The 268,554-nt window shown below is 37.9% G+C and overlaps 21 protein-coding genes across 30 annotated transcripts; 9 read left to right on the top strand and 12 right to left on the bottom strand.

Moving 5' to 3' along the window:
• Positions 1-23,788: 23,788 nt before the first annotated feature.
• LOC132149064 (small ribosomal subunit protein uS8-like) lies at positions 23,789-31,498 on the bottom strand. Its single transcript, XM_059557976.1, has 5 exons — positions 31,366-31,498; positions 30,607-30,744; positions 30,291-30,370; positions 25,653-25,738; positions 23,789-23,917 (listed from the first exon to the last, which is right to left on the bottom strand). Exons 1-5 carry the CDS (start codon positions 31,460-31,462, stop codon positions 23,824-23,826), a joined length of 495 nt encoding a protein of 164 aa, XP_059413959.1. The 5' UTR covers positions 31,463-31,498; the 3' UTR covers positions 23,789-23,823.
• A 2,256-nt stretch (positions 31,499-33,754) lies between these two features.
• c9h17orf75 (chromosome 9 C17orf75 homolog) lies at positions 33,755-40,559 on the top strand. The gene is made up of 10 exons (XM_059557973.1): positions 33,755-34,121; positions 34,540-34,614; positions 34,927-35,052; positions 37,841-37,969; positions 38,116-38,173; positions 38,297-38,416; positions 38,519-38,583; positions 38,675-38,814; positions 38,901-39,004; positions 39,506-40,559. The coding sequence occupies exons 1-10, from the start codon at positions 33,973-33,975 to the stop codon at positions 39,722-39,724; spliced, it is 1,185 nt and encodes a 394-aa protein (XP_059413956.1). The 5' UTR covers positions 33,755-33,972; the 3' UTR covers positions 39,725-40,559.
• Positions 40,560-42,827: 2,268 nt separating this feature from the next.
• Positions 42,828-46,837, bottom strand: LOC132148582 (uncharacterized). Of its 3 annotated transcripts, none has more exons than XR_009434940.1 (9): positions 46,686-46,837; positions 45,607-45,684; positions 45,341-45,373; positions 45,131-45,229; positions 44,825-44,925; positions 43,742-44,736; positions 43,528-43,590; positions 43,368-43,433; positions 42,828-43,168 (listed from the first exon to the last, which is right to left on the bottom strand). XR_009434940.1 is itself a non-coding variant. In XM_059557276.1 (9 exons), the coding sequence occupies exons 1-6, from the start codon at positions 46,800-46,802 to the stop codon at positions 44,563-44,565; spliced, it is 597 nt and encodes a 198-aa protein (XP_059413259.1). In that variant the 5' UTR covers positions 46,803-46,837; the 3' UTR covers positions 42,828-43,168; positions 43,368-43,433; positions 43,528-43,590; positions 43,742-44,562. The 3 variants fall into 3 exon arrangements, 1 of the variants encoding a protein (XP_059413259.1); XM_059557276.1 differs by having other exon boundaries at positions 43,742-44,731; XR_009434939.1 differs by having other exon boundaries at positions 44,825-45,229.
• Positions 46,838-47,933: 1,096 nt separating this feature from the next.
• LOC132149061 (mitochondrial Rho GTPase 1-A-like) lies at positions 47,934-60,908 on the bottom strand. Of its 2 annotated transcripts, none has more exons than XM_059557971.1 (19): positions 60,529-60,905; positions 59,233-59,291; positions 59,042-59,123; positions 57,382-57,425; positions 57,241-57,294; positions 56,929-56,981; positions 55,779-55,887; positions 54,874-54,975; positions 54,653-54,751; positions 54,370-54,478; positions 54,091-54,211; positions 53,832-53,916; positions 53,308-53,453; positions 53,101-53,201; positions 52,888-53,018; positions 52,728-52,811; positions 52,517-52,639; positions 51,555-51,757; positions 47,934-48,065 (listed from the first exon to the last, which is right to left on the bottom strand). In XM_059557971.1, the coding sequence occupies exons 1-19, from the start codon at positions 60,563-60,565 to the stop codon at positions 47,948-47,950; spliced, it is 1,860 nt and encodes a 619-aa protein (XP_059413954.1). In that variant the 5' UTR covers positions 60,566-60,905; the 3' UTR covers positions 47,934-47,947. The 2 variants fall into 2 exon arrangements, with proteins under 2 accessions (XP_059413954.1, XP_059413955.1); XM_059557972.1 differs by having other exon boundaries at positions 47,944-48,065; positions 57,382-57,422; positions 60,529-60,908.
• An 834-nt stretch (positions 60,909-61,742) lies between these two features.
• On the bottom strand, positions 61,743-69,054 carry LOC132149063 (arf-GAP with dual PH domain-containing protein 2-like). Its single transcript, XM_059557975.1, has 12 exons — positions 68,703-69,054; positions 68,011-68,141; positions 67,760-67,851; positions 67,208-67,290; positions 66,970-67,079; positions 66,559-66,708; positions 66,297-66,380; positions 65,527-65,589; positions 65,068-65,145; positions 64,702-64,930; positions 64,529-64,608; positions 61,743-63,069 (listed from the first exon to the last, which is right to left on the bottom strand). Exons 1-11 carry the CDS (start codon positions 68,788-68,790, stop codon positions 64,580-64,582), a joined length of 1,137 nt encoding a protein of 378 aa, XP_059413958.1. The 5' UTR covers positions 68,791-69,054; the 3' UTR covers positions 61,743-63,069; positions 64,529-64,579.
• Positions 69,055-69,540: 486 nt separating this feature from the next.
• On the bottom strand, positions 69,541-85,456 carry LOC132149060 (ATPase family AAA domain-containing protein 5-like). Of its 3 annotated transcripts, none has more exons than XM_059557968.1 (23): positions 85,108-85,456; positions 84,819-84,899; positions 83,114-84,711; positions 82,953-83,031; positions 82,597-82,752; positions 82,349-82,478; positions 82,152-82,215; positions 81,866-82,047; positions 81,636-81,784; positions 81,293-81,446; positions 80,793-81,140; positions 79,919-80,015; positions 79,711-79,793; positions 77,760-77,890; positions 77,484-77,655; positions 77,216-77,392; positions 76,714-76,950; positions 76,574-76,638; positions 76,297-76,477; positions 76,039-76,196; positions 73,661-74,520; positions 70,867-71,025; positions 69,541-69,843 (listed from the first exon to the last, which is right to left on the bottom strand). In XM_059557968.1, exons 2-23 carry the CDS (start codon positions 84,867-84,869, stop codon positions 69,765-69,767), a joined length of 5,310 nt encoding a protein of 1,769 aa, XP_059413951.1. In that variant the 5' UTR covers positions 84,870-84,899; positions 85,108-85,456; the 3' UTR covers positions 69,541-69,764. The 3 variants fall into 3 exon arrangements, with proteins under 3 accessions (XP_059413951.1, XP_059413952.1, XP_059413953.1); XM_059557969.1 differs by having other exon boundaries at positions 76,714-76,941; XM_059557970.1 differs by having other exon boundaries at positions 76,714-76,938.
• A 1,365-nt stretch (positions 85,457-86,821) lies between these two features.
• Positions 86,822-89,959, top strand: LOC132149059 (serine/threonine-protein phosphatase 4 catalytic subunit B-like). The gene is made up of 9 exons (XM_059557967.1): positions 86,822-86,978; positions 87,610-87,900; positions 88,102-88,153; positions 88,225-88,275; positions 88,427-88,528; positions 88,643-88,816; positions 88,970-89,096; positions 89,193-89,382; positions 89,498-89,959. The coding sequence occupies exons 2-9, from the start codon at positions 87,791-87,793 to the stop codon at positions 89,625-89,627; spliced, it is 936 nt and encodes a 311-aa protein (XP_059413950.1). The 5' UTR covers positions 86,822-86,978; positions 87,610-87,790; the 3' UTR covers positions 89,628-89,959.
• A 2,030-nt stretch (positions 89,960-91,989) lies between these two features.
• LOC132148581 (ADP-ribose pyrophosphatase, mitochondrial-like) lies at positions 91,990-94,447 on the bottom strand. Its single transcript, XM_059557275.1, has 8 exons — positions 94,254-94,447; positions 93,767-94,000; positions 93,524-93,613; positions 93,325-93,411; positions 93,054-93,165; positions 92,766-92,912; positions 92,301-92,385; positions 91,990-92,202 (listed from the first exon to the last, which is right to left on the bottom strand). Exons 1-8 carry the CDS (start codon positions 94,349-94,351, stop codon positions 92,057-92,059), a joined length of 999 nt encoding a protein of 332 aa, XP_059413258.1. The 5' UTR covers positions 94,352-94,447; the 3' UTR covers positions 91,990-92,056.
• Positions 94,448-95,431: 984 nt separating this feature from the next.
• Positions 95,432-106,030, top strand: LOC132149058 (mitogen-activated protein kinase 1-like). Its single transcript, XM_059557966.1, has 9 exons — positions 95,432-95,886; positions 98,705-98,887; positions 99,017-99,206; positions 99,547-99,663; positions 99,737-99,851; positions 102,026-102,157; positions 102,472-102,581; positions 102,705-102,833; positions 103,531-106,030. The coding sequence occupies exons 1-8, from the start codon at positions 95,675-95,677 to the stop codon at positions 102,822-102,824; spliced, it is 1,179 nt and encodes a 392-aa protein (XP_059413949.1). The 5' UTR covers positions 95,432-95,674; the 3' UTR covers positions 102,825-102,833; positions 103,531-106,030.
• Positions 106,031-107,432: 1,402 nt separating this feature from the next.
• On the top strand, positions 107,433-113,180 carry gdpd3a (glycerophosphodiester phosphodiesterase domain containing 3a). 2 transcript variants are annotated; one of them, XM_059557273.1, is made up of 11 exons: positions 107,433-107,796; positions 109,216-109,412; positions 109,842-109,884; positions 110,294-110,429; positions 110,892-110,937; positions 111,028-111,146; positions 111,310-111,399; positions 111,500-111,633; positions 111,716-111,775; positions 111,851-111,902; positions 112,747-113,180. In XM_059557273.1, the coding sequence occupies exons 2-11, from the start codon at positions 109,274-109,276 to the stop codon at positions 112,873-112,875; spliced, it is 948 nt and encodes a 315-aa protein (XP_059413256.1). In that variant the 5' UTR covers positions 107,433-107,796; positions 109,216-109,273; the 3' UTR covers positions 112,876-113,180. The 2 variants fall into 2 exon arrangements, with proteins under 2 accessions (XP_059413256.1, XP_059413257.1); XM_059557274.1 differs by having other exon boundaries at positions 107,433-107,805.
• Positions 113,181-113,639: 459 nt separating this feature from the next.
• On the top strand, positions 113,640-116,818 carry LOC132149057 (protein yippee-like 3). Its single transcript, XM_059557964.1, has 5 exons — positions 113,640-113,910; positions 115,185-115,303; positions 115,382-115,425; positions 115,515-115,623; positions 115,740-116,818. Exons 2-5 carry the CDS (start codon positions 115,187-115,189, stop codon positions 115,827-115,829), a joined length of 360 nt encoding a protein of 119 aa, XP_059413947.1. The 5' UTR covers positions 113,640-113,910; positions 115,185-115,186; the 3' UTR covers positions 115,830-116,818.
• A 375-nt stretch (positions 116,819-117,193) lies between these two features.
• On the top strand, positions 117,194-121,646 carry si:ch211-11k18.4 (uncharacterized). The gene is made up of 13 exons (XM_059557963.1): positions 117,194-117,335; positions 117,430-117,566; positions 118,012-118,123; positions 118,241-118,334; positions 118,454-118,508; positions 118,589-118,729; positions 118,874-119,034; positions 119,532-119,630; positions 119,732-119,877; positions 119,989-120,160; positions 120,247-120,359; positions 120,836-120,920; positions 121,010-121,646. The coding sequence occupies exons 2-13, from the start codon at positions 117,449-117,451 to the stop codon at positions 121,064-121,066; spliced, it is 1,353 nt and encodes a 450-aa protein (XP_059413946.1). The 5' UTR covers positions 117,194-117,335; positions 117,430-117,448; the 3' UTR covers positions 121,067-121,646.
• A 764-nt stretch (positions 121,647-122,410) lies between these two features.
• On the top strand, positions 122,411-136,547 carry rabep2 (rabaptin, RAB GTPase binding effector protein 2). Of its 2 annotated transcripts, none has more exons than XM_059557961.1 (13): positions 122,411-122,649; positions 127,130-127,294; positions 128,127-128,215; positions 131,848-132,204; positions 132,565-132,660; positions 133,017-133,115; positions 133,206-133,316; positions 133,419-133,497; positions 133,710-133,721; positions 133,858-133,913; positions 134,546-134,644; positions 134,730-134,846; positions 135,048-136,547. In XM_059557961.1, the coding sequence occupies exons 1-13, from the start codon at positions 122,604-122,606 to the stop codon at positions 135,147-135,149; spliced, it is 1,428 nt and encodes a 475-aa protein (XP_059413944.1). In that variant the 5' UTR covers positions 122,411-122,603; the 3' UTR covers positions 135,150-136,547. The 2 variants fall into 2 exon arrangements, with proteins under 2 accessions (XP_059413944.1, XP_059413945.1); XM_059557962.1 differs by having other exon boundaries at positions 122,413-122,649; positions 127,133-127,294.
• A 128-nt stretch (positions 136,548-136,675) lies between these two features.
• Positions 136,676-150,688, bottom strand: LOC132149054 (sarcoplasmic/endoplasmic reticulum calcium ATPase 1-like). 2 transcript variants are annotated; one of them, XM_059557959.1, is made up of 24 exons: positions 150,556-150,688; positions 150,236-150,358; positions 149,615-149,632; positions 149,312-149,394; positions 147,910-148,014; positions 147,194-147,332; positions 145,455-145,535; positions 145,265-145,350; positions 144,878-145,175; positions 144,570-144,736; positions 144,355-144,443; positions 144,166-144,268; positions 142,339-142,470; positions 141,937-142,062; positions 141,631-141,849; positions 141,442-141,553; positions 139,517-139,740; positions 139,180-139,400; positions 138,894-139,096; positions 138,681-138,766; positions 138,432-138,565; positions 138,223-138,340; positions 137,801-137,918; positions 136,676-136,881 (listed from the first exon to the last, which is right to left on the bottom strand). In XM_059557959.1, the coding sequence occupies exons 1-24, from the start codon at positions 150,683-150,685 to the stop codon at positions 136,844-136,846; spliced, it is 3,153 nt and encodes a 1,050-aa protein (XP_059413942.1). In that variant the 5' UTR covers positions 150,686-150,688; the 3' UTR covers positions 136,676-136,843. The 2 variants fall into 2 exon arrangements, with proteins under 2 accessions (XP_059413942.1, XP_059413943.1); XM_059557960.1 differs by having other exon boundaries at positions 150,236-150,675.
• Positions 150,689-171,482: 20,794 nt separating this feature from the next.
• LOC132149053 (heat shock 70 kDa protein-like) lies at positions 171,483-173,495 on the bottom strand. Its single transcript, XM_059557958.1, has one exon. It carries the CDS (start codon positions 173,493-173,495, stop codon positions 171,564-171,566), a length of 1,932 nt encoding a protein of 643 aa, XP_059413941.1. The 3' UTR covers positions 171,483-171,563.
• A 1,717-nt stretch (positions 173,496-175,212) lies between these two features.
• Positions 175,213-177,842, top strand: LOC132149052 (heat shock 70 kDa protein-like). The gene is made up of 2 exons (XM_059557956.1): positions 175,213-175,370; positions 175,806-177,842. Exon 2 carries the CDS (start codon positions 175,830-175,832, stop codon positions 177,759-177,761), a length of 1,932 nt encoding a protein of 643 aa, XP_059413939.1. The 5' UTR covers positions 175,213-175,370; positions 175,806-175,829; the 3' UTR covers positions 177,762-177,842.
• A 6,891-nt stretch (positions 177,843-184,733) lies between these two features.
• Positions 184,734-188,375, top strand: LOC132149051 (coenzyme Q-binding protein COQ10 homolog, mitochondrial). The gene is made up of 5 exons (XM_059557955.1): positions 184,734-184,979; positions 185,836-185,988; positions 186,095-186,287; positions 186,531-186,632; positions 187,803-188,375. The coding sequence occupies exons 1-5, from the start codon at positions 184,882-184,884 to the stop codon at positions 187,959-187,961; spliced, it is 705 nt and encodes a 234-aa protein (XP_059413938.1). The 5' UTR covers positions 184,734-184,881; the 3' UTR covers positions 187,962-188,375.
• Positions 188,376-193,606: 5,231 nt separating this feature from the next.
• On the bottom strand, positions 193,607-222,396 carry LOC132149050 (ATP-citrate synthase-like). The gene is made up of 28 exons (XM_059557954.1): positions 222,215-222,396; positions 208,727-208,905; positions 207,052-207,174; positions 206,212-206,274; positions 204,704-204,894; positions 202,647-202,726; positions 201,801-201,931; positions 200,941-201,059; positions 200,178-200,314; positions 199,955-200,016; positions 199,718-199,835; positions 199,494-199,648; positions 199,113-199,206; positions 198,338-198,479; positions 198,028-198,196; positions 197,801-197,905; positions 196,689-196,885; positions 196,496-196,577; positions 196,269-196,379; positions 196,056-196,183; positions 195,885-195,978; positions 195,645-195,799; positions 195,381-195,531; positions 195,152-195,295; positions 194,894-195,007; positions 194,450-194,532; positions 193,928-194,004; positions 193,607-193,789 (listed from the first exon to the last, which is right to left on the bottom strand). The coding sequence occupies exons 2-28, from the start codon at positions 208,883-208,885 to the stop codon at positions 193,695-193,697; spliced, it is 3,279 nt and encodes a 1,092-aa protein (XP_059413937.1). The 5' UTR covers positions 208,886-208,905; positions 222,215-222,396; the 3' UTR covers positions 193,607-193,694.
• A 2,159-nt stretch (positions 222,397-224,555) lies between these two features.
• Positions 224,556-230,331, bottom strand: LOC132149048 (2',3'-cyclic-nucleotide 3'-phosphodiesterase-like). The gene is made up of 4 exons (XM_059557953.1): positions 230,148-230,331; positions 227,706-228,422; positions 227,485-227,612; positions 224,556-226,373 (listed from the first exon to the last, which is right to left on the bottom strand). Exons 2-4 carry the CDS (start codon positions 228,400-228,402, stop codon positions 225,903-225,905), a joined length of 1,296 nt encoding a protein of 431 aa, XP_059413936.1. The 5' UTR covers positions 228,403-228,422; positions 230,148-230,331; the 3' UTR covers positions 224,556-225,902.
• Positions 230,332-235,406: 5,075 nt separating this feature from the next.
• LOC132148579 (outer dynein arm-docking complex subunit 4) lies at positions 235,407-246,765 on the bottom strand. 2 transcript variants are annotated; one of them, XM_059557271.1, is made up of 12 exons: positions 246,544-246,765; positions 246,293-246,424; positions 243,883-244,036; positions 243,718-243,779; positions 243,418-243,565; positions 243,090-243,314; positions 239,413-239,529; positions 239,245-239,323; positions 239,057-239,143; positions 238,758-238,954; positions 238,394-238,494; positions 235,407-235,699 (listed from the first exon to the last, which is right to left on the bottom strand). In XM_059557271.1, the coding sequence occupies exons 1-12, from the start codon at positions 246,658-246,660 to the stop codon at positions 235,664-235,666; spliced, it is 1,455 nt and encodes a 484-aa protein (XP_059413254.1). In that variant the 5' UTR covers positions 246,661-246,765; the 3' UTR covers positions 235,407-235,663. The 2 variants fall into 2 exon arrangements, with proteins under 2 accessions (XP_059413254.1, XP_059413253.1); XM_059557270.1 differs by having other exon boundaries at positions 239,413-239,541; positions 246,544-246,763.
• A 110-nt stretch (positions 246,766-246,875) lies between these two features.
• LOC132149046 (dnaJ homolog subfamily C member 7-like) lies at positions 246,876-268,283 on the bottom strand. Its single transcript, XM_059557950.1, has 14 exons — positions 268,111-268,283; positions 263,820-263,908; positions 263,388-263,512; positions 261,927-262,040; positions 261,738-261,812; positions 261,542-261,660; positions 255,914-256,067; positions 254,806-254,970; positions 254,562-254,653; positions 254,411-254,484; positions 254,180-254,326; positions 253,863-254,012; positions 251,349-251,420; positions 246,876-248,453 (listed from the first exon to the last, which is right to left on the bottom strand). Exons 1-14 carry the CDS (start codon positions 268,266-268,268, stop codon positions 248,416-248,418), a joined length of 1,572 nt encoding a protein of 523 aa, XP_059413933.1. The 5' UTR covers positions 268,269-268,283; the 3' UTR covers positions 246,876-248,415.
• Between the last annotated feature and the right edge of the window lie 271 nt (positions 268,284-268,554).

Genomic DNA, 268,554 nt, shown 5'->3' with positions numbered 1-268,554 from the left:
CAGTGGGCTTCAAAAAAAAACCTGGCCCCCACTGACTTTCATTGTATGGGCAAAAAAAAAAATAAAGATTGGATTACTTCATAAATGATAACAGAAGTTTCATATTTTTAAGATGTCCACAGTGGGTGAATCTAACCTCACAAATGCAGCAACTTACCTCTTTATTTCACATTACCTTCACAGAAATATCTAATCTAACATTTACATTAAAATCATATTTAATACCACATCCCTCAGACATCTCTTCTGTACTATAGCTATTTTGGTAGGAATGACAATGTAAAGTATTTTATATTGGACTGACATTGGAAAAGTGTTGTAAATAACCTTGTATTTAAAAAGAAGTGGGTCAGGTTTTAGTGTGTTGAGTGGCAATGTAGACTGTCAAAGCTTCTCATGTGAAGGGCTGTTCAAGTCTGAGTTTGTGGTTCAGGCTCTTAATGAACATTTTTGCCTTTCAGAGAATCATATGCCAGATTGCCATTCTCTGTGCTGGAATGTTTTGTTGAGCAACTGTTGCACAATTTCTTTAAACTCTTCATTCGGAGGTGACCTCTGTGCCTTAGCTGTTGTTCCCAACCTTTGTGTCTGTAAGCATCAAACACGTCGTCTCTGTATCTTTCATTTCTTCACGAAACCAAAAACCTGCTGTTGTAAATGCCTTCTGTATCAATGTTCTTTTGGTTTTGCTGTTCATTTCTTCAACCTGAATTTCGGAATAAAAAAAAACACCTTTGTCATCTCATTTCTCCTCATCAGACACAATTCTTCAATATCACACCAGTAACAAGGCAGGAGAACCACTTCTGCAAGGTTTCTACTTCTAAAGACTGTCGCCTTTGCAGTAGATAAAGCAGCTGACATGTGGAGCGCTGCTCTTTAACGCTGTTACAAGACACGAGGGTGGAGATGAGAATCTGCTGCTGACGGGAACCCTAAAGCTGTGTGTGGTCCCCTGAGACTGATTTCAGGACTCCCCGCATCCCTGTATCCAGGATCAAAGAGCCACTTATAGCCCATCGATCTTGTGCTGTTTCCACCGACTTACTGAATAGGAAAAGGCGGTGTAATTAGCAGCTACACGGCACACACCTGTCTCACCTGCAGCCTGGAAACACAGCTGTCCCCTTTTTAGTATGTCTGTCACCGCTTTGACAGTGTGTACTGATGTAATCCTGCAGGGCTAAATAGATAGCGATATGGGTAGTTAATTGTTGCCAACCTCACCCTGCATCTGCAGCCTGCCAGATATACATACACTTTCTTAACCAATCTGTGTGATTTTAAATCTAGACTGAGATAATCCAGTGATGTAGGACTACAGCACTCGCAAATGCAACACTAAAAGAAAGTAGACCATGCAGCATGTAAGGGATGATGTACAACCAGCTGAAATCATCCCAAAATAACCCCCGGCAGGGTTATCAGGACCTTGGCATGAGGAGGAAAGGGGTGAAGGGGTTCATTTTGCAATAATATTATTTAAGAAAATAATATAAAAAAAACAATACTAGTAGCATTATTATTTAATACACGTGTATAATAATATGAATAACACAGATATAATATGTAATAATATACACTACCATTCAAATGCTTGGGGTCAGTACAATTTTAGTTTTTTTAAAAGCAATCAAAAATATATAATTAGCAAGGACACATTTAAATTAACAAAAGTGACAATAAAGACATGTATGTTACAAAAGGTTTATATTTCATATAAATGCTATTCTTTTGAACTTTTTTTAAATCAAAGAATCCTGAAAACAAATCATAATAATAATCATGGTTCCCACAAAAATATTTAGCAGCACAACCTTCAACATTGATCACCAAATCAACTTATTAAAATTATTTCTAAACTTCTAACCCTAACTATGCTGAAAATTCAGCTCTAACATCACAGGAATAAATAGCTTTTTTAATACATATTAAACAGACTATCTTTTACTTCGCTGATTGTGCCTCTTACAGGTTCCTGGAGATATGAAAGGAAAATTGGTAGTGGTAAAATATACAGTCTAGCAGTCATTAGATTAAAAATTGCTCAATGCCATGACTTACCAGGAGAAAACTCCTTTTATACAGATATGTAGTAATACTTAATCCATCTCCCTGATAAAAACCTCTCCACATTTATTATATGTTCAAAAGTTCAAGGCTAAAGTGAGCTCACTGAATTGACTTTTCCCAGAAAGCATTCAAGCATCTGTACTACTTCCTAGAATCAGAGATGATGTTACTCTCTCTTGTACACAGTGGAAACAGAGGACACAGGCACTTAGCACAACAGATTGTGTCCCTCACAAGCCCCCTTTCTAAGCTCTTCTCTCTGGCTGCGCTGATGTGTGCTAAGCTGGACATGTCTCTAGACACCCTGTTGTAGCGTGTGCTGCCGTGGTCCCAGACCTCCATTAGGTCTTGGTCATCTGAGTGCAGCACCAAAGCAGCACACTAATGCACGGCCTCTCAGGAGTCTGCTCCAGCAGAGAGCCCATTGCTTTCAGCCTGCTGTGTTAAAACATCAAACAAGGAAGCAGACGCCACTTTACACTGCACACATCTCTGTGTACAAGGGCCACTTGCTAAATTTACTTGACCTAAAGCGCATTGTGCATCTGGAGCAGCTCTGTTTGTCAAGCCAGGAAGGGTCTTAATAGTAGCATCTCTGTTGTGCTGTGTTTTAAATTTGGGAAAAGATGTTTTAATTAAGACGACGTTATTACATAGACGTTCTGGAGCTTTGAAGTCCTGACATCTCTGATCACCTAGCAGTCTGTTGACTTTGAAGTGAAGTTCAGAGGCTCTACAAAAGCAAAATCCACAATCAAGGTGCAGGGCTGCTTCTAAATGAGAGACTGTAAAGGGGAACAGGCTTTAGTTTTAATCTCTTTTAGAACGAGTTTGAGCATGTTTGGTGTCTGTATCCAATGGAGGTCTAAAAGTTGTTGCAGTTCTGGAATCCTGGTTAGTGAAATAAAAGAAAAATGAAAACATTGCTGTCTAGGGCAATATGTTAAGCAAGGGTTTCTGCTTGCAGCCTAAAATGTGTCCCTGCATAATGTGAATCATGTGGGAGTCCTAACAAGGTGTACACGTGCCCAGAGAGAGGTCACACACCTGTTCCACCTGATATTGCTCATTTGTTTCTTGTGGCATGTCATCCACAAAGTGTAGTTGGACTCTGGCTAACAGTGGCTGCGCTTACATTAACATGCAATAACCGTGATCCAATCAAGCAGATGGGATCTTCAGTCAATCAGGACACAGCGTGTTTACACTTGGCAACATCAAGTGACTTCTCTATCTGGATAACCAACCGGATCTGTCGTTCACGTGCAATATTTAAATAAGTCTTTTGACAGTTTGGGAGAGGGGGCGGGGTTTTGCGTGATGTTGACCTTCGAATGCAGACACAATTACATTGAGATCCGATCACAATGGGTCCTCAACTCTGGACAAGGACAAACTGATCGGATAACATTCCAATCAGAAGCGCCATTTCAATGGGTATGTGGACAACATCCGGATACAGGTCACATGTTAAGGGGTTACTCCACCACAAAATGAAAATTTTGTCATTAAACACTTACCCCCATGTCGTTCCAATCACGTAAATGCTTTGTTCATCTTCGGAACACAATTAAAGATATTTTGGATGAAAACCGGGAGGCTTGTGACTGTCCCATTAACTGCCAAATAAATAACAGTGTCAAGATCCAGAAAAGGTATGAAAACCATCGTAAGAATAGTCCATCTGCCATCAGTGACTCAAGCGTAATGTTATGAAGCGACGAGAATACTGTTTGTACACGAACAATTCCTCTCTGTGTCTCTCCGATTCAATGTAGCACCATTTTGGCAAATCTGAGTTGTACACAGACGGGGTATGCTCTTCTGTATCAGCCGCGTTGCGCCGATGCACTGTTTTCTTTCAAACTAAAACATAAATACACATAAAAAAAACTTATCCTTGTGGCACGGTTGATACAGAAGAGCGTACGCCATCTGCGTACAGCTCAGATTTGCCTAAATGGGGGTAAGTGGTTAATGACAAAATGTACATTTTGGGATGGAGTATCCCTTTAACTAAAGAGGCCCATCTTCTGCATGAAGAAGTCGGAAAATCTCTGATATGTGACCAAATATAAGCCATTTAGGATAAATCCAAAAGAGAAAGTCACAAAACTTAGGCACTTCTATCCTTAATCATGTGACTAACCCACAGCACCGTCCCTACAATGTACACACACACTGAGAGAGCTGGAAACGAAATCGTCTCACTTCATTCAGGGGCCAACAGGAAGTCAGGAAAACCCATAATCCCCTTCACCGAGCCAACAATTAAGCAAAGCACAATGAGACACTTTCCACTTCAACCAAAAATCCAAGTGCAATGCGACCGCATCCACCCCGATGGAGATGGAGTACTCCATGTTCAGAGTCTCCTCCACGCTCCTTTTTCAGGGTTTGGATGAAAGTCACAGCTCTAGGATGCGATTCCACAATCCCTAACAATATCATCACAGAGCCAACAGACAGTGGATCGCAGCTTTGTGGAAGTGTGCGAATAGAGAGATAAAACAGAGAGAGGAGATAGAGGCCCCACAGAGCCTTAGAACAACAGTGTCTTCGTGACAAACAATACAAATAAGGTTGACCAGCCATGCACTGACTCAAATCCCCCAACAGAACGCCTGTCAGAGCCGAGCGTTCACTTGGCACACAAACAAAGCCCAAGATGAGGAGGGTGGGATGGCGGCAGAGGGCCCTGCTTATTTAAAAATTTAAAAACATGGCATCACACGGCAGCATCAATTAGAGTGATATCAGGGCACACACTGGCACGCTGGCATATTAAACAAGGTATTAAGCACAATGCCCCGCTCCGCTAGCACGGAGAAGCAACATTGAGAACAGCTCCATTTATCCCATGGCACCTAAAGACAAGAGTTAATGCAGCAAACTTTTCCCATATATTCTAAAAAAGCAGCTTGTTCGGCAAGACTCCCCATCCTGTCACACAGTGGCACTAGTTTGAAAATGACGTAGTGGTATTTTTAGGTCCCCGATTGTTGAAGCCAAACTGCTACTTTAAAAGTGAAAGTGCAGAAATGCTCATTACTGTAGGAAAACAGGAAAAGCTCTGCTGTTTCTCACCTCCCTATGGAGTCTCAAAGCTTGCAGCCATGTCTTGGTGTTGCATAATGGCTGGATAATGCATATTCCACATATACATTTCTGATTTAAATCCTTGTAAAATGAAAAGTGCTCCAGTTTATGGCATGAGATGTAAATGTGTCTTGTATCACCAGGGCCTGTGATGGAAGGGGGCCACTAATATCCTCTAACCCAGGAGGGGCTGCAAAACTAGGGCGTCTGTTAGAAAATGTAAAAGAAAAATATGATTTGATCAAATGTAATTCTGGGACTGTCAATGTGGCAGCACAGACAGTTTTTAAAAGTAATGAGGGAGAAAAAAAACTATATAAAGTTTTGTAAATAAATATTTTCCTGATAACATTTTAACAGTTTGTGTCATATTTGTGTGTCATATTTTTATGCAATGATCAATTAAATTGATCAAATGTGAAAGTAAAATTTTATAGAAATCCTTTTATATAAATGTTATCTATTCTTCAGAGTATCCTGAAAAAAATGTCACAGTTTCCAAAAAAAATAATAATAATTAAGCAGCTCAACTTTTTCAACTTTGATGTGGTGCTCAAAAACAATTCTTACTATTTTCAGCACATTAGAATTGTTTTTAAAGGATCAGGTGACACTGAAGACTGGAGTAATGATGTCGAAAAGTGCCAGCACAGGAATAAATATATTTAAATAGAAAACATTTATTTTAAATTGTGATGATAACAATATTTTTACTGTAATGTAGTACCATATATTTGAGCAAATAAATCATAAAACACTTGTTTTTTTTAACTTTTTTTTTGTAAGATTTAATATATTTGATATCAAATATAATTTAAAAATATAGCTGCATTTATATTTCAAGATTCATGTCCTACAATTTAATGTGTAACACATATCACACATTAAGTAGTTAACACTGCCCCCCAAAACCAGTGTCAGCACAACCATAGGCGTCGATTTCGGGGGGGAAGATTTCGTCATTAGTCATTTTGTACCCACCACTTTTTTTTTTTTTTTTTTTTTTGAAAACCTCGAGTTCTGCTGCTGCGCTGGCTACACGCTTTTCTGTTCATTAAAACTGCAACAACTGTAACATTGGGATACGTTCTAGGTTGGGGGAGGGGGAGTCATCGTGTCACTGTTATTATTTTCTCTATATGACTATCGCGCTTCTTTTTTTAAAGAATGTTTTTCAAATGAGTTGACAGTTTGGAATGGACAGTGAACGAGCGGGAACGAGGCTACCTAGTCTTTGCTGGGATTGGCCAGAATTTCTGGCGAATGTATCATAGACGAGCAAGTCATTTAGCCTTCATACAATATCACAAGGTTGCATCCTAGTGCCATGGACTATAACATATCAAAGTGATAACCTGTAGAACAAATGGATGTTGTTGTACACACAGCATGGGTCTGCAGACCATTGACACAAAGGTAAGACGCGATAACTTATGTTTATTAAGATTTGCTGGTATTATGGCTAGGTCTTGTGCATTTGCACACAAGGGATCGGCTGTTTTAATTCTTCTCTTGCAATTAATGTTACGTTAGACTTCCTTAGCCACCAACTTAATTAGCTAGTTACGGTTTGCGTTCATACAGCAAGTATTGGGGGAGATGATTGTTGAGTAGTCAGTATCTTGTTTAATTATTGCTTGAATCTATTGCTGAATTCTGAAATAGTTGTGATGATGATGAGGAATGGATCAAGTTTTAGTCAAAATGCCTGATGTAGATTGGATGGATGCATGTTGTTGTGAATTGAGAGCAGTCAGATCATGGTGTGATAGTCAATAGTGTTCATGTGCTACACATATTTTTGCTTTTTCAATCTTGATAAAATTTGTAGTGCTTAAGTTGTGTTGTGTGTAGATATGGTAAATTGTACTGGGAATTAAATCAAATTATTACATGGCTTGGTTGAATTCCACTGTAGAATGAAGTCTGTTATTTATTGATAATAACACCGTTGCCATGAAAAACAGAGCGCTGCTATGGACGCGGCAGGATTCTAATCGTAGAGACGGAACTATTTTCTTTAGCGGAAGCAATACAATCGTGTTTAAATCAATAAACTCTTTTTTAAATCAATATTTTGTGTCAAATTGATTTATTTGGTGGGTAGCCATGTAATAAGCGGGATAATGTAGAGCGAGGCTTTTGGGTTCGATTTTTTTCCCCGTTTTCAGTGGTTATATAACAAAGCAACATGAAAGAGAAATTTGGTAATCATTGTTTAGGTACATTAAACCAGTCATGGCCATGTCATATTGTCAACATGGTACTTATATGATGATATGAAGCAGATTAGTGGGTCATATATCATATGTCTAATGCTTTGTACGGCTTTCTTCTTCATAAAACGAGTCGGACATCATCACATTTTTGTATACATTTTTATTTATTTACATTAATAAGATACAGGACGTCTTTCAAAACATGACCTGCGCGAAAGAGAAAAAAAAATGCATCATTGTACCCAGCACTTCTGAAAATGCACTTCTGAATGCGTCTCTGTCCCCACCACATTTCAAACCAAACTGACGCCCATGAGCACAACAGTGCCCTTTTTTAGCAAACACCAGTCCAGATGTGAGCAGTAGCTGAGCCTCCAGCGGTCTGGACTGTGATGACACAAGCTTTGTACTGACCTGCTGCAGAGCTCATCTGTTACACACAGATCCATCAGCTGGGTCAGAATTAAGCATTCATGAGTTACAGCCCTTAATTCAGCTGCTCAAGGATTTACTGGACAACAGCTGATTTATTGATTCATGCTGATGCAAGTTTTCATCTGCTGCTTAAATCCACAGTTTATTATATTGCAAGCTGCAGCTGATTGACAGAAAATGTCCTTGAAGTTGGTCATGCTGTCACAATTATTTCAAACTCATAAAGCCACTATATGGTCTCTCACATTCAAAGCACTGAGTCAAGTCTCTTTTAAGTGGCAAGAGATAAATGAGGGGTGGGATTGGTCCCTTTCTCCTTACATTACATTGCTGGATTAATGAGCTTTTATCTATGTGCTTGTAATTAACCCTCCTTGTAGTGGTGTGCAGCCTCAGTACTATGTAACTAGTTCTGGCAAATGTTCCAATTCCTCTCAGTCAACCCTGTGTGCCCACAGTCATTATTCAGAGGGACTCACAGAATTATTCTGGTGTCCCTGGGGCTCGTACTGAACCTGGATCCACTCCATCATCAGCCTCTGAGACTGAGGGGACATCGTGAACACGTACAGACATCTGCCTGCTCCTAAACGACTCCAAACAGAACGGAGATGCAGCCAAGGACGTCCACAGCCACAATTACTGAGGCACTAAATCAATATTGATAGAAGTCTCATTGATAGTCTGTGAAGCCTGTATCCTGACCCCCTAAACAGGGAGCCTAGTGAATTTATTTTTTTACTGGAAAAGTGCCCAAAACCAAGAAAACGTGGTGTGGGTCCATGTGGGTATGACACGGTGATCTGATTAAATTAACGTGGTTAAATCATGCACTGAATATTTCCAAACCTGTTAAATAAAGTAAAATAGGCTTGGACATTGTACAAAGGTACAGGTTGATTCTTAGAACTGTAGATAGATTTGATAGATTTAAAATATAAAATAATACATGTAAATCTGGACCTCGAGATCCACTTTACTGCAGAGTTTAGTTCTAACCCTAATCAAACACACCTGAGCATGCTAATCAATGTCTTTGGGATCATTCGAAAATCGCAGACAGGTGACTTTGATCAGGGTTGGAGCTAAACTCTGCAGTGCATTGGACCTCCAGGGCAAGATTTGAGGAAGGGGGCTCTAGGGTATTTAAATCAACTCGTTTAAATTAAAAAAATGTAACATTTTTGAAAGACGTCTCTTATGCTCACCAAGGTTGAATTTATTTGATCTAAAATACAGTAAAGACACTAATATTGCAGAATATTAATACAATTTTAAAGAACTGTTTTATTTAAAAATATTTTAAAATGCAGTTTATTCCTGTGAAGGCAAAGCTGAATTTTCATCAGTCTTCAGTGTCGCATGATCCTTCAGAAATCCTTCTAATAGCTGATTTATTATTAATATGAATGCTGAAAATAGTTGTGCTGCTTAATATTTTGGTTAAAACAATTGGGGGGGGGGGGGGGTGTACGAATAGAAAGTTCCAAAGAACAGCATTTATTTGAAATAAAAATCAATAAATGTCACATTATACAAGACTTCACCGTAATTACATTAATGCATCCTTGCTGTATAAAAGGATAAATTAACCCAGTGTGCAACTGATGTTGAATAGTCATAAAATCAACGCCAAAAAAATGGTCCAATATGCACATCTAACTGATGTCAAAAGCTTGTCATGATGTTGATTTGATGTAAACAATGTCAAACCAATTTCAGCGTGGGATCAACTTCTTATTTTCACCCAATAACTACTGCAAGAAATTGGCATCCAAACTGAAATTAAAATGATGTTACAGCTTCTTGATCAGCTCTTGACTAATATTTGACGTCAAATTGATATCAAGGTGCTTATTCTTATACTTAATCTTTTCTGAAACTAAGTATAAAAATATATATCAGATTTATGCTTTTTAAATAGCTAATATGCTGGTAAAACTAATTATGCAGATACTCACCAAAGGTCTTTACATTACATATTTGACACATGAGGAATATTAACCACAAAAACAACATAAAGAGGTGTTAAAATACAGCCATTGCATATTAAATCAATTGTTACTGCAATTAAAACTGGTGCAGTGCACATAAAAAGCAGATAAAACATCCAAGATTTAGCTCCACTGCTGAGTCAAGCCCCTGATTAATCTTGACTGATGGTAGAAGAGGAGGGTGGATCTGTTGTGGCACCACACCGAAGGGCAGATGTGACAGTCTTTTAAATTAATCAAGTATTAATCATTAAAAGAAAGGACAAGGTGTCAATTCACAGGGCCCCAGGGAGCGATCCCAGGCCTTTTCTTTTAAATCCATGAGTTCACCTTTAGTCTATAAGCAGGAATATGCATATTGAACAGTCTGCAATCTTGGCAGCCCATCAGAAAATGTAATAGGCTCCTCAGAGAAAAGGCAGTCACCTTGACAGTTGCTATTATTCAAATGTAAACAATAATGAGAAAAAGATAGCTCGGGACACCTTCCCCCATTCTTAAACTCGTCCTTGATGGTTAATAATATTAGGGTTCAGGCAAATGAATGTACAGTGCTTTTCAAATGCAGTGCAATAGATCCTCAGTATAGCCAGTTTTCCAACCACACGACCAGCACACGGTTATGTGACTTTCCTCTTCTCCAAACCAGACATTAGGATCAAGCAGTGCAGGCTAACCACAGATCCCATTGACTCAGCAGTCTAACACACACACAAAAACACATTGACTCGCTTAATAAGAACAAGGGCAGTCTATCTTGCACAGCACACACAGTGAGTTTTGAAGGGAGCATGTTGGGACACGGCTGGTGTGGTTAGAGAGGGACGTCATCGGGCCCAGATCCAGCAGAAATAGCACCGTACTGCGGCTTCCTTCACCCTGGACCTCCATCATCACCCTGCAGATGGAGAAGCATTAAAGCCATGGTCAATACACAACACAGACTGCAGCAGCTGAGCCCATGCCTGGAATCTATCACGGCCTCCACATAGTCCCATAGTGACAGACAACAGGAGTCCTGAGACATTTAGGACCAGCTTCCATCTGTCTCTGCTTGTAGACATTGCCTTTCAGAGACAAAACTGATCCAGGAACAGCACTTCTCCAAGTGAATCATCCTGAATATGCTTAAAGGGATTTCATATTCATGTTCCACTGGCTCTTAGGTCTGTTTTACATCACACGCATAAGCTAAACAGTAGCGCAATGCAAGAGCAAACTACAACAGATTCAGTTCATACAGAATAACTATTTCTGTAGTATTACTTTTAATATTTTTTTAATAAAATGCTTATTTAAAAACAATTATTTGATTGAATAATTATACTTTTTAATACTTTTTGTTTTATTATTTGTTTTTTATTCATATTTTTTCTTGTAATAATTATTTTATTCAATGTTATTTTATTATTACATTTAATAATGAAATGACTATTTGTTTTAATAATTCATATTTTATTTTTCATGTTTTAATTTAATGTTTATTTAATTGTTTATTTGAATTATGTTATTTTTTGCATGTAATTGTTAATTTTAATAATTATTTTTAATATCCAATATTTTAATAATCATTACTTTTAATATCTTTCAATAATTATGTATTTTGGTTAGTAATTATGTGTTTAATGCTTATTCTTATAAAAAAATACTATTATTTTATTTTTATTTTAAAACAATTATTTGTTTGAATAATTATAATAATTTAATTTAACTTGTTTTAATGCTTGTTTTGATTTTTTCAATAATTATTTTAATATTTATTCCATCATTTAATTTAATAATTATTTATATTACTATTCAATTATTAATTTTTATAATTTATATTTGTTTTTAATGTAATACTCATTTAATACTTTATTTTAATAGTTATTAAGTAAGATTGCTTATAATATAATTATTCGTTTTGTCATTATTATTTTTATTTGTATATATTATATTTCATTAATTATGCATTTTATTTTATTTTTATTTTTTTGTTGTTGTTTAATGCTTATTAATTTTTTTTTTTTTTTACAGTTCATCTTGGGTAGAATAAAATCACCTTCTCTACACCACTAAAATCTAATCTTATATTTATCAAAAGTTGGGGGGGGGGGGGGTGTAAACTAAATTCTCTGAAAGGGTGTATTAATCTGACATGTTATCTAACTGTGACATATTATATTGGTATTATGTTAAAATAGTTATACAGGGAGAGATATGCTACAAAATGGTCCATTCGTCCCATTATTTCAGATTTGTGTCTAAGGAAAATGCTTGCTTAGCATAGCCCGGATCCACTGTAACACCTGCCCCACAGAGTGTACAGATTTGCACATGCATGCACAACACTGCTGCAGTCTGCTACAAGTCACCTGTAATGGCAGCATAATTACTTGCTGCTGTGCCAGGGCCTCATATGAGGCTCCCCTCGGTGTCGTTATGAGACAGGTGGCTGAGATAACAGACTCCTCTGTCACTCTGACTGACTCAATCTCAGACCTGCATTAAATGCAGGAACAGCAGTCGAAGGAAGCCACCGCATCAGCATAACACAACAGGAAAAGCTTCCCTGCTGAATGGGATCACACTGCTGGGGTCAAGGGAAGTCTACTTAAAAGACAGCATGCTGTTTCTTTCTATGATTAAGCCAAACCACTCAAATATTGACCAGGAGGGCAGCATAATGGATAACTTATTACTAACCCCGGTATGACCTGCACAAAAAGTGATTAGCAGTATGGCTGTCATAGCTCTTCACTTCAAATTATGAAATAACATATTTGGGTATTATTTCTTTTGATTAATGAGACATTAATGATAAAAAATGGTTTCAGATTCTTATTGCAAAATGACAGCTTGAAAACAGTTCAAGCCAGAGCCAGTGTTGAAAAAGGATCGATATATAAATATATACTATCACTACAAAGTTTCAGGTCTTTAAGATTTTTTTAATGTATACTTTTATTCATCCAGGAATATATATATATATATATATATATATATATATATATATTAAAAGACAAAAACACATTTAGAATGTTACAAAAGATTTCTATTTCAAGTCAATAATTTTTTTTTTTTTTACTTTCTATTCATCAAAGTATCCTGAAAATCATGAATGTATCATGGTTTTCGACTATAATATTAAGCAACTGTTTTCAGAATAGTATGAGATGTTTCTTGAGGAGTAAATGATTTCTGAAGGATCATGTGACACAGAAGACTGGAGTAGTGATGTTGAAAGTTTTACATTTTACATGTACATTAATACATTCAAACAAACAGTTATTTTAAACTGGAACGATTCACAATGTTAATGTTTTTATATATTTTTATAGTATCGACTCTAAACTTTGGAACAGTAGTGTATATATTTTCAGATATTAGTAAGGCTTATACACTAACAATTTTGCTTATCTGTATATCGAAAACCATTCATCATCAAAACATAAAATAAATCAAAGAATAAAATAAACTTCTATACTTCATCTATATACCTTGATTTCATTCTGTAAGCTTTTGAAATTTAGCATGGAAAAGTTCATTTAATTATCCAAAAATCCTAAAATAACGGAATGCATATACGACCCCCCCCCCCCTTCCCCAGGTGTTTGAATAGTGCGCCCCATTGTTTGCTTATGGATTGTTTCTTCATCAGGTTAAATGAAATTCAATATGGAAGTCAAATATGTGAGGATGCTCATCCAAGCATAAAAGGCACTTCTACATGTTTGTTGAGGGAGGTTTATATTTGCCTCAAGTATGTACACACACGTACACACACACACACACACACACACACACACGGTTTAAAATCATTGGCTCCAGCTGCAAACTCAGTTGGTAGAGTAGAAACAAACGGGCTGGAAGGGAGTGTGCTGGGCGCTGCACGTCTGCCTGTGCCCTCAGCAGCTGCTCTTATACCTCTTCATGTGAAACAGTTCCACAACAATAGTCTCGCTTTCCCAACTCAAGCTAATGATAAACACACTGGCATCTGGGAGGTTTGATAGCAATTCCCAGCAGTGTCATCTGCAGAGATGTGGAGATGCCATGGGCGGCACTGAAGGAGACAGCAGCACAGAGATAACAGAACCAGCTGCTGAAGCACAGATCCTTCTTTGGGCTCACCTCTCTCTCTCAGAAAGGCCCGATCTGCGCAGTCAACCAGGCTTATGGTGCTGCAGAAAGATGTTCACAGAACGAAACCCAGTGAATACAGCATGCCGTGAAGGCACTGGGACCTTGGAAAAGCAATGTATCTTTTTATTTCTTTTTAAAAAGCCACCCACATTTGCTCTACTGAGACATATTATTGTGCATATTTTTTTAGAATTAAGTCTTTCTAAACATCACTGTTACTTTTGCTGAACTAACCCTAATCCCAAAGTATCAAACTTCACCTCATAACCCATAAATCTGTGATACAGACTTGAACAAATCTCAGATTATGGGGTTTGTTGAGTAACATTTTTTGGTGACTCACACAGAAGTTCACAATACATTAGTATACACAAATACACAATACATTAAATTAAGCCACAACAAAATATAACCCAAATGATTAAACTTCACAGCAAGACTTATCTCCCAAATGTGCTACAGGTATGAACGATATTCAAATTATGGGATTTGTTGATTAAACATGTAAAGTGAAAGTCTGTAATAGAGTTAATGGATGCAGTATCTATATTGACAGTAAACTGATGGTGGCACTACTGTTGGTGAAATTACTTTTTCATACTTTCAAGTCGGGCATTATTTATTACAACATGTCGGGAATTCAAGTTCATAAACAAAGCAAAATAATTTGATTTCAAACAGTAAACCCAAATAACCTGACCTGTGTTCAACATTAAATTTACATTTCTATTACTGATCTATTTATGGTATCCCACCTTTAAGTTTCTGTTATATATTATATAATCAATATAGATCAGTGTTTCTGCCATATTTAGACCGGCACGTCCATTTCTACATCAAAACTAGACATACATTTTTCCCAGTTGTAAATAGTAGTTCGCTTGGTCATCCATGTGCTCAGAACTAAGCAGAGCAACTGTCCCAAGTGGTCAGGGGCATATTCATTGTGTAAGCATATTCATTTTAGTTAGTTTAAATTTTTTGTGGCTTGGTAAATTGGTACATTTCATTATTTTGTGAATCTATGTGGCACCGAAGAGGCATGCTGATAATATTTGTAATGATCTAATTACACTATTCACCTGGTATATAACAGAAAAATAAAAAAACAAACAACCATATCTAGAGTAAGAAGTGGGCTCTTTTGACTTGGGCTAGTAAGAAAACACCTAGCAGCCATTCAGATCATTCGACCATCTTTTGCATATCGACTGCTAAAAACGGTTCCGAACACGCTAGCTTTGTGATGGCAACTGTTGAAGGAGTAAAATCCAACATCCATCCATCCACTTTCCAAACTTCATGTCCTAGGTAGGGTCATGGGGAAGAACCGACACGTTCCTGAGACGAAAAAAAAAATACAATACTAGTAGCTTATAAATTGGTAAAGAATATCAATCATCCCTGACTGATTATTTAGGCTGATCTTTCTTTGTGACCTTAGCTGATCAATCTCTCTCCTGTTTGCCTGCTGCCAAGGAGATGTGTGAATGAATAGGGAAAAATTACACTCTCCGAGACCCTGCTAATGAAGTCATGTCCCTCGGCCCAGCCAGCCAGTCAGCTTTTTAATTAGTAACTAATCATGTCAATACGGTACTCACCAATGAGAAGCGAGCCGGGCCTACACACACAAACCTGCCTAAGTCCCTGCGTCCTTCTTTCCCAGCGATAATATTTACTGACTCCTCTCCTTTGGGAGTTTGGGTTTAGATTACGTTAATTACTTGGGCCTTAGACGGCATTAGTGAAACGTGATCTCCAGTGTATCGGCTGTTCAGAACTGTTAGATTGTAAATATAAAACCATAGCACGCTAAAAGAGTTTAGAGTCCCTCGACTGTCTGAATGCAGAAGTAGAGGAAATGAAGTCAGAGCAGCTGCCGCCTGAGAGAATAAACACAAATACACAAACAGCCCCCAGGAGATACATCTGACACTGTGTGAACACATTCTTCCCTTCAGTCGTTCAGCTTTCACCCATGCGAGCAGGAGTGGAAAATGATGTACAGTGAATATGACTATTTTTGGAGAGGACCTTCAAATGAGACAGATTTGAAATTGAAAAGAATAAATGACATGCCTTCTGACTGGTCAGTCACATTCTGCTGTCAAATATTTTTGTATAATTACCTCTAAACTTTACAATTAAGTTAATTAAGGTTTACAGATCCAAGAATACAATGTTTTAAGCGAGAACACAATGTATCTATGGATTACAATATACTATATATCTCAACTTTTCATTCATAGCACATATTTAAGCAAAGATTTTAAATAAACTCATACTGTACTCTGTGGTCTCCGGGCTCACGGTGTCCCAGACACCAATATTTTATTGATTCAGAAAAGATGAATCACTGTCTGGCCAACTGAGATATCAGTATAACGAGAAAGGTTATGATCGTGATTTTTTAGTATACTATAGAACACTGTGTTTTTGTTGTTTGCTTTTTAGGATTTTTGGGACACAGAAAGGTGATGATTGCCATTAGACTTAACAATCAGATGTTGTGATAGATTGAACTGTCTGTCTCACTGAACTGTCTGTTTCTTCTAACATAATAAAATATTTTGGGCATGAATAGCAAGATTCCTGTTCTTGCTGTGATACTCATTCCTCTTAAAGATTCTGGCTCGTAAATAATTTCATCAATGGTTTTCTTTGAGAAATAAGCCTGCTTATTATTATATTTATTTATTTATTTACTGGTTAAACAGTTTAGAAGTTCAAACGTATGCCCACTTTAAAGGGACTGGATCAAACTATAAAAATAAAAAAAATCACCAGACTACACTGTACATGATGCAGTATGTTTTAGATTCATTAAAAACTGGCTTATATTAATTTGTTCCTGAACTGGACTACATTGTTTGTGCTGTATGTCTTAAGGTGTAGTCACATTAGTAAAAATGTTTGGGCACTAATGGTTTGTTGTCTGTTGTCACTGATGTAGATCTGTATGATCACGTGTTGTGATCTGTGCTTCATGAATTGATACACAACTGATGCTTGAAACTGGATCTTTGGATTCACCTGAAAAGAACCAGATCACAGGAGTGATTTGTGCAGGAATCAGACTTCACTGGTGCTGTGTTTCGTGCAATCCCATTCCACTGAGAGCGGAAAAAAAATGCACCAAAATCCATATAATTTAGTTCTATTTTTTTATAGAGCTGTTTCTCCATCAATATAACAATAATAAGAGGGATCGTGTCAACCAGTCATTTTCCCAAAATAAGCTCCTATACAAGACCTCTTCTCGGTGTAATTCAGCGTTAATGACCAGCTTACTGTACGCTATTCCTATATGCATTTTCTCACAATTATTTCACAGTTCTCCTTTTCAGCCACATAATTGTTCAGAAAGTTTATAATTACATATTTGCACAGCTATTAGATCCAGTTCACCCTCAGCCACTAATTATGCCAAAACAGCGCATGATGCCGTTTCCTAGCGTTTAATACAGATAGCTTACCTGAGGTCACCTGATTGACATTTTATTAATCAACATTTATTTATTCACCCGAATCTAAGACCAGCAGATGATCAACACTTCCAAGCCTCATTTTGGCCCACTTCGATATTACAAAGCTAATTCCGTTATCTATGGAATAATCTTAATTGGGGTTTTAAGTCTTTCAGACACAGCTAGAGAGCAATGCTACATGAGCTGTTAATATTAGGAACGCCGCTACTGCCCCCAAGCTGCACGCTGTAGAACTGCATCCTTCGGACGTCATGACATCGTGAAAAGTGCCACACTCTTTTCATGAATAAAATCATGGATAGTGTGTTATCATGATCCAGTTATCCCCTGCAGGTAAATGTAGTAACAACACTCTTTTTCATTGACGGATAAACAAAAAAGAAAGAAAAAATGTTAGCTGTGACTGTGATTAAGCATTCCACAGTTTAATAACAATGTAAATCTAGGTTTTTTATATTTTCATTGTTTAACAAATGTAATATACATTTATAACACTGCTCTGTGAGTGTTTCAAGCACAAAGGCTCAGGGAGGCTTGACATCAGTTTGATATATTTCTCTCTTCTGACCACCATAATCAATTTATCAATATTTTTTACTCTTTTGGAAAGTCGTAGAAACACTATAATGATTTTTTATCTGCAATTGCAGTAAGTGGGAATGCAAAAATTTGATTAAGTTAAGTTTAACCAGCTATAATGACTTCTGCTTATGAGAACCCTTAAAATGTGAATAGGGTCCATCCATTTCATTGCTCTAGTACCACTGCCACGTTTTATTGTAGAGGGTTCTTAAAGGGACAGTTCACTCAACAATTATAATTTCACATTTTACATCATACAGATCTGGGATGACATGAGAGTGAGTAAATGATGACCGAATGTTCATTTCGCAGTGTACTGTACGATTCATTTAAAAGAACAATTCAGTAGCCATGTTAGTGGAGGGTGAATTTGATTTAGGGAGACTATGATCAGTGTCTAAAAGAGATAAAGGCAAATGTAATGCTGGGATCTGCTCATAAAACAGCATCCTCTTGTTCTCTGTTCCTTTGAAACCGGTTGCATTTAGATGTTTTTCACAACTATGGACCACAAATGCCTTCTTCAAGGTAAAAATCCATCAAAGTCTTTGAGTGTTCGATGGCGAGAGGCTGTTTACTCACACACCTCTCCCAGAAAAACAACTCCTTACAAGCGTTTTCTGAAGTCCACAGAGCCACTCTGTTCAGCAGCCCTTGCAGTCAGCCCACGTCCTGAACATCACCTTGGGTCCAGACGGGCCCTCTGCCTCTGTAAACAGCTCTCCTCACAGCTCAGCCCAGCTCGCACTCATTGATTCTCACCTCCAGTATCATACCAAATGTCACCTCACATGGCTTCATTCATAAATAATGATAATTAGCTCCTGGTTTGGTTTCAACCTCTCTTAGATGAACAGGAGGGCCGGCTGCCCTTCGACTGCTATTGCGCTAATTGACTCATCAGCTCTGTGCTTGGCCTGGCCAAACCGGCCATTTAAGCTAATGCCTACAATATGGTTCTCTGACAGGCAGGAGGGCCAGCCTTCTGTCCTCTGCTCGGTCTCCACAGGACGCCTGCTCTCTTATCACACTCTGAGAGAGGCTGGGACTGCTATTCTAAATGGGATAAAGAGAAAACAGTGATTGACTGATTTATGTCTGACCTTTACAGGATTAGTTCACCCGACAATGAAAGTTCATGATTTATAAACCTGTATGACTTTCTTTTCTTCTGGGGAACACTATGAAATTCTGAATTATGTTCTATTTACAGCTTCAAAAATGACATAAAATCACTGTAAAAGTATCGTAAAAGAGTCTTTTGGAATCATACAGTAGCTCTGTGTGATCAAAGACTATAATGTAAGTCATTTCTCACTGATAATATGAATAATGACTAAATATTTTAGATTACACTAACGCAAACAGACTGAATCGGTCAGTAGAACTTAAACCTGTCAGATTTGTGAATAAATCATTCGGCTGGTTTTGTAAACTGGACAAAATGATTAATTGAAGATTGAATGGGACATGAACATGTCCAGGAGAACAAGCACATGACAAAATCTTTTTTGTTTGAAACTCATATGGGAAAAATATAAAGTTGAATAAATAATGATGTAACTTTAATTTTGGTAGAATTAAGTACTTAAAAGTCGGCAAGAAATTAAAATCCACTCTTATCTATTTTTTAAATGCATGTTATTTATCTTATTGTGAATGATTCATCCATCCATCCGTTTACTTTTTGTTTTTAATTTGAGCTTGTACATTTTAATCCAAATATCTTTGTGAAATGACAGACTACTCCCCATGCAAGAACATTATAAATTGTGGAAAGGAAAAGCTGCGTTCACCATGATTCGGTCTGTTGTCTTCTTAAACCTCTTCTTCCATTGGGACTCAGCAGTGAATAGAGGAATCATGGTCAGCTTCTACAATGAAGGTGTCAGGCAAGGCAACAAAGCTCCAAATTAGTGTTTTGCCGACAGCCTAGTTTTTTTCATGCCAGTTTCTTGTTTCCTTCGTTCTGAGTTTTGATAACTTTTCTTGATCATTTCTGTACTGCTGCTGAAAAGCACCTATTAGGACGTCTGAGATGGAGTGAGTGCTACAGCGCAGCCATCTATTTACAGTGCCTGTTTGTGCTCAAGCCCCAGGCTGCCCAACACTTTCTGTTTCTCGCTCTCTGTTGCATCGCTTTAATTACTAGTTGTGTTGTCACTGTCAGCAGGTTCTGTCTGTCTGCTACAATCTCCTCCTTTGTCTGGGGTTTCCTTGAAAATCCACCACGAGTCCTCCTATAATTTCTGTTCTATAGGGATCAAAGCAACAAGATATACCGCAATGCACCTAAACAGCATAGCATGCACAAGATTACATGTTACTAATATACCGTCATTTTAAAGATAGATGAGAAATTATACTCCGCAAATGAGTCATTTTACCATACATCCAATAGTTATTTGTATATGACATTTGGCCAGTGGTTATAGGTTGAAAACAGAAGGCACATGATGAGGCACTACTAATATAATTATAATGAGTATAATAATTTAAAAAAATTATATGGTACTACTGAACCATGGCATATTATTGCATTTAAATGTCTAGTATAGTATATGTTAACTGTATGAAAATAGTTTAAAAAGTATATTTTTTATGCTTTTTATATCAAATTTTTTAATGCTTTATTTTAAGTGAATAGAATGATGAAAAACAATTATATTGTTCTATAACCTGTTGTTTATTGTATACATGTAATATGACTTTTTTTTTAATAACTATACAAATAAGTTTAATAATTAAATAAAGAACTTTAGATACTCTTTGGCACTTGATGTGAATAGACTATTCATAGGTGATTAGTTTAGCATTTTTTGTAAGTTAAAGAGCCTTAAGATGAATGTTTAAGCAAACTGACCCATATTTTGGGATTTATTTTCAGGCAAAATGAAGAGTACTATGGATATCTTTAAGAGATCTCATGAAGGAGAGGCAACTAACTTCCTTGAAACATATGAAGGCTTCATTCTCGGTTAATAGCATGAGCAAACTTTTAAATTCATGTAAACATTAGCTTACGACTCTCAAGCTACATTTCCTTTGGTTCAGAATTTAACTACACAAGCTATGGTTTTGTTAGCATCATGTAGCTAATGTATGCACAGAGGATATGAATCAGGGAAATGTCACTTTAATCAAAGAGCACAAGTTTGATTAATGATGCAATTATGAACGTTAAATGGTGACTGATGTAATTTGAGTGGACCGTTCACCTTTACATCAGCAGGGCATTGTGAAAAACCATGAAAGCATCACAGAGGAGCCCAGTCAAAGGGACAATCACATAAACTGCTGCTTAATACAGCATCTGTGAGATTCAAAGCAATACCCATCAGCCCACAGAAAAGGTCCTGTCACACAGACACAAACGGCCAAATGGGGCTGAACACCCAACATCTAGTCATCAAATAAGCCCTTAGCCAGCAGGAGCAATGGCCTGGACCTGATTACTGTCTTCAGCAGAGAACACACGTCTGATATTACAGCTTCCATACTTGAAAGAAAAGTTATTATACATGCCCAAGAGGAAGAAAGGGTGGCTGGATTTAATACAAACTGGGTTGTTGCATATTACAAAGTCAGCGGCTTTGAAACGGTATGATTTCAGCCATGCTGAAACTTTTTCTTTAAAATAACTTATCCTGGAGAAGAACAGACCTCACAGCAAAGGCAGTTGAGAGGTATAGAAAAAGACAGAAACAAGAGTGATGTCTGTCCTTTGACTCCTCTCCTCCAGTATGCTGGTTGTCAAAGCGGGAAGGAGTCCGGCTGCTAGACAGAACAGATGTTGAGTGATGGGAGCTCAGGTCAAGATGGAAACCCTTGTCCTGTTCAATTATTGAGACATGCTACAACAAATGTGTTCACTAATGTTAATCTAGACCGTGTCTCTCAATTAATTAATTGTAGGCCTGTATATTCAACAGTGCGAGGAGGCAAAAACAAGGGGAGAGATTGTGCTGAACGGGGTGCTCGGGGCAAAAATGCGACTAAAATCAATACAAATTCAAAATTCAAGATATAGTGTCAAAACACTATAAATGTCAAAAAAAATTCCCTGTATTAGCTTTTCATTTTACATTTATAACATGATGGTTAAGCAATATAACACAAGTGCTGTTTTTACTAATATAAACACGATTGCTAATAGTGATTACATAAACAAGAGGTTAAAAGGTTAAGAGGTTTTAAAGTCTGAGCCTTTGTCAAGCTTGTCTTGATAAAATTGGATGAGACGCAGCTAATATTGTCTCTTTCTGCTCATTTTGCCAATGAAAATAGTTCCAAAAGAAGCCATAGCAGAACTTTTGCACGTCTTTTGGAACAAATAATGACTAATAATAATGATCAAAACAGTTTAATTTTATTTTTAAAAGTAATCTAACATTGATTTTAATTTACGTTTATATTTAAAATGTTGATCTCACAACTTTATTCATGCAAATCTAACAACACCATAGAGTCTTATTCTAAACGGATTTTTCAGAATTTGACATTAAACATGACACATTTAATAATGTTATAAAAAAATGCACCTGGAAAGAGGTTAAGGTAGCAAATATCGGCCCTTAAAGGGATAGTTCTTGTTGTCTTAGCTGTTGCTTCAAAATGCTTTTGTTTAGAAGTCTATCATTTGATTACTTAATGGTATAGTTGACTGTATCAGTGCTAGAATATATATTTTTTTTTGATAGTGAGAGAATTGTTAAACCAAGGCTGTGTGCAAGTAATTACATTTTCAGTTCATTGCATCAGACATAAGAACAGCAACATTATTGTTCTTGGTTTCAAGGAAATGGTCATAATAAACGACAAACGCCAAATCCAAAGAAGGGTTTTCATCTAGACAAGACCCTCGTGTCAAGAAACAAAGCTGAGAGCGTCCCCTGCTGGTAAATGAGTAAATGTACAACTGAAGATCCAGCAAAAAACAATGGTGATCTTTTACGAAGTCCGCTTATTTTCTTCATTAATGTTTGATCTTCATTAATCATAAAGTCAATGATGAAATGAGCTTGATAAGCACTAACATTCTAGATTTCTCTCGAACACAATCGAAAAAGACCATAATTCCCTGAGCTCTGAAAAGCTATTGTCAAGATTAATATTTATAGATCATAACCTCACACATTCATATATTTAAAAACTCCAAACAGTCCAAACACTGAAGCAAGGGGCAATCGGTTCACATTTGGACTTTCTCCACTCTCAAACACACTGTTTTGACAGTCTCTCTCCAAACCACAGTCCAGTCAAGATGAGCCATGAATACTCCAATAAAGAATGTGTATTTCCAATGTGAAGCCCATTAACACACTCCTTTCATTCCTCTTGCAGTTGCCAGACATGAAATATTGCCACTTGAGTTAAAGCCGAGCAAGTGATTGAAGTCACTGCATCTCTTCTGTCACAACCTCAGTTTCACAGAAACATGCTTTTCCCAGCAAACAGACATAAAACACTCAAACCTAAAATTCTAGCAGGAATGTTTTAAAGCCTCTGAACTGTAAACTGAAGCTTTTCATCTAGATCTGCATCATTTCACTGTTTGCTGTGTAATTTGTGTTATGACCACATCAATAGAGAAATTAAATATTACACTTTCAGACAAACTCAAGATGTGTCAATCACATCAAAGCTGACAGAACAATAGTTCCCCATAAAGAAATGCATCATGTTTCCTACGGTTTACATCTGCTCCTTTAGCTAGTCTGAATGAGAACATAGCATGTTAAGCATTAAGAAAGCAAAGCACACATACAACTTGTCTTCGACTCGGTTTATTTGATTTTACATGTTTTAGAAAAAGAACCCAAGGATTTTGCCTCCTGTGTGTTTTCGTCTGGCCTCCTCGTGGTCCATGATGCCAGCTGAGGTTGTCAAAACAATGAATCTGCGGAGAATAAAGAGACAAAGCATGACAAGGCTGTCCAAAATGCTGCTGCCCTTTGAAAGCATCTCACCTTAGGAGCTTCTGTTCTACATGGTTGTTATTTTCAAGATATTTAAAAAAAAAAAAAAACAAAGCAATAAAAAGGGATCATTTGTCACAAATATAGCAGCAATTTATGCTTTATCAAATTAACAACCTCCATTAAAAACATGGATTTTGATGCAAATGAGACAAAAAAGATTTCCTATAATGAACATTTTGTACACCAATTGCTCACCATAAAAGGCAAAAACTTGTAATCTATAGACTAGGGTTGTGCTGATAGACGATAGTATCGTGTATCGACGATAGAGATAGACAAGCAGATTTCTCTGTTGATAAGATGATATTAGGCTCATTTTCCTAATGTATTAGATTATAATAATAATTATTGTTTTTATTAGGCGGCTATTATAATTCGGCTATCAAACTGCCCAGCTATTTCACTTCAGCACCGCATTTCACTCACTCTCACACACACCGCAAGCGCAGGAGGATTAGAGCCTGTAGTCGCTAAAGTTGTCCGCTTTGATTTGGATAAGATATTAAATCCATGAAACTGAAAGAGATAGAAAATGAGTTGGTGTCCCACACATTTAATGGCTGGTAACACAGCAACGCGCTCTTCTCATTCATGATGCATCAGTTCAATTCTCCAAATATATGAATTTACCTGTTTTGAATACTTTTATATTTACCATGTTTGATTATGTCCAATATTAGTGTTAAACTGTTGGACTTTAAATGAAAGCTACTTTTGATTTTCACTGTTGACTGATTTTGCAGAACATTTAGACTGACAACTTCCGTGCACAGATGCGGCAAATGTCACAGGACGCGCGATATGACAGTTGCATCCGACTTTATATGAACTAGCTGTTTTAAATACAGTATTTTTATATTTAACGTTAGTTTATCAGTATGTTTTAAAGTATACTTTTTCGATTATTTGTGATTCCATAGGCTCTCTCTCGCGCACATGCGTGGTTTAAAACACCATATAGTTATGCTATGACAAGAACAAAGAGTCTCTCTCTTGCTCAACCCATGCATGAGAATATCGTGCATCATCGATCTCACGGGCTGATGATATGACGATTTGAAAAATTATCATATCGCCCAACACTACTACAGACATGACGTTTACTACAATAAGGTGACACACAGAGGAAACACCATGTACGGATACCATTTAAACTGAACTGAGATGATGACATCACTGAATTCAATGATGAACTGCTTTTAACTGTCATTTAGCATTGACACACCGTTTTCCTAATTAATGTTGTTCAGTTGCTTTGACAATCAGTTTTTTGTTTAAAGCGCTATATAAATAAAGGTGACTTGACAAAGCACTGCACATGCTGTTGATCTCTTTAATTTGGGAACACTAAACATACTTAATATTTTTATTCATCTAGACTTTTGCGGTCATGTAAGTAACCTAAAGCTATAAAGATTTGGGTTTAGCATTTCTACAGAAACCACAGTAAGCTGTAGCTGTCAGATATCTATATTCAATCATTACGGAGCATGCAGCTGATGTTAAAAAAAATCTCTGAAAATTTAGTACACACGACAAATCTGAACCCATCAGTATCTACTGTGAATGCAGAATGTAAAAAAAATAAATATTTGTAAAATGTTGATAAAACAGTGTTTAAAAAATTTCTGGTAGACACTGGCAATTACTCACCCGAACTGTCTGGATGGAAGAAGGTTGTTCTGCCACTTCTCCAGATCCTTCAACTGCACATCGAACCGTGGGCTGATGACGCCACACTGCATCACAGATAAAATATTCAGAGATCCGTTGAGTGCTTGATGCACATAAAATGTCTGTATTTAAAGACAGAGTGCACCTGCATCCCACCATTTTCTAGCTATTATGGACAAATGTTTGCTAGCACTTCATGTTACTGCCCCTGTCAGATGAACTGCTTGTTGTAATTACTCATTTTTAAGTTGCTTTGGATAAAAGCACCTGCTAAATGAATAAATGTATTGTAAATGTAAAAAGATTCCTTTAAAACCAGCTGTGCCTTTCGCCTTTTAGTCTGTCAGCTGAGACTACAAATCACAAAAGATTCTTCAATGCATTGTGATTTTCTCTTTAATTCTGAGCTTATATTTTACTCATATGTACAATGGTGTGCGCTGGAGACAGCCGTATTCTGCTTGCTGCCCATTACATAAAAACACACACAACATCCATTAAGTGTATAATGTGTTATGGTTAAAGCGGGTAATCACAGGCTTCGTTGCATAGGATATACACAGAGAAATTAATTAGTTTGGTATTTCAGTATTTTCCAAATCCAGTATCATTTATGCCATTTGGAATGCGGTTATAATAATCGGAATACCGATTATTTTTCACTTCCTCTCTTATTTAAAATTTTGGCATCAAAATGGGTAGTATTTTGATGTTTTAAGTTGGCAAAGTTCAAAAACACCCGAACACCAAAATTATACTAGCAGTTTTATTTTAAATTAAATACATATTTATCCTTTATTGTAACAGACTTTGATTAATCTTCTAATTTGTTTTTGTATACATGAATTTTTTTTTTGCAAGTTTAGAAAGCACAGAGTTCTTCAGATTTAAAGTTTGTTAGTTTATTAAATACTCCCCAAAAAGGTAGTGGTACAAAAGTGTGCAATATTTTGTCTTTTGTTATTAGATCAGCATTAAAGTGCAGACAGCAGCGCTAGGATTAGACAACAGACATTATACAGGTACATCTCAAATTAGAATGTTGTGGAAAAGTTAATTTCAGTAATTCAACTGAAACTGTGAAAGTAGTTTACTAACTAAATTCAATGCACACAGACTGAAGTAGTTTAAGTTTTTGGTTCTTTTAATTGTGATGAATTTGGCTCACCTTTAACAAAAACCCACCAATTCACTATCTCAACAAATTAGAATATGACGACATGCCAATCAGCTAATCAACTCAAAACACCTGCAAAGGTTTCCTGAGCCTTCAAAATGGTTTCTCAGTTTGGTTCACTAGGCTACACAATCATGGGGAAGACTGCTGATCTGACAGTTGTCCAGAAGACAAACATTAGCCGCGTTTCCAGCGCAGTAACTTTACCCAGGAACTAGGGACTTTGGGCCAGTACTCTGTGTGTTGCCACTGCAGGAACCAGGAACTAAAAGTTCCGGGTAAAAAAAAATGCCCCTCAGAGAGTCCCTGCTGGCCAAGTAGTACTTTTTCAAAGTTCCGGATATTTCGGGGGCGGGACTTGGGCACTAAACATGCTGATTGTTTGGGTTTACGCAGCATTGTGATTTCGACCACCATTTATTCAGATCATTTTCAAAATATTACTCTTATTGTGTCATGAAATGTAATTTTAAATGATTTCGTGCGAGAATGTAATTGTTTAAAACTCAAATCTGTGGTTTATTTATAAAGACAGCACCTATTTAAAAATGTTTTTTGCCGATCTCGGAGACTGTGTGCTCCAAGCGATCAGCGGGAGCTCAGTAATCATGTATCCGCTGAGAAGCAGCCTCACCTCGGCTAGACATTCTGATGTGTGCCGCTGGCTCTGATGTCTCTTTAGTGGTTAAACATACAATATAATTAGTTTTTGGTAAATCTTAAAGGTAATCTTTGGTCTGTATTCAATTTATCTATATTTAAATTGAATTTATTTGTTAATAAATGCACTTTAAAGGTGTTTCATAAGTGCTTTTGTTTAGTTTTTGCATGGTGTGTTAAGTTATTATTCATTTTGCAATAAAGATGTGTGTAATACAAGCGAGTGTCTTATTGTTTTGTGTATTTTTATTAAGAATAAAATAAATTAACCCATGATTAATTCAAACAAATGCTACTGAATTGCCGCTAATTAAAGTGAAAGTAAATTGAGACGTGTGCACGTCTGCACGACCGCATCTTCGGCCTCCCGAAATCCCCGACACGCAACCCCGGTGACACCGGGATTACCGGTTTTTTTACACGTCGATTAACCGGTGAAAAAATTCGTCACCAAAACATCCCTACCCAGTGGTCCAAAGTCCTCTTTTCAGATGAGAGCGAGATTTGTATTTCATTTGGAAACCAAGGTCCTAGAGTCTGGAAGGGTGGAGAAACTCATAGCCCAAGTTACTTGAAGTCCAGTGTTACATTTCCACAGTCTGTGATGATTTGGGGTGCAATGTCATCTGCTGGTGTTGGTCCATTGTGTTTTTTGAAAACCAAAGTCACTGCACCCGTTTACCAAGAAATATTGGAGCACTTCATGCTTCCTTCTGCAGACCAGCTTTTTGAAGATGCTGATTTCATTTTCCAGCAGGATTTGGCACCTGCCCACACTGCCAAATGCACCAAAAGTTGGTTAAATGACATTGGTGTTGGTGTGCTTGACTGGCCAGCAAACCTGAACCCCGTATAGAATCTATGGGCCATTTTCAAGAGGAAAATGAGAAACGAGACCAAAAAATGGAGATGAGCTGAAGGCCACTGTCAAAGAAACCTGGGCTTCCAGACCACCTCAGCAGTGCCACAAACTGATCACCTCCATTCCACGCCGAATTGAGGCAGTAATTCATGCAAAAGGAGCCCCTACCAAGTATTGAGTACATGTACAGTAAATGAACATACTTTCCAGAAGGCCAACAATTCGCTAAAAAATTTTATTGGTCTTATGAAGTATTCTAATTTGTTGAGATAGTGAATTGGTGGGTTATTGATAAATGTGAGCCAAAATCATCACAGTTAAAAGAACCAAAGACTTAAACTACTTCACAGTCTGTGTGCATTGAATTTATTTAATATACGAGTTTAACAATTTTAGTTGAATTACTGAAATGAATTTTTCCTCAACATTCTACTTTATTTAGATGCACCTGTATAGCTCAGTGCCTTCGCGCAGTTAAACTGTTTGTTATATCTGCATTTTTCCTTACACAGCTGATATGCCAATGGTTGTAGATTGAGGGAAAAAAACTAATTGAGGAAAAAACTGACGATAAATATCAGTGGCCGATACATCGGTGCGTCTCTAGTAAAGACAGTCAGTTATGTTTTAAGTAGAGGACAAAACATCTAATTTGTTAAAACAGATCTGTGCATTAGTGTGAATGCAGCCTTATTTAGCCTGTGTTAGACTTGCCACTGTCAAAAATACAATTAGTAATTTAGTTTATATTTGTTTGTATGTTTTGAAGCTATATTTCGTCAGTTATAAATGACATGCAATTGTTTAGATTACCTTTTAATTTTTTTATTTGAAAAAAGAAAAACTTGGAATTATATTAAAAAGTACTAAAACAGTCAGGTGCCTTATTTTAAATCACAAATGTTATGAAGTAGAAAGGTTTGTTTGTGGATCGCTGAATTTCCACATTTTATTTGAACAAAAATGCACAAATAAATCCGATACATCTGATATAAGTCAGTAAAAAATTGTTGATGAAAAATAATTTTGGAATCAAATGACTTTTTAAAATCGTTCTAAAATAGGAACCAAATAGTGATCCACTATACTACAGATTCAGGTTTCTACGTATTCTGTAGCTTATTGTAAATAAAGACATCGGTGTGGAGTTTTTATGTTCTCTCTGTGTTTACTTTTTTAATATTATTACTGTGAAGTGAAATGAATGAATAGCCTCTCTTTGCGCTGACACAAAGACCTCATAGCAAAGTTATTCATAGTGGAGTTTGTGGTCACCAGGATCAATGGCACAGATAAACTTTATTTTTAGCATAATCCTGGCCTGTCCCTGTTCTCTTGGCTGTATAGCAGGCTCATAATTGTATGGCTGTGGTCTGTTATTAGAGTATGAATAAACATTTACAATTCTCTCAGCGTCCGAATGGTCATTGCAATCCAAAGTTTTCCTGTTGCTATAATTGACTGCACTCCCTCCCGTTACATCACTTATGGTTTTCAATTCAGATGCGGAGATAAAATGTTCTCTCAAAAACGACTCCAGAAGCCTCAAGTAGCGTATTTATAAGTATATTTTTTAAAAAATCTAGTTCCTACATAATTTTTCTATACATACCTACTCTCACTGGGTCTCTAACCTGCAACATGCACTTAAAAGATTCCCACCCCTATTAAATATACTAGTAATACAACATAAGTTTATAATGTACTTAATATTTTCATTCCACAGTAGCTATTTAATAAAAGCAATAAAGCACTCCAGGTTGTTCTTCAATGCAAATATACATAGTAGATTATGATCTATCCGGCTAAGAACACGCTTTAGCTGTCACTAATTGCACAACACTGTACAAGTCTCTTAGACTTTCTGGTGTAATTTTAGACATGTACTGTTAACATCCAAGTTGATTAAACCACTTACCTTGTTCAGCCTCCCTGTGAGATTGACTACAATTTTCCCGGCTCTGTGATCATCAATGATCTCAAATTCGCCAATGTAACCTGCAAAAGACCACACAACGAGATTGAAAATGTCGTCAGTCATTCATTCACTCTCAGCTGTCATTCTGGCTAACATCGCTCAGGTTCAACAGAAGTCAACTGTGTAGGTTTGCAACAACATTGGATTGAATATACATGTAAGACAGACCAATTCATGCTTTTCATAACACACAAGAGCAGAAAGCAGGGATTCTTGTGTCAAACTCACACTCTGAAATGCTCAGGAACTCACTCACCGTGCTTCATCATCACAGTAAGAAAGCGCACTATGACTTTAGAGCAGGGCCTGAGGAGAACCTGGCGTTTTCCACGTTTCTCTGCATTGTTGATGCTTTTCAGCGCATCGGCGAGAACGTTCATGCGCACCATGATGCCTGCGGAGGAGGAAAAACACGTGATTTCTCTCATATATATATATATATATATATATATATTATAGTTCACATATCCGTTACATAGCCCAAACTTATCACTGGCACAGGCCAAGCGATACTTTAAAGCCAGGTACATATCGAAAAACGGATGTATAAAAAAAAATTTAAATTACGTTTTCTTGGAAACTGAAACAAATGTTTAGAAGGCGAAACTGTAGTTATTCAATTGCTTCAAAACTGTGCGTTACGATTCACGTTCTGGCGGTGCATTTAAGTTAGCCAGTTAAGCTATCGGAGTTTGTTTTGACCTTAAACCTTCCTCTTTCATAATAACGTATATTTCTGATTAAAATGAGGCACCGGACTGCTCGAGTACTTTGGTTTGACTCAGGTTATTCCCGTCCGTCCCTCAGAGACACGGACAGACGCTGCTGAACGCTGGAGAGGTTTGGACATCAGGGTAATATATACGTTCATATGAGCATGAGTGACCAAATGAGTCCCAAACCTGGCGCTTAGGCTGCTCATACACATATATTTCGGTCTAAATGTGGATGATACACAACGATGTCCGTGATTTAAAACAGATTATACAAGCATTGTAGCGATCCTGGATCTTACCAGTTCTGCAATATGGCGGAAAGAGGAAGGAAGAGGGGCGCGCGGCGCGATTAGAGAAAAATGTAGTCTCGTGAGAACAGAAGGACGCTGCAGTCATCTGTATGACTGCCACCTTCTTGTTTGGAGCGTCTCGTGACAGCAGAAACATCTCTACATGTTCATTCACTCGAACTAGAGAATATTTACATAGCATTCATCAGTGCTTTCTTGTTGCCTTTCTCCCTTTCTAATCCTTGTATAATCCAGTAGTCAGTCTCTAACTGTACTGTTCATTGCAACGCATTGTTTCCAGTCTCACTACACCCGACCTGACCCCTAACTTTTCACTTCTGTTTATGAAATTATTATATTCATTAATATTCACCATTCATTTTTAGTAAATTTTGTATTTCCATACTCTTTGATCCTTAAATTTTTCTTTTAAGGCCGGATTTAACTTTTGGTAAAAAAAATTATTATTATTATTATTCCATTCTAATGAATTTTATTATATTCTACATATTTTACTATATTTTTATTCAATCTATGTATATACTACATATATATATATAGGGAAAACGTTAGGAGAAAATTAGCCTGAATGCAATATAAGTCGCCTTGGATAAAAGCATCTGCTAAATGCATAAATTTATTAATTTTATATATGTTTGTGACAAAATCTTCCTGAAAATATTTATTTTAATTTATTTATATAATTAATTTTTCTTTTCTATTTTTTTGTCCCGTCTATTAAAATTTTTGGTTATGGTCCCATTTTCTATCACTCTAAGGAGGATTGAATGCCTCTTTAAATTCCACACAGAGAGACAAAAAAGTTACAACACATGCATACCATCTGTCTATCTATCTATCATAAAAATCGACCAAACTTGATCAATGCACAATTGTTTATTATTTCAGATCATGCTTTTAATCTCAACAGATTATTCTGTGTAGTACAAAAAGAGAAACTACGCTTAAGGTAAAAAAAATCAATAAAATGAATGTCTTGATATCAGAGTAAGCAGTGTTAGGGTTAACAAGTCTATCATTGACAGATGGTTATATAGATGTGCAGTACAGTAGACACATCTGGTCAGAGTCTAGGGTGCATGTCCATTTAGCTGGTTCTTCAGCAGGAGATCCATGTAGGCTCCCTCTATCAGGTCCTCCTCTTTCACTCCCAGGTCCAGCATGAGCTGATTAGCGATGGACACTCCTTCTTCTCTGCTCTGCTGCTCTTTCATCACCACCTCCAGCTCCATGAAGTGCCCCAGGCCCTCCACACAATCAACATGCACCCTGGTTTGTCCCACCATGTACAGCCTCCTCTCTTTCTTCACCTGCCCCACTTGACCCAGTGCATCCGTCAGAACCGTGACAAGCCCCTGTGGGTCGTTGGTAGGGGTTATCGAGTAATTTGACAGCTTTGGTCCTTCTGTATCTGGCCTCTCATAGAAGATCAACTGTCCTGTCCCATCCTGGAAGTCCCTGAGTTTCAGGCGTCCTGCGGGAACTTTGAAAAACGTGTCCTGCTGACGGATGACAGTCCCGTCCGAACCGCTCAGCTCCTTTGCACGCTGCGTGAGATAAGGCAAGTCACGTAAAACTGCTTTTATTTCTACATTTGACGGCATGTTTAAAAGTTATGCCGATTACAGTAACGCACTATAATGTAATTTGGTATAGAGCTGCAGTGCAAATCTTGTGCTCGTGATGTTTGGCGCGCTTGACGCAAACCTCTACAGCGCATGCGTAGTAGTGAATCCACTTTGATTCATCCAAGTGACTCGGATCTTTTGAAACTGCTCACGAAAAAGAACCAATCACATCGTGTGACATCATTACGGCAAGTTGTGGCAACAGTCTTTGTGCTATTTTAAAACATACTGTCATCTTTTTTTAATGTACTTAAATGTTCGAAACCTAAATGTTATTGGAGTTATCTGTATTATATATTTTGTTCACATAACATTCATTTAAAAAAGATATTTTGGGGGTTATTTCATTCAATGATTCGTTACAAATACGTATGTCGACCAAAACGCCTTTTTGTACTTTATTACAATTTTCGTGTCTACATATTTATTAAAGACAAATCATTATTGAATTATTATTTATTATTAAAAGAGTGTTTAAATATCAAAAACGTTTGTCACACAAATGACAACAAAACATTTCCCCTCCAGCTGGCTGGGAATTACTGTATAAAGTGGCCTAATAATAATAAATTGGTTTCAAACTTCTTACATTATTAACATACATCAAATAAGTTGCTATGCCACTAAGCCAAGTCACTTTCATTGTACCTAAAACTCACCCTGGACTGGTGGTGTGATGAAAATACGAGTCAGTGCATTAGAGCGAACAAAAATGACTCGTTCACTTAAAAGATTCATTCAAAACATCGATTCGTTTCGTTCACAATTACAGCGCATGCGTACCAGTATCGCTGTAACTACGACTTTAGTTAAATGTCACGTAGCATTTAAATAGATTTTTAAACTAAATAGTTACACGGCTTCAGTGCGTTAACAACTTTGGGACTGACATTTATTAATTATCGGAATTGCACGTAATCCGTAGCAGATATCAGTGTCGCTCGTCTTCTTTTGGCTCTGTAGAGTCATGTTTACATCCCAGACCTCTTCCTTCCAGGAGTCCATAGACGTGGATGAAAGGGATGCAGACTTCGATAACGAAGAGATCGCAGGATACAGCCCAAAAATACAGCAGAGTAACAGCTACTATGCCATATACTACTACCAGAACACAAGGTGCAGTGGTTTCCACATGTAACTGCCATGCATTAGGTAACGTTATGCTAAGGAGGCTTTCCAAATGCTGGATCCTTTACAAAATTCTAGTTGTTTTAGGAATAATTTGCACTTTTATCCCGGATATTAAGGAGTATATGAGATGCAAGCTTGCATAGTTAGGTCTAGCTAGTCTTTTGTATTTTTCTAGGTAATATTAACAATTCATTTGAATTAATTTAATTTAATTTAATTTGAAGCATAGTTCATAATAGTGGTTTAGCCCAATGAAATCATATGACTGTATTTTGGATGAGTAACATAGTATATAGACATTGTAAAACACCATGCATGGCCATGTAGGCCAGTGAGAATCTTGGGAGATCTTAACATATTAATAATGGTTCTGAAATATTAAACCCATTATCAAACTACCCAGATCTGAGGCTTCTGGAGAGAGTGTGGCCTGGAGCCAGAGGAGGTCAGACTCAACCACAAGTCAGGAAGACTTTAGGTAAAAAGGGTCCAATCCGTCATTTTTCAGTCATTTCAGTCCCGTGGCTTTCAGTGTTCAGCTTCAATCAAAAAAACGCTCAGGATTCTGCGTCTTTTCACGGCTTTTCATCATGTTGGTTGCACACATCATTCATAGTCATTGAACTAATCTGTCTAACGTCAGACTGTGTAACATATTTCTGTTGGATTGTATCTCTGTTAGGTGCCGCTGGTGAACATCATTGCTTCATTGACTGCTTATCTGTCCAATTGTTCACTCTGTCCTTCCTTGTTGATATTCTAGTTTAACACATGTTTTCCACTCTTAAAGTTTGATGCTGTTGGACGCCAGCTTGCCCCCAGAGGCCGAGCCGGAGCTACGAAGCTACATCTCCCGCAGGCTGAGCAAGGGCGCTTTGCTCGGGGGCATGGGGAACATTGCCACGGTGGAGCTAAGGTACAACATATCAGTGTTGTTATTGTTTAAAGGGTTAGTTCGCCCAATTTGCAAAATTATGTCATTAATAACTTACCTAGAGCTGAAACAACGAATCGATTTAATCGATTAAAATCGATTATTAAAATAGTTGTCAACTAATTTAGTCATCGATTCGTTGCTAAATAACTTTTATTTGCCGTAAGCAGCTCATTTCGTGCATATTTCAAATCTGCGTGGACCAAAGTGTGGCAGTAATGAGCCACCGGAGGTTTTACTCAGCCAGTACAACAGGAGAAGTAGCGAATAGCCAATAGCTGGCCTCGTGTTATGACACGTGCTTCCCGAACAGCGTCTTTGCAGCATTCAGCATGATGTGGGAGTAATTTACTTTGAGCCATCAAAAAAGAAGAGTAACCTGTAAACTCTGCACTACTGAACTGTTTAAGGGGACGTTCACATATCGCGTCTTTTGCGCGCTCAAGTTCGTTATTTCCAACACCGCACCGCATCGAGTTAAAAACATTTCAACTTTTCAGAATGCGGCAAGCGCACCGCGGGTCATGTGACAAGAACTAACCAATCAGCTTCATCCTTTCCCGTAACAACGTTAAAAGCTCAGCCAAGATGAAGGAACAGCTGATCATAGCTGTATATGGATTCCCATTTTGAAATAAATTTAGTAGCAGAGCTACTGCAAGCGATTTTTTGAGCTGCAAATCCATTTATCCTTTGCTGAAATTTCCGCGTCTTCAAGGAGAGAGCACGTCACGGTTGCTTAGCAAAGGCAGACGCCTCAGGGGCGCTTCTGCCCGAGCGCTTTGGAAAGGAGGAGAAAGCGGTGCGCCTAGCGTTTTCCACGCGTTTTTAGGCGCGATTTGTGAACGGCCCCTAAGACTTTCATTTGTGCAGATTCTCCAGTACAATGTTGTTTGCAAATGTTTAGTCGTAAAAGCTGATAACATTGGTTTTTAACAGTTAACATTTAAAGCTTTACAAACATGTTCTGTGATAAGTTTGTCGTTTACCAGTTCATAATTCAGTCGTGCAGCCTAATTATGACTGAATGAGAGAGGTAAATGTTTAAAGATATTTGAAATGCACTTTTTTTCTAAGTATTCACTGCTCTTTTTCACACAGCAGGTTTTTTTATGTGTCCAATTTTTTTCTCTCTTAAAATTCTCTTAAAAATCTATGCTGAAGGATAAAGATCATTTATTAATAATTTACTTGGGGACAAAATGGAAAAAACTAAAATACAAGTACATAAACCGATTAATCGATTAATCGTAAAAATAATCAACAGATTAATCGATTACCAAAATAATCGTTAGTTGCAGCCCTAAACTTAGCCTCATGTTGTTCCAAACCCGTAAGACCTCTGTTTATTTTTGGAACACTTTAAGATATTTTTTTTAGATTTAGTCTCAGCTCGGTGTTCATCTTCAGTTCTCTCTTCACAGCAGTTCAGTCAGTGTACTGTTTGAGTAAATGCATTACTCCGGGATATTGGTTTGTTTGAACTCAGAGGGAGTGTCAGCCACATTAAAAAAGTTAACAGCTTAAGTCATTTGTGGATTAATGCGTATTGGAGACGCGAACCGTTTAAAACGATTCAGTTCGATTTGGTGAACTGGTTCTAAAAGATCCGGTTACATCGAATGATTCGTTCGCGAACCAGATATCACAAACTGCTTTGTTTTGAACTGTCTTACAACAGACACGGAAGAGAAGACAATTCTGAATAAAGTCGTAGTTTTTGCTATTTTTGGACCAAAATGTATTTTCGATGCTTCAAAAAATTCTTACTGATGTCACATGGACTACTTTGATGATGTTTTTCTTACCTTTCTGGACATGGACAGTATACCGTACACAGCTTCAATGGAGGGACTGAGAGCTCTCGGACTAAATCTAAAATATCTTAAACTCTGTTCCGAAGATAAATGGAGGTCTTACTGGTTTGGAACGACATGAGTCATTAATGACATAATTTTCATTTTTGGGTGAACTATCCCTTTTAGACCCCCTGTGGTGGAAATCGAGTGTGTAACATTATTTACATAAATTATTTACATAATAATAAATAAGCAAAGCGTTTCTACCTTAGGATGTTGATTTTTAGACTGTCGCTTCCTGAAATGATGAAGGTTTGTGTAACAGCAACACATGATTAGCTGTTTGATAACATATTCAAGCCAAAAGCTAATGATATCCGAAGTTGCAGAGAGCAATACATAAAATTCTGATACACTGACTTATAGCCGACCCTGGATAAAGCGCTCTTCATCTTCTTTTCCTGAATCAGTTTTTTCATTCAAACATATATAGCTGAATTATTCCAGTATCCTAGTGGGAGTGAGTGATTGAGTTTAGACTGGGAGTAATTTGCATATTTGTGGTTCCTTGTACACGAAATGAGGTAGTTTCACAAATTATTGACTTGAATAATAAAAAATGAAAAATCTAACATTTAAATGAAAAATATAAAATGATAGTTGGAAATGTTGCTTTTGGCAACTAACTGAAATAAGTCATTTTAATTTGACTACTAAATCTAAAAAATAAAAATACATTTGAGCTGAATAGAAATATAAAAAAAATTACAAGCACATGGCAAAATTACTAAAAATCAAAAACGTAAAATATCACAATGAAAGCTAATTCAAAATTTCAAAGTAAATAATAGTATATAAATAGTGCTAAAATTAACAATGCATCATATCGAGCAAGCTAAAGAGTATAATATAAATAACGTAGTATTAATATATTTGCATGACTTAAGTGATTGAGTGTTTGTGTTTTGAAGCGTCCCTGAGCAAGCGCTGGGCTGTTACTGCTGTCTGCTGGAGCAGGAGAAATCTCCAGAACAGCCTGAGGCCGACGGCAACGGCTGGGTGGTCTGTCTCCTCGGAGGATCAGAGAAGGGCCTAAATCTATATCCTTAAACCACAAACGACTGACAATTAAACTGTAGGAAAAATAGCATTGTGCACTAAAGAATGAAGTGATATCAAATCTTTGTATTCAAACATATTACTCTCTTAATAGGATATGTGAAACATTTTCTTTAACCCTGCAAACGTTTAGAATTGAACTAGACAAGTACGTCCAGGGTCTCCAGGGCTGTTTGACTCTAGAGGTGAGGACAGTTTTTGCCACTGACAGTGGAAATAATCATGTTAAAACCTGGCCAGTGTTTTGAAGTTCTGTCTGCTAGCACACAGCTTTTTATATGCATTTGCTGTAAATTTTTTGGCAACAGATGCAGAATTTGGAGACCGAAGTCAGGCCCTACCTGAACCGCTGGTATGAAGAGTCAGTTATGCACATTCACAGAGTGGTTCAGCTGCTGCAGACGAACGTCGGCTACCTTCTGCATGCTGTAAGAAACCACTGCTGTCTAGATCAGATACGTTTTATAAAATCATAATTGAAAGCAATAATATACTGTATTATATGAAATGGAACTACTTCTCTTCTGCAGGCTTTGAGTCACAAGCTTTTCGAGGTCACAGGGGCAGATGAGAAGACAAAAGCAGATATAGCAAGGTAAGTGCAACAACATTATATTAATAGCTGCTACATTTTTACAGTTTTAAAAACTGATAGCCACTACAACTTTGATTGATTGTCTTGTTAGATTTATCAAAGCAGCAAGCCTGCAGGGTCTGGTTCAGGAAGACAGCACTGCAGCCTCCCTCTGTAAGGCCATTTCAGAGGACTCTCACAGCAGCCTGATCATCGACTGCTCCACCAGCCCACCTACACTCACCAACAGAGGTCAGCAGCAGCACCATCACCTCCACTAAATGCACAGACTTTCAGAAATGTCTTATTTTGATAATGTTGTGTTGGTATCTCTGCAGTCAGTAACCGATTCTGCGATGACTGGATCCAGGCCTTCCTCAATGCTGCTGAGCGCTTTAACCCTTTCCTTCTCCGCCAAATCCTGGAGAACTTTAAACTTAAGGTTAATTTGCTTCTGATTAAGTATTACTAGGTTACTACTAATAATAGTAACCTATTATCCAGACAATACATTTAACAGTTGTATGGCATTCACTGATTTGTGATGCTTACTTATTTTACTTATATATATATATATATATATATATATATATATATATATAATATTATTATTATTAAAAAAAAATTGCCTTTAACATAACATTTCTGAAAAAGTTATGTTAACCTTGTTACTTGAACATTTAAAATTCTGTCATCATTTCATTTAACCCCATATTTTTCCAAACCTGTATGAATTTCTTTCTTTTGCTGAACACTAAGATAATATTTTTTTTAAGAATGTTGATAACCAAACAGGGTTCATTCCCATTGACTTCTATAGTTTTTTTAGTTTTTTTGCTCCATGCAATGGAAGTCAATGGGAACAGATTAAAAATGGTGACATTCGGAAATGCCAATTCATAATTTTGACTGTCTTTAACATGCACAATGATTCTCCATGCAGGCCATTCAGGACATGAACCACCTGAAGCGCTTCATCCGCCAGGCTGAAATGAGCCACTACGCTCTGTTCCACTGCTGTCTGTTCCTGCAGAGCTGTGGGAACGGGGACGTCCTGCTCCAGAATGCACGGGCCGAGCACAGCAGCCTTCCTGAGGCCTGTGGAGTCATAACTGTGCTGGAGGAGTTCCTCGGGGAACATGCACACGGATCACTGTACTGACACCACAGGGATTCATAAACTCACCTATCTGAGAGCACCTAGGGAGCAGATGCCCAGAACTCCAGTTTAACACCCATAATCATAGCAGTGGGTTTGACAAACTTGAATTAAAATACTAAGTATAGCAGGAGGTATATCTTTGTGTGTAGTAGAGGTTCAACAGCAAAGGTTGAAGATTATGCTGTGCTTAAATATTCTAAACTAAATAGATCCTATGAAATCGACCAATGAAAAATACCTGTGTGATCAAACTTTATTTGAATAATTTTTCTCAGTAATGTGTATATATTAACACAATACTGTTTATATGTGATTCAAGAATGTAGTCTCTATTGTGTAGCAGTCATTGTTTTGAAGATGTGATTTTTAAAACAGACAGTCCTTTACATTTATTGAAATTAATTAGGAAGCTAGTCACATAATCATGAAGCTCTGCACAACCCAATAGCCTGTTAACAGTCTACTATAATCTACTGTACCATGACCTGCATGGCATATTTTGTTTAAATTTTAAGTTCCTAATTTGATCATATTCTATTCTTTTAGTCTTGATTCCTATAATAATAATTTATTTGATTTATGTTCTTGTTTGCTATTTCAGAATGTTTCTTACCAAAGACAAAATATCTGATAATGATAAAACTGGGTGTAGCGGTTGAAAATCACAGAATTGTGAGAAAAATATCCCTTAAACGTATTGATCTAGTTGTAAATGGTGATAATGTGTATAAGTATCATGATTTATGGTTTGACATGACCGTACTGTAAATAATTTGTTCCAGGAACATTTTATTTGTGTGAATTTGTACGAATTAAAGAAATGTTCAACACTGTGCATTGATTCGCTGTTAATACACCTAACCTTGATTCTTGAATTTTAAATAACATTGTAATTTAGCGCAGGAAAAGTTGTAGTTTTTATTCTGTTTTAATGAATCCACTTTAATCCAGACATAATCTGCCTGTCAAATACACATGTAGGTCTCATTGTTGCTGGGGCAGGTGTTATTTTAACAGGATTTCAAACAGATTTAGCATTAGACTTGGATAGAGTTCACAATAATTTATTACCAGGTTCAGTGTATCACAGGAGGACAACATAATTGCAAACTGTAACATCTTCACCATAAACCTATTCTGTATATTTTGTAATACAATAGGCTGCATATGTCTACAATTAATTGAATTTTACTGAAAGTCACCAGCCAAATAATGAAATATATATATATATATATAGGCAAATATCACTAAAGGAAATATCACTAAATAACAATATATGTTGTACTTCTATTAAATTGGTTATGTGTACCTACAGAGTTTAAATATGTAAAGTAAAAAGTCTTGAAAAAATATGATTTAACATACCAAGGTTAAATAAAACAACATTATAATCCATTTGCTGTATACAAAACCACACAGAGGTTTTTAACATCATAATATTTCCTTTAAAACTCTTTTATGAGGCACTAATGGAACAACATTATTATACAAATTCAAAACAAATCCAGATGGATCTTATTCTATACACATTATTTATATAATGCAGCTCTCTTATAATGATACTTTATTTTCATTTATTTGGTATGTTTGAATATATTTGATAAACTCATTTTTTGGGAAACTTAATTTGCATTTTAAAGTATGGCAAGTATCACTCTGCAACCAATGTCAAAAGCTACCATTCCATGAAGAGAAAATCCTAGGTAGAAAGTCACATTCTTGTTTGAATTTGGCAAGGATGCAGAAAAAATTGGAATGACTCTGATGTTGCTTTGATCAGACACCCGAACAAACAGATTTTCCATTTTTAGTGTATCCAGTAACTCATTTAAGCTCTTTTGCAACGTCTGGGTTTCTCCACACTTCACCACCTTGCCACTTGAGGCGTCTCTCACTGAGAGTTCCTTTGCAGAGAGCAGGTAAAGGACTATTGTAACGTTACTACCTCCAAGTTGGAAAATTTTCATCTGTCTCATTAATGGTGAAGCCTCCTCCTCTTGAACGATGTGAAAAAATTCATTTAAGAGCACAGTAATATCAGTGATGTCCTCTGGTTGAATTCCAATGTTTTTCTCACATATGTCATCATGTTTGCTGTAGAACCACTTTTTGTATACTTGTCCCAGTGTGTATGTATGTGTGTTGTGGAAGATGAGACCAAATCTTGGCTTCCTCAAAAATTTTGTTTTCATAAAGCAGTCGTGCAAGCTGTTGAGCAACAAATGCATCCTCATTGAAATGGGTGTAAGCTATTTTCAAAAGGTCAATGGCTTTCTCCACATCTTCTGCCACCCTGGCATGCGCTATTAAAGGAGAAAGCCCGTTGCTTTTTTTGGTGCATTTGATAAAAGATCTCTGACAAACTTTTAAAACTCATTGCTTCCAAATCTGTGGTCAAACAGCACTTTGTCCTGAAGCAGACTCATTGCTATTGCACTTTGGCTCTGATAACTGGAGAGCTGCTTCAAGATCTTCTTAGCTATCAAATGATGAATTATTCTGACAGAGGAGATGCTTGTCTCACTAGATTCTAGCTTTATGAAAAAAATACCTAGCATGCTCACTTAAGGAATTTTCAAATATTTGGTGTCAAACTTAATCAATCCATGTGGATGTTGGTGGTTTGGCTGTTTTATCAAATTTATCCAGGTGTATTCATAAACCTAGGAATGCCTTACAGTGGGAAACAGACAGGTATGAATTCTCAATGTGGCACAGATTTGTTCGACAGTGTCTGAAGAGAAGAATGGTAAATTTCCTTCAGCATGTTTTCAACAAAGCCTGTGATGTATGATTGTTCAAACTCTTCACTCATGAACACAAAAGTGGGTATCAACTCTGGTTTCTGCTGGCGATAGTTTGTGCGTAACTCCGACTGTGCATAACGGCAAAGTTTTGCACATCCTTTCTGGATCAAGAGACCTTGTACAACCTTTGACACAGGTAGACACCTATCCTGATGACTATTGAGCTAATGGACTTGAATTGTGGCATCTACATGACTCATTGGCATACAAATACCACTGATTTGTTCAAGAACCTCTAGTGAGCAAGACACTTGTGCAAGGCTTGATCATTTCTTATTGAAAATTCTATCCAAAGGTTAATTGGTTTGATTAAAATTTATTTTGAATTGTGACAGGACAAAAGACATTTTATTGACACTTCACTGTTTAGCTTAGATGATCGAGGACAGTTTGAAATTCCACAACAATCAGTCATTGTTCTACATAAGTGATGACCGTTTGGATGGAAAACGGATGTATGACAAGCAAAATTAAGGATTACGGCAACAACAAACATTTATCATCATCCCAGTCTTGCTCAAATTGACCCATCACGGAGGAGCAGGTTTGACCCAGGCAGCAGATTCACTGTCCAAACAGGCTATCATGTCACTCAGAAGACCACCACTCTCAGGCCTCTCACTACTGCTGTGAGATTCTGCAAAAAAAAAAAAAAACACAACCACTGGTTTGGTAAATACATTTCATTTTCAGGTACATAATATAGCAAATATGTTAAGATGACCTAGTTATTACCCCTGACACATAGAAATACCATATTCTTTATGCCATGCTCACAGGAGTCAACACCAATATTGTAGGAATGACCAGTCATCCTGTAATTTTCAAGATCTTACCAATTGTGTGTTCAGTCAATTTCCTAATCACAGGGTTTGGGAAATCATAGATGCTATCAGTCACTTCTGTAAATGGAGAACAATTTCAGCACACTGGGCTAAATATATGAACTTTTACAGTGTAAATCTATAATGAGAGTCGGCAGAGAATTAGGCCCACCATGTTCTCCCACATTGGTTGACCATTGGGAATGGGGAGTGTCATAAAGGGCTTCCTCAGCAACTGCAATTAATCATTAGAAATTATCATCAGTCATTTTTGGAACAGATTAGAGCAACATACAATAATTTTACCAATGAATCAGTATTATACAGTGGGCAAGGCAAACCTAAATGAAGACATTTGAACTAAAAAATAAAGTCATTATACACACGTTTTCGAGACGGTAAAACATCGTAGTCACAGTCCGTCAGTAAAAACTCCTTGGTACTTTGCTCCATTTCGTTGCCTGTGTGAAAACTGTCTTGTGTCTCATCAGCAACTGAGGACAAAAATTGTAAGAATGATTCTTGTAGGAATATACATCGATATCCATAAATGTATTTCAAATGTTCTTTTGCCTGGGAAGTTTCCCAGACACACGACTGACCATGATGTTTATCTGCTAAAAGGAATAACTGGTTCCCCCCAAAATGAAAAATCTGTCCTATTTAAGTCCTTCCAAACCCATAAGACTTTCATTCATCTTCAAAACACAAATAATATTTTACTAAAACCTTAAGAGATTTCAGTACCTCCATTTAAAGTCCATTAGACCAAAACTTTTGAGAAACACAGAGATTGTTATTGAACACTTATCAATATGACTGAATTGATTCGACACCACTGGATGAGAACCAAACATGAACTGAACTAAACGGGATGATGGCACTATTGTTTTATTGTTTTCTGTAGAACTGCTTTACAGCTGAATCACTTCCTGCAACATCGACACTATACTGAACTGAATCAATATTGAACTAACAACATTGCTGCCTATTCTATTGATCTGAACTGACTTGAGATAAATAATGACACTATTGTCTTTTAGAGCTGCTTTTAGCAGAAGCTGAACTGTCTCCATGGCTGAGTTGGAAATGACTATTTCCTGTTAATCTCTGTAAAGCTGTTTTGACGCAATCTGTAGGCTATTGTATGAAAATGGCGACTTGACCTGACAGTTCTGTTAATGGTATTACAGAAAACAATCAAAAGTCAACGGGAGGAAGAACTGGAGAAAGTCGCATCCCAAATGTGGGATGTACCAGTGAAGGACTTGAATGACTCTTGATCCGTGCTGTTCACTGAAGTGCTGCTGGTCTCATTATTTGATTCTTCACTCCGGCTAGAAGGAATTTCAGGGTTGTTATCTGGCACCAGCTCCCTAATCTCAATAACACACAAAACACATTCAGAGCATTATAAATCTCATACAAAAACAACCACTGATGAGAAGTGTCATAAAGAGCAGTGGTACCCATCGGTGATAGATCCAGATCTGTCTGGGCCATTATTGAGCAGCATGGCTTTCCACAGCTGGTCCATCCACTCCTGCCTGACATCAGCTGTATCTGCAGCCTGACAGTACAAAGTTCACAGATGTTTATGGATATAAAGTGAGTATTCATAATTCTTTCAGTCACAACGAGCACCATCCATGTTCCTTTTTTAAAACTACTACGTCCTACGCCCTGCCTTAATCTCAACAAAGTAACATTGTTCACAAGTGGTTGTTGGTAGACCACATCCTCAAACACAGATTACAGACACTCTCTTGACCAACGTGAAAACTCGCCAGCATTTTCTTCTTCCCATTTTTCATTGTGATCTCAAATAGATAGCGATTGTTCTCCGATCTGCTGACCTCCCGCACAGACTGAACCTGTTTAGCCATGTGAAGAGAACATTTAATTAACATGAGAAGCACTAATTTGGCCTTCTAATGACCAGTTTAGCAGCATCCACACAATGAAACATTACAAACCGACTTTACCTCATATATGTAATACTGGCCCCTGAGGTCTAACTGTTGGAGTTCAAGAGAAACAGAAATTAATCATAGCAACAAGAGCTTTTGGCCGAATAACATTCAATTTTATTTTTAATCTAAAGCAAGGGTCCTCAACAGATGGGCCAACATTTTTTAAATCTTAAACATTGCAGAAAAATTACAGTAATATCTTCAAGCAAACTATGGCATCAGAAGTCCACAATGCACCATACACATTTAAATATTAAATCAAACACTTGAATACTTACAGCACTCCCGTGTTTTTTAGTGTAGAAAAAAAGAGTTGTATTGTAAAGCCTGAACCAGTAAGTCACCCACCGAAGCCTCTGAGGAAAATACATTAAACCACTGAGCAAAGAGATTTCCTCAGGTGTATGTATATATTATGTAGTAATCAGTGTTGGGGGTAACTTGAGTTACGTAATCAGATTACTTTTTTTTTCAACTAACTTGTAAAGTAACGCATTACTTTTTAATTTATAATAAAATATCTTTATAATAAGAGTTACTTTTTCAAAAAATGAATGCCAGTTATTTTGTTTTACCATTTATTGACTGACAAGTCTCCTGTCCCCATATTGGGAGAAATCGCAAGTACAGAGGCGTTGTGTGTGCTGTGTGAACATGATGTAGTTCTAGACTAAATGTGAATGTGCATTAATTCATCCCACTCGCACAAAACTGATTTAGTATTAATCAAAATGAATTAAAACAGAATATGACAAAAACCTGCAATAATTAAATAACACACATGTATCTAATCCCATTTTATTAACTAATGTCTTTGCTGCTGACCAGTTCGAACATACTAATAAGCAAAAAAGACTTTAGATAAACTAACAATTGTGCTTCATTGTTGTTTTTTTTATTGCTGTGTTGAACAAGTGTTGACAAGTGTTCTACTGTACAGACGTGAATTTATTCATTACAGAGGTTTATTAATTAATTTTTTTTGATGTGAAAGGGCTTTACATTTTCTGTAAATAAAACTTCACATATTAAAAACAATCGAGCCTCGCTCACATTTAAAAAGTAACGCAACATTAATATAACACACTACTTTCCATTAAAAAGTGATGTAATTATTTACTATTTTAGAGAGTAATGCAATATTAGAATGCAATACTTTTAAAAGTAACTTTCCCCAACACTGATAATAATTGTATAAATTCTGCAATAAAAATTAGAAGAAGTATTCGGCAACAACTACTTTTAAAATCAAGTATTTGAAGCTTTTCAGCAACAACTGTTTTTGACACGGTCTAAAACTGAACGATTCCTGAAAATAAGACATGAAACACTAGCAATATGTACATTATGTTCATACCATTTTGTCTTTCCGTTTCTTCAGAAAGCCCTGGCAGAGCGGAGCCGGCACTACTCCTCTAGTCGACATGCTCATGCTCTTTCTATGCTGAAAGTGTTCATACTTTACAATAAACATAAATCAACATCATAACTTCCCCCTGAAACGGTCACATCCTCCCTTCTGATCTTTGTATAATAAAGAGATGCTGTTCTTTTTCAAATGCCAAAATGTGGGGGAGGTTCTTTTTAATTTTCTTAGCAGTTCTCAAATTACTTCTATTTATAATCGAATGATTTCCTCTTATTGCAAAGACTACAAAAGATGGACACACAAAAAAACCCCTATGAAGAATAATTGGAGTACAAACACAAGACAGATTTATTCACACCATTATTTATTGTAAATGTCTGAAAACCAACAGGTGCAACAATCCCATGGTTTTGAACAAGGAAACTGCATTGAAAGTTACATATGCATGAGATCTGAAACATTAGAACAAACATGACGTTGTCTCTACATGATTGTTAGTTGGGAAGAATTCATAGTCTTCTTTATAATGTAGCAAGCAGGTCCTTATTAGTCTGGTTTGGAAAAACCTCACTCATAAAAAAATGTCTGTCTTGTGCATAATCTTTATAAAGGCCATGGGTAGAAAAGAAAAGAAAAACAAACATAACTTAGTAAAATAAAAACCAAATATTGCATAAAAGAATCCATAGTTATATGCATGTTTCAAGCAATGCCAAAAAAGACAGAGATAAGGCTAATAAATTAAGATAGCTGAGACGTCCCAAGAGTTAAATGACCTTTACTTGTGAGAAATGGCTTTGTTTCAGTGCTTCTCTAACAAGCACAAGTGTATCTCTGTGTGATACAGTTCAAATATGGTTTGTTCACTATCTAGAGACGATCTTAGAGAGTCCAATAAGATATATACATAGTGTTCAGTCACCTATCAGTAAACCCTCAAGCTCCGCTGTCTCTTTTCAATAGAGGTCACACCAATTAATACTGACCTGAGGAAAACATCAGTGTGCATGAACAAAAACCTCTTGTGGGAACAGCAGAGGACGCGATTACTGTAGATGTCCTGATCCACCACATGGCTGATGAGGCGAGTTCCTATAACACTTGGTTCGGGAAAGGCAGTTTTGAATATAAAAAATGTAACTATTACTAGGAATCTTCTCTCCTAAATGAAACAAGGATGGAATGAGGGGATCATGGGTTTAGTAGTTTCTCAGAGGGCCAGTGTCGCTGTAACATGCCGGATGCACTGATCACCGCTGCTTGAGGAGAGCTTTGTACATGGCGAAGCCAAGAACAGCAAACACTGTGGCACCGACACTCGCCCTCAGCCAAAACGTAGAGCTTTTCAGGTCAGCTTGGGTCATGTGTCTGTAAGAGAGCAAAAGTGAGAGGAGACGTTTGTTAATAAAACATGAGTACTCATAAGGTTTGTGAGATGACCAACAACAAATGTCTAAATGCAACTAGTGCTAGAAAAAAATATTTTCAATTAACATCCTTAAATCACCAATTATATACCATTATATACAAATACATCATTATTTGAAAGCACAAATTCTCTCTCAAATTCTCATTTTCATGATACAAAAATTACAATAGAGTAAAATTCATTAATGATGTAAATCAATAATGATACATTACAAATATGCAACGGTCAATAATGATGCATTGTTAAAACTAAAGTATGCTTCATTGCTTTCAAAACCACAAAAATAATGTAATATTGAATCATTTTTGTTTCACAGGCAAAATCTTTACACTGACAGACAATTATGAGCATATAATAGTGTTAATACTTAATACAAAATGTGTTTTGTTTTGCCTAATGGACATCCCTTGATATACACAGACAAAGAAGCTGCTGGAATGGGGAAAGAGGCAGCATGGGAAAGCATGAGAGAGCCAGCTAATGTTTTCAGAGTTCAGAGCAAAGTTGTGTGTGTGTTTAAAACCTATGAAAATATGTAGCTGAAAAAAAGCCCGTCATCAAAGCAATGAAGATGGCATTCTCAAAGCAACAAATAAGTTCATATTGAGCAATCGCCACAGATCAGATCAGGCAATGGCAGACACTTTAAGGATGTGGTGAGAAAAAATAAACGTAAAGAAGAAATTAATTTCATTTAACCACCTCAATGAAAACCAGTCAAGGAGAATCCTCCTTTGACCGTAAAGTCTCCATTTAAATTGGCACCTTGCACTCCAGTAAGCTGGGCCTTTACCGGTTACACAAAGACACAAACGTGTCGACAGACGACTCCATGTAGACAGAGTCCTCTGCAAAGCTGACTGCATGAACCTGGAGGCTGAGGCTGGACTCCTCATCAACCAGTAGAAACGTGCACACACCTTGTATAAACGGTCTCAACTTTATGCACACAGCATGGCAGTTCAACAACCACAAACCTGACAGGACCACCCCAGTGTACCCCACTGCTCACCACAAGCTGTAAACATACACACTCCAGCTTCTTAATGACAAATGGCAGCTTTGACAAACACAAAAAAAGAAAAAGTGAACTATTTGCTTTTTCTTTATATATGATTACTGGTTATTTGGTGGTTTTAAAGTACGAAATACTATCCATCAAAGCACCAAACAATAATGGGAAGAGAAGCTTTTGTTTTAGATGAAACACTATATTAGCAGCAACAGGTTGGACATGTTAGTCATTCAAATACAGGCACAATCCAAAACCAACCAGGACTTTAGAGGTCACATCACTGCATATGACCAGTCAGTCCTAAAAAAAAAAACGCTTTCTAAACGATTGCTGAGAAACACGAGATGGTTAGAGAGGAACAGACAGGGAGACTGCTAACAAGATGTAAAGAGATGCAAAGCAAAGACGAAAAAGGCGAACCAAACAAATGAAAAGGAACACCAATGAAGGGACTAGGGATGGGAACTGAAAACCGGTTCTTATTCAGAACCGGTTTTGTTCTTTGAATGAACCGGAACCGTGAGCAATTTCTAAGTTTCGGTTCCGAAAACGGTTCTGGTGCAACACGTGACCAAGCGCTGTGAGCAGCCTTGCGTCGGTGTTCTGAATATTCGGCTTTTCCCTTAAAGGATGTCACGAACCGAATAACAGACACGCCTCCCTGCCTCTTTAATTACTGAGCACATTGATTCCAATGACGCGAATCCACAAACTCGTTGCGCTGTCCCGTCTTTAATTGCTGAACACATTGTTTCCCACGAATGTATGTGCACTCGCGCCTTTGATAACTGCCCATCGTTTTGTCTGACTGTACATGTCACAGCAGCGCGCTGCACCTGCCGCCACTAAATGACATTATATTTGTCCCATATTGTCATTAATATACATACAGGCTTCAACATGGACCACTAAATAAATAGACTGCTATTGTTATGCAAGTATGAGGGTTAGATTATTTAGTGTACAGGTCATTTCAAGAGTGATAAACAAAGTGTTAGAAAATATTTTAAATGCACTTTAAATGTTTAAAAATGTGGAAACCACTCATTGCATCACACCATCTCCTGACTGCATTATTATTTGTAAAATAGGGACTTTATGGAGAGTGTGTATACATGTTTAAGTTTAACCATTTATATTTCATTAATTAAGGGAAATTAAGTGTCTCAGCCCTCAAGGGACTATTTGGCCAACAAGCTTATTCCTGCTTGAAAAGCAAAACGTTATTGATAGTATAAAAAACATCAACTTTGAATCACATGCTAATTGATGGACTAGCATTACTCAACATTACTTACTACCTTCCAGCAACGCTACATTCAGTGAAGGTAAAGAAGTAAAAAACATAGTTCATTTAAATTAAACCAGAAGCCGAACCAGAAAATTTCTAAAAATACCCCCATCCCATCTGTACAGTTTACAGATGAAGATCTGTACACTGTAATATATGTTGCATTTTGACATTGCCAACCTTTAAATTAAGTTGACAGTAAGTAATAAACAGTATTGAGCATTGAGTAGTTGAGTATTGTGCATTTCTCCTTACCACTATTTCTTAATAATTGTTTAATGATTTTAATGAAACCGGAATCAGAACCGGAACCGGAAAATTTCGAACGATTCCCAACCCTAGAAGGGACAGAACAAAAATGCACGCCAGAATAATTTATATATATTATATTATATTATATATATATATAAAAAGGTTTAACAAAATTACGTGCACCATGAGAATGAATGAGATGAAAAACCAAGGGGTGTAAGGAAGGCACATGCTTTAAAAAAATATATGATATGAAATAAAAGTCTGCACTAACATGATTGGTCACTTAGCCTTTTCTATGTGAATAAGAAAAAGGAAATCATTCAACTTACACCTATGCATTCTTCTGGCGTTACATTTTATAAGCAGTAAGAAAGATCAGAAGATCTAACAAATCTAAGAGATCAACTGCTCAGAAAGACTCGGGAAGATATGCAACCAAAAAGTAAGTGCTCATATGAACCAAGTGGCCACATTTGTGACTAAAGCAAGGATGAGTCAAATCAGTTACCATTTAAACTTAAGTTCTCATACACCGCCTTAGGAAAGAACTGCTACCAAGCTTACCACCAGCCTCTGCAGAACAAATGAAACCAGAAATGGTTATGCACTATATTAAAAGACCTCAGATTAAATGACACTCGAATGTCTCTGAAGCCGAACCAATGAAAGATCAGCTTTTCAAGATACTGCATTAAAAGCATACTGTAGCTAGCTGCTACTATGATACATAACAGCTTTAGAAGCACAAAAGGAGACAATAAGCTGACAAAGCCAAAGAGGGAGAGTCCGAGGTGCAAGTCATGACCTAACAGGAGTAGCAGAGAGTGGGGCAGCTGGCTCGGTTTAAAGAAGGAGCTGTGTACTCACGGATACATGGCCATAGTGGTGAGTTTGGTATAGATGTCTTTGCTGGGTGCTTCGTCTGTGTTGCAGGTGAACAGCTGTGGAGGGTGAAGCTTGTGTTTCCGACAGAAATCCAGCGGGGACAGACTGTAGTACTGACGGGCTTCATGCAGGTCGGACTTGGCAGCAATAATCACACAGGGAGTCTTGCTGTCCAAGAAGTGTTTCTGTAAAAAAAAAAAAAAAAAAAAAAAGAATGTTAAACCCATAACCCATATAAATGTAATAGCACATGTGGGGTTATGTTTTGTTTTTATTGAGCTTAAAAAGATCCCAAACAAATTCACATTTTTTTTTTCTGTTCATTAGTGACTGTTGAGCCATTGAGCTTTAACTGATTCACAATAAACTGACAAACAAGCAAACAAAGCTTTTGCGATAACATCTAAGAGAACCAAGGTTATTGCTGAACAATCAATGGATAGTTTTTGCTGAACTTTTTTTGGACAATAAAGGGGGGGGGGGGTTACTCAGCAACAATGCATTAAATTGATAAATGACAGTAAAGACATTTACAATGTTAAAAAAAGATTTCTATTTCAAATAAATGCTGTTCTTTTGAACGTTCTATTAAATTAAAGACAAAAAATATATTTATCAGATTTTCCACAAACATATCAGGCAGCACAACTGTTTTCAACATTCATAAGAGTGTTTTACATTTAATCTTTCTTGTGCAGCAAATCAGATTATTAGAATGATTTCTGAAGGATCATGTGACACTGAAGACTGGAGAAATGATGCTGAAAATTCAGTAAAAAAAATTTCAAGTGTCATTAAATAAAGAACAAATAACTGCATAACCAGGACAAGTAGCCGAGAGTATATTCTACATGCTAAACTAGAGCTCCAAGATAGTATCAAACTGACTAATATATATATATATATATATATATATATATATATATATATATATATATGCTGACCTTGTAGACTTTAGCGCAGTATTCAAAAGACCGTGGGTTACTGATGTCATACACCAAGCAAACAACATCACAAGCCAGATCAGCCTCAGAAAGGAACTCAAAGTCCGGCAGCACCTCGTGCAGCTGAGAAAGAGAGAGAAAACCAATCAGCACTGGCCAGACATGAAGAGGACTATACGTTAATGGACAAAGCAACAGAACTTCAGCTTACAAGCAGATATTTCTCTTGTCCATAAACATAAGTGGTGCTGATGGCATAGTAAGACTTGCGGTCTTCTCTTATCCTCTTCTGACGCTGCAATATGATAAAGGAGAGTCAAATTCAGTCAAATTCAAAACACTAGATGCTCCTGTGAGGCATTTGGACTCACCGCAAGGTTCCTGCCTAGGAAAGCCTGCAGAAAGCCACTTTTACCGCTGTCTCGCGCCCCTAGGACATTACAGCGGAAAACACCACGCTGGGTCTGTTTCTTCTGCAGGTCGATGCGCTTATTCCTTGTGACTGCACAGGAAAGGACACATTAATGAATTATAAATCAGCCTTATGAATGAACAACTTAAGCTATATACTAAAACACTCTTACCTGTGATAGCGACTGCCTGTGACTCCTGTTCTTGTATAATAGAGTAACCAAGATAACCCAGGTACTCTAAACATCGCTGTACATCTAGGTACGTTGTTAGCCTGAGATTGAAATAAATTATGTTCAAGTCATTCATTCAAACGAACACAACTATCAAAAAGTCCATCTATATCCATTTTCAAGGCCTGTAGGATGGCGTCCACTCACGTCCACTGGGAAAGGTAGCCTTGGTAAGTGATCCAGCCCTGCTCATTGGTGCAGACCGTGTTGTTGACATCAGGACCCCAGGGCATGTAGGGAAAGACCTTGAACAAATCCTTCAGCTCATCTGGAGACAGAGCACAGTCTCGATCCTAATACACAGACAATTCAGGGAGAAAAAAAAAGAAGAAGCATAGATTAATTCAATAAGGCATTCTTACAGGTAAATTCTTGTGTTAATTAACATTTTTTTTTAGCTTTTCATACATGGCTATCTTTCATTTTTGCACCATGCCCCGCTATTTTTTCTTAAGCCAACTTTTAAAAATGCCTGTAAATGGCCCCTGACAAGTCCTCCTACAAGAAGGTGTCATAAAACACACCCTTGCATTAAGAAAATAAACTAAAAGCCAGTTTGTTATAAATACAATGGGTTCAATCGTCTTCATGCATGCTCTGTCTGAGGTTAGATAACCATCCTTAAGAACTGCAGCTGTTTGGGAAACTCAATTGTACTTGGCTGAGCTCACTTTGTCATACTTGTCAAAGACGCTCTGGAGGAAGAGGTAGGCATTGTGGTTCAGCTCTGTAGTGCAGTCTGGATGTATTTTGAACCTAGAAAAACAAACAGGTTAGAATTTCTTCTGAACTAATTAAAAAAAACCACAATTTGAATGGGTGTTTCTCTTTGCCAAACAGATCTACAAAAAAATGATCCAACCAGAGATGAGCTATTGATGTCACATGATCCATGTAAAGTAGTATTACTGGCTCTGGAGTGGGACTCACAGTGGAAACAGGTATTCCTGGGTCAGCTCCAGGTCGTCATCATAACCAAACCTCCTGAGAACAGTCCATGTGGTCTCATGCCTTCCTCTCTGAATAAAAAGTGTATGAAGGAACAGGAAACCTAGAGAACAGAGAACATCAGACACAACAGAACCTGATAAATCAAGGAATATGAGGAATTCACATTTGTGTGTGTATATATATATATATATATATATATATATATATATATATACATACATACACACACACACACACTTGTCTTCCTACGCCGCTCACCCTTCAGTGTGAGGCCACTGTCTTTTACCCCATCCGACATATTTTTCCGCACAACATTCTTCACGTCCTCCAGGGCTTGAGGTGCCAGGGGTATGTTAAAACAAGTTCTCTGCAAGGCAAAATCAACAACCATCAACAAAGTCGCTTGAGAAAATATGACGCTCTCATTCAGGTGCAGTTTGTGCAGCTGTGTGTGTAAGCAACCTCTCCTGTCATTTGTTTAAGGAAGTATTAAACTACCACAGCGATTTGAGCACAAAGCGCTGAAGAAAACTGATCTCACCTGGAAGAAATTAAGCTCATTATCGTTTAGAATGCCATCGTTGTCCAGGTCTGATATTGTAAAAATGCGAGTAAGTGCTTTGATGCAAGAAGGCTTCATCTGGAGAACAAACAGAAACTCATTACTACAAAATACATCACTGATCAATTTTGATGTTCTTCTTTGTAATATAAAGTGGTCAGATTAACAGGCCCAGCAGTCCCACTGAAGTTATATTTGACCTCTTTCTCTTCTGGAGAGTACAGCGGTCCTGTCGGGTGTAGAACAGCCTTCTGGGCGTAGTAGAACAACTCAGAGATATTCTTCAGGTTTTTGGCTGAACACTGAGAAGGAATAAAGTCATTATATAAGAAAAGAACATCATGGTTTACTGTATGTCTTCCATATATATATATAAAAAAATCAGAGAAAATTATTATTTATTATTTCTATTTCTTTTCCTCTACTTATAAACACTTTTGATTTAAAAACGTTTAATAATTTTAATGAATTTAGAAATAAATTGTAAACACTAAATAATTGTTTTGGTAATTTGTTGTTTTGGTGTCAGACAGGGTTTTTTTTTAAAAGAGAAGGGATCACGTAAAATTTTATATAAAACGGAATTTATATAAAACTCGCATTTTAAGCCTGATATAGAAGAACATGCCTAAAATATCACAATAAAATATTTACATACTTTTCGTTTACATTGCAAAGCCATTCAGATTCATTTTGTTTGACATGTACTTTCTTTTTCCCCCACCAAAAAATAAAATAAAAAAGATGATCTGAAATCAAACAAATAGGGGCAGACCTGCACCTTCTAAGAGATACCTTACAAAAAAATAACCTTGATACATAGTCATTCAAATCAAGTAAAGTTTAATGTGCTCAGGAATAAATGACTGATTTAATTTGCATTCACTGGACTCTCAGTGTAAGAGCTCTGTCTTTCCTTTGAGACTGAAACCAATGCCTCTAGTAAAGCAGGAATGAGCGACGGTCACATGACCCAACAGGTGATGTCACTCTCCTCCATAACACTACTGCGCCTCTGCACACACTCAGTCTCGCTGAGGCATGTACAGCACGCCGTCACCTACATTTAGATCAGAAGCACACTGTGAGTGAGTGTGTCGCTCACCTCCACACAAGTCTCAATCTCAGAGTACTGGTTCATGATGGGCAGGATGGTCTCCATGCTGCTGTGCTCCACCAGGTCAGATTTATTCCCCACCAGGATCAATGGCACTCTGTGACGAGACAACAGGATTAAAAGATTTAATAGCTTCAGACACAATACTTGAATCATGTGTGTAATTTCCCTGTGCCATTGCGCAATCACAAAACAACAACAACAAACAAGAGAAATGACATCAGTGTTGCTCAGGAAATCAGCCTAAGAATGACTTCCTTATAGAAGCCTCTGGATATTAAATCAGATAATAGAAAGCATTTTACCAGTATTACATTATAAGTAATTGTTTCTATATAATTATCCAAATATAAATAATTTTATGTTTTTTATAGACTATATTTTTTAAAGTAGAAGGGCTGTCTTCATGGCAAGAACAAAGCAAATAAAAGTAAAGAAATAAATGAAAAACTGAAGTTTATGTATAGTATGCAGTGAGTACATGGAAACATTGTTAGTGATTATTGATATTTGCTGAACTGACCCTAACAAACCGTTATTCACATTTATTTAGGAGATGTTTAACCAATATTGCATAGTTATATTATCAGACCTCGACAATAAGAATAGCCCAAATGGCACGGGGCCAGTGTGAGAGACACTCATGACAAAACTGATGATTCTGTTGTATTTAATTGTGCTATTGCTGGTCATTTATTCTTTATACTATTATTATTATTTTAATATTCTTTCATGACTGACTGTTGGCTTGTCTTAAATAATGTTTGTCATATATATATATATATATATATATATATATATAAAGTTTTTTTTTTTTTTTTACGCCATGTCAGCAGATAAATTCATAATGAAAACAGAATACATAAAAGTCATACACTTAACAAAAGGCTATGTAAGACATTTAAGTTTAATCAAATAATGCTTGAAATTTATATTAGTTAGACTAGCATTTTTTGCTGCAGCATCAAAATTGAAATTTGAACCACTGGGCCAGTAGAAGAAATCCTCAGCACTGAGCCCTGTTTATGTAAATATAATTAAGCAAAAATACAGTGCATCTTATTTTTGTTGTACATGACATCTCAACACTACTTCAAGAGACCCGAGGTCTCCAAGAACCTGGCAGGACGCCACACACCTGCTGTCCTTATCTGTTCTTTCACTGATGAGGGGAATCCAATGACTCGTCACCTACAGAAAACCAATATGAGAAGAGATAAAAACAAAAGAAAACTCAGAAGTTATATAGCAAGGCATGTATTTTGATCGGTAGCCACAGAAAGGAGATTGCATTTTAGTTTTTTGGCAATATGAGGAGAGACAGCAAAAGCAAACTTAAAATTACATTACAAAAAAAACTATACAGAAAGGCATGTATTTTAATCGGTAGCTACAGAAGGGAGGTTGCATTTTTGTTTGTTTTTTTGGCATGCAATAAAACAAGACTTACCTTTTCAATTGATTTCTTGTTGTTTACTGAATATACAATGCATATAACATTGGCCTGTGTGGAGAGAGAAAACATTAGGGAGGTGAATAAAACCATAAAATAAAACGAAATTGTGTAAACCGAGACTAAATTCAGCCCCACCTTTGATATTTCTTGGTAAAGCTGCTCATCGGACTGTTCTGCTTCTTTGGGATCAACAATATGAAAGGAGAGATTAAAACACAGAGGAATAACCACTTTAGGAAAGGGTTGTGGCTAGGGCTGTGCGATTAATCGAAATTAATCTAAATTTGAGACGTTGCGATTTGCTAATCACAAAAGGCTGCGATGTGGACGCGATATTACTCTGTTCCAGAGCAGAAGCATGACTGCCAGCCTTGAGTGACAGTCTTACTAACCAATAGATTGAGAGCACCTCCGTTCTCCCCAATCAGGTCTGCTCTAGCCAACTGTGTAAATGCCACCATAAAAAAAACAAAAGCAAAAAAACAGAAAGCAGGAGAGAAGCAGAGTGGAATTATGGCATCTACAGTGTCAGATCAATAGTTAGGCAAATTAAAACTAAAGAAAACCGTTATGTAACTTTAGCTTTGAAAAGACAGACAAAGACTAAAAAAGATAATTTGCAAGAGCTGAGTCACAATGCATATCAAGAGCATCCCTTATTGCATGTTCGCTATTCCCAATTCAGAAGATCGCACACACAGCCTGTGTCTCTGAATGTCTCTCATACTCGCCCCTCTCTTCCCTAGGCGGCGCGAATCCCACGTCACGGATGAGCCGTTCACACTTGCCGCACACACGCAGCCCGTTTCATAACGCTCGGTTATATTCGCCTAACCCTAACCCTAAATTGACTAAAGAAATACAGTTCTTTATTTATATATAAAAAAATATATCTTTCCAGTGAAATTCAGTAATTCTGTAAAAGTAGTTATACCATTATAATCTTGTCTGCTTAGAAAAAATAAATAAAAAATTGGGGTTCAGTGCCTTGCTTAAGGGCTCCTCAGTCGTGGTATTGCCGGCCCAAGACTCGAACCCGCAACCCTAGGGGTTAGGAGTCAAACTCTCGAACCACTAGGCCACGACTTCCTCTATATTATATTATATTATATATATATATATATATATATATATATATATATACATATATATAAAAAAGAAAAACGTTATGTAACTTTATCTTTGAAAAGACAAGACAACGAACAAAAAAAGATCATTTGCATATACATACATACATATATATATATATACACATATATATATATATATATATATATACATACACACATGTACATACACATATACATATATATATACACACATATACATATATATATATACACACATATATATACACACACATATATATACATGTACATATATATACACACATGTACATATATATGTACATGTATATATATGTATATGTGTATATATATGCATGTATCTATATATATATATATATATATATATATATATATATATATATATATATATATATATATATATATATATAGAATCCCTCCCAAAACACAATTTAGTGGATTTCAGGATTATAATGGGAATTGTATTGGTTTTAATGTAAACTAAAATGGTGTCTATTTGATGGATTCTATTGGTGGAATGTACTATGGCAGATGGCAACCAATAGAACAACAGTTCCTATATTCCTATTGGAATAATGCCAAAAACAAAAAGGAATTTTCATATCGCACAGCCCTAGTTGTGGCAATGACACAAGAACAGCAATGCAGGCTATATGAGTCTCATCATACAGAGATACGTGTATCTGTACCTGAATAGTCCACTATATGAGTGGGCACTCTTTCAGGTGTGACATCAGCTGGAATAGTGATCTCTTCAGCTCTGAGGGGAACCTTTCATGAGAAACACAATACTAATGCAATGCATCTGCCATTTGGACAAGTATTAAATTGACTTGAATTGTTTCTTTTGAACTGGAGTCATTTCAGTGCATGACTGTACCTCATCAGGGAACTCCTCACTGACGAGTGACATGATCAGGGAGGTCTTCCCCACTTTGGCTGTGAAGAAGAATAATTCCACAATGACCACTGTGTTCTAGATCTATTAATAGCACCAAATGATTAACAGGTTTAAGTGCCTTTATAAAAGGGTGGTTCACACATTTTAAGTTGTTTCATTTCAATACCAACCATGCAGCTTTTATGACCTCATATTAAAAGACTACTTATAAAAAAATATATATCATGTCATACAATATAAAAATGGACTAGCAAACAGTAAAAAGTTGTTGTTTTTCTAACATGTACACAAAAATCTTTGTTGAACACACACAAAGCTTATGAACGGGTTCTGATCAGTGTTATTTTCATATCAATGAGAGAAGCTATTACAGCTTTTATAAAAAAAAAATTCCATTTTCATTTTAAAGTAATTCTGTTGTGCGTTTATTTTTCTTTTTTTAAATGTTTCTACAATTTTTATTAGTTTTAATTACTTTAGGACTTTAAATGAGAACGAGAAACACAGCCTTGTCAACTTCCTAAAAAAAATAGTTTTATTTTATTATTAATATTTTTTTTTAAGTTAACATTTATTTTATCTTGAGTTTCAGCTGATAACAATAATCCTGGTTCAGATATTTTCAAATATAAAAGTGATCAGTATGTTATACTCTGAATGTTCCCATCTAAATCTAAACACTTGCACGATGTTAAAATAACAATAATAATAATAATAAATAAATATATAAAAAATAAGGTTAAGAGCAATATTAAATGACCAGACTGAGCAGGTGTCTGAAGTTGATTGGCATTGGTGAGCAGTACGTTTACATGGACACGTACTATTCTGGCTGACCTTTCTAAACTTTGGCAGCTCTGTAAGTCTGGAGGAAACTCTTATAAATAACCCTGATAAACATGGGTGAAAGTAACTAAAACTAACTACAAATATATTAAAGGATGACGCTCCCGTGTGTAACATCAGCCTGCCGATCGGTCAAATATGTTCAAAAACTGCAGTTCTGTCGGTAGTTTGACAAAATACACGTGCATGTATATAAAGGATGTTTTTAATTACTGAAGTCAATTTGGACAACATTTAAAACTTACACCAGTGCATAATACCTTATTTCTAGCTTTAATATCTCATACGGCTGAATAAAAATGTTTGTTAAAATATGTGTTCAACAGTGAACAGCAGCGCACACTGACTAGAGATATGCAAATCAATTCAGTAACAGCAGCCTGTAAGTTAATTGACACTAAAATAATTGAACTGAATTGATTCACTTACGTTCTCCGACAAGTAATATCCTCACGTCCTTTCTCATTGTTGCAACTCTAATGTGATCAAAATAAAAACCGAGCCAGTACTTTGTGGTGGATCATTGATCCCGCGGTTATGTGTAAAAGCGCAGGCCTCTGTAGGGCAAACCAGACGGATCAACTTCTGTCTGAACAAAACCTCTGCTCACAGCGCTTTAACACACTGAAGTGATTCATGCCATCGAGACCAAGCGATTCCGCGGATATGAAGGATGGTTGCTTTCTTCAGATTCCCTTCATGACATTTCTGGATTCACATTTCAAGCTGACGCCAGAAACGACTGACCTACAATAACCGGTAACGACGGAACGCGGTTACGGACAATCTCGGCTCTCCTGGAGCTGGCATGTTCTGTTTACCGTTGTGATGTTATACCGCCTCCTGTAGGACTGGAGAGGAAACACGTGTTAACCCTGTAACACCGGGCTGCAAGAATAGTACCTAATTCAGAGATATAAGGATTACCCACAGTGGCGGGTAATGGGTCACTTGTGCTTTTAGGGGGCACACTTTAAAAAAATAAAAATAAAAATTATATATATATATATTATCTTAACCAAGTTTCAGTAGCCTATGATTCATTCAGTAATTTTGCACAATGTCATGTATCACTGCAATCTCTAGATGTAAGCTATAGCAATTTAAACTTGAATGTTTCATCATGTAACATGTTTCATCTATCTGACAAATAATTATGTATTGTAGTGTCAGGGGCGACACACAGCAGCCACGATAGCACTGTATAACCTGCGTGTAATTTCATATGACTTGGCACTTTAATATATATTACAGAATTATGCAATAAGAAATAAAACCATTTTATAACAGTGTTTTTTTTATTAAAGTATATTTTACAAAACATTCAGGCAAACTAATGAAAACAAGACAAATATTAAACTCATGAAGAAGTTTACGTTGTTAAAGCCTACAAATTAACTCCGCAATGTAATTACATACTTGACAGAAACAGAAATGTGTCACCAATAAATTTTTATTTTTTTTTTTAAATTCCCAAACGTGTTAAGTATATCATGAAATATCTTGATTCTAAAATATGTGTAAGTAAATGCATTTTGCACCTTAAAAGACAAATTAATTAATTAATCCGTCTTTTTACTAAGGACCAGATATGGATGTCATTCCATAAAATATTTTTTTGACTGATTTTGTATTTAATTACGATTAAAGTCTCAACTTCAAATAGATATTCTTTATAAAAGTTAAGAGTCAACCATGGCCTCCTAAAACAGCTTGTTCTAACACACCCTCACATATCTATGTCACAATGTGGGAAGATTTGCATTACACCGCCCAAATATTCATGCAAAGAAAGGCGGCGTAATTTTTATTCTCACTGTTGCCGCCACCACCATGTCCCCACTGGATGCAACAAATGCCTCATTTGCTTTGTCTTGTCGTGTTGGGACACAGGCATCACAGTATGTTAAGGGGCATAACATTTCTGTCACACGCTTGAGATGTTCAGCCAATCACAACACACTGGATATCTGGCCAATCAGAGCACACCTCACTTTTCAGAGCGATGAGCTTTGTAAAAATCAACGTGTTTCAGAAGGCGGTGCATAGAGAAGAAACAATAATGTACAGTATGTGGAAAATAATGTGTTTTTTAACCTTGAACTGCATAAACACATTGCATTACACCAAATACACAAAATAATGTTCTTTTTAGCAACATCATATGACCCCTTTAAGATGGTCTCCCAGCCTGCCAAACTTCATTATTGTCTAATAATATAATATAGCAATATGAACATAATGCTAAAGTTATCAGTCAGTGAAGAAAATTATGTGCACCATGCTAGCAACAAAAAGAACAACAGAAGATATGTGTATCGCAAACTATTGATGGAATATGTGATTTGAAAATAAATTTTAATATAAACTAATCTGAAGAATTGTGACCATCAAAAGTAGTCAGCTTTGTTCAGTCGTCCATTATGATTATTATTCAGAAAAAAAAAACTGGCCAAATGTCAGTTTATGAAACCCCGGTGTTCTATGATTAGCATTTTCATCACACATTTCATGAAATGTCATTTGCATGTCTCCATTTCTGTACAACCACAATCTTTTCTATTTGGTCTATTAGTTTCTATTTGGTCTTTGAGCTCCTGCATGTGGATTCACAGTTACAGGTAAATCTAATTCCGTTCTCACTAAGACGAGATTCTCGTCTTGCTCAGGGCCTGTTTCAGGATCTCTACTTGTATCAAGAGCCCAGATCTTATCCAACTTCAGACGTAGTCATATTCTTTGTGCTCCTTAGAGAGCTCAACCAGTCAGTCTATCCTCATCTGACCTCCTGCAGTCTCCTAAGATTGGTTTCACATCCCAAAATGCACCAAGTGAGAATTTTTTTAAACTGCTTGTTAGAAACAATGCCCCCAAAAAATCACATTCTTCCACAGTTGCCTTTGAGTGAATCAGGTCTGGGACTCAAATGTTTTAACCCTTGATTTACCTCAAATGTCAGGGTTCATTTGAGGTAAATGAATCGTTTGAAAAACTGGTTCTGGCTTATCTGAAGGACATCACTGGACCCTTACTAGACCCCCTGCAGTTTGCGTACCGAGCAAACAGGTCCGTGGATGATGCAATCAACATGGCATTGCACTTCATCCTGCAACATCTGGACAAAACAGGGACTTATGTGAGGATCCTGTTTGTGGACTTTAGTTCGGCTTTCAACACCATCATCCCAACAACCCTCCAGACCAAACTGACCCAGCTCTCTGTTCCTAGCTCTATCTGTCAGTGGATCACCAGCTTTCTGACAGATAGGCAACAGTTAGTGAGACTGGGGAAATTCATGTCAAACAGCTGCTCCACCAACACTGGTGCCCCTCAGGGATGTGTTCTCTCCCCTCTGCTCTTCTCCCTGTACACCAACGACTGCACCTCTAAAGACCCCTCTGTCAAGCTCCTGAAGTTTGCAGACGACACTACAGTCATCGGCCTCATCCAGGACGGTGACGAGTCTGCTTACAGACAGGAGGTTGAGCAGCTGGCTGTCTGGTGCAGTCTTAACAACCTGGAGCTGAACACGCTCAAAACAGTGGAGATGACTGTGGACTTTAGGAGAAACCCCCCTGCACTTTCCCCACTCACCATCATGAACAGCACTGTGACTGCAGTGGAGTCATTCAGATTCCTGGGAACCACCATCTCTCAGGACCTGAAGTGGGACAATCACATTGGCTCCATTGTGAAAAAAGCCCAACAAAGGTTGTACTTCCTTCGCCAGCTGAGGAAGTTTAACCTGCCACAGGAGCTGCTGAAACAGTTCTACTCAGCCGTCATTGAGTCAGTCCTGTGTACTTCAATTACTGTCTGGTTTGGTTCAGCTACAAAATCAGATATCAGAAGACTACAGAGAACTGTTCGGACTGCTGAAAGGATTATTGGTGCTCCCCTGCCCACCCTCCAAGAACTGTACACATCCAGAGTGAGGAAAAGGACTCAGAAAATCACTCTGGATCCCTCACATCCAAGTCACCCCATCTTTGAACTTTTGCCATCTGGCCGGCGCCTCAGAGCCGCAAATACAAGAACAGCAAGGCACAAGAATAGTTTCTTCCCCCAGGCAATCTACCTCATGAACAGTTAAATGTTTCCCACTTAAACTTATGCAAAAATGTGCAATATCCTTATATTTATTTGTTACCCCTCCATCCTAGAACATTCCTGCATCTCACTCAATCCTATTCCATTATCATTTATAGCACAATTGTTTATACACTTATTTATTTGCCAATTTGTAAATCTCCTGTAAATTGTTTTTTTTTTTTTTTTTTTTTTTTTTTTTTTTTTTTTTTTTTTTTTTTTTTTTTTTGTCTGTGTGTTGTTGTCTCTGTTTACTGGAAGCTTATGTCACTAAAACAAATTCCTTGTATGCGCAAGCATACTTGGCAATAAAGCTCTTTCTGATTCTGATTCTGATTGAAATAGATTTAGTGACAGAGTCTGAGCTTATTGTCCCATCCAGTCTAGGTCTTCACCTCCGTCTACGAATATTGGCTTCAGCTGAAAAGGAAACAAGAGTGTTATTTTGTAACACCTCATATATGTTTTGTAATATTTTATTCACACATCTGATTAATAGTGTTATAATCTTACTGGTGTAATCTTGCGGTATCATGGGTTTGGAGATGACAGTTTTCAGGGCCTCCACCCACTCTCTCCGATCACGCTCCTGCTCGCACATGAAGACGAACTGCCGATCTGGCGTCTCCACAATTACCCCACACTTCCATTTGTTGCCTCTCGTCCCTTTAGGGACACACTCTCTCACTGAATATCCTTGATTCTCTGGGCCAATGAAAACTACCCCAAGTTCAATGGCATCCTTTAGGACAAAAAGAAAAGAAAATTCACACTACACCCTCGACAATTTCATGTAGCAGAAATGCTTTAAAATTCATAAGACACTGATGTGTTTCAAGTCTTGCTGACACAGTAAGAAAGTAAAAAGGTCATTCATACCAGATGTGTTTTAAAATAGAGTAGTTTTCTGTCCAGGGAATCCAAAATAAACCATCTTTTCTTGAATGGCTCTCGCTGCTGTTCAACATACACAAACTTGTGTTTGTTTTTATATCAAATCACTTTTAAATTCATTTCAAAATTTAAACATCGGTCACATAAGTGGTAGTACAATTTCTTTTTTATAAATTATAGTTACAGTAGAATAGCATATGCAGAACTATAGATATATGTTGGAAATATATATATTTTTTTAAATGGTCACATTGGTGTGACTTGAAATGGTGTACAGGTGTAAAGAGGTGTGTAAGGGGTGTTCTATAAGAATAACCTGATTTATTCTTAAATGCTTGTGCGGTTTAAGAGCAAACACAAACACCTTGCTACACTGGAAAATCTAGATTTTAAAATATGCAAAGAATCAACACAGAGAGAAGCATCTGGGGAAAAAACTCTTACCAGTGGGCCAGTCTTCTCCATGTAACCCTCTTTTAAATAGTTTCTGGTTATCCACGGTATCAGCTTAAGACAAAATTGGTAAAAGAGTTGATAATCAAGATAATGAATGCATTGTTAATCAAAGAAAAAAGAGCTTTGGTTATTTTAGATTAAATTTCAATCATATTTCTAGCAGTAATCTTCTGTGTTTACATATTTATAATTATTCTTATTTTTATATCATCATAATTTTATACCATTTTATTTGTGACACACAATAAACCACAAAGTGAAACTCTTGTGTAATGCTAACACTATACAGAGCTGATCCATATGAACATGTAGCACAAACGTCATAGACCAAAATTAAGTTCATATCTACTGTGAGATATATTGAGAGTGAATTAAACTAGTGAATTACAAGACACATAGAGCGTTCTGTTAGCTGACCAACTAAAAAAAAAAACACATTTCTTTTATAGGGGTGCAGCAATTCACAAAAAAAACAAAACCACATTTCTGTGTCTGGTTAACATTGTGGTGTAGGGTGTTTGACGATCATTCATGTTGTGAAATGGAAGAAAAGACGGTTTTAGGAAGTAAAAATCACATGGAAAAGTGGAAACTTGCAGGCAGTATTTCCCTTTTATCTGGCAATGTTAACACAATTACATCAGGAGAAAACTACACATTTATAAGATATTCATAAGATATGTAAAGAAAATCGAAAGCACTGAGGTGGCACATTGTACTCCAGGGAGTCTAAAATCTAGTTTACAAAATGTACTTACATCTTCATCGCTAGCTGTAGGAAAGGCTGTTTTCAGGTAGGCATGGCGAATAGCTCTAATGGCATTAAACCAATTGACAATCTCCTAAAATGAAGAAAATACAGAGCAAATACTATTTAGTGGTCAAGCTGCCTTTGAAACGGGTTCAACCTGAGGAGGAAAAACAAAAAGGACAAAAAAAAAAAAAAAAGTTGAAATCTGCACTACAGTTGCACATTCCTTGGGAATAAAGCAGGAAAAAGACAATATTCCAGAGGTTTACCTGTCCATTTTTGTGGTAAACAAAAAGGTTTCTGGTGTGATTATCCACACAGTAGGTGATCTGAAGGCCATGAGCGTGTCCAATCTTCTCAGGCTGGAAGGTTGCATTCAGGTCTCTCACAGAAATAGTAGCCTTCGGTCCCTTAGATTTCTTAAAAGCACAGATATTGTTTAAAGAATAGCTCATTTGTGCACCTAATACATCATTAGATTCTATTATTTTTCAAAGTTAAAATATTTAAAAACACGACTAGAATCGTGTTGATTAATGCATACTATTAGCACTGATGGACTTAAATGTCATGTTGTTATTCGCAGTCTGAACTGCATTTTACAACAAATGCCTTCAGTAAAATATAATATTTATTTCTTGATGATGTGCAAACGTCATTGCTCAACAAAAAGTTCTCACATCCTCCTTGTAGTATTTGAGGGTAAAATCGTGCACTGAAAGAACAAACTTCCTCTCGAGAAACTGTCCGTTATCCTTTCCTTTCTTCCACAGCATGCCCTCATAGACACCTAGAGCAAGGCAAACTATTTTGTTGAAAGATTCATGTTTTCATCATTAATATTAGCAGAGATGAAACAGAATAAACCTTTAAAGTACAAAGGTTAAAAGAAAACCTCTGGGAACAGAAATGGATTACCTGCTGTGTAAGGTCTTTCTGAATTTTTCTCTGTAAACTCCGTTCTTTCGTATTTGGCTCGAATCCATTGTTCTCTGAGGACCCTATACAATGTACACAGAACGCATTTTGTTAAATTACATACATTATAGTCTGAACGTCCACTTAATGTTTTATAATAACAAAGCAGATTGTACTAGTTTAGCTGAATATGACCATATATTAAACAAATGCAAGTACAATGCAGTATATTTACAATCAAAAGTACAGTTGACAGAATCAAAAGGCTGGACTTCATTACCAGAAACCCCTTTTAGATGAATCAGTAGTTCCTCTTACTGTGACCATCAATAGTACAAGTTTTTTTTTTCTTCTGCCGTTAAGATGTTCGCTTGATCAGCTATATATATATATATTACATACATACACACACACATATATATACATATATTTAAACATCCCAAAACAGAGATCTGTTCCATGATGATAAATGATTAAGTATGAGATTCAGTTTTTAATTAATGTATACTTTAGCTTGTCTCTTCAGTCAGCAGAAGAGGTTGAACTACTTACTCGCAATCATCTGGTTGGGGCTGATAATAAAAGACTGGGACAAATTTCTCATAGAAGTTTTTGGCAGCACGGTTTCCATTGGACTTCATGAACTTCTCATCCAAAAATGCATTGAAAGGAAACGCAACAGTGTTAGGGTTCACATTCGTGACTTACTGTAACCACTAGATTCTGAAAATTAAAACAGTGACCATACACAAACTAACATGCAATAACAAATATCTTATCCTTTGAGTTTTAAGTTTACAAACCTGCACAAGCTCATCATCCCAGAAGTCTAAGCGTATAGACTTGATACGACTAACTGAAGGAAGATTGCGATGAGTTCCAGAACAGTTTAGACACACAAATATCCCCAGTGTGTAGGAAGCCCAATCTGGATCTTCACATAACAAGAGTCAAACAAACACACAAACATTTAAATAACCCAGTTCCCCCAATCAGGGAAAAACAAGACATATCATTGTCAAGTCATTTTAGGTAAAATCATGAAAATAAGGTTTTTTACAAACACATCTTTTTTTTTTTTTTATCATCAGCTAGAAAATGAATATTTTGATATTAATCTCCATACAATGTTAGAAAAGTTAAATGTTACAAATCTCTAGCTACAATTATAGCTCTGTAAAATTATAGAAGTCAGAAATGCATGGAAAAATGGAAATGCATGGTTTAAAATGCGTGCAAGCTCTGCTAAACCTTCTTTGACAAACATTACAAAATACATTTCAGCTATTTTCATAACAAATGGCAGTTTTACCGAGACCATAGTAACAGTGATCGAACCATGACAATGAGGAGCGGTTTACTCATGGCTACTAGGAATACCTACAGAACTGTAACTTTAAACTGTGATAAACAGGGTGTCAGGATGTTAATTCATTGAATTGGAAAGCTGTGAGTTCAGCAGTTTAAAGTGGCTGTAACGTTACTCGGTTCTTACCTGCAGCTCCACAGTCAGCACAGCAGCAATTCTGTGACAGCTTCGCCAACTCTAGAAGTATCTTTTTGTTCTTTTCCCTATTTGCCATAGGCGAAACGCTTTTAAAAACATATAGGCAGTAGTTTTAGCTCTGTTGTATCATTTTACGCGTGGTTAGTCGAGTCGGGCGCGGTTTCAGTTTCCGCTGACGCTCATTCAGTGACCGACCGCGTAGCGCTGCGCTCGCGACAGATTCGAAACTCAATGCGCTCGTGCGCGGTAAAAAGCTGCGGCTGGACAACAAGCGAAGTCTTCCGCAAGCATTGAATTAAAAAAAAACCTTCGTGTTCACTTCCTGGAGAAAACAAACCTAAAATGTAAATGATCACTTTAGCATCAGTTACTCCATAAGTAGGAGCAACACCAACTCATTGTGGACAGTTAATACGATTAAAACATCAAATGTGATATTACACTTGTACCCAACAAACCATGAGATTATCAAGACTGACTAGGTGCAAACAGCCACATATTTTTGCAAGTTAATTAACTCCTCCATTCACATACCGAAACTGCATACATAACAAAATGTTGCATTTACTGGTTTAACAGGTATGCAGTGATTTAAGTGGACTAAAACCAGACCATTTAGGAGACGTGGAAATGAGAAGTGCGCTTCATGACATGAGGTTTTCACGTACAAACAAGGTCTGTTTAATGTACCTTCCCACATCATGCAAAGGTGATTCATTTGAAGGATTTAGGGCACAATTTAAACACAAACTGCAAAGATTCAAATGGCACCATCATGTTCACAGAGTTCTTGCAATTTACATACACATTCTGAGGAAAACATGTATGCTGGCAAACAACAAATTCAAATTTATTACTTCATAAAACATTTCGGAAGATGCATGACAAAGTACAAAACAAGTGATCTTCATAAAAACAGCTAACGTAAAACATCAATACAAACATGTGCTGTCCCACACAACATAAAACCACACTCCATCTGAGTATATATTACTGTACAAATGCATATCACCAGCAGTCCTTACGAGACTGCTTAAAAATGTGTGTAATTTAAGGGAACTCTGAAGCCAGCAACTCCACTGTGCTTTTAGGAAGACTGAAGTGTATACAGTCCAAATAGTGCAAGAACCTGTACAAGGGAAAAAACAAAAAACACAACACTATGATTATTTTAAGTCAAACATAGAGCTTTAAATTAGTTTTGGCACTACAAGGCAAGTGAATGTGTGCATTTCAAACAAACTAGATGGTGGGTGACAAAATGCAAAAGACTCTAACATGAATAAGAATAAATCATCGTTTAATTTTTGACCACATCATATTTAAGCTTTGCAAAGCCACATCCTGTCCCTCCACTGCATTTTGCTTTTAATAGACCCATGAATTGTGACTAAGTTGCATTTGCAAAGTAATGCAAAAACAAAAGTGCTGCATGGGGTATAAAGTCTCGGTGCTCTTTGGTTGTGGGATAGTAAATCTCTGAAGACAAGAACTCCAAGGCACTCGAATATCTCAGTGAAAAAATTAAAAAGCCTTTATTACATTCTTGGCTTGCTTTTTTTTTAAAATGGTGAGAGGTACACCTACGCGTTGCGGCTACATGCCTTCATCAGGGTGTGAGTAAGTTGCATTTGCATTTTCACTTGACAACAGCACAGTGGAGAAACATGCATCAGGTACTGAACACATTTATGACATGCAATATTTATGAAATTACTAACAGTTGTTTTTGTTGTGACTTGTTTGTCTAATGTAACTATAGTGTGTGCAGTCTTAACTAGTGAATTGTGCCAACAGTGGAAAGGGAATTTCCCTGATCACTGTTCAAACTCTGTGTGGCATCTGAATAACTGGAAGTGATCTCATTTTGGGTGCATAACAAAATATATAGTTCACCAACAAGGGTGTGCTTTAGAAGTTATTAGGAGAACATTACAGAAAAATTAATTTGTTTTTACCGATAATACATCTATGAACATTTCAGGCTCATAAGGTGGTTAAGAGTGTAAACCAGACTATCTCTAAGTCAAATGATTCAATTAATTTTGCTTGCCACACCTCTTAACTGATCAAGCCCTAAAGGCCATTTCAGATGCAGGAACAGCTTGATCATATTAATACATTAATATAGGATGGTCCTCTGGACTCTCACCTGCGTTTGATCTTTCCCTGCTCCTTCAGTCTCTCTGACCTGCAGATGGTGCGTATAGAGGGCAGGTAGTCCAAAGCAGCTGCTGCCTGGTTTCCAAGCATCACAGCTGATCTGGAGGAGAGCACCGACCTCATCACCTCAATTCTCCTCTCCATCACCCTGTACGAAACAAAATGAGCACAAGATTACGTTTTATTTTACACTACGTTGTGTATAAACCACCACCACACAGGACGAAGAGACAGTATAATCTAAAACAATGAGACTATGGATGGGTAATGGATATAATTGAACATTTGTTTTATATTTGCAAGGATTTTGCTAGTGACATAAAAAAGCACTTTTTAGTTTAGTTAGCACTTTTAAATATTACACTAATTCTGTGTTCCTTGCCTTGAACTTGCAGGTTTAAGAGCACAGGTTTAAAATGTTTTAATAGGTCTGATTTGACCCTTTGTAAATGTCTGATTCAAAGATCATTTGCACCATGCAATATATGTACACTAGGGCTGTGCGATTAATCGAAATCGAAATAAAATCGCGATTTGAGGGTGCGCGATTTCTAAATCACTTTATAGCACGATTTTCCGCAGCCCCGACCTCCCGCAGTATGTTATCTGAACCAATCAGGATGCAGCGCACCTAAGTGGAGCACGAGAACAGAGCAGACTGGGCATATGCCTAACTCCAGGTTCACACACTCTGTCTGTGATGCGTAGCCTTTTTTTTTTCGAGCCCATGTTAACGGATCAGAACGTTCACACTGCACACGGTAAAAGATGAGAACAGAAAAGGTTATAAATAGAAAGGTGCGAAAAGATTTAATATCTTGCGCATGAGCACAGAGAGAGTTGTGAGTGCACAGGACACAGGTTGAGTGAGAGGAGACACGTAAGGCCGCGTGTATCTGAGCCTTATACGGTCTATGATCTGAGCACGCGCATCTGGTTTTGTTAACAGAGCAAAGGAAATCTGCGTGCGTCTGCGTCTATCTGCATTATTTTAATGTGCTTTCGCATTACAATAATGCGCTCTCGTTGCTGCTTCTGAACCGCGTACACATAACTTACTGTATACGCACTGCAGACGGAGTACGTGTGAACCTTGGGCAATAAATATATTGTGCAAAACAAAATGCACAACAAAAAAAAAAAAACCTTCCCTGAACACGGGTTTTATTTTATTTTTTTATTATAATTTTTTGCCATATGTCTAGATTTTGTTTGACATCTTTACTTAGTGATTATTTTGACTTTAGTCTGTTCTAGAGACGTTACAACTTTTTGATAAAGCTCTCATTGGTTTTCCTTTGGAAATATGTTTCACATTTATACTGAATGCATTTATGACTGTAAAGCATGCCTGTGTGTGTGTCAAAATCGTGATTAAAATCGAAAATCGCAAAATTTATCAAAAAATCGTGATAGGTTTTTTTTGTCCATATCGCACAGCCCTAATGTACACATACATACAGTGTGTGTATAATAATGCAAGTTGATAATGTTGCCATATTTTGCCTATTCAAAACCACACCAATCTTAATAACTACAATTATTTTTGTATTTAATCATTTATAAGTGATATATAATTGTTAATGAGCATTTCGCTGTCTAGTGGTCATGATTTAACTTTGCAATTACATTAGTTTTGAATATTTCTCATGGACATTTAATCATTTTTTACTTTTCAGTGTGAAATAAATCTCTTTTTTGGCACAATTTACCCACATAAGAAAACCTCCTTCAAGGTTACTCCATCCCAAAATTATAATTTTGTCATTAATCACAAATGTCCCCATGTCGCTCCAAACCTGTAAAAGCTTTGTTCGGCTTGGATGAAAACAGGGAGGCTTGAGACTGTCCAATAGACTGCCAAGTAACACACTGTCAAGGTCCAGGAAAGTATGAAAGATGTGGTCAGAATAGTCCATCTGCCATCAGTGGTTCAACGGTAACGTTATGAAGCTACGAGAATACTGTTTGTAAGTGAAAAAAAATTAAAAATAATGACTTTCAACAACAATTCCTTTGTCAACGGTCTCCTCTGGCCCTGTTCCAAATGGCACTCTAAAGCGGTCTTCCTCTGAGTTCTTACTTTCATGACGTAATCGAGGGCCCATAACGGCCTCATAGCGGGGCGCTCACGAGCACCGTTTTGAATGCTAAATTGACGAATGGGACACCCTACGGTCTCGTGGACTTAACAGACACTCGCACATGGTGGCCATTATAAGTCCACAAGACTTAGAGTGCACATGAAGTGTTCCATTTGGGACAGGGCCTACGTGTCTCCCCACATCACTCAAACTGCCTATGCTATTCTGTGTCCTCCGCACCACAAGGATGCGCTGTTTCTGTGTGTATTCATGCTTTGATTTGAAAGAAAAGAGCACACCCTTGTGGCACAGCTGACACAGAAGCGCATATGGTGATATTATGGAGAGACACAGAGGAGACTGTTGACAAAAGAATCGTTGAATAAAGTCATTACTTGTGTTTTCTTCACTTACAAAAAGTAATCTCGTCACTTTATAACGTTATGGTTGAACCACTGATGGCAGATGGACTATTCTGATGATGCTTTTTATACTTTTCTGGACCTTGACACTGTAACTTACTTGGCAGTTTATGGGACAGTCACAAGCCTCCCAGTTTTCATGTTTTTCACTAATACTAGTGGCCTAAGATTTTTACACAGTACTGTATATATATATATATATGCATTAATATGAAAAGGTTGGATTATATGGGGTATAAACAAAAAAACATTTCAATTTCAAAAAAAGAATTCTCACCTTGGGTCACAAGGTGTAGTTTGAGTGAGGCTGAAGCCATCTTTGTGTGGAGCCACAGGGAGGGTGAGCTCCTCCTCTGCCTCTCCTCTGATCTCCTCCTCCAGGTGCTGTGCCCTGTCCCAGGCTTCGGAGACAACAGCCTTGCACTTCTTAAAACTCAAATGCCCAAATGCAGCATAGATTTCATTGACATTCACACTGTTTACTTGGCTGACACACTCTAACCGAATGTCATCGGTCATCCCACTCTTTACCTCTGCACCAGTCCAGACAAAGTCCTGTGGTCTGCAGGAACCCTCCGTCTGCAGCCGCTGGTGGTGCAGTGAGGAGTCCATGAAGGACATGTGGTCCATGTATTCTGCTAAACTGCTTAGGCACTGCATCACTGGCTTGCTCTTCTTCCTTTCAGCTTCAGATAACATAATAGGCCTTGGTTTCATCAGCACAGCTTCGGACACATTCACAGACACATTAGCTGGATCCGAATTAGTGCTTTGAGCAGGGTCTCGGCTGGTTTTTGGCAGTGAGAGGAAGTCATCCTCTGACTCTGAATCAGACTGGAAAATGTCTTTATTGCTCATGCCCAACTTTTTCCGCCCCCTCATTCTTGAGGACAGTTTAAGGGGACTACCATCATCAGAGGGCTCTTCCAAATCTTCCAACCTCACTGTCTGAGGTAATGGCTCAGGATGAGACTGTGGGTTTGGTGTTGGTTGTGATATGAGTGTGGACTGTGGTAAAAGACGAGTTGGCAGAGGAAGAAGACTCTCCATATTCGAGTAGAGAAGATTCACTCCCCTTCTATGGACCTCTGAGAGAAGATCCCAGCACTTAATGCTGTCTGGTACTGAAGACTCATGCTGTAAGATATGAATAGATCGATCAGGAACAAATTCCTGTACAAATATTGTTTTTGTTTTGTTTTTTTCAGTTGCCTAGATGAGAATTGCCCTCACAAACCCTATGAGTCCTACAACCCTTAAAATAATTGCTTTTGAATAGAACATAGTGTCTCCAAGATAATGACTTTGAGAAAAGATCACCATGTTGGATGTTGCTAGAATAATCTGTACCTATCAGAACCTGTGGAAATGACATCAACAGATCATCCATATGACTATATGTGCTAGTGTTTCTGTTAGGCCTGGGCGATAAAACTGTATTGGTATTTATAGACGGCACACCATCATTGATAACGATAGAATAAATGTTCGATGTAGCACATGATAGTTTTCACGTTTTTTTCATTTAAAGGCACGTTATGAGTGACAAGCAGACAGCCAACAGAACACACAAACACATGCTGAAATGAGCAGTGCCTGACTGTGAATAATAAAAAAAAAACAATATCAGTTGATTTTAAAATTAAAATTTGTATTCAAATGCAAAAACTGCATTTTGTTTATATAAGAAAGGAGCTAATTGTTTCAATTTTATTTTGTGTTTGATTGTTAAAACTAAAATAAGTTGCTGTTTGCCTTATGCATACAGTGATTCAATTTCAATCTTTTTCTACTGTTCTTTGTTTAAGAAAGGTTATATATAAAAAAAAAATAATAATAAATAATTATCTACCGAATGATATGAAACATTATATTGGGATACATTTTTTTTAAGCTATATCACCCAGCCCTAGTGTCTGTATTGTAAGTTAGTTTGAGGCTGGCTACTTTTACTCCTTTTCTCTGAATCCAATAAAACCTATCAACTGAACTTCAGATTTGAATCCTGGGCTTCATTGAGCATAGTAGTCTCTCTAGGGGCTTTAACTGTAATTCCCATACAATATATTCCTAAATCTCAAATGGTTAAATTAATTTCTTTCACCACACAGTTCCCACACCTCTTGACTGATTAATTCCTAATGCCCCGTTTCAATGCAGGAACAGCTTGTTCATAAATTTTTTTATGTTTTGGAAATAAGTCTTTTATATTCACCAAGGCTGCATTTATTTGATCAAAAACACAGTAAAAATATTAATATTATGGAACACTATTACAACATAAAATTATATTTTAATATATTTAAAAATTTAATTTACTTCTGTTATGGCCATTACTTCAGTCTTCAGTGTCGCATCCTTCAAAAATCATTCTTATATGCTGATTTGGTGCTCGAGAAACATTTTATAATACTATTAGTTTTGAAAACCATTTAATATTTTTGTGGAAACTGATTTTTTTTTCTTTTCAGAATTCTTTAAAAAGCAAAGTTCAAAAATGCATTTATTTAAAATTGAAATCCTTTGTAACATTACAAACATTTTTACGGTCGTGTTTGATTTTATGAATCCCAGCTGAATAGAAGTATTAATTTCTTTCTTTTTTTATATATAAATACCATTAGTGCTTTTATATTATAGGTGAGAATCACTCACCTTTAGCAGCAAATCTGCAATATTTTCTGTCTGCATATTTGGGATCCCCAGCAAACACTCTGTGCATGCAGTGTGGCAGGGTGGTACTTCATGCTCATTTACATTCTCAGCTTTGACAGACTGATGCTGAATGTCACTCTTGATGTCCCCTTTGAGCTCTACAGTGTGAAACAAGTAGTTTTTGATTAGTATATTCCCATATTATGATATTCAACCAGGAGCTCTCAGTGAACTTTTTCCAGTCAATTATATCTTTACCTGAGGAAAACAAAGGCCGATGCACCTGGAGTCCACCTCCACTGCAGGCCCAGAACTGCAGGTGCATGAGGCTTTGACGAACATCACACCTGTTCCAGTCCAGCAGACAGGACAGGTCCTTGGTGTCTGTTCTCATGTTTTCTGCCAGACACAGCAGCTGGAGATAACTGGACACATCCCCCTGGAAAAGTCCAACGTGTTGACGGTCACAAACCAGACACAACACAAGAGAAACTATTTTTTTTGGCAAAAGAGAAAATAATCTAAGTGTGCTTACTGCTGGAGGAGATTTGAAATTGATTTCCTCAAAGCACCCATCAAATGTAGCAACAAAGTTTGAATCTGAGCAAAAAAAGTCTCATGATGACTCATTCAGATATCACACACACTATAACTTTCTGTTCACTGCCAACTCACCACTGGTTGTTAGAATAACTGGTCTCTTAGTTGTAGACATGAAGTTTTTAATTGCAGCCAAAAATCCAGAGTCATCATCAAATATGACGTCCACCTCCTCGAATAAGATGAGTGATGTGGCAGTCCTCTTGTCCTGGTCTTCAGCTGAGATCTTGGTGCCCGCTGACGTTCCACTGGGGCACTCTTTTCTGTCAGCCTCTTTTGCTTCAGCTGACTTTTTCCGACCTGCTTTTAAGATGAAAAGAAAACGATAGATGCCATATAAAGGTCTCAAACATGAAACTTGAAAAATTTCCTACATAAAATAAATAAATAAATAAATACATGTTCATCAATACTGTTAAATTATATTCATCATAGAATACAGTGGGGAAAAAAGAAAAATCTTTAAGCAGAATCATTTTTCAACATTGATAATAATAGGAAATGTTACTTGAGTACTAAATTAACATTAAATGCCATAGAAAGGTCTCAAACGTGAAGCATGAAAACAATTTTGTACCAGGTTGCGTTTTCTTGTCTTGACTGTTTGCATCTTTGCCAGTGGACCTTCTACCTGCTCTGAAGAAACTGGCTAGAGATGTCGGAGCCAAGCCTCCTTTTCTGGGTGGAGCAATTCGAGCGGACAGAGGAGGTTTTCTGGGCGACGATACAACCCTTCTGGGGGAGTTCAACTTCCCTGTGATTGGAAGAGATACTGAGAACTAAACAAAATTCATGCACAGTATAAATTGTTCTGTAATCATCAAGGACGAAAAAAAAATTCATACTGGGAGAGGTGCTGGCTTTGATGGTGGTGCTGTTGCTGCTATAACTGCTGAAATATGATGGTTTTTGAGCGTTGACACCCTGGATGTCCACCTGGTGGGACTGAGTGGCTTCCTTCAGCTGGGATAAGATCTGACGACCACTCCTTTGGGACGAGGAGTTCACCTCAAACACCTTGAGAAAAAACACCAACAGTGTTGGTAGAAATACTTTCCTTTTTAAAACAACACTAGTAGACAATCCCAAAATAGTTTAGTGAATTGAAAAAAGAACCCCACCTTGAATCCAAGTTCTTGTGCACAGGCATAGACTGCAGCAGTCTTGCCCACTCCAGTGGGTCCAGTAATAAGAAGAGTGTTACCCAAATGATCTTCTGTGTCATCCAGGCCTTCTCCTATGAGCCAGGAATCTGAATAGAAATAAAGTTGAGACAAGGATTTTTGAATATGGCAAGCAAAACAGCTAGTAATAGGGCTGGGCGGTATGATGGTTTATGTATCGTTAATGTGGAATAAAGGGTATATCGTTAGAGATTTTGCTATACTGTGTATTCAGTGCAAATATATCTGCGTAACATAGTGCTACTTAAAAGTTATATACACCTTGGAGGGACAAGGAAACATGCATGAATGAGAAAAAGAGTGGGACAAACTTCAGAGTTAAGTGCAATAAGCACAGAAAAAGAAGTGAACGCAGTGCTCACGCTGACTGACACACACATTGAGAAAGTGCCTCTCTCAGACGGCATGAGATCAAAAATTTGGGAATTCCATATTGTTTAATAAAAGTTATTAAGCGCAATAAGCAGTGAAAAAGACCTCAATCCACTGCTCGCGCTCACTGACACACAGCCGAAGCGCATGCACTGAAAGCCTCTCTCACACAGCATGTGATCCTAAAAACAGTTTTTTTTGGTGCTTGAATGGTCAAAATGCCTGTTGTGTGGAGTGTTTGCATAAACGCAGTCGGTTAAGTGTTCAATAAATGTAAATAGTTGTGTGTTGTGTATCAGTATATTGGATCTGTGCAGTTGGTCTTAAAGGGCCAGTAGCCTTATTAACCTGCTGCTGTCTGTCAGTGAGTGAGTGACGTGACATACAGCCAAGTATGGTGACCCATACTCAGAATTCATGCTCTGCATTTAACCCATCCAAAGTGCACACACACAGCAATGAACACACACCCGGAGCAGTGGACAGCTATTTATGCTGCGGCGCCCAGGGGGCAGTTGGGGTTCGGTGCCTTGCTCAATGGCACATCAGTTGTGGTATTGCCGGCCCGAGACTCGAACCCACGGGTTAGGAGTCAAACTCTCTAACTACTAGGCCACGACTTTCCCCCTCATTAAAGGGATAGTTCACCCAAAAATGAAAATTAGATTTTTATTTACTTACACCCAGGGCATCCAAGATGTAGGTGACTTTGTTTCTACAGTAGAACACAAACCAAGATTTTTAGCTCAGACTGTTGAAGTCTGTTAGTCATATAATGTACGTGGATGGGAATTATTGCTAAAACATACAATAAAAACTAAAAAAAAAAACATACAAACAAAACCAAATTAAACCCTTTGGCTTGTAACGATACATTGATATGTAAAGACACAAAACAATCGGTCTGTGCAAGAAACTGAACAGTATTTATAGTTTTTTTGTTTTTGTTTTTACCTCTGATGTCCTGTATTTATAGTTTTTTTTACCTCTGATGCCCTGCAATGCCTGAACTGTCTGAGCCCTTCCTCAAAACACAGCCTGCTCATGAGGCATCTTCATCTTGCTTTACTGCGGATCGGAGACTTATGAGTGCATTAGCGCCACCTATCTCTCAAACTGACCATTGACACTCCATCTACAATCTCAATTAGTTGTGTTAATGGTCCACTTACATTAGAAGACTGATAGACTGCAACGGTTTGACTTAAAAATCATAATTTTAGTTCTACTGAAGAAACAAAGTCACCTACATCTTGGATGCCCTGGGGGTAAGCAGATACATTTTCATTTTTGGGTGAACGATCCCTTTAAAGTTAATCACTCACTGGACTTGACTGAATCACCTTTGGATCTTTAAAAAGAATCAGTTCATGTTTGAATGATATAGTGAAAACTATGTAGTATGTAGTAATAAAACTATGTTTTATTTACACACTTCATTCAATTTCTTACATATTCGACAATTTCTTATCACCCACCCCTAGCTAGTGTTGTGCTATTTAGTGTATTTATATACCATTACTGTCCTCCTCTTGCTTCTTTTCCTGCTGTTTCCTCTTCTCTTCCTGGTCAGCTCTCAATTTCCACTCTTTCAGCCAGCTAACAGTAATGAACAAAATTAAATGTAAAGAAATTAAAAAAAGAAAAGAATATTCCTTAACTGACATGTTGATTAGTGATTGGGATCATTCACCATCTTTGTTTAAACTAGACAGCATAATAACCTGTGTAGCCTCCGGACAGACTCCATATTCCCAATTACTTCACTGGAGTGCTGCGGCTGATATTTCTCTGTCCAAAGCACATCCTCTTTCACTCGATCTAGAAACGAAAACGAACAATCACATTACAACAAACAAACATGTAGTGCAAACAAGTTTAAGAAACATTATTTCATAGCACTTTAGGTTCAACTCATGAGGTATAATGGACTACCAACCATGTTATAAATACTCTACCATTCAAAGGTTTGGGATCAGCAAGATTTTTTTTTCAATAAATCAATTGTTTTATTCAGCAAGGATGCATTAATTTGATCAACAGTGACAGTAAAGACTTTCATAATGTTACAAAATCTATTTCAGATATCGTTCTGGAATTGTATTCTGGAATTGGAATGTTCTATTCATCAAATAATCCTAAAAAACAGATCAAGGTCTCCACAGAAATATTAAACAGCACATTAGTTTTCAATATTGGTAATAATATGCAACATTTCTAGAGCTGCAAATCATCATATTAGAGTGATTTCTGAAGGATCAGGTGACTAAAGACTGGAGTAATAATGCTGAAAATAAAGCTTGGCCAGAGGAATACATTACATTTCAGAAAATATTCCATCAGAAAAAAAAAAGTTAAATTGTAATATCTATGTAATATTAGATTTTTCTGTATTTTCAATCAAATAAATGCACCCTCGATGAGAATCATAAGAAAAAAAAAAAACTTTTGTACTCTTGTTCACTGTAAAATCATGTTTGTTGTACAACTAATGCTAATCAATTAATGTAAAGTAAAAAAAAAAATTCAAACAGGCTTGAGAGGAAGAAAACTCTTCAGAGTGTCAAACTATGGTCTTAAAAGGTATTTAATTTTCACCTCCTGTGCTTGAACTCTCTGGGACAGGGGGATCCATTATAATGAGAGCATCACTCTGGTTTCCCACAGGTGAGATCAACACTGCCGGCTTGGCCTCTTCTTGCTTTAGTCTCAGTGATCGACCTCTTTGACTTCTGCCAGACGGCACAGTGTCAGAGACATTCTGTGCTGCCTGAACTCCTGAAGGTGGACTTTCTTCAATCACTATGACATCTCCTTCTGTGTGATTGGACTTTGTTTTTTTACCCACTTTGCCTGTTGCCCTTCCTTCATCAACACGCTTCCTTTTCCTTCCGACACAATCAGATGCTTTAGCAGGGCAGGACACCTTAGACTCATCTTCAGGTTCTACAGATAGTCATATAAACCAAAGAAATATACAAACAATCTGTCAATCATTCTGGAATAGATGTTTCATATTATGAATGCATTTATGCCTGAGAATAATATCTCACTGCAAGCAAAACAAAAAAATGAATTTAATTGTATTTTTCTGTCACCTGAAGCAGATGCCTGGATGATGTAGTCCTCACGTTTCTTAACAAACCGCGTAAAAAAGCGTTGATGAGGGAAGGAGGGATTGGAGATTCTCATCTCCTCCAAAAGATGCTGCCTGATTGGCTCAGAAAACTCAGATCTTCGACAACAGGACATCTAAATGACAAAATAAAAAAGTTTCTTACTAAATAAAAACATTAATTAATAATAATAAAAAAATTTCCATTCAGAAAAAATAATATTTTACTGACCCCAAACTTTTGAATCGTAATGTATTGGTAAATGGTAAAAAAAAAAAAAAGCAAAACACATAAATCTAAACATTTTCACTTAAAGATTACCAACCTGGTGGCAAAAGGCTCTTTTAGCGGGAAATGTAGTATAATCTAAAGAACTCTCCAAAGACATCAGTGGTACAGATGGTAAATTATCTGACTCCTTCAAACACCTCAGGAAGGGATTCGTAGGCCACTGGAGGCTCCAAACACAACAATCTGACATAAACAGAAATGAGCATATTAGTTTCAAATACACACAAATAGAGAACACAATCTAGAGAACACCTGTAAGCTCACCTGCAGCCCTCTGCTGGACATGAAGCACTGCCTGGAAGGAAGCACAGGCCTGACTGTAAGCCTCTCGAGTGGCTGCTGTCTTTGCGATCTGCTTTTTGAAAGACTCCGGAAGGCCGCTCTTCAGAAACTCTCTCCTTGATCTGAACTGTTCATCATCTTGTGAATTCTCTGATGCCTCTTGACTAACAAGGTTGAGTTTGTGGGGAAAGGTATTTATCAGATGTGGAAGTGAAAGAAATAAGCATTTCTCCAATTCAATAACTGTCTGTAATTATTAGCACAATACCTGCTGTCATCAAAAATGGAGATGACAATCGACGGTCTCTGAGCTTTTTTTTCCACTTTAGAAGCTGAAAAAGTGAATTTTTTAATGACTTGAATGCAATTTCCATGTTGGCACAAAAATTTAATTAATTCACTCTTAAAAATAATATTAAAGAAGGTGTTGACTCAATTTTTCCCATTTGTGTCAGTGTAACATACCTGCAGGAGTCTTGGATGTTTTATTTTTACCCAATACTTCATTCAAACTCCGAAACTTTTTCTGGCTTTTGTCACTTTCCTGTGACGTGACTGGAGTGCTTTTGCTGTCCTCCAAAAACACTACAGAATCCTTAACAAATTACATATAAATTGTATAAATGAAAGAATAACCTGCGCAGTTTTAGCAGCAGTTCCTGTAAGTATAAAACATTTATACCAGTTCACTTCTAACACATTCACTATCTTACCTCATCTTCACAGTAATTTATGACAGACTCTTTGCTTCTTGTAGACCGTCGTACAGCATCTTTCTCCTTATTAGTGTCTTTTTTACTTTGCTGAAGAGCTTTGGCTTTCTGCACCAGCTTCCTAGCTTGTTTTCTTTTTTTAACTGCATTTAATTCCTAACAAATAAGAATTTTTGTGAGAAATCTTCCATTTCAAAACAACTGCTAATGACAATAATTTCTTTTATTAATAAAATATAATTTAATTTAGATCTGTTATAAAATAATTACATAAAAACACTTACATACACAACACTTACACAATGTTAGTATTTTGAAAAAAAAAAAGTATTATAACATACATAAATGTTAGTTACCTGTGTTGAGAGAGGACTTGATATTTCAAAATCACCCGATTTTGTTGCAGAGGACAGGAATACTTTGGTGATTCTTATCCTATTGAATACAATTGATGATTTATTGTCTCATGTACTTTACAAGAAACAATTAAAGTAGGAAATGAAAAAGTGAAGCTCACCTGATAGGGCTGCCTTTCATGTCTGGTGGGCAGAGCATTTCAGCTCTATAAATGCCCTTTTTGGGCCTTTGAGCTTTTGGGGTAGAGGCCAGAGAGGGTGTATTCTGGGTCTCATCATCTTTTACTGTGTCCTCTTGCCTCTCTTTCTTCTGTGGTGTGGTATTTAGCACAGCGGCTGACTGTCTACGTGAAAGCTCTCTGGTCGACCTCCTCAGCTCTCTGACAGCCTTTTCACTGTTGTCATTATCAGCTGGGCTACTCTCATTGCCGACCTCTTTGGGAGTTTCTTCAGGTTTTGGAGTTTCAGCTGGTGCATCTTTAGCTTTCTTAGCTTGCCCCTTCTTCCCAGATTTACGAACTCGCTTCTTTTTGCCACCAGGACAGCTCGTCTGTTCTTCATGCTGTTCCGAGCTGGTCACTTCAGTTTTGTTCTCGAGAGATTTTTCATCTTCTTTGTCTGCTGCCTCCGGGACTTTCTCGTGAACATGGATCTGCTTGCTCTGACCCTTGTTGGTTTTGCTTTTGAAACCATCAAGACTAGGCTGCTTAAAGGCATTCATAAACTGCTTTCTCTCTGCCTCAGTGCTTTTAGGACTGGGGCTGGACTCCACCACATCGAGTTCCAGATCTTCCTCAAGAAGAACAACGTTAGACTTCCTTTTGAGGTCAGGCAATACGTCCGGTTTAACCTCCGGGGTAGGATCAGACAAACTCTTGTCCTCTTTTAAGTGACTTTTTTTATTTCTACTAAAAATAGATGCGACTTTTAACTCCTTGGCAACTTTGACAGACTCGTGTTGATCAGGGGAAACGGGATGCACCTCAGCTTGAATGGTGAGAGTTCGTGGAGACGCCTGTAGAGGACCGACTGCAGAATCACTCTGATCATTGCAGAGGTTGCCTTCACTTGATGTGTCAGCGCTGTCAGTCTTGGGAATCGCATTGCTCTCTTCATGCACTTCACTTTGATTCTGCAGGAAATCTTTAAATGAGATTGTGATGGTGCTGCTTTTCTTATCTGCACTTACAGACTCTTGGGCATCAGCAACACATTCCTTAGTTTCTTCACAGCCAACATTTGCCTCTCGGTTTCTCCTCACAGCAGATTTTCTGTTTGCACAGTCTTTCCTCCTGTTTTGTTTTAACGAGGATTTGTGTTCAGAACTTTCTGCAGAATTCGTAATCGTCACGACATCTGGATCAGCCTCATTGGCATCGGATTCTTTATCAGAGTTTTGAGCTGGAAGGACAGCAGTATTGCTTTCCTTTACAGCCAATTCACTGGGACTTTCTATCAAGACAACGTCATCTATGACCACCTGTGCATCCTCCTCTTTGGACTTCTTGCTGTCTTTGGCCTTCCTGGTTCGCTTCTGCCACTGTCCTCTTATAGGTTTACCAGCGATTTCACGACTAACTTGCTCTGAAGGTTGCAAGGAGCTTTTTATTTCTTGTGCAGGCGAGGTCCTCTTAAAGTAGTCCCTAATGTTGTTAGACCGTGGTGGAGAGAACGGTTTCTCCACCGGCTTGGGCATAAAGTAGTTAGTAATAGTTTTGACAGATGGTGCATTACCATCCTTCCTCAATTTCTTACACGGCTGGAGAAACAAAACAATAATGTCAACTGCTGAAAACCATACAATGTTCTCTAAATAGAAAATCAATAATTTGTCAAATCAGCATACCAGCTTTATGTCAAACATACCTGACCCTCAAAATCCTCAATGACAGATGCCATAGCCACGGCTCCAGCCATCGTTTCACCCCCAAAACTAATAATAAAGATCTGTAGAGAGTTAACAGACAAAACCAAGGACTTTAAACGAGTTTACACGCAGGCACACACAACAAAGCCGCATTCTGAAATTTGAAAATCTGCATAGAACAGTTACAGTTGAAGTCTGAATGAATGACGTCTCCATAATCGCACATATTAAATGTTTACCTGTCAATTATGTGTTTGTAAAAGATGCATAAACATTTCAGACACTCACCGGTTGTTTTCCTTCCTCGATGGATACGTAGATACATACTCTAAATATGCAGTGTACACTGCATAAAATATGAGAACTGCGAGTTTACGTAAACAGTAAGCCTACTTACACATTTCCCCAAACAACGATACAGACTCCAAAAACGGCGAAAAAAATAAATAAACATAACATAACATGTGGAAATAATCGATCCCCAATCCCACCTTACGTGGGAATGTAAATAGAAGTGCGTTTGAATCTAATGTTGGCAGCGAATATAATGCAGTTTTTAGTGTAATGAATTGTTTTCGACAAATGGCGCCAAATATCAAGGAGGTCTTTCGCCGCGCCGGTTCGGCCAATTACACCCCGTGTCGTCATCAGGTCGTCATACACTCCGAAACAGGAAAAAGCGCTTTCCAAACTAGTGATGGGAATTCCGGATCTTTTTAGGGATCCGGATCATTTGGCTCAGCTCAGCAAAAAGAACCGGTTCTTTCGGTTCAAACACATTTGTCAATGTTTTGACATATGTCTGTCTGGAATGTGTGCACAATTATAATTAAATGATTTGAAGTAATTAAACTAAACCATTAAAAAAAAACATTCAACACTATAAAATGCCACGTAATAATCAGTTTTGTTAAATTACACTTGTATGTAATTCAGATTTACACAAATTCAAATTGTTTAGTCAAAGGCTCCATAAACCTTTACGAATTACCATAATTTTACATTATTTTTAGTATTAAAACCAAAAATCGGATTTAGGTAAAAACATCAAACCCTGTTACAGAACATTATTACCCAGATGTTTACTATCTGGGAAACATCTGCTGTGCAAAAACATCTGATAAACGTCTTAGAAAAAAAGAAAAGAAAAAAAGCAGATTTACATACATTCTAAAAAATAAAACATCTTAAAGACATCTGATAGATGTGCAGACATTCTAAAAAACTACATCTTGCATATGTAAAATGCAGACATTAAATAGATGTTTCAGGATATGTGCTGTCAGGGTAGTACGCTATCCAAAACACATTTACAACTATTATAAACAAATCATACTCAAAATAAATTAAATAAATGTATGCATTGAGCAGACGTTTTTATCCAAAGGGACTTACAGTGCATTCAGGCTAACAGTTTTTACCTAACATTTAACTAAAATGTAACATGGTGTGCAATATAACAGATAAAAACTAAATTACAGCGTGCAAAACAGAAGCTTTCAACACAGTTGTATTGTTATATATATTAACCCTGTCACACGTGTGTTGACTCTGTTGGTGTGTTTGTGCAAAGCAACACAAGTCAGCACATGAAGTACTATTATTTTGTCTCCTATTAAGAAAGTTAAACAAACAAACAAACAGACAGACAGACAACGCTGACAGCCGTCTTAAAACGGCTCTCGGTCTGGAGCAGAATCACATCATTCATTCAAAGGAGTCGACTCTCAGAGCCGACTCACTATTTCAGACGACATTCAGTTTCAAAATAGTGGAAGAGTCCACGAGAACAAACAGATCTTTCTTAGTTTCTTGGTTACATTAGCGTGGTTACATTGTCTTTTTAAATGAAATTAACAAAGGGATAGATTACGACTAATAGCCTCATATATCCCACATTCAATGTTTAAACACTTAAAAAAAAATACGTCATGACAGGCAGTATAACTATCTTAGCATCTCCTGTCAAATCAAGATTTTTCCACTACCCCTCTTAAGAGCAATTAATAATCTGCTGTCGTGAAGGAGGCCTTTATTTTGAAAGCTGTAACGTTACAGTTGTTGATGTGACGCTCACACTTGCATATACGCCGCTTTCCCAACTTACCATCTATGAAAGATACAACGGATGCCTAAACGAGTTTAATCCAAAGCCCAAGGTATGTAATGTGTATTTATAAATACATTTCAGCGTGTAAAATGTAATGCTTATGTTAGACCTAAAAGCAGAAAACTCAAGCGTGGTACAGCATGACTAGCATTCACGCTAACCGCTTTTCCCCAATGTATTTGTATTATTATTATTATTTTAGATTTTTGTAAACCAGGCTTTGAACATGTATTAAACATTTATTTTTTTGCAATACAATTGTAATATACTCTATTGAAAACTCAATTGCAAGGGGGTCGTCAAAACTGGTTGGATAAGCTACGTCCAGGAAAGTGAATAAAATAAAACAGTTTAATTTGTTGTATTATTTTTAGTAATGATATTTAAAATGACACCGAGATTATAATTTAAAATTAATGCGACATCTTACCACCTAATAAAAAATAACGGTTATTTTATATTATATATATGATATTATTTAATATTAATATTTACATTTGAAACAACATTAATAGCAATTATTATTGTAAAAGAGATTATTATTATTATTATTATTATTAAACTCACTGATACACTAAAAGACTCACTGGCAGATTTCTCTCGAGTGAGTCTTAAGCATGTATCTGATTGAGGTTTTTGTTTCTGATGATTCTTTGATTGTGTGTGTCTCTGTTTTACAGTTATTTTCTCATCTTGGCATCTTTCGGGATCATCTGGGTGTGTGTAATTATGTGCACAACCTCATAGCCTCTTCATTTCTCGGGAGGCTGAGCGTGTTTGTGGTCTCTGTGAGACTAACAGAGGACTGGAGAGCCCGTGAGAGTCAGGGTTTTCATCAGCCTCACACTAAGGAGTTTTTCTATGCATGTCATGATGGGCGACGTCACTGACTTGGACAGACAGATTGAGCAACTCAGACGCTGTGAACTTATCAAGGAGAATGAAGTCAAGGCGCTGTGTGCCAAAGCGAGGTAATGCTTCGGTGTTCGAGAGACCAGAGATCTCATTACGCATTTGTTTTACTTATTAGTTTTACTCCGCTATGCACGACCCATGTGCCTCTAAATGACAGGTGCTGATTGTTCTCAGGTTTTATATCATTATACAGTTTCTTGTTGTGAAGTAATGTTCAAAAGCTACTTTACTAATGCTGTAAGTGTTTTGCTTTATAGGGAGATTCTGGTGGAAGAGAGTAATGTTCAGAGGGTAGATTCTCCTGTCACAGTGAGTATTTCTGAATAAATGACCTTTTATAACCTTTTATAGGATTATGAAACCAGCTCTTTTTTTTTCAGGTCTGTGGCGATATACACGGGCAGTTTTATGATTTGAAGGAGCTATTTAGGGTAAGCTATTGAGAATGCAATATGGCATTTGTTAAATTTACAATACTTTTACTTTCAAACTTGTATGGACTGGTAGATCAAGTTTCTTTAAAAAAACAACAATGCATTGTGCTGTGCTGTTTGACTCTATAATTGTCGTCTGGGTTTTTAGGTGGGGGGTGAAGTCCCAGAGACAAACTACCTCTTCATGGGAGACTTTGTGGACAGAGGGTTCTACAGTGTGGAGTCTTTTCTGCTGCTGCTAGCATTAAAGGTGTAGTATCTGTCCTGGAGTTAATCTTGTTTGGTTACTAATGTGTGTGTGTTAAATCTGTTCTACAGTCCGTAGTCTGCCCTTATTCATAGTCCTTTATATTTATGTCTTCAGGTGCGATACCCCGACCGAATAACGCTGATCAGAGGGAATCACGAGTCGAGGCAGATCACGCAAGTGTATGGCTTTTATGACGAGTGTCTAAGAAAATATGGCTCTGTTACAGTCTGGAGGTACTGCACAGAGATCTTTGACTATTTGTCCCTCTCTGCTGTTGTTGATGACAAGGTAGGTCCTCTTATAATTCTGCATCTTTCCACTTTCTGTTAATATATCTATATATCTTTGACCAAGAAGTTCAAAGGAACAACAGCTCTGTTGTATGAATGTACATTTAATGCACCCTTGCTGAATAAAAGTATCACGGTTTTTGCTCCTCAGATATTTTGTGTGCATGGTGGCCTTTCTCCATCTATTCAAACTTTGGATCAGATCAGGACTATTGACCGAAAACAGGAAGTTCCTCACGATGGACCCATGTGTGACCTGCTGTGGTCCGACCCAGAAGGTGCGAGAGACTAATGTGACATACGACATTAAAGAAAGGCCTTCAATATTATGTTGTTAATGCCTAAGATTGGTTGCTCTCTTTTCTTGTCTCTAGACACCATGGGGTGGGGTGTGAGTCCCAGAGGAGCTGGATATCTGTTTGGAAGTGATGTGGTGGCACAGTTTAATGCTGCCAATGATATCAGCATGATCTGCAGAGCTCATCAGCTGGTGATGGAGGGCTACAAGTGGCATTTCAATGAGACCGTGTTAACGGTGTGGTCCGCTCCAAACTACTGTTACAGGTGTGTTTCTTCTCGTCTTACAGTGGTCCAGTACCTCTTGTGTGTAACAGTGACTATTAAGATGTAAATAAACTGGTTTGAATGACTTAGTTTATTCTTTTGAATTATTTCTCAGGTGTGGTAATGTGGCAGCCATTTTGGAACTTGATGAGCATCTCCAGAAGGAGTTTATCATATTTGAAGCTGCACCTCAGGACACCAGAGGCATCCCCTCTAAGAGACCTGTGGCTGACTACTTCCTTTGAGAAAAAATTGGAAGCATCAGAAACAACATCTGTATAAACTGATTTGTTGTTTTGTTTTGTTTTGCGCTGGCCAACTTTTATCTGCACAACATTCAGTACTTCTGTGAATGGACCAGTTATTGCATTTGTCGCCTATTTCTCATTAGCGTTCACATTCCTTCCTCATTACAAATGTTGTTCTTTCATCTTGTAAAATGCATTTTGAACCTGTTTTGGCTGTTCCCAGTTATGTGGTAGATTTGTATTTTCAAACTGGTGATATTTTTTTCTGAAAAAAAAAGAATAAAATGAGTGGGTTTATATATTTGAATATATAAATCTACAAAAAACTAGCATATCCACAAACTTTCGGCTAGTTTTTAATATGCAACTGCTTGTATTTATATATCCATTGTTCCTTATCAGTAATCATTTAGCATTGATAAAGATATTTGTAATCAAACTGATGAAAATTTTGCAAGATCTTGAATCATAGGCTGTAAAGATGTAAGTGATCAATGATGGTAATATCATACACAAAAGAGAACACTTTCAGATCCTCAGTTAAAGGTATTGAAAACTTGCTATACTAAAGTTACTATATTTTTTTGTTTCGTTCAGTGGTGACTGATTTAAAAATGGAATCTAGTTGATGTACACAAAAAAATTGGAAGCTGATTTGGTTCTGACCTGTTATTTTACCAAAAATATTAGACCAGGTGAGCTATTTGCTATTAAGTATTATTTTTTTCTGTAACTGGTAACCAAAGTTTTTCATCTTATCACTAATGTTACAGAGTGGCCAACTAAATCATGGATCAAAGATGTGTGAGGAGAAATTACACAATGTTTTATAATGTACTAGATTTGTTTAAAAATGCACTTAAACAATGTTTTTGTCCATCACAACATACATTTCTGCTCTAAATATCATTCAGCAGGTAATATATTCATTGCAGCCATAAAAAGAATTCATCGTCCTACATCGCAGTTTTACTGTTTTTTTTGTAAAGGGTGTTTAATCTTCTTTGCATGTTCACTTTGTGAACACTGGTCGGTACTTCTGCAGCGATGTAGGACGATTTTGAGGTTGGAGGAGAAAATGAGACTGGAGTTTTTGACATACCCTAACTTTCATGAATCAGAAAAAAAACACAGAGTTCACGCAGAGCTAGACAAGATCAGCGTTTGAAGCTAAAAAAAAGTATATAAATTGTAATTTGTTTATTCGTTTTAGAAAATAACTGATCATTTTGCTTGTTAAGAGCCTTCTTCCTCGGCTGTGATGGTTTAGAGCCCTTTTGAACTGCATTTTGTTAGTTCAAACTCGGGGTATCATAGAAGTCCATTATATGGAGAGAAATCCTGAAAGGTTTTCCTCAAAAAACATAATTATGAATGAAGAAAGAATGACATGAACATCTTGGATGACAAGGGGGTGAGAACATTATCTGTACATTTTTCTTTACTCTTAATTAGATCAACTGTCTTAATTAGATCTCTTAAATGGGAGCTTACAACTAACAATCATTTAACTGATCCCATCATGTGTACAACAGTTCACCAGATGTCAAGAAATCATGATCATAGACATGATTTTGTCACCACAGTATCATTCAAATGAAAGTCCTGATGAAAATTTCTATGACTGATATTTCTTCCTCATCAACAATGCTGTTCCCTAATGTGAGAGCACATACTTGGCCATTTTTGCAAGATTAAAACCAACGTCAAGAATTCTTTGCCCCGTGTCACTCTTGAGCTTTAATGTTGACATGATCAAATCTGTTGCAAACACCAATGCAAGGTCTTTTTCGATTCATGTCTCACTGTAACCTCCATTTAGGGCGATTGACTTGTATTGAACCTGGAGATTTCCTTGAACAAGTATAAAAGAAACATGCTTTTAGAGAATTTGTAGTGTCCATGATGTTCAGACTGAGCAGACTAAACACATTGACACTTTCTGATATTTCTGGCTCTAGTTGCTTTTTGAGTGTCAAAATAAAAGGACTAGAATCACTTTGGTATCAAATACTTTCTGCCAAATCATCTTCCTCAAAATTTTGAAATGTAGCACAACAGACTAAAAAGTAAAACAACACACAGAATATAAGTGTATAGGATGCTCTTTATTATTATTATTATTACAGAAAGAGTCGTACATGAGTTCTTAAGTAGTAGTGTTCAGTTCAGTGTAATAGGAACTTCTAACAATAAAACAATAAACAATCTGTATGCCTTAATTTCTAGGAACCATGCTTTACTGGATATTTAGAAAGCATACAGATAATTGAGGTTAATCTTTGGTTTATTGGAATGCAATTTTGGCAGTGTTGTGGCAAACACACTTCATATTAATATGTGCCGTATTTTCTAATTCAGATTAGACTCATAAAAAGATTTCCTTCATTTATGTTTCAGCAGAGAGCACTTTTTACTATTGTCTGTTACCAGTGGGCATTTCTTTCCTTAGAAACTGTCTCTAGGAAATGCAAGTGATTCGCATAAAGATCAAGGGAGGAGTCAACATCAATCCAGCTCACTTGACCTGCGTCGTCGCCTGCTTGCAGTGGAAGCTCACTCACACTATTGCCTAGATGGAAAGAATTGATTTAAATACATGGGATAGAACAATCTACTCATGCCTATCATGCCAAATATTATCGCGTTTCATCAATACACTGTTTTTACCTGATTCATCATGGAAATTGACTGCAACTGTCTCCATCCAAGCATTATCTGTATTTCTTGGATCATCTACATAACCTTTATACACCTAAAGGAAGAAAAGAGACTGTGTTATATAATGCTGCAATGCTTAAGGTGCGGTTACACCTACAGTTGTTTGGTGAAATCCAGTTAGTGCAACAGGAATCTGCGTGATCTCTTTTGCGTGAGGGTGAAAACGTTTCACTTTGTGTTAAATTTGGTCAAACAAGTTCACCATGTTGACCAACAGAATATGTTGACATTTATATGAATTATTATATGCGTTATAAAATATATTCCAATAGATACCAATTCTTTTAAATTATAAGAATAATCTCACAATACTTGATAAAAAAATGCAGCCTTGGTGAGATTTGAGACTTCTTTCAGAAGCATTTAAATATCGTAATTATTCCCAACTTTTGAAGTGTAAGTGCATGGTCTCACCTGAAGACCTGCTGAGTCGAAAAGCTCAGTGATTCGCTTTTGGATCTTTTCCCTGTCACTTGGAGATGCTTGCAGAGAGTTCAATGCCTCTTCTGAGAATTCGCGCTGCAATGTCTGAGAAATGCGCTCTCCAGGGTCCACCATTCCCTGAACACACAACAAAAATTTCATAACCATCTTGCATATTAGCAGAATGAATTTTAAACTTGCTCACCCCACACATAATACACAGCTCGCTCAAAATAACCACTTTGGAAATGTAAAACAAGCACTGAGGTTCATACTCACCCCTGGGATGGCCCATTCACCACAGTCCAACCTCTTAATGGACACAAACTGCAGCACAGGTAGTTGAGAGTTAGTGTGGAGGACAAGCTGTCCTGTAGAGTCCCTTTTCCACCTGTATGAGACCACAGGAAACTGAAATGTGTATTCAAGAGGGTTTCAAGCATGTGAACCCTGCCTCATTATACACAAAATACCTTGCATGCATGAACTTGTTGAACCGGTCAAATGGGAAAGAGTCAGTTTCCATTAATTACGACACACATTTTAGTACCTGGTAACTATTGGATCAGCGGCGTGGTTTGGACCCCACCTTCCCAGTAATCCTCGGCCCTCCAGCCCAGTTCTTCCATGTGGATTTCTGAGGATGATTTACAGCGAGTGAAGACAGAGATAAGCAGCAATGCAAGCATTGTAAATATCGCAATTATTGAAATATTTTGGATGATCTGGTGTTTTAATGTTCGACTCACAGTGGTTTGCCATTCTGGATATGATACGGGCCCTCGTGACTTCTCCTGTCCACAGATCCATCCAAAGAATTGAATTGCGGGGAAAATGCACTAAAGAAAGCATAAATAGATTTTTATACATATGTTTCCCAACATTATCAGGTCAATCATTATCACTGTGTAGTGTTTGTGTAGGATTGTAGTTCAAATTTACACACATAAAATACACACATTATATGATTTGTTTGTTTATTTAATACTCACCCAATCTCTGGGTCAGCCCAAACAGGCTTTTTCAGCACAGTGGGTGCGGTGTAGTTAACAGGGCTGTACTGGAGCCAGTCTGTGTCCCAGTCTACTTTGTCATCTGAAACAAGGAAGCGGTGTGTGTCTGAGCCGGGATATACCGGACAACGAGCCTTAACGGGTGCGGCAGGAGACATGTAGACAGATGCTGATGAACAGACACTGGAAATACGACTTAAGGCGTTCCTCCTGCTGAAAATTGGTTGAAAGAAACTACTATTGATTGAAGCCTGAGGTTTCTATTGCACAAGTCACTGATGTACCATCACGGAGCGTTTCTTTCATTTTAAGACTCACAAGTCAACAATTATTATTAAAACAAACATTATTAAGAGAAAGAGAAGCTGTCGATTCAACCTTGTGTCACAACTACAGATTCAGAATTTTAATAAATGTAAATTATTACATTCAATTATTACATACATTATTACATTCATTTACATACCAAAATCCACTTGTGCCAGCAACGTACGGAAGCCCAAAAAGACTAAGCGCTAGATGCACCGATGCAACCCAGTTAATGTTAGGGGAAATTGTTTTCATTCCAAAACTACCGTATGTATGAAAGCCGGAGCTGCAGTAACCAGGAAGTGAGAGAGCAGCCCAGCCTTGTCGGTGACGCAATCCTCACGTTTAGGAGCACTGGCTGTACTGCGTACCTCATCTCTGCTCGTTAGAACATATATCATGCCCAGCTTTCAACTTTTTTTGAAAATATAATTTGTTTGTTTTATTTCACACTTACGATATGTCATTCCGTGAGGGATATTATTTGATAAATGTGTTACTTTTGTTGGCAAAGTCTAGCTTATATCGATGCAAGTATGGTGAATTAAAAACTATTATTTTTGAACAACTCCTAAAATCGAAGTTAAACAATACCTAAATATATTTATAATTTGATAAACAAGAAAGTTGTTTAGTGTATTTAAGCATTTTCATGTTTTAATTTAATTTGTACATTTTTTATCATTTATTTTTCTTTCTTTTTTATAATTTCAGTGTAATTGTATGTCCTTCTTTCCTTGTCTTCAGCCCCTGGCTTATGTAAAATGTTGAATTGTGAATGTTGGCTGCACTGCTGTATATGTGAAACTCTCTAGTAGTAAATGTTTGCTAAACATTTCTTAAAAGGAAAATCGTACACAATATAATGGACACAATTAAGACCTTTTGAAACTGTGTACATGTGTTTGTTTAAATGCATCAAATAATAAATAATATACAAATGTGTATAAAGGATGCTTAAATGGTTATATTTACCTCTATCAAAATGGGAAATTAGTATAAAATATCACAATCCACCACCTTTAAGTAATAATAATAATTATTATTATGTATACCTTATATGTATGTGTATATTTAATGTTAAAAAAATATTATTATTATGAATTTATTATTATGTCCCCCGTTTTTGTTCCAGTGGTAAATGTTCAGATGGTGGAAAATATGACGAGTTCGTTTGTTTATCTCACACTTTAACATACTCTCCTTTCCCTTTATGTTTTCCAACCACAAACTAAATCACGCCGGAGGGCCTGCTAGCCAAACCCGTGGGTGGCGTCATTCTGCACACCCACTCGAGCACAAATGCGGCTGCTTGCTCTAGCTTTTCACGCGCAGCGCGCGCCCCCGAATGTTGTACAGGGGAAGTGCGCGTTCGCGCTCACGATTCTTTTAGATGCACGCTCGTTCCGCACTCGCATCCACAGGGGGCCTTGACCGACTCCTCTTCTACTGTCAAGAAAGCGCACCGTGTAAAGGCAGCCTTTGTATTCGATATACCCGTCTTTGATCAGAAGGCAAACAGGAAGCCCTCTTCCTCCCGAAGACTGCGCGAAGGCGACTGATTTTTGGACAGAAGCGATGGCGGAATCGGGCAGTAGCGCGGCTGCGGCGGGAGCCGCGGTCTCGAGTAGCAGCGCCGCCGGTGCTGGAGGTGTCGTCGCGCCCGGGGGAGCCAATGGAGCGACGGGACCCAAGCCTGGCCTGGAGTCGGTTAAGGGACAATATTTTGATGTTGGCCCCCGATACACCGATCTCCAGTACATCGGGGAGGGGGCCTATGGGATGGTCTGGTAAGCGGAAACGCTTTTTTGTGTGTTGGATCGGGGCGAGAATTAATGTTCTGGTAACGTTAAAGTTAATGACCAGCTCTTCGTAGTAAATAAAAATATTGTTGATTCTCTGAAAGTCTATGACATATCACATTCACTCTTTGGAGAGAGGAAAGAAGATATACAATGGGTTTCAAAAGCAACTGAATAATTTTCTCCGTTCAACAGATTTCCTTCCATTATCCTTCCCAGAAACTTAGCGCTAACAATAGATTACTAGTAATGCATTGGAATAAATCCCATTTCTACAACGCTGGCTGTGTTTGAAAGCATGGCGCTCTGCCGACATGAAGAGGTATATTTTTTTTTGGCATCAGATTCTTGCTCGGAGCGTTCAGAAGTGCAGTACAGACCGCCAGCGTTCAAACAGCCAGTGTCTCTCTGCAAGCGAATACATGTGCTGGAGAACATGAGTTTGGATGTTGAATGCCACTTGTCATTCTTGATTTTAGGGCTGTGCTTGTTTTGTTGTTTGTTTGTTTGTCTGTGTGGTGTGTAACTGCATGTCTGTGCTGTTGGCTCCTCAGCTGACAATCTGACATCTCGGTCTGAGCTTGTGAAACAGGCGTGGCTACGATGCGGCCGAATGTGCATGAAGGGGGTTAGCCAACATTTCGCTTTTTTCTGGAAATAAGATCCCACAGTTTTTGAGATGTCAGCTGTTGGTAAGATGTGGTTAAATGATGGCAAAATAGTTAAGTTGCATAATTCAGAGCTGTGCGCGTTGGTCTGTCTTCCATCCTCAAAATTACTGTCAAGTTTTGCTAGAGGATGTAAACAAACCCCCTGTAATAAAACACAATGGCCTTCTATGGATATCTTTGGGTTGGGCAGACTGCTGCATAGTAAGAAATTATATAAAGAAACAGATACTAGACTTTTTCCACAAATATAGTGCACTTTACCAAACAATTTAAATACATTAGATCCATGTAAAATTGCCTTTTCCATCTGAGATTTATGGGAATTCATATTTAACAATTAAAATAAAAAACAACTTAAATTATTATAATTTTTTTGGTGTTTTGAATTTGTTAATGTGTTAATTTTGGTAAACATTTTTACATTTACATTTAGTCATTTAGCAGACTCTTTTATCCAAAGCGACTTACAAATGAGGACAATGGAAGCAATCAAAATCAACAAGAGAGCAAAGATGTGCAAGTGCTATAACAAGTCTCAGTTTACTTAGCAAGGTCTTTGTTGCTGTTGTTTTAATTTATATAATAAATGAAAAGAAAACGTAAAATAGAAAAAAAATATAGCAAGCTGTTTTCTTTAATAATAACATTTTCAAATGTATACAAATACCCCACCTCCCCAGTTAGTGCCATGTAAAAAAAAAATTTAAAAAATTGTAAGATTGCATATTAAAGACATAATACTTTAAGGGGGAGAAAAAAATCAAAATTACAAGATTAAAGTTGTAGCAATACAAAAATCAAGTCAAAATGTTTTGAGAATAATGTAATTTCGAAAATAAAGTCAAAGTTTTGAGAATAAAGTAAAAAATTACGAGAATTAATTCATAGCAATTATGAGATTAAATTTATACTTTACTAGTCGATATTTGAAGTGGATCAGAAAAGTTAATCAAAGTTGTCCTAAGACAAGAACGGGTATTACGATACTTTGATGAAATGTTTTGATCCACTTCAAATGTTGAGTACTATATTTTGAGATTGTCTATATTAAAGTCTATGGATGAACAAATAAATATTGGCACGATGAATGCGCATCTCATCAGTAAAGCCGGTTCTGTAATCAGCTGTAAATCTCTACACATGCGCGCTTTCACATGGAGCAGCGTTTACTACACCAAACTGTTGTTCACTGACAAGCTGCGCAAAACCACGATCATTTTTACGCACGAGAAACATTGTGCCGATTTTTATCTTGCATCCATATTGAGGTCTATAAAAACTGTCTCATCGTAATCAAAAAGATTATTGATTTACATGCCGCTTAAACAGAGGTGAATACAGCAATCTGTCACGCCACATTAAAGAGTGTGAAAAACATTAAGACCTCGTTTGTATTTCACTATTAAACTGAATTTATGAAACAGAATTTGAAAGCTGGGACTTTTTTATATTAAAAGTACCAAAACCACAGAGCTTTTTTCCATTATTGGGTGACTGGTGCACTACAAATAATGAATGCATTCTAAGACGTGAAATATTGTTTCCAACCATACTGTCCCTGAGAGTATATGACACATGGTATGATTTCTGCTTATAATCCCACATATATTCAAATCAGTTGAAAATCTCCAGGTGCTTAATGTTTCAACTTTATTCTTGTCATTTTAAATTAATTCTCAAAATATTTTGACTTTATTCTCGTGTTTGACTGACAGACATTTGACTAATCTCGTAATCAATTTCTTTTTTTACGTGGCACTAAAACGCTTTTGTACCCTTTTAAAAAAACATGGTTGTCTTTATTTAAAAAAAAAAAATCTAAATATTGTTAATATATGCAAAATAATTTTTTAACATTAAAAGTTCATTTATAGGTTATAGCTAAAACACACACAGCACAGCAGGGATTTCAACAATTGATAAACATCTCAATTAATATAATACTTATAATAGCCTAAGGTTGACATTCAGAATTTTTCTAAAGTTTAAGCATCTCTGTTCACTCGTTTTAACATTGTTCCCAAAACGACATGAGTTTAAAATGTGCACAAGCTTGTATGAGTGGATTATTATTATTAAATTTTTTTTAATACTCCCTCCTCTCATCTCACCATCTCTTTCCCTGCCGCTTGCAGTTCAGCTATTGATCATGTGAATAAGGTCAAAGTGGCCATTAAGAAGATCAGTCCATTTGAACACCAGACCTACTGCCAGCGCACCCTGAGGGAGATCAAAATCCTCCTGCGGTTCCGTCATGAGAACATCATTGGCATCAATGACATCCTCAGAGCGCGTCGCATCGATTGTATGAGGGATGTGTATCCTTAATCATGCACTTCAACAGGCTCACAATGCAGTAGGCTGAGCTGTTGCACATACCGTTGTATTTTGAAGATCGTGTGTTTATCATCACAGTTTTATGCTTTAGTTCTTTAACTGCATTTCAGCTATATTGTACAGGACCTGATGGAGACCGACCTTTACAAATTGCTGAAGACACAGAATCTCAGCAATGACCATATCTGCTACTTTCTGTACCAGATCCTGCGAGGGCTGAAATACATTCACTCTGCCAATGTGCTGCACAGAGACTTGAAGCCCTCGAACCTTCTCATCAACACCACCTGTGACCTCAAGGTCAGAAAAGCCACACAGATTTTCCTGAAGAAATCTTAGTGTTAAGTGCATTGACAGTAACACTACAATAACACAGCAGCTTCAAACAGATAAGCTGACTCTAAAGAGTAGATATAAAACAAAACCTAATGTGAAATGGAAATCATTTTGTAAGCAATCTATTTCAGTGCAGATATTTTGAGGAACGCAGGATTAAATTTAGTAGTGTAATTCTTGTGCTTTCTTTAATCTTAAAGCAATGATCCTAGTGAAGCTAAATATAGAAATGAGGGACTTTAAAAACTTACCTGTTGGAAGGTTTTGTGGAGATTGGAGAATAATTATCCTTCCTCACCCATAGATCTGTGACTTTGGGCTGGCACGGATAGCCGACCCAGAACATGACCACACCGGTTTCCTCACAGAGTATGTGGCTACTCGCTGGTACCGTGCTCCTGAGATCATGCTCAACTCCAAGGTATGTCTATGTCATTAGGATTTAACCTATTAACTGGATGCATGTTTTGACATTCTCTGTCTTAATCTTTCAGGGTTACACCAAGTCCATTGATATTTGGTCTGTGGGTTGCATCCTGGCTGAGATGGTGTCCAACAAACCCATCTTCCCTGGGAAGCATTATCTGGACCAGCTCAACCACATATTGGGTAAGAACAAGGGCTGAAACGATAAGTCGACATTATCGACAATGTTGACAATAAAAAAATCGTCGAGTAGTCGTTTGATTTAATTTGACCTAATTTAGAGCCTGCAATAATGCTGTTTGACCAGTGTGGTGCTGTAGCGCAATACTGTAATTCAGCCGTCCTCGATGCAATTCAAGAGAAGAAGAGAAACAGCGCTAAGCACCCGCACCCGAGCCAAACTGAATGGCATTTGGATATGAAAATGTATAATGCGCGCTTTCCTGTCAATAACGAAATCAACAACAACAAAAATATCTCAGCAGTGTGAAAGCAGCAGTTAAAAATGCATCTTATTACACCGATGTGGATGTTTGCACGAGCTCAGTAAAGCATTCACCTCACGCCTATAGTATTTTATGCAATACCTTAAATCAAGCAGCTTTACGGTATTAAACATTATTATTAAATATTTGATTAAAGTGATAGTTTGGTTTGCAGAGATCAAAGCTTAATCTAGCTCAGGACTGTTTTTATTCTCATATTCAGGCAGTAATATTGTGCAATATTTTTACGATTTAAAATAACTGTTTTCTATTTGAATATATTTTAAAATGTAATTTATTCTTGTGATCAAATTATTGTGAGCTGAATTTTCTCCAGTCTTCAAGGTCACATGATCCTTCAGAAATGATTCTAATAGACTGATTTGCTGCTCAAAAAACATTTATTATTATTATCAATATTTAAAACAGTTGAGTACATTTTTTTTCAAGATTCTTTGATGAATATAAAGATCCAGAGATCAGAATTTATCTGAAATAAAAAGCTTTTGTAACATTATACGCAATACCATTCAAAAGCTTGGAGTTAATATCATTATTTATTTATTTTATTATTTACTTCTATTTACCAAGGATGCTTTAAATTGACAAAGACATTTGTAATGTTACAAAATATTTCTATTTGAGATAAATGCTGATCTTCCGAACTTGCTATTCATCAAAGAAACCTGAAAAAATTATATTCAGCTGTTTTCAACAATAATAATAATAATAATAAAATGTTTTTTGGAGCAGCAAATCAGTATATTAGAATGATTTCTGAAGGATCATGTGACTGGAGTAATGATGCTAAAAATTCAGCCTTGAAATCACAGGAATAAATTACATTTTAAAATATATTCAAATATAATTATTATTTTAAATAGTAAAAAATCTTTCAAATGTACTGTTTTTGCTATACTTTGGATCAAATACATGCAGGCTAGATGAGCAGAAGAAACTTCTTTAAAAACAATGTTACTGTTCAATGTTACTGAGTGGTTGTGTTTATTGTGAATAAAATTATTTACCCAAAAATAAAACATCTAATCACTTACTTTTATTTTGTTTCTTATCAATATGATATACTTACGAAAGGAGATGTTAGGCAGAATCAGGTGTCATTCAGTTAATTTTCATACAGTAATTAAATGGTAAATAAGAAGGTTTCTCTGTCATCTCATGTTGTGTGTCAAATTTATTTATTTGTATAAATGAATTGTATAATAATTGTAATTACATAATATTATTTCCCAAAGCTGAAGTGATTAGACTCTTATTTATTTGTTATGTATAACAGTATTTTAACTAATTGCAAGAGCTGAATAATCAATCAAATTCTATTGATTAATCAGTGAAATAATCGACAATTAATCGTTCGATTTATCGATTATCAGTATAATCGTTTGTTGCAGCCCTAGTAAAAACCAATGCTTAAACCAGTGTCATATGATGCGATTTCAAGTTTTCATTTCTCTTTGGAGTGTTACAAGCTGTTCATGCAGAGATGAGATCCCTAAAGTTGCAAAGACTAAAATCTCGAACCCAAAGAGATAGTCTTTATCAAAGTTAAGACTTGTCCACGCCCTCCTTAAACGGCTCATTTAAACACGCCCCCACATCGCTATGTCACTGTGTGGGAAGATTTACATAACACAGCCCAAATGTTCATGCAAAGTTAGTTGCATTTTATTATATTCTATAGCATTTTTTTCCTTGCTGTCCATGACCTATCAGGGCTTCTTTCCCAAAAGCCCAAATAGATCGTAGAAACAATGGTTTTCAGTTGAGGACCACTGTGTTGTTGTTATTTGACCCATTTGGTAATGCAAGCACAGTGTTCATTTTGTGATCATTTTCCTGCCCCTCAATCAGGTGTTTTGGGCTCCCCCTCTCAAGATGATCTGAACTGCATCATCAACATGAAGGCCAGGAACTACCTCCAGTCTTTACCCCAGAAACCTAAAGTCCCATGGAGCACTCTGTTAAACAAGGCAGACAACAAAGGTAAGCACGCACATTAGGATGTTTAGTGAAATTATATGCATGTAAGAGGAGTCTGGCAGTAAGCTGTTTCAAGTACTGAACAAATGTGCGCGTCAACAAATGGTCTTTTGACGGTCTGGCTGCATTGTGAAAGTATGTTAAATAAAACATTGCCAGGGAAGAGATCCTTGTATGCTTTTTCTCTGTGACTATTATGACTGTAGTTGTGCAAAGTTTGTAGGTTGTATGTTGGTACTAGTGATTAAGTTCCTTTCTAATTCTCAATTTAACATAGAAGTGGAACTTCTTTATGTATGTTTACCATTGCATTTCAGCTCTGGATTTATTGGACCGCATGTTGACCTTTAACCCCATCAAACGTATAACCGTGGAGGAAGCACTGGCCCACCCCTACCTGGAGCAGTACTATGACCCCTCTGATGAGGTATCTTTCTTTCCCCTCTCCATCTCCATCATTTCTGTCTCACGCCCCTTAAGTCTGTCATCTGTACAATCCCATATCAGTTAGTTAAGCCTTACAGTAATTTGGCATTGTTTGCAAATTCAGCCGGTGGCTGAGGAGCCTTTCACTTTCAACATGGAGCTGGACGACCTTCCTAAAGAGAAGCTGAAAGAGCTGATCTATGAGGAGACGGCACGCTTCCAGGCCACATACCAGGGCTCCTGAGGGGGACAGGTACAAAAGCACATGTCAAATGTCCAAATCTACAAGTGTGAGATTTAACTGATGTTAATATATGCTTCCTAGGGGTTTAGTGATATTTAAACCGAATCACAGCAGTTAAAGAGATATTTCACCCAAAAATGAATTGATGTTCAGTTTATCTTGTATGAATTTCTTCCTTTCACAAAATAAGATATTTATAAAAAAAATATTTAAGTTGTCCTTAAATATGTAAATGTTTTGTCAAGTTTTAAAATTTTATTTATGCATGTGCATATTCATATTTAAGTCTTCTTACTATATCTATCAATCTATCTATATATCATTTTATCTATACCTTGTATAATACATTTTAATGTACAAGTACAGATGAGATTTGAAAGCTACTGCTGTCTGTTCTTGGTTGAACTATTTCTTCAACTTATTTGACATATTATGAAATCTTTTGTTTTTCATTATTTTTCATCTAACACAAAAATGAATATTTATCTTTATAGTAGTCAGCTTTCTTTGTCTGTTCATTATATTAACATGTAAATAATTCTTTTAGAGAATATATAGTTTCAGTATGATTTTTTTTTTATGAAAGCAATTCTTTATATTATTCCTAAATTGAGTAAAGCCTTACACTGGTTTTGAAGAATTTCCATGTTTAAACCTTTCATTGGTCACTGATGGTCATTGATGCTTTTATTTTATTTTGTTGCAGCCATCACAGAGAACAACTGAGCAGCGTGGAGTCTCCAATAAAGATAACTCCAGACAACCTGCAAAAACATATACATGCATATATACATATACATAAAAAAAACAAGATAAAAAGTGGGAAAATGTACATTTAAAAACTTCAGCTTTATTTTATCTGTCCATCTCTCTTTCCTGCTGGGAAGCTGTGCGCTAGTTTGGGCTTATATCATCTTATCATAACTTCATTAATTGGGACCGCCAGACTCACTATTCTCATCGCATACCACACACAGCTCCTGCTCTCTGAAACAATTGAATCTTTCACCCTTTCTATCAATACCCTGCTTCTCTCTCTGTTTTTATCCGTCTCTTTCTCTTTATGTCTCTCTCGAGGGTGTCTTTCGACTGGTCTTTTTTCCCCATTCCACAGAGATGGAGAGAGAGAAGGAGGATCTCTATGATAGGCTCTGACTGGTGCGTGTGTGTGTGTATATAAGTGGTTTTGAGTTTCTTTGGCGTATTGTAAGTTGCCGATCTGTTTGTACACTGTAATTTGAACGTTACGATCAGTCACAAAATGTGTTTTGTAATGTTTTGGGATTTATATTTGAATAGCTTTTGAAATATAAAGTCATTGCTTGTGTTTCTTTTTTTTTTAATCATTCAAAGACAAATTATGTTTCATTTAATGAGGTTGGACTTTTATTTTGTTTTCTATTCTGGGGAAAAATAGGTCTTGCTTTGATTCTTGAGAAATATCTTGAGTAAAAGAGAAACGGCGACAGGCAGGATGAATGGAGGAAAGCGTGAGATGGAATAGTATCATCTGCTGTAAAATATCATGTTCTACTGTTGAGAACTGAGACTCTTGCCAATGTTCTTGGGGAAATTAAGCCATCAGTATCATCTTTTTGTTTAATGCTGGCTTCTTTTCCCTGTTTCTCCTCCTCTCGCTCGTCTGTTCATTTGATGGAGGATCTGTGGTGTGCAGACCTCCGTTGTGCGTTCTTTTGCATTTTTTTTTTTTTCAGGGGGGTTGATACTGATTTCTTTGTGAATAACAATAGTTGTCATTGGTTACCATGTCCATGGCTACTGTTGCCATGATTCCTTTCTGATAAGTCACACATAGTTCCCCACGTTCTGGCTTTGTTACTTGCAGATGTTGGTCCCTTTCTCTTTTTCTTTCGCGTCATTCTTTTTCTTCACTTGTCTGTGAGTGATTGAGGAATCATAGCCAAGCTTAACACTTTCAGAGCCATAGCACATTTTGTCTCATTCCCTCCCTGTGATGTCAGAACTTTTCAAAGGGCTTTTCCACAGGGCTTGCTGACCTCACGCCTCTCCTGCCTGTGATTGGCTGTGTTTTTCTTATTTCGAAAATGGACTTCTTCTGCATGCATTACATCTTAGACGTAACAACCTGCCTTTATTGTATGTCGCCATCTTTCAACGGTGTTTCTAAAGAAACCATTGTTGCTTTTGGCCAATCATGGATGAGGAAAGCATGTTCAGGTGGGAAGAGTTAAAATGGCACAGTGTGTAGCTGTTTTGCATAAATACAGGGTGTGATTTGCATGAATTAATAAATCCCCTGTGTACAAATCCATTGAGATGAGTCTCAACTGCAGAGGAATTTCACTCCGCACGTCAATCACGTGACATTTCTCAACCGGTGCACCTGCACTTTGCGTCTCATGACCAAATATATATATTTTTTCTTTCAGTTTGATCTATTCCTGTGACACAAGTTCCCTTGTTTTCATTATAAGCTTAAGTCTTTTTTTCTTAATCCCCCACGTGTTAGTGTGAGGTGTAGCAGGCAGTGACGGTTGGTTGGTCACTCACATCCCATGTCTGTGTCTGTACATCTGTTCTTTCCAACCAGAAGCTGCTCTTCTCTGCTTCCTCATGAGGAGGGGAGATCATCCCGCTCTGTGATCTGAGGGAAACCACTCATTACCAAGGAAAAGATTATCTATATTACTGTATTGTCAATGGCAATGACATGCTTATTGTGAATGGGACCATGGCGACTGTCAACAGTCTTACAAACACACACACATATATTTAAGGATGTATTTCTCACGTATAAATCTGCCCGCATACAGTATATGATTTCTGAAGCCTGCAAAGGAGGCAGTTAACATAATGTTTTTTTAATGGCTGTTATTATGATTATTGCTGGTGTTATATTGGTGAGGTCTTTTTTTATTTTAAAAACTGAAAAGGGATTTAAAAACTTTTGTCCTTTGTTTTTAAAGTATGTTTTGCATTTCTTTCATTTTGTTCGCTTTGGGTGTGAAACATAATTGGCTGTTCACTGTTTCTGAATTCTATTTTTTTCCCTAAATCTTATAAGGAATTATTTTAAAAGATGATTAAACAGTATGGGTAGATTGTCAAGAAAAATGAGCTATGGATGGTTATAGTTTATGTATATGCTTATGGGTATAATAAATTAAACAATTAACAAAAACAGAATTATATACGTATATTAAATAAAATTCCTGATACTGTAAGTCTTTGACTTGTGTGTGTGTGGGCTTTTTATCTTTTTTATTTTTATTTTTTAAATAAAGAAATGTTTTATTCTATTTGACTTATTTTTACAAAGAAAAAGAAAAATAAGAAATAAACTTATTTCTCAGCAAACAAGTTAAATACACGTACACCAATTCTTTATTTTAAATAATCATATAATCATACCATGTACCATCAACAATCATAAGCCCTATATATTGACATTGAGACTAATTGACATATTGCAAGTTTTTCATTTTCAAATTATCTTTTTTTTTTTTATTATTATCTTTGAATAAAATGCATTACAAGTATTTTAGATTTTGTTTTGTTTAAAACCTAATTGTGCACATGATGCATTTAAATAAATGTGCTTGTGCGCTTTTTTTAATTGCTACTCAAAGACAAATCATTATCTTGTCTCTTAATTAAAAGTAAAGCATTATTAATTATTTAATGGCTAATGAATGGACAAATATTTTCCTCCTAATTCCACTCCTTGCTTTCTGGGAACTCCATTACCTTTTCTCTCCTCTTAAATCAGCCAAGTTGCCTGTCCAGTTGGACGACTCGTTTGCGTCGCCAACATGTTTCAGCATGGGTTGAGAATTCTGCTGTGAGGCATTCTGCTCTAGAAGACAGATCGAGCTCTTTAGGTTGTGGGTGTGGGTGCAGACTTGTTTAAACACAAAACTGAAGTGACTGAAATGTGATCTAACACACTGATTCACTGCGATTCATGTTAGATGAAACTGAGGTCTATCAATGCTTTTGATGAAAACAGTTGGCCAAGACTGCATGAATTAGGTAGGGATTATTAGCCTCGCTTCCCATCTCTCTCTGCTACCCTTTGTTTATTCATTAATGGTCTCTCGGCAATTCTATACAAAACCAGAACAATAGAAAACAAAAATGTTCTGCTGACAGGCAGAACTATCAGTGTGTACATTTGTTGTGTGTGCATTACTGTGGGTTTGCATTTATTCCACTGTAAGCCTTTGTTAAGCACTGAAATGTGTGAAAACATGAATACTGGCCAAACATCAACTCGTGTCCTCTGCTACTACCAACTGTTGCAATGATGCAATCAACAAAAGCCCCTTATGCTGTCTGCCTGATCCTGTTTGTCCTGCCTGAACCTAATTTGCACTAGTGAGAATATGAATTGTATATTCACTATTAGTCATTTAAGTAATGAAGTACAAGTAAAGTGAAGCAGAATGATACGTGCTGGAAGGCCTCAGAAAACTCACAGACAGTGCAAACCTGTGTTTGTAACCTTTATTCAAAAAGTCGAGCATTCCACTGCATTCCAAAACATTCATACCCCATTACAGTCAAAAAACAAAAACCAAAAGGAGGGGGGAATTTGGAGTTACAAAGAGTGCAACTACCAGTGAGTGACTGATAACTGAGAATGCACACCTAGAGAGAAAGGTTTCATTATGTAGGTTTTCTCTTGTGTGGCTACATTGATATTAGACGGAATCGAGCAAAAGGCAGAAGCTTTACATTGCTGTCTTGTTATGCTTTGCTCATTAGGCAACATTTCCTAGTAAGTAAAGTGCCAAAGTGAGGGGGGATAGGGAGTGGCTGAGAGAACCTGTAGTAATCTGAAGCAGTGAGAGACGAGGCAGAGGAAAATCATATTGACATCCGCACTGAAGACAGGTGCTTGGCGAAGTTGCTTTTACTTGGATCTAAATCTGGATCAGAAACGCAGGATATCTCAAAAAAGAAGTTAAAGAAATAAATAGAGATACTGGTAAGTTATGTTTTTGGTGTTTGTTATTATGAGATGGGGATTTCTCATGTATACCCAAAAATAAAATAAAGGAACATACTCCAGTATTTTAATCTTAATTTATATTTTATTTGTATTTTATTTGTGTGTGTTTATGGATAGAATATATATATTTTTTACAATTAATTTAATGTAATTATTGTACAATATTGAAATTTGAATGTTAACAGAAATATAACATAATATTAAAAATCAAAATGCATATTTTTGATATTACACTTTTCCTTTGATATCCCTCAAACAAGCCTGCACTGGCCCTTTACGGGGCCCCAGTGGACTGTCAGCGCAGGACCTCTCAGAATTTGCTCACAGGCAAAACGTTGGCCACATAGTGCTGGCCCTGCATGGGCAGACCTCGTTATTAATCTACAACAGGGGTACCCAAATCTGGTCCTGATCAAACACAACTGAACCAACTAATTAGGATCTGAAGGAGCACTTAATAATTACAGACAGGTTTGTTTAATCAGAGTTGGTACTGAAATCTGAAGATAGATCTCCAGGAACAGGATGCACCCCTGATCTATAACAATACATCACTTTAAATACTTTTCAGCTACTATTACTTAAGTCTTTGGGAAGAGCAGTTATAAAACATCTGTAATGGATGCAGTTACCACATAATAACTAATGTCTATATTGTCAAAAATGGACAGTAGTCAAAGGGATTTCAAATCAATGGATTTGTTAAATACAAAATAGAAAACATTCAATTAAGGTTAAAACAGCAACATATAGCCAAACTTTTAAATACACAAAAGTAAAAAGTAAAAAAAAAAAAAAAAAACAAGCAAGCAAAGCAATGTAAGATTGTAGAATTTTGTCATGTGAAAGTTGATGCGTGTGAAAGTCTCATCTGTAGTACATCAATATCCAAACACTGTCCTAGCTGAAGTTGGCTGATAGCAAATGAATAACCCAGCCTTTTGTAATGAAAACAAGCCACAGCTCTCAAACACCAGACTCTTCCTAACCAGGAACAATCAAAAAATAGTCGAGAGGAAAAGAATGTTAATAAATCCATATTCAAACTGGACGATGATGTGGTAAACTCAACAATAAAGAGTCCTTCTAAAATGCATACAAATACACTGTCTTAAACTCTTGGCATAAATCCAAATGTATGTACCATCTCTGCAAAAAACATCAGCAATGTGCACATTTAAATAGAAACCTGTTTAGGTTTGGTGTGTGCTGGCCCTAGCCCACTGTGCTCGCAAAAAGCCAGCATGGGCCCCGCAAGGACATGTTTGCAGGGATGTATTTATTATACGTTTCACAATTCATTTAATGTTAGTATTGTATAATGTTACAATTTCTGTGTTAAATTAAAAGAATTTAAGTATTACACAATATTTAAATCCAATCTTTTCTTCAAAGACCGGGTTTCTATTTTTGCCTTCACCTGCTGCTCTCAAAGCCCTTTATATTGGGAATCATGGCAAGTTACCTGTACTACCTGCTCCCAGCTGTGGGGGGCTACGCTCTCACTTCACTGTACTTCCTGAAGAACCCTCAGATTCTGCACAAGAAGAAGCAGACAGCCTTCTACTGCACCCACATCTCTCACAGGGGAGGTACAGTACCTGATCGGAGTCAATAACCAGCTTATGCCAGCTCAAGTCACATTAAACCTAATCAATAGTAATGATGCTGAAGAATAATACTAAATCCTAATTAAATCATCACAGCAAACGTCTTTTTGATTTAAAGAGGACCTATCACAATGCATTTGAAGTTACATAATCCTTCTGATTTACAGTTAGATTATTTTAAATGCATATTGCTGTAATCTGTTAATAAATATTGGGAAATCTTGTGACTATTCCATAAAACTGTCAGCGAACAGCATTAGATAATTGAGTGTTGTGATAGCATGTGTGAATGTTTTCCTCATGGGGTTTGTATGTAAAATTAGTTAATATGTGCCTGAGTGAATGATTAACTCTGAGGATTTTTTATGTTTGTGCGTCAATGAGTCCTGACCTCCTGCTTTCTGTCCTCAGGCAGTGGTGAAAGGATTGAGAACACTATGGGGGCCTTTACACAGTGAGTCTCTGATCACTTCTGTTGATGTCTTTCAGACACTATCAGCTCCTTTTAAGTTCCTACCTTATATTTATGTGACTGCTCCGTCCATCTAATCAACATTTTATTTACACATTCATTTTATGGGAACAAGTATCCCAAAGATTAACATACTGATAATGTTAATAGAATTTGAATATTTGTTATAAAACAAAAAGTGAATACTTAGGTCACTCTTTTTTAATTAATGGAAGTGAATGAGGACTGTGGCAAAATTGGTTTAAATCACTCATTCATTAAATTTCAAGTCATTTACAGTAATACATGAAAATCCACATGACATTTATTCACTGGAAACATTAACCCTAATTGTTCTTGCAGCATTCATGAAAGTAGCAATGTCCAAAATGTCTTTTTTTTTTCTTTTCAGTGCTGCTGAAGTGGGCACAGAGATGCTGGAGTTGGACTGTCACTTAACTAAAGATCGTCATGTGGTTGTGTCACATGATGAGAACCTCCTGCGGCAGACTGGGCATGATGTCAACATTTCCTCCTTAAACCTGGAGGTCAGGGGTCAAAGTTAATTTTTTCTCCTGATACACTGTGCAGTTCTACCTGCTCTATTACCAACAATTCGCACTTTCCATGTGTACCTACACAAAACTTTGGGGTCAGATTTATTTATTTTTGAAATAATACTTTTATTCGGCATGAATGCATTACAGAGTGTGAAAACAATGAATCATGGTTTCACATAAATAAAAAAAAGCTCATATCAGAGTGATTTCTGGAGGATCATGATTCATGTGACACTGATGACTGCGGTAATGACTGTTAAAAATTCAGCTCTGACATACATATTTAAAATAGTAATAACATCGAACAATACTATTGTTTCAGTGCACTCTGGTCAAATGAATGCAGCCTTGGTGAACAAAAGAGACTTCTTTCAAAAACATTTAAAAGTCTTTTGAATGCCAATCTTTATAAACCACAGGTTTTGGCTAATGATTATAATTTTTTTTTAGGAGTTGCCACCTTATAAAGAAACACTCGAGGTGACCTTTAAGGCAGGTGTGTGATTTTACCAGTAAAATTGCAAACACATATTAACATATTTATTAATGCATAATCATTATACATGTTTTACTTCCCTTTGAACAGGCCACTTCAGCACTGGGTCAGATAGAAGCTTTGCATTATTAGAGGATGTTTTCTGCAAATTTCCACACATAGCTGTAAACATTGAAGTCAAAGAGAATAACAGCGTGCTGATTGAGAAGGCAAGAGAGTAATCATCATCCCCAATATATAATTTAAAACATCAAAATGACCCATAATATTTCTCCTAATTGTTTAACCATATTTACCTACATCAGTTTACTAAGCCTCCCTCTTTTGTTCTTATCTACAATAATGTTATATTTTATGAACTACCTTTTTCAGATTTCTGAACTTGTGAAGAAATACAACAGAGAAGCCATCTCAGTTTGGGCCTCTGTTGACTCCACCATCATGGAAAATTGTCGCAAAACAGTGCGTGTGCATTTATGTCCCACTCTACCTGTTTTATTTGAGTAATAAATCGCCCACATACTTCCCTCTTTCTTACATCTTTGTTTTTTGTCAATGGCAGAACTCCTCCATGCCCTACATGTTCACTGTAAAGCGGGCTTTAAAGATGCTCCTGCTCTACTACACCGGTCTCCTGCCATTTGTTCCCCTCGGAGAGAGTTTCTTGCAGTTCTACTTACCACAAATCATAAACAGGTCTGTATACACCAAATATTTCCATACCATGTTGTGTGCATGTTTCTCACACGGATGCATTTTCACGATCTCTTTTCTACAGAGAATACATTCCTGAAACGTGGATTCTGAGAAGCAGACTGGTCATCTTCTTAATAGAGAGGTAACTTATTTTAGTAGTAGTATTAGACTATCCTTTTAATTAAGGTTTTATGGTTTTCTGTGTTTTATTTTTCAGACTAACACTGAGAAAAGGGATGTTCAAGCACCTCAGGGATAGGGGTATTCAGGTGTGTGGCCATGCTATATCATGTTTTTGTGTTAATAAAGAAGACGTTCACCCCAAAATTACATTTGCTGACAATTTACTCACCCTCAGGTCATCCAAATTGTGGATTAGTTTGTTTTTCCATCAAAACAAATTTGGAGTAATTTAGCAGTACATCACTTTCTCACCAATGAAACCTCTGCAGTGAATAAGTGCTGTCAAAATGTTCAAACAGCTGATTAAAAATAGCAATAATCCACAAGCAATCCACACAAATCCAGTTTATCAATTAACATGTTGTGAAACAAAAATCTGTGAAACAAATCCATCATTTAGGCATTTTTAACTTCAAGCTGTTGCTTCAAATTTGAGTCTTCCACATCCATAATCTAGTCATAATATTGCTTTCTCCAGTGAAAAAAAAAAAATCAACTAAATAAGTTCTAAATCAGGAAATAAATAAGCAGACCGTTTACATGTGAAAACAGTTCTAAAAAAAATATATATATGTCCATGGATTTTGATGTGAGAGGGCAACAGGCGATGGATATTTTCACTGGAGAAGGCGTTATTATGAATTATGGACTTGTACTTTGGCCAGAGACTAAGTAAAACACTTTATTGACGGATTTGTTTCTTACAAACACGCAACTTTTCAATTCATAAATGGTTAAATGGTGGACTGGAATTGTGTAGATTATTGTGATGTTTTTATTGTGTCTGTTTTTGGCTGAACTTCCTTTACGAAACAGCATAGCGTATTGAGTGACTTGAATTTTTGGTGAGAAACTATAGTCTCGGGTTGGGTGTACCTACCTTCAAAATGATGAAAAAGAAATGTTCTTCCTCTCTCTTCCTCTCTTTAGATTCATCTCTTTGTGTGTAATGAGGAACAGGATTTTAAGACTGCATTTGCTGCGGGAGCAACAGGAGTCATGACTGATTACCCCACCTTGTTATCCAACTATATTAGAAGGCACAAACAAGACACGTGATAAAACACAAATACACAATGTACTTCACTCGTCTAGTCAAACCAAAGACTATAGAATACCCTTACTATACATACATACTAACTTATATACTATGCCTTAAAGGGACTTACTTTAGTCAAACATGCACAGACTCTACAAATGCTGTTTGCCTTTAAACATACAGCAAAGTTTTTTATCAATGCCATTATTAGCTTATCAGGACAGGCATATTGTTTACATGAAACTTGGTTTATGGCATTCTTCATGGGGCATTTCATGAGTATCAACACAAATAAAATAATAAATGAAATTCATGTATTCTACAAGTGGACTGCTTTCTTTGCTTCCTACATTATACTCACACCATGTTCAGTGCATTTTTATTGTGGTTTTCAGTCAGTCAGTGTCAGTTTAGCGCCTCACTACCTATGTTTGCAAACAAACACTATCCAGCTTCTTTAAGAGGCCATGCAAAGTCCATCAGCCGTATTTAACAGGGGAGATCAGTAGACATCAAAGCCTGAATTTCCCTCTACTTTGGAAAATCTTTTTTAGATACAAAAACACATACTACGGCGGCTTTCATTATATACTTAATTATTTTTAAATCGTCTGCCTGATTTCATTTTCATATAGACAACCAGAAGACGCGTCAAGCGCACGGGAAGAGAGCCTCTGATTGGCTGACCTATATTCCAGACGTCTCTGTCTGTATTATGATTGGTCAGCTACTGTTTGTTGTCCGCCACATTACGTATAAAATACTTCCTCAGAAGATACAGTAAACAAATCCACGGACTATATTCGGTCGCGGCATATTGCGTGAATTTAGGAATTCAAGAGGCTTTGGGTTGACATCACACGGTTTTGCGCATTAAAGCAGGTTGACGGGAGGGACACAAAGGAGGGAGCCGCAGGAAAAGCGCAGCAGTTGGTTTGGTTGAGTGCGTTCGATTAGTGAATGCTCGGGCTTCATGCCGTTGTATTGAGCAGGCTTCTCTTCTGGCGACAATACTGCGAGCAGCGTTTTGTCTCGAATAAATCGTTCATATTAAGGTGAGTCCAGTTTCATTATTAGCATGTCAAATGGAGCGAGGATGCTATAGAAGCAGTTCTAATAATAAACCGATGTAACGTTACTTATGGTTTAGAGCCCGTGCACTATGGTGAAATTGTTACTTTTATATGTCGAAACATTTATTTAGGCGACTGGCATATACGCGCAACTAGCCGCGTTTGTTAGTTCTGTTATTCTAGCAGTGAAGAAGGAAATGAAAAATTCCGCGAATCGGTTCTTTCGAACAGTTCATTTCAAAAACGATTCGGCTGTTATTTTAAACTGTGACGTTAGGTTATAACCCTGGTCCCTGACATGCTGACATTTCGTTTGTAATTTATTCATTCGTTCATTCATTAATTCATTCATTTGGCCTACATATAAAGAAAAAAATAAAAATTATATATATATAAATAAAAGTAAATTATAAATTAGTAATTCAAAAACCTAAGTATAATTTAATTTTACATTTTAAATAATACTAAAAGTAATTTGCATGTCTTGGCAGAAAAAGTTTGGCTGAGAGTTCTTTGTAGATAAAATGTAACATACAGTAAACTACTTTCCAGTCAATTTTACTTACTATTCTGCTAATTACGTTCTCGGGTCTTTACGAATCGGTTTTACATTGGTTCAAATGAATCGATGTAAGCACCCGACTCATATTAACGATTCGTATACGATTTTCCTACCTTTTATTGTGGGCCGTGCTGAAACGTTGTAGTTCATATGAACAGAAACTAAAATCGTGAGCGTGTCTGCGGAAATCAAGTAACTTTTCAAATATTTTAAAACCCAGGATTATATCTAAAACTGTATTTATTACAGGATGCCATAGTTATTCATTACCTCTCACCACTATTTACTCTCGTGCCTGGCATGCCATATATGGGGCAACTACAGTGTGGGCAGTCAAGCAAAGTAGGTCATGAGGAATGTGTCCCTTTTTTCTGAAATATATATTTGAAACAGGATGCAAGATTTGCAGCAATATTAAAATGCTTTCCAAAGGCACAGGTTAAAAAATTGCAGTAAATGTCACGTCAAGCATGCATCAAATCTTAAAGCATTTAGTCTGCTTTGAAAATCACAGTATTGTTGGCTGATGATGTCAATGCCATAATTTCTAATTAGCTAGGAGCTAATTGGCTGTCAAAGCTGCTTTGTAGCCTTTCCTTTAAGTTTTCATGGTCCTATATAGATATGAGAAAGGACAGCACAATTTGTTATCCTTGCAGATATGATCTGACACTGTTTTTGTGTGTCTTCAAAGACATGGTGAAACAGACCAAGGCCAAAACGTTCCAGGCCTATCTGGACTCCTGTCACCGCCGCTACAGCTGCGTCCACTGCCGTGCACACCTGGCCAACCATGATGACCTAATTTCTAAGGTGAGAGTTAAATATTTGTGAATTGTGATGCTGTTTGCAAACTTTGCATTAAAGACTGACTTGTTTGTCTATTTTCAGTCGTTTCAAGGCAGTCAGGGCCGTGCCTACCTGTTCAACTCTGTGTGAGTATCACTTCTGGAAAAAATCTCAGAGCTTGAATTACATTGTGATGGAAGAAATAGTTGGTTTAACTGTCGTTTTGTAATGTCAGAGTCAATGTGGGTTGTGGTCCAGCAGAAGAAAGGCTGCTGCTGACTGGTCTTCATGCTGTGGCTGATATTTACTGTGAGAGTTGCCACACCACGCTGGGCTGGAAATATGTAAGCATGCTTTGTTTTATTAAAAAATGTAGCAGGACACACTTTTTTTCACCCAAAAAACCTGCAGTCTGATAACAATTTCTTCATTTTTTTCCTTTTTTTCCTTTCCTCTACAGGAGCAGGCATTTGAGTTAAGTCAAAAGTATAAGGAGGGGAAATTTATTATTGAATTATCTCACATGATTAAGGATAATGGCTGGAACTGAAGCCTTCAGCCTTTGCTTTAACTTTCTGTCACTGCTTGCAGCTTCTCCAAGATCATCATGAGATATGCTTTCTTTTATATATATCCATCTATGATCTACATTTACCATTGTGAGCACCTTTTTTCACACTTGTTTCCCAATGCACCAGTTTTTCAGGGGGTGGGGTGAGTCTCGTGTGATTGGTTTGTGTTTTTATATGTATTTGGAGGTGTGCTTGTGTGTAAGGCAAGCTTGAAAGAAATTTCAAACTGCTAAAATTATCAACCACTTAAATCCAGTTTCAAAGAATTCTTGATTTTTGTTGATTTTGACCGAAGCCCTCATATTCTCCAAATTAAGTGCAATTCATGAGGTTTGGACAAAGTATGATCAATATGCCAAGATCCAATGCCTTTTTATTCAATTTATTTTTACTTTTAAAGAACGAGGTATTTGTGAATAAGGTAGTGCATGTGAAGTTACTTTACTCTCTGTGTGTGTGTGTGTGTGTGTGTGTGTGCGTGCGTGTGTGTGTGCGCGTGTGTGTGAGGCTTAGAGTGGATCATGTGCAATATGTGTGTATGTGAGAGAGTTTGTTTAAAGGATGATTCATGCCTCCAAATTCAGTCATTTTGGTTGAATTCATCTTTTACTTTACCAAGTCACTGAGGTATCCCAACATATGAACATCTGCTCATAAGTGTGAGCTAACAGCAGGCTTGTTGCTGTAGAGATGTCCACAGTTGACTGACATTCTTAAGAAACTTTAATTGCAACTTATAAGGTGTAATTAATTTTTTTTAATGTTTTTGTTGTTTCTTGCATTATGTCTATGAGAAATATTCTAACATTGAGAAGCATGTAAAGACACATCGATCTGATCATGTTAGAGCAGACATGCCATTTAAATGTGTTTGATTGTGTGGGAAAATACTTCTTTGAATGCTAAATCATTAAAGTGTATTGCATTAACCTGAATTCTTTACATTAAAGTATGGGGTAAATGAAAACTACTGTTATGTTTTTTTTTTTGTGTGTATATATATATATATGGTTAGGAATTTTTGTACTAAAGTTGTGTATTCTAATTTTCTTTAACGTTAATGATACCTAGTACACTGTACAATACTGGACAAGAATATCTAAAGATGTACATTTCATGTATTTCATTCTCTCTCTATCTATCTATCTATCTATCTATCTATCTATCTATCTATCTATAACATTTTTATTTTTAGATGAAATCGTTAAAGAGCGCGAAAAAACTCTCAAATAAATGAACGGTGCATTTCACGAGTGCAAAGGGCGTAACTCCGACATTATTAATCATTAATGGTTATATAATGACGACGTTGTTTATAAATAAACTCGGCGGAAACAAGAAGCAGCTTTTATGCCATGATCATCAGAACCACCTCGATTGAAACGCGATAATAAAGACTACAACTCCCACAACTCTTTGCGCACATCGGTGACGTGGCCAGCGTTACCCAAGTAGACCGGGGCAATTTGAACTTCATTTCGGATGTATCTAATTTTCTGTTTCATTTCATTCGTTTCAAACTATTTTACCAGTGGATTTTACTTTGTTTGTTATAAAACGTAAACTGCTTTATTACAGCCCGTAATTTCACATCACGATGTCCGGGAAAATCAAAAGCAGGAGTGCAGCTAATGCCGACTCGGTCTCGGGTAGCGTGTCCTGCGGCGAGCGCATCTTACGGGACTGCCACCAGATGTACATCGACACAGAGAGCGGTAAGAAACCGTTCCCTTTTAAAAAAGGCTAAGTCACATTTTCATTGATTTACTTGGTGTAGTATGGCATCAGATCAGTCTCTAGGTGTGGATAGGAGGTGCTAACAGTAGCCGTTGAGCTAAAACGCCGGTTGGTATGTGAAGTATGCGCTTCAGAGGGCGAAAGGCATTTCACCTGTTTGCTTCCAAAACTTTGCGAGCATTACTTTAGTTTAATTCGTTACAGTGTACACCAAGCAACAAAAAATAAAAGTTAAGTAAAATAAGTTATTTTAGTGCATCAAGTTTAAATTGTATAACGATTTCTTCAGCCGTGATTGTCCCTCAGTGGGTGACCTTAAAGGATAGTACACACAAAAATTATGTTCCGTCACTGAACCTGAAACTACTCACCCCCTGACACTTTCTTTCCATTCTTTTTTTTTTTTGTCTAACTGTCCCGTAGGACTAATAACAATCGCTCAGACTGTTGGGGTGACCTTGCTGCCTCCCCGAAAGAAGATCACTGTGATGTTGATGGGGAACCACTCAGCTGGAAAGAGCAGCTTTATCAATTGGTAGGCTCTTGTACAGACATGAAAACGGGCATTTCAAGCGAGCACAGATTGCTTAGACTGAGAATGTGAGAACAATTAGAGCTCAAGCATTAACCCATGCGTTTATTTCTTTTGCAGGTATGTGGAGGAGCATATACAAAGAACAGGGGTGGCTATAGAGACACAGGGCTTCAGCTTTGTTACAAGTGGACGAAAGAGGGAATCGCTCACGGTAATTATGACCCCATACATGTCAAATTCAAGTTTTGTCACATGGTTTGCATATGAAATTTGCATTATTGGTTTAATCGTCTTCCACTTATTTTATGACAACTGTTGACTTGGTTTTAGGGAAATGCAACGCTCCATCTCTATCCCCATTTCAAACCACTGCAGGACTTTAAAGGTTTGTTGATGAATTGCACTAAAAAAGAGCTACAAGCTTATTGAAGCGGTGTCTAAAGTCTAACTTTCTGTTGTTTGCAGGGCTGTCCGAATACCTCGGCACTGAGATTTGTACTTCACGACAGAAACGGTTCAGTTTGGTGACCTTTGTTGACACTCCTGGTCTGGTGGATGGGGATATGAAGTACCCCTTTGACGTGGACCAAGCTATTCTGTGGCTCGGTGTGTGTTTCTCGTGAAGTTATTTGCATGTTCCGGAGTTGGCATTGTTGTAATGTTGATTTTTATTTTAAATGTACTATTATAAATGTCTGTTTGTGATCCTAATAAGTGTCTCTGTATTCTGATTCTGCCCGTCTACATCAGGTGAGCTGTGTGATCTGATCCTGGTCTTCTTTGACCCAATGGGACAGGCTTTATGCAAGCGCACACTCAACATTGTAGAGAAACTGAATAAGAAGCAAGGGGACCGTCTCCGTTTTTATCTCAGTAAAGCTGATGAGGCTGGTGGAGAGTCTGATCGACAAGTAAGATCCACTTATACACACTTGTGTCCACAGTTATACATCTTATTTTGATGTTTGATCAATAATACAGTAAAAACTTTGAAAAATTAAAAAAAAAATTACATATTATAACTTTTCTATTTAAAAATGTTAGAATATTAAACATCAATCTCTTTAAAAATTAATGTATTCCTGTGAATTTGAGCTGTATTTGCCTATTCGTACTCTTGTGGAATATATATATATATATAATTTTAATTTTTTTTTAAGAAATATTTTGTAATATTTGTAACATGCTATACTCCCAGTTTTGATCAATTTCTATCATTGCCTAAGTATTAATTAAAGCAATAAAGTATTAAACTGACTCAAAGCATTTTAACAGTAGTGTGGGTGTGTGTGGGTGGATGGATGGATGTTTCAAGGGACTGTAAAGGACAAGATCTTAAAAGGAAAATTGTCTTTGTTTGACTGCTTAATAACAACATGTCAAATTGCTTTGTTTTTGGTGATTTCAGAGAGTTATGATGCAGATTGTGCAGGAACTTTGCAAGCGTCCAGGACTCAACAAGTGTGGCTTCGACATGCCCACCATCTATGTTCCCAACCCTAATAAGGTGCAACCACAATTTTTCAGTTCCTCATTGTAAATGTGACAACAGCTCACTTCGTAAGTAAAGAATACTGAAGTATCTTTCCTCACTGTCTCCACTGTCAGCCCAGTCGATGTGTCAATCAGATTGAAGAGGTGTGTCGAACTATAGAGAAGACCATTAACCAGACTGTGCAGAACACACTGAACTCACTGGAGAAGGACTGTAACCTCATCACCGAGGCCATCACTGAGACACTTGATAATGACAGGTAAGTACATCCTTATATTCTATTCCAACATGCTGTAAAGGCAAACACCAGTGTTTATTAGATTGTAATGTCTAATATTACAGTTGCCACTGTGTGTTAAACTCTCTATAGGCAGTGCAATATAGAGAACCGTCGATCACGTTTCAAGGGCTGTTTGTTGGGCATGCTGGGTTTCACTCTGCCCTTGCTGCTCCTCGTCACCCTGGTGCTTGGCAGCCTCTCCAAAGATGTGCTGGTGCTCATGCTCGGTGATAGTGGCATAGAGACACTCACACTATATGTGGTATGTATGTATATGCATTTTTGTGTGTGTGTGTGTGTGTGGGATTCACTGTAGATACTGATGCACGTGTTGGTCTGTGTGTTCAGGTTCCTGCTGTGAAGGCGTTTGAATCCTTGTCAGGGGAGGTGCAGCTGTATAGTTGTGCTGGACTGGTGCTGTTGTCCTTCGTCTTTATCCTCCTTGCTCGCTTTTCTTTCAGGTGAAAAAACGGATTATAAACTTCACGTGTTTATTGGTTGTTTCTTTATTAGGCAGAAATTAACATTTTAATTTACTCCGCATCATTTTAAAGCTTGCCTTTTTTCTGGTGAGCACTAAAAGAGATTTACTATGCTTACACTCATGGTCCAAAAATGACAAAAACACTGTTTATTATTTTAGCATTATGCAGGGGGGTATTTAGCTATATTTATTTGATGGATTTACTTATTTCCTGCAGCAGAGGGGAAGAAAAAAAATCTAATTTCCTCCTAAATATTTAATTAATTACCTACAGCAGAAAGGAAGGTTAGTGAATATTTTTTGCACAAGTTTAATGAACCTTTTTTTTTTTTTTTTTTTATAGGGGAAGATTAGTGATGAATTTATGTCCCTTTATGCCAAATACTTTTATTGTGCGGGAAAGACCTCATCTCTTGTTTTTTTTTGTTTTTTTCTCCATATTTCCACTTTTAGAACCAAACCAACACTCTCTGGGAAACAAAAGAGACAGCTTCAACAAAAACTGGAGTATGTCCAGGAGGTAGTGAAGACCAAAAAGGTATAGTGTGCATTTGTGTTGCTGATGCATCTAAAGACCGCTACAGTGATGATGGACTCCGCTAATGACTCCCTTGTATGTTTGTGCAGAAAAACCTCTATGAGGAGTACCTGCGTCAGAGTGTGGGTGATCAGGACATGAACTGAGAGGGAATATAGACTTCAAATATCTGGATAGGATGAATACAGCACCCAGAAGTACCACTAAACTGCATCTCATCATTCCTGTAATGTAATGGACACAGAGAAACTATTTAATTGGCACTTAGTTACAGCTTACAGAAGCCGTATTGAGTATTTCAGCACTAAACAATGATGGAGCTGTGGACCAATACTGTGTTTGTTTTATTATTATTTTATTTTTAGTCTCAGTGCAGTATAACAATTGTACTGTAAATGTCAGTTGAAGGGCCACATGATGAGATTTGATTAATGCTCTGAAATATCCTATTGTTGGGCAATTTTAAATCATCCACCTTTTCTCTGCGGTGTACCCGAAATGCTCTGTATTGTATGGTAAATTACCAGAATCACTGAGGAAGAAGTAGCCCTTCATTTGACATTAGATTCTAATGACTTCTGGTGTCTATTTACATAATAGTCAGTTTTAATAGAAATATTGAAGCTGGCTTTTGTATACCACTGTTACATTTTTATGTCAAGTTATTGCTGTTATGATAATAAACGAATGTGTGTATAGCTTCATTGCTATTCAGAAACTGGCAAAGCAAGGACTCAAAAGATTGCTTACTAGGCTGAAGTTAACATCCAAATCCTCTTTAGATCTGTGTTACGTTGCATGTGTGTTCTGAATGTAAAAATCATAGTTCAGAGTCTTTGTTGTTCTGTAAGTTGTATCAATTTAGACTTTAAATCTGATTAATTGTTTATCTTTGTTGAAAACAAAACCATGTGTCCATTATTGTCCTAGGCCCAGATTTGAGTAAAATTCTCCAGTTAGACCTTTACTTCTAATTATGAGTACATTATAAGAGACCACTTAATGATGATATGCCACTCTGATTCTTTTGCTCTGAATCAAACCGATTACTACAAATCCTTGTTCATTTATCAGAACTGACCACAAAGGTTACTAAAAATTGCATGCAAATTCACTTGTCAAAAACAGTGGGAACCATTTTTCCTGCATCAGACAATTTTTTTTATTTTTTTATATTGACATCAATAGCATTGTCAAACATAATTTCTACAGAGATCGTAAAATATTCTATATGAAAAATACACTAGAAAATGAAAGCGATTTGAACACTATTACAGTGTTTTTAAAGTAAAGGGAAATGGATGTCATGGCAATTATATATCCTGCATTTTAAAACCTACCGTCCGTAATCGACAACCTGCGGTGTCTAAACAAGTGTTTTATTTTTCGTTTTATTTTATTTGACATTCAAATGCACAATTAACCAAACGTTTAGGAAAACATTCAACACTCTTTATTCAGCTCACTAGGTTTGGAAACGATCAGCGCGCGTGTGCGACTCTAGGGAGGATGGTGAGGTAATATCCGCAAGAATGAACCGGGGAAAGTTGTTTCCTGAACTCTTGGTGCAGTTTTGTTGAAGGCCGGACCTGCTGCACTTCACACAGGAAAAGGAAGACGGATGTGGGCGAAGAGAATAATAACGAAACGAAAGGAAAATATCGAGACAAATGCCGTGAAACCATGGAAGTGTCGGACACGACAGCATCGCGCATTGAGGAGCACAATGGTATGAACAACCATTAACGTTACATCTAGTCTAAGAGTAGAGGTTTGTGTCGATATAAACACATTTGGGGCAATTATTCAGAGATTGTTGCGATTAAATGAGTAAGTAATGACCATTTCAGCTTGGCGTGCAAATATATCTGATCGTGTAAACGTTAGCTGCCGAAGCTCTTAAATTAGACCACGTTGCCTTAAACAAAATGTAGGCATGCTTTGATGACAGTCGTGTTTTAGCGCCCTAAAGTTTTAAGTTCGATATTGGCTTTCCCGCCACTGTTCTCTAGAGTCGACATTCTTACAAAGATAACCCCGCGTTACCTCTGTTAGTTTTAACAATATGCAACCATTGTATGTCGAAAAAATAAACAATTAAAAACTCATACGTCTGTTTTAGCTGCAGTTCATACCCGAGAAAGCTTTGACGCAGTGTCACGGTACACAAAGCTGAAGGGATCGTCTGAAAATTCCTTCAACTGGTTTAAACGACAAAATTATTGTAATAACAATAACTTTTAACATTTAATAGTACACATTGTAAAACTTGTAGTACTCAAGAGTGACTTAATAGAGGTTAGAATACCTCATTTTATGCAAGTACAGAAATAAAATATATTTCTTGGAATTTTACAGTACATACAGTAAATAAAAAATACAATAAAAAAAATGAAAAAATTCTGAAATTAACCAAAAGCTCTTTTTCCTCTTTTTTTTTCTTTTCTTCTTCATATTCCAAATATTGTAGTAGGTTTCTGCTGTCCAGACTGACTTACTACAGCTGAAATCTTGCCAGTGCCTCCCTTACTGTATGTACAGTGCACAAATATTTTTTTGTGAAAATAATTACACTAATTCCTGTACTGGAATTACAGTAATTCCACTCCTTCACCTCAGTGGTTGAATGACGTGCCACTTCCTCATACAGTGCCTGTCAGCCCACCGTGGGACCCTCTGATCCAGGCAGATCCTCTTCTCATTTAAACTGACCATTCTTTTGCTCTTTTGGGCCCTAGTTCTCCATCTAACTGGCCCTCCTTGGGCACCTCTGTGACTTCACTGGTACCGTTCATGCAGAATCTGGGGGCCTGGTTAGCACTCCCCTGTTCTGAATCCGGCCCTGCACAAGCTCCCGTTTCAAGATGTTGATGCAGAAAAGCATTCTTTAATGCATTTGCCATCAGGACTGGTTTGCAGCAGTCGACCTGAAGGACCTGATCGACCTGTTCCTCTGGTTTGCTTTTAAGGGTCGGGCATACCAGTACAAGGTCCTGCCCTTTGACTAGTCCCTGTCACCCGGTGTCTTCACGAAAGTCCCACCGCTGTCTTTCGAGATCAGGTGGTGAAGCTGCAAGCTCCCCCGGAGGAGACAGACCCTGGCCTCTCACTGCTGTGTCCTGTTCTTGCCCTGCGCATTTATATGGACCATATGCAGTGTTTCAGAACATCTGAGCAGCTCTTTGTCTGAAACCTGTGCTTGTGTGAATGCCCTGCTGGTCAGCCCCTGTACATGGCCTTGTGCTCTGACAAAAAAAAGGTAATGATTAAAATCGGCTGAGATGTGATACAATAGTGATACAATTGGGACTGGAACTGACTGTCTCTAGAAAAGGTCAAATGTTTTATTTTCATTTTTTTATTCATCTTGCCTCTGTATAATGTATATTGAAGTGATGCAGTGTCTAAAGTGTTAACCAAGAAAACGCTGTATTGCTGCTGTTTCATAAGTGCCACCTACTGTCAGAGAGTGAACCTGAGTCTCATTCAGAGCTTCTGCTGTCTTGTTTTGTGCAGATGTGTTTTATGTAGTATAGTTTTCATAAAACTAAATTCAAAATATTATGTTTTTGCTTCAAATTTTGAAATTAAACAAACCATGTTTTCCTTTAATTTTAAATGGAATGAGCACAGACAAAGATTGTTTATATGAAGAGATTTATTTTATTGGTGTTATTTCTTTATTTGATTTTGGGTTTGTTTTAACATTTCAGTTTAGTTTTGCTATTTGACATATTTCAATGTCACAAATAATTGTGCAGCATTTTGTCCAAGCAATAATTAAAGGACACCTTTTCATTTATAATTTGTCTTAAATCTCATTAAAAAAAAAGTGACACAAATTTCATTGTGGAATCAGTATAGTGATTTGTATTGCACCGTGAGTTGAGTGAATCGTTACATCCCTACTTCTTCACTGAAGATTATTGGGCCTTTCAAGCGTGACCCCATATGTCAGTATCGATGTAACGTCTCTGTTCCCTCATTCAGGGAACAAGGGTTACAGCAGTAAATGAGACGATCCATAAATGGCCAGCACACACTTCACAAAGTCCAGAAACATTCCTCGAGGACCATTGGTTGGCAGGTGTGTCCTCATCTGCTCATTAAGCCTGGCGTGGTAAAATACACTTAACGAGTGGTCAGTGGTTCACACTGGTTATTTGGAACCTACTAAAGCCTTTGGAATAGGCAAAAATTTGTTCAATAAATTATTTTAAAAAAATTGTATGCTGTACATGTACAGTTAAGGAGGTAGATTTCAGTTGTACTGTGGCAAAATTTCAGTTGTAGTAATTCAGTCTGGCTACTAGGATCCTACTACTTTTTTTGTGAATTACTGTAATTATTTTCATATGCTTATGTTTTTAGTAGGTACAGTAGTACAGTCAGTAGAGTAAGAGAGGTATTCACAAATTATGTCTGTGTGCTGAGTAGGCATGTACTATTGCCAAAATTCATCTTGTTAATGAAGTAGAGCTCTGTTATGTGTGTCACTTATCCGTCACACACCTACAGGTGCTGGTCATATAATTAGAATATCATCAAAAAGTTGTTTTATTTCACTAATTCCATTCAAAAAGTGAAACTTGTATATTATATTCATTTATTACACACAGGCTGATATATTTCAAATGTTTATTTATTTTAATTTTGATGATTATAACTGACAACTAACGAAAATCCCAAATTCAGTATCTCAGAAAATTTGAATATTGTGAAAATGTTCAATATTGAAGACAGCTGGTGCCACACTCTAATCAGCTAATTAACTCAAAACACCTGCAAAGGCCTTTAAATGGTCTCTCAGTCCAGTTCTGTAGGCTACACATTACAATCATGGAGAAGACTGCTGACTTGACCTTGCACAAGGAGGGCAAGACACAAAAGGTCATTACAAAAGAGGCTGGCTGTTTACAGAGCTCTGTGTCCAAGCACATTAATAGAGAGGAGAAGGGAAGGAAAAGATGTGGTAGAAAAAAAGTGTACAAGCAATAGGGATAACTGCACCCTGGAGAGGATTGTGAAACAAAACCCATTCAAAAATGTGAGGGAGATTCACAAAGAGTGGACTGCAGCTGGAGTAAGTGCCACTACGCACTCAAGAACCACTACGCACAGACGTATGCAAGACATGGGTTTCAGCTGTCGCATTCCTTGTGTCAAGCCACTCTTGAACAACGGACAGCGTCAGAATCGTCTCGCTTCAAAATATACTGGACTGCTGCTGAGTGGTCCACAGTTATGTTCTCTGATGAAAGTAAATTTTGCATTTCCTTTGGAAATCAGGGTCCCAGAGCTTGGAGGTAGAGAGGAGAGGCACACAATCTACGTTGCTTTAGGTCCAGTGTAAAGTTTCCACAGTCAGTGATGGTTTGCGGTGCCATGACATCTACTGGTGTTGGTCCACTGTGTTTTCTGAGGTCCAAGGTCAATGCAGCCGTATATCAGGAAAGTTTGGAGCACTTGATGCTTCGTGCTGCTGACCAACTTTATGGAGATGCAGATTTCATTTTCCAACAGGATTTGGCACCTGCACACAGTGCCAAAGCTACCAGTACCTGGTTTAAGGACCATGGTATCCCTGTTCTTAATTGGCCAGCAAACTCGCCTGACCTTAACCCCATAGAAAATCAATGGGGCATTGTGAAGAGGAAGATGCGATATGCCAGACCCAACAATGCAGAAGAGCTGAAGGTCACTATCAGAACAACCTGGGCTCTCATAACACCTGAGCAGTGCCACAGATTGATCGACTCCATGCCAAGCCTCATTGCTGCAGTAATTCAGGCAAAAGGAGCCCAACTAAGTATTGAGTGCTGTACATGCTCATAGTTTTAATGTTCATACTTTTCAGTTGGCCAAGATTTCTTAAAATCCTTTCTTAGTATTGGTCTTAAGTAATATTGTAATTTTCTGAGATACTGAATTTAAGATTTTCCTTAGTTATAATCATCAAAATGAAAATAATTAAACATTTGAAATATATCAGTCTGAGTGTAATGAATTAATATAATATACAAGTTTCACTTTTTGAATGGAATTGGTGAATTAAATCTATTTTTTGATGATATTCTAATTATATGACCAGCACCTGTATTTTTGTATTATGCATCGGTGTTAAACGATTCTTTAAAAATAAGTCAGTAGAGTAGAAAGGGAACAAGGTTATTCAGAAGTTTCTGAAGTCCTTTTGTGTTTTCCTTCTGTAGAAGCTGAAGAAGACCTGCAGGCGCAGCTAATCGAGTGTCGAGCTCAGCTGGAGCACTGGCAGGGTGTGGCGAAGATCTGTGAGCTTGGCAAACAGGAGGAGCTGCAGGAACTGCAAAATCAATGCGACCAGGAGATTCAGTCCTTGCAGGAGGCTCTGAGAGGTGAGGAGTGAGAGGGAGGGATCGAAGCAGTGTGGGAGGTAAAGCACAAGTCTGTTTGGCCATTGTTGATTAATCATGGAACGTCTATGGAGAAAAGCCACAGTGTGTCTTTAGAGGAGTAGCTCATCCAAAAATGTATGTCTCGAGAGCTTGAGAACCTGATTTTCTCAATCTTTATACAAGTAAACACCTCTGTAGTTCACTAATACAAGGTGGGGGTGAAATGTGTTACCAATTTAAAGTAAGGAGACGTCTAGCTAAAAAAGTTGTAAGGCCAGAGCTCTTTGTAGTGACATCGGAAAGACCTTGTTATCTTTAATCAAAATGAGATACAACTCACTTCATCCCTGCTGACATTTTTAAGTCTGCACTAATGCCAATCACATTCCTGTATGCAACATTCACTTTTCACAATCCAATTAACAACCAAATTCCCGTTGCCTAAACAGTAGAGCATAGGGCTAGCAATGCCATGGTCATGAGTTCGATTCCCAGGGAATGAATGAACTGTTAAAATGTGTGCCTTGTGTGCAGTGTAAGTCGCTTTGGATAAAAACATCTGCCAATTTTATCAATTGCATATACACTTTTTTTTTTCCTTTTCCTTTTTTACACTTTTATTTTTCTTGTTCAATAAGCTGTTGCATTTAGAAGTATGTTAGAATCCAGAAGTTCTGTTAATTGCAATTTCATCTCATTTGCCAATTTGAATGTCATGAAATGGAATTTAACCCAAAGAAAAGGAAGCGACAAGGAATGTTTCATTTTCATTTTTTTGATACTTTGTTACTGATCCCACATTTTTCACATCCTGTTTTTTCCCTCATCTTAGAAACGGTTGCTCAGTATGACGCTAGAATATCTGTTCTGCAGTCAGAACGAGCACAGTGGAGGAGAGCTGCTTTGCCCAAGGAGACTAAGGTTTGTGTGTTTCTGTGTCCTGCCTTCTCTGTGTAGGCCAAGAAGTATGTACTGATGTATATTTTTTATATATTTGTTTCCATTTTTGAAAGATCTTTTGTTTTCTGTCTTATAATGCACCTAAGTCAAAATACCTTACTTCCGGCGTGCCGCTATGATGGCGTCGCTGATGAGCGCTCTGTGCAAACTTTGCTGTTTTTCGTGTTTTTTTTGTGTTATTCGTGTTACTTAGTATACTTACTTTTGCTCAGACAGTACAGACTCTAATACAGTACGATCGACAAACACTACTGGACATCTGATCAAATTTAAACTTCGGTTCGGAAACAACGGCGCCCCTGAACTCCAGCTTCAGCGTCTACGTGCTCCCTCTGTTGCCGGCTTGCGTCCTAAGACACCGTCGGAAAAGGAGGAAAGGCAAGCGTGCTGGAATTCTATGCAGATCGTGGAAAAGAAGTTGTAATCCTCCTCTCCCTACCATCTTGTTAGCCAACATACAGTCTCTGGATAACAAACTTGACGAACTTAATGCGAGAATCACATACCAACGGGATATTCGTAACTGCTGCGTTCTGGCTTTCTGTGAAACGTGGTTACACTCAGAAGTACCCGATACGGCCATTACACCGCCTGGATTCTCCGTTTTTCGTCATAACAGATCGCTAAACTCCGGTAAGAGCTGAAGTGGAGGTGTGTGCTTTATGATTAACACTCGCTGGGGCACTGATGTTACAGTTTTATCTACACACTGCTCCCCTGAGATTGAACTGCTCTCCGTTAAAGTGCGCCCCTTCTACCTCCCGTGGGAGTTTAATTCAATAATTCTCACAGTTGTTTACATCCCGCCTCATGTGGACAAAACTAAAGCATTGGACGAACTGTACAGCACCATAAACGGATTAGAAATTGCTCATCCTGACTCTGCTTTTATCATTGTTGGGGATTTTAACAGGGTGAATATGAGGAAAGTTCTTCCCAAATTCTACCAACACATTAATTTCCCCACTCGAGGTGATCAGACATTAGATCACTGCTATTCAACACTAAAGGACAGTTACAAACCCCTCCCCCGACCAGCATTTGGCAAAGATGACCACATTAGCATACTGCTGTTACCAGCCTACAGACAATGCCTCAAACAGGAAAAACCGGTTTCTAAAACAATCTACAAATGGAGTGAAGAGGCCATCTCCACACTGCAGGACTGCTTTGATTCCACGGACTGGCAGATGTTTCGAGATGCAGCAGGAGACAACATACAGGAACACACAGACTCTGTGATAGGTTACATTAACAAATGCACAGAGGATGTTGTTCCATCCATTAACGTTAAATCATTTCCAAACCAGAAACCATGGGTCAACGGTGAGGTGCGGGCCAAATTAAGAGCACGGACTGCTGCCTTCAACTCTGGTGATCTATCTGCTTATAAGAAGTCCAGGTATGACTTTCATAGATCAATAAAATCAGCAAAAAGAGACTTTAGGGAAAGAGTGGAGTCAGAATATCATGGCTCTGTCCCCCAACGCATGTGGAGCAGTCTACGCTACATCACAGACTACAAAGGAAGGAAAAGCAGTGGTGTGTCTTTGTCTGCCTCTTTACCAGATGAGCTCAATACATTCTATGCTCGTTTTGAGACAGACAATACATTTCCTGCTGTGAAAATACCTGCTGACACTGACACCTGCCCCTTGGTTCTAACCACACACGAAGTGAGTAAGGCCTTCAAGAGAGTCAACGGCCGCAAAGCTCCAGGTCCAGATGGCATACACGGACGTGTCGTGAGGGCTTGTGCTGTCCAGTTAGCAGATTCACCAACATCTTCAACCTCTCCTTGAGACTTACAGTGATCCCCACATGCTTCAAGCAAACCACCATCATCCCTGTTCCCAAGAAAACAACTGTCTCCTGCCTGAACGACTACCGCCCTGTAGCACTGACATTAGTCATCATGAAATGGTTCGAACGGCTAGTCAAATCCCACATCTGCTCCTCTCTGCCTGACACCTTGGACCCATTACAATTTGCTTACCGTTCTAACAGATCCACTGATGACGCCATTGCAATGGCCATACACTCTGCACTAGAACACTTGAAGGGGAAGAGACACCTATGTGCGGATGCTGTTTGTTGATTACAGCTCTGCATTTAACACCATCATCCCTACCAAACTTATAGCCAAACGGAAAAATCTGGGTCTTAACAGTCACTTATGTAACTGGGTCCTGGACTTCCTGACCGGAAGACCCCAGGTGGTCAGAATTGGCAATCACACATCCTCCTCACTTATACTCAGCACTGGTTCTCCACAGGGATGTGTACTCAGTCCTCTCTTGTACTCCCTGTTCACTTATGACTGCTCTGCTAAGCATAGCTCCAACATCATCATCAAATTTGCTGACGATACTACTATCCTAGGACTCATCACTAATGGCGATGAGACATCCTACAGAGATGAGGTTAATGCACTCACAACATGGTGTGCTGATAACAATCTCTCACTAAACGTCAGCAAGACTAAGGAGATGATTGTGGACTACAGGAAGTCACAGAGAGAGGGTCACGTTTCCCTTCATATCAACGGAGAGATAGTAGAGACAGTTAAGAGCTACAAGTTCCTTGGCATTCACATCTCTGAGGATCTTTCCTGGAGCCTACACTCAGAGACCATAGTGAGAACAGCCCGTCAGCGTCTCTACTTCCTGCGGAAACTGAAGAGGTTTGGCATCTCCTCTAACATCATGTCAAACTTCTACCGCTGCACTATAGAGAGCATTCTGACCAGCTGCATCACTGTATGGTACGGCAACTGCTCTTCTTTGGACCACAAAGCTCTTCAGCGAGTGGTGAGAACAGCAGAGCTCATCATTGGACATAAACTCCCAGCCTTACAGGACATCTATCAGACTCGCTGCATGAGAAAGGCTCGCAGCATCATCAAGGACCGCACTTACCCTGCTCATCACCTGTTTGCCACACTGCCATCTGGCAGACGTTTCCGATCCATCACAACCAGACTTAAGAACAGCTTCTATCTTCAAGCCATCAGACTACTTAACAATCAGCAATCCTCCATCTAAAAACCGCAATACATGCTGCTCTTATGTGTACTTTCATTGTACTTGCACTGCCACTTTTTTTTAATATTCCTTCATGTTACTCTGTGACACTCTACAATGACTTTTGGACATTGCTCTACTCAGGAATACATCTGAATGTGTGCTGCTCTTAAGTTTATTTATTGCATCTGCACTGCCACTTTAATTTTCCTCCATGTAGCTCTACGTCACTCTACAAAGACATTTTAGACACCGTTCTACCCCAGTAATCATAATATTACCTCAGGACTTCTTATGTACACTATAACTCTAAACACTGATTACCTTTATTGTACCTGTTACTTCCACTTATGGGCATATAATGCTCTGTCCATGTCTTTCTGTCACTCAAGAACCTCAGTGCTCTCCATGTACGTCTATGTCTTATGTCTTGTTATTGTCACTGTATGTCTGAGCCTCGTCACAAGCATTTCAATGCCCAGTTTTCCCCAGTGTTAACTATGCAAATGACAAATAAATGCCTCTTGACTCTTAAGTCACTACATTTTACAGATTTCTTTGTGCATGCAGGTGATCTCTAAAAAAGGCAAGGTGGAGAGTACCTGTCCTCCACAGGGTGGTTCCCCTCCCCTGCGAGCTGCTGATCATGAGGGCTCAGGGTCAGACTCTGATCCACTGGAGCTGTCAGGAGAGAATTCAGACCCAGAGACAACAGGCCTTATGATGGACTACTTTCCCCAGCACTGTGACTCTGCCTCCCTGTCTTCTTTCTCTCTGGACACACCCTCTTTGCCCCGACATCCGCCCCCTCAAGAGGACACCGCCTCCCTGGTGTCCACAGGAACACTGGTGCCTGAAGCGATCTACCTGCCACCGCCGGGGCACAGACTGGTCACACATGCAGACTGGGACAAATTGCAAGCACAAGTTAGTATGCTTCTAGTTTTTATAGCAGGATTCCCACGATCATGGAAAATTGTATCAGGAATTTTTTTAAATGTGATCGTCAGGTGTGAAAGGTCATGAAAATTAACAAAATCTCAAGTAATGGAAAGTTTTTCTAGTTACAATTGACACTACGGTTGACCCTAACGGCTAGAAATTACTCTTCATGAGTGCAGTCCTTATCTAGTTATAGCAAACGATTTGAAACGTCATGGAAACGTATTCATCAAAAGGTGTGGGACATTTCTAGCCTGTTGTTTGTTAATCAGTGCATTAGAGATCACCCATGTCAGTGCGTGATGTCTTTCAGCTAACTTGTTGAATCACATATGGCATTTTTAGCTTGTAGAGCTTCAAGAGGAGGTGACCGAGCTTCAAGAGCAGAAAGCTGAGCTGGAGAAAGAACTGGATGTGCAAAGCACAGAGACACAAAAACAGGTACAGAAACTCTGTTCCTGTCTTTTGCTACACAGACCAAATAAAACACATTAAAAAAACAGTCACATTGCTTAATATTTTTTTGAAAACAATCATACAGTGATGCATTCTTTAATAACTAGAAAGTTCAAAAGATCAGCATTTATTTTAAATAGAAACTGACAATTTTATTGTCACTTTTAATCAATTTAATTATAATGTAATAACGTTTGGGTGGAAATATAATATAATATAATTTTTTTTCAATGGGGTTTAATTGCTTTGAGCATAAACCCTGATATAGCAAATTTACAGTTGATTACTGTCAAAGCAAAGATATCAAATATATTGATATATTTATGTTTTGTCTATTGCAGTTATCAGTGCTTCAGTCTCAGGTGCAAACATCTGAGACCCTTCTTCAAGACCTACAGAAATCTTTTAGCCAGTCACAAAATGCCGTTCAGAGCAGATTGGTGAGTAGCAGCGGGTAAATGGTCCAACCAAAGGGCAGCAGGAATCCATAATCCAAAATCTTGATGAGATCACAAACTGTTTTCACGCAGGCAGAGCTGTCTTACTCTCAGAAGAGAGTTTGTAATGAGCTCTCCAAGCTGAAAGGTGAAGACACTGATGTGGATGAAAATAGCCTTCCACCCCACAGTCCAACACTAGAGGTGTGTGTGAGTGTTTACAAGCAGGTTTGATAAAAGGAGGCCAGAGCTGAATGTTGTGTGTGTGTCTTAAGTCATTAAGTCAGTGTGTGTATCTATACTTAGGCAGCTCACTGTGAGGAGAGGCTTCGTATTGAAATAGTCAACCTACAGGAACAGCTGGAGACACGCACTGAGGAGAGCGGTCTGTCTATATCATTAGAGTACATTACATTTATGCCTTTGACATGCACGTTTTCACAAAGAGACTTTGCTTTCCCTCACTGTTCGTAAAACTTTTAAATAATGTTTCACAATCAATAATTTCAGTCATGTCTGCCGATTGTTTTCTCCTCAATGACATGTTCTGCTTTTTGTCTTTTCTCCTCATCTTTCTTGTCCCATCTACTTCTCCAGAAGTTTTAGAAGGTAAGTCATATATACTTTAACTTTTTTGTCAATAGTTTAGACCCTATTTGTGTGAGGGTAGGTGTTGATATTTTAGTGTATTGCCATGAAACTGTGTGTCCAGTGTCAGTTTGTGATTGAATTCCCTCTCCCTCAGTGAAGCTTGCCAGCCTGACAGTAGAGACAGACCGCGTACAGATCCAAAAGGAAAAGGTAAAAGGCAGCTTTTGATTCTCAGGTGTTATTTCTTATGAGACTAGGTCGCATTCAAAAATGTTCAATACATCCCTTTGCTTGTTTCTTTTCATATGAGTTCACTGTGTATTGCTGAAACACTCAGTCAAATCAGTCTATTAAGACATTTTTTGAATGTCATGTGCCCATCTGCTTGTTTGTACTTCAGTGGCACTGTAACCTTTAGGATTTCTCTTTAAGCTTAGGTCCTTTACTTTTAGTATTAACTTGGCCTGCCGATTTCATCGTGACAAAAGAACTGGAAGGAAAAACATCTGTATATTATTGTTGTTAAATATTTATACTTTCTAAATATGGTGTGTGTGTGTGTATAATCTGTGTATTTATGTGTCTGTGCTTGACTCATTTAATCCGACTACCAATAGTTAAGACATTTTTTACACCATATTACAAAGTGGAGAAATCTTTTCTCCCTTTAAAATTGGATGCTTTCACGAGGTTAAACTTGCACATAATGAGGTCATGTGACAGCAATGTAGCGTAGTGTTGTTTGAAAAGTTTGTTGTATAGTGCCTAACTGTTTTGACATATTGTTCAGAGTGTACAATGCAGTTAATAAGAAGGTGTCATTGTTTCGTCTGCGTGTGCAGTTGGAGGCTGAGCTGCAGGAGTGTCGTGTGGAGGTGCAGGGTCTGCGAGTGGCCCTTTCTCACCTTCAGAAGGAGAACAAATCTCACATCCAGGAGAAGGTAGGCCTGCATTTTGGGGTGAATAGGTGACTATCATTGCATTTGATTATACACTAGTTCACATCTCTCTATGTCTGTCTTTCAGGCAGCATTACAGCAGCAGTGTTTAGAGTGTCGCAGTCAGGTGATCCGTCTGCGCTCTCAACTAGACACTAGTCAAGCCGTGCAGAAGGATTTTGTGCAGCTGTCGCAGTCCCTGCAGGTACTTCGCTGATTTAGGATCGGCATTGAGTTTATACTCCTCTTCATCTATCCTGCATAAATTCTGCTGTCTCTGTTGACTGAGTTCATCAATTGTTGATGGCACACATAAGGCTGTGTCCTCACTGCATGATTTCTACTCTGTCTGTGGCAAAAAAGTTAAGCATAAGTATTTTGAAATAGTGTTTTCATTTCTTCTCAGGTGAAATTGGAACAGATTCGCCAAGCAGAATCTTTGAACCAAGTGAAGCACATTCTAGGGGAGGAGATCGAAGACACTGATTTACCTGCTGATGCCACATGAAACTGTATAAGAATAGGTGACATTTTGGCCAAACAAAGGGAAGAGACTCTGGTGGGCAAGGAGGTGGTCCTCAGAAAGGGCCAAGCTGAGGTGGGCTGCCTACATTAAAAAAAAAAAAAAGCCTACAGTGACATGAACGAATCGGCCACTCCTGCACTCATGGGTTCACACTTCTTCTAATGAACTCAAACAATATGGGGAAAACATGATACCTTTTTAATCTGGACAAACTGGAATTGCTAACTTGAATTTTGTGAAAAGCTAATACACTGACTACTAGCTGTACTAGACTTAGTGCTACTGCAGTGTAAGTTTTATCTCCCCGACCTAATCCTTTTTTCCTAATAGACACCGATGGATATATATATATATTACTTATTTTCAGCATCTGTCACCAGCAAAATAAAAACCAAAAAACATACTGGGGGCAGTTGTAACTTTATAATATATTTTTTTCCCTATATAACCCAGACTACTACAGATCTACCTTCTATCGCTATAAGAAAAAATTATATGTGCCAAAGTAACAATATCATTAATAAACATAAAATGAGAAGGACTGTCATAATATTTAATATTATTCCATATAATGTATTTTTTGCCTTTATATGGTACTAATTATTTTAGCTGTCTTAATGTTTTAAAGTGAAAAATTAAATGGTAAATGCATTATAATTGTTTGAACTGAGATGCAACCTTTTTACGACACTATATTAATAAGTTAAGTGTAATTAGTTGTTGACTAGATGCTAGTCTTACAATATATTAGTGTTTTAAAAATTAAATCTTCAAATTCATATCATTTTTATTCAGAAGTAGTTACAATTGCCCCCAGCTTCCCAGCCATGATGAAATCGTTTATGATCTCCACCAGCGATAGTGTTAGCATATTCCTTTAAGAGATAACATAAATATTACTTGAAATTAATTGCATTAAAGCCTTAGACAACCTAAGAAAATATTACACCTTTAAATTTTTTTGTACCTGTTTTTTTTTTTTTTTTTGGAACTTTATTTCAAAGTGAAACATTCATATTTACTGTTCTCAGACAGATAGAGAAGTTATATTGAAAAGATGCCATCACTTTAACCTGAATAAAGTTTGTGTGTATTAGTTGCCCCCTGCTATAATACTACCTACCCTAGTATAATTATTTGTGCATTCAATTTATGGCCAAAGTCACTTTAATGGAAAGAGCCAACATTTCATTATGAAGTATCTGGTGCCTGAGCCAATGAACAGAGGAGTGATGAGATGATAAAACACTAAATCTAACTTTGAATGGAGCTAATAAATGTTCATTCATATAAATGTAACACATGTTAGTAACAAATCTGAGTGCATTACATGTGTATAAAAGAAATAAAGATTCAACTAAAAGACAGTAACAGACGATACTTGCTTTTTATACATCTCTTTATTTTAAGAATAGCATTTTCATTAGAACATACTGTTCACAACAATATATATATATATATATATATATATATATATATATATATATATATATATATATATATATTAAATTATATATAGTCTTAATACATATACATAACACAGTTTACTTAAATATTTTTTTTCCTTTCTATAAGGTTTTACATTTCATGGTTGACTTTCACTGGTTCACAGTGGCTTTCTTTTCCACTCCTGACGAACTTAATTTTTCTGCTGTTTTGCTCGTTTCTTCATTTTTTCAGTCCCACTTTTTGGACACTAGATTGTCATCTTTCTCTGTTCGAGAAAATAAATTATGTGGTACAAGATTGCTTAAAGATGGTCCACAAAAAAGTTTAAATAATGTAGGTACACATTGCTTTTAATCACATAACCCTAAATGTATAGTCTTAAAAGTAATCTTTAAATATGGAAATGTTCTTTAACCTAATTGTTTTTTAATGAACAGAATCTACTGTCTCAATTAATCATACAAAAGCACATGTGTGAGTATGAATGTAGCATTAAGACTGCAATTTCTCTGCTGATGATGGTATTAAGATTCTACAGTGGCATCTGCTGCTATATGGAGCATTACTGTACTCTCTGAGGAGCAATCAGCAATTGTTGATGTCAATCAACAAGCCAAAGAATGTAGTTCGTCCATACACAAACAGACACAGGGATGCAGGCAGGCATGGACAGAGAGGATTGTGGGATACCTTGCTTTGTTACAGGAATATGGAGGGGAACAGGATTAGGCTGGAATAAAATAAAGAAGGGTTGACCAGGGGATTGAGTGAGGAGGAAAAGGGTAAAGAAGAGGAGTATTTACACCACCAGAAGAAATGGAGCACGGAGAGGAGGGTTCAAAAAAAAGAGGACAAGAGATAAGTAAAGGAGAATACAATTTTAAAAGGGAAATGAATAAGTCATGATAGGAATTTTTATTTGCTTGTTAAACAGTTAGTCAGGTCTTCATAACATACAGTACAGTAAGTTGTTTAAGTCATTTTAACCAGTATTTAGTTATGTATTTGTATGTTACTTTAAATCTGCTTAGTATGTTTAGAATTTATTTTAAATATCAATATCCAGGATTTTATTTTATTTTTTCATAATCGATTAATCATTTCCAAAAAAAAAAAAAAATATATATATATATATTTTATCGAAATTTGTCAAGATTTACCATTTGCTTTAAATGGTTACTTACGCTCCAAGTAGTTGCGGGCAACAAACTTGAGCAGCTCGTCAATAAGGATGACGGGGAAGGAAAGCTTCAGTACAACGATCCACTGGGTCACGCTGAGATGGGTTAGCTTGAAGATCAACTATTAGAGGGCAAGACAGAGATTAGCAAATAACAGCAGATAATAAAAACCAGCTGGATTGAAACAATGATGTGATTAATTAAAGAATAAGAATATTGCCGCTTTATTTTATAATGGATTTGCAATTGAACGTGACTTGGACATGAGAGAAATGTCTCTTGGCTGGACTTGAATATGGTTTCATAAGGCACCTGGGCACACGTCTTACATCGCCCCCTTGTGGCGGCCCCTTTAGCCTGCATAGTGATATTGCTAAACACATGAACCAAATTCAGCATGCTGGATGGACACAGACAGTACTTACAGGCAGAGGGTCCACATAGATGATCATGAAGTGCAGAGACATGGAGAGACTCATGGCTGCCACCAGCCACAAATTGCTCCATGGAGGCATACGCACCAGAGACTGATTCTCGGATAAGCTGCGAAACCATGCATCATTGTATGTTACAATCAGCATAAAAACATTTATGATCAGCTGCTTTATGATGTTTGGATTTGTTAAGTACTGACCTGTTCAAAGCGTTGCACATCTCAATGGTGACCAGGACAGACAGAGACATTGTCATGGGAGGAGCAGCCTCGAACACCTCACATTCAATGCCAGCAAACTCCTCGTTCTCCGCAGTGCACTGCATGAAGTGGGACTGGGGACAGGGAATAGGTATAGCATTATTATTTTATTGTGAAATGTACACATTTTTACTGTCTTTTATAGTTATCAATTGTTTAATTCTCTGCTAGACAATGCTAGATTCTCACCAGCTGGTAAAAGGAGACCATGGGGCCATCTTCGCAGTAAAGGAACCACCAGCCAGCAGCAGCGACAGTTGCAGCACCAACATAACCTGAGAGAGAGATTGAACAGAACCGTTAATGAAGTCTTGAGATAATCAGGGAAGGCTCAATATCATTGAATACATGGTGAACCTAGAATGGATCAGGGATGAAGCAGAAAAATGAAATGAAGCACACCTCCAATGGCCATGTATCTGAAGAAGAGCCAGCCAGAGATGAGGGGCTCTTTGGGGGACCGGGGAGCCTTGCTCATGATGTCCAAATCCGGGGGGTTGAATCCCAGAGCGGTGGCAGGAAGACCATCAGTCACCAGGTTCACCCACAGAAGCTGAACTGGGATCAGAGCCTCAGGAAGACCAAGAGCAGCAGTCAGGAAGATACTGAAGAAGATGGAGAAAATAAATCAGGTTTAGAGTCAACCTATTCCAGAGGGTAAACGTATAAGAGAGAGATTGTCACTCACCACACAACCTCTCCGACGTTGGAGGAGATGAGGTAGCGGATGAACTGCTTCATGTTGTTGTAAATGGCTCTGCCCTCCTCAACGGCAGACACAATGCTGGAGAAGTTGTCGTCGGCCAGGACCATCTCCGAGGCTGACTTGGCAACAGCAGTGCCAGAGCCCATGGCAATGCCAATCTCTGCCTTCTTCAGGGCAGGAGCATCATTCACACCATCACCAGTCTGGAGAGTGTGTAGAGGAGGTATGGAATTGAAAAAAAAAATGCAAGCATGTTAAATATATTTCTGATCAAGTGACCAAGATACTATTTATGCTTTTGTGACATTCGCTCCCTTACCATGGCAGTGATCTCATCAAAACCCTGAAGGAACTCAACAATCTTGCTCTTGTGGGAGGGCTCAACACGAGCGTAACAGCAGGCCTTACGCACTGCCTCTCTCTGCTGGGCCAGTGGCAGGTCATCAAACTCACGGCCAGTGTAAGCACGGCCTGTCACATCCTCATCATCACCGAAGATGCCAATACGGCGGCAGATAGCCACAGCGGTACCTTTGTTATCACCTGGGAAGGAGATATTATTTTCAGGTTTATTGCAATATATTATTGCAATATATTAAAGCCCATATTTATAATACATTATAAGAGTATTCTTAAAGGGTTACTCCACCCAAAAAAAGAAAATTTTGTCATTAATCACTTACCCCCATGTCGTTCCAAACCGTATAAAAGGTTAGTTCGTCTTTTGAACACAGTTTAAGAAATTTTGGATGAAAACTGGGAGGCTTGTGACTGTCCCATAGACTGCCAAGTAAATAACCGTGTCAAGGTACAGAAAAATATGAAAGACAAGCCAAAAGTATTCTTGTTGCTTCAAAATGTTACAGTTGAACCACTGATGGAGTATTCTGACAATGTCTTTCATACTTTTCTGGAACTTGACACTGTTATTTACTTGGCAGTCTATGGGACAGTCACAGGCCTCCCAGTTTTCATCCAAAATATCTCAAATTGTGTTCCAAAGACAGGCTAAGTTAAGTGATTAATGACAAAATTTTCATTTTAGGGGTGGAGTATCCCTTTAAGGCATTGTAATGAATGTATAATGTATTATAAAAAGCCTTATAATATGTTGTATCATCTCATTAGTAATCATAACAACAGTTTTAGTTAATTATAATATTTACTTATTTGTGGTTATAGCTTTTAAGAGTATGATTATAACAAAATGCATCCACTTAACTTGTGGAATATATTTCCCATAGTTATAATGTATTATAAGTCTCATATCTTGCCACTGTTAACTTGTTACTTCAGCAGACAAAGTTCACTTATAAATAATAACGACGATGACAACAACAATGATATTTTTTTCTTAAACAGCCATAATGAATGTGTAATATGGCACATTTGATTTGAACTATTATTGTAATATCAGTAAAATAGTAAGATACAGTACAGATTTTAAATAATGTCAAGGTATATGACTTATAATTTATCATTAATTAAGTGAACTTAACATGGTGTTTATTCCATGTTATAATCATACTCAAAAAAACTTGCTTATTTGTGGTTATAATTTTTATATGTATTATAATTGCTATGATTATTTATGAGATGAAACAACATATTATAATATATATATATATATATATATATATATATATATATATATATATATATGTCAATAATGCACTACAATATTGCGTTACTAGCTAAAAAGGTAATGACGTTACTTAGTACTTAGTTACTTTTTATGGATAGTAATGCATTACTTTTTAAATGTGAGCATGGCTTGATTGTTTTTAATATATGAAGTTTTATTTACAGCAAATGTAAAGCCCTTTCACACCAAAAAGTGTAATGAATAAACCTCAGGCTGAAGGAAAAGTAAATTCACGTCTGTACAGTAGAACACAGGAGAAGAAGGTTCAACACTTTTCAGCAATAAAAAAAAAAAAAAAAAAAAGAACAATTGTAGCGTTTACTCACTTTACTTGTAACGCGTTACCCCCAACACTGCTTAAGATTACCCTTATGATGTGTTATAAAAATGGGCTTCATTGAAAGTGTTACCATTTTATTTTTTCTGAAATAGATCCAAAAAAAGCAAAAGCTCAATCAATTGTCACAGAGCAACCAAGCAGATTGTCAGCCTGCCCGGAATGCCGCATACACAGGCCAGCAAAGTGATGCAAACAGTGACGTGTTTTGGTGCTGTTTCAACAAATATCGGCACTGATTTAAGGATTGAACATGATTCACCTGTGATCATGATTACACGGATACCAGCAGCCCTGCACAGCTCAATGGATCCAATAACTTCTTTACGAGGAGGATCCAGCATACCAACACAACCTACGAAGGTGAGATCAGTCTGTGAGGAAAGCAAAATTCAGTTATCATGTTAGTTGAAATACAAATGATGTCCCTGTTTCTCTTTCACACAAATACCTCATATTGAGCAAACTTGGTGGCGTCCTCCAAGTTCATTTCCTCCTTTCTCAGAGGGTTGTCACAGGTTGCCAGTGCCAGGCAGCGCAGGGTATCACGGCCAGTTCCCCATTCCTTGATCACAGCCATTATCTTATCCTTAACTGGACCAGTCAGGGGCACACGGGAGGTTCCAACACGCACATAGGCACATCTGTCAATAACACCCTCAGGTGCACCCTGTGACAATAACAATTTTGTGATTAAGATTCGCCTCTGTTTACGGCAATCAATTTTAATAGGTTACTTTTTTAGGATTGGTCTTACCTTGACAAACATCTTGTTTCCAACAGAGGCCTTGGAGGCCTTTGCAGGGGAGCAATAGACAGACATGGACTTCCTGTCACGGGAGAACTCAAGAGTAAATTCCTTCTTCATAAGTTGCTTGATCACCTAGGTAACCAAGAGAAGAAAACTACATTGATATTACGTTTGAATTGGAATTAAATTAAAATTCAATCTTGGAACATGAATTTGACAGTTAACTATAACAACATATCCGACCATGAACTAAGCATGTAGAAACACCACTATCATAGATATCCTTTTGATATTTGAATCATAAATTAGGGCTAAGTTTTTAAACTTAGAATTGCCATAAATTCCAAAGGACACAATACAGATGACCAACATGAGCTTAGAGAGCTCTGAAGAGGTTGAAGTACTTACAGAACAGCATGTGTTGGCTCTCTCCACCTTGGACAGACCACGGACATCAGTGCCGAACACGTTCATCTTTTCAACCAGGCAGCACAAGGCAGTCTCTGTAGCTTCACCCACTTTCTCATAGATTCCTTTAGACTTTAAAACAAGAGAGTGAGAGTTAAAGGGTTAGTTCACCCAAAAATGAAAATGATGTCATTAATGACTCACCCTCATGTCGTTCGAAACCCGTAAGATCTCCGTTCATCTTCGGAACACAGTTTAAGATATTTTAGATTTAGTCCGAGAGCTTTCTGTCCCTCCATTGAAACTGTGTGTACGGTATACTGTCCATTAGTGTTGTCAAAAGACCCGGTACTTCGGTACCAAGTCGGTACTAAAAAAAATTAAAATGTGACTGTACCAGGTTACTTTAAGTACCGGTGGTACAGAGTACCCGCTGAACCCGCTTCTTGACGCATACAGCACTTTGATTTCAGCGAAGCAGAAAACGCGGACGGAATCTCAAAATCCAGTCATGAAAATGAAACTTACATTTTAATATGGACTGTATGGAATTTGTCAAAGTTAGCATAAATTAATCAAATCAAACCTCCATATGGACCAGTATCTGTAAATGTTAAGCTGCAAAAGTTGGTTGAAAAGTTGGAGACGCTGCATGTTCTGCGCGTCTGTGTGAATGAATGAATGGCAAAGACATGCAGGTTTGTTTACTACATAGACTGAAGCGTGTGATGCTTGCAGTAATTTCAGCATCTGCCGTCTCAGTGAGGACATAAATACATAAACAACATCACCAGAACAGTTCTGAGTCACTTCACAAGCATTTTACCATTTCGAGTAAAACCAGTGTCAAAAAAAAAAGGAGCCCGTCAAAATAAAAGTTCATTTTTACATAAAGGCATTGTGCTAGAAATATTACTAGTATTTAGTAGAATGTATGTGATACTGCTACCACTGTTGAAACAATTTATGAAACTTTATTAAAGAAATAAATCACTCAATATTTCTTCCATGTTTTAATTTTAATAGCAAATCCCCTTTATTTACCAAAAAATAAAATGTTTACATTTCATTAATTAGAAGACAGATAAAATTTGGGTGAAACTTATTTACTGTTTTTCATAATTATATTATACATAATTCATAATTATATAAACTTTAAACACAATTGTAAATAAGTATAAAGAATGGCATTGGTTTTATTTTTAGTGATAAATTTTTATTTTTTTAATTAGCATATTAGTACTGAAATTGGTACCGAGAACCGTGGATTTTCACTGGTATCGGTACCGAATACTGAAATTTTGGTACCGTGACAACACTACTGTCCATATCCAGAAAGGTAATAAAAACATCATCAAAGTAGTCCATGTGACATCAGAGGGTCAGTTAGAATTTGTTGAAGCATCGAAAATACCTTTTGGTCCAAAAATAACAAAAATTAAAACTTTATTCACCATTGTCTTCTTTTCCGGGACTGTTGTGAGCGCGTTCACGGCACTGTTGACGTACGACGTTGCTGATGTGTTTTCTGGTGCACCCAATAACAAAGATCACACATCAGCAGCGTCATGAACTACTTTGATGTTTTTATTACCTTTCTGGACATAGACAGTATACCGTACATACATTTTCAATGGAGGGACAGATAGCTGTGGGACTAAATCTAAAATATCTTAAACTGTGTTCTGAAGATGAACAGAGGTCTTACGGGTTTGGAACGACATGAGGGTGAAACATTAATGACATAATTTACATTTTTGGGTGAATTATCCCTTTAAGCTCAGTTGTGGCTTCACAAATGGAAGAATTAATATATTGTTTGTTTACCTCATTGTAGTCCAGAGATGAGTCATTGCACAAGGCACAGATGGTTGCCAGCTCCACAAGGCCGTCATGCTGGCCACACTTGACAGGAAGTCCACCCTTAGTACTGTACGTTAAAGTAAAGAGAATGGTGAGCCTTTCTGTGTGTATCTGTTTGCATGCGAGTCACTTAATAAATATGAAATGACTTACACTTCTCCCTCTGGTGTGTACTTGGATCCAGAAATGTCATACTGGTCAAGAGTCACAGAATCACCGTCCACCTTCTCAATGATGAACATCTAAATACCGAGAGAACAAAGCTTAAACAGTGTGCAAAACATAAGGGTTTTGTGGTTGTAGTGAGAGGATTAGTATATTGGTGCTTGCTTGAGATTGCTTGAAGCAAGACAATGTCTCTTACAAACCTTTGTAACACACATCTGGTTGGTGGTGAGGGTGCCGGTCTTGTCTGAACAAATGACAGATGTGCAGCCCAGAGTCTCTACAGAGGGAAGAGAACGGACAATGGCGTTCTTCTTAGCCATACGGCGGGTTCCCAAAGCCAAGCATGTAGTGATGACAGCAGGCAGACCTATTTGGAAAGAAACCGATGTGTTGGATTACTCCATTTACAAAGTCTGCATTGAAAAGTTGAATCCTGAATCTTGTATGAATTTTACTCCTGATTTACACTGCTGTTCCCTGATTTGTATCATGACTCCTATATTCTCACCTTCGGGGATGGCAGCTACAGCGAGAGCAACAGCGATCTTGAAGTAGTAGACTGCACCGCGGATCCAGGAGCCACCGTGAACAGGGTCGTTGAAGTGGCCAATGTTGATAAGCCAGACAGCCACACAGATGAGGGAGATGACTTTGGAGAGCTGCTCACTGAACTCATCCAACTTCTGCTGCAAGGGGGTCTTCTCCTGCTCAGTGGCAGCCATCTGGTCACGGATTTTACCGATCTCAGTGGAGACGCCGGTGGCAACCACAACTCCGATAGCCTTGCCGGCAGCGATGTTAGTGCCCTGGGAAAATGAGTGGGAGAGAACGTATAGGTGCTAGTGCTGGAGAAAGAAGAGAGGTACAGCAAAAAGCTGAAGAAAGGGAAACTCACAGAGAAAAGCATGTTCTTCTTGTCCTGGTTGACAGCCCTGAGGTCAGGGACAGACTCTGTGTGTTTAATCACACTGACGGACTCACCTGAGGATAAAGTGAGAACAAAGGTGAGAGAAGGATAAAAATATATGCAATGTTTTGTGAATATTGGGAGGTAACTGGACAGATATTGTAAATCGGAGACTAACCAGTGAGGATAGACTGGTCAACACGCAGAGTTGTAGAGCGGATGGCGGTGATTCTGATATCAGCAGGGACTTTGTCACCAACTATACAGGAAAAAGTTGAGAATTAAGAACACACATGTGAAGAACAATTCATACTCAAATCACATAGTACTCATAGTAAGAAGGATACAGAAATACAGTGATGCTTGGGGTTAGGGCAGTGGTTTGGATTAGCCTAAGTAATTAGCCTTAATTACCTTAACTAACCTTAATTAGCCTAAGAACCCTGACCTCTGCCTTTATTTAAGACAAGAAAAAGGCAGCCCAGATTGTCCTTCTAATTTGAGGCCTTTTATTCAGTATTTATTTAGTGATGCACCGATTATGAGGTTTTGTGACCCCCACCTCCTTTTCCTTTTTTACAAGCAAATTGACAATTTTTTTTAAACAAATTTATTTATTGTTTATTTGTTATTTAACAAGCAAACTGGCCTTAAACAAAAATATCTGTAGCCATTGGAAATTAGAGGCAACGACTGCATTTTAATCACAATCCAAACAAAGATGCTACACGCGTTCCATGAGAAGTTTTTGATTTGAATGAATAATTTCAAGATTTAAAGTGAAAACAGAAAAGTCTGACTTTATCTTTGTAAAATTATGTTTCATAAAACATATCTGCATGAATCAAAAACAGCACTTGGGCTGAATGACATGCAGATTCACTCTCTGACAGCAGGTGGCGCTTATGGAACAGCAGCGATACAGCATTTCCTTGGTTCTAGATGTAAACAAACCAGCGCTGCTCTGATAAACACTATACGGACGTAAGAGAAGAAAATACTGTTGAAACTAAATACCTATTGTAATTTTTTTTCTTTTATTACAAAATTGTATTTAAAGCTTCTCTGTTGTATATTATTATTATTATTATTATTATTATTATTATTATTATTATTATTATTATTTCTTCAAGTCCAGGGCTGTCCAGTCCTGCTCCTGGTGGTCCACCTTCTTATCGAGTTTAGCCTCATCCCTACTTAAACCAACATGAACCAGCCAACCAGGGTCTTGAACTATAAAAAAACATCCAAGAAGTTATGTTGAAGCTTCTCTGGAGGAAAAGGGCTCACCAGATTGGCCCCCTGATCTAGTCTAGTCTAAAGATAATGCCGCTGTTAATAATGTTTGCTGATCTATTGGTGAAAGATTAGAGACTCAAAAGGGGGACCTGTTCAAGGGGCAAATGCATAAAAGAGAAGAATGAAAAGGACCAGCTGACCTTCAACACGGTGTAAACAAGTGGCCTAGAGAGAAAAAATGAGTGATGAGGAAGGAACAGGTGGAAGAGGGAAAGAGAAGGGGCAAGGGATTGAAAGAACGCAAGTAGAGGAACAGGTGCTGGGATGTATTTATATACCAGCCTTTTCTTTGCTGCCCATGCTCTCGCCAGTTTTTTTGGCCTTTTCTGATCCCATTACTCTATATTCTTCCTTCCACTGTCACACAATGCCCCCCCCCCCACCCGGAACTGCCTTAAAAGGACGCTCGCACTTTCTCAAGGGCATTAGTCTTTTATAGTCCTGTCCCCTCTGCACATGTGCCTCGTACCTTGACACCACTGTGGTTACACAGTGTAACTGTTTTGTTGAGGGTGTTGCTTACTCTGCATTTCCGTTTTCAGACCATTGCACTCTTCTTGCGTGTTAGAGCATTATGAGATTGTTTTGTGTTAATGATGCTCTGCTCCACTGGTATACCTGACACTTCCACAATGTCTCCAGGAACAATTTCTCTGGCTTTGATCATCTGTACGCTCTTTCTGTCAGCTCGATAGACTTTGCCCATCTCTGGCTCATACTCCTTCAGAGCCTCGATGGCGCTCTCCGCATTGCGCTCCTGTGAAAACAAAGTTCTTGATCAGTTCCTGCTCCCCTTTATATTTTACACCTTGACGACTCTCTTCTTCCAAGGGTGTGCATACTTTCCAAATGACTGTTGTGCCAGGAGCCAAGATAACTACAATTGGTGTCTGCAAAAAAAATATGCTGGAGCTTTTCTTAGTGATACCTTCAATTTAGTCATTTTCAAAAAAAAAAATTGAACCAACTGGGCAAGGGTATTTTACCAGTAGTGGATTTATGAGGTCTGCTTCTCTCAATATACAAACAGTGTAACTGTAAGTGTGGTTCATCACATTACCAGAACATTTTTGTCTTCATTTTTAACAATATATCTACTGTCTTACAATTTAAAACCTTATAAACATGTTTTATCTGAAAGTGTTTTCTTTAATTTCTTTTTATTTAAAAATGTATTTAAAATTGTACATTTCTCTTTTTATTTTAACAATAAGTGGCTCTAAGTTTAACATTTTGTCATATAATTTATTTATTTATTAATTTATTTTGGAGGTTGCCTCTAGTATCCAGATTCTTTTTGGGGCCACTGTTTTAAAATGGATGTGCAGCATCACCTGCCATACTCCAACGACAGCATTAGCAATAAGGATGAGAAGGATGACAAATGGCTCGACGAAGGCAGTGACTGTTTCCTCACCTTCCTCAAACCAAGCCAGTACCTGATGAACGGAGAGAGCAAGAGAGATTGTGAGAGACACATTCAAGATCCATATGGGAGGTATAAAAAAAACAAATTGAATAAATCTATCTTATTAGAGTCTGATTAAAGAGACAGTAGATGTATGTAAAATTGTGCACCAGTTTGGGTGGTTTATGAGAACACAAATTTGTATAATGACATTGGTATGACATAGGTATTACAATGTAAAGGTGGTTTATGGTTTATGAGGACACTTCCTGTGTCCCTGTAATTTAAAAGGCTTAAAAATATACTAAAAGGTGCTTTTTGAAAATCTAAAAATAGGTTTAGGTGTAGGGTTGGTTTAGGGCGATAGAAAATACAGTTTTCACAGTATAAAAATATTATGCCTATGTAGAGTCCCTGTAAACCACCTATACCAATGTGTGTGCGTGTACACTCTGAAAGTTTTGCACAAGTAAGTGCCCCCCCCCCCCCCCCCCCCCACACACCTCATCTGTACATGAAGTTATTGTCGAGTGTGGTGTACAGTTGATCCAGTAATTCTCACGTGTGCACACACATCGCTTGTTTTATGGCATGATGACACCTGCTGTCTGTCTTTCTCTCCTTCACCTTTCCAGTCACTCCACCAATTTGTCTTTCATTCCTTCCATCATTGACCTTTGTGGGTGGATTCAGTTTCTTGTACTGGCTTAAGACCACCTTAAAATAACACTCTTTTCTCTTTCTCTCTCTGTCTTAATCACTCACTCTTGCTCTCTTTTCTTTTTCTCTGTCTATTCTTTCTCTGTCCTTGCTTCTCCTCAAAGCTTCTATCTTGGCCTTCTAAGGCCATAATGGCAGCTGTGATAAGGCTCGACGAAGGCCTGAACAAAACAGCAGAACTAATGCTGTCTGCTTCATTTATTCCAAAACAGATTTGGAAGAAAGAAAAAACTGCAGTTTTATGTGCCGTCACTCATTCATTATCAGAGCGGCAAGTACTCAGATTTCAAAAGTGAGGGCATGTATATATCTGGGACTAAGTAAAGATGCCTAGCACCTCATGCTAGCAGTGTTGTTTCACGTAACTATAAGAGTCCCATAATACCCGGCACATATAAACAGCTGGATTACTGTCTACCCATTATATACTCTAGGCTGAAGGGTTACCATTTGGCTTGATTGACAGGAACGGATGGGAATGTGTCCCTGTCCTTCACATTCACATTATTAATCATTGTCTGCACCTCTAAATGAAACCCAGTCTGTTCATTAAAATGTTACAGCTCAGTGTCTGTAAATTGAATGTTATGTGGTTTCTATTTACTTACAAAAGAGATGCAGGCAGCCAACAGCAGGATCCTGACCAAAAGATCTTCAAACTGCTCAACCACCAGCTCCCAGATGCTCTTACCTGAGAGAGAAGGGTTTTTTTTATATAGTTCAATCAGAAAGTCAATATGACCAAATGGCAAGCACACCAAGCATGGTCTTTGTTTGATTGAAAGGAGAAGTGCATAAATCAAATTGCATGTTTTAAAGCAACTGATCTGCATAAAAAACAGACATGATGTAAATTCTGCATCTAGGTCTTTGTCTTATAAATCTATGATAACAGTAAACTGAGAACTTACCTTCTTCAGCGGGCAGCTCTGTGATTGGTCAGTTTGGTCCAGTATACAGTTTAATGGCAGAGGTGGGTAGAAACAGAACCATTAGAATTAGCCATTAATATCTTTCCCCATCAACAACCACCATAACATAGCATATTAAATGACAGTACAAATCTCCATTCTGAAATTAAGTCTGACCATTTGTCCTTCTGTTTGACCTTCTACTGAAGTCCATGTAGGCTTAAAATGGCCCCTGTTTCAGCTGTGTTTCTTCTTTTTTCCCTCATCTTAATCTTGCAAATGTATGTTATTATACTGCATGGATAAGTGCATCTGTTCAAGTTCTTGAAAATACTTCTGGAGATGTATGGTGTATTTTCAAAATTTGAATGCATTTGAATTGGATTTTTAATAAAAAGTCTTGAGACACTAGAACTCAAACTTTTTTCCTCCATTGTGTCTGTCTATTCTCAACTAATCACAACTAAGCATGTTCTTATTACAAAGTTGGGAATTCTTGCTACCTCCCTTCAAAATGGCCTGTTCTGTTAATTCGCCCCCAAATTTTTTTATTTTTTATTGTAATCAAACATACATAAAATTTTTTGAGATGCCTCCATCATTTGACCATGCTTTCCTCACCGTTGAATCCGTACTTGGCTTGGCTTTTCTTGACCTGATCTGGAGCGAGGCCTGTGGTCTCGCTCACGTCAAAGTAGGCCAGGCATTCTGCTGTATCCTTGGTGTGTGCGTTCTCCATCCTGTCTGCTTCAAAGGGGAGACTTCAAAAAAAAAAAAAAAAAAAAAAACACGAGATGTAGATGACTTGGATTCCTACTCCGATGCAGACAATCCAGTTTTGTAAGTTTTTTTTCACAGGTCACTGAGAAACGAATGAATACCCTAGTTATTTAAATTAAAAAGCAAACAAACAATAAATCTGAGCAAAAGAGAGTACGCACCAACACTTTTTAAAAGTGTGGGATAGGGACGAAACGGATGGCCCCTTGATTCTCTCTCCCCTCTCTCTTTCTCTCTCCTTATCCTCCCTCTGGAGTGCAGGGCTGACAGAAAGTGCAAACTTTCACCCATCTCTGTAGAGTTTTATAAAGACACCAGACAAACCATCTCCCAGGTCACACCCAGAAGAGGCCCCCTATTGGCTGAGATCAAACAAATATGGTGAGAAAGGGGCATGGCCTTGGGAAGAGAGATGGAGCGGTGTGATTGGAGCAATTGGGTGACAACTGCAGTAGGGGTGAGCAGCCTTAAAATAAGGGTTGAAATTGTGGTCTGTTGAGTGATTGCTCAAATGGTTTATGGATGTTGATATACAGTAAGGGATGACCATCGGCTTGGCTGTTTGTGGGGATTAAAAATTTACAGGGCCTTGTTATTATGTGGTAAAGGATTAAAATGTCTGTCTATTCAGTAAGAACTGTAATGTGAAGGTATGTTTGAAAATCAGTGTTGGGGGTAATGCATTACAAGTACAGTAGCATGAGGCTTTTACAGTTGGCAAAAAATAAAACCTTTGGTTATAAGCATGCTCAGCCTAGGTGACAAAAAGTAACGCAAAAGTAATTTAATGCATTACTTTCCATAAAAAGTTATTAAGTAATGCAATTAGTTACTTTTTATGGAGTTACACAATATGGTAATGCATTACTTTTAAAAGTAACTTTCCCCAACACTGTTGAAAATATATGAAGATTGTCTGATCTCCATCGTCAGAGAGGATTAGCACCCAGAGTGAGGCTAAAACAATTCTTCAGACATGGCAATGTGTTGTAAAAGAGGCTGAGGAGGGATTAACTGTAGAAAGAGTGTGTAAAGAGGAAAAGAAAGAGGTGAACAAAGGAGGACTGTTAAGGTAGAAACTAAGACATCATTAGATTCTGAGTGTCTTTTTAAGTTTGTAGGTCTTAGATTGTTTAAAAGAATAGACGGTGATAGATGACTGGTTAAATAATTTTCGTCAAACCATATAAAGGACAAGAAGAAAGCACTGTATGATTTTAGCCCATTTAATGGCCATTATTTCTTTTTCATACATTTTTCAAGCTTACTTAATATTGAATGCAACTCGATGCTTACAGTTAATTACTGTAATGGATATAGGTAAAGTAAAACAATGGATGAAGTAGGGTTTTGCATGTAATATTTATTCTTTTTTACTCTGTATTGTGTAGTCAAGATATTTATGTGTTTAAAATGATATTGTATGAGTGGGTTAAAACAACAATCATTTTTGTCGACATTGAATGTCACAAATGGTCAGTTCGTCAGTTAAATCAAGTTGCAGACTCTTTCCCCCATTATCATTCTTACATCACTTGAAACCAAATCCGTATCATTAGACTAACAACATGACAATTAATTTTAATAATTCTTAGTGTGTAATTTATTTATTCTATTTTATTGGGTACATTTAATAAATGATGCAACAAACAAAAATTTAGCTGGATTTTTCGTATTTTTGTTTATGGTTATAAAATAAGATTATGCTTTAGTATTTGTTTGAATGTGTGGGCGGCGCTGAAACGCCCCTTTCAACTCTTCTGTATTCTGCGAGCTCAGTTCATCTTCAACAGCAGAGTAGCGGCAGACAGCAGAGCTTATTAATCCTGCCAATTCTTTGCTAGTGGTGCTTGCAAGATAAAATAATAATAATAATAATAATAATAATAATAATAATAATAATAAATATTATATTTTCAGGCTGCTGCATGTTATTGACAAAGCAGACTTGACAACTTTATTCATAAAACGCCATTTGAATTTTTCTTTAGCCTGTGATCTACAACGACATGGAATAAAATATATTAAAAAATGTTTGCCTACTTAATTTATTCTAGGCCATTCAGAAAAAAAAATAATGGGAAAAATCCAACCCACATTTATAATAAAATTTATAATAAAATAAGTTAAGTTTTCCCCATATCCTACTTAGAATTATGAACTGAATTCACAAATTCTGTAGATGACCCTATGAATATAGTGATGGTGTGACATCATTACAGATAATGAGTTCAGACGGGAAACACTGCACCTCTCTTGGTTTCATATGAATTACAAAGGCCTAAACATAAAATTATTATTATTACTTTTCTATTTAAATGGCTTATTTTAAAAGTAAAATGTCCAGCTAGACATGGTTCGTCTGATGCATAAACATGGTTAATTTCTGACGTTTCAGAAAGAAGTTCATGTAGACTGAGATGGCAGAAAGCACATTGTGTTGAGTTTTGTAAGGTTTTCATGTTATTTAGGGTGTCTTATGACCAAAACTGACGGAGCTGAAGCTCTTTCCTCTGTTATCAGGATGGAGAGTGTGGAGAAGTGCAGCAGACTACACTCTACAAGATAAAGCTTCAGTTGCTGTATGTAATAGTGAATGAAAACATGTTAGGCTACCTGTGAGGTTTTTCTTAAATAGGCATAGAATAAAATTAGTAGGCTAAAAGTCATCATATTTCATGTCGTTGTAGATCATATAGGCCTACAGTAAAATTCAAATGTCATAGAATAAAGTAATCGGCAGGATTAATAAGCTCTGCTGTCTGCCGCTTCTCTCCTGTTGAAGATGAACTGAGCTCTCGTTGCTGCTTGTCGGTGCAGAACAGAAGGATGAAAGGGGCGTTTCAGTGCCGCCCACACATTCAAACAAATATTAAAGCATAATCTCATTTTTGACCCTTAAACAAAAATACGAAAAATCCAGCAAAATTTTCGTTTTCCGTTTTTCAAACAAAACGAAAAAATGAAAATCAAACTGTTTCTCATTTATCTTTATTTCTTTTAAAATGGAAAATCAAATGACCAAAAGATACACTGACCCTTTTGGCACTTGATCATGCAGCCCTACATGCATTACAAAGGCACACCAGCGCATTATTAGACTATTATATGGGTGAGTAATTGTCTCAAAACATCCTTCGGCCCCCCCTTTTATTCACACCTCAGATTCATGCCTACATGAAGTGCTTACAGTTTGTGCTTCTCTTCAGCTGCTCTTCACTCTGCCCTTTGAACTTTGGATCATATTGTAGTTTCCAAGAGTAGGAACATTTAATTCCCCCATCAGATAATGTTTTCATCCATCAACACTTCACTTGCACAAGATCAAACTATTTTTTTTTAACATGCCACAATTCGTATTGTTATGGTTAACTAAAACAATAAAAAAGTGTACATTGAAATAAAATGTGAATAATAGATGAAAAACAGAATAAAAACTATTATATGAAAAAAAATCTAAAATCTAAAAATAAAAGCAAGTAAAAAATATTTAATTACTTTAATAGTATATAAATAATACCAAAATAACACCGCTTACAATAAAAATTATTGAAAAAGATTTTCTCTATATATCAATTTAATATCACTTTTACTCTATTTCTAAATTCTTTTCTTCTGGTCTACAAACAATGTTCAGTAAATTCCCTGAAATCCATTCTCTGCATCTCCTCACTTAAATATATGTGTGAAGACTTGTTCTCCTACCCTGACTATTGTTACAGTGAAACTAGACCCTGTTGTCTGTGTGTGTGGGTGTGGGGTGGGGGGGCTGGTGGTCCTTTTTGTTCTTGTGTAATTGTAGATTGAACAGCAGTTGTGTGTGTCTTGTATAAATAGATCTGAGTGACATGGATCAGCAGCAGCAGCTCAATCCAATTGTTTGATTTTTATGTTTATGTCAAGGATGGAGGAAGGGAGGTGACCCTCACAGTTCTCGTGTGGCAGAAGAAATGGAGAGTGTGAGGGGTACAGCAGATATTTAGTCATTCAGGTTCTTAGTAAGTGTTAAGGTTACAGTTCACACACAGACCTCAGTTGTCCTGTGCTTAGGTTAATTTGTCTTTATCTTCTTTTTTTCTTTTCTCAGTATGTGAAATTTTTCACCACTGACTCTCTGTGACTTTTTAAGTCTGGCCCCTTGCCCCCTTTCTGACCTGGGCCCCATCAGGTGTGCTTATGTGTCATGATTCTGACAACCCTGTCATGGCACAGAATGTGTCCCGGTGCTGCTGGCATGTCTCTGCTCATGTTGCAGAGCGGGTCGCATTGCTGCAAAAGCATGGTAGATGAGTTCTTACCATTCACAGTGAATCTCTTATATTCAAAATTAACCCGAAAATTAACCAAGAAGGAATCTAACCCCCAGAATAGAAATACTTTTGTTTGTTATTTTGGCATTGTTCCCCCTTCTGAAGTTTTTTTGCTTATCTCTTAATTGTACTTTTTTTTTTGTTTGAGAATGTTGAAATTATGTCTACTCTCAGAGCTGTTAATAAAACCTGTTAAAGGAACCGAAGGTGCTTCAGCACCTATTGTATCCGTATGCATGATTTTTTTCTTCCGCCGCAAGTCTATGGCAGCCCATTGAACCGCTTGCAGGAAAGTTGTGAAAATTTTGCAGACTGATAGAGGACAGTGAGAAAAGTTACCATAGCAAATTTGGTTCTGGTTCTGAAATCAAATTTTTGGTTACCATAGCAAACTCTCTAGTGCCACCACTTCTATAAACTTTCAAAAATGTTATGCTAATAACTTTTGAATCGTAAGCCTAAAAAAATGAAAATTCTTTTCCCTCTGATTCCTTGGCTCATGCTGAGTCGAAAGGACATCAAAATTCTAAAAGGTTTTGTTTTTTCACTATTTTCAATTGTTCGTAAAAACTACTTTTTTAACTTGTCCTAGGCCGTTGAACCGATTGTCATGAAAATTTAACCAAATCATATTCAGATCACGCAGGCAAAAAGTTGATTATTAATACTGTTTTCGAAAAGCACGTGAAAATTTTTTATGAAAAGCATGCAAGTGGACGTGAGGTTATATCTCTGCAACGGTTTGGCCTATTGAGACCAAACTTGATGTGTGTTATAACCAGCATCACCTGAGACTACCTGCAGTGTTTTGGTGCTGTGCCCCCTAGTGGTCAGGAGATGTGAAAAATGCATATTTTTGCTCATAACTTCTGAATGCTTTGGCCAAAAATCACAAAACTGGTCTCTTTAGATTCAGTGCATCATACCCAGTTTTCCCATGTCAGCCTATTTACAGAAATCTTCAGCTCCATTCCCTCATGGTACTCAAAATGTTTGGGGGCAGCGCCACCTTGTGGTCAAAGTTATAATGAAATTTAGAAATATGCTAATAACTTTTGCTTACATTAACCTATTGTAATCAGATTTCTGATACATTCCTTGGATCATGATGAGAACACAGATACCGATTTTATCATTATTGGCTGAACTTCCTGTTCACCATTTTGATTTATGTTGACAACCTACTTTTTCAAACTCCTCCTAGATCGTTGGTTCAGTTTTCACCAAATTCTCTCAGATCATCTTCAAACCAAGCTGGCAAAAAGTTATGGATTTTGTGTCGATACACAAAACGATTTTCATTTAGTGCATAAATGAATTTGCTTGAAAGATGCCAAACTGCATCTGAGGGCTGTATCTCTGCAAAGGTTTGACATATTGTCACGGTTGGGAAACCGTGATCTCTGGGTTTTGCACTTTGTGGTGAAGTCTGTGTGTTTCTCGTCTGCACTGATTAGTTTGTGGGCGTCTCCGTTAATTGTCATCAGCAGCAGCTGTCACTCATCACTCTCTCCCTATATAATGGCTTGTCTCACGTCTTGTGTTTGTGAGAGCGTTGTTTCATGTTGGTAATTGTTCTTTGCTTCTGTGTTGTTCTGCGTTTGGATGTCCGTGTCTTCCCCCGGAACCACATCCACTCATCGCACCTTCACAAGCATCACCACTTACCTTCGGCTCGATTCCCTGCAGTTCCTGTGCCATCCTCTCCTGCTGCCCACTCTCCACCACCATCTGGATTACTCACCGCCTTCCCCATCCTGGATTGTCGTCTTCCCAGCATTGTTTGTATTCTTGTTTGTTTTGTTTTGTTTTCATTAAATATTGTTCATACTCGCACTTGTTTCCAGCTTCTCTCGTCACAGAACGCTCTCACCAAAATGGAAGCAGCGAGCACCACCTCTTTATCTGATTTTATCCCCCACAGCATCAACCGTATGGATCAGCAGCAGGAGAGCATCGCTAACACCGGATGCGCTATCCAAGCGCTGGTGGCACAGGTGTCCGAGCTCACTCAGTAGATCCACTAGCTCACCTCTCCCACTGCGCCCATCGCACTGCCTGCGCCGCCCGTCCCCTGGGAGACCCCCAAGGGGATCACTTCCGGCCAGAGCCGCGACTTCCGGCGCCAGAAAACTATTCCGGTGAGCCAACCTTCTGCAGAACTTTCCTTAATAAATGTTCCATGCACTTTGCCTTACAGCCCCGCACCTTCGCCACCGAGGAGTCAAAGGTTGCGTTCACCCTGACTCTACTATCTGGCAAAGCCGCCCTATGGGGGACGGCGGTGTGGGAGAACCACATGTTGCGCCTCGTTCCACACTCTCTTGGAGGAGATGAGAAGGGTCTTCGATTGAGCCGCGGCCGGCAGGGAAGCCGCCCATCAGCTCTCAGACCTACATCAAGGGAAATCTTCTGTCATGGATTACTCCATCCAGTTCCGCACCCTGGCGGCCGCATGCCAGTGGTACGAGGCGGCGCAGTGGGATCGTTTCCTGCATGGGCTGGCCAACCGTGTTCAGAAGGAGATCTTCCTCCTCGAGCTGCCCCCCACACTCAACGGTCTCATCGACCTAGTCCTGCGAGTTGATGCCCCGATTAATCGGCTGGGTACACAGACCAGTCCTACACGCCATCCCATCTCTCCGGAAAGGGGCCGCTCGAGTCGAGAGAACGTGGTCGGTCCCATCGGCGACCATGAACCCATGCAGGTGGGTAGAGCTCGGCTGTCCCGGAGGGAGAGAGAGTGGCGGAGGTCCCAAGGACTATGTTTGTACTGCGGAGGCTCAGGACATACCATCTATTCCTGCCCGGTAAAAGAGCCAGCCCGGTAGTAAAAATGAGGCTACTACCGGGTGGGATCTCCGCTGGGAAGTCCTCAACAACATCATCGACTCTCCTTCCGGTGAAACTGCGGTGGGAGAATCACACACACGACTGTCACGCCCTTCTGGACTCCGGAGCTGAAGGTAATTTCATCGACTCACTCCTTGCACGCCACCTGAACATTCCTGTCCTGCCTGTGTCTCTTCCCATCCATGTCACCGCACTCAATGGCCAAGAACTGCCTCACGTCACTCACTGCACGGAACCCATCACTCTGCTCACTTCAGGCAATCATTGCGAAACCATATCCTTTTTTCTCATGGACTCCCCCGTAGCTCCCATTGTCTTAGGTCACCCCTGGTTAATGAAACATAATCCACGAGTGGATTGGGGTTCCAACACAGTCGCATTGTGGAATGAAAGTTGTCATGAGTCTTGTCTGGTTTCTGCTTGTCCTGTTGTCCCTGTCTCTGTCTTTCAGAAGGAGAACATGGTATTATCAAACATGCCCGCAGAGTATCTGGACCTGAAGGAGGTGTTCAGTAAGTCCCGTGCTGCTTCTCTTCCTCTGCATCGTCCCTACGACTGTGCCATAGACTTAGTACCAAGTAAGTCTCCGCCTAAAGGCAAATTATACTCTCTTTCTATTCCAGAGAGGGAGGCCATGGAGAAATACATTTCTGATTCCTTGGCATCTGGGTTCATGCGCCCTTCCTCTTCTCCAGCGGGGGCGGGATTTTTTTTTTGTGGGTAAGAAGGATGGTTCTCTGCGACCTAGTATTGACTACCGAGAGCTTAACAACATTACGGTAAAGAACACCTATCCATTACCACATATGTCTTCAGCTTTTGAGAGGTTACAGGGAGCATCCGTATTCAAAAAATTGGATTTACGTAATGCTTATCATTTGTTCCGCATCAGGAAGGGGGATGAATGGAAAACCGCCTTTAATACCCCTAGAGGGCACTTTGAATACTTGGTGATGCCGTTCGGGCTCTCCAACTCGCCAGGGGTTTTCCAAGCACTCGTTAATTACGTGTTGAGAGATATGGTAGATCAGTTTATATATGTTTACCTGGATGACATACTGATTTTTTCTTCATCTCTCCAGGAACACGTTCAACATGTCAGACGAGTGCTCCAGAGATTACTTGAGAATGGTCTTTTTGTCAAGGCGGAGAAATGCGTATTCCATGCACAGTCTGTTCCCTTCCTAGGGTATATCGTCTCGTCCGAGGGAATACGTATGGACCCTGACAAGGTTAAGGCTGTGATAGATTGGCCATCTCCAGATTCCCGTGAGGCCCTAGAGTGGTTTCTGGGGTTCGCCAATTTCTATCTGCATTTTATTCACAATTTCAGCCAACTAGCCTCACCTCTGACGGCCTTGACCTCTCCCAGTACTCCCTTCAGGTGTCGGACGCAGCTGGGACTGCATTCACTAACCTCAAAAGCCGCTTCGTTTCGGCTCCCATCCTTGTGGCCCCTGACCCCACATGGCAGTTCGTGGTGGAGGTCAATGCATCAGAGGTGGGGGTAGGAGCAGTGTTGTTCCAACGTGCTGCCTCGGACGATAAGGTACATCCTTGTGCGTTTTTTTCCCCATCTTTTATCTCCTGCTGAACGCAATTATGACATTGGTAATAAAGAATTGTTGGCCGTCAAATTAGCTTTAGAGGAGTGGCATCACTGGCTGGAAGGCTCAGGGGTACCTTTCATTGTTTGGACCGATCATAAGAATTTAGAATACATTAGAACTGCCAAAAGACTCAATTCCAGGCAGGCTCGGCGGGTACTTTTTTTCGGTCGCTTTGATTTTACTTTATCGTACCGCCCGGGTTACAAAAATGTCAAACCCGATTCTTTATCACGTCTTTTTGATCCCTCCGCCCGCCCGGTGACTCCCGAGTGTATTTTACCTGAGAAAGTAGTGGTCTCAGCACTCGTATGGGAGGTCGAGTCGAAGGTCAAGACGACCTTAGAAGGGCTAACGCCTCCGCCTGGTTGTCCACCGAACCATTTATTTGTGCCAGAGGAGTTAAGGTCCGAAGTCATTCAGTGGGGTCACTGCTCTAACGTTGCTTGTCATCCAGGGATAAGTCGAACTAATGGGTTGGTTAAACAACGATTCTGGTGGCCACTTATGGCTTGTGACGTCCGCGATTTTGTTTTGGCTTGCTCAGTTTGCGCCAGTGGTAAGTCATCTAACCGACCTCCTGATGGGCTCCTTCAACCGCTGTCTGTCCCTTCGAGACCCTGGTCCCACATCGCACTAGATTTTGTTACCGCCCTCCCGCCCTCTAATGGCATGACGGTCGTTTTGACTGTTTGGCGGCACATTTCATTCCCTTGCCCAAATTACCGACAGCCAAGGAGACAGCGGTCACTGTCCTAGATCACGTCTTTCGGCTTCATGGCCTCCCGGTAGATGTGGTTTCTAACAGGGGATCTCAATTTATATCCAAATTTTGGAAAGAGTTTTGTAAATTGCTAGGAGCATCAGTTAGCTTGTCTTCGGGTTATCATCCCCAAAGTAACGGGCAGTCTGAGCGAGCCAACCAAGATTTAGAGAGGACGTTGCGATGTTTGGTCTCCAAGAATCCTTCTTCCTGGAGCCAACAACTCTCTATGGTGGAGTACGCTCACAATTCGTTACCAGTGTCAGCTACGGGCATTTCTCCGTTCCAGTGCAGCTTAGGTTACCAGCCACCAGTTTTTCCCAGTCTGGAATCTGAAGTCGCGGTCCCCTCCGCCCATGCGTTTTACCAATAACATTCCTCTGCGATCCGTATCTAACAAGTTAGCTCCCAAATTTATTGGGCCTGCTAGGGACATATTGGATCACTCCCTTATTGATGATTACAATCAGCAGGTAGGCCCTTCTGGGAACTCCAGGAGGCGTTCTTAGAGGGGGGGTACTGTCACGGTTGGTAAACCGTGATCTCTGGGTTTTGCACTTTGTGGTGAAGTCTGTGTGTTTCGCGTCTGCACTGATTAGCTTGTGGGCGTCTCCGTTAATTGTCATCAGCAGCAGCTGTCACTCATCACTCCCTATATAATGGCTTGTCTCACGTCTTGTGTTTGTGAGAATGCTGTTACATGTTGGTTACTGTTCTTTGCTTCTGTGTTGTTCTGCGTTTGGATGTCCGTGTCTTCCCCCGGAACCTCATCCACTCATCGCACCTTCACAAGCATCACCACTTACCTTCGGCTCGATTCCCCTCAGTTCCTGTGCCATCCTCTCCTGCTGCCCACTCTCCACCACCATCTGGATTACTCACCGCCTTCACCATCCTGGATTGTCGTCTTCCCAGCGTTGGTGTATTCTTGTTTGTTTTGGTTTGTTTTCATTAAATATTGTTCATACTTGCACTTGTTTCCAGCTTCTCCTTCACCCAGTCGTCACACATATTTACACCAAACTTTGTATGTGCCATTGTCACCTCACACTGACCATGGCACATCAATTTGGCCAAGAGTACTAAACCAATCATTAACCTTTTATTATGAAATTTCCAAAAATGCTAATAACTTTTGATTGCATTAGGCTATTGTAATGAAACTGCTATGAAAATATCCATTTGGTCATGCTGACAACATAGATATCAATTTTGCAATAGTCAGCCAAACTTTGTCTGCCAATTTCATTTATGTTGAAAACCTACTTTTTTTAACTTCTCATCAATCGTTGGTTAGATTTACAAATTTTAGGCATCGTGCCAAACTGCGTCTGAAGCTGTATCTCTGCGAATATATGACATATTGATACCAAACTTTGTATATGCCATTATCACCTCACCCTGACCATGCCACATTCATTTGCTAACAGCGCCACCTATTGGTCAAGAGTAATAAACCATTAATTAACTGTTAATTACTATATTTACAAAAATGCTAATAGCTTTTGATTACATTAGCCTATTGTAATGAAACGAGTATGAAAATACCCCTTGGGTCATGCTGACAACATAGATACCAATTTTACCATAGTCAGCTGAATTTCCTGTCTGTCATTTTGATTTATATTGAAAACATACTTTTTTAAACCTCATCAACTGTTGGTTAGATTTTGACCAAAATCGAGTCAGATGATCTTCAGACTTTGCTCACAAACAGTTATGGATTTTGTGTTGATAAATTAAACCGTTTTTGTAACGTGCTACTACAAATTTTAGACATATTGTCAAACTGCATCTGATGCTATACATCTCTGCAAAGATTTGACATATTGACACCAAACTTTGTATGTGCCATTGTCACCTCACAATGACCATACCACATTAATTAAGAAGTTTGCTTCTGTAGTGCTGGCCATGTAATTGCTGCTTGCAGCTTTATTTGTTGTAGTAGTAGTAGTTGTTGTTGTTGTTCTGTGGCAGGGGTTCGGGCAAATGCTCTTCTTAAGCCCTTTATATTTTAACATTACCTTTAAACCCCTTGACACTTAGGACGTAGCATATTTTGGGGGCTCATTCGGGATCTTTAAGTAGTAACTTAAGTGCTTTTTGAAAAGTACTAACAGAAAAACTGAATATGTGCATAGTCAATGCTTTTATATACACTGTTGAAAAGTAAGGAGCTTTGATGGTTCTCTTTTTGGTGAGGGCAGAGTAGTGTGTAGTAATGGAATTTGACTTAATAGAGTTTACACTTACACCTTCCACAGATGTTTTTAATCGATGCAAAAAAAAGAAAAGAGATTTGTTATTGATTGCTGATTTCTTTAATGTTATGGTGCCTGGAGGTGCTACTAAGCAGGTGATTAAGGATGTACTGTATATCGAGTTACTAACTAGAGGTATTTTGCCTGATGATTCACAGCCTGATGTGTCAAGGGAGGATGTAGCAGCAAGAGAGGCATCTGCGTCTGGTCCGTCTCTTCTTACTGAATACCGACTAGGTCCGATGATTGAGATCAATTTAAAAGAGCTTGACTTTGAATTGAAAAAACAAGAACATGACATTTAAGTAGTACAACTCTGTACTGTTGAGGTCGAGGCAGATCGGGATATTAAGTTTAAAACACTTGAGAACGAAGCTGAGACATTGCAGAGGAAGTCTGTTCAGCCTGTTCCCCTCCCTTGGATGAGATCTCTCTCTTCAACAGCATTTGGTGTTGCCCAGTCACAATCTAGCACTGTTAACTACGATACAGTTGGTGATACAAAGCAGAATTAAGAGCGTATGAGTTGGTACCTGAAGCCTACCTTTCTGCTTCCGGAACTTAATGAAGACAGCCAAACAAACATACCGTATTTTCCGGACTATAAGTCGCACTTTTTTTCTTGCACTCTCTCTTGGTCCTGTGACTTATAGTCAGGTGCGACTTATCAAAATTAATTTGACATGAACCGAAAGAAATGAACCAAGAGAAAACATTACAGTCTACAGCCGCGAGAGGGCGCTCTATGCTGCTCATTGCTCCTGTAGTCTATCACTGAGCAGCATAGAGCGCCCTCTCACGGCTGTAGACGGTAATGTTTTCTCTAGGTTCTTGGTTCTAAATAAATGCGACTTATAGTCCAGTGCGACTTATATATGTTCTTTTCCTCGTCGTGATGTATTTTTGGACTGATGCGACTAATACTCAGGTGCGGCTTATAGTCCAAAAAATATGGTATGTAGAGTTTACACAGGAGAAGAGAACACTTTTTGAAAAGTGGTGCCTCACTAATAAGGTTACAAGTTTTGAACAGTTGCAGGAACTTATCCTATTTGGAGAGTTTCAAAATTGTGCTCCTGAAAATCTAGTTGTTCATTTAAATGAGCAAAAGGTAGGCAGTACTCTCTGAGGCAGCTGTGATAGCAGATGAATTTGTGGTTACCCATAAGGCAGTGTTCCCAGTTTCACGGCAGTCCAAACATCAGTTTTTGAATATTGAGCAATCAGAGAAGGAGGCTTCCAGTGTTCAAAGGGAAATGGCAGACAAGGGTTTGTAAGGCTGAAGTAAGACGCTACAGTAGCAAACGTGTAAGTTTCTATTTTTTGGATTCTGGGCACCTTATTTCTGATTGTACAGCATGGAAAAGAATGCTGCTGGGAAATCTAAAAGTGTGGCGTTTGCTAAAGCTATGTCAAGTCTTGAAAGCTGTCCCATGCCGGTTAAGAGTACTTGGTATGAACCCTTTCTTGTTACTGGTCCTGTTTTCCTTTCTACCCATCCTCTGGGTATGTCTCTCCATTCTAAGGGACACAGGTGCAACCCAGTCATTCATTCTAGCTGATGCATTGCCATTCTCACCAGAAACGTACTCCTATATGGATGTGTTGGTCCGGGGTAAAGAATTGTGATGTGTAAGGGTGCCACTGCATATGGTTTATCTAAAATCTGATTTGGTTACAGGTACAGTTCCTCTTGTTGTGCGAACTGAGCTGCCTGTGGATTGTGTAAGCCTTATCTTGGAGAATAACTTGTTAGGTGGTAAGGTAGTTACATCTCCAGTTGTTGTAGATTAGCCAGGTATGGCTCCTGATATCACTGCCCGTTACCCTTCTGTTCTTCCTTCTTGTGCTATAACTTGTGAGCAGGCTCAGAAGTGGGAAAAGACTGTGAATCTGATTGACTCATCCCTGAGTCCAGCTACAGATTCTCTGGCATGTACTCTATTTATTAAATCTCCAGCCACTTCCTTTGATCCTGAAATCTGAAATTTGACCAAGACCACCAAAGATTTGACCCATCTCTAGCAACCTGTGTTGAGGCAGCTGTTCCGTTGGATGGCTCGTGCAGTGCTAGAATAGCTTTCATCTGGGAAAATGCCATTTTAATCCATTGTTGGAGGCCACGTTATGTTGATGATGCTTTAGCTATCATCATACCCTCTGATTATCAACCTCAGGTTGTGCAGCTAGCCCATGAGCATCCCCTCTCTTTGAGTTAAAAACACCTACAAACGCATTTCACAACATTTCTTCTGACCTGGCTTGAAATCTAGTGTTTTCAGATTCTGCAAATGCTGTCATGTCTGCCAACTGGCAGGTAAGCCAAATCAGACCATTCCATCTGCCCCACTCCATCCGATTCCAGTGGTGGGGGAGCCCTTTGAGCATTTCATTTTGGATTGTGTTGGTCCGCTTTCAAAATCCAAATCCAAGCCCTCTCTTCCTTTGGGGCCCTGGTAATCAGTACTGGTTTTACCCCCAGTCCGACGCCCCTGCGTTTTAGCCCTGCAGAGCTGGTGTTCACGCACACTGTTTGTGGGCCCTTGAAACTGCTGATTGAGCAGTTGTTGTCCAAACAGCCTTTGTCTAGCAACATTTTGGACTATGCAAGTGCTTTTCGGGAATGCCTCCATAAAGCTTGTGAGGTGGCAAAAGTTCATTTGGTGACTGCCCAGTCCAAGATGAAGTTACATTACGACAAAACCAGTGTAAAACGTATCTTCCAACCTGGTCATTTAGTTCTGCTTCCTGTTCCAGGCTCAGCCCCAGAGGCTAAGTTCACTGGCCCTTATGCTGTTGATAAGAGACTCTCTGACACTGATTATGTGATCTTGACTCCAGATCGTAGGAGAATGAGTTGAGTGTGTCATCTGAACACGTTAAGTATTATGTTAGAAAAGAAACCTCAGAAGCTTGTGTTGCCAATGTTTTACCTGCAGGTGCTGCTACTGTGTTGTCTGCAGCATATTCTCCTGTGGAAGAAAACCTGGTTGTACATGAAGACCAAATGTTCTGTACACTGTACACTGCTACTATACTTAATTTCCCCACTCTTACTAACAAAAGATAACTGAGATGATTTTTGGTTATAGCTGGTTACTACAGGGGGTTTTGTAAAAACTTTGCTTCTGTGGTTGCTCTGTTGACAGATCTACTTAATACCTCTAGAAAATTTGTGTGGAGTCCAGCATGTAACTTTGCATTCAATGCTCCTAAAGACTTGTGCCATGCCCCCGTTCTTTCTGCTCCAAATTTTGGGTTGTCCTTCAAACTCCAGGTCGATGCTAGTTCCTCTGGAACAGCAAGAAGACTTAGCCTAAGACTTTTGTTGCTTTTCTTTCTTTCTCTCCCTCTCTACCTGTCTACTGCTTCTCTGGCTCCAACTTTTTCCACTCTGGCAGGTAGCTGATTGCCCTTTCCAGCTGCACCTACTTGCCATCTGAGAAGAACGTTCAGAAGACGAGAATTTCTCTACGCAGCACATCCTTTGTCCAGCCCTGCCCAGCTCAGTTTGTTGAAGCCTTTTGGAGTTCTGTATAGTTGTTATCTTCATTAATCTGAAGAACTGGTGACTAACTCTCTGTTGCTGCCAGAAGCCCTAGGTAACCTTTCTTGCTCTGTGTCGAGTAAGATACTGCAAGATACCCAGCCCACAGCTTTGCTGTTTAAGCCTTATTTTGTATTTCTATGTTACCTATTGCTTAAGGCTGATTTATACTTCTGCATTGAATCTACGCCATACCCTACACATAGATGCACATCCTATACCATAGCCTGACGTGCACCTCTCCAAAAATCTAAAAGCACATCAAATCTGTGCGAACCGCAAGCACTGTGTTTGCTAGAACCCCTCCCTCTGTATGTACTTGAGTTTTGTGTGTTGATGTGTACTTTTAATATATTTTATTGTTACATCTTCTTATATAAATTAAAACAAAGCAAAGAACAAGTGTCTTTTCATTTATTATACTACACAGCATTATGCATCAGAAGATGTCCGTGACAATCTGCCATGATACAACATCCTTGCGGAGACTGAAAGAATGCCATCTTCTCCTGTTCTGTTCTAGTGGTTTGCATGTGTACTGCACATCGACGCGGACTATGGACGCAGAAGTATAAATGAAAACTGACACATAGCCTACGGCGTAAAGGCTACGGCCTTTAGTATAGTAGAAGTATAAATCAGCCTTTAAGCCGTTACTCTGTTGATTGATTGTAACCTTTTGGAAGCTGTAGGGAGGTGGCTGTCTTTTCCTTTGTCCTATACATGTTTTTCTACTGGTTTGAGGATTAGATAGGAAGTGAGTGTATAATTTTGTTGTTGATTTTCTTTTATTCTTTGATTTTCTTTTTTGACAGGTTTACAAAGAATCTAACCCCCAGAATAGGAATACTTTTGTTTGTTATTTTGGCATTGTTCCCCCTTCTGAAGTTGAATTTGAATTTCTCCTTGAATTTTACATTGTTTTGTTTGAGAATTATGCCTGCTCGCAGAGCTGTTAATAAATACTGTTAAAGGGATCTTGACAGGCATAAATTAAATTGTAAATGTTTTTTAAAAAAAAATGTTTTATATTGTAATACAATTTCACAATATTTCAGTTATATGGCATAACATTTTATGCCCACTAAAGTAAGAGTTGCTAGCCGTGAAAGATAACTATGTACAAAAGCACAAAGCACTTCAATTTTATAAACCGGAAGTTTGGAAGAAATTGATTCAGTGATGATGATCTTCTTCTGGTGAAGTGATTGTTGCGGTGGCAGGATGTCTGATGTTGTACTGGAGAGAAATAAGACACATGCAACTGACCGGTTAGTGCCGGAAGATTTAAGAAATAACATTCCCTCATTTTCTGAGTATATTTATCCTTTTGTAACTCTGTCATTGTGTATGTGTCTTTCTTTTTAGGTATGAACTTGGCCTGGGGAACATACAGAGACACTGCTGATGACAGGAAGACAGATCAAGGGAAAGAGAAGAGAGACTCAGGAAAGCCAAGAATCTGGGATGAACTGAAGGTTAAATATATCATTAAATATATATTAATCAGAAGTGACATTTGAGGAATTAGAGAACGTAATGAAGGGGAAAATAAGGGGGAACAACATCTTGGGAATATTTGACAGTGGTAGAGCTGTCAATTCTAGTTAACTGGTACTAATATATACATTATTGTCAAACACATAAGTGATTACTCACTGGTCTTTCCTGCTTAACATTTTTATTAATAAATAAACATGAATGTATTCGCAAATGCAGAAGCAAGTGTGATTTTACACATCTTCACACGTGTACAGTATGTTGTGAACATGTGTGTGCCTCAAACAAGTGTGTGGCAGGTGTTGGACAGGAATGGTGTTAAATTCTCAGCACTGTCCCTATTCTTGGTTATTTGAATTTGTGGCTCCAGTGAATGGTGCCATAATCCAGGCCTTAATGATGAACGCCTCTATATGCGCACATATATGACACGTGGATATGTTCAAGATCATCTAGACAAACCCATTAATGCCTTTTTTAATGTTTTTAAAAAATGTTTTGTACAATCACGTTATTAAGGGATATTGCATGCTTTGAAAAAAGTTTGGCACAAAAGCATAACATTTTTTGTCAAGTCACTTAAATTTACCAAATGTGGCAACATCTAAATTAAAATGGGAAAAATATAATTTCATTATTTCTACATTAGGTTGCACAACTTAAATATTTTATATTTCGACAGTGTTATACTGTAAATTATATTCCCATTTTATCTTGGCAGCAAACGCAATAAAACATTTTGCCTCATTATTTAAGTCGGGTGAAAATAGCAACAAATTATTAGAATATTAGTATATTATTACAAAGGGGGATGAAAGGTTTTTATTTCACAATTTGAACTTTGTTTCTTGCAATTCTGAGAAAATGTCAAAATTGTGAGATATAAACAGAATTATGAGATGTAAACTTATAATTCAGAGAAAAAATGTATAACTTGCAATTCTGAATTTACGTCTCACCATTCAGATTTTTTTCCCACAACAAAATTAAATGTAATAAAGTTAAATGTAACTTTTTTTTTTATCTCATGATTCTTACTTTTTTCCCCCCCTTGTGTTTATATCTCACCATTATGAGTTTATCAAAATATCAAAATTGTGGGTTACAATTGCCTTTTTAGTATAATTATTATTAATTTTTTTATTCTGAAAAAAACAAAACAAAACAAAAACAGGCTTCCATACATTTTAAACCATTGATGATTTAAGGTGTTTTGACACGTCTCACTCTGTGAAATAATAGATGCACTGACCCTCATAAAGGCAAGGACAAACATTATTTATGTGGGTGGTTGGGAGCAGTCAGATGAAAGAGAATGTTTATGAGCGAGTACGTTGGATGTCACAGCTGTGAAAAAAAAAACAGTTATCAGCTTTTACAGTGAAGGAACATTTCTAGGGGAACAGCTTCTTATCACTATTAATAATAGCTGGTTGTCCTTGAGTATTCTTAAAAGAACAGAGGGCAGAGGACATCCTAAAGAAAGCCCAACACCCTCATTAATAACCTCTCTCCCTCTCTCTCTCTCTCTCTCTCTCTCTCTCTCTCTCTCCCTCTCTCTCTCTCTCTCTCTCTCACACTTTCTCTGTCTCTTAAGATTATATTTAGTTCAGCGGTGTTGACCTCTTGTTCTGCTGCAGACTCTGGCCTTTCAAGGCCCAACCACAAGTATGTTTGCTTAGCAACCCTTGATGTTTTCACCTAAGTGAACAGAGTTCACCAGTTCGCTACAGTAGCAGCTAATCATAATAATAATATAAGCATCAAAATCAGCAGCAGCAGACTGAGCATGTGCACCTCTGGTGATGCTCCTGTTGCTAGGTGTGCTATTATATAGACATTAATAATTTTATGTTTTGAATTATTATTTGAATTATTAATTTAATTTATTGAATTATTTTAATTATAAATTTGAATTATTAATAGTTTCGTTTTAATTTTGTGTGTGTTTCTCTACCTACTAATAGTGAAGTCATGTGCGCGTGATGTATGAGCTTCTGTCTGTATGTGTAGCAGCGCATTAGATTACCACCGTGATTAACTTGTATAATGAGCTGTTTAAAACATGCATTATAAAACGGATTGTTCCGGTCCTTGATTCTGATTGGTTGAGCCGTGTTCGAAGCTGTTGTAAATTACTACAAACATACACCTTTGTTTACTTCTGAGTGTTGCTCGGTAACCATTATGTTGCAACCACAACTGTTTCATAGGAACTACATTGTTTGGTTGAAGAATTCTATTTTTATTTATATCATTACACTTTGTATGCTCTGTTTTATTCTGTGACGGTGGGCAAAGACAGACAGGTTAATCTAAAAAAAACAAGACAAAAAAACAATAACAAGCAGATTAGTTAATTATGCATTCACTTTATACTTTGACAAAAATCTTCCATTACATTATGAGTATTCAGTAATGATAAAATGTACATTTATACACATTTTTGCATATGTGCAAGAATGAAGAACAAATGTGAGAATGCTGAAAAATGACAGAAAGACAGAAGCCTCAGAAGCAACTTTGCAACCGGGTTTTTTTTATTGTTCTTCCATTCTTGAGGTTATATTATCTGTGGTAGGGCATGTTTTGATTGGCATGCTTTAGCCTAAAAGGGCTGTCCTTGTCATGCCAGGGACACTGTGAAACTTAATATGGAAAGGGCCTGACATGTTGTTCTTCACACGTGGTGGCCTCACACTCTTCCTGATATGCTCTCATTGATGCACATGTGGCTTATTGTCTCCAGTCACAGCAGAGACACACATGCCTGATGCCAACATAATTGCCCTGATCAGCATCTTAAATCCGTGCTCATTATGTTACAATGATGGCTGAATGTATAACTGAAGACTAAACTAATGGTTACAGTTCAATTAAAGGAATATTCTGGGTTTAGTACAAGTTAAGCTCAATCAAAAACGTTAATGTTGATTGGCACAATATTTCCACGTCTATCCTTTTCTCTAAAAGAAAAAAAAAGGCTGTTAACTGAACTTGTGTTGAACCCAGAATATTCATTGAATTGGCATTTATTTTCTAGAATATTAATTTCATCCACATAACTTTCGTTTCATTTATGTATTTAGCAGACACTTTTATCCAAAGTAACTTACAGTGCATTCACGCTACACTTTTTTTTTTTACCAGTGTGTGTTCCTTGGGAATTGACCCCACAACCTTTTGTGCTGCTAACACAATGCTCTACCACTGAGCCACAGGAACACTTTGTGCATAAACACCTGTGTACATGTTTGCAGTCACTTGGTCATACTGGACAGTGTTGCTTGTGTTCCTTGTCTTGTTTTAATCTTGGAGATGTACTGAGCATCAGACTTCTTGTAAGAGTGGAATCAGATTTGAGCAGTAAAGTAAGAGGCATCTCATGAACTTTTGTGTGTCTTGTTCTACAGTTTGACTTTCAATATCTCTTTAGTAACTCCAGATGGTGTTGTGCTCTTAGATGAATTGCATAATTCCATTATTAATAATTAAACATAGTTTTTATGTGTGAGGATCTGTGTGTTGCATATGAAGAAGTCAGTTCATTAGCGTTGGAAGTGTTTCTGGATGAAGTATTGTTTTCTAAAGTCAAGGACTATTATGTCATAGTCTCTTTTTTTGCTGCACTCATGCCAGGGTTCAACAAAGAAGCCTTCCAGAAGACATGAGGTCCAGGGATCTGAGGTTGTCTGTTTTAAGTCAGGACATGCTGACCCCTGCTGTTATGTCATGAACTACAGCATACATGTGAAGAAGGATTTTAGCCTAAAGTAGAGAAACTGCACCTTAAACTCAAAACTGGTGTCTCTCTCTGTGTGTGTAGATATATATTTAATTCATAATGTGACAAAGCCTGTAATATATGAATACTGCCTGAGTCTTGTTTGTGAATTCCATCTTTACTGTTATTTTAGAACTCTTATGTAACTGTACTTATATTTAGTTTTAGAATAGATAGAGTACAACTACACAATTTAAAATATGAACAATTTTATTCAGTTTCACCACAATATTCAACATGTAACAGTTAAAACATGAATAAATAATTTTAAATATCATCTTACAAAATGTGAAGCTTAATTTTTTTAGTCAAAACAAATTGACTAAGTAATATCAAGTTGAACACTTTTTTTTTAGTAGAAAAATGGAGTGAACTAATGTGCAATGATAGAACATACTGTACATAATGTATAAGGTGTGAGCATTAGAGGAAAAGGAATCATAATGGAACGAGACCTCAATTTGTTTTTAAATAAATAAATGGAAGAGTCAATGAGAAAAGAGGTTAATCAGTCCCTTCACCATTCAGTTCATGAGGTGTTTTAATCCACCTCTTCAATAGTTGGCCCCTGAGCACCGGCCCCTGATCCTCCACGTGCCTGAGCTCCACATCCTCCAGCTGATATCCCTCCCTGATACAGTTTAGTGATGATTGGATTGCAGACTTTCTCCAGCTCCTTCAGATGATGTTCATATTCCTCCTTATCAGCCAGCTGGTTGTTTTCTAGCCAGCTGACGGCCTCGTTACATTTCTCAATAACTTTCTTCTTATCGTCCTCGCTGATCTTTCCCTTCAGGTTCTCATCTTCCACACTGTTCTTCATGTTGAAGGCATAGGACTCCAGAGAGTTTTTGGCAGCAATCTTCTCTCTTTGCAGATCGTCTTCAGCTTTGTACTTGTCCGCTTCCTGCACCATCCTCTCGATCTCCTCTTTACTCAGTCTGCCCTTGTCATTGGTGATGGTGATCTTGTTCTCTTTTCCAGTGCTTTTGTCCACCGCCGACACATTTAGGATCCCGTTGGCATCGATGTCAAAGGTCACTTCGATCTGCGGCACTCCACGTGGAGCAGGTGGGATTCCTGTCAGCTCAAATTTACCCAGCAGGTTGTTGTCTTTTGTCATGGCCCTCTCTCCCTCGTAGACCTGGATCAGGACCCCGGGCTGGTTGTCTGAGTAGGTGGTGAAGGTCTGGGTCTGTTTGGTGGGGATGGTGGTGTTGCGTTTGATGAGGGCCGTCATGACTCCACCTGCGGTTTCAATACCTAGGGACAGTGGAGCCACATCCAGCAGCAGCAGGTCCTGGACGTTTCCAGATGTGTCTCCCATGAGGATGGCGGCTTGGACCGCGGCACCATAAGCCACTGCCTCGTCTGGATTGATGCTCTTGTTCAAGTCTCTGCCGTTGAAGAAATCCTGCAGAAGCTTCTGAATCTTTGGGATTCTCGTTGATCCTCCGACCAACACAATGTCATTGATCTGAGACTTGTCCATCTTGGCGTCCCTCAGAGCTTTTTCCACAGGATCAAGTGTTCCTCTGAAGAGGTCCGAGCACATCTCTTCAAAGCGAGCTCTGGTGATGGACGTGTAGAAGTCAATGCCCTCGTACAGTGAGTCGATCTCAATGCTGGCCTGAGAGCTGGACGAGAGTGTCCTCTTGGCTCGCTCACACGCTGTCCTCAGCCTCCTCAGGGCCCTCTTGTTCTGACTGATGTCCTTCTTGTGCTTCCTCTTGAATTCCTCAACAAAGTGATTCACCATGCGGTTGTCAAAGTCCTCTCCACCCAGATGAGTGTCTCCAGCCGTGGCCTTCACCTCAAAGATGCCATCTTCAATGGTCAGGATGGACACATCAAAGGTGCCTCCTCCCAGGTCAAAGATCAGCACGTTGCGCTCTGAAGCTTTGCCTTTGTCAAGGCCGTAGGCAATGGCTGCAGCTGTGGGCTCGTTGATGATTCTCAGGACATTCAGTCCAGCGATCACTCCAGCGTCTTTAGTCGCTTGCCTCTGGGAGTCATTGAAATAGGCAGGAACTGTGATAACTGCATTTGTCACCTTCTGCCCCAGATAAGCTTCAGCAATCTCCTTCATCTTCACCAGGACCATAGAGGATATCTCTTCAGGGTAAAATGTCTTGTTTTCTCCTTTGTATTCAACTTGAACTTTTGGCTTTCCTCCATCACTGATGACTCGGAAAGACCAGTGCTTCATGTCAGACTGCACAACTGGGTCATCAAACTTCCTGCCAATCAGCCTCTTGGCATCAAACACAGTGTTGTTGGGGTTCATGGCCACCTGGTTTTTAGCTGCATCTCCAATGAGCCTCTCGGTGTCTGTGAAGGCAACATAGCTGGGTGTTGTTCTGTTCCCCTGGTCATTGGCGATGATCTCCACCTTTCCATGCTGAAACACCCCCACACAGGAGTAGGTGGTGCCCAGGTCAATCCCAATAGCAACTCCTTTTGCAGATGACATGTCTGATTTGAAGTAACTGTAGTAAAACACACAGACACACACACACACACACACACATACAAAAAACAATCAGTATCAGCTAATTGTTGCGCAATTGATGAGCAAATAAAATGTATATCATTATGCCGTTATTAGTATTATATCAAGACGTTTACAGTCAATGGCACCTCATAATAGTTTAAAAAGACGGTAATTATACAGTGGACAATCTGGGGGAAAAAATAGTTTTCTGGTACATAATGTATCTATAGGTCATGTGCTGATTTAATAACAATAACCTAAAATAAAGTAAGGTTTGTTGATTTTTTTTCTTTATGCAAAAAGTGAATACTACAGGCAACAAAGCGATTACTAGTTTCTAGTTTATTTAGGAGAACGTAAACTGCCTAAATAACATCTAATAAAAGGTACATAGGCCTATACAAAGTAGGAAACATATAAAGTAGACTGTGTTTAGCCACTACAGGAAAATATAGGTGGACTTACTTTAGAGGGAATACTTGAATTTAGTTAATTTTCACCCCGTCGCGGAAAAAGTCAGGTTTGCTGTTTCTTCGTTAGTGTTTCGTTACCGGCTGTCATTCGCTCTTTAAATACGGCAGAGCGCGCACCCGTTCAAACTCTCGTCACTTCTGGAAGCGTCCAGTGAATGAATCCGACCAATCAAAACACTGCAGGAAGCCACGTGCCATTGTAGCGTCAGCTGAGCATGTCACTGAAGCAGCACACTGGAAACTTCTGGATGCTTCCAGACTTTTGCTTTTAAATGAGGCCAAACAAACAAATTGCGAACATGCGAGTGTGCATTAATATACAAAGTGTGGGTTTATGATTTTGTTTCTCGTGTATTTTGTTCCGTATATACCAAATGCGTTGACATAGTTAATTGTCCTCCTTAATCGAAAATAAAATGGCATCTCTTTAATTATCCTAAAACATTTATTTAAAATTAGTTTTTTTAATCAAGTAAATAATATTCACCCCAAGTTGGATTTGTGTGTGTATTTGTGTGTCTGTGTTTGTAGTAAACTTCTGTTTTCCAATTTGCAGGAAATATCTATTTTCCTAATCTTCCAAAGACAAGAGATGTCAATCAGGCTCTTAATGCTAGATTTACAAGAGTTGCATTTTTACACATGATCTTTCAGTCTTTTGCACACACAACTTTAAAAATAAACGTTGAAATAGCTATTAAAATGTGAAAAACATAAAAGGCACCATAGTAATGGTCTTGGAAGAAATGCATATACATACACAGTGTTTATGCATGTAATCTATAAGTGGATGAAATTAATATCCTTAGAAAATATTTTGGTGTAAAGTTATCTCTCTCTTTTTAAATAAACCGTTATTTGATAGATAAACGATAGATAAATGCCTCTTCAAGGAATATTCAGTATAAGTTCAGTTAACTGCATTTGTGGCATAATGCTGATTTTAAGAAACATTATTCAACATTAAAAAAAAAAACTAATAAAAAAACTTTCAATATATTTTTAATTATTTTTTTAAACGTAAAGCTGTTTAAATGTATTTTTTTTTTTTACACAGTTTATACGGTTTCAGGCTTTTCGTTTACGTTTTCAAATTAAACCACACCATAGAAAACGCCAGAAATAGCTGGGACTGGACTACATGATGACGCAGATTTGAGGGAGGAGCCGTCCCGCTTTGCTGGTTTTTGATTGGTCGAGCTCGCTGGGCGCTTTCGAGAAACTTCAACAGGGCTCTGCCTGAGAATATAAAACACGACCGATCTGTTTTTGCAGTATGTGGTCGGTATAGTTCAGAAAGAAGACCGGAGAGACAACGAAGTGTACTATTTAGACAAGGAACCGCAATTTAGCCTGACAAAAAATATCTAATTATTTCAAGGTAAGTTTAAAATTATTCAAATTTACCGCTGTTCTTTTTCGATGTTAAGTCGTGCACAGTTAACGTTACACATAAACGTGCACAGTTACACCTACAGCTTGAAATCAGACACGAAATGTATACATAAAATTATGTTTTATCCTACGCTTATCAATTTCACGATTAGATAACCAGAAATATGTGATTAAGAGTTGCCTAATGAATCAATAATTATGGATTTACTCACGTTTCTTATAGCAGGATTATTTTTAAGTGCTCGTTGTTATTATTATTATTATTATTATTATATTCAATAAAACACTATTATCATTTTTCAGATTATTGTATATAGAGACAAATATATATAAAAAATGCATTTAACATTCATTTTATGATGAAAGTCTGTGGTTTTACATCCCAGTGTTTTTCACATTTTCTTTTGCTTGTTGAATACAGGTTGACATTAAAACAAAATCAGACATGTCATCTGCAAAAGGAGTTGCTATTGGGATTGACCTGGGCACCACCTACTCCTGTGTGGGGGTGTTTCAGCATGGAAAGGTGGAGATCATCGCCAATGACCAGGGGAACAGAACAACACCCAGCTATGTTGCCTTCACAGACACCGAGAGGCTCATTGGAGATGCAGCTAAAAACCAGGTGGCCATGAACCCCAACAACACTGTGTTTGATGCCAAGAGGCTGATTGGCAGGAAGTTTGATGACCCAGTTGTGCAGTCTGACATGAAGCACTGGTCTTTCCGAGTCGTCAGTGATGAAGGAAAGCCAAAAGTTCAAGTTGAATACAAAGGAGAAAACAAGACATTTTACCCTGAAGAGATTTCCTCTATGGTCCTGGTGAAGATGAAGGAGATTGCTGAAGCTTATCTGGGGCAGAAGGTGACAAATGCAGTTATCACAGTTCCTGCCTATTTCAATGACTCCCAGAGGCAAGCGACTAAAGACGCTGGAGTGATCGCTGGACTGAATGTCCTGAGAATCATCAACGAGCCCACAGCTGCAGCCATTGCCTACGGCCTTGACAAAGGCAAAGCTTCAGAGCGCAACGTGCTGATCTTTGACCTGGGAGGAGGCACCTTTGATGTGTCCATCCTGACCATTGAAGATGGCATCTTTGAGGTGAAGGCCACGGCTGGAGACACTCATCTGGGTGGAGAGGACTTTGACAACCGCATGGTGAATCACTTTGTTGAGGAATTCAAGAGGAAGCACAAGAAGGACATCAGTCAGAACAAGAGGGCCCTGAGGAGGCTGAGGACAGCGTGTGAGCGAGCCAAGAGGACACTCTCGTCCAGCTCTCAGGCCAGCATTGAGATCGACTCACTGTACGAGGGCATTGACTTCTACACGTCCATCACCAGAGCTCGCTTTGAAGAGATGTGCTCGGACCTCTTCAGAGGAACACTTGATCCTGTGGAAAAAGCTCTGAGGGACGCCAAGATGGACAAGTCTCAGATCAATGACATTGTGTTGGTCGGAGGATCAACGAGAATCCCAAAGATCCAGAAGCTTCTGCAGGATTTCTTCAACGGCAGAGACTTGAACAAGAGCATCAATCCAGACGAGGCAGTGGCTTATGGTGCCGCGGTCCAAGCCGCCATCCTCATGGGAGACACATCTGGAAACGTCCAGGACCTGCTGCTGCTGGATGTGGCTCCACTGTCCCTAGGTATTGAAACCGCAGGTGGAGTCATGACGGCCCTCATCAAACGCAACACCACCATCCCCACCAAACAGACCCAGACCTTCACCACCTACTCAGACAACCAGCCCGGGGTCCTGATCCAGGTCTACGAGGGAGAGAGGGCCATGACAAAAGACAACAACCTGCTGGGTAAATTTGAGCTAACAGGAATCCCACCTGCTCCACGTGGAGTCCCGCAGATCGAAGTGACCTTTGACATCGATGCCAACGGGATCCTAAATGTGTCGGCGGTGGACAAAAGCACTGGAAAAGAGAACAAGATCACCATCACCAATGACAAGGGCAGACTGAGTAAAGAGGAGATCGAGAGGATGGTGCAGGAAGCGGACAAGTACAAAGCTGAAGACGATCTGCAAAGAGAGAAGATTGCTGCCAAAAACTCTCTGGAGACCTATGCCTTCAACATGAAGAACAGTGTGGAAGATGAGAACCTGAAGGGAAAGATCAGCGAGGACGATAAGAAGAAAGTTATTGAGAAATGTAACGAGGCCGTCAGCTGGCTAGAAAACAACCAGCTGGCTGATAAGGAGGAGTATGAACATCATCTGAAGGAGCTGGAGAAAGTCTGCAATCCAATCATCACTAAACTGTATCAGGGAGGGATATCAGCTGGAGGATGTGGAGCTCAGGCACGTGGAGGATCAGGGGCCGGTGCTCAGGGGCCAACTATTGAAGAGGTGGATTAAAACACCTCATGAACTGAATGGTGAAGGGACTGATTAACCTCTTTTCTCATTGACTCTTCCATTTATTTATTTAAAAACAAATTGAGGTCTCGTTCCATTATGATTCCTTTTCCTCTAATGCTCACACCTTATACATTATGTACAGTATGTTCTATCATTGCACATTAGTTTACTCCATTTTTCTACTAAAAAAAAGTGTTCAACTTGATATTAATTAGTCAATTTGTTTTGACTAAAAAAATTAAGCTTCACATTTTGTAAGATGATATTTAAAATTATTTATTCATGTTTTAACTGTTACATGTTGAATATTGTGGTGAAACTGAATAAAATTGTTCATATTTTAAATTGTGTAGTTGTACTCTATCTATTCTAAAACTAAATATAAGTACAGTTACATAAGAGTTCTAAAATAAAATAACAGTAAAGATGGAATTCACAAACAAGACTCAGGCAGTATTCATATATTACAGGCTTTGTCACATTATGAATTAAATATATATCTACACACACAGAGAGAGACACCAGTTTTGAGTTTAAGGTGCAGTTTCTCTACTTTAGGCTAAAATCCTTCTTCACATGTATGCTGTAGTTCATGACATAACAGCAGGGGTCAGCATGTCCTGACTTAAAACAGACAACCTCAGATCCCTGGACCTCATGTCTTCTGGAAGGCTTCTTTGTTGAACCCTGGCATGAGTGCAGCAAAAAAAGAGACTATGACATAATAGTCCTTGACTTTAGAAAACAATACTTCATCCAGAAACACTTCCAACACTAATGAACTGACTTCTTCATATGCAACACACAGATCCTCACACATAAAAACTATGTTTAATTATTAATAATGGAATTATGCAATTCATCTAAGAGCACAACACCATCTGGAATTACTAAAGAGATATTGAAAGTCAAACTGTAGAACAAGACACACAAAAGTTCATGAGATGCCTCTTACTTTACTGCTCAAATCTGATTCCACTCTTACAAGAAGTCTGATGCTCAGTACATCTCCAAGATTAAAACAAGACAAGGAACACAAGCAACACTGTCCAGTATGACCAAGTGACTGCAAACATGTACCAAGTGTTTCTGTATAAGAGTCAGTGATGCGCGGGTCAGTGTATAAACAACCCGCACCCGACCGATGTTTTCAACTAACCCGCTCGCAACTCGGACCGCAAAAAGAGAAAAAAAATATTGTACCCGACCCGCATTTTTTAAAAGTAGTAAATGCTCATCGTTCCTACGTCTATGGCCCAATGACGCTATAGGCAAAAAAAAAAAAAAAAAAAAACACCTTAATATAGCAAATTTAGTCAAGAATTGTAATAAAATAGTATAGTCTGGCTATGTCTATTTTGATGTTTCTGTTCAGCAGACAGTGAGGTTCGGGTTTGTTCCGATCAGAGCTCGTGGGCGGAGAGCGCATTTCTGAATATTCCGCTCCGCTCGCTCATTCCGTGGGGTCTCGCTCAACCCAGAGTGGCCTGCTGGTTCGAAAATATGCAAGGAGACATTTAATTGTTTAGTAATAAACTGGTGTTTTCTGTGTCGCTGAGATGAAGTTGGCGATGCAGACTCGCCATGAATGCCAGAGAGAAATGCACATTTCATATGGATTACATAATCAGAGAGTACAGCCTATTTATTTTGGTTTTAATATTTTCATTTAAAAGTAGACATTTCAAGCTTTCTGTAATATATAGCCTATATTTCTCAAATCTGTGAGGCACACGCTGAGTTTCGGCACCCTCCAGTTCACATGCACTGCAAGTGATCGTGCCGGCGCCTAATTACATTGTCTGCTATATATTTGCTTCTTATTCATTAAATAAGGGCAATTCATTGATAAAACAGTGATCAAAATTAAGATACAATTTATACAAAACGAAAATCTTTTAAAAAGAGTTTTCTATAAAACAAAACTTAATGAAAAAAACAGCACCGGTGCTCCCCTGCTCCCCAGTCTTCACCTTTTCTCTTGCCACCTTCATCTCTACCTGCAGCCTGAGCTCGTGCGTCATCTTCGCGCCAGTTATTCAGCCAATAAAGTGTAGGCCTATGTATTTCAAAAATGTGTCTAGTACTATATTAATTACAAAGGTTTAATTGGCATCTTTTAACGACCCGACCGACCGCGACCCGAATATCATTAAAAATATTTGTGGATGACTCATAACCGCGGGCGACCACGAGTGACCGCAGGCACCCGCTCATTTTGGATAAACCCGCGCATCACTGATAAGAGTTATAAGTGGATTAAATTATTCTAAGAAAATACTCTGGTGTAAAGTTATTTCTCTTTTTTAAATAAACCGTTTTTTGACTAACAATAGATTAATGCCACTTCAAGGAATATTTTGGGTTCAATACAAGTTAAGTTAACAGAACTCATTTGTGGCATAATGCTGGTTTTAAGAAACATTATTCAACTTATTTAAAAAAAAAAAAATGTACCCAACAGCATTTGGCTCACTTTGCCCCATAGCTACCATTTTGGAAAAATAGCTCTGTTGCTTATCAGTTCAGACTAATATTTAGCAAATTGATTTGCATGATTTTATATGTTGCTTAATCTCCTGTATCACAAATATTTTTAGAGCTGGGCAAATTTGGTTTGATGTTTGATGCTAAAATTGTAATTTGACAAGCCAAAAACAGGTTTTAAAGTTAATGTACCTTCCATTGCCTCCATGTGTTTCTCCTGTTCACAGTATGGGAGAAATTATGCGTGGTTCTAAAATACATGTTTACAAGACAGTAAAAGTGTACAGTTGTTAAAAAACAGGAGGTGGGTCAACTTACCCACTGGCTCAACTTACCCCACTCCCCCCTACTTCCATTGAAGATGAGGCAGAAGCAGGCTCAGAGAGTGAGGGAGAGCCCACTCTTATTAAATCATCTATAATAAAGTCTGGAATTATTACAAAGTGTGCTGTCTTCTCTGTTAATTGTATATTTGTAACAACTGGATAATTTTGTTTTAGAAGAAGTTAAAAATAAATAAATGTTCTCTGTCTGAAACTCAGGAGGACTACTGTGCTAGCAAATGTGCAGTAGAGGGTGCTTGTGAGAGCCTGGCTATACTACTCCAGCACTTCAGTATGCAGTGAGTATTATGTGCACAACTTCATACATGACCAGATAGAATCCTTTTGCCTATTAAATGATCCTCAGATATATTGCTCAGGTACCCCTACGCTATCCTAAATCCATCTAAACATTACACCTCCCATGCTGCAGTGTGAGCTTGATTGAATGCGGACCAGTCATCACAGACTTCCTGATGAACCTGAAGAGAACCGAGCCCAGCGACGAGGCGCACACACGTTGCCTATGATCAGTACCTGCAGCACCGTCAGGCTGTTGCAGAACGCAGCTCAGGACACAGAGGACTTCATACAGGTAACATCAGCCTCAGTGAACGTCTGATTCAGGAAGTCAAACCCTTGGGTTTGATTCAAATGGGCTTGATTCAGAGCCAAATAAATAAACAGATATGAAATATTGATTTGAGTTGAATTATTTTATAATTTATCATTTAAAATAATATTTTAATGAATCTTAAAACAATTGGTAGATCAAAAAAGGTACAATACAACAATAATATTAAGGTAATATTAAATACCTTAAAGGTCATTAAATACCTTAAAGGTAATTTTCACTATCTGATCGCACAGTTAATGAATGGCTATGCTATTTTTCATTTTGTTGTTTCATTTGATTACCAACATTTGTGAGTTTTAGTCACTCAAAACAGTTTTAAGGTTAACTGATCTAATTTTGTGCATCTGGATTTTTAAATTTTTCGTCAATGAGGGATTTGTGTTTTTAGATTTAATTTTAATATTGTTTTTATTTTTAACTGGAAAAAACTGGAAAGAAGAGTGGCATGTTGTTATAAGTGTGAAAGTTTAAAAGATACAACTCATATTACAATAACTGTGTTAACGTGCTCCTCTCGCTCTTGTCTTTACTGTTAGGTGTATATGGAGGCATTTGAAGCCCAGACTCCACTTCTCAGATATTACACTAACAGAGCCCTGCTACCCATGAGCAGCCTGAAACTCACCTCCATGGATGCAAACTCCTCTTTTCCACATCCAATACTGATCCACAGATATGATGTTTACATGTCATGGAAGATTCTTTTCATAAGCCCTGGAGTATGGACACTATATTACATTTTATATATACATTTTAAAGTGCTGACAAATTAAGCCTTTGGCTGAAACTATACTGCAGTGTTTCTACTGCTAGAATGACTAATATACTCTAAATTACTGTGAATTGTACAACACTGAGTCAGTGAAAATAAAATCTTTGTGTGTTTCGTCTACTAGTCTGTGTTCCTCTGTATTCCTCACTGTTGAACTCTGTGCAGAATTTCATCTCAAGGACTATTTTATTCTCTCGCACAAGACCACTATCAGTGTTTAACATTTTTCTTCAGTGAGGAAACAGTGAGAGAAGAGCATACCAAGTCTGTGCAAGGTCATTATTATGCTCTATTTTGTGATTGTTTCATTCAAGGACACAGTGATCTGGATCACATGCCAACATCACTGATGACCAGCACATCACAGGTTCACAGCTGCCTTACACCTTCGTTCTGTTTTTTAGAGATCTATGGCCTATATATGTACACACACAACAAGAAATAGCTGCTTAACCCAACCTAAGTCAGTTAGTTATGTGATACTTTGCAAAAAAAATGTTTTGTCCTATCATATCACACTACATTACAGTTCCAAGAAGACAGCAGAGATTGTTCATTGATAGGTGCAATAACATACACACACTGACGTAGTGATTTGAGTATTCTGACACTGTCGGGACTAGGTTGAGGACTCTAATCAGGGACTGTTAAAGAGGATTAGATCTAACACAAGAGATCAGTTTTGGTGAGACAGTCACATAACCAACTTAAGCCACATAATGCAAGGATCAGCCATTGCGGTGCATGTGATGCTACTTCATGGGTTTAAATTACATAAAAAAGTCGACACTTTAGTTTAAAGTTATAATATATCTAGTTTCCATAACCAACAGAACACAATCAACTGTCTTGTCTTTGTTAGAAAGTAAGACTGACTCTGTGAAACAATTATAACTGGGCCATTTTAGCAGCTGTCTTTGTTCTTTACTCTTAAAAATAAAGGTTCAAGAAGGGTTTTTTTTTAGAAGCAATGCTATAGAAAACCCATTTTTGGTTCCCCAAAGAACCTTTTAGTGAACAGTTCTTAGTGTTCTTTTTCTTAGTGTGAAGAATATTAAATAAAAAATTTTCAACTATAAAGAACCTATAGTGAAATGTCTATGATTGTTAAATATTCTCCATGGAATAATCATTGCCAGTAAAGAAACTTTATTTAAAACTATATAGTGTTGAGCATTTCATAGACATAAAGTAATTAGTGTATTCAAGTGTGTTCCTGATTAAACCCAAATATTTAAAATGATCAAGTGTGTGAAGCATTCAGTACTAATGTAACTCTTAATAACACCTACAATTGCTGTTGTCTGCACTAGAGGGTGATATAAGTGTTATAAAGTACAGGTGCATCATTGACTATATACGTGTTTGCCATGTGTACAGCAGCGCCAAATGACCTGAAACTGTGGACTTTGATCCGACTGTAAGAGCCCACATTTTCTGCATCAAGCCTGTTCTTGCAACGTCATGGTTGATGTTCCAGTTATTACACAACAGCAATTAGTTGCACTTTGCAGTCCTGTACTGAATGAAAAGTTAACATTTAAGCCCATCTGTGGCGTTACCTTATTTCTAGCAGCCAATCACTGCAGTCACTTACTGACTCTGCCTTATCTGGTTTATTCCTGTTCCTCTTTATGGGTTAATGACATGTTGAGTCAGGCTCAAACAGAAGCACATGATTCCTCTCCTCCTGACGTTTCCTCCTCTTCAAGAAAGAAAGAAAAGAAAGAATGAAATCTGAGAGGCTGAAATTCTTGAAATAATAGTGCAGGAAAAAGTTATTTGACATAATCTATTAATAAACAGATTAATATTAATAAATAATAAATAGTACATTTTGTTTTATAATTTAATACCAAATAAAAAAAATAGTGTGGCATAACTAACCTGCAGGAAGCAATATTGTTGACCCTCACGTCTCTGAAGATAATTGTTGTATTATTATTATTTTTAAATAACACACACACATATATAAAAAATCCAGGTGTAAAAAGTCATATATATATGTATATATCTCATATATCTCATATTTTGTCTTTTTACACCTGGAGGCCCATTTGTTCACCTCAAATAGAGTAACCTTTGTAAACTTCTTGATGTTATATACAGTACATGTACGCACATGGTGCAAATAAAGTATTTACCTGATAGTTACAAACCACATTACATCATTCATTAAATGTATTTTACAGTATGTTTTTTTTTCTTAAGAAAAGAAAAGAAAGAAAAACTATGGTTGTAGGATGCCATATTGGCTCTCTGTGCACAGGAAAGCAGTGATTCTTATAATCAGGAGTCCCCAGAAATCATCTGTGGGGGCCTCAGGGTGACTTAAAATGATTTAAAGTCGTATTAAATGCTATTGCCTTTTCTTCCCTATTGTGGCATATATCACCATGGTCTTGAAAAACCTGGATATATGAGTTTAAAAGTGTGTTCGTCTTATCTCCATAGTTGTTATTATATTTTATATATATATATATATAATTTTTTTTCTGCTAAACTCGAAAATATTGGCTCCTCATATTTAAGTCTTATCTTCTAAATCATAAAAAACCCCATAGGGCCTTCTAATATTTGTTGTGTATTTGTTGTGAACAAGGGTGGGGTGGGGGGTTTGGGGGCTTGGATTCAAAAGGGTGAGAGTCACTGCCCTGAAGCGCATTTTTGTCCTTGTTCCACAGTCAATGACGCGCCAGAGTGAAGCTCCTGAAGGTGAATAAGCACCTGTCAGCTCCTCCCCTCACAGCGTCACTCTACAGCTCTGCTCGTTAACAGAAGAGCGACTCCACCATCGGGCACTTCCAGCGGAGCCGCCGGTTAATACGGCCATCGACACAGATACCATTCCATTTTCGGAAAAGCTGCAGTGATTTTACAAGCTTTCGAATAGCACAAATGGCAAAGAAGGCCACTTCGCTTTTCCTCCGGGCTCTGGAGATGTCAGAAAGACAGTCGTGCGAGGTTATGAGGAGAAACTCCAACTGCACCATTAGGTAAAAGCGCATCAACTCAGCCTGTAACTGTTACAATACTGGCCATCCATTAAACATCAAAAAGAGAGAGAACTGTTTATAAATCATTAGATATAACTCAGTTATTAAGGCTATTTTACCTGAACAAACCTCCAAATGCGTACTGACTAACGTTAGTTCAGAAAACAGCCTGGTGCTTTAAGTTTCTTTTACAGTTTAGTTCAACGACTGTAAATAAATATGCGTCAATTTTTTTTGTCAAATTGTTGCAGTGGTGAACTGAGAGACTAGGTAGTTGTGAACTGTGTGGGAATGTCTAACAAAACAGAAGAGCAGAGCTTGCCGGTGTTAAATAACTCACAGGACACAGAGGGGTGAGAAGTCACGAGACGGAGAAACTGAAAGAGTACTGTGAGCACCAGAAGAAAAAAATATAGCCCTGTATTTCTGTCAAATATTCACAAAGGTAGCTATAACGTAACTATAACATAAAGCTTTAATCCAGCAAATTAATTTAGTTTTTTGAAAGATTTTAATGATTTTTCTTTCTGGAAGGAAAGCGAAGCGCGTGCCTTATTTGAATAACGCAGTGCCAGTGCGCGGCCGCGCGCTTCTGGCCGTGGGCCATAAAGCGGTGAAACGGGCTTACCTGTAATTGATCGGCTGCTCTTTGCTATTTACTAGAAAGTACGTCATTTTACCAGGTCAACATAGAAATTTCCAAAAACACTGCTTAACATCGTTTTTTCACATTTGTTGTAAACAAATCTGTCAACAAGTTGAATGATGCAACCCTTTACAGACATATGACAAGAGTGTTGCTGTAACCCATAGTATTCTCCTTTTGTCAGGTGAATAACAAATTTTTTTTTTAAAGACATCTAAGAACATGTGGCATCTTAGCTACACGGCGAGTAAGCTTACCTCCTCCTTCAGCATCTTCTCAGATGGTGCCCAGCAGGAGCTTCATTAACTTATCAGCCCCCCTCATAGCGCGGAGAATAGAGTACTCGGAGAGCCGAAGCATTGCGTATGTACAAAATGCTGTTACATAAAACAGAAAAATTTTCACTTTCAGTACAAGTTGATTCTCTTTTAGCAATATCTTTGCTAACACAAGTTGATTTTCCCACCAGTTACTCACCTGAGCAGATGTACAGCATTGTTGCCAATGTGGACCAGTACCAGCAGTTTGTGCCTTGGTGCAAGAGGTCAAAGGTGACAAAGGGGCGAAATGGGGACATGCAAGCTCAGCTTGAAATCGGGTTCCCCCCATTTGTCGAACGCTACACCTCTGAGGTCACAGTCATCCCGAACCACCAAGTCCGAGTGAGTCTAAAAAAACTATCTAGAAATTAGAAAACGTTTTTTTTACAAAGGCATTATTCTTGTTTTAACAAAAAGAGGTTGTGATTTGAAACTAGATTTTTGTAGATTAAGTGGTATTGATTTAACATGGATAAATCTGATGTTTGTGCTAAGACTACAGCATGTCCATGCATCACAGGATCAGTTAACTGGCCAAGTAAGCTGTCAGTGGCCTTCTGTCTGAAGTATGTTCTTGTGTTTCAGGCGGTGTGTACAGACGGCACGCTCTTCAATCACCTTGAGACGCTGTGGCAATTCACTCCTGGAGCTGCAGGCCAGGCCGAATCCTGCAATGTGGAGTTCTTTGTAAGTAGTGCAGCTGGCAAATACAGAGACACGCACACCCTTTTACAGTCTACATTCATCAGTTTGACACTTCTATTACTCATGTTCTTCCTCTTTGGTGCTTTAATCCCATAATTCCTGTTCAAAGTAAGCAGAGGTATTAGACCAAATTAGTGGCTATTTTTACCACATGTGATTTGCCCTTCTGGTTCTCCTTAAAGGTACAATTTGTAAGATATTTGCAGTAAAATATCCAAAAACCACAAGGCTAGTGTTATATATTTTGTCCAGCTGATTACTAACAGTATCTTTAATGTTTTCAACTACTTGTAAATCATGGGAAAATTCCCATTCTAAACAGTGACACGGGGCAGTGCAGTCGCCTGTTAATGACGTTAGTTACCCTTCGTTACCGCCTTTACTGACGTAGAAACCACATGACAACAGTGTCGTGGACAAATGCGACAAACTTCAACTAGTAAGAGATGCCGATCTCGCTTGTGTTTTACTCGACAGGTGAGTTGTTTTGATTCGTATCTTTACAGAAAACGTATGCTATTATAACGATCAACAAGATTAGTAATATGGGGCATACACGCCAAACTCAGGGCATCATGTCTCTAGACCCGCACGAGGACGCGTCTGATCCATAGTCTGATCGCGTCTTTGCATTGACTTGGTATGTAATCTACTCGCGCAAATCGTTGAACTCGCGTTAAATCCATGATTTATCTTTCCGTCTGATTGATGGTAGTCAGAGGTTGGATAGAAGACAACAAATCCCATCATTCCACACTCCTTCTTAGCGTCATCAAACCACACGATTGTCATTGTTTTGATAGTGAGCCCTCTCATGGCAGGTCCTACAACCTGTACCTTTAAATAGCCAGTAACGAAGACAGGCATAAAAACCATTCCATTACTGGAGGGAACTGTACGACCTAAACGTCATTAGATTAGGATATCTGGGAGATTTGGGAGATTAAAGGCCACAGTGATTAAAAAAAAAGGACTAAAACATGAATAAATGTTAGCAGTGCAAAGCCTTTGTTAATTATGAAAAAAAGAAAAACCCTCAAATGAACTTTAGCATCAAAGCTTTTTTTTTCAAATCATACAGCACATAAATAAATGAACTTTTAGGTTAAAATATATGCTAATTTTACCCATAACTGTGTATCCCCTTTCTAGGTGTCATTTGAGTTCAAATCTCTGCTCCACTCACAATTAGTGACAGTATTTTTTGATGAGGTGGTCAAACAGATGGTCAACGCTTTTGAGACACGAGCAACCAAACTTTACGCCACAGGTGTTCATCGACAGAAGACATCATTCAGAAGAGCAACCTGAGAACCTTGTTAAAACGGATACAAGGAGATACATAACCACATACATTGTTAAAATGTTCTGGAGAAGAACAGCTCCTCTTTGTTAATCCAGTCTGTTGGATTTTAAGGCCAGCACATATTTTTGCTGTAAAAAAGAACACATTTGAGAAGTCTATTTATTTAAACCAGAGATATAATTTATTGAGATCAGTGTGTGTGTGTGTGTGTGTGTGTGTGTGTGTGTGTGTAATTTATATATTACCTGTGGAGTGAAAGAGGAAGATGATTGCAGTAAAAATTGTTAAGGATGAATGCTTCTTCATATGTATGATCATTATATTCACACACTTGACAAAAGGGAAAAAATCATCTCTAAATTATTATAGAGTTCACTTTGTCCAGACTTGTAATAAAACAATAATTTATTTTCTTAAAACTGTTTTTTTTCCTCATGATTTTATATGTTGTCAAAACCACACATCTAAAGTTTATTCCTTATTAAGAAAAAAAGAAAAAAAGAAAAAAAATTGGGTTATAACAAAGGGATATAAGAATAAAACTTAAGGCAGCGGCTATTTGCACTAAGTGTAAATAGCTACAGTATAGATTCTATTTACAATATGTTAAAAATTTTACTACTTATTGTAAGTAGTGGCAATTATCTGCACCTTAGTATTGTAGTACATTGTAAAACAGTATACAACATGAACTTACTGAGTGTAAATTGTAATTATAATTAAAATTATAAAATGAATGCCACCTTATTGGGACAATAAAGCCCTCCCTACACATATCCTAACCCTACCCAATACTTTATTTTCAACTTTTTGATTATATTCTTTTTTTTCTGATGTGATTTGAAATTTGAAAAGGGAGAAAAAAGTTTGCCAAAATTTCAATAGGTCAATCGGGTCAAAATGAGTACGTCACATGATTTACCATCTGCGCAAATGGAACAAATGATTGTTGGTTGTCTTTTGCAGTGTTGAGTAGTCGAATCACACGTTGGTGGGCGGAGTTAGTGTAAATAGCTTCAGCCAACAAGGCGGGCTATTTGCACTTAGTGTATATAGACACTCCAAAAACTTAAAGGGTTAGTTCACCCAAAAATTCTGTCATTAATTACTTACCCTCATGTCGTTCCAAACCCATAAGACCTTTGTTCATCTTTGGAACACAAATTAAGATATTCTTGACGAAATCCGAGAACCTTTAATGCCCAGAATGCACATGCATGCGTCATGGTACTCTTGTGGACACGTGTCGAGGACTGAACTGGAAGAGAAGAAATTGTTGAATAAAGTTGTCATTTTTGCTTTCTTTGCACACAAAAAGTATTCACGTAGCTTCATAAAATTTTAGTTGGACCACTGATGTCACATGGACTATTTAATGAATTTCTTACTACATTTCTGGGCCTTGAATATTGCAAGAGGATGCAATGTTTTCTGATCATATAAAATCCACAGGACATGACGTAATAGGTACAGTATAAAGCACTTCCTGTTTGTTTGTTTTTTTAGACTTGACTTTTTTTTTAGTTGTTCCCTTTTTTTAGACTTGTTTTTAGGGTAGACTCGGGGTGCTCATCATGCTCTTAGCATTAGATAGTTTTCCCTGATCTTGTGACACAAGGACAGATGCACTGACGGCACGTCTCACTCTCTCCTGACCTTGCATAATACAGCACACAAACCAGTTTACTAGCATTGGATTTCACAATCAGGGATTCTACAGGATTTTGAAGCTCAAATGTAATATTTTTTTAACAGACCTTTTTTAAGACCTGCACAAATAAAATTAATACAATATAAGCAAGGAAGGGCAGTATTTATAGTAACATTAAAATGTAAAATGATTGTAAAAAGCATGATTTACAGTTAAGATACAGGTCTTCACAAAAAAACAAAACAAAAAAAACACAAGTTTAATGATCATGACCTTTACATCTCACCCTTTAAACAATTTGTATGATTTTTTTCAGGTTGGGGTCGTTCCAGATCCAACTGGTTAGATTATTTTGGAAATGAAAATTATTTCTATGTTTTATTATACAATATATAATAATTATACTTTCTGAAAGAATCTTTTTGAAAAGTCACTTTCTTTGTTCCGGAATGAATCAGCTGTTTGAACAAATTGACTGAATGAATGATTCCCTGACAAAGACAGGGACTTGCCACCACCATTTATTAAATAATTTGATATTCCTATAATCATAACTTATTTAAAAACATTCATCACTTAAAATTGTAATTATGAATTTAAATGCTCTCATGCTACCTCTGAGGCTCATTAAACAGTCTGTAAATTTAACTAAATGGCACTTTTGTGTACTCTGTAGTGAAGTTGAATTGTTTTGATATTGATTTAATTTGATTGTTAATTTATGCTTCTTGACTGTGTCTTATAAGCTAATTGAACGTAGATTACTGTTATAATAATAATAATAAAAAGTTAACTTATATAATTACATTGATCTTTATACATAAAAAACACATGGTTTAGAGGAAACATGAAATAAGTTTATAAGTTTTTGTAATAAAATAAATCTGAAAGGTCGTCTAAAAGATATCCCCAAATTTTGGCGAACATGGAATGCCTTTAAAACAGTTATTAATCTTCTATAAACTTCTAATATTAAACTTTTTTTTTTTTTTTAAAAGCTTGTGTTAAGCAAATTTAGGTGAAAACACTTCATATCCGAAATAAGCAGGCCTGGCCAGTCATGGACTCATCATGGTCCAGGATCCCATTGTCCTCTAGTCGCTAAACTGTGAATCTGGATCTTAAAACAAATAATATTGCGGCATTATAAGCCCCAAAATTTACATTTAGCCCAAAAATGGCATTTAATGCACAATTTATCAATTGAATAACTTTATTAGACTATCCCACATTAGTCAAAACATGCTGTGCCACTTTTGAAACATCCTTTTCTAAAGTGGGATGACAAAGATTGTATCAACTCGAAAATATTCTTAACACATTTTAACAATTTTTGTGCAAAATTTAATGTATAAATTCCTCACAAATATAATTTGATAATTTAGAACATTGTTTTATTTATAACAGATTTATATCCTTAACAGTTAATTTAGTCTAAATCCTATGTCAATGTCATTTCAGTGAACTTTACAAGAGGTACTTCCTGTTTGTTGATTATCTTAGACACATTTCCAGAAAGTCGAGTGATTTCAATATCTTGACACCCTTGCTTGAATTCAACACCAATCACGTTCACTTTAATGTTGTAAAAGAAGAGATAAACGCACTGAAGCTGAGGTGTCCCTCATTAGGTAATTATCTGGAAAAGTGTGTGCGAAAGGGGCTATAGACTCACGTGTCAAAAATTAGTTTTAGTTTAGTTTAGTTTAGTTTATTTGTTTAGCATATTTAGTACAAGTACAAAACTATACAAGGAGGGAACGAAGCCACTCTAGGCTTGTACAGAGTTCCACTCCTGCTCATATTAACTCATGAGACATGCAGACTAAACACTCAAAAAAAAACAAAATAAAAAAACAAAAGACAAACGAAACAAAACAAGAGCATAAGCAAAACAACAACAACAACAAAAAACAATACAAAACAACAATTCAATAACAAAAGATGATCAATCTAGATGAAAATGCAAAAAGAGCAAGCAATACCTACAAAGGACTACATAAAGGCGTCAGGCTAGCAATAGTAGTCTCTTCAAATGCTTTTTGAAAGCAGAATAAGAGGACATTGATCGCAACGATGGGCTTAAATCACTCCAGAGCTTAGGACCTCTAAAAGAAATATTAAATTGATGTCTTGTAGTTCGTGTGTAAGGTAAGACAAAAGTATTATTGCTATGTCTAGTTTGAAATGAGTGTACATGTGAGATAGGGATAAACAAACTCTGAAAGGAGTCTGGTAGATCTTGTTTCCTATATATAAACTTATGCATAAATAGACATGTTTGATAAATATTTACCTTATCAATAGGGAGAACTTTGAATTTATTTTTATTGTTTTTTTATTGTAAAGGGGTGCCGAGGGTGCATATCTATTTGAATGAGAAATAAATCTAAGATATTTCTTCTGTATGATTATTAATTTCTTCAGATAGGTAGGATAGGTAGCTGCCCAGACAATATTGCAATAATTAATGAATGGAAACAAAAAGCTATAATATAAGGTTAAAAAAGCTGAAGAATGAACTAAAGGACAAACCCTCCTCAATATACCCAACATTTTAGCTGACCTCTTAGATACGAAGTTGATATGGTTAGACCATTTAAGACCACTATCTATAATGACTCCCAAAAATTTGGTATGCTGAACCAATTCGATTTGAGTGTTATTAATAAAGATTTTAGATAATTCTATAGGGTAATGTTTGTTAGTATTACAAAAAATCATAACGTTGCATTTTTTTATATTGAGAGTAAGTTTATTCCATTGAAACCATTTCACAATGGAAGATAGTTCCTAATTGACCGTTTTGATTAAAATATTAAAGTCTTGGTGAGGAGCTACAAGATTTGTATCATCTGCAAATAATATTGGGAGGAGTTTGGTACAAATCGTGGCCATATCATTAATATAAATTAAAAATATAATTACAATTAAATATGACAATACCATGACGAAGGTCTATGAACTAAAGGTATTTCAATCAACACTCAAGGAGGTCTGGAAAAAATTGTAGATCCTCATTTGTCCAAAGCTTGAGCTTCAGCATTTGTGCATTAGGACACTGCCATCTAGGGAACATTTCTTCAATAACCTTAAGCTTTTCAACAATACCAAATCATCATCAATGTTGTTCATAGAGCAATTCATCTTAAACAACAGAAAAAAAAATAAAATAAAAACTACAACACATACCCAGTGAATCTGCTTTAGAACAGAATTCAGTTTAATGGTCATCACAGCTGAGCATGGATTGAATGAAAAAAGATTACATTTTTAGAATAAATTTTATTTTTAACCAGATCATTTAAGTAAATATCTGACACTAAACTGCTTCATCTGTTCTTCAAACAGCTGCACAGATGGACTGTAAACATTGTGAACTTTGTGGCACGCAGAACATTTACAAATAACACTGGTGGCCAAAATACTTGTTTGATCTGTGTGTGTATATATATATATATATATATATATATATATATATATATATATATATATATATATATATATAAGTAAAAAAAAATAGCAACTTTATTTTTTTCCTGCAAATTAGTTGGTTTGACATTTAAGACAAGACTTATAAAGACATGCATGAAGCTACTGTACACTGTTATGTGCAGTGGATAATTGCACTGGGTTAATTATGGATGTCACTTTTGACAAGATACTACTCAAAATAACATTGAAAAAGCACAGCCTAGCTATCAGGACAGATAAGTCTGACAATTACATTCTTTAAGTGCTCCTTCAAAAGTTCAGTGTATGGTCACCTCCACTAAAAAATGACACTGAGAAGTTTACAGCAACCAGGCATTTTAGTTTCTTATCTAATTTCCCTTTCGTAGGCACACTGACATGACAAGCAGGTCTTTGTGTTTTAGATATGCTGTACATAAGATGTTTACTACAGAAATATGGAATGTGTTCGGATGTTTTCACAGTTTTAAAATGACTTTGCACAATCAATACTAGGAATTTAGGTTATTTCACAGGTTACATATTTGGAAGAGTGCATGTACACATTTACACATACATAAAAACTTATTTTACTTCCATAGTGCACAGGTTTAGTGAGATCTGGATTCTGTCATTACATGGTCATGTGTTCTGGAAGTACATAAGAAATATCATCCCAAGGATGGCGGTACAAACCCTGCTTCAAGCGCTTCTGGTCCAGATAATGACCTGCATAAAAAGAGATAAGGTTGTTTAAATAACATTATTTCATAACAGACACTTCAGAGATAGATCTCTCTCTCTCGCGCGCGCACGCACGCACACACACACACACACACACACACACACAGACACACACACACACACCTATGAACCCCATGCTGCGTCCCAACACAAAGATTCCATTCAGTGCGCCAATCTCTACAAACTCATCGGCCTCATCACTGTAAAAGAGAAAAAAAGTGTGTGAGAGATCATTGTTATTTTTACTACCATTTATGTGAGCACTCTACTTTGCCAGTGTTTTTAAGTTATTGTTAATGATTGAAAATAATTTTTGTTAACTGAAAATAAAGCTGAAATCAAGTAAAATATAAATATTAGAATGAAAGAAAAAAAAACATTAAAAATGATCGCTAAATAAAATAATTTTAAATTGAAGTACTATATTTTATAAAACTGAAATTAAACTAAAAGTAAAAAAATATATATAAAAATCCCTTAAAAACAAAAAAAACTCAAAAGTGCATAACAGAATTACAAATTAAATTAAAAGAATAATATAAAATATAAAAAATGAATGCCAAGCCTATAAAAGACTAAGATATATAACAATGAAAAATGATACATTTAATTAAAAAAATTTTAATTAACATTTTTTTTACTCACCGAGTGAAGCCACCACAGTTTCTCAGCAGATCCACAAATGCCACTCCAATGAAACCATCAACATTCAGGATAAGGTTTGGTTTCTGATAAAGAGAGATATTTTATGAGATTAAAGTAGGATGATCCTAATATTTTCATTGACATTTATTCATAGCTGATTCTTTGAGCATACATTTATGTTTCTCCGGATGTTCAATGCTTTTCTTATTTTTCCTTTTAAAGCTGCAGTCACATTTACTGTTGCATGGTGAAAATTTAATGGTGAAAATTTAATTTAATGGAGGAAATGTAATCATTTCAACAGGAATCAATGCGGTCAGCAATTTTAATGAGAGGGAGAAAGATTTTACAGTGCATATTTCTCACTGGGTTCAGTTACAATGTTACTTCCATGGAAAACGCTAATACCAGGCGTAAATCCAAGAGACATGCAAGTGTTTGTACCTTTGAGGTGGTGATCTTCTCCACCTCCAGAGCGTAGTCCAGCAGCTGAGCGGCAGGGAAATGCTGCTTCACAAAGTCTTTGAGGATCTGTACCCGCATGTCAGGATTATTGATCTGAAAAAAAAAAAAAAAAAAAAAAAAAAGATTTTTTTTTTTTTTTAATCATTCAGTAAGGCCAGTAAAACAAAACTGTGAGAAGCAGTGTGAAATTACAATATTTCATGTTTTTGAACACTTTAGATTTTCGTGTGTACTCACCGATTTCACCCTGTGTCCGATGCCCATAATGAGTTTGCCATCTTTCTTCATTTTATTGACAAACTCCATAGGCAGCGTGCCACTGTCGAACGCCTTGCTGAACTGCTTCGCAGCTGCGTCCAGGGCACCTCCGAAACGGTCCCCCTAAACACAAACAGAGCCAGTGATGAAACAAGATGCACTTCTGATGCCAAGCAGACTGTAAGTGAGAAAGTGTTTCATTTCGTACAATGGTGAGGAGTCCTGAGGTCAGGCTGGAGATCAGGTCTTTGCCAGCACGCGCACACACTATGGTGTTATGAGCTCCAGAGACAGCAGGGCCGTGATCCGCCGTCACCATCAGACACATCTCGATGAACTGACAGGCATAGCGCGGCAGCCTGCAGGAACACACAGATTATGTGAAAGGCCCAATCTCATTCTTAATAACAACATAACTTATACGATTTTATAATAAAAATACTACTACTACTAAACAAACAGTGACACATACCTCCTCTGGAACCAGAGCAGGCCGAGGGTGCCGCCCAGCCCCATCTCAGACTTAAAGACCTCAGTAATGGGCATGCCTGCATAAATGAGCTCCTGTCCTCTCTCATCACAGATACTTGTCATGAAGGACGCCGGTTTACGGATCAGTCCCAGCTCCTACAGACAGAGAACAAGAGAGATTAGTATGAAGATGAACCACCAGACAAGACTCTTCTACAAAATGCATGTTGTTCATACTCACTCGAGCCCAAGAGTAATCCATCGGCACTGTGGGAGGAGGAAGCTCTTTAGCAGGCACAATCACACCCTTGGCTACTAGATTATCATACACAGATCTATAGGACACACAAACATGTGGTTAATGAAGGCTAGGTAAAGAAGTTCAATTTGCAAGTACACAAAGACGACATACTTGATGAGGTCTCCCAGCTCGTCGAAGCTCTTGGGCACAAAGGCTCCTGCTTCTTCCAGAGCTTTGTTCTTAGCAAGTGCAGTCTCAGACGCCTGGTTAGCACAAGCTCCGGCGTGGCCAAACTGGACCTAAACACATAAAGTTTATTCAGCAATTAAGATTTGAAGCAGGTTAAACTCAGTTGCTTAAACAGGTCTTTTGGACACATTGTACCTCAGATGAGAACAGGGTGGCGCAGGTTCCTATGCACCAGCAGACCACAGGTTTGGTGATCCTGCCATCTTTAATGCCGTTGCAAATCTTGTACTCTTCATTTCCTCCAATCTATAAGCAAAAGAAGACCTCTGAATGTATTGTGAATTTGATAGATTTCTATATAATTAATTTATAGTGACAGTAAACTTATTTTTAAAGACGAGGAAGAAATGTCTCTCTCTAACCTCTCCGAGCACAACAATCATTTTGACTCCGGGTGTGTCCTGATACCTCAACACGTGATCCATGAAGACAGAGCCTGGATACCTGCAGGAAACACATACCCCACAGGTTTAACCTCGCACGCAAACCGTTAAACTGATCAAATGAATCAAACCATTTACAGTATTGAACAGACGTGAACTTGAACACACACACCTGTCTCCTCCGATGGCAACTCCTTCATAAACTCCGTCTGTAGTGCGTGAGATGATGTTATTGAGCTCGTTGGACATCCCACCAGAGCGGGAGACATAGGCCACACTGCCCGGCCTGTACAGCTTAGACGCCAGGATGTTATCCAGCATCCCACCCGTATTACCGATCTTAAAACAGCCTGGTTTAATACCGCCAACCTACGACACACACACACACACACACACACACACACACACACACACACACACACACACACACACACACACACACACACACACACACACTTAATAATAATATAACTTAAGCAACAACATTAATATCAAATTACATCATTACAATGTATAACATTTCTTATATATAATCTTAAATATAAAGTACAATAATAATAATAAACAATTTTAATTGCATTGAATAATTAATAAAAAAAAGATTGTATTTTTCCTAAAATATAGTTAATAAATTAGTATTTTAATAAATTAGTAATTAATTAATAGTCAAATTATATCATATAAAAGTGATCATTATTATTGCTATTAAAAATAGTGATTTCCAATTCTAATGTAATAAAATTATGAATTATACATAAGATCTTTTTTTTGTTTTATATAACTGGTATTAATAGTAATAATAATTAATAACAATTGTATGTGCACTGTAGAATTACATTTTTTATTCTCCAATGTATATAACAATATAACATTTAGTTATGTAAATGAAAAATGTAAATCATAGTTATAATATAAAACTAACTTATTATTATTGTTTTATTATCAATATTTGTAATATAAAGGTTATATTTATGTAATAATAAATTTTTTACTTTAATAATAACAACAATTACTACTACAACTACTACAGTACTACTACCATAAATATTAATAATAAAATAAAATTTAATATGTAATGTAAAATTAATAAACTCTTTCTTCGAATACATTTTTATTATCATTGTTAATGTCGACGTTTATTATTAAACTTACAACACGCATCAAAATTTTTTGGTCTCTTATCACTGGCCTGTAGAGGGCACACACACCAACAGTTATTCCAACCATTTTGTCCCCGGAGTATACACACACAGCTACACACAGAAAGGCAGTTTGGAGTCATACCGTTGCAGGACCAATGATAGTGACTCCCTTCTCCTCTGCCATTTTGATGATCTTGCGAGTCAAAGCCTCTGGAATCCCCTCAGCTATGATCGCTATAGTGCGGATCTATATACAACAAACCACACAGAACAGTCAGATGACACTGGTTTGTAAACAAACATTTAAGCAATAGTTGATTGCACGGCAGTCAGATGAACATATAGTGTGATCTGATGCTGATCTCAGACCTGTGGGTACTGCATGGTCTCTATGGTGCTGTCGTAGGCAGAGCGCAGAGAGGCAAAACTGATCAGCACATCTACTTCTGGATGTTTCTTCATCGCATCAGCCATGTTCTTATAGACCGGCAGCAGGATCTCCTTATGACCCCAATAAAACTTCTGCTTATGGTCTCCACTGCTTAAAATCGAAATAATGTGTTTTAAGATCAAATATGCATATGCGTGATATAAGGACATTCAATCTGGGACTCCTAGACATCACTCTATAATGAAAACTGTCTCATATTATGGTTTTAAATGGAAGCATATGACTCACGTGAAGGGGTAAACCATGGCTGCTACTGATGGCTCTTGACGCGAGCACACATAATCGAAGTCCAGCATGCCCTGCACTGCACGCGTCTGCATCCCCCACACTATAGACTTGGTGTGGTCACTGAACAGAGTGGTGCTTTTGGCTACCGAGATAAATACAGGAGGACAATGAGAAACAACAGAGGGAGGAGCAGTTGGCGGTTCAGTGCCTTGCTCAAGGGCACCTAACTAAGTCATGGTATTGCCGGCCTGAGACTCGAACCCACAACCTTAGGGTTTGGAGTCATACTCTCTAACAACTAGGACATGACTTCCCCGTCATGGTTGCCACAGAGTATTTACAACGGATTTGAAGCAGACCTATCCATTAGAAGTGAGAATCAGAATAAATCATTTTATTATTATCTAGTGTGACCATATGTCTTCTCAACATGCCCTGGCCAGGATTTCTAAACTGCCTATAGAACTGGGGTTTTGGCTTGGTTTTCCTATAGATGTGTTCTGCACAGTCCTCATATATTTTATGCATATTTATTTGCATTGCTTTGACGTTCTCTGTAGATCCCCCTTTTCTCATGCCATTATTGCTTGATTATGTACAATGCCTGCACACTATTGGTCAAACTAGTATTTATTCACCCACCAGTAATTCTGAAAACAATAGGAAAATGAAGGCAAAATTTTTATGGCAATTTAGGCAATTTATAAATCCCAACAAACATTCAGTTACTGTGAATATTGTCTGCTTGTGGGAGTGTGATCCCATTTGCACGAACCTGGAGGAAGTCCAGCACGGGACTTTTGAGCTGATGAGTTTTCTGCTCCAGTTTTGACCTCAGAGAAAGAGGCAGATCTGGACGAGGCAGGAGTCTGGGAGCAGGAGAGAGAGCAGTAGAAAGAAATTGTCAAACTATATCGGTGACACTTATAGTCCAGTACAAGCAGCACTCGTGATCTCTAAAAGCAGTGGAAAAAGACTCAACAATAGGAATCTTTACTAAAAGCCTTTGATCATCTAATGGCATGCTTCAAGCTATGAGAGGTTTTTAATGCAAGCACACATGAAGAAAGACAGGCACACACACACACACACACACACACACACACACACACACACACAAGACATGAACATGAGATACAGTCACACAATCACTCACTGTGGTACCACTGCTAGTGTTGAGAAGGAAGTTAGCAGTGTGGGCGGCAACACGAGGCTGTGTGGCGATTGGCCGATGACCTAGTGCCATTCCAACTATAGCAGTCATGTGGGTTTCAGTCCCAAAAACATGAATGGGGATACCAGTGGTCTTTCCTGCACACACAAACACACATGAGATCAAGTCTTAAAGATTTGACTTTATGTACACATGCACAAACTCACCAACTTCTCCCATCACTCTTAAACCTTCCTGGTAGTTCGGGCCGCCACGACGGACAAATATAGTGACCTCATGCTCTTTCAGAGGGACCTGGTAATCTCTGATAGCCCTGACGATACCCTGATGCACAAAACAGCCAAACAAACGCATGAAGGGTGTGTGTTACAATATTCATATGTGCTGATGAAGATAGATGACACAAATGCACATGTACAGCATGAGGGACTCTATGATCAAACCTTGAATGTTGCAGCTACATTGGTGAAGTTGGCAATGCTGCCTCCAATGATCAGGACTTTACCTACACAAGAAAGAAAAAAGAAAAAAACAACAGTGATACATTATATACTGCAGATACAATATTTATATAAAGGTGGGATTCTCAAGTTCAGGGCACGTCTGCCTACATTTTTAAATCAAACTTCTAAAGAACGTTGGATTTTAAGATCTTAGTTGACGTACCATTTGGGTGTTTCTCACGGGTCATGAGGGAGAGGATGGTCTTGGCATAGTCGTATGTTTGTTGCTCACTCGGAGCACCCGAATACTCTCCATAATTGGCCAGCTCATCGACTCCGCCCAGATCACAGATTGTGTCACTATGAGTGAGGAGAAATGCAATATGTTGAAATGTTGGCTTTCATCTCAAGAACATTTATGACAGAAATCCTAATGAAATCACAACATTAGGAAACACAGAAAACAGAACAAGTCAGTATTAACCAGTAAATCAAGCATCCGTTTAATTTGTTTGCTAGTTTATGAGCATTAAAGAGAAATACATATGGTTTCTTGATCTTCTGCTCTACTCTCAGAGGACAGCACATACACATCCTAATTAGTCTCTCAACATTTCTCTCGCTCCATCTCCTCTCTCCATCCAGAGAAGGACAGGTGCAGCAGTGAAAGATAAACCTCTAGATAACTGTTATCAAGCATGGATGGTAATGTCATTTAGCTCTCAGAGTCTGACACATACAGGTATCGGCTTCATCTCTCATTCCATGTTCAGCTCATTACACCAGCATCTTCCTTCAAATGGTCTCTTACTGCAAGTTTCATAATCCAAGCTACTGTTAAGGATTTCCCTCATTAGGATTTCATTTAGAAATGAAAATTCAGTCATTGGCTCACCCTCATGCCATTACAAATCTGTAGCAGTTAACACTAAGAGTTAACATTCATTCATCATGTACAAACTAGATAACTCCTGAGCGACAGGTACCTGTAGACGACAGAAGCTCCGCCCCCTGCCACCATCGTCCAGATCCGTCCGCGAGGGTTCAGGAGAGTCAGCTTGAGGCTGGCGCCACTCTTAGCATCTAGATCAGCTATGTATGCCTCCTACAGGAATGTCATGAAAAGGTTTCACATGGTAAATTACAAACAAATTACAAAAAGTGTATCTACTAGCAAAATGCTATAAGAGATGCAGATGATAAAAAGCAGAAGAAACTCTAGTTTCCGGTGTGCAGACACAGTAAACAGAAATGGCTTGTGGACTGTGTGTAGGCCAAATATTTAATGAAGCCAACACTCTTCCCTGCCTAACCCATATGGATTACAGTGACACATCTGACAGATATGTAAAAAAAGTATACCAAAAGTTATTTATTAATACACCAACACCAATTTTATTCCAGCTAAACCGGTCTTTTGTAACACCTATTGTATCTGTGTGTGTGAAATCAAATAAACCTGCCTTCTGTCAGATAAACATAGCCTCAACACATACTGCCAACAATGATACAGAGCAGAAGACGCTTCACTCTCTCTCTCTCTCCAAGACTTATCACTGTGATAGTGTTGGTGTGTGGTGAATGAATGATTTATGAAAGACTGCCTCTAATTAATTATTAAATCATATTCTTTAGAAGAAGTGAAAGTAAGCAAATGCAGCAGAATCAGCGAAGTACAAGCGACCTCTGATGAATCAACAAAAACAGTGATAAAGACAGGCAGTTCCTTCCCATTCCTAGTTGGGCTTACAGATAATCTCGTACAAATTAATACTTGGATGGCATCTGTCATTGAATCACTGAAAATGAACCGCATTATCCAACAAAATACACATCTACATGTTACCTCAGGATAGGCCTCTCTGCCGAAGGGAGGGGGAAACTCCACATCACCCCACTTGGCTTTACACAAGTAATCGGCTGTGGCATCGATTTTAGCAGCCATGTCCAGCACATACACTCCATCATTAGTGACCACTGACAGAGAGAAAGACAGCGTTTGTTAACCCCCGTTTTTTTTTTTAAAGACTGGTGTGACTGATTTTGTTTCTTATTGGCATATATGTGATTTTATGGTTTAAAAAAAAGTGAAATGCTATAAGAAACTCATGCAGACAGAGTGTATTTCCTAACAGACTTAGAAAGGCAACTCTTTTCACTTTCACTGCTTGTTTAAATATGCAAAAATGTTAAAAACTTGGCTTATTATAGACAAAAACATGAAGAGGAACATCAAAGGAAGTTTGAAACTCCGTTCACAACACAGGAACAGATGCCATAGGGCCCTCAGCGATTAATAATTAGTGCCCTATGAAACATTCCCAGTCACCATCAAACAGCATCTATGTTAATTAATTAACCTTAATTTGATCAAATTAAATCTTTCCTCAAAAAATTCTATGTTTTATTCACACCAAGTTGGATCAGAGTTTAGTCTTCAGTAATGAAGGAAAATAAGCAAATCAATAGTGTGAATATAAGATTTGTTCTTAGTCATCCAAATGTAACGAGCTAGTAGAACTTTTACAGTCTTGCACAGAACTGGAAGTGCTCTTTCTTTGGTCTCCATAGAGTGAATCAACAGTGCCTAGACTTTGGGAAGAACTGAATCAGAAGTCCAGCTGGGTGCACAATAAACATCATCCAGAAGAGACTGTCAGCTGAGGTGGGATGGGTGGCTTGTGTGTCTTACCAAGAGGGTTGATCTCCAAGTATGTAAAGTACAAGTCTTCATACATGTTAAACAAGCCCACCAGGAAACTAGTCAACATCCTGCAGAAATAAAAAAAAATTCCGTTAACAGAATGTTGTTACATTAAATATTTTGAATGTGCTAAATGGACACAAAAGTAGTTTAGTTTAGTTCCACCTCATCTTTGAAGTCACACAAAGTAAATATGTGGATTTGTACTTGACAATTTAATTACTGGAAAGTCGAAGCAAAACAGACTTTTTAGATACTCTAAAATTAAGTTTAGATTTATTTATCCACTGGCACTTGTTTAAATTTTTTTTAGATATACTAGTGTTTAAAGGATTGTGGTTCGTACGACTATTTAAGTTTCTTTAAATACAGTAATATATTAAATATAATAAAAAATATAATAATATACAAAACAGTAATATATTACTAAATGTATTAAATAAAAAGTAAAAAAAGGGTTATATTTTAATTTGTAACAATTTATTGCTGTGATGCAAAACCGAATTTTCAGCATAATCACTCCAGTGTTCAGTGTCATATGTTCCTTTAGAAAGCATTATAGTATGCTGATTTGCTGCTCAAGAAACATTTCAAATTATTATCAATGTTGGAAACGGTTGTGCACTTTTTTTTTTTCTTCAAGATTCTTTGATGAATAGAAAATTAAAAAAAGAACAGCATTTATTTGAAATGGAAATCTTTTGTAACATCACTGATGCAAAACAAAACCACTGTATGCAAAACAAAAGTATTCATTAAAAAAATTAAATAAATCTGTAAGCAGTACTTCCAAAAAAATATGAAATAAAAATACCGATTAAGAACATAATTTTTACAATACTGACTGCACTGACGCTTCTGTAATATTGTTTACAAAATAAACTGGAAACAGACAAGACTATGAAGAGTAATGACACTGTATTCACTGATGTGAGCCGGAACAGCTGGTGTTTGAGGTAGTGAGGGAAAACAGAGCGAGATGTGAGGGAGGAGAAAGTGAGAGTCATCCACCTCATAACAAATATTAATAATCATGGTCCATAGTCCAGAGAACACAAATTATACCAGATAAATGACAGGGAGACTGAATCACTGGGGGAAAAGTGAGGAACTTGGAACTTGTGGGATGACAGTAAATCAGTAAATACACTTTACTGATTTGAGGGTGGAAAAACTGTTTATGCAGGGAGTTGCATTGTTGTATTTCAAGCTGTAATTTTCCTAAAAACATTGTGTGTGTGTGTTTGACTTATGAGAGAGAGAGAGAGGAATATAAAAAAAGAAAAAAGAAAAAGATGGATGAATATAAATAGAGGTGTGGATACTAGCCAATGCAGCCAAACCCATCTCCCCGTCAATCTTAATGTCAGCCAAGACGGTGAGGCCAGCCAGAACGAGATGTCAGTGTATGTGTGCCGTCAAAAAGACGGACAGTTTATAGACGTGAACTGAATAACACTGGGGGGCTGGGAGGAGAGGGGGAAGGGGAAAGATTTCATTTGTGTAATGGATCAAAGTGACCTCAACTAGTGCTGGCAGAGCTGAGAGCACCTCGCTTGCTTGTTTGCCCTCCGCTCCGCTCCATCAGTCTCTCTCTTTTTTGATCACTGTTATTGATATAACAAGACCAAGAACTGCCTGAAGCAGCTTACGTACAGGGGTGCAGAAGTGACCCCCAAGGGGGATTTGAGGCAATTAAATTATGGTTATATTTCCCCTAAAGTGGTTTTATATGGCAAAGGAAGGTGAATCAGCATAAAAAGGAGTTTCTATACAGACTTTAAATCTTGATTTTCCTGCACAACTTACAATAAATAAATAAATAAAATAAAAATTGTGGACTTCATAACAATGAAGTACAAACAACAACAAAAAGGCTAAATAAGCTATACATAAAAACTATAGACGATTAGAATTAGTCTATAAATTTCAATCCCAATACAATTTGGAGAGAAAATCTATGCATTTCTGCTGGATGGATTTAAATGTTCAAATCTTTATAGGAAATGTAATACTTCTTTATTTGATGTGATTGTCTGACTCACTCTTTCTTATCTGCAGGGGCGTGTGTGAGGAGCTGACTCTTGACTGTGTCCGCACTGATCTTCTCATCCACTCCCAGCAGGAGTTTGAGGGCTTTAGAGTCCACGTCTCCTACATCCACACCCCCCTCGTGATGGAAGAGCACGTAATCTCCTTCTCGTGTGGCGTAGATACACACATAAAACTCCTCTTCCTGAGGGAAAGTCGCAGTTCAACAATGTTACACTCAAGCCGTGTCTCGGATAGTAATCCATTAACATACAATAATAATAGCAGCAAAATTGTTAATAATAATACTATTAATAATAATAGCTGCAGAATTATATTATTATTATTATTAACAACAATTCTGCATCTTACAAATTCTTTATATAAAATGTACAGTACAGACCAAAAGTTTAGAAACATTACTATTTTTAATGTTTTTGAAAGAAGTTTCTTCTGCTCATCAAGCCTGCATTTATTTGATCAAAAATACAGAAAAAACAGTAATATTGTGATATATTATTACAATTTAAAATAATTGTTTTTAAATTTATTATACTTTAAATTATAATTTATTTCTGTGATGCAAAGCTGAATTTTTAGGATCATTATCACATGATCCTTTAGAAATTATTCTAATATGATGATTCATTATCAAAGTTGGAAACAGTTCAGCTGCTTAATATTTTTTCAGAACATGTGATACTTTTTTAGGATACTTTGAAGAATAAAAAAAAAAAAAAGCTATGTTTTTAAAAAATAAATATTTTGTAATAACAATATACACTACTGGTCAGTAATTTGGGTCAGTAATTTTTTTTCTTTCTTCTTTTTAAATAAAATCAATACTTTTATTCAGCAAGGATGTGTTAAATTGATAAAAAGTGATAGTAAAGAAAATATATTATTATAATTTATTTTATTTTGAATAAATGCAGTTCTTTTTAACCTTTTATTCATCAAATATATTAGACAGCAGAACTGTTTCCAACACTCATAATAAATCAGAATATTAGAATGATTTCTAAATGATCATGTGATAGACTGGATGTTACATGTGACACTGAAGGCTGGAGTAATGATGCTGAAAATTCAGCTTTGCATCACAGGAATAAATTTTTTTTTTTTAAGTATATTCAAATAGAAAACTATTATTTTAAGTTGAAATAATATTTCACAATATTACAGTTTTTTCTGTATTTTTGATCAAATAAATGCAGACTTGATGAGCAGAAGAAACTTCTTTCAAAAACATTAAAAATAGTAATGTTTCCAAACTTTTGGTCTGTACTGTATATTTTAAGTCATTTATTTGAATTATTCATTAATAATAAAAAATAATAATAATTCAAATAAATGACAAGAGAGTAAGATAAATGTTAGATACATGATTATTTAATTGTGGCTTATAATAATAATAATAATAATATAAAAAGCTTTTATTATTATTATTAGACAATTAAATTAGCAATTTCACTCATATACACAGTTATGATGATGATGATTATTATTATTATGGGCTCACCTGCTTGTGGGCTACGAAGGGTTCAATCAGGAAGTTTTTGAGGATGCCTTTAGCCTTCCCCACCTGAGAGACAGAGAGATGGTCATTTTAAAAGCTTGTATGTAAGGCTTTCCATAAAGGGTTAAATGTCAGAAATTGCCTTTAGTCTAAAAGCTTCATGAAAAACACACAATGAAAAGAGAATTATGTAAGAGGCAGAAGAAAAGGAGGCCAGAGATGGGAAGGAGGAGGTAGAGAGAGGAGAGCAAGTGTTCATACAGTCTAAAGGCTTGTGTTGAGCACCAGTGACTGGACCTCAGTGTTCAGGGACTCGGAGAAAAACGAAAGATTTGACAAGCAGAGCCGCAAGCCACACACACACACACACACACACACACACACACACACACACCAATCTCATTTGTGCTGCAGTCAAAACAGTGGGCCAAAAGGGCAGTTGATATAAATCAGCTAGAAAGAAAGAGGAAGGCGAGGTGACATTTCAGAGAGAGAGAGAAAGTAATAAAGAGATGACAAGGTGGGAAAACAATGAAATGCTCCCTTGAAAGTGGGAGAGTCCACAGGAGCTATGACAAGTCTAGCAGACAAAGACAGAGAGAGACCTTGCAGAAATAACCTACAAAAAATACGTGCAGCATAAGACAGCAAAACACATAAGAAGAAAACAATGTCTGTCTTTCTCTCAGCAATATGTTTACGGACATGACACATAATATACTGGGTTACTGAAACTGCACTCATGCAGAACAGAAAATGCACACACAGCAAATGCAATTTACACTTTAAAATGCCAATGAAACTAAAGAAAGGTTAAGAGGTGGTTTGGGTCTCGGTCCTCACCGTTGTCTCCTTCATATGGCGGGTCTGGAGCCATTTCTTCACACCCTCCAGATCCAGGTTCACACCCACCAGTCCCAGCTTTCCTCTGCGCTTGATCAGCTGATCCGGCTTAACAACCAACCGCTGGACAGAAGCATGATAAACACCACAATAATCAATCACATATCAATTATTATTCATGAGGTTAAGCATTGTATCCACCTCTTTCCTGAACATGTCACCAGAATCATTACAGATAAGTGCATTACGTTTCCGGTCTCTGGTGTTTCTAAAGAAAGTACATGGCGCCTTAGTTTCTCAATGACCGTCTCTTTGCATTCAAAGTAACTTTCTGCAGTAACCCGTCATAGTTTAATGAATGGGATGATGAAGTGACACGAGGCAAGCTGCATTGAATACACGTGCACACATAACCTAGATACAGTGCCCGATCGGGGCAATGTTCATAAGATATTGTCCTCAAAATGATAAGAGCACACATTACTTTATTATTTTCTACATGGTATTTCAAATTAAGCACTGCAAACCATGCTGGTTTTCTTTTGTCAGGATTTGACATAGAATGCAAAACATAAACTGTTGACATGGACAGATTTACTGGTGTGCTTTATTAAAAATTATTTTAAAATATTCACACAGTTTAAATGAACCTGAATCATCTTCCAGGTTTAATTAAAGCCCATCGTGTGTTAAATAAAACTGGACTTCCTTTTTGAAACCCAAACAGAAGGCAGGAGGGTGTTCAAAAGAAATTTCATGATTTCTTAATTAAGCCGGTCTCTATATAACGGTCTCAGTCACTAACTAAAGATAGGGAGGGGACGGAGAGACATGAGTCATATCTAATAGCATCATACCCTCTGGCTCCTCCATAAAGGTGATTAAGAGTGCTTTTTCTGCAGAAACTGTCCCTTACTGTCACTTGAGAAACTCTGCTACACTCACTTTAGCTCCCTTAATTGATGTGCTAGTCAAGCAGCATACTAATGACCACCATCCTCTCCTCCCAACATCCTCAATGTGTCACTATACGATTTCTTTTACTTATCCTTCATGCGGAGCCTTCAGCAGAATTTCCTTTTATAAATCTAATTGGTTGGAACTGCTGGTAACAGCATTCAATGGATGATTTGAGAATCATTTAGAAAAAATATTCTGTTAATAATGACAAATAATTGAAAACCTATGCATACACATACAGTACATAGTGTTAATGTAATGCAAAAAAAGAAAAGAAAAAAAAACTACTTTTCTTACTGATTTTAGAAACTAAAATATAAATATATTTAATAAAATGTAACTAAAATATAATTGAATTCATAATATAATTTACATACATGTAATATATAATTAATTTAATGAAGATAACTGAATGAATAACAATATAATTATAACTTAATTCATACAATTTAATATAAATATATAAATATTATATGGTTTTGGAATTTTTTTTATTTTTATTATTAATTACATGATATGCTGATAAAATGCACATTACTAACCTGCATAAAAACAAAATCAGAGAACAGGCTCTCTAATTCCACCTGCATTTTTTTTTATTGGCCTATGTATAAATGCTTCATGGGCACAAGTCATCTTTGATCGTTGGCATCACTTGGCATTTGCAATTTTACAGATGTGACCCCAGATCCATTATTCCCGACAGCTGTCTTACCTCCGTCAGAAGCCAGGGGTGATCCTGAACCAGTCGCTTCCAGTCGGTTTCTGCTGTCACGTTAGCATAGCGAAAGCGGTTCTGTACGGCGGCTGTAGTGCAAATGTGTTTGTAAAGAAATTCCTTCCCGGTCTGCTCAAAGATGGCTTTGGCTGACATGGTGCTAGATGACTAAAGCACTGCAGAGAAAAACACACAGTAACTCATAACCATCAGTCACTTGAGACCAAAAAATGAACAGCACTTTTTAAAAATGCTCTACAAAACTGCAACAGTTCAGATCAGTGAAATAATTAAGAGTAAAAAGGCTAAATAAATAAGGCTGTATACATAAATACATATATACACACACATAAATAAATGTGACCCTGGACCACAAATTAGTGTTAAGTGTCAATTGTTCGAAATTGATATGTATACATCATCTGAAAGCTTAATAAATAAGCTTTCCATTGATGAATGGTTTATTAGGATCAGACAACATTTGACCGAAATCTGGAATTTGAGAAAAAAAACAAAAAAAAAAACAATTCACCTTTCAAGTTGTCCAAATTAATACATAGCTATGCATATTACTAATCAGAAATTGAGTTTGATATATTTACATCAGGAAATTAACAAAATAGATTCATGGAGCATGATCTTTGCTTAATATCATAATGATTTTTGCCATAAAAGAAAAATCGATAATTTTGACCCATACAATGTTTTTTGGCTATAGCTACAATTATCCCAGCGACCTAAGACTGGTTTTGTGGTCCAGGGTCACATACATATTCACATATACAGTCGTGGCCAAACGTTTTGAGAATTACATAAATATTGGAAATTGGAAAAGTTGCTGCTTAAGTTTTTATAATAGCAATTTGCATAAACTCCAGAATGTTATGAAGAGTGATCAGATGAATTGCATAGTCCTTCTTTAGCATGAAAATTAACTTAAATCCCAAAAAAGGGATGATGGCCTGGTGTCAAGAAGGGCAGCAAAGAAGCCACTTCTCTCCAAAAAAAACCATCAGGGACAGATTGATCTTCTGCAGAAAGTATAGTGAATGGACTGCTGAGGACTGGGGCAAAGTCATATTCTCCGATGAAGCCCCTTTCCGATTGTTTGGGGGATCTGGAAAAAGGCTTGTCCGGAGAAGAAAAGGTGAGCGCTACCATCAGTCCTGTGTCATGCCAACAGTAAAGCATCCTGACACCATTAATGTGTGGGGTTGCTTCTCATCCAAGGGAGTGGGCTCACTCACAATTCTGCCCAAAAACACAGCCATGAATAAAGAATGGTACCAAAACACCCTCCAACAGCAACTTCTTCCAACAATCCAACAACAGTTTGGTGAAGAACAATGCATTTTCCAGCACGATGGAGCACCGTGCCATAAGGCAAAAGTGAAAACTAAGTGGCTCGGGGACCAGAATGTTGAAATTTTGGGTCCATGGCCTGGAAACTCCCCAGATCTTAATCCCATTGAGAACTTGTGGTCAATCCTCAAGAGGCGGGTGGACAAACAAAAACCCACTAATTCTGACAAACCCCAACAAGTGATTATGAAAGAATGGGTTGCTATCAGTCAGGATTTGGCCCAGAAGTTGATTGAGAGCATGCCCAGTCAAATTGCAGAGGTCCTGAAAAAGAAGGGCCAACACTGCAAATACTGACTCTTTGCATAAATGTCATGTAATTGTCGATAAAAGCCTTTGAAACGTATGAAGTGCTTGTAATTATATTTCAGTACATCACAGAAACAACTGAAACAAAGATCTAAAAGCAGTTTAGCAGCAAACTTTTTGAAAACTAATATTTATGTAATTCTCAAAACTTTTGGCCACGACTGTACATATATGTTACACACACACACCAAATACTTTCTGCTAGATTTGCTTGCTAGGTTTGTGACACACTTTGCTACCTATAGTTCAAAAGGACACAAATAGGATAGATAGTCAATGACATTTGCACAAGAAAAAAAAGAGGTATAAAAAGGTATACATTTGTAGATGTGTATTTAATATACAACATTAACTGGGAAACTGACCAAGAAGTTAAAAGCTACACATTTTAACAAAATGCTGCTGATAAAGGCATGTATTTTCCTCTCATTTTTATTATCACATTTCTCTTTGTTTATCTGCTGATCTCTCGGTCTCTACCGGTCCCTGAATCAGGAAAGGCAGCTAAAAATTGGCTTGATGCACACCTTAATTCGATTAGCCCCGGACTTCGTGCTGTGCATGAGAGCAACATTTAACTCCAGTCTCATTGACACATGATAGAAAGACACTCAGCCACAAATCATGAACAGCAGAAAAAACCCCATCCAGACATAGGGTACTGTCTGAGGTACAGACACTGTCTGTATAACCAATTAAACTAAATCTAGTACACCTATTTGAGCTAGATGTTATTTTTATTCTCTCAATCAACAGTGTAAACTCTCATACACAAATGCATTTGTGACTGGCAGGCTGAGGTCTCGTTCAGATGACATCACGCCACCTGTTTGAACCCTGTCAGGACGTCCAGGAGAACGAGAGTGCCGGGCTGTCAGTGGGGTCAACATAACCCGTCTTTGTTTCAAAAAGACAAGATAAACCAGTCGGCAGAGACTGAAAAGAACCAACTTAATCTCAAATCAAGTATTTAACACCACACTCAAAAAAATTACTCTTTAATCTTTCAGTCCATATATCAGTCCCAGCAACATGGTTTTGCAGACTGTAAACTGCTAGGTCCTGAAGAACTTTATCCTTTAAAACTCCAACTTCTGCTGAACTGTCTTCAATGATGCAGCTTCAAATAGATTCCCACGAGTCTTCTGGATCACCTCCTGACTGCTGGCAACCTCTGTATCCTAGAAGTATTTAAAAGGATGGAGAACTCAAATTCTTGTGTATTAACTTTAACAAATCATTTCTTAACCTTGAAAAAAAAAAAAAACTCACCATATACTCCATACTGCTAGGGTCTTCATTTGGATACTTCAATTTCATTAGTCTGAAGATGAAAACAACTAAATTTAGCCTTTGTTTTTTTTCCCCTAAAATTACATGAAAAAAAGTCAGTCATTCATCTCCTTATGGGAAATACAGGCAAGCAGAAAATGGTACACACATCTGGACCCTGCACGGTAAGCAACAGAACTGGAATGTTCCCGGACCCAGAAACATAGTAAAGACATTAGTAAAACAGTCCATGTGACATCAGTGGTTCAACCATAATTTTACAAAGCTACAAGAATACTTTTTTGTGCAAACAAAACCAAAACAGCGACTTTATTCAACAATTCTTCTCCAAATCGCCACCATTATCAACAGCACGTAAATAATTCATGCGCATTGTGCTGCTGACCTAGAACACGCATGCGCTGAGCCTTGATTACACGCAGAAGAAAGCAATGTTCATGCCTCTTGTTACTCTCCATAATGGCGGCATATGTGATTTGGAGAATAATTGTTGAATAAAATCGCTATTTTTGTTTTCTTTGCACAAAAACGTATTCTTGTAGCTTTGTAAAAGTGTGGTTGAAGCATTGATGTCACATGAACTTGATGTCCTTACTATGACTCTTTCAATTGCATTTATGATTTAGGCAATTCAAAAATCTCCAAGATTATTTTAAATAATGATTCAATCCATTTCAAACAACTGTTCAAAAAATTTAACTTTAAATGGACTTGAGAACAGGCCATGTGTCCAGAGCAGAGCGTTTTTTATTCACTATATGTCCAGCTGTTGAGAAGACGCGCTCCGACCGCACTGATGTCCCAGGGACATTCAGGTACAGCTGCGCAATTCTCCACCACAGAAGCCGGTCACTGTCAGCTTGCTATATCATAACTCAGAATCTCCTGTAACTAGAAGCGCGAATGAGGCGAATGAGACCTCCAGACGCTCTATTCGCATTTGGTGTGAACGCAGCATAAGAGGTCGCTTTCGATTTGTTTTCGATCTTTGAGTTTGGCAAAGATTGTTGATTCTAATGGGCCTATGGTAATTCTGTATGTCTCAAATTCTGCACAAATCTGTAAACACATGAAGTGCAATGTGTTACAAAAAAAACAACAAAAAAAAAATGGTTTAACAGCAAAAACCAATTCAATTATCAAAATATTAAGTGATTTATTTGTGTGAGTGATGAATAGTGTCATGTTTACCATTCCAAAATGGTGAACCTGATTACATATCTGGAGCATTTGTATAATGTGAACAGCTCAGAGTAGTGTCCGGTTTAAAGTCATTGTATGACCACACCGCCATGTTCATAAACAAAGCTTCAAATACTTCCACTGTGCTGAGCCAGGGCTCTCCAAACTCGGTCACATTACATGGTTAGACATTTATTTATTATTTAGCTTTTTGCAATTAGTTAAAATATACATATACTAACAAATAAAGGGAATTACTTCAGCTTTTGAAAGTCATTATGTATTACTAGTATACAATTAATTTATACAAATAAATATATTTTGCACACAAAATGAGAAGAGAGAGAAACTCCTATTCGCCATTTGATTAACTTAGTTATATGAGGAAGTAGCTGAATGACAAATCATTCTGCCTCTTAACATCTCTTATTGTAAGCCATATGTATGATAAAAGTAAAGGTAAGTGATAGGACGTTTTATTTTTGGATAAAGATTTTACTAATAAATATAATCTCTCTTAAAATACCTTATTGGGTTATGATATTTAAAACAGTTTGGTTTGATCTAGCGCAGAACTAAAACTTTAATGAAATATTTCCCACAATTATAAAATAAATGATTAGCTAGCTCCACACTGGAGAGCTGCTTTATAACAGGAAATCAAGTTATAATTCTAGCGACACTGACTCTGTATTTTCATGTTTAATATTGAAAAGCTATCTATTGCATAAGGACTGTTATATAAATAAACGTGACTGGACATTTCTTTACTGGAGTGGCTGGAGAACCTCAGAGTTCGTGCAAACATCCACATCGTTGTAACGTTAATTAAATATGTTCTTAAGAGCTGCTTTTACATCGCGGTCAGTTTTTGTTGTGTTTATGCAGTTATTGAGAGCAAGGCGTGCAGTATATATTTACATATTCATCCAAGGTTCGGATCAGCTCGGTTTGCTCAAACTGAAGTGCTATCTTCTTCTTTTGAATTGAATCAGGAGAGTGTATTACAATCTTGCGCTACAGCGCCACACTGGTCAAACTGCATTATTGGAGGCTTTCACATTAGGCATACGAGATCAAACAACTAACGTTACTCAAAAACATTTGCCGACAATTTTTTTTTATCGTCGACTTGTCGATAATGTCGACTAATTGTTTCAGCCCAAGTATATATATATATATATATATATATAACGTTATATATATACTCAAGTCAATACCTTACAGAGAGTCCTGTGCTTTCACATCTCCCAACCGCTCAAAATCATCTATTAATAGTGCAGTAAACAGATTACACAATACTAGACTGCAAAACAAAAGCACCCCAAAACAGAAACTCTAAGAGAAATTAAAGACTTTGACTTAACACAAGAAAAACTTTAGATTTTCTTACCTGACTGGTACCTCTTGCTCTCCTTCGCACCGTCATCAAATGCGTTGGAAATCGTCACTTCCGGTTTTTTTTTAATTACAAAATTAAACACTTTACTTTAGTTTAACGATTGATAATTAAGTAAAATTGAAAATGAAACATTTTAAGTTGATTAAGCACAATACAATTGTGTTTTGGCGGAAAACTAAATATACTTGTGTTGTTTTTACAAAACATATCTGTGTAAAACGAACAGTGCCACAAATCCATTTTTTTGAGTGCATGTTGTGCATCGGCTGAAACAACACAGACAACATAAAGAACCAATGATTCAAAAATGAATACACTACCATTCAAAAGATAGTTTTTTTCGTTGGTGAAAGAAATGACTACATTTAGCAAGAACACATTCAATGAATAATGATTTCTATTTCAAATAAATGTTGTTCCTTTGAACTTCCTATACATCAAAGGATCATTAGGATCATTGGCGGCAGTGGCTCAGTGGTTCATGTAGGTTGTCTACAAACCAGAAGGTTGGTGGTTCAATCCCCGGCTCCACCTGACCAAGTGTCGAGGTGTCCTTGAGCAAGAAATCTAAGCCCATGGCTGACACCGCAGTCGGTGTATGAATGAGTAGTGTGAATGCGTGAATGTGATGCAACTTGTAAAGCGCTTTGGATGACCATGGGGTCTGTCGAAAGCGCTATATAAATGCAGTCCATTTACCATCATTAAAAAATGCATCATGGTTTCCACAAAAATATTAAGCTGTACAACAATATTCACATTGATGATAATAAGAAATGTTTCTTAAGCAGCAACTCAGCATATGAGAATGATTTCTGACCATGGGTTCTTTCAAAAACATTTTTTAAAAATCCCACTGACTCCAAACTTTAGAACAGTAGTGTAAAAAAACTGACTTTCTAAAAATATATTTACACATCAGTAACATTACAATAAAAACTATTTAAATATTCTTGCAATCTGATATTTGCTAGAAAACACTAAAAATGTTTTCACGTTTCTGTTTTATCTATAAAACAATAAACATTAAAAAGTTAAAATCATAGCCTAGCCTACTACTAACATACAAAAAAAAGAAACTTTATTTATGGATAAGATTGTCTGCAAGTACGAATTTTACTAAGTAATAATAATGACATTTTATCTTCTTTATGCATCTTGAGAATAGTCTCACTTTTTTCACCACTACATAGAACATAGTGTTCAGTTCCTGTAGAAGACAGTCCAGTCCTTGACCCAGCAATTTACTAATGAAGAGAGAGGACCACTCCACCCCCAACACCATCCCTGCACATCACCCAACCAAATCACTAGAGTGCTGTAAATGTACGTACAGACTGAAAAGAAAAAGCATTTAAATATTTTTTCAGTATTCAGCATTGTTCTGATAAAAAGCCAATAATAATAATAACCCAAAACCACAACATCGTACAACACCCAGTCCCTCACTCACACATTGCTGTATCAATGTACATCTAGATTTGACATCAAGCATCACTGCAAACATCGGCCTGAAGGAAGTGAAGAGTCAAAGTGGACTCACAGAGACCAGGGATGTAAAACAAGTCAAGCACAATACAATACCACAGAAAACCAAGAAAACATGTGAAATCAACCACAGACTACATCCAAAAAAAAAAGATCATGGTGCAGATTTTAAAAGAAGATAACCAAAAGGAGCACAGAGGTTTAAAAAAAAAAAAAAAAAAAAAAAACACAAAAGTGGGTGGAGCGGGCTATCACCATCTTGGCAGCGCGTCACTGCGTGTCACTCTGGGGTGATCAAAAATGGGCAAAAAGGCGGGAGCTGGTTGTTGAAACCACACCCACCTAGCGTGACGGCGGTGACAGCAGCAGCAATCGACCTGTCACTCTAGTGACAGAAAAAAATTCACCCCCCTCACAGTTGTCATGAAGGGTAAAATTAGCTATATAGACCAAACTCATTTTTTGCACCAGGCTGTAAACAAGTTTTTTTCTGCTGTAAAGTTGGCCATTTTAACATGGGAGTCTATGGGATTGACTCCCTTTTGCAGCCAGTCGATGAATTACAGTTTTAGTCACTTCCTTATTGGCTTCACAAGAGAGAGCGGGTGGTTGCTGTTCGCTTCTTACTCTGCTGTACTGCTTCTCACTAAATGTTTTCAATGTACCAGCATTTTCTGTAAGTTGAGGTCTACATTCACATCTCTTATGAAATATCACACTGTGACCACTGCATGCAACAAAATACCATACAGAGATATTGCTTCACCACTAAAACTGCAGTAACTTTCTATTAGAAAATATAATCAAACCAAGAAGTTACAGTAGGATTCTAAAAGCTTACACTGACTGGCAAACATACAATATTTACTTATTACTGTTTTGGGCTAGTAACAATAACTGCAGCAACTACTGACAGAGCTAAAGTTTATCATGATACATTTTTGTAAGATGGATGAGCAAGAGAAAAGATTCAGTAGATAGTCTTAGCTACAGCGACTGTGTCATTTACTTTCCTATATTACCACTGTAGAGTGTTTTAGTAGTATAGGTCCTACTGCACGCAGAATGACCAGTGACCTGAAATGACCCGGTAATTGCATCAGATGGTAATAATGGCGTCCTTACTTTTCTGCAAGTGCTGGCCAGTTGCATGCACACAGGCTCATACTGCACTGCACAGCTGGTTAAGAGCTTGTGCATCACACTAGTAGTGATGCAGCGGGTTTATAACTGCATTTCTCTCACTCACAAAACAGCAGCAGTATCATTCATCACACTGGAAGGATGCGGGGAGGATTTAACAGGTCACAGATACTGATCTTATTACACTCCACACTAACCCAGCCCATATATCTAATTCAAACACGTGTATAAGACCTATTACATTTGAATAACACAAAAAGACAAAATTGCAGTGACAGAAATAAGATTTTATAACAACTATCTTCACTGATCTCCATTTATCTAAAGCAGGGGTCTCAAGTAACTTAGCTCTTGGCCTGATTGGAGGTAGCTTGCCAAGACATTCGACATATCTGCTGTGAGGTTGTCTAAATTATTCTGTTTCATATTTTAATTATCATATCAATTATAGACATGTGTCGGTATTCGGTAATGCGATATATTGCGGTTATTAATATGCACGATATTGTTATCATGGGCACTTCCAAATACCTTGAATAATTATATATTACAAATTATTCAGAATTTGGAATGCATTTTAAGAATACTATTCCCATCAGCTGGTCAAAATGCACAACACCGCTGTATGCTCCTTGAAAGATGGCATGTGCGCTCTGATGTAAACAAGCACGCATGAGAAGCAAATGAGGGAACACGTGAGAGACGCGCTGAATGAAAGCACATTCACTCTCTGACTGCAGATGGCGCTAAACTGCAGAAAACTGCAAAACAGCCTTTCCTCTGGAAACCCCAGAAATAAAACTAAAACGTATTTAAATAGCCATTCAAATTTGTGGATTTGCAATGGTGTTCATCACAGCCAAATATTTAAATATTTAGACATGATAGGCTATTTATTTTCAAACTTTTTTTTCATTTTAATCTGGACTAGGGCTGTAGCTATCGAATATTTTAGTAATCGAGTATTCTACCAAAAATTCCATCGATTAATCGAGTAATCGGATAAAATGTGTTTTTGCTTAATTAAAGTGCAATATTAATTATGCAAGAGAAAATAAGACTCCTGGGTCTCTTACAATGAACAACTAAGTTTCCTTTTTTAGAATTTTTTTTTTTTTCATTTTAAATGCATAAAATGCAATGCATACATCAAAAATAAACATTTAATTATTACCCATTGTTTCTCTGTCTGTACTTGTACTGTGAACAATGACAATAAAGTTGACAGATGAAGTTAATTTAAGAGCCATTCAGTTGGGGTTTAAAATAAACCATTTTCTGAGATGCACATTAAACATTAAACACATAAAACATTCATTTAATTTATCTTTTAATTATAAAAAATTAAGCAAACTTAACTTTTTGGTAAACAAATGGGATTTACTATTAAAAATAAAACATGAAAGAAAGAATTACATGTTGTGTAATTAAACCTTAAAAAAAAGACTTTTATTTTGACGGGTTGACGTACCTTTACAGTTCTGTGTATTGTGATGTGATAAGGTCAAATGCTCATGAAGTGACTGTCAGAGCAGTTCTGGAGATGTTGTTCATGTGTTCACGTCCTTATTTAGTGAGACAGCACGCGTGCTTCAGTGTGTGTGATAAAGGAACTCGCACTTCTGCTCCATTCATTAACAGAGACACACAGAACATGCAGGATTGATATTTAAATAGACTGTTCCGGCTTAAAATTTACAGATATTAGTCCATATCGTGATTTGATGTAAGTGCAATGACCTATTTTTGATTAATTCGTTCAAAATTTGGCAAATCCCGTGCCATTCCGCGTTAAACTGCAAAATCTGTTTTTATGACTGGATTTAGCGATTCCCTTCGCGTTTTCTGCATCGCGGAAATCATAGGGCCCTAGTTGTGGTATGTCAGCTCTATCTTGCAATGGACACATGCCAAGACGTTCTCTTGACGTTTGCCCGTGCCCTCAAATCAAAACACTGCTGACTCCTTGCAGTATGCGATTTCAGACTTCGCGCTTGTGTCTCCTTCCGCTTTATGGGTGACGTAAATGCGTTGTGTCACATTAAAAAGCATTGCGAAAGAACCTGACGTGAGATTTAAAATAAATAGAGGCTTCGAGGCAGAGGAATTTGCCACGATCATTTTTTGTAATCAAGTAACTCGAGTTACTCGAGGAATCGTTTCAGCCCTAATCTGGACTACAATATACCCTAGACTTCTAATTCTTTATTGTTAATTCATACTTCACATTAGAGTTTCATTAGTTAACATTAGTTAATTCATTAGTTAACAAAAACTGCCAATGAAAAATTATTTTGAACATTCATTAATCTTGCATTTAATACATTAAAGTTGCAACTGTGTTATTTAATGATATAACATGAACTAAGACTTTTATATGTATTTTTTATATATTTTTCTTTATTGCTTTGTTGTATTTAAATGTTAAGTTATTTTTTGTTATAAAAAGGTTATTTAGCCCGTTACACTGTATTATGACCACTTTTTGAAACTAAATTTCAATACCGTGATGATACCATATACCGTGATAAAAGCATGAGCAATTAATCGCAACAGGAAAATTTGATACTGGCATATCCCTAATCAATTACATTGCGGTATGAAAAAATTGTGGTAAATATTAAATACTGCTTAGCGTTAAGCAAAGTTATTAAGAGTCTCACGCAGAGTAGGTTACGTTTTGTGTGAAAACATGACTGAAGGCAGACTGCTGAGAGAAATTATATGAAGGAATGTATGATTGAATGAACTGTATGAATGCATAAGGCAGAATCTACTTTTCATCTTCCCTCTGTGCAATGCGCAATAAAGCTGCTTTGTTAAAGGTCCCGTTCTTCGTGATCCCATGTTTTAAACTTTAGTTAGTGTGTAATGTTGTTGTTAGAGTATAAATAATATCTGTAAAATTCTAAAGCTCAAAGTTTAATGCCAAGGGAGATATTTTATTTAACAGAATTCGCCTACAAAAAAACGAACCATTTGGACTACATCCCTCTAGTTCCTGCAGTAATGACGTCACTAAAACAGTTTTTTGACTAACCTTCGCCCACATGAATACACAAAAAGGGGGGCGTGGTCTTGTTACGCGCTGATGGAGAAGAGGAAGAGGAAGAGCTGCGTTTGTGTTTGTCACCATGTCGTCGAAACGCTGTTATTTTCATCTCGGAGTCCAATCATCTTTGTTTGGGCTTCTCAGGGACGCTGTACTTGGAGATTAATGGTTACAATTTATGTTTAACTCGGTTCCCGAAAATTATAATCCACATGTAAAACTATGTGCAGCACATTTTGCTGAGGACAGCTGGCTGAGGACAGCTTTCTCAATCTCAATCAGTTTAATGCCGGATTCGCACAAAGATTATTCCTGAAAGATAGAGCAGTTCTCTCTTTGTCTGGAGAAGGCGTTGTTTATGGACCACAACCGGTAAGTGTATTTTATTATTTAAGTTGGTGTGTTTAACAGTTTCTGTAACTTGTTACACAAAGGGCAACGCTGTTTAGCTTTGTTAACTAGATGTTAGGGCTGTGCAAAAAAATCGAATACGATTTTCATGCGCATCTCGTCAGTAAAAACGCTCCTATGATTATAAGTACATCTCCAGCACATGCTCCTGCCCACTTGCTTCTCAAAACTAGTCCAATCGCGTTTCCAGGAGGGCCGCGTGCGCTCAGCTGCTGTCGAATCACAACACAGGAACCGCTGGCCCAATCAAAACTCGTTACGTATTTCTGAAGGAGGAACTTTATAGAACAAGGAAGTCATCAGCCCGTTTTTATGACAGTGAAAACAGCGGTATACAGATAGGTGAATTGTGTGAAAAATACTGTGTTTTTTTACACACGAAACATGAACATATATATTGCACACTGTAAACACAATCAAAGCTTCAAAAAAGCGCGAAAAACGAGACCTTTAACAGAGGCTACCAGGGAAACGGCTCTATTTCTGCTGTTCCATTAGCGCCACCTTGAGCCAGTTATAAACTTAGGTCACAATGTTAAGATGGTGTCTTAAGAAGTAGTTTGACCAACTAGCAGTTAGCTAAGGGGTAAGAAGTCTTACTTTTTGGATTAAAGTTAGACCAAGCTATGTTTTTATGTATGCATTTCAAAAAAAGTAATGACCAGTCTTAAAAACAAAACAAAAAACTTGAGATGACTCATTTTAGGACTAGTCTAAGCCTTTTATGCAACCAGCCCCCTGCTCCCAGACAGCAGATTTACATTTTTCTTCAGCTTGTCTGCCTATTTTGTCCAAAATAATGCAAAAACCAGACCAAATCTTTATAGTAAATCTTAACCGGGTGATGGAAAATAGGTCACCTTGTTATCTGAAGTGTTGAGATTTTTTATGAACATTAGCTTATGTAGAACTGTTTATGAAGGAGATAAAATACAACTTATCATTCTGACTCATAATTTTCATTAAATATTTGAAATGTGACTTAACGAGAGGATTACTTGCTAGTGATTAATATATTATATATTAATCACTAGCAAGTAATATTAATCACTAGCAAGTAATCCACTCGTTAACTACTCACGAAATACAAATTCTAATTCTTTAGCTAATAGTCATTATACCAATATGAAACAGTTGCTTGGTATCACTGGGATAGTGACTAGTAGCAAGGGAATAAAACAGTACTAGTGTCTAAAGCACGATTAGTCACAACTGCAACATGCACTGGTGACTAACTGAACAGGTATCAGTCTCTGATGGAATTAGTAGGCTATCAGTGTGCAAGTGCCAATCTATTTTATAACAACTGAAACCAAAACTTATTCTGGTCACTATTACATACTAATAATTAAAAGAAAATTAGACAAATAAAATAAATACTAGTAAATTAAGAGGTTTGCCATTCATGAGTCATGACAAAAATCTCGTCTCCAGCCTAAATAATTAAAGGAAATGAGCAGAATTTAATTCATTTTTCTTTAAGCTTCTTTTGTGTTTTGTTTTGTTTTTGAAGAACATAAAACGCATCTTTGACTTCCGCATACGTGAAAGGTATTAACGAAACCGTTAATTCATGTAAACCGCAGCCACAGAGCAGATGAACCTGTCTCCGTAAAGGTCTGTGATGTAGGACTGGTTTATTTTCATAACCAAAATAACACTGATCTGAATAACGCTGATCTATAGTGTTTTGGCCAGAAAAAAAGCTGTGTCACTGTACTTTTTATATTTTCTGTTTTATTATATTATTTTTTCGCTGAATGTAACGTTACTTGCAAATAAGAGACAGCTTTCAGCATCCACTGTTTGTATTACTAGTATGCTGAGGTTTTAAAACACTTACCGGTGTATGCACTTCTAACGTTTGTAGCAGGTTTTCTCCTTTCAGGGAGCTCCTGGTGTACGGAGTCTGTCTGGGAGTGTTGACAGGCAGGATATGGTTGCAGGAGACACTTTTTCTTCAAGACAGCGTGACTATTCGCTCCCTCCCTCACTGTGCTTTCAGCTTTTCCTGTTTTCTCTACGCCGACATCTGACGATGGCCTTGGCTGATTTCTTCGGTCTCTGATTGGCTCTCGCCATCCGCTGTGACTCGAGGCCACGCCCACTTGAACAGTGAACGATTCATCGGATCAGCGATTGATTGGTTCATTTCGGGCCGGACGGATCAGGCTGCACAATTATTTATATTTTGCCAAACAAGCAAACAATCATTGCTAGCAGTTGCGCCATACTGCACGCAGTCTGGTCACATATGCTATTGCAATATATTTAGAGTATTTAGTTCATCATAACTTTAATCACTTATAAATTATAATCAGAAAACAACATAATCATTTCACAAAATACTGTTCACATTTGCTAACCAAAAACTGAATCGTTAATCAAGATGCACAAATTCGGAGGCTTTCTCAAAGCCAGGCAGCACTTCCTGTCTTTTGGACAAGAGTCATTTCAAATGAAATTAGCTCCATATCTAATGCTCCACATCAGATAAAATCTGAGTATTTCAGTTGAATCAATTGGCCTTAACAAAGGGCACTGGCTGTTGCTAATGCACTGTTTGGCTCCTCTGTCCATAGCAGCATCAGTTAATGGGTTTGAAAGGCTCTAGCCAAGAGACATGACCCATCCTGAATTCACAAAACCTACAGAACAGGCTTTAAATAGAAACATAACCATTGATCACTGGATGTCAACAGTGTTTGCAGAAGCAAGTTTCTGATAAGTCAGTTTGGAGACCACAAGTTTACCAGCGTGGCAGAGAGCAGGGTGGTATATTTATTTTTGACAGGAATAAAAACAAGTCTGTGAGGGTTAAACAATGCGTTCAGTGGATTGTACTGTTGTTTAATAACTTGCCCATTATCAAGATGACGGACAAAAAAATCAGTAAGCAGAATTATGTTAAAATTCATTGGGTTTATGACTTTTATACTGTGTGTGTGTGTGCAATTGTTAAGTCTGTACAAGACGTCACTGCTGTTTTCACCTGACAGGGTCATATCGGGATCAAAGGGATGTAAGTGGGATAGCCATGTAATGCAAAGTAATGCCACAATATACACCTCTGTGTTCAGATCACCTTTTCTCCTGACACAATCAGTGTAATGGCAATATTTCCATTCTCTAAATGCAAGCTTTTCCATATTCAAAGCTTTCCTAAAGCACTGGTGACTTAAATGTGCCTATGCGAGTCGTGAAATTAAGAAAATAAATCTAGAAATAATTGGATTGCTGGATTTCATATCAGTAGGGGTCGAGGCATTAAAAATAACGAGCTGTTTTATGGATGGTAACTGCAATATTATTACTGAAATCTTGTTAGTAATTAGTTACACTACTAGTTACTGAAAAAAGTAATATTATTACAGTAACTAGCTATTAGTAACTACTGCCCAACACTGTTAAGGTTTACAAGATCAGTGTGCGGATGCAAAATAAACATTAGCTTCATGTATGAATTTATCATTAAAGATTTTTTCTTAATATTGTTAATACCTGAACACTTGTCCATTGTGTAAACACACACAACAGCTACATATTTAGAGAAACAAGACTTGGCAGGAAATGATTGCCTGATATGCTGACACAAGGTAAGTCTTGCATGTCAAAGAGAGAAAAATAAATGTGGGAGGGATTATTTATACCAAGACAAAACCAACATGTTTTTGGCTCTCTACCTGGTCAACTCACCAGCTCTTGAGCTACAGCAGGATGACTAGTGTGCTCCCTCTAGAAACTAGATCAGGAGTGCCCAAACCCGGTCCTGGAGGGCCAGTGTCCTGCAGAGTTTAGAGGCACTCCGATCTAGATTCTAGAAGCTTTTTAGTGGAGACAATCGCCACCTACTGACAAAAGCAGGACACTGAGTCACTGAGTGAGCGATGAATAGGAAGAGGCTTATGCTGTCAGTAATAAAGAGGTTGTATACTCATGATCTACTTAAAACTACAGTTACTTCCCCTGCACTTTAAAGAATTACATTTCCCATGAAACCAGAAACTGGTTCTGATTAGGAACCAAACTTCAGCTGCAGTTACACATTTGCAAGTTTGGGCAAAGGTGGAAACTATCTGAAGTGGAATGAAAATGAAACACCTCCTTAATTAGAAGCCAACAAAAATTCAATCCTAAAAACATTAAGAAAATAATTCCCTTATAGCAGGAACAGAACGCCAGGGTTATCAGAGCAAAGCACATTCTTTATTAAGTGTACAAAAACAAATGAAAAACAAGGTAATAGCAAAAAATTAGTGCCTTGATGTCAGAGACCTACGAGAAGCATGGCTTCGGCCATCTAGAAACCTACAGAAGAGGAAGGCATCAGATAGATGCCGGTCACAGTATTTAGAGTGAATATTATTATAATTTTTTTTCAAAATTGATATGAGAGACAGAGAGAAAGTTTACTATCACACTTGAATCTACTGGTTTATGAAAGCGCTGATTGTACAGATTGAAGAGAAGTACAGGCATGTCTCATCCAATGTGACGGGCTGCAAATTCAGCAAATAAAGGGCTCTCCGATGGTCTGACCAACACGGTGTAAACGATAAGTGTAGGACAGAACACTACTTCATACATATACAGACACACACACACATTTTAGCCTAAAAACATGGCAGAGATGTTTTGATGTATTTGATAAAAAAAAAACCTTGGTGAATTTTTACGTGATTATGAGAGAGATTAACAATGTCTTTTTTGGGGTGGGGGGGCAAAAGGCATGCAAACACACACACACACACACACACACACACACACACACACAACAGATCACTATCGGTAAGATTATAACAACAGCAGTGCAGCATGAATTCTTGGAAATTATCAGCTCCACAAAGGCTGAAGAAAGAGAGGGACCCCGCCCAAAAAAACAAACTAAACTAACAAATTTATACTCTATACCAAAACTTCCTCTGATGAAGGATCAAAACGTCCCATTTCATGAAATTTAAGATCTAAATGTGAATCTAGAAGGCAAACCTTTTAAAAATACAGCTTCAAATGGAATTTGAAACTCTGCACCTAAACTAATCAACAAGAACTGAACTGGAACGGAGTATAAATCAGTTAATCAAACCAGTAAAGTTGTGCTAAATCTAAGTGTCAAGTGTGAGGAAGACCGATCGTGAATGTACCTGTGTAAAGGGAACAGGGATGGTGTGGCAGCCAAAAAGCCATGCAAACTAGCACCTAACGCAGAGTGAACTTTCCAGCAGAGTGATCCATGACCTTAAGGCAGATACTAAGGCCTCTGAGCTTGTGTTGCCAGGCAAAAGGAAAAAAGGCACCAGCTAAGAGACAGCCGGGAGCCAGCAGGCCACTTTGGAATGTCTGGTCTCACACTACCTGCTAAATCATCCCAAGCCATCCCTGTGCACACACTAAAGCTGCGAAACATACACACAATCCACCTACACACATGCAAAATCACAACATCATCCTCAGCCAATTGAGGGACGGAGCCCTTAGGAAAAATGTCTCCTCGTTCCCCCCTCTCTGCTCCTCCTCCTCCCCACTTTCGCTCACAGAATGGTGCACTTTTTCTTTTTCTTTTCTCCATCCTTTTTTCCCTGGTCGCTGGTGGTGGGCTTGTCCTCAGAGAAGCTAGAGAAGTTGGTGTCTGCAGTAATCGGTTCCCTCAGGGTGAGGAACCAGCGGCCCTCGCTCAGGTAGGACAAAGTACCCAAGTCCATCTCGACCTGGGTTCCCTCCTTGCCCTCTTTCTGCAGAGCCAGGATCTCCAGCAAATCCAAACCGGTCTGAACCGCCTCCACGCCTGCAGAGCAGCCTAAAGTGACGTGGGCACGGCTACCTGCTGGAAGAGCCTCTACACTGGGCAAGAGGGCAGGGGCGACCCCTTCTTTATCCGCTCCTTCGGGCCACAGCTTCATCTGGGTTTCCGTCAAAGCCACACGGGCCCCAAATGTACGAGGGGTCACTATGAGAGCAGTGACGGAAAGCTCATCAGATTTGGCAAGTGATTCCTTGACCACCTGGAAAACAAAATATAGCCAAATACGTACTGTATTAATATTTTGGTTTTGTTAACATATTAGGTCTCATGAACTACCAATAAACAATTTAAGCATTTATTAATCTACATTCACATTTTTTTTTTATTATTGATTTGTTATCATATATATATATATATATATATATATATATATATATGTTTGTGTTTGTTGGATGTCATTATGTTAATTTCCACACTTTGATTTAGTTCTCTTTATAATTTAATATTTAGGTGGTGGCTTTAAATAAGCCCTTATGGGATTTCTGCTTCTCTCTGCACTGTTTAAAAAAAATATTGTCTTGAAATTTCATTCATATATATTTTTAAATTGTGCAAAATAAAGTAGTTTATTAATATTTATTATTGATTATTTATTGTAGGTTCATGTTAGTTTCCACATATGCTAATAGACTAACATTTCATGTTTTATAAATGAACATTTATAATTAACAAACAATAATTAATTAACATTAAAACAGATTATTGCCATCATTTGTATTTGGTTATGTCAGCATGGCAAGAAAAGGGTCAAATCAGCTACAAAAGGTAAATAAACATTAAAAACAAGATAAAGAATAGACAAAAAGCTAAAAATTAACAGAAGATGATAATTATAAAGCCATTTAAGATTTTTTTCAGGCTATAAAAAAATGTTTATCGTAAGTTAATGATCATTGATTGTTTAATTTAATTGTAAAGTGTTATTAATATAGCACATTTCAGACACTTAAAGGAAAAATTTGCCAAGCATCACTAACAAAATTTCAGTGAATATAACATATTAGATACTATAAAGTACTGGCAGATATTGGTAATATTCAATTATAAGTATTGTTCTGAATATCAATATAATGATGACTGGTTTTCAACTGTAAAATTACATACCATTATGTAATATTTTACACTGGAAAGTAAGATATATTTTATATATCTTATATAAGAAGAAGACATTTTTGCCAGAATATTAGTTATTGACTGCAATTATTGTATTATAATCAAGCAGGGATCTTATTCCAAAACAGATCTGAGCACATATATTTGCACTACATGTTATGACACATCTAAGAAATTGGCTTGTGTGGAAAACTAACCTGTAGCTCTGCATACTCTTTAGCCCCCTCCGTTTTCCCATAATCACAGAACTTTGTAGTGCAGTGGAGACGCAGTGGGTTCTGGAAATACTGCTCAAGATCCACTGCTTTCTCCGCCTCACCAGTAACTGAAAAAAAATTGAAGATGAAAAAAATCAGCACTACAAACACACCAACTGTGAGGAGAACCACAAGTCTATTTGTTTACACAATCCACTCACATTCGCTGATGTGTTCTTTGAAGGCCTCTAAAGTGTCCAGCGTCTTGAGAAAATCCATGGTTGCACACTTAATTCGTTCCTCTTCCTCTGGAAGCAGGAACCAGCCAAAGAACAAAGGCAGCTCTGGCTCTTTCGGCTTGGTTTCGGCCACTTTTGGAGGATCCGCCTCTGGTTGTACCTTATCCTCTCCTCCTTCTGTCTTGGTCTCCTCACCTTCATCAGATTCTTTGGGCTTGGCTTCATTCACAGCAGTGGGTTTGGACTCCACCTCTTTGGCAGACTCCTCCTCTTTCTTAGGCTCTACTTCTTTCACAGCTTCTTGCTCCTGTTTCTCAGGTTCGGAATTCACTTGAACCTGTGGATCCGCAGACGACTTCTGCTGTTCTGGCTCAGGAGGTTTCTCAGAAGACTCGGCAGCCGGGGTTTCCTCAGGAGATTTTTCCAGAGCCACCTCGGGCTCAGATGGTTTAGCAGGAGGCACTTCGGAGCCTGTCGTTTTCTCCATTTCTGGCAATTCCCCAGCAGGATGCTCCGTCTCTGGGGTCTTCTCGGGTTCAGGGGCCGCTTTTGGAGGATCTGCTGGCTCTGAAGGTGCCACCTCTTCAGACCTAGGCTCCGATTTCTCCTCTTGTTGCACCGCCACTTCCTGTGTCTCAGCGACAGTCTCTGGAACTTCCTGATTCTGGTCGGCTTCCATTGCTACACAGCAGGCCGCTTCTGATAAACAAGGTATATTTGGCAAGAGTGAGTGTTATGAGTGTTAAGGGATTATGTTGTACATTAGACAAAGTGTGAGAACTGCATGCAAATGTGAAGGGGTTAAAGGACAGGCAGCTCCAGGAACGCTTGGTAAAGATTAACAGAAACTATCCACCTGAACATAGCAGTTAAAACGACCACTTCTTCAGACCCTTCACAGCACGTAGGCTCTTGGAAACTTCAATTTTACTACCCACAACTGCATATTTTAGTTCTGCAACCTCTGTACAGCGTCCAGCTCTTGTCCTTTCGAGCAAATCTGAAAACCACTGCTCTGTTCAGACCAATACACATTCAGATTCATTTGAAATAAAACACCACTGTGCATTTCAAGTGAAACCGAAGTAGTCATCAGACTGCCAAAGCATGAGCTGCTTTTTCTCTGGCCTACACATTACTCCTTCACTTTTTATCCACATTACTCTTGTTTTGTAGAAGCTCTTCTTTTTCTTTTCTTTTTTTTATATAAGTAAACCACAGAAACTGTATGCTGGAAGTCGTCGGTTTTAATGATACTTTATATTGCTGTCTCTGTTAGATTTCAGAGTAATAAGCAGAAGTAAAGCTGTAGCCCAGATGATTAGATTGCGTTTTCGAGACATCAGATGTCAAATGACTTGCTTTCATTGTGAAACCAGTTGTCATCATCACCTTCTGGCCAAAATACATCTGTTCCCCATTTTATAGAGCTATGCAAATCTTCACAGCTTAATCAAATGGCAAACAAACCTTCATATCAGCCAGGCGACACAATTCACAGCTGATGGGTTCAAAAGACACCTTTACAACACACTGCCAATAAATGTTAACTTCTCTATGCAGTGGCCGGATTTTAGACCAACAAAGCTTTAATTTCACCATTTCAATTTTTTTTTAATGGGCGCAGTCCAGGTTCTGATGAAAGCATGTGAAAAGCAGAAGCAGGCCCCTGTTTTACAGGAGCCCAGCAGTGAGTCGTGAGACACGAACACCTGCACTTCATTTGGGACACTTCTTTGTGGACGTGTCTTAATATCAAGTGTGCTGCCTGCTTTGACAGCATTTATGGGAAGCAAACGCTTTCCGAGTCATTTCAATGTGTCTGAAGCCCTTTTGCTTTCCACTAGGCAGCTAACTGGATTTTGACACGCAGCCTTTGTGCGACCAAATTAGATTCATACACGCCACCTAATCTAAGGAAGACAAAGAAAACCCGAGACGCCCAACAGATTCACTCAGACAGAAGCAACACATCAAGCGGAGGTCACGCGTTACACGCACATAACGGTACTTGGTTGAACGACATTGCGCACACGAATCTAGACAACTCTAGACAAAAAATGTGCGGCGATTTAAAAGTAACGCGGACTACACTTAATCCAATGAATGTCTAAATCTACAAAAGCTCGTAAACTAATGTGACCAAATGAGCGGACCCAGTTAATTAGCGGTTGCAATGCAAAGTCACGGATTCGGGGAGTGGCAGTGCCCAGCCACGCTGCATGCAGACAAAACAAATCAGCGTGGCGATGCCTAGCGGAGCTGGGACAGAAAGCACATACCAGAAACACCAATTATTTCTTACATATAAAATCTTTGTTTTCGATAAAGTTTTTGATTTGGATAATCAAACGTACTTGGTTGCCAGTACGATCTAAAAAGATTAAAACGTGACAGGCAGAGTTCAGCGTGAATGCAACTCACTTGATTTCAACGTTGGCAGATCTATGAAAAGCTGTCACCGTTTAACGAGTCTGAAGGTTCAAAGCGCAAATTCCACGTTTCTCCAGAGCGCTGCGCAGAAATCCCCGCCTGGCCGAGGACTAGCAACAATAAGGAAACAAAACGGAAACCACTGGTGCACGAGAGCCACGAGAGCGCGGACACGGAAGGGAGAGGCAACAGAGGCAAATTTTAAGCGCGCTCCCGCCTCGATGTGCACGTCAGCGAGCGGATTTTTTTTTTTTTTACATCATACTGCTCAAGATTATGTCTTAATAATCATGTGGTTTAATTACTCCATTAATACAGTTCAGTCTCACCTTTAATTTCATAACAATGTTTAACGTTAAATCCCTTATGTTAGCACAGCAGATGGTGCAAATTATGGTTTGGGGCAAGCGGCAACCTCCCTCTCTCTCTCTCTCTCTCTCTCTCTCTCTCTCGTGAAGCCAACACGGAAGTGATTTAAACTGTAATTCGTCAACTGGCCGCTAGAGGCTGGCTGCAAAGGTCAATCCCTTTAGATTAATATTTAAGGTCGTAATTAAGGGCGTGGCCACTTTAGTGACAGGTGGATTGCCGCTGCTGATACTGCAGTCGCGCTAGGTGGGCGTGGCTTCAGCAACCAGCTTCCTCCTTTTTGCCAGGCAGCCGCCTGCCGCCATCTTGTAGCAGAACTTCACTTGCGTTAGCATCCCATTGACTCCCATTCATTTTGGTGTCACTTTGACAGCGGAAAACTTTACATCTGAAGCGTTTAAAGACTCCATTTGTCCATTATTTATTTCTAAAGATACAAGACAATGTATAAAGGGCTCCATTACCCTCTATGTTACATTATGGCCCCGTAGAAACAGTTTTTGTAAAAATAGGCTAACGATTGCGTCATAACCACTCGACTCTCTGTCGCACAGTAGAGAAATTACCGTACAGACAGGAGGAGAAGCTCGCAGGCAATGGGGGAGATGTCAAGAGAGAAGCCCATAGATACAAGCCCTGGCGTTACATTTTAAAATACTATACAAAATAATTAATCAGAATACTTACTCCTGCTCACTCACGCCAAAGAACTCCCCGCTCAAGCTCGCCGTCTCTGCAAGATTAATGATGGCAGTTTGCACGCACAGTTACTAGAAGATTTACATCTGTCAGACAGGTTGCTGACGTCATCAAGCTTAGTTTGAGTCTGCGCGTCAGAAACGGAAGTGCTAAAAATCGCTAAAAATGGGCTTCACTTGTCTCAATTGAGTTCCAATGGGGTCGCTGTGTCCATTTCTTTTACTGTATGCTTTTTGCCCCTTTTCGATTAATGGCACAGTGAAGCGCTGCCAAGATGGCTATGGCCGGCTCCGCCCACTTTGAAGTTCAAAAATGCTCTTCAGAAAACTACAGGTGACGTCACGGACACTATGTCCATGTTTTTATACAGTCTATGGTTAGGGTCATAATATAAACGGAAACACCAGAAAGGTTGTAGTCAATAAAGTATAAGTATCAGAAATGTTTTCAGATATTATAAAACTTAGATTACACTGTTTTTAGACGCCATTGAACAAAAGTCGCGATTGCCAGAGGAGGTGATAGTGCGATCAGTTTCGTTTCCGCACATCAATAAAACATTAAAGTGGGCTACTTTATATTAATTATCACTCTATCAAATATTTGCATCACAAATATATCACAAAAATTGTGTTTTGCTAAAAAGTCATTTAGATATTTAAAGTAGAATTTGCATTGCGGAATTTTGGGAACCTTTGTGCCCCCCCAAAATTAATTGTTTATATTTAATAAACTTTTAAAATTCATTTAAAATGTCTACATTCTTGTAAAACAATCACCCCCAAACTCATTGTGTACAGGCTACTTGTAAAGCCATTTTTATACTGTGCACTGTCACTGACTGAAAACAGATATTCAGTAGGCCATTAAAGGAATTCAAACCTCTGCATTTGATAAATATGTATTGCAACAATCTTTGGAGAAGACACAGTGGCAAACAAATTGATCATTTTCAAGCCTTGCACAAGCAGACTCAGCAATGTAGGGTAACAATATTTAGTTTTCCAAAAAGAGGCCAGTGGGTGCAGGTGGGCTGGGGTGTGGTTGTTAAAGTAGTGCCCAAAAGCAGCGTAATGACTATATCCCAAATATCAACACTCAAAATATGTCATTTCCATAGTCAAGTCACCTTTATTTATATAGCGCTTTTAACAAAAAGGATTGTGTCAAAGCAACTGAAAAAGATTAATTAGGAAAACAGTGTCAATAATGCAAAATGACAGTTAAAGGCAGTTCATCATTGAATTCAGTGATGTCATCTCAGGTCAGTTTAATAGTGTCTGTGCAATCATTTGCAATCAAGTGACCCCAACTAAGCAAGCCAGAGGTGACAGAGGCAAGGAACCGGAACTCCATCGGTGACAGAATGGAGAAAAAAAACTTGGGAGAAACCAGGCTCAGTCGGGAGGCAAGTTCTCCTCTGACCAGACAAAACCAGCAGTTCTATTCCAGGCTGCAGCAAAGTCAGATTGTGCAGAAGAATCATCTGTTTCCTGTGGTCTTGTCCCGGTGGTCGTCTGAGACAAGGTCTTTACAGGGGATCTGGATCTGGGGCTCTAGTTGTCCTGGTTTCCTCTGTCTAATACCTAAAATACATATTTTACAGTGACTGTTATTGAACATAAACACAGCTAAAAAGTTTCCTTCCAGTGGCCCTCCTTCACAAAACTTAACAGCAGAGTTTTATCATAGGCAGAATCCAAAATGTTTTAATACAAGCATTTCAGACAAATGCAACCTTTAATCAACCCATGGCAACAGTTTAAATGTAGCCAAATTCCAGCAAAAAAAAAAAAAAAACACGGGCTTGATAACTCTGCATCCAACACGAGCTTGCAGGAGTCAGATTTGACTGATCATGGGTTGAGAGGAGAGATAGCCATGCTAAAGGATTTGCTGCTCAACAGATCCTGAGCTAACTGACACATATCTGATCTTCCTTTACACTGAGCGTGAAAATCTCGGGAGCGGAACAGGAGCGGGCGATAATGGTCAGAAATTCAGCAGTCCCTCGCAGGGCTCTAATACAAAATACTCTTCTTCCAGTTGTGTTCGTGTTGTGTGAAAGCAAGTGTGACTAGGCCAGACTATACGAATTTACAGCTAATTATCCAAAAGACAAATATAGTTAATTTGTGTTGTTAACATCCATGACTCATGAGCTACATTGTAATAAGTTAGCTAATGTTTAGCTACGGCAATATATCATGGGCATATAGTCTAACTTAAAGGGTTAGTTCACCCAAAAATTTAAATTATGTCATTAATGACTCACCCTCATGTCGTTCCAAACCCGTAAGACCTCCGTTCATCTTCGGAACACAGTTTAAGATATTTTAGATTTAGTCAGAGAGCTCTTAGTCCCTCCATTGAAAATATATGTACGGTATACTGTTCATGTCCAGAAAGTAGTCAAAGTAGTCCATGTGATAACTGCTGATGTGTTATCTTTGTTATTGGGCACGCCAGAAAACACGTCAGCAGTGTCGTGAACATACTCACAACAGACCCGGAAGAGAAGACAATGGTGAATAAAGTAGTAATTTTTGTTATTTTTGAACCAAAATGAATTTGCGATGCTTCAACAAATTCTAACTGACCCTATGATGTCACATGGACTACTTCGAAGATGTTTTTATTACCTTTCTGGAAATGGACAGTATACTGTACACACATGTTCAGTTGAGGGACAGAAAGCTCTTGGACTAAATCTAAAATATCTTAAACTGTGTTCCGAAGATGAACGGTGGTCTTACGGGTTTGGAACGACATGAGGGTGAGTCATTAATGACATAATTTTCATTTTGGGGTGAACTAAACCTTTAATGGAGAAACTACAGCTGAATTCAGTAAGATTAATAACGTCATCAGAAATCGCCACATTGATATGCAAATCATGCATTAAGTAATTAAAATGTGCTATTTGCATACATTTGACACAAGGCATTGCAGATGAATAAGATAAACAAAATAACTACAGCATATCACCACAGAACCTAGTTATCAGTTAATGACTTACATCAAGTCTTTTCCCTTGAAATGCTATGTTTAAATATGCAGACAGCTTGTTTTGGATGATTTAGAAGAAGTCTACAGAAGCAAACAGATGAGGAGAGTAGGCTTAAAACAAGCACCTTAATGTTTATTATGAAATCTTGCTTTCCATTAGAGCAAAAGAAGACATGAAAGCAAAATAGACCAAAATCTCAAAATTGAACAGTACATGAAGTGTCTTGCCTTAAACTATTACTTCATAATTTTGCAGTGTGTTTTAATTATTTTTGTAGTGTTTTTCCTGTAAAATAAAAAACAATTAGCACCAACTGCCTTTTTCAGTTTAGTGTGATTTTGAAGTGTTATATATTACAATAACCCCAAAAGAATATTAAAAAAATGTATTATCAAAATTTTAGTAAAAATATGTCCCTCTCCTTTGTGCAGTTATTTATTCTAATTATATCCTTGAAAGTAGTAGCAAAGAAAACATGCACATTGTAGCTTAGTTTCCTTTGTTGTTGCCTGTTCTTGTGATAAAATTAGTGAATGCTAAAGAATTGGGTGAGTGGGAGGTAATTAAAATAAATTAGTAAGTAAGTCAGAGGTGTGTCAATATATTTGGCATTTTGTTTAGAAAAAAATAAATAAATATGAGAAGTGCCCTTTTTCCGCTTGAGCCCCTGCCCCTCAAAATGTCTGCACATTCCTGAGCTGCAGTGTTCATGCTGTGTCTTGTTGAAAAGTATGCAGAGTTTCTGAGTGGTTATGTGTTCTGACATTGCACTGACTGACAGGTTTTGCAGTTAAGAATCGCTGCTTCAGCTTCTCACAGTGGAGTTCAGAACAAACGCAGGTTGGCGGTGGCTGCTTTCTCACAAGTGTTTGTGGTGTGTTCGCATAATTAGCAGATATAACCCACACAAACATTCTCCCACACAAACAGGCAGTAATGCGTAGTTAAGCATTCTGTCAGTTCTGTTCAGTTTTGTTGAGCACATAATGAAGGTCAATATCATTTCATAAAGTGGAGTGTAAAATTGGAAGTCAAAGCTAAACTCATTTTGATGATTTTCAATTCAAATCTTTATGGTTGGATTATGAATTCAAAAACAGAAGGTCATAGCATGTCTGTGTCTATTGCAAAACATTAACAGTATCTGGGCAACATTGCTCGGACACTGCATCCCAAATATAAAACATGATTTATTATACCTCTGAAACTTGAGTTTATTTATGTAAAACTATGCAAAAGATCTTTTTTTATCCATGGAAACAAGCACAGAAAAGGCCGTCATAAAGTAATCCTTCACCAATGACACTGACTGCAATCCAACACAATGTTCCTCAGGCAAACTTTATTCCACTAGTAAGGATGCATTAGTTCTGACTTGTCTTGGAGGAGGATGGAGTCGATTGCAGCCATTTCTTTGAGAGGGGCCATCTTACTGAATCACTCTGTGTTTTGCTTCACCAAGAGCCTGCAGGACGAGACACTGATTAAAGTGAATCAAATAATGTACAGTAAGAGTAACATGAAAAAATATGATAGAGGAATGGGATAGTCAAGAAGCAGATAACGAACAAAAAAATGAAAATTGATCAATGAATGCATGTAAATATTGCAATTATCTGTTTGTATTATGACACAAATAGTATTTATTTATTTTGAAACCATGTTCTAACTAACTGCTCTCCTTATGGAAGTTTTGTTATTTAATATCAGATGTTTCTTAGCTTACACAATCAGTCTCTACATTTAATATTTAATATTTAATATTTAGGTCCACTGAGTTTTTACTGTTGACAGAACCACCAGTGGTGATGACGCAAAAATAAAAATAAGCAAAAATGCAATATATAGTGTTGCCTGATGCAGCTAGTTATGAAAGAAACTTGGATTAACATGGAAGAGAAGCATTTTTTATCACATGTTGCTTTGTGGTGTTCAGTATTTTGAATGAAATGTGAGTGACAAACTGCTTGTTTTATTTTCGCAAAATGTTATCATACAGCTCTTGATAAAAAAATTATTTCAAGTAAAGTCACCTTTATTTATATAGCTTTTTCAAACAAAATACATTGCGTCAAAGCAACTGAACAACATTCATTAGGAAAACAGTGTGTCAATAATGCAAAATGATAGTTAAAGGCAGTTCATCATTGAATTCAGTGATGTCATCTCTGTTCAGTTTAATAGTGTCTGTGCATTTATTTGCAATCAAGTCAACGATATCGCTGTAGATGAAGTGACCCCAACTAAGCAAGCCAGAGGCGACAGCGGCAAGGAACCGAAACTCCATCGGTGACAGAATGGAGAAAAAAAACCTTGTGCGAAGTGCGAAAAGAAAAGAATCACCCTCCTTTAAAATAATCACATTTTGTAGCTTTGCTGCCTGAAATGAAGATGAACACGTTTTTTTTTGCATTTACTCAGTGCAAGTTATAACTTATAGCTGTATTGGATTTCTGCCAGACATTTCGTTTGGTGTGGAGGCCAAATAATTCAATTTTAGTCTCATCTGCCTCAGAATCTTCAAGGTGTATTTTGGCTTTTAAGTTAAGTTCAGTCGTGACTGCATGTGGCCTTTCTTGAGGAGTGGCTTTTTTCTTGAAATCATCCCATACAAGCCACATTTGTGCAGAATTTGTGATACTGTTATCACATGCACACAATGACCACTCTTCAGAGTTGCTGTAGGTCTCTTGGTTGCCTCTCTGAACAGTTTCCTCCTGAAACTTTCATTCAGTTTGGAGTCACGTCCTGATCCAGAGAGGGTCTGTGTAATACCAAATACCTTCCGCTTCTTAATAATAGACTTCACTGAGATCATTGATAAAGCCTTTGATATTTTTTGTATCCATCTCCTGACTCGGGCCTGTCCACAACTGTATCCTGGAGATCTTTTGACAGTGTCTTGCCATCGTTAGTTGATTGTTTGCTTCAGTTGCAGTGACAAGGACTAAAATACTCCAGGAATGCTCTTTTCTTGCTGAGCTGATCAAACTGAACACAGCTGATCACAGCTGAAAGTCAAATGGCTTTGTGTGCCATTGAGAAGGTGATTAGCTACACCTGATTGAGTTTACGTGTAATTTTTAAGAGGGGGGTGATCAGTGATTCTGGTTTTTAAATTTTTTTTTTATCTGAAATGTTTGAGTTAAATCTTTCACTTGGATGTTATAAGTTGCAATGAATAAAAACACCTGGATAAAACAAAAACTGTCCATCTTCATTTCAGGCTGCAAAACAACAAAATGTGATTATTTCAAAGCGGTTGATTATTTTCTATACCCACTGTTCATATATCCAACCTTATTTGCGTATGTACAGTACACTTGTATAATGCGATATATACTACATTGCTATTTTGCAGCAGAATGAAAAATCATGCTAAGTTGGAATATTTAAAACTTCATCAGCATACATACAGTATACTTATGTAGATATTTGCTATATGTGACACAAAACCAGTCTTTAGTGTCAATTTTATGATAATGAGATTTATATATCATCTGAAAGCTAAATAAAATAATCAAAATTTACGTTTTTATATATTTACATTAGGAAATTTACAAAATATCTTCATGGAACATGATCTTTACTTAATAACCAAATGATTTTTGGCATAAAAAGAAAAATCGATAATTTTGAGCCATACAATGTTTTTTTGGCTATTGCTACAAATATACCCCAGCAACTTAAGACTGGTTTTGTGGTCCAGGGTCACATACAGCATATCTCAACTGCTTGATTTCTTCTTTTGGACCAAACTGTAAACTATATTTCCGCCCAGCTTTAATCCGCAAAATGTAACTATATGTTATGAGGATATTAAGGTCTTTTAAATAGTAACACCATGATTTTCTGTAAAGTTGCTTTTAAACGGTGTGTATAGTGAAAAGCGTCCTTATGCGAAATTCCTACTGAAATGACTGGATAAATATTTGCAGAGCAATGGTACATTTGACCGCACAGCACCTCAAGTCAAACAATCAATGATTGCCATATTGTTCATCTGTGATATAAATCAAATTGCGCATCCTGGGTGATTTTGAATCTCATTCATTTTAGTGTAGTTTGAATGGGACTATAGAAGAGGCCACAGGCGAGAGGGATAGTGAGAGGGATGAGGAAGAGAGTGAGAGAGCAGGTTAGGAATGTCTGTGTTGACCTTCTGGATGGCTTCGCTGGCAGTGTCATCCTGCAGCAGTTTTGCCTGGTCCAGTGCCCTCTCAAAGTGTGACACACAGGCCTTGTAGTTACCCAGCTTCACTGTGTCAGAGAGAAAGAGGATGCCAAATGATTTAATCTTGCAGCATGGCATGGATTAAATATACTTATACTACAGGCCATTGAATGCTTGAATCTGATGTGATGACGAACGTTTTAAGGTGTGCAATTAATTTCAGGGAAATGCACTGTGAACATAGTTAACTAACGACTACATCTGATTATGAATGATGAGGGAAATTTGATTATTCATTTGATTATTCATCACTTCCTGGGATTCTGAGCGATGTAGTTTTTTTACTTACATTCTGCCTGCGCCATGAGCACACTGGCATTGAGCTGCCATTTTTCATCGCTGATGTCATCTGCAGCCATGAGCGAGCGGGAGCCATAGTCTCGTGCTTCCCTGTAGCGTTTCAGCTCCAGGTAACAGCGGCCGATCTCGTGGAACAACCAGGCTTTTTCTAACCCGCCACATGCTAGAGGCAGCTTCTCCTCCCAGCTACACAAACACACAGAGAACAAAATTAAATGACTATTACAATAGATTTTTCTGTGTACATCAATACCAAGGTCAACATTAATTAAAAGCAAATGCACTTACACTTCTATAGCTTGTTGAAACTTGCCAATCCGTGCGTACACACGGCCAATGTTGTCCAGAGCCCTAGATTTACTGTCCATCAGGTCGCTATGAAACGAAGCACAGACCAAACACAACAGATGAATTGTAGTTTATTAACCAACCAAGAAATGCAGAAAGGTAGCTTTCCTACTCTCATGGTCACATACCCTTTGTTGGCCAGATCCAGATCCTTCTGATGATGATGTAGAGCCTTGTCCATATTCCCAAGATCCATCAGTGCATTGCCTACATAGAACATAAAGAATGTTTTAATATAAAGTTTCATATCTTTGGTTTTTGTGCTATTGATATTATATATTTAAGTATATGCCTACCAATGCAGCTGTGCAGGTTCCCAAGCACTTCTGTCTTATTGGGAAGCACCTCCTCAGACCATTCCTTCACCACCTTCATGAGTTCACGGGCCTTCTTCAGGCTGTTTTCTGTATTGCCTGCACTCAAGGCTGTTAATTAAAGAAACAATACTCAAAAATTCCTATAACATACAAAACATTTTCTGAAAATTATATAGAGTAGTGCTTGCCAATGCAAAAGTCATGTGATGCCAAAGCATTGATAAGACGTTATTATGATTCTGACATGAGGTTTCTCCTTCAGTACAAGTCTATGGAACTTTCTAGTCTTTTTGTTGTCTGATACCTCACTGTCACAGCTCACAGATAAGTAACTTTCAAAGTAAACCGCTTTTCTTTTGGTCAATGAGGTGAATCTGCGTAACCAATTTGAACCTGTTGCAAAATCTCCATAGGAAATCTTTCGCCCTCATTCGAAATTCTAAAACCCCTTGATTCCCATTGAAAGGACTGGATTTTGACAATTAAAATTTGTAGGACAATGGTAAATATGACAGCCGCTTTAGAACAGTAATAGCACATCTCTTCTCAACAAGTCACAAAATTTGACCATGGAACACATTACATACACAGGTATGTGCCAAAGTTTGACAATTAGATTTAAGGTTTTGTTCAGATGTCCTCAGCAAGCACTTTGAAATATTTAAATAATCAGCTGTGTGTGTTATTGTGGGGTGGCCTAGAGAACGATTATAATCCCGCCCTTACCTCTACGTTGTTCTTGTTTCTTGATCACAAAATCAGCATATTAGAATGATTTCTGAAGGATCTTGTGACACTAAAGACTGGATTAATGGCTGCTGAAAATTCAGCTATGCCATCATAGGAATAAATTTAAATTTTAAATATATTAAAATAGAAAATGGTAGTTTTAAAGTGTAATAATATTTATGTATTTAATATTTAATAATATTTCCGTCGTTTTACTGGGGGACTTCAACGCCCACGTGGGCAACGACAGTGACACCTGGAGGGGCGTGATTGGGAGGAACGGCCCCCCTGATCTGAACCCGAGCGGTGTTCAGTTATTGGACTTCTGTGCTAGTTAAAGCTTGTCCATAACGAACACCATGTTCAAGCATAAGGGTGTCCATCAGTACACGTGGCACCAGGACACCCTAGGCCGTAAGTCGATGATCGACTTTGTGGTCGTTTCATCCGACCTCCGGCCGTATGTCTTGGACACTCGGGTGAAGAGAGGGGCGGAGCTGTCAACCGATCACCACCTGGTGGTGAGTTGGATCCGATGGCGGGGGAGGAAGCTGGACAGACTCGGCAGACCCAAACGTACTGTGAGGGTCTGCTGGGAACGTTTGGCCGAGTCTCCTGTCAGAGAGATCTTCAACTCCCACCTCCGGCAGAGCTTCGACTGGATCCCGAGGGAGGCTGGAGATATTGAGTCCGAGTGGACCATGTTCTCCACCTCCATTGTCGAAGCGGCCGCTCGGAGCTGTGGCCGTAAGGTTTCCGGTGCCTGTCGAGGCGGCAATCCCCGAACCCGGTGGTGGACACCGGAAGTAAGGGATGCCGTCAAGCTGAAGAAGGAGTCCTATCGGGCCTGGTTGGCTTGTGGGACTCCAGAGGCAGCTGACAGGTACCGGCAGGCCAAGCGGACTACAGCCCGGGTGGTTGTGGAGGCAAAAACTCGGGCCTGGGAGGAGTTCGGTGAGGCCATGGAGAAGGACTATCGGTCAGCCTCGAAGAGATTCTGACAAACCGTCCGGCGCCTCAGGAGAGGGAAGCAGTGCCCTACCAACGCTGTTTACAGTAGAGGTGGGGAGCTGTTGACCTCAACTGGGGATGTCGTTGGACGGTGGAAGGAATACTTCGAGGATCTCCTCAATCCCGGTGTCACGTCTTCCATTGAGGAAGCAGAGGCTGAGGGCTCAGATGTGGACTCGTCCATAACCCAAGCTGAAGTCACCGAGGTAGTCAAGAAACTCCTCGGTGGCAAGGCACCGGGGGTGGATGAGATCCGCCCTGAGTACCTCAAGTCTCTGGATGTTGTGGGGCGGTCTTGGCTGACACGCCTCTGCAGCATCGCGTGGCAGTCGGGGACGGTGCCTCTGGGATGGCAGACCGGGGTGGTGGTCCCTCTTTTTAAGAAGGGGGACCGGAGGGTGTGTTCCAACTACAGGGGGATCACACTTCTCAGCCTCCCTGGGAAAGTCTATGCCAGGGTACTGGAGAGGAGAATCCGGCCGATAGTAGAACCTCGGATTCAGGAGGAACAGTGTGGTTTTCGTCCAGGCCGTGGAAAAATGGACCAGCTCTATACCCTCTACAGGGTGCTGGAGGGTTCATGGGAGTATGCCCAACCAGTCCACATGTGCTTTGTGGATTTGGAGAAGGCATTCGACTGTGTCCCTCGCGGCGGCCTGTGGAGGGTTCTCCGGGAGTATGGGGTCCGGGGCCCTTTGCTAAGGGCTATCCGGTCCCTGTACGAACGGAGCAGGAGCTTGGTTCGTATTGCCAGCTGTAAGTCAGACTTGTTCCCGGTGCGTGTTGGACTCCGGCAGGGCTGCCCTTTGTCGCCGGTTCTGTTCATGATTTTTATGGACAGAATTTCTAGGCGCAGCCAGGGGCCGGAGGGGGTCAGGTTTGGTGACAACACGATTTCGTCTCTGCTCTTTGCGGATGATGTTGTCGTGTTGGCCTCATCAGGCCAGGACCTTCAGCATGCACTGGGACGGTTTGCAGCCGAGTGTGAAGCGGCTGGGATGAGAATCAGCACCTCCAAATCCGAGGCCATGGTCCTCAGTCGGAAAAGGGTGGCTTGCCCACTTCAGGTTGGTGGAGAGTTCCTGCCTCAAGTGGAGGAGTTTAAGTATCTTGGGGTCTTGTTCACGAGTGAGGGAAGGATGGAACGGGAGATTGACAGACGGATCGGTGCAGCTTCTGCAGTAATGCGGTCGATGTACCGGTCTGTCGTGGTGAAGAAAGAGCTGAGCCGCAAGGCGAAGCTCTCGATTTACCAGTCAATCTACGTTCCTACTCTCACCTATGGTCATGAGCTTTGGGTCATGACCGAAAGGACAAGATCCCGGATACAGGCGGCCGAAATGTGCTTTCTCCGCAGGGTGGCTGGGCGATCCCTTAGAGATAGGGTGAGAAGCTCAGTCACCCGGGAGGAGCTCAGAGTAGAGCCGCTGCTCCTCCACATCGAGAGGGGTCAGCTGAGGTGGCTCGGGCATCTGTTCCGGATGCCTCCTGGACGCCTTCCCGGGAAGGTGTTCCGGGCACATCCCACTGGGAGGAGACCCCGGGGGAGACCTAGGACACGCTGGAGAGACTATGTCTCCCGGCTGGCCTGGGAACGCCTCGGTGTCCCCCCAGAAGAGCTGGAGGAAGTGTCTAGGGAGAGGGAAGTCTGGGGTTCTCTGCTTAGACTGCTGCCCCCGCGACCCGGCCCCGGATAAGCGGTAGAAGATGGATGGATGGATGGATAATATTTATGTTTTTGTTGTATTTTTGACCAAATACATGCAGCCTTGGTGAACATTAGAGACTTCTTTCAAATATATAAATGAATAAAAAAATTCTAACCTCAGAACTTTTGAACAATAGTGCATGTTTTTTTTCCTGCAAGGAGCTTAAACAGCGAACTTTGACTGAACCCAAACTCTGCAGAGGTTCACCTGTGTCAATCTCCTCCAGACTGTTGAGGACGTATCGAGTGGGGTCTGAGGGAGGCTTATGAAGAGTCCGGTTCCACTGCTGTTGCATGAGTTTTCTGTCTCGCTGACGAGCGTAGATGGGCTTCTGCTGCTGCCAGAATGCAGTCCGCGTGTCCAGATATGAGATACAGCCTACGATCAGATCTTGTACACGCTCTCCGGTCCTTATCTTACCTTTTATAAGATCTGTATTGGAGCAGATTGTGATACTTTATATAGAACATGCACTTTCCCAGATGCAAACTGACATTTAAAAAGATCTACAAAAACAAAACCCTGGAAAACACACCCTCATCTTGTAGAAGTTTCTCTAAGTATTCTCTGTCATTGTATAGCTCTCCCAGAAGTTCCTTGGCTGTTTTTTCACTTTTGTCTATCTTCCGGCCATGCTTTTTGGATTCCCGCTTATGAGAAGGATTCAAATGCTTGGGACGAACCTTTGGGATTGTACCAAACAAACAAATATGTATCACTAACTACTGAAATGAATGTAACCGTGAAGCATTAACAGTGGCAGGGCGAATGATGGGGGCAGCTGGTTAAATGAGAGAGAGAGCAAGAGACAGAAAAGATAAAATAGCCAACTTACCCCATTAGACTTGTGGAAAAAAGACAAGTCTCCTTTATTTTCCAGCTTCACAGAGGAAGGACCTTTTGGGTTGAGGTGAGAGATGTGGGTTTTGAAATCTTTGATGAAGTAACTGAGGTATGTTTGTTTTGCAACCAAATCATTATGTTGTGTCTGAGGACTTACTGCCCACTGAGTTGTCGATTGCCTCTTGAGCTTTCTGGATTCCCAGCCTGAACTCCTGCAGCTCTGGACGCAGCTTATTGCCTCGGTGGTAGTAGACCAATGCAAACTCAAAATCGCCCATAGTGTAGAGGGCTTCCGCTTTCTGATACAGACCCTGCAGGACACATGATGGAGACCGAAGGAGAATCATAGATTATCTGCTAGAAGAAGCTTTTTATACAAAGCAGTTTCCAGTAACTAAAGGGACTGGACGCCTAGAGGAACATACAATCATGGCACCAAACAGGCTTCTGATTTTTCATTGTACTTTCATGATTCCTACATGACACCATATGCTTTGTGGTAAAAGAAAGCTAAAAATCACAGCTATCACGTGATATACACTCATCTGAATATCTCTAATAACCCAGTAAAAAGATTTAATTTAATGTGATGTGTATATGTGAATCCATGCATATAAAGATGTAGCTTGTGTTCACCAATGCAGCATATATTTAATCAAGTAAGTATTACTACAGTAAATGTTTTCCATTATAATATATCTTAACATGTATTTTATTCCTGTGATGAAAAAGCTGAATTTTCAGCATCATTACTCCAGTCTTCAGTGTCACATGATCCTTCCGAAATAATTCTGATGATGATTTGCTGCTCAAGAAACATTTATTTTTATTATCAATGTTGAAAACAACTGTGCTGCTAAATTTTTTTATGACTAGAAAGTTCAAAACAACATAATTTATAGACGCGCACACACACACACACACACACACACACACACACACACACACACACACACACACACACACATATAAATACACTACCGTTCAAAAGTTTGGGATCAGTAAGACTTGTAATGTTTTTTAAAGAAGCCTCTTATGCTCATCAAGGCTGCATTTATTTGATCAAAAATACAGAAAAAAAACTATAATCTTGCAAAATATTAGTACAATATAAAATAATGGTTTCTATTTTAACATCCTTTAATATAATTTATTTATTTAATGCAATGCTGAATTTCCATCAGCCATTACTCCAGTATGTGTCACATGATCCTTCAGAAATCATTCTAATATGCTGCCAAATATTTTTTTGGAAACTGCAATACTTTTTTCAGGACTTTTTGATGAATAACATGTTCAAAAGAACAGCATTTATTCAAAATATAAATCTTTTTTAACAATATAAATCTGTCTTATCAATTTAACACATCCTGGCTGAATAAAAGTTTGAATTTCTTTAAAAAAAAAGAAAAGAAAGAAGGAATAGAAATTTTCTGACCATAAACTTTTGAACAGTAGTGTATATTGTTAAAAAAAAAGATTTCTATTGAAAATAAATGCTCTTCTTTTTAACTTTTTATTAATCGAAGAAACCTGAAAAAAAGTATTGCAGGTTTCAAGGGAAATTAAGCAGCACAACAGTTTCCAGCACTGATAATAAATAATCATATTAGAATGATTTCTGAAGGATCATTTGACTCTGAAGACTGGAGTAATGATGCTGAAAATTCAGCTTTTTTCATCACAGGAACAAATTAAATTTTAATGTATATTAAAAAAAAAAAAAAAAAAAATTATATATATATATATATATATATATAAATTCAGCTGTGCTTTTACAGATGGGAGTGGACATCATTAATAATTTAGAGGGTTATATATAAAGTAGCTCCAAAAATAATTTAGATACTTAAGCCACACTTAAAAATGTATGAATTTAATTGCGTTACATGTATTACACAACAAAATACTAAGCTACGTGTCATCTAAAGATTACTTTCTCTAAAATTAACCCCGCTTTTCTTGGCCAGTTTGCCACTACTTGGGTGATTTTAGTGGATGGTCTCTCACGTTTCACTAGTTTGACGTGCCCATACAACTTAGTCTTACTTTTAAACAGAACATTTATTTTGTTTATTAATTCGAAATCAGTCACATTATTTAAGTTGTATCAGAACGTGTGTTTGTGACATAACGGTCACGTGGTTTAATACTTAGTTACCTAATGCAGTAATATTTATCAGTTTTTAAGTGTGCTACAAGTGTCCACATACTTTTTTGGAGCAAACTAGTGCCAGTATTTTGCCAGAATAATCATCTGATTAGGTTTCAGATTATGTTATTGTGGCTCACTGGTAGAGCATTGCGTTAGAAGCGCCAAAGGGCACAATTCCCAGTGAACACATACTGGTTAAAAAAATATTTAGACTGGTTGAAAATTTTTTTCAGACTGAATGCACTGTAAATCGCTTTGGATGAAAGCGTCTGCTAAATGTGTAAATGTAAATGCGCCACCTTCAGGATAAGTATCTTATTACACACAAACATACAAACTCTAAGCTGTACCTGCCGAGGCCTTCTGTACCAAACGAGGAGATCAAACACAAATGAGCAGCAGATGAACACACCTTGAAGAAGCCTTTGTTGTCCTGAAGTGAGGTCTCAGCATCTTTCAGCGCGCTCTCTGCGTCCCCTAGTTTCAAATAACACCTGGATCTGGAGACCAGACAGTTCTTATCACCCGGCTGTAAACTAAGAGCCTGGCGAACAACAGAGAAGACGCTTATAAAGTGTTACACAAAGAGCCGTTTATCTTCGCCTTCACGTGAGAAACGTAAAATGTATTTCGCATAAACCCCAGTTATGTTTATTAGCTTACCGTGGAAAAGCTCTCAATAGCTTTGACGTACTCTCCCTTCTGAAACAGTTGGTCGCCTTCAGCTACATAGGTGCTAAAGGTACTCTTCGGACCTTGACCTTCCTCGTTATCGGACATTTTATTCGTATTTATACAAAATTGTATCAAAACCTTTCATACATCAAGAAAAGACGTCCCTGGTCGGTGTCGTTCGCTGTACTTATATTTCCTAGCAACGCAACAAACAAAACCCGGAGTGACCAATGAACTGTGAGAGGACCTTTGATTGACATCCCAATACATACTACGTCATTATATCTTGAATAAATTTGAGACAAAAGTTAAGAATTCGGTGAAGGGGAAAACAGTAAGAGGCTATCTTTATTTACATGGCTTTTGAAAAACGGTCCACAGTCAAGACTGTTCCAGAGGAGCAAGCAACGTCAGCATGGATATTGTCTTTTGAATACACTGAAGATCTGTCAAGATGAGCAACATCAACAGATACCAGACAAACGCTTAAATCGCACATTTCCTAACAGCACATGGTCCGATCAAAGACAGCAGGAGAATGCTGGAGCACAACGAATCTTCGGCGACCAAATGGAACATTTAGTTAAAACGGTAGAGATCACCAAACATGGCTCACTGATCATGCCTGCAGTTTACATAGATCCAGCTTACACACACTGTGGAGTCAATGGCATCAAGTCTACAAATAACCAGATCAATCAGCTCCTCTGACATCGCTCCCTCCGGAGGCTCTTTAATTCAGAAGTTAATAAACGTGCTGGCCAACATATAGTCTCTCCCTGGGTTTAACTTATAAGAGTGTAGATCCTAGTGTATTGAAAGATCATCCATCTAAAGCTCACATCCAATGAATTTACAATAAATATACATATCAAAAATGTGAGTGTATTTCGTAGTTAAAAAAAAATTAAACAGTCGAACTATCAACACAAAAGAAACACTTTACATTCCAGTAAAATGTACAATGCAGCAAGGGGTTGAATGGCAACATTGACAAATGAATCTTACAGAGAGGGAACATGGTCAACAGGTGAATGTACTCTCTCTCTGAACCTCTGTATGCAGTAGTCAAACAATCCACACGCATCCTGAAATCAAGAACCAGCGTTATTCTTACATTGAGATTTTGCATTAGGTGCTGCATTCACATAATAGTTTGCTTAGGTCTTTAAAATGGTTTGCAATGTTGCATAAATATAGTATCTGTGTGATTTATATTTTGAAGTCTGTACATGCTTAACCTATAGGACACTAGCAGTAATGAATGTCTGTACCAACCAGTGTTTTTCCTGACAAGCTTTGGATGATGTGGACCATTTTACGTTCCATAATATGCTTGGGAAAGGGGCTGTTCATGGGCTGATGGGACATTAGAGTAAAGTATTAAGTACTCCTATGTGTCAGGGAGAAACAGTACATTTGCATGTGGCACCGTCTTAGGTTCCCTCAAACATCAACTCAAATTGTAGCTGAAGATTTCGAAAAGGAAATTCAAAAATGTAAAAATGATGATGCATTCAGGGTACAATCAATAGTGTGGATTAAAAAAACTAAACAAAACAAAAACACATTGCAGAACAATAAAACTAAAGCTGGATTACAAGGGCCAAAAAGGACACTGATCAAAAAGAGACGTGTGCAATGCATCATGTTGTTTTTCTGGTACAGAATGGTCATGCCCCAGCCGTTGTTGTCTTTGTGCGTATGCAGTAAAACAAGTCAATGGCACAGACGCAGATCCAACTGTGGAACCCGAAAGCCTGTTAAACCAGAGTGTAGTACATCAGAGAGCAGGGATGGAGGGGAGGAGTCCGGTTCAGAAGTTGTGAAACTACTGCATACATGCTGAAAGTTGCCAAGCTAGCCAAACTGGAAGAAGAAATTTCCAGGTCCAGATGCTGCAGGACAAAAAAAAAAAAAAAAAAAAAAAAAAGACGGAAACAAGTTAAGTGAATAACAAAAGAACTGAACAGAATATTATGAATCACAAATGAGCTACATCATCACAAAAGCTATAGACGATTCATTTTATGTCCAATTAAAAGTTTGGGTTCAATAAGAAATAATGCTTTTATTCAACAAGAATGTATAAACTGATCAAAAGTGACAGTAAGGACATTTATAATGTTACAAAAGACTTCTATTTTAAATAATTGCTGTTCTTTTAAAACGTTCAAAGAATCGTGAAAAATTATCACTGTTTCCACAAAAACATTAAACAGTGCAACTTTTCAACTATGGAAGCATATGGGTAGCGATATTCAATTTGGAATGTAATATGCAAAATGACAATGCATTTCTGTATTTACATTTTCCAATACATTTGTGCAACGTTTGGTGCAAAATGAAAATTAAATTACATAATTTTCATTTGCCATTTCATACACCAGTTTTAATATGTAAAATGAAAACTAATTTTTAACGCTTTATAAGTTGCAAAATTAAAATGAAAATGTATTACAGAAATGATTAGATATGTATAACAAAACTGTGGCAAAATTATCATTTAAATGCTATTTTTCTTAAATGCATTAACACTCCCAGTCAAGACACTTACGATTGCATTTTCATTCAGTGTCCCACAATGAATGTAGCAAAATTCAATGTGCACATTGAAAATGCATTCCGAGCCGATCACGTGTCCGCCCCCTCCCGCCATGTCAATCACTGCGTGAACAAGGCGGGGCTTGCAGAAGGCCAGGACTCAAATCTCAAGAAGAGGATTCAAGTGAGAGAACATGGACAAGACAGTTGGTCCGTGTACGTTTTGATCATTTCAGTTTATGGCTTTAATATTTCATTCACACTTGTGGGCGTAGCTGAAACGCTGCTTTCATCTGATTGGTTGAATCGCTCCACCTTCAACTCGGTCTTTTCATTCTTTCAGGCAGAATAAGAGTCAGTGCGAGTGAAGCACTGTACATAATGTCTGAAACCACCGCTCACTGTTAATTAGCATAATATTTGAATCAGATGTAGCTGGGCACATAATTCGTGCTGCTGAGACCTGCAAATTATTTCTAGGTTGTAGTATTGTATGAATATTGTCCCACTGATAAATACAGTGCAAATAGTTCTGTCTCTTTGGAAAAAAGTGAAGTGGAAATAAAAATCAATAATAGACTGAACAGTTCCAGGTCTGTAACATTTACCACTCTCGTCTTTTAAGTCATAAGGCACTAGGTATGTGTGTGTGATATTAATAAATAATTGTAAAAATTAATTGTTACATTTCTGAAATAAAAATAGTAAAATTAGCTCTATGCTGCTCAGTGCTCCTGTAGCCTACCCCAGAGCGCCCTCTCGCGGCTGTAGACGGTAATGTTCTCTCTTGGTTCTGAATAAATGCGATTTATATATGTTTTTTCCCTCGTCATGACATATTTTTGGACTGATGCAATTTATACCAAAAAATACGGGTAACATTATTATTATTTTTATGAGAGTACTTGACACAGACTAGAACTTTAAATGTTTAACCAAATTCAGCTCAGATCTTCAGACTCGTCTGAATCGTGTTGCTGTATAACTGGCCAGACTTACCTTCCCAAAAAATCCTATTTAATTTTATTTCATAAATTTAACTATTTATTTCCACTTCACTGTTATCCAAGGAGACAGAACTATTTGCACGGTTTTTATCAGTGGGACAATATTTATACAATACTATAACCTAGAAATAATTTAACGGGGTCTCTTGCAAGTCGCAGCAGCACGAATTATGTGGCCAGCATCATCGGATTCAAATATTATGCTAATTAACAGTGAGCGGTGGTTTCAGACATTACAGTGCTTCACTCACACTGACTCTTATTCTGCCAGAAAGAATGAAAAGACAGTTGAAGGTGGAGCGATTCGACCAATCAGATGAAAGGAGCGATTCAGCTCCGCCCACAAGTGTGAATGAAATATTGAAGCCATAAACCGAAATGATCAAAACGTACACGGACCAACAGTCTTGTCCATGTTCTCTCACTTGAATCCTCTTCTTGAGATTTGAGTCTCTGACCTTCTGCAAGCCCCGCCTTGTTCACGCAGTGATTGACATGGCGGGAGGGGGCGGACACGTGATCGGCTCGGAATGCATTTTCAATGTGCACATTGAATTTTGCTACATTCATTGCGGGACATTGAATGAAAATGCAATCGAAGTGTCTTGACTGTGAGTGTTAATGCATTTAAGAAAAATAGCATTTAAATGATAATTTTGCCACAGTTTTTGCTTGAATATGTTATACATATCTAATCATTTCTGTAATACATTTTCAATTTAATTTTGCAACTTATAAAGCGTTAAAATTAGTATTCATTTTACATATTAAAACTTGTGTATGAAATGCCAAATGAAAATTATGTAATTTAATTTTCATTTTGCACCAAACGTTGCACAAATGTATTGGAAAATGTAAATACAGAAATGCATTGCCATTTTACATATTGCATTGTCATTTTGCATATTGCATTCCAAATTGAATATCGCTACCCATATGCTTCCATATTCAACACTGATGAATGTTTCTTGAGCACCAAATCAGTATATTAGAATGATTTCTGAAGGATCATGTGACACTGAAGACTGGAGTAATGATGCTGAAAATACAGCCTTGACCAACTTCAAATTGTAATAACATTTCACAATATTACAGTTTTTACTGTATTCCTGATCAAATAACTGCTTCCTTGGTGAACTAACCCCAAACTTTACAACAGTACTGTTAATTTAGTGGTTTATTGTACAGTCTGAACATAGAATTAACAAATGATTATGAGAAGTAAATAAAGGTTTGCCTTACATGAATTAGCTTCAAAACTATACCCACCAGGGCCACCAAAGAAAGCTTTGAAGATGTTATTGGCATCGAAGTCTGAAAAAGCAAATAAAAACAAAGCATAAAATCATTAGTCGCCTTTAGGGCGGGGGAATAAATAAGATCACTGTATTTTGTGGCTAAAGTGTGATATACTGTATATATCTTGGTATTCTCTACATTTTCTATTTGGATAAAGAAAAAAAAATTAGTGAAAGTAGGCTATGCAATTCATTATTTGCAAAAAATTACATTACATTCTAACACTAACATTACAATCTAAAAACAAAAATGAAGCTTTTTAAGGCCGAGGTTCAATTAACTAAACTAAAATTGAATGTAAATAAACAAGAGCACAGATAAATTGCATTTTATTTTTGATCAACCCAAAACTGCTATCTGCTATCATTAAATACACTTACTTGTAAGTTTAAAACTCTACATATGACACTATGAATACCTGTGAAACCTATGAATACCTGTGAGCAGAGGTACTGTACTCAAAAACTGTACTCAAGTAAAAGTAAAAGTACTTCTAGAAATATTTACTCAAGTAAAAGTAAAAGTACTAGTCTTGAATAGTTACTTGAGTAAGAGTAAAAGAGTATCGGATAAAAAATCTACTCAAGTAGTTAGTTACTAGTTACTTTGGGTCATATATACTGAGCCTATTTTTATTTAGATGTATAGATAAAATGTATGTAATGTATGTGTGCGTGTATAAATGTATATATTTCATCAGCCTTTACTCCAATTTATGTAATTTATTATAAAACCCTGTCTGTTTACTTAAGTAACAGACATAGGTGTCATGCCATAACATATTTTTAATACGACTGACTTTATATTAAATGTGAATTTAACATTGAAAGTTAATGTGATATAAATATTACTACTAATCTTTCATTGTTCAGAAAGAGAGCAAATAATATTTACATTATTAAAGATCATTTTCACTGACAGTCTAGATTTCAATCACTCTCAGAAACTCCCATTAAAATCACTGAAACTGTTAACACTGTGAAATCAATATCTTATTTACAGATTCGTACACACATCTGCACTTTGTTGTTTCTGCGAGAGAATTCGCCAGAAAGAGGTCTCCAGTCAGTGAGCGAGTGAAGGAAGCACCGGCATTTTAGCGTTGACTCATCTGAACGCCTCTGATTGGCCAATGCTTTAATAAGCTCAAAAGAATCATGTGTGATTTGTTATAATGCGCAGCGCTGTATAAACGCATCTATCTCTGGCTAGCGCCAGCAAGCAATCACAGATCTGAATTTAGCAGCTGATAATATGACTCGCTGAACGTACTTGCACTAGTGTGATTGTATTAAAATTAATAAAATCTTAATCGCCTATTTTTTGTCTTTTGGAAGCTGCATTCAACTTGACTCCCCTCTGTTATAAGCCACACACGTACAACAAACTAATGTCACAGTGGTATCGTGTACTGTAATCGAATGTAGCCCAAGTTATTACCTGTTGAACAGTAGACAGCACACGCGGTGTTCATCTAATAAGGATCTCCATCGCTAGCAAATAATAACCTTTGCAGATTTCAATTCAGTGCAGTTCCAGCCACGTTTTCAACGCTCTTTCTGTTCTTAAACGTTACAACTCCGAGTGAACCACTTCAGACACTCAGCGCGTGCGGCAGGGAACTGAACGACTCATTCAAACTGATTCATGAAACAATTCACTCGTTTGCCAATTGGTTTGATCAAGCCTTTGAACAGAATTGACTCAAAAGAATGAATCATTCGCGAATGGGCATCGCTCATTGCCCAGAGAAAAGTAGACGGCGCGTTTGGAATAAACTGAAGCATTATAACATTTATTGCATTAAGATAAAGTAACGAGGGGAGCGTCGCCCACAGTAACGAAGTAAAAGTACAGATTTTTCCCCAAAAATTTACTCAAGTAAGAGTATAAAGTACCCATCTTTAAATATACTCCGAAAAGTATTCGTTACCCCAAAAAATTACTCAAGTAAATGTAACGAAGTAAATGTAACTCGTTACTACCCACCTCTGCCTGTGAGAATACCTGTGAAACCTGTGCAATGCAAGTTATGCACTGAGGAAAACAGCACATCTCAAACGCATTAAACAGTCGCTCTGTCAGCAGCACGCGTGTCTGTCAGAGCATCTGACAGCGAGAGCCTATTCATTTTTTGTCAATTATTCATATTAACTAAATCTTACCAGTTATTTAAACACCCTTAAAGCATTTCTCAGGTTTAGGACAAATTGTATGATGCACTTTCTCTGCAGCAGCTCACTCTATCCTCTGCTATTATTCAGATGCGCTTGTAGCAAGCTACGGTCTATCGATATAAGCGGTCTTACATCATATCACATTGCCCATTAAAAGTATACTGATATATCGCACAAACTCGAAATACCACCCAGCCCTAGTCACTATATGTAAATCGAATAAAATGTGCTCTACCGAGTTATAACTGAAGCACATAACATTTAGATGAATGAAACAGACCCATATTCATGTCATCATCCTCCAGGTCATGGCCGCTGTCATAGCGGGACTTCTTCTTGGGGTCAGAGAGCACCGTGAAGGCCTCGCCCACCTCCTTAAACTTCTTCTCTTCCTCTTTCTGCACTTCAGCACTTGCTCCGCTGTGTCGGTCTGAGAAAACATAAGAGACTGTTAGAGAATCAGAAAAAAAAAATAATAATTGGTTGAGGACTTTATTACATGTTGGTGATCCCAGTAATGCCTACAGTTCATGAGGGATTCACAAATGTAGACTGTGTAGGGAGAAAATATTGTGATTCTTTCAAAGAAATACATACCCGGGTGGTGCATCAGGGCTCGTTTACGGTAGGCCTTCTTGATTTCATCTTCAGTGGCGTTTTTATCCACCCCAAGGACCTTGTAATAATCTTTCCTCTTGCTTTTCTTCAGCTCTAACTGTGCATTCTTCAACAGGTTCTTATGTTCTGAAACACACCACAGATGAAACGAGATTTGGCACATCTTTAGGAGAAATTAAACCGTTTAATGCACATTCAAGATGAACACACCTTTAGTCTTCTCTGTTTGATAAACTTTCTCATAGTCTCTGACAGCTTCTTCATACTGCTCTGTGTCCATATAACTAGAGTGTAAAATGCACAGGTAAAACAACAAATAAAGTTTCAAATATGTTTAAAGTGTGTAGAAACAAAAACCTACCATTGGGCTCTTCTCATATAAGCTTTAATATAGGTCTCATCCAGTTTAATAGCTTTTGTGCAGTCCTCAATGGCCTGCTCCAGTTTGTTTAACTGAAGAAACAGAGAAGCATCATGCTTTAGTGCCAAACAATGACCAAAAATGAGACAGACACAGGTGACACAGCTTCTGAGCGGGTTATAATACATTGAAACGATGTCTACAAAAGTACAACACCAAATCAAAGAGTATCTCAAACGCGGACCTTGGATCCGACTGTGGCTCGGTTACAATACAGCTTGGCATTAGTTTTGATGTTGTTTGGGTCGATGGTCAGGGCCTCGGAGTAAAGGTCATATGCTTCTTCAAAGCTGCCCTCTTTAAATGCTTTGTTTCCTTCCTCTTTCTTTGCCTTTAGGGCTTTAGCATTCTATAACAGAGAAACAATGAGACATTTAAAAGAGACCGTACTAAAACAACTTAAAAGAATAATTCAATTTGCTAAAACTGTTCTCATCCTTAGCCCATCCAAGATGGAGGGGAGTTTATTTCTTCACTGGAACAGATTTGAAGAAATTTAGCATAGCATCATTTTCTTGGCAATGGATCCTCATCTGGATCCGCAAAATCTGTATGACTGTAATCTATCATTAAAACGTTTTTAACCTCAAACTGTTGCTTTAGGCTAAAATACAAGTCTGCCATCCATAAAATTGCTTTCTCCAGTGATAAAGTCCTCTGAATCAGAAGTGAAGTATGCACACAAAGCACCATTTACAAGTAAAAACAGTCCAACACAGTTCTCAAGTAATGTCTATGGTTGATGATGTGAAAAGACAACAGGAGATGGACCTTTCCACTGGAAGAAGCATTATCATTGACTTACATTTTGGCCTGAAGCAACGGTCTTAAAATTAAAATGTATTAATGGATTTGTTTCTTACAAACACACAGCATGTTGCTTGACTGATAAACAGAAATAGTGTGGATTAATGTGATTTTTTTTTTTTTAATCAGATGTTTGAACTCATTCTGACGGCACCCATTCACTACAGAGGATTCCCTGGTGAGCTAAATTTCTCCAAATCTGTTACAATAAAGAAACTTCTACATCTTGTATGGCCTGAGGCAGAGTAAAATTTCTGCAAATTTTCAATTCTGGGTCATGTATACCTTTAATCTGAATAATTATAATGCAATCAACTACACTTGTTCCTGTGGCTCAGTGGTAGAGCATTGCATTAGCAGTGCAAAAGGTTGTGGGTTCGATTCCCAGGGATTACATGTTAGGTAAAAAATGTATATCCTGAATGCACTGTAAGTCGCTTTGGATAAAAGCGTCTGCTAAATGCATAAACTAAACTATAACTTACTCTGCAGGCCAGACGGGCCTTTTCATGGTCTGGTGCCATGCGCAGCGCTTGAACGAAAAACTGCACAGCCTTATCAATGCAGTCCTCGTAGTACAGACATAATCCCCGCACATACAGGGCATCGCCGTTGGTTGAATCCATCCGCAATATGTCACTGAAGATACAAAAAGCAAGAGTGAGATGGAAAATATACATTAGTGGTCAACTGATATGGATTTTTCAATGGACGATGAAAACAAAATGTCCAGCCTGAAGTTTTATACTTCTATTTGCCTGAGCAAGCAGCTTGGCCAAGCAGCTCAATCAGTGTTTTAACCGCAGAAACACATCAATAAAACAGGTTGTAAACAAAACATCATGTAGCATTTAATTTACCTCAGGAAGTCATAAGTGTCCACAATTCATTATTCGCTAGAGAAATAGTGCGCAATGATGAGCTTTTTAAAAAAAAAAAAAGCTTACACTATATACGCATATTTTATTTACCCGTTAAGGCGTACATACACTGTACGATTCTGAAGGTCAGAACTTTGTGAGCCCTCGCACAGGTCACGATTGAGTTAATCCAAAAATCATACGAAGACAGTCACACACGGCACGAATTTACTACGATTTTACAAACTCTGATGTAAGCATTACATTTCGCACCATTCATGAAAATATGGATTCTGAGGATAAAATAGTTTTCTTTGTGGCAGCTATGGCTTGTGATGTCCAAAAAAATAAACGAAGACATGGCAAAAAGAATGGCTGAAAAGCAGAGAAAACATGGACTTTGTTCTTCATAAACAACTCGAGGTGACAAGGCTATTTCTGAATTTCTAGTCATTTTGCTGGAAATACAACCGGTATATTAATTCATACAGCTGAAAGGCAAATTTGGCACAATTCGGAATAACAAATAAAAAATGAAGCTGTATAATAACCTAAAATTACTAATAAATATACACACACATAATACGTGGTTTTTATCATCTTTTGATTGGTCAGTGTCCGTTTTTTTTTACCTGTTTGAAAATTATCGGGAGGTGCTCGTAACGTTCTTGGATTGGCCTGTAATTGTTCTTACAGGGTACAAGCCATGACCATGTGAGCATCTGCGATTTTCTCCCGAAAGAAAAAAAATTTAAGAATTGTCTGCGAGCTCGTACGACAGCAAAAATCGCACTGTGTACGCCCGCCTTTAGAGATGTCTTAATGTATGTTTGAATAAACGTTATGTAACAATTATGATAGCCACTATGATTATATTTCAACAACAAATATAAATTGTATAATTTAGAATTTAATTTAAAAACTGCATTAAGTACAATTACATGTTTGCTCATTTTTTTTAATTTGAGTTAAAAAAAAACGTGAAAACATGTAATTAAATGTGGTATTTTCATGTGCTCTCAGATGGAGCAGCATTTACTCCACCGAGCCGTGGTTCCTTTAGAAGATACGGAAAAAGCTGTCATTATAGTGAGCGATTTCATTATATCTTCTGTTATTATATGAACATGATTGTGCATAGCTTGTTAGAGAACTACAGCTCTGTGTAGGAAATGCTGCTCCACCTGAAAGCAGGTGATGGAGATTTGCTGCTAATCACAGAACTGGCTTTACTGACTAAATGCGCATGACAACTGCGAATAATCACGTTCGATTAATCGTGCACCCCTATGGGAAACCAAATACTACATCACCAATCTGGAGCAATCTCCATTCAGGTCACCCATCCGCGTTTGTACAAATTCCTGTGATTGCAAACACCTGGCTGATCAGGTTTGATTAGGGCTGGGTAAAAAAAAAAAAATCGATTTTTCGATTTAATCGTTTTTTAAAATGTGGTCGATTCAAAATCGATTCTCAAAGGCCATGAATCGATTTTTTCCATATTTATTTCCGCAGACATTAAACGTAAGATTGGCGTTAAATCTAATTACAAATCTTCTCCACTAGATGTCACCCTCTTATGTGCCTTGTGCGATGTTACCAACGAACCCATCATTCATTCATTCATTCAGTGCTTAAAGCAGTGGTTCTCAACCCGCGGCCCGTCACGAATTCAAATGCGGGCCAACATATGCTGAACACACACACACAAACTTTTGCAATTCACTTGAAGTTCAAGCAAATAGAAACACCATATACTACGCAGCAATCATCCTTAATTGAAGAAATGTGTCAAAACATCTCTGGAGAGAACCTCATATTATTACATTCGAAAGTGCTTTCCATATTTGGATCAACATAGGCTACATTTGTGAATGCACATTTTCTGCAATGTCACGCGTCAAGTCATGCTCCTGTGCGCGTCTTACGCCATCGGAGAATGTGTGCCGAGGCGCTGAGCAGACGACCTCATGGACAGGTGCGCGTGGTCAGTAGGCTTCAAAAGCACAATTGCACATGTTCAGGCAGTGTGAAGAAGCTCATTGCTACTCGAACCTGTGCAATCCGTCAATAAAGAATAAAGACAGCGATGACATGCAATGATTCTGGGCAATTTTTTGTTCACATGTTTGTTGCAGAGCGGACCATCAGCGTGCGCTCTCGGGAAGTATAAATGGAAGAAGTCTGCATCCGTGCTGACCGTGTCTGCGTCCAGATTGCTCATGCGGAAAGTATAACACAGGCTTTACAATCGCAACTTCATTGTGCTGTTACTACATCGAGCCGAATTTCACAAAATTGTCAGGTGTAGTAGAATTATTTATTTATTTCAATGAATCTAATTGATTAGATATGATAATATTTAGGCTATAATATTATAAATCAGGTTGGTTTGTATTGATGACGTAATGTGCGTGCGGCCCGGGAGACTTGTACTTGGACCATAATGCGGCCTGCTGGAAAAAAAGGTTGAGAACCACTGGCTTAAAGGGTTTCATGTGCTTTGTCGACGTTGATGCCACCTTCAGATAAAAAGTCAGAGGTATGGAAGCATTTTAGATTTCGTAAGCAAGACAATGTTCTTTTTTATACATATAGTATTTGTATTAAATCTATATTCATTGACTTGAATCGAGAATCGAGTATAGAAAATAGATCTTAAGATCTTTGCCCGAACCCGGCGGGACCCGATCGGACTTCATTTCGATTCAGGCTTCATTTATATCATTTTACACTGGCTCGGGCTTGTGCGGTAAACGAGCAGTCATGTGATGCGTTTCGATTAGCGCGAGAAAGATGTGAAAATGTATGCGGAGTAGTTGAAACGGAGGCTTGCCTCTGACGATTACGTTTTGGTAGCACCAGCAACTAAAGCAAAGTCTGAGGTTTGGAAAGGTTTTGACCTCGTTTATAATGGGAATCCTCGAATAATGAGCCAGAGGGTTATATTGCTGGACGCACCATCAGTGAGCGCAGGAACACTTAGGCCTTACCTAATCTTGGTAAGTAAATGTTTTTCAAATAATAACTAAATATTAATTGAGTCTTAAATGCATAATGTAGACAGTAGGCTATATAAGCTAATGTTGGCATTATTATTTTATGTCAGCTGCTATGGCGAAGCAAATCCGGCAGAGCCTTTATCTTAATTAATTTCGTTATTGCCAAATACCTTAATCTTAATTAAATTTTTTAAGAAAGACTTGTTTTTATTGGTGCGTTGGCCTATTTATATGCTAAATGAGCCTATGCTATTTATAGAGTGCTGAGATGTTACGATGTTACAGAGGACTTAATTTATACATGACTAACGTAATAGGCCACTTGGAAGTTTGAACAAAAAAATAAAATATGTTAAAACATGTATAAATGACTCATTCCTGACAAAAGGCAAAAGAGCTGTGCGTGCATACCTTTGAATAATGTCGGCTTGTAAATGGGTTCGGGCTTTTAAAAAGCTGTCAATCAAAATGTACTTGTCGGGCTCGGGTCCTGTCGGGCTTAACTTTTAAGGCCCGATTGCAGCTCTAATAGAAAATCGAATCGATTTGAGAGCTTGTGAATCGAAATCGAATCGATCTGGAACATCTGAATCGATACCCAGCCCTAGGTTTGATGAGGCTTTCTCCAAACTGGCCAAATATAGGGCCCTATGATATCCATGATGCAGAAAACATGAGGAATCGCAGAATCCGGTCATAAAAACAGAATTTACAGTTTAACACGGAATGTCAAGGAATTTGTCAAATTTTGAATTAATCAAAAGTAGATCATTGCACTTACATCAAATCACAATATGGACTAATATCTGTAAATATTAAGCCAGAAAAGTCTATTTAAATATGAATCATGCATGTTATGCGTGTCTGTGTTAATGGTGCAGAAGTGCAGCTACATTTATTTCACACACAGAAGCACGGCTTCGTTTATTACACACACAGAAGCATGCGTGACACTTGTGGTGATTTCAGTGTCTTTCATCTCACTAAATAAAGACGTAAACACATGAACAACATCTCCAGAACTGCACTGAGAGTCACTTCATGAGCATTTGATCATTTGATTTGAGTAAAACTAACGTCATATCACATACACAGAACAAATAAAGGTATTCACAGCAACTCGTCAAAATAAAAGTCCGGTATAAAGACAAGTATTTGCCAGAAATGTTCAGCAGAATGTACATAGCCTACGCCGCCTACTACTACTACTACTACTACTACGTTATTTTTAATAGTAAATCCCATTTGTTTACCAAAAAATTAAGTTAGCTTAATTTTCAATAATTAAAAGATAAATTAAATGAATGTTTTATGCCTTCATTTGATAACCAGAAAAATGTAAATAAACAACAGCACTTCAGAGGGGAAAAACATTTCATAAGTTGAGAAATTCAAACAGAAAAAAAATGGAATCCAGAAAAATTCAAACTGAAAAACTGAATTCGAAAAAAAAAAAACCCATTTCATAGGGCCCTACAAATGAGATAAATGAAAGATGTTAACAAGGCGGCACTTGCTTGGCAGCGGAACAGTGAATCATGTCTTCACTGGATGCAACACCGCCACTTCGTAACAGGTCTTATCTGTCTAGTGTCTACACAAAACATTTGAACTCCGTGTCAGTGCCTCATAAATAGGACGAGGCAGTTTACTGTTGGGAATTTGTCATGTTGTGTTGCATCCAATGTAGCATCATTGATTATAAGGAGTATGCGGGCTGTGTATTCACTGACGGAAGTGCTAAGATAAACAAGAGCTGACGAGTTAAATCGGGTGTGTTAAAATGAGTGAGACAGTGCTGGGCTGATTTCAGAGATATATGCAACAGTCACAGTCCTATTGGCTATAGCTAGCCAAAATATTAAAGGCTGATTATGGTTTAGTACGAGTAATTAATCTTTAGTCGGGGGCAGCCCTAACTTTAATCCAGTCCTCTTTTCTTCTGCAACTCTTGCAACACTTGCTGCTATGCTGCTGGCAGGGACAGTATACATTGTACGAGCCAGTCTTAAAAGGGTAGCGCGGTCGCATGGTCTTTTCATGGCAAAAACCTTCAAAAACATCTATTTAAAATTATAATTATATATAAAACTTAAAAAGCACACTTTGTTATAATAGGCTTATAATGCAAAAAAAATTGTCCTTCACTTGCTTTCATTGAATCATTTTGTATCAGCATATTTAATTTGAATAATCCCATATCAGTTAACCACTACTAAATTCTCATAACGCTAGTAAGTGCAGTTACCTGGCAACCGATTGGGCCTCTGGGTAGCGTCCCAGCAAAGCCAGACACTCTGCTTTCAACACCTTGAACCTGTGACATGCAGATGCAGACTGTAATGCCCGATCCATACAGAACACCACCTACAGAAAGACACACACTCATATTCATCGGTTTATCAGTCTCTCAGCAGCTAGAAGAGTAATACAAAGACACTCACCATCCTGAAGTCTCGCTTCTCAAAGCTGATCTCAGCCAGTCGCTCAAATTCCAAAATTGACTCTGCACTCTTCAGCTGCAAGAGACACAGGAGGTCAGGCCTTATCAATGACACATGCCATAAGTTCAGAGGCAATTGTAGATGCCTGCAACGAGACATAATCGTGTATGGTATTTATAGTCAATGTACCTCCTGCTGCGCCTGGCTGTTTTCTGGTTCTAGCTCTTGAACCTTCTGGAAGCAGCGGCTGGCAGCCATCGCATTACCAAGCAGCAGGTGGCACTTGCCCTCACGCATGTGGCCCTGTGGAACAACATGATAATGATTAGTGACATACAGTTTAAAACACTCAAAAGAATTGAGACTACCTTTAGCAGATTATTTTATCCAAAGCTATGTGCATTGCATTTCAAGTATGCATTTTATCAGTTCATGAATTCTAAACTTCAATCTACAATATTTACTTCAAATACCCTTTAGATTTTAAATTAACCCTGTAAGGCCTGACATATGAAATAAGTGGTTTACTGAATCTCTGGACAAAATAATAATTTTTCTTTTGACTCGAGTATAATTTTTGATACACCAAACTTGTTTCACTCAGTTATGACAGTGAAAATATGGAGCTCATAAAATAATCTTCATTTTATTCAACAAAGATTCTTCAAGCTCAATTTGTAAATCAATGAGATCTTTATATATTAACCTTATAGTAGACTACTTGCATAAAATGCATATAAATATCAGTTGTAGGGTACAAAAACAACGGTTCAGTACGTACCTCCGTTTTGATGTCACTTTTCAGTATGGTTTTGGTACAGCAAGTGGAAAAAACTAAACATAAAATTGCTTTTTTATATATATATATATAACACTAAACAGAAGTTTATTGAACAAATTGCTCCCTTTAAATAAATTCAATTATAATTAAAATATTCTTCGAGATAAAACTCTACCTCAGATTCTGCTCTAACTTACATTACTATAAAGTTACAATTAACAACAGAGCCCAGACTTAAATTTACTTAAAGTGTTTATATATAATAAATAAAAAAATAAATAAAAAAAAAAACCCGTACCGCCACACCCCTAATGAGTTGTTACACTATATTTCTCAATAACATGAATTTGTAATATGATATTTAAATGCTTAATTTTATGATCAAAGCTCTGTAGTTTTTAATGTGGGGGTCAAACATAATACAATGTAATACAATGACAACAGAGAAACAAATAAACTTTCAACAAAACATGACTTTTCATTAAAAATATGAAAAAGTAACTTCTTAATAAAAGCGTAAAACGATCAGACAAAAGAAAGGCTTCTGTCAGGTTTTTCAACTTTTTATCATTTTGATCACTTAAAGGAAATTGCATAACAAATAGGATAAAATAGGGTTTTAATAATACAAAATATTTAATTATTTTTAGTATTGATTGTTTTATTTTAATTTTACAATTATTTAAAAATTCTAAAGATGACATTCATTATTAGCTTACATCAACTCACAAACCCCCTGCAGTTCCCTCATGAACCCTAGTTTGGGATTCCTTGTACTAAAGCAATGCCTCGAACAGGAACCTTTTGAGAAATATCAAAAAACAAAAACAAACAACCACCACCACCACCACCAACCCTTTACAGCTCACCTTCACGAAGGTGTCATCTAGTCGCACAGCCTGCTGGGAGTCCTCCAGTGCATCTCGGTAGCGACTCAGCATCATCAATGTGGCCGCACGGTTGCCATAATAACTGGCATTTTTTGGGCACAGGTCTGTTAAAAGGACACAAACAAAAGATGTAGACAGACACTTCAGTAAACAAAGTTTTTTGTTACAGCCGGAATGGAAATGGTCACCAAAACATTTCTAAAACAAGTGGTTGCTATGACAAAATCTATTCTGGTAATCATGTTACAGCCCTCAAGGAAAACATGTGGAAAAATGAGAATCTGTGAGAGCCAGTATGCGATTCAGAAGTGTGTAGGAACAAATCAGCCCCATAAATGCAAAAGATGCCTACAGAAATCTACATAGACAGATAACCCACAGACAGCCAAGGACACTTTTAAGGGTTCTTACCGATAGCCTTGGTGTAGAAGTTGAATGCTTCAGTGTAGTCCTTCTTGACATAGTATGCATTTCCCTGTTCTTTGAAGCCTTCAGCTTCCCTACAGATTCAACACAGAAACAAAAATGATAAAATTCCTCCAGAAACAGAAGATCAGAACAGTTGTTAGAAAGCTGCTCCAAAACTCATCATCCTCTTTGTGCTTTGAGACACAGATATGGCACAAGTCCTCACAAAAACAGATGATATAGATCAGAGAACACTGCTGGCATATGCAGATCACATTTTGAATATGTGAGACCTCTAAAAAATGGGCATTGTCAGGACTCAAGCACTAGAATACCTGCCTACATTGGTGTAATAAATGCTCCAAAACACAATATTAACAGGGGAGAAGCCCATCCAGGTCAGTGAATGTGTGTGTATATTCAGCAAATACATTACTTTCAGTACTATAGGTGTCTGGATTAGGCTGCTAAACACAGACCTTTTTAAATCAGTCATCATGTGGGTTGGAGAACTTTCTGGGAAACAACGCAGGATGGGGTATACTTTCAAAGTTGACTAGTGAATGAGTGTCATCTTACCAGCTTTAACTTTACCCATCTATACTGAAGAGTAAAACAGAAGAGTGGGGCTAAAGAAAACCATTCTGCAACAGTGAAGGCCATCTGTAGAGCTGCTCAACTTTATTCCTCTGAGGATTCAGAACACAGTGGAACTGTGGGTAACAAGGGCAATATAAGCCCTCCATATCTACATTTTTTTAATGACAACATAAAGACGATTTTTTTCAAAGTTATTTTTTGTGGAAACATTTTTTTGGCTTTATTCTATACAACAATGACCTTTACTAAAATTATAAAACAAAAAAAGCAAAAAGAATGCAAAACTTATGAATTATAAGCAACTTCGAGTTCACATTGCAACATCAGAAAGAGTAAAATTACTAGTTTCTCTCTCGCAGTTCTGTGAAATCTGTTTCGTCTGACCAATCTGATCTTGCATCGTTTTCTCGTGCCACATAAAATGTAAACACATCAGACATTGTTTATACAAAAAATGTGCAATATCTTTGAAAAAACAACGTTTTTTTAAGGGGTCATATGATGTTGGTAAAAAGAACATTATTTTGTGTAATTGGTGTAAGGAAATAGGTTTATGTAGTTTAAGGTTCAAAAAACATTTTCCACACACTGTACATTGTTTCTTCTCAATGCCCCGCCTTCTGAAACGCATCAATTTTTACAAAGCTCATCAGTCTGAAAAGCGAAGTGTGCTGTGGCCAGCTATCCAGTGTGTTGTGATTGGCTGAATATCTCAAGCATGTTATGCCCCTTATCATATTTTGATCCCATCCACCTGGGGCGATGAGACTTAAACATTAAACCCCATTATAAACATGATATAAAGACTATTTCTAGTTGTGTCTTCTTTTGGAAGGCCAAACAAGGTAGTTTCGCTTCATCAGTGAAACAGCGTCACACACAGCGGTCTTGAGTGAGCGAAGGATAGAGATTTAGAGTGAGCCGTGACTAGTGAGCCTAGAGTGAGCCGCAGACGTGGGCCGACTTGAGGACGATGCAGCTAGCGGATTCTACGAAGGAGCTTGCGGCAACCACGTGACGACCCCGGGCTAGACTCCACTTCGTCCACAGTGAAAGCAAATCCGGCGATCCACAGTGCAAACTTGATGCATTTCCTCAGCGATCAGCACGGATCAGCTCCAGGCATGACGAAGCGGTATTGTCCTCTTATGGAAGGCCAGACAAAGTAGTTTCGCTTTCACAAACAAACACACAGATTCTAAACGACATGGCAGAGGCAACAACAATAATAAAAGGTACGCCGCCGGCATTATGTAAATCTTTCCACATAGTGGTGTAGAGGTGGTGGGGGGGGGGGGTTTAGAACGAGCCATTTTAGGGTTGTGTGGAAGTAGGTTAACTTTTATAAAGAATATCTCTTTGGATTTGAGACTTTAGTCTTTGAAACTTCACAGATCTTCTTTATACACCAAGAGCTTGTAACACTCCAAAGAGAGAGAAAAAAAATAAAAAAATAATATATATATATATATATATATATATCGCATCATATGACCACTTTAAGAGTTGAGTGGAAAATTACAAAATACAGATGGTCTACACGTCCCTTTGAATTCTGAGATGGCAGCACATAATAAAGCCACACATTTCAGCTACTGCCTCATAAAATACAGTGCAATGGCAACATGTTATGTTGTAAGATGACAACGTTGCTACATTGAATTCAATGCAGATATTCTGTAAAACAAAACAGTGCCACAGTACACACAAACTGGACCTGAATGGTTACAGATACCAATCGAATACACAAAATCTGGGCTGACAAAGTGAACGCAGCTTTTGATTACGAATTCAGTTTCTATTTTTTAAATGAAGTATAATATCCACAAGCATTTAGAAAACAGATTTTATTTTTATTCTTTTCTTTCTGTCTTTAAGAGATGTTCTTGTGAATTTTGACTGATTTCCTTGCTTTATCTTCACCCTGGTTTCGGGTCAAGCTGACCAAGAGCCTAATGACATCGTGTTCAACTTGCATTTACAAATCACTGACTATAAGACAGACAATGACAAACAATATACTTAACACACACCCTTCATAATTGCAAAGCAAGTCAGCATCTACTTCATTAAAACCTGCTTATATAATCACTGAAATATCAGTCAATGACGACTTTATCTCTGGAATATTCTCAAGAGGGTTCTACACACCAGACAACGGCTGAGCCCACTTAATCACACACCAATGTTCAACTTCACTCTCCTCTGTCAGAGAGCAGCTGTAGTGATCCGTGTTTGTCTTGTGCCACCTGTGTGATCATGCAAATAGTGCTTCATTAAGACCTGAAGCATGACGTCACGTTCACACCCTCCAGTTAATCTGGAAACCAAAACCAGACTGGTGCTTTGAGAGAAATGACATAATGACTTGAATCATTAACAGAGCTGATAACACTTTAAATCATATGCACAATTTAGTCTTGACGCGTGTTTCCTATAGAGAGTGCTTTATTGGCTGCCCACCTTCAACAGCCTTTGTTCCGGAAGTGTTTTTCCCATTCATTTTTCTTACTTCTGTTTAATATTTTAAGCCATTAAACAAACCAGCCAACTATGAGATAAAAAGTTATAGTAGAAATCTCAAGTCAAGTACTTAAAGTTCACCAGGAACATAAGGTTTGTACTGTAAAATGAAAGTGTGCGACTTTGACAGATAATACTCTGACTACACTTAACACGAGTCAAGCAAGTTACGTCAGTCTCGAGGTTAACTGCACTTTTCGCGCGTCCAGTTACAGTTCGGTAACCGATCATTCCAAGTTCACGTCAAGCTTCCGTCCGCCCACAGAAACGTCAGACAAACAGAAAGTTCCAGAAGTAGACGACTTATTATAGGCTGTTAGTCCTCATATATATATATATATATATATATACACTTCGGGGTTCAAAGTTCATGTATTGACTTTAATGACACCTAATAAACAATCGAAGCCTCGTTCAACATCCACTTTCTTTACATGTCCTTTCTACATAAAAAACAGAACTACGACTAAGGTTTTCATCTTTTTTAACGTGACCTAAATCTGGCATCCAAGAGTTTAAACGATGTCAGAATGTCCATATTTTATGGGGAACTGTCCTTTAAAGAGATGCATTAAACCAAAATGACAAAATGTCCAAGCAAGTGTCAAAAGAAGTGGCCTGCAAATATAAGCGACCCGCAGCGACAGAACGTCATTTCCTCTATACGGTACCCATGTGCGTTTTCTCTTTCTTTTCTCCATTGTAGTCACCTACTAAGAGTATCAATCAACGACTATTAAGGTTACAAATATTTAACATAACAATGCGATGAATCACTGGATGTGTGCGGGTTTAAGTGCGTCTGCATTGTGTTGTTGAGAGCAATGATATCACGCTGCCTTCAACCCAATTCTCACCCTAAAACTGTGTCACGGCGAACTGCACATCTGTCCTAATAACACGATGTGCGGCACACTTGTTCACCGCTTTAAAAGGGCAAAACTCACTTAAAAGATGCTAAGAATAACAGTCAATCACAAGGCGCCCCAACACCAAAAGCAGCTGCCTGGCACGCTAGGCCAGAGACACCCCTTGATTTTCAAGTTATGCGGCAGTCGTGATCTCAGGGTCTTTATACAACCGTGAGCCCGATCAAGTCTTCTATGAAACGCAGCAACCTCGGGAACAGACCGCCCGGCATCAGACTAAAGTGGTCGCTCTTTTCGGGTACCTCTCTAACTCCTCGTCGCTGGTTAAGTCCATCTCTGGATCCGCGGACGAGTCGAAGTCAACAGTCGCCATTTTGCTGTCCAGAGGCGGAGGAAGATGCGGGGCATGTGCGCCTTTCATACCGCCTTCAGCTCCGCCTTCCGCGGTACGTATGCCCATAGTAAGTCAACGGATACGAGAACCTACTATAACATAGTGTGTGCAGAAACAATTTTCAGAAATAAAAGCGTACTAAAGTTTAATACAAAGCATTTTGTCTAGTTGGTTCAAATGAACGGCTTTACTAAAAATCGCCCTTTACATTCTTTACATAGTTTTCAAACCATAGAAACTGCACACATATCTCTGGACATCTAGCCTAACTATTATAAATATGTGAAATTTTTAAAGAATGTGTTTAAATATTACGGAAGGGATTTTGATTCACGTCAGTGACTCGAGGCTT

The sequence above is a fragment of the Carassius carassius genome, chromosome 9 (genome assembly GCF_963082965.1).
Source record: "Carassius carassius chromosome 9, fCarCar2.1, whole genome shotgun sequence".
Classification (NCBI taxonomy): domain Eukaryota; kingdom Metazoa; phylum Chordata; class Actinopteri; order Cypriniformes; family Cyprinidae; genus Carassius; species Carassius carassius.
Note: the sequence above shows the minus strand (reverse complement) of the source record. Positions and strands in the feature narration are given on the sequence as shown.

Excerpts from the sequence above, each read along its gene's own strand:
- LOC132149053 (XM_059557958.1), bottom strand. The coding sequence starts at position 173,495 with ATGTCATCTGCAAAAGGAGTTGCTATTGGGATTGACCTGGGCACCACC.
- LOC132149052 (XM_059557956.1), top strand. The coding sequence starts at position 175,830 with ATGTCATCTGCAAAAGGAGTTGCTATTGGGATTGACCTGGGCACCACC.
- si:ch211-11k18.4 (XM_059557963.1), top strand. The coding sequence starts at position 117,449 with ATGTCCGGGAAAATCAAAAGCAGGAGTGCAGCTAATGCCGACTCGGTC. Across the intron at positions 118,730-118,873 it reads CCAAGCTATTCTGTGGCTCG|GTGAGCTGTGTGATCTGATC; the intron begins GTGTGTGTTTCT and ends CGTCTACATCAG. Across the intron at positions 119,878-119,988 it reads GAGACACTTGATAATGACAG|GCAGTGCAATATAGAGAACC; the intron begins GTAAGTACATCC and ends AACTCTCTATAG.
- LOC132148582 (XM_059557276.1), bottom strand. The coding sequence starts at position 46,802 with ATGTTTATTGTAAAGTATGAACACTTTCAGCATAGAAAGAGCATGAGC. Across the intron at positions 44,926-45,130 it reads AAATGCTGGCGAGTTTTCAC|GCTGCAGATACAGCTGATGT; the intron begins GTTGGTCAAGAG and ends TTGTACTGTCAG. Across the intron at positions 44,732-44,824 it reads TCTGGATCTATCACCGATGG|GGAGCTGGTGCCAGATAACA; the intron begins GTACCACTGCTC and ends TATTGAGATTAG.
- LOC132148579 (XM_059557270.1), bottom strand. The coding sequence starts at position 246,660 with ATGTCCGATAACGAGGAAGGTCAAGGTCCGAAGAGTACCTTTAGCACC. Across the intron at positions 239,144-239,244 it reads CTGGATCTGGCCAACAAAGG|CGACCTGATGGACAGTAAAT; the intron begins GTATGTGACCAT and ends TTCGTTTCATAG. Across the intron at positions 238,495-238,757 it reads GCTCATGGCGCAGGCAGAAT|TGAAGCTGGGTAACTACAAG; the intron begins GTAAGTAAAAAA and ends TCTCTGACACAG.
- LOC132149058 (XM_059557966.1), top strand. The coding sequence starts at position 95,675 with ATGGCGGAATCGGGCAGTAGCGCGGCTGCGGCGGGAGCCGCGGTCTCG. Across the intron at positions 99,664-99,736 it reads AGATCATGCTCAACTCCAAG|GGTTACACCAAGTCCATTGA; the intron begins GTATGTCTATGT and ends TTAATCTTTCAG. Across the intron at positions 102,582-102,704 it reads ACTATGACCCCTCTGATGAG|CCGGTGGCTGAGGAGCCTTT; the intron begins GTATCTTTCTTT and ends TTGCAAATTCAG.
- gdpd3a (XM_059557273.1), top strand. The coding sequence starts at position 109,274 with ATGGCAAGTTACCTGTACTACCTGCTCCCAGCTGTGGGGGGCTACGCT. Across the intron at positions 109,413-109,841 it reads CCACATCTCTCACAGGGGAG|GCAGTGGTGAAAGGATTGAG; the intron begins GTACAGTACCTG and ends TTCTGTCCTCAG. Across the intron at positions 111,903-112,746 it reads TCAGGGATAGGGGTATTCAG|ATTCATCTCTTTGTGTGTAA; the intron begins GTGTGTGGCCAT and ends TCCTCTCTTTAG.
- LOC132149059 (XM_059557967.1), top strand. The coding sequence starts at position 87,791 with ATGCATGTCATGATGGGCGACGTCACTGACTTGGACAGACAGATTGAG. Across the intron at positions 89,097-89,192 it reads GCTGTGGTCCGACCCAGAAG|ACACCATGGGGTGGGGTGTG; the intron begins GTGCGAGAGACT and ends TCTTGTCTCTAG. Across the intron at positions 89,383-89,497 it reads GCTCCAAACTACTGTTACAG|GTGTGGTAATGTGGCAGCCA; the intron begins GTGTGTTTCTTC and ends ATTATTTCTCAG.
- LOC132149064 (XM_059557976.1), bottom strand. The coding sequence starts at position 31,462 with ATGACTGCAGCGTCCTTCTGTTCTCACGAGACTACATTTTTCTCTAAT. Across the intron at positions 25,739-30,290 it reads TCACAGGGAGGCTGAACAAG|TGTGGCGTCATCAGCCCACG; the intron begins GTAAGTGGTTTA and ends TCTGTGATGCAG. Across the intron at positions 23,918-25,652 it reads CTTCCATCCAGACAGTTCGG|ATTCATTGTTTTGACAACCT; the intron begins GTGAGTAATTGC and ends TATTCTCCGCAG.
- LOC132149046 (XM_059557950.1), bottom strand. The coding sequence starts at position 268,268 with ATGGGCATACGTACCGCGGAAGGCGGAGCTGAAGGCGGTATGAAAGGC. Across the intron at positions 256,068-261,541 it reads GAGGCCCAATCGGTTGCCAG|TGACATATTGCGGATGGATT; the intron begins GTAACTGCACTT and ends TTGTATCTTCAG. Across the intron at positions 254,971-255,913 it reads AGGCCCGTCTGGCCTGCAGA|AATGCTAAAGCCCTAAAGGC; the intron begins GTAAGTTATAGT and ends TCTCTGTTATAG.
- c9h17orf75 (XM_059557973.1), top strand. The coding sequence starts at position 33,973 with ATGTTTACATCCCAGACCTCTTCCTTCCAGGAGTCCATAGACGTGGAT. Across the intron at positions 34,615-34,926 it reads ACAAGTCAGGAAGACTTTAG|TTTGATGCTGTTGGACGCCA; the intron begins GTAAAAAGGGTC and ends CCACTCTTAAAG. Across the intron at positions 37,970-38,115 it reads TCAGAGAAGGGCCTAAATCT|GTTTAGAATTGAACTAGACA; the intron begins ATATCCTTAAAC and ends AACCCTGCAAAC.
- LOC132149050 (XM_059557954.1), bottom strand. The coding sequence starts at position 208,885 with ATGTCAGCCAAAGCCATCTTTGAGCAGACCGGGAAGGAATTTCTTTAC. Across the intron at positions 201,932-202,646 it reads CTTGGAGATCAACCCTCTTG|TGGTCACTAATGATGGAGTG; the intron begins GTAAGACACACA and ends TCTCTCTGTCAG. Across the intron at positions 199,836-199,954 it reads ATGTAGCTGCAACATTCAAG|GGTATCGTCAGGGCTATCAG; the intron begins GTTTGATCATAG and ends TTTGTGCATCAG.
- rabep2 (XM_059557961.1), top strand. The coding sequence starts at position 122,604 with ATGGAAGTGTCGGACACGACAGCATCGCGCATTGAGGAGCACAATG. Across the intron at positions 127,295-128,126 it reads CTTGCAGGAGGCTCTGAGAG|AAACGGTTGCTCAGTATGAC; the intron begins GTGAGGAGTGAG and ends CCCTCATCTTAG. Across the intron at positions 133,914-134,545 it reads TACAGATCCAAAAGGAAAAG|TTGGAGGCTGAGCTGCAGGA; the intron begins GTAAAAGGCAGC and ends CTGCGTGTGCAG.
- LOC132149051 (XM_059557955.1), top strand. The coding sequence starts at position 184,882 with ATGGCAAAGAAGGCCACTTCGCTTTTCCTCCGGGCTCTGGAGATGTCA. Across the intron at positions 184,980-185,835 it reads AACTCCAACTGCACCATTAG|ACATCTAAGAACATGTGGCA; the intron begins GTAAAAGCGCAT and ends TTTTTTTTAAAG. Across the intron at positions 186,288-186,530 it reads TCCCGAACCACCAAGTCCGA|GCGGTGTGTACAGACGGCAC; the intron begins GTGAGTCTAAAA and ends CTTGTGTTTCAG.
- LOC132149063 (XM_059557975.1), bottom strand. The coding sequence starts at position 68,790 with ATGGCAAATAGGGAAAAGAACAAAAAGATACTTCTAGAGTTGGCGAAG. Across the intron at positions 66,381-66,558 it reads TTTACCACAAAAATGGACAG|GAGATTGTCAATTGGTTTAA; the intron begins GTAAACCTCTGG and ends TCTTCATTTTAG. Across the intron at positions 64,931-65,067 it reads TCTATTTTAAAACACATCTG|GATGCCATTGAACTTGGGGT; the intron begins GTATGAATGACC and ends TTTGTCCTAAAG.
- LOC132148581 (XM_059557275.1), bottom strand. The coding sequence starts at position 94,351 with ATGAAAACAATTTCCCCTAACATTAACTGGGTTGCATCGGTGCATCTA. Across the intron at positions 93,614-93,766 it reads TGGGCTGACCCAGAGATTGG|TGCATTTTCCCCGCAATTCA; the intron begins GTGAGTATTAAA and ends TGCTTTCTTTAG. Across the intron at positions 93,412-93,523 it reads ATCCAGAATGGCAAACCACT|AAATCCACATGGAAGAACTG; the intron begins GTGAGTCGAACA and ends AATCATCCTCAG.
- LOC132149061 (XM_059557971.1), bottom strand. The coding sequence starts at position 60,565 with ATGAGAAAGGACGTGAGGATATTACTTGTCGGAGAAC. Across the intron at positions 59,292-60,528 it reads GATATTACTTGTCGGAGAAC|CCAAAGTGGGGAAGACCTCC; the intron begins GTAAGTGAATCA and ends TCTTCTTCACAG. Across the intron at positions 57,295-57,381 it reads TTTACCAAGAAATATCAAAG|GCCAATGTTATATGCATTGT; the intron begins GTGGGGCTGAAT and ends CTCTCCACACAG.
- LOC132149057 (XM_059557964.1), top strand. The coding sequence starts at position 115,187 with ATGGTGAAACAGACCAAGGCCAAAACGTTCCAGGCCTATCTGGACTCC. Across the intron at positions 115,426-115,514 it reads GCCTACCTGTTCAACTCTGT|AGTCAATGTGGGTTGTGGTC; the intron begins GTGAGTATCACT and ends TTGTAATGTCAG. Across the intron at positions 115,624-115,739 it reads CCACGCTGGGCTGGAAATAT|GAGCAGGCATTTGAGTTAAG; the intron begins GTAAGCATGCTT and ends TTTCCTCTACAG.
- LOC132149048 (XM_059557953.1), bottom strand. The coding sequence starts at position 228,402 with ATGGAAGCCGACCAGAATCAGGAAGTTCCAGAGACTGTCGCTGAGACA. Across the intron at positions 227,613-227,705 it reads CAAAGAACACATCAGCGAAT|TTACTGGTGAGGCGGAGAAA; the intron begins GTGAGTGGATTG and ends ATTTTTTTTCAG. Across the intron at positions 226,374-227,484 it reads AAGAGTATGCAGAGCTACAG|GTGGTCAAGGAATCACTTGC; the intron begins GTTAGTTTTCCA and ends TTTGTTTTCCAG.
- LOC132149054 (XM_059557959.1), bottom strand. The coding sequence starts at position 150,685 with ATGGGTGAAAGTTTGCACTTTCTGTCAGCCCTGCACTCCAGAGGGAGG. Across the intron at positions 144,269-144,354 it reads TACACACCAGAGGGAGAAGT|TACTAAGGGTGGACTTCCTG; the intron begins GTAAGTCATTTC and ends TTTAACGTACAG. Across the intron at positions 142,471-144,165 it reads CATCTCTGGACTACAATGAG|TCTAAAGGAATCTATGAGAA; the intron begins GTAAACAAACAA and ends CTTGTTTTAAAG.
- LOC132149060 (XM_059557968.1), bottom strand. The coding sequence starts at position 84,869 with ATGGCTGGAGCCGTGGCTATGGCATCTGTCATTGAGGATTTTGAGGGT. Across the intron at positions 81,447-81,635 it reads AAAGAGCCTTTTGCCACCAG|ATGTCCTGTTGTCGAAGATC; the intron begins GTTGGTAATCTT and ends TTTGTCATTTAG. Across the intron at positions 76,478-76,573 it reads ATTTCAAATCTCCTCCAGCA|GGGGATGTGTCCAGTTATCT; the intron begins GTAAGCACACTT and ends GGACTTTTCCAG.